This window comes from Stegodyphus dumicola, chromosome 3 (genome assembly GCF_044657685.1).
Source record: "Stegodyphus dumicola isolate Sdum_Otavi_A_Nest chromosome 3, ASM4465768v1".
NCBI lineage: Eukaryota > Metazoa > Arthropoda > Arachnida > Araneae > Eresidae > Stegodyphus > Stegodyphus dumicola.
This window is the reverse complement of record NC_140770.1, coordinates 242,327,190-242,615,547: the sequence shown is the minus strand read 5'-3', so window position 1 is coordinate 242,615,547 and position 288,358 is coordinate 242,327,190. Positions and strand designations below refer to the sequence as shown.

Below are 288,358 nucleotides of genomic sequence, written 5' to 3'. Positions count from 1 at the left end.
TAAATTGTTCTTTAAAATAAATATAAATCCCTACAAGCCCTTCTGACTGAGCTAATGCTCCTTTGGGTTCATACTAATACACCTGTATTGTAATAAAACATTTCAGAAATATTTTGCTCTTTCTTCTAATTTAAACAAATCGAGCATGAAAATGTACTTCTACAAAAAGGTTAGACAAATAAATGAAGAAATTTTTAAAATGTTACTGTATTTAAGCGTGTATAGGCTGCATACGTGTATAAGTGCATCCTATTTGTGAAAAGATATATTTGAAAAAAACTGAATTCCACCAAAGGTCGAAAGAAGAAATATCGGACTAAAGAAAATATGGCAGCATCAAACATTTAAAACGCATGAAATCATGGTTAATGCTTATGCCTGCTCACATATTAGTGATAACTAGTAAAACGCTACGTAACCGGCAATATCAAAACAACAGCATGTAGCGGCAATATCAGAATAACAGCAAAAATTTAACTGCAGTTTAAATTTGAATCCAAAATTTAGGCCTATGAGAAAAATGCATAATGGGCCAGAAGTCTGAATAGCATTTGCATTATGAAATCGCCTCCCAATGTGCCTTATCCAATCAAAGAATTTTCCAGGACATAAAGATGAACTATTGATCCATTTTATGAGTCAATATGTCGTTTCTGAAGGTTGTGTCTATGAATTTCAGAAACAACTCACAATGAAAGACGCCTTATTTGCCTTTGCCTGCAAAGATGTAAAAGCACAACTATACGTCATTGTTGGTGTAAATTGTGGCCTATAATCATGTTCAGAGATGAAGAATCAGAAAACAAAAATTCTCTTGGTTTTAAAGCACGTCCGACATCTCCAACTTAGTTACATGTTCAGGAAAGTTTAGTTAAATGAAAAAGAGGTGCAGTTTTTGATGAATATATAAACAATTCTTCTCCATTCGCAGTGTTTAATTCTGGCAAAGATATAATCGGACATGTACAGGGAAAGGAGAAAGACGACGAGAAAAAGGGGAGATGAAAATAAAGACAATACGCAGAACAAGAAATTTATGCGGTTAAGTTGATGGCAGTGGATGGCAGATTTTTATTAGATTTGCTGAGAAATATTTATCTGTATCAGTATGTGATGTTATGACGTTTCATTGGATATACAGGAATTTCTTAAATTATGGCTACAATCTTGTAAACAGGCAGATATATGAAGTTATACGCCCTCATATTAAGAAAATCGTAACTTTCATTGATAATAAATGAGGTAATTAGTTTAACTTTATTTTTCTGTAATAAGTTCTAGAAGTATATATTCTTCTTTGGGGTTAGGGATCCGAAAAAAAAAATTCCCTAATCCGGAATAACTGCGGTCCCATTACTGCCTGTTAAAAGGGATTTTACTGTAAGTTGTTTTAAATTCTCAAACTGTAAAGCGACCAATCATTTATCGGAGTCGTAAACACGAAAAATTACCAGTGCCGTCGTCTGGATTCGAACTTCTGACCTCCCGATGTTAGAAAGACGTGTTTTTAATTACACCGAAAATGATTGCAGCGAAGAGGAAGAAAATGCCTAGCAAAATTACTTTAAAGATTTTTATTAACTTGAGTATAGGTCGCATCCTAGCATTTGTAAAAATTTTTAAATTAAAAAAAAATTGCTGCTTATGCACATCTGAATTCAGTATACGAATGATTAGGGTAATGCTGCCCCAGTGCTTACCATACTAGAACATAGTGCTGCATCAGTTTTCTGGTTAGAGGATAAGAATTTTCTAGGCAAGAAAAGAGACAATAATTAAAAGATCCTGATGATGATAAAAGATGGCGCTGGAGAAAGGATAAAGTCGCTGGAGTTGTGGATAAAGGAAAATAAGAATTGGATTCTTCTGATCGAGAAGAAATCCGATTTATTCTGTTAGAAGAGTTTTAGGGTTTTAATCTATTGCTTACCCAATACGGGTTTTACGCATTGTGGAAAAAAGTACTTCACGAAGTTAACTATTTAATTTTAAATTATCCTAATGGGAAGCCTTCGTCAATCGGATCTTCCGCAAGCTGATGTCTCCTGCCTTAATTCTTTACTTTTTGTTCAATTTAGTGTTGCTATAGTATCAAAAAATGCATCAGATATAGCATTTTTTCAAAACGTAAGAAAATACTCTCCAAATTTTAAGATTTTTAGCGAAAAATCGTTCATTATATATACATTAACATGGGATTTTGCTCATAAGTAAATGCTACAGAAGTGGCTTGCTTCGGAAATGCGTATGTGTGTATGTAGAGTCATATTCTCCCTCATTTTTAAATTATATTTAAACACATGAATTACAATATTAGGATGAAAGGTTATTAAGAATTTTTACACTTTTTCAAATATTTGTTGAAATATATTTTGTGATAATATTTTGCAGTCCATTTAGCATTAAACAAATCAAAACGCTCGAAACGCGCTAGCCAAAATATTTTAAGGACAACTCACTTCAACAGTCAGTTTAGTCTAACCTTTAAACTACTAATCCTTGTCCAGTAACGTATGTTAAAAACTTTACTGTGATAAACTGTACAACAATCAGCTTCTTGTTTAGAGAATCCCAATAGGAAAGTGAATAGACTCTATTGTATAACCCTTCGTGCCTTTAAACTTTAACCCTTTCAACAATAAATAAATAACTCATATATATATATATATATATATATATATACTATCCAAAATTTCTAGTCAATGGAAAATCAACTATCAATGAAATTGTTCTGACCGGAAAAAGTATTATCCCGGAAATTAAAAGAGAAATGAGAGGGAAAAAAGGCAGTTTTCTACAAAAACCCATTGATACTCAAAGAACAAAAGGATAAACTCATCTATAAAGGTGCATAACACTCTGGGGAAATGCAGAGAAGTGACTGTACGTGTATAATGACTATGTCCATCCACAACACTAGCGTAGGCTCTTTCTAGTTTCGAATAAAGGGGGGAGGGGATAAAAAGCCGGTTGTTCATGGGAAAGGGTCATTTACCTAAGAGTCGATGATGGAAGTGCTTGTCACCTTACATATAGAACGCACCCCTCCCACCGGCTATTCTAACTTTAAAAGGGATATTTTTATTTACTTTTTTTTTAGCTCTTAAGCAAAGTAATGCTCTAAATTATTCTTAACTAAGTGTTCTGAATTAGGTTTATGCAGAAAGAGCATTGTTAAATTATCCATTATCTTGTAGCTTCATTAATTACATTTGGAGCTGTTTATAATGTACAGTATAAAAATGTCTGCTTTTTAAGTTTATATATCAAGTAAAACTTATGATAACTATTTTTCACTGCTTTAATTAATCAAAATGATAATTTATGTACTCTTGTGTAATAAATACGATACTGAATTTAGGTATAAATTGGATTGTAGCAGTTGTCAGAACAAGCAGATTCCAAACTGTCTGGATGTTTAATGCTGTGTAGTCACAGATATTGTTGCGTCATGTTCGCTTAGCAGCAATGTAAGAGGTTTTCCTCCCTTCCTTGTTGCGTGGCTTCATAGAGTAATTGGTCGGCTAGTAATCAGAAACACGGTCGGCTAGTAATCAGAAAGTCAAAAGTTCGAACTCTGGAGAGGTCATTGCTGATTCTCTTTCCCCCTACTCCTATAAAGATCCAATAGCTCTAAACGTGTCACTTGAACTTAAAATATAGTGAACAATAGCTCCTCATCACTAGGTTTAGCAAATGGGTCTCCTTTAAGTAGGAGAGAATGTGAACAATTTTCTCTCTCTTTACCGTTTGCCTCCATTGTGTAATTGAAAGCCCATCTGCCTAGCATCGGGAGGTGCCGAGTTCGATTTCAGACGAGGACAGTCCTATTTTTTACGTTTCCTGCTCTGAAACAAAATTAATGATTCTACATGATACAAAAAATGAAAAGATGGGTTTCTGTTTTCGAACGCGCTCAATGTTAAAGGTAGAAGGCGGAAAAAGTACTGCGCAATTGATATTGTAGTGAATTTCAATAAATAATAATATTTAGCTCTTTGTACTTCTGAGAAAAGCTATAAGATTTTAATATTTTGAATAATTTACCAATATTTAAATGTAAACAGTCCTAAAACTATGTATTACGATAATAACAGTTGAAAATTTCAAAGATTAGAAAAATGAAATGTTAATGTTGTTACTACCCAAAATAATAACTTAAGAATAAGAATATTTTATAATCACTGGTATATATAATTTTTAAAAAAGAGAATATCATTTTTGATTTAAAGAGTTCAAAAATTATTAGTATCTTACATTTTTTGAAGAGATTAAGTCATTTTCTATAAATTCTTAAGAAATATTCAATAACTTGCACTTAGCATCTTCAGAGTCAAGAGTTTTAATATTTTAAGCACATATAACGACAAATAAAATAAATTTACATGGCATTTTTTAAGTCGCTGTTATTTTTTTTTTTTTTTTTCATACCTGGCATATAGCCGCTGACACAACAGCATGAGTAATCACAGATAGGATGAAAATGTGGCGTTGAGAAAATCTTGAGCCCATACGATGATAGAACAGTTTTGCCTAGTTCCATCCTAATTTTAAGTGAAAATATCTCGGTGTGAAATCCAAGGGTACCGTACTCTTCTTTCCATATTACTGGAATTTTGGGTCAGAGGCTTTTCATGCCTCAAAAGTACTGGGCAGTTACAAGGATACATATCTTTGCCAGCATTCGAGCTCGACACCAAAGATATGATAACAAGTCTTGTGCACCGTCATTTGCTGAGGCATAGCATCTGAATTTTTAGCTTAATTTAGATTCATATCATTTCTTCTAATTGAGCAATAAGTTGGGCATATACCTGTTTAGTTATCCGCCAGAAGGGTTGCAACACACTCGTATATTACCTGTTTAATGATGTTGGCCACCGGGTACCCTCGTCTTCAGTCACGTGTCACTTTCATTTTTGGCTCTCATAATGCCTTAAAATTTTTATTAGTGATTGGTAGATAAATTGATAAATTAAATAACAGTAAGCAAACATTATGTGCAGAAGATAGAATGACGTCCCTGAGAGTTTTTTCTAGAAACTAACTTACATTATTTTATTAGGGAAAAAATTTTGCCTTGTAACAATTTTCTACCTTTATAAAGCAACTTACAATTATTATACAGGGTGATTATAAATTGTTTTTACAAATTAAGAGAGGTGATAGTACTCACCCAGATGAGCAAAAATTACCAAAGAATACAGGTCGCATTCCACTCTGAGATGCAGAACAGAGAAATATTAGAATTCCAACCTGAACTTATTACAAAAGTGTTGGGAGAGCGAATGAACGAAATCAAAAGTTACAAAGTTTAGTTAAAAACTCACAGAGAGTGTACAAAACGGATAAAACCGAAAATCTGGCGTTCGAGTGTTAATTCGAGCTCAGACTTTGATGGCAAACACTCAAATGCACATCTTTGGTTTGCAAGGTCTCAACCTCGCAAACGATTGCAACAAGTTAATTATCTAATCAAGGACTGAATATTATCAACTAACTCCAACTTTCGCTGTAAGCAGAGATTAGCATGAAAAGTTCATGCTGTCAGAACTTCTTATCCCATAGAAGTGGGCGCTTCAAGTAGAATGATAATCCAGGAGTACAGTAAATCCAGTAAATCCAGGAGGACAGGATAGAAGATGGCGAAGGGGGGAAAAACTGCTACCTTGATACTTGATATCAAGGTAGCAGTTTTTTCTCCTAATAGATAATTTCCTCCTAATAATTTAGATAATTAACTTGTTGTAATCGTTTGTGAGGTTGAGACCTTGCCAACCAAAGATGTGCATTTGAATGTTTGCCATTAAAGTGTGAGCTCGAATTAACACTCGAAAGCCAAGTTTTCGGTTTTACCCGTATGAGTTTTTTACTCAACTGATTGTGCAACGTTTGGACTCGTTTGTTCACTCTCCCAACACTGTTATAAGTTCAGGTTGAAATTCTAAAATTCCTCTTTTCTGATTCTCAGAGTGGAATGCGACCCTATGTTCTATGGTAATTATTGCTCATCTGGATGGATACTATCCCACCTCTTAATTTGAAAATCAATTTAGAATCACCCTGTATGCTGCATCACTGGGACCTAAATCTTGTATAATGTTTCGCTAATGAAATCGTGATTCAAAAGGAATAAATTAAATTGTTTTAATATACATTCAATAAAACTCCGTGCTTTTTTTTTTTTTTTTTTTTCCAAATAACAACTAAATTCTATTCCTTAATTTAAACTTATAACCACTACTTAACGTATTGCCCTTACTTTTAAAGACTCGAGGGTTCTAGAAGTGGTAATTATAAATAAACAGAGATCCCGTAATCGCTTGTAGTACGCTCCATTACTTACTTGCAAATGCTTTATAAGGCAGGAAATTAGAGTAATACACATAATTTAAATATAAATGATAATTTATGTAAAGTAAGACATTATCAGTGTTAAGTAAAATAATATTGCATTCTGAACACTACATTAATTTACCAGGATATAACGTGATGTAATATACGTTTACACCAAAATATATCGTCTTTCGTAGGCAGGGAAGTCACGGATTCTTACATTTTAACTTATGTAAGAAGTAACGCATATCAACAAAAGTCATCGAGTTAAGGTGCGAGTTCAGGGTCTGAGAGGTTTCTTCTAACTTGAGAATATAAATAACATTTCTATGCATCATATTTAGTTACATCGCTCTGAATCGAACTATAGATCAGTACTGAACATACGGGCATTTCAAAACTTCATAGTAACACCCTCCCTTCTCTTCTATTGCTATGAGTCGCGAATAAATAAAGCCGAATGCAATGAGTCAACAGATGCGAAGGCATGATTTTAATAAGAAGAAAAAACTAAAAAATTGACTCTTATAACAAGAAAAATATTTTATGCTTTATTTCTGTTAATGTTTTATTTCCTTATAAAAAACATCCATATCCAAAGCATTGGTGCTTTCCCTCTAATGATGTTTTGTGCCCCAAGATTCACAAATCTAAGTTCTATACTGCCATTATGAACTCACCAAAATTTAATTACGTCATTATTCTGGGTTTATATATCTATATTTGCAACGTCAGCGAATTTAAAAGATATCAAAAACATCCGAATCTTTAAATTTACAATAAATAATGAGCAGTAAAAAATACTTCTATTTTCCGCTGAAACAACTTATTTCAAAAATCGGTTGCATTACGGAAGTAACTAAAGTAAATGAATTACTACACAATATACAAAAATACTTAATTTAAATAATTATAAATATTTCCAACTAGGATCATAGGCAAGAATACGTTAAAACTTCATTTCTTATACAGTACATTCTTCACATACAGAACAAAGTTCTACACAACACAGAATATAAAGTACTATTACCATACAGTTTCAGATTAAAAGATAGCTTTTCTTTCGATAGATCTCAAGTAATACGTGATCTAAATTTATAATACGGGCTATAAAAGCCGAAATGAGAATGTTTAACTGTTTATTTACGAATTTGTTACAGTGTTTGTTTTGCCTCGGCAATTAACTTCAGATGGCAAAGTTATTAGAGCCTTTCCTATGTTGCAGAACAATTATCTAAGTAGTATTTTGAACTGGCATGTTTCAAGAACAATGAAATATGCGAAAGCATAAGATACTTAGGATACATTATAAATAAAAAAAATTTCTTTCTTCTCCCGACTTATAGTGCAGCAAAATTGCATTATCTTATTTATATTATTATTTCATTAATCTTTTTTTATTTATATTCATATTTTATTTTTAGAGCTTTCTACGGTTATTGGTAAGAATAATGGTTGAAAATTAAGACTCTCTTTCTACGTTCAAGATACTATATTATAAAGTGTATGAGTCAGCTTTGTATGAAATGTAATTTTAGTACTATTTTTTTATGATTTAGTTCTGATTTTTAAAAATAAAGTATCTGATTGAGAAGTGCAGTGGCAAGTATATGAAAGCGCTTCTTATTTTCCGTACAATAACTGTTGAATTAAATCTTAAATTTTTAATATTCTCCTAGGCATTAAACCTCATTATACTCTTAGGCAAAACAAAAGAGAATATATTATCTGTTAAGTCTTAATAATTGAATATGTACTTAAAACTTAAATAGGTAAATATAACACTTATAAGATACTTTATGCTATTTAACCAGTTATTATGATTTTGATCTTTACTATGAATTCTTCCTTCCATATTCTTCATCAGAATGCAAATTAGTTTTAAACATTAATATAAGCTGAGGGCTTAGAATCTTACAGACAAAGAGTTTCTGGCACTCACGCTGCATTGTTGGAATTTCGCTAAAGCTCTGTCTAAAAGTGATTATGTTGCCTTTGGCATTTTTCGCTAGCAGACTGCTTTAAACATACACGCCGGTAAAATTATTTAAGCCAGCTTCGTTATTTGATTATATAGTCTGGGACTATACAATTCAATAACATCGTCAACGTTTAAATACTGCCCCTTATGTTCAATTCTTGGCGGTTACAGTGATTGGGACAGAGGCCAAGTTTATTCTGAGAATGTTATGGAGACTTCGATCTTCGTGTGTTGGTGTGTAGTACTTTTTAACCTCCAAGCACTTTCGGGTCTCCAACTTCGTCGTGTGCTTGCTGATAACAAAGAAACAAAGTTATCGTTTGGCGAAGAGTCGTCGAATTTTTACAAACTTCGTTGAATGCTGGGACGCATATCCGCAGAGTCGGCAAGTGCGAATATTGTTAATTTTGTGTGTCTATTAAAATATTGACAGCGGCCATATTTGCAGCAGTAGGTCGCATTTTCGTCGCTCCTCGTGTTTCGTCTTTAGCAGCGGAAGTTTTTATTTTCAGGTGCTGAAACAAGTTTTATTATTTAGCCCACATCAATAGGAATACGTAGACACTAATGTTTTGGTTCTACGACCAACGGTTCATTAATTACGGATTCATTAATTTCTCAGTTTAACATCCAACGGGGCTGAACCTTAAACTGTTTCTGAGCGACCGCTGGAAGCCGAAGCATATTGAATTTTATATCGCTGGAAAGAGGACCTTACAAGGAGTATTTACAGACCAGTTTCAAGACAATTGGTTAATTATACCGCTAGTAATTAATTTTTAAAGTAAGTGATTCTGCAGCCACGAGGTGTCCGTGACCCTTGACCTTTTCAAGCGATCCAACGACCACCTGCAGTCCAGCGACCCCCCGGCGTCGGCGACTTCCTTTCTATCAACAAAGGGGAAAGAAGACCAACAAAGGGGACTGTGTTTTAATTCGTCTTTTCGCTAATTAGGCAACTAACTGAAGTAGCTCTTCGGAACCTTCAGTTTTGGACTCCTCATGTGACAGGGATTACAGGGATATAAATTTCAAATTTTTTGGACAAGTACAACCCGAGTTTTCATTTTTTGTGACTTTATTTAGGACAGGATTTTCACCTTCGCGCGACTGTTTACGTACCGTGTTTACCTGATTTATGTCCATCTCTTGGATTACACAGTGACAATATTTGAACGATTTCCGCAGAAACTCATTATACAGAAGAAGAGCAGAGAAAATAGCGGCCAAGTGTCAATTCGCTTACCGCGGCTGCTTATAGATAGTACAGAGAAGGTTAGCAACCAAGGTAGGATTACCTGTTTCTAATTAAATCAATTAGTTTAATTAAGAATCGCATAACTTACTGGTTAGACTCAACTAATTTTAGTCATTAACTTCATATTATAAAATAGGCTTCAGGTATAACACCGAATACTGTATAATTATCAAACTATGTCAATTTGTGTCATTTTGTGCTATCTAATAATATCTATTACTGCTATGTTAATTTAATTACAGTTTCTAACGCTAAAATTTTGCTGTGATCGTGTGCATTTAATTTGTACTCTGCACAGAAGGCTCTAGCTCCCATTACAAATCTGTTTTATTTACCGCAGTTCAAACTGGCTCATTAATTATATTAATTGCCAGTATAATTCTCTTGTATCAGTATTTGATAATATGTTTTTACGGAATGCATAAACAGTAGCATTTCTTATCAGAGCATTATGATTAAGTTTTCCCTGCACTTTATTCTAAATTTTTATGTGTGGTAATTGGCTTACCAACGTGTTTTAATTAGGCAGTAATTAAACATAAATAGTAATACTATTTTATTTGTGTTTATCCCTGTGCATATTATTTATTCCGTGAATGTATAATAGTACTATTACAGCATTGTGGTCACCTTTTGATTATTCTATTTTATTAATTAGCATTAATTAATTTGTTGATCATTACATATTTCTTCGAATAAGAGCATTAGCGTTACTTAAAGTGCAAGTGTGTGTGAATTACGAGCAGAGTTAGTGTCACAGTGAAATTTTACTGCAGTGAAAGTGAATAAGTGATTATTAAGTGCTTACAGTGATACGTGTGCAAGCTATTAGAGCACAAAAAGTGCATTATTGATTAGTGCTGATTAGAGTTAGTGTCACAGTGAAATTTTACTACAGTGAAAGTGAATAAGTGATTATTAAGTGCTTACAGTGATAAGTGTGCAAGTAATTAGTGCACAAAAAGTGCATTAGTGATTAGTGCTGATTAGAGCTAGTGTCACAGTGAAATTTTACTACAGTGAAAGTGAATAAGTGATTATTAGTTCTTACAGTGATACGTGTGCAAGTAATTAGTGCACAAAAAGTGCATTAGTGATTAGTGCTGATTAGAGTTAGTGTCACAGTGAAATTTCACTACAGTGAAAGTGAATAAGTGATTATTAAGTGCTTACAGTGATACGTGTGCAAGTAATTAGTGCACAATAGGTGCATTAGTGATTAGTGCTGATTAGCACAAGTGCATTTACGTTCAGTGAGTGAATTTACGAGCAGAGTAAGTGTCACAGTGAAATTTTTACTACAGTGAAGTGTATAAGTGATCTTTAAGTGTAACAGTGATATCTGTGAAGCGACTTCTGTGTGTCTCTATGTGATTTTACTCTTTGCATCAAATTTAGTGCGCCATCTCAAGTCCACAATTGTTTCTCGCATTGTATAGTGCAAGTGATTGCTACTATGACACGGCCATCAACCTCAGTGGCTGAGTACGACAATTCTAACTGCGACTATGATCCGGCAACTCTTGCTGGCTCAGAATTAGACTATCACACAAAAATCAATAAGCTGTGCGAAAGTCTTAGAATAACAGCCTCCATACAAAGACGAGGCAGATACCTTCTTCCTTCAGATGTAAAGGTATCTCTCCTGGATTTGATAGACGCAGTGCACACTTTGGTACTCGAAGGTCCAAATTACATACCGAAACCAGAAGCAGCAGACGCCTGTACCAACACTCCCTCCATAGTCTGTTGCGGTTCATTGCACGGCACAGCTCCCAACGATTCATCAGCGCTTAGCGATACCGTCGTCAGAGTCAAAACATACGCGCAAGCAACCAGACCGAAGCCAAAACATACGGTTTTAATTTATCCCTCTGAGGGTATTGCACAGGGTAATAAGGACCTAAAAGCTGTCCTTAACGAAAATTTCCCTATTCAGAAGCTTGGAGTTAAAATCTCCTCCATTAGAAATCTACAGAAAGGAGGACTAGCTGTAGACTGTGTTTCCAAAGAGGACGTGACCAAGCTCACTACTACTTTACAAAGCACGCAGGGACAAGTAATAGTCAAGATCAAGCAACCACTGACTAGACTACCACGAGTGGCTATCTACAACGTATCTCCTGACGTCCAGCCAGAAGAGATAGAAAATGCACTCGCCTCAGAACTCCATCTCACCAAAACAACAGCCAAAGTCATGTACCGACTCAAGGACAGAGGAAACACCGTCAAATGGATACTTGAATGTCAACCAGCGGCATTTAGAAGCTTCCTCCAGTCATCCAAGCTCTTCATTGGGTGGAGAAGGCATAGGATTGCTGAGCACTTCGACACAAAAAGATGTTTCCGATGCTTGGAGTTTGGCCATCTGCAGCAAACATGCACCAATAGAATCTACTGTGCCTTCTGCTCTGGAAGTCACAGTGTTAAGGACTGTCACGCCAGCAGGCCAACATGCATCAACTGTTCAGATGCCAACTATAAAACTCGCAGCACAATGCCATGCAACCATCCGACCTATGATACCAACTGCCCAACGTATGGACGATACATCGAACGCGTCAGAAGGAGCACTCTCTATGAATAATGAACAAGAGTCGAACAGCACGACAACAGAACAAGCGATACGCGGGCCAACCCAAGAAACTTCAAGTGCGAAAGCTAATTCTAATCAAGCACAGATAAAGTGCACACAAATTAACTTACAACGGGCGGTAGCCGCGACCACGCAGGTAGTCCAGCACGCTATTCAATATAACTTAGATTTCTTGATAATTCAAGAACCTTATTGTCGCGAGGGCCAAGTGGCAAGCCTACCACTGGCATGGAAAATTTTTCAGAAGAAAGCCAATGCAGAACAAGCACCACGGGCAGCCATTGTCTGCTGCAACCCCTCCTGGTCTCCATACGTAGTAACCACAGAAAGAGACTTCGTTACTATTCTAGTCATCTTTGAAGAGCAGCAATTCCTCCTAACCTCCGTCTACTCCCCGCCCACGGAAGGTCTTACGGATGTGACTTGCAACTTTATACGAGTGAAACAGAAATGCCCAACAGTACCTCACGTCGTTGGAGGAGATTTTAATGCACATAATATTATATGGGGCTACCAAGACACAAAGTCTAAAGGGCGAGACATGGAAGACTTTATGGCCTGTCACGATCTACATTTACATAATAGTCAAGGGGCACAACCAACCTATGACAATACCTATCATAAAGGATGGCCTGATCTTACACTCTCAACTACTAATTTTGCCAACAACTTTAGCTCATGGGATGTTCTAGATGATGAGAGTAACTCAGATCATCGATACATCCACTTCACACTAACACTTGAAGCCAGCATTAATATCCTCCAGAGATTCAAACTACCGGGCGGAAAAATACGACGACTGAAGAATGCCTTTCAGGAGCTGCTCATCAGAGAAGAAGACATACTAGAAGAGCTTACCAACCCCCAGGAACTGGATGATTACACAAACCACATTCTGTCATTACTCAGACAAATATGTCAGCAGATCCTCCCTACAAGGACCGCCAAAAAACTCCAAGGCATATCCTGGTGGACGGGAAGACTGAGAGAGATGAAACAGAGGTGCAGAGCTCTGCGCCGCCGCCTCAGATCTGCTACCAACGACATTGTAGCTTCCAACATCCTTACGGCCTTTCGGCAAGAAAGGGCCGCCTACAAGAAAGCAATTCTTGAAGCTAAAATTAACAGCTGGAGATCTTTCTGCACCAGTAACAGTAATCCATATGGAATTTTACACAAACTGGCAACGCAGAAGATCTTCCAACCAGCGCAAGTACCAGTTCAACCAACAGCACCACATACTATGGACGTAGCGGCCTCCACCGCCAAGGAACTTTTAAATGCTATCTTTCCCACAGATGATACACAAGCAGATACTTCAGAACAGAGGCAAATTAGAGAAGATACAAGCTCGCCATGCACACCGAACGATATACAGTTTTCTGCACAGGAGATACATAATATCTTCCGGTATCTGCCACTAAAAAGGCCCCTGGTCCAGACGGACTCGATTACGCAATTTTCAAAGTTGCATATCAGGCACGACCATCCTACTTCCATAAATACTACAACCAGCTTCTGCATTATAAAATATTTCCCACAGCTTTCAAAAAAGGCAATGTGGTATTATTTTTAAAAAAGGATAAAGACCCCCTAGTATCGAGTTCCTTTAGGCCAATTTGCCTTCTCTCGGTGATGGGAAAGATTTACGAGAAGCTCATCGTCAACAGGCTAAAATTTCATCTACATCAATACCAAAGCATTAGCCCAAGACAATTTGGCTTCAAACAAGGCAGTTCTACCACTCATGCCCTGCAGCGAATCCATGAAGTCATAATTCAGAACAAATCGCAGGGCTACCAGACGGCTTTTATATCGATAGATTTGCAAAGTGCGTTCGATACCCTCTGGTGGCCTGCCATCAGGCAGGCCCTCAGAGAGGCAAGATGCCCAAGAAATATCTATCAAGTTCTGGACAACTATCTGGCAGATCGGCAACTGATGATCTCTAACAACAGTAGTACTGTCTCAATAACACAAGTGAGAGGATGTCCACAGGGGTCCTGTGCAGGGCCTCTGCTATGGAACCTCACCTTTAATAAAGTCTTAGAGGCAAGGTGGCCACAACATACTATGTTAGTTGCATACGCGGACGACGCGGCATTACTGATCAGAGGCCGCACACGCGCTGAGCTTGAAGCCCATGGCAGTGAGTCATGCACTATCTTTGCCAACCTCTGCGAAGAGCTAAAACTCAAAATATCCACCACAAAGTCCACTGCTATCATCTTTCCAAGAAAGGGTACAAATCCAACACGTAGCCCATGTATCAAACTACAAGGCCGGAATATTAAGGTCGCAAAAACTTTAAGATACCTTGGGGTAATATGGGACCCAGGTCTGACTTGGCTTCCGCATATCCAGGCACAAAAGATTAAAACATCTGCAATTGCCAGGAGATCTCGACAATTCCAAGGCCGGAACTGGGGACGGAATCCCCACATTCAAAAGGTACTTTATAAAACTGTAGCTGAGAAGGTGGCACTCAATGCGGCAGCTATATGGGCACAACCCATGACCGCACGCAAGGTTAAGCAACTCCTATCACTACAGCGCCCATTCGCCATAGGCTTATGCAGAGCCTACCGCACCACTGCAACTTATGCAGCACTCACCTTGGCAGGCATCATACCACTTCATATCCAAGCGGAGCTAGAGGCCACTTATACTAAAATAATACATCTACAGAAAGACGCAACCTTTGCAGGCATCTTACATAGCCCTGCAAATTACGAACATCCATGTACTCCTCTCCACACGCACCCAGCACACAAGGGACTTGGCATTCAAACTATCCTCAAACCGTCATGAAGTCAACCAGAAGGAAACCCTAATATGCACGCGTTCTACACAGATGGCTCGAAAACTGCTGAGGGTGTAGGTATATACTACAGGCAAGGCCATGCTGCACACCATTGGAAAGGGTACCTCAATCCAAATAATAACATTTTTCAAGCAGAAGTAGTTGCCATAACAGCTGCCATTGAATACGTGGCGCTCAACAACATCACACATGTGCAGCTTTATACAGACAGTATGTCGACACTGCTTGCTCTTGACAAATATAGTCACGCCTCCCCGCTGATCATACGACTGCAGCATATCCTAAAAGATAATCGGCACGCACATGTTGACCTAGTATGGATTAAAGCCCATGCAGGTAACATGGGTAATGAGACAGCGGATGAATTCGCTAAAGAGGCTGCTTCGAACCAAAATGCCAGACCGATATCAGTACCAGCACCACCATCTTTCCTCAGAAGTCAACTGCGAAATGCCGCTATCCAGTGGTGGCAAAGAGAATGGGATCAGGGCGACACGGGAAGGAGATCGCATAGCTTCTTGCCAAAAGTAACCACGGAGCGCCTTATGGCAATTGCTCCCCTTACCAACTTCATTACTGGTCATGGTCCCTTCCCGGATTACTTCTACCGCCGCACCATCTCAACCACGGATCGCTGTGTTTGCGGGGGTGAGGGGTCACCGGACCATTATATCTTTCAATGCCCACTCACGGAACAGTTCCACTTCCCGATACCAGCCAATATCTCAGCATTTCACAAGTTCCTGGCCAAAAACAGAGCGGCCATAAATAAAATCTGCAAAATAATAACCACCATTGCAGCATATGGCCAGGACCTCTGTCAACCAGAGTAATAGGGCTTACGTGCATTACTTGCACTGACATATGCACTCTAATGCTCTACCATCTAATCTCTGACTGCATAGGAGCAGAAGAAAATTGAACACCATTTTTAGGTGTTTAATTTTCTTCTTTTGTTATAACCTATTATTTTTTTTTACCGTGTCTGTAAGTTAATTCAAATGTACTTCAAATGCCAGATGTTAAACAGTTGCCTCTGTATGGCCATGTATCCACACTTATAACTATTAAATAAACTCCAGGGGAGGACGCGGGACATATGCCTGTTAACCTCTGTTAAACTTCAGGCGTCCGCGTCCTCCGTCACCTGTCACCTGCCCCTTATGTTCTACGTATCATGCATCCTGGCATCTGCCAATATTTGTATCTTCTGCATATTGTAGAATATATCTCGAATAATCCTGTATCATGCATCTTTTTTCGCCCTTTCTACCATGTATCCTGGCACTTACATCACTCTGCACCTCGTATTATGTATCTTGGCATCTGCATATATCTGTATCCACAGCATCTTGTATCATATAGCTCGCAACATCCTGTAACATGAAACTGATTCTACACCTATATATCTTATATTCTTAAGTATGTGTACGTCACCCAATGTGTGTCACCTTAGATATGTTCTTATGAATGTCCCTTATACATCTCATGCACCCCATGTTCCTACGTAAGATGTACTTAGGCATCTGAATATATATGTATCTTCTGCACAGTCTATCTGTAGCCACCGTATGTTCTTATACATCATGTATCTAGGCAATAGATAAAGGTGGACGTGGCGCTATACCGATTAACCGTATTGGTAGAGGGATGGTGCCCACGTCCGCCGTCGCATGTCGCATTTGGCTGCCATTGCTTAATTTACATAGCCACGAATAGTGGTTCTTGTCTGTAGCACTGGTTGAACCTTTTATGTTGAAAGTCATACTGTTTGAGACATAGCGGTAACTGGCTAAAATGTCTAGTGGCGTTCTAGGACTTAAAGTCAGTATTCAGATCAGTATAAACCTTACGCACTGTAAGTTACAGTTGAATGTGAAGAATCTTAAAAACTAATAAGCGAGGAGACGGAGGACGGGGACGCCTGGTGTTTAACAGAGGTAAACAGGCGTCCTCCACTATCCAGAGGCAACAACTTCCTGGAGCCGCACGAGGCCGCACCGGGAGTTTATAGAGTTCGTGAGACAGTAATTAAAACTTGGAAAGGGTTAAAAGACCCTTTATTATTCAAATAAGATTTAACAGAACTCCGTCTTGGAGTTTAACAATAAAGCCGACACTCGGGCATGAACTTAGGAAATTAAGAATTAAAACTTAACCAATCTTAACTAAAAAAATTTAGCCGAAGCTATCAAGATTCTAACGGAGTTGGCCCCTTAACGCTAATTGACTGTGTAGCTTATTAAGGGCCTAAAGCACGGCCGAGCGTGATAATAGCTTACGAGAGAGTAGCCTAAAAAAGGCGGACGTGTGCTAGCCAGTCTCTCTGTCTCTCTGACTAAGACAGCAGAACTTCGTTGTTAAATACCATTCTTCCTCAATTTGCATTCAAACGTGATTCTAAAACTACGTTCTGGCCGGAAGTGGTAAGTGGAAATTAAGAAGCGATAGGACAGGAAGTTTAACTCAAAATTTAACTGTTAGCTAAATAAATATAATCCTTACAACGCTATTAAACTTTAAATGACAACTGTTGATACTGTGCGAAGAGAAAAATAACATTGGCATTCGGAGAATATAAAACTTAGAAATCTAGATAAGATGCAGAAGTTCAGTTCTAGTCGACAGAATTAAAACAGAATTTTTAAATTATAATAATTATATTGCCTAGTTAAACCGTAATACAAGGTGCCTATTATTTAATCACCGGATTATAAAATAAAATTGAAACGTAATTTTACGAAGTAACCGGACATAATTTATATCGATATAATCGTTAGTTCAAGGAATTTCATTTATTATAATTTCTGGGAATGGCAACAAGGAACATGTTTGTTTACAGACAAAATGCCGTCATGCAATGAAAAAGCAGTGAGCGTTCTTTGGTTATAGGAAATGAAGTCTCCGAAAACAGTTCACAGGCGATTTCGACATGAATTAAATAAACCTTTGCCAACAGAACAATCAATTAAAAGATGGTTAAAACAGTTTCGAGAGACCAAACATCTTTTGCATAAAGGAGGTGCAGGTAGACCAAAAGTCAGTAAGGAAGATCTTTCCGGCATCCGATTAATATGCTTGTGTCCTATCCATTCCCTGTGCATATCCATTCCTTGTGCCAGCCAGCAAATAAGAATTTCCAGGTCGACTGTTCATAAAAATTGTTTTTTAATGGTTGAAATTGACTTAATTTCAGATTTGTCAGCAAATCAAACCTCATGGTCGAATTGTTGTAAGGAATTACATAGGGACATTTTTGGCCGCATCAGTAATGATAATCTATTTCTTCAAAAATCGTATTCAGTGGCGAAGCAACATTTCATGCTTCAGGAGAGGTTAATCGATTTAAACGCAGAATTTCAGAATCAGAAGACCTGCATAACTTAAGCGAAATTGAGCATGGTAGCCTTAAAATAAACGTTTGGAGTGCACTTAATTCATAATAAAGTGATTGGTTCCAGAGCCGTAGCTAGGGTTTTCAGCGCCCTGGGGACAGCTGAAAAGTTTGCGCCCCTTTTCTGTGTGCCAAGAATGGAAATCATTTCATTCTAAAATTTCGTAACATCAATTTGGCGCCACCTGGATCCTGCGCCCGGGGACAGATGTCCCCCTTCTAGCTACAACACTGATTGGTCACTTTTTTTCTCTGAGTTCTCAGCTGATTCGGACGTTTATTTTGATAAGCTGAGATACTTTGCTATGCCACAATAAGATGAAATGCAACCAAACTTTCTTTGCAACAGGATGGTTGGTTGGTTGGTTGGTAACGGAGGACGGAGACTTCCGACAGGATGCGAAGACTGGACTACACATGCGGGTGATTTCTTTGACGAAAAATTCCCAACTTGTTGGATTGGTAGAGGTGGACCAATTTTATGGCCACCCCGTTTTCCGGACTTCACATCCTTTCTATTCTCCGAGCAACTAACGGTGCTTATTTTGAAGTGTATAAATATCAAACTTTTTGAAATGTTGAATAAAATTTTTATAAAATTCTTCATCATAAACTTTTTTCCCTATCTCTTATTCTGTATTATTTGAAACATATTTTTATCCGGTGAATAATTTATGGACACCTTATATATTACACTAGAAAGATTTTATAGTTTAAATGTTTACGAAATCTACCTTATCTGACTAAAAATTAATTTAAACGAAATTATGCTTTCTTATTTTAATTTTGTTACTTTAATTACTAAAGAATGCGTAAAATTTTATTATATAAGCAGTTTGATGCATCTCAGATGGAACTGCCGATAAGGTAAACATGCCACATTATCAATATCAAATTTATTCCCCAAAAACGTTTCTAATGCCGAAAAATGCAAATTTAAGTCATTCTACTTCTTACATAAACATAATTTTAAATTCCAATTTAGGTATCAGCTAAACTTTTAAATGAATATTATTACTTAAAAATTAAAACTGTATTTAAATTTCAGTAAAATGAAGGAATCTTACAATCATTTGTAAATTTAAAGAGAAGAAAGAAATATTCTGAAATGAAATAGACATAACAAGCTCCAGCATTTCTATTGCGATTCTATTACTTTATTTCTAATTCCTCAGTCCGGACATACATTTTATAGCTTATGTAGTCTCATCTTATTCTATAACTTATTTATCATCGCTTCAGGGATGTGCTGTCATCGATTAAGTTATGCAGCTTTTCGAACAATGCTGGAGCCTAGAAGAAACTTTTTCGAGAAACGCTTCTCCTCCTGTTCTTAGAGGGTTCGTAACGGTATCCCGGCTGCATATTTCACAAGTGTACATCTGTGTAACCACCGAGGGAGTGGCTTCTAGGATGGACCAATGAGAGCCCAGTAATATTTCTATCATGTCACATGACCTTCGCACGCTTTAAGATTTAAGCAAGATGGTTGAAACTATTTTGCCACGCAATTTTCTATACAAATTTCTGTACATCGTCTATTTCTTCTAAAAATGTTCATTGTGAAGTTAGATCAAATATGATCAATTATGAAGATTTCACTACCTGGTTCAAAGAATTTGAAATAAATACAAACACATAATGGATACTCAGCAAAAATATTCATGCGAAATATTACTTAATAAGGGATAAATAAGACAAAAGAAATATGTGATACACATCTGAGCCCAAATGCTGTCTTTGCATAACACTATGCATATGAGAAAAATATTTACACCATTTATATATGTAAATAGAAGTCAGCACCTTTTATTGCAGTCTATATGAAAAAGATGTTCTATAATAATAGCCAATGCAGAAGTGAACTTTACTAATTTGCATTCGTAATCCACTAATTTGCATTTAGTGTGTTGAATTTCACATTTAATAACTGCTCTTAAATATACTGTCTACACAAGAAATACTCATAAAACAGAATGAATTTATCTATTCACAACAAATATATTCAATTTATTCACATATAACATTTAATGTTAACAATGAATATAATCAGATCATATACAATACATATTCTGAATCTTACATTTTCAAAATCAAAAGAATGCAAGCACTGAAATAAAAAAACACTAGATTCATTGTAACACATCCAGTCCTTCTCAGCTCAGTAAAAAATAATTATTTACATGAATTCCCTTAATCCACATTTGTTAGTAAATGCATAATAATATTCGAGGCTAATTGTAGCTTGAGTCATTTTCTCCGTGTAAAGAGCGATAATACGCCGTGAACATCAATCGAAATATCAATGCGTGATAAAAATCGCGAAAGTGAAATGTCAGCGATTAATTAAACTCATAAAACGAAAGCTCTACGAGATTTTCTACTTACGCCACTACTTACACCACTTACTTACTTTCTATTTATGCCATACATTTATAACTGCGAAACAAATGCAAATTAAAACGTAAACAACATACGCTCACATGCACGAAGATTTAGCGTCACAAGAGAAAAAAAAGCTCAGTGGTCCATTTTCGAAACCCCTCCCTCAGTGGCTACGTTGATGTGCACTTGTGAAATATGCATCCCGGCTAGCTACATGAGCCATTTTACAATCGAAATGAAAATGTTTTGCTTAAAGTTGTGTCCCTCCAGCTTTTCCTCAAGGAATTGATTTTCGCTTAAATCAATCAATCAGATGTTTCGAAAACGAAAATAGGGAAACATAGCATTATAGATGGCGAAGCCGGGACTCTGGTATTAAAAATCCTGATTCTAAATGATTATTCTAGCCTACGAATTAAACAACAAACGTTATTTGAGAGTGAATATAAATGATTGGATGCACTCTCCACAGTCACTTCTGCATATTAGTCGATATGTTCGCGCAAAATGCAATAACAATAAAGAGGTTACGCTCTTCCGCAATGATTTTACGTTAGTCGAGCTGTTGGAATCGCCTCATTGTGCAGATAGGCGTTGCACGCTTCTGACCTATCTAAAAATAAGATTCTTATGTATCATTGAAAACATAATCTTAATTAAATTTTGCGATACCTCTCCGACCCTTTCACCATTTCATTTTTCATTATTTTCATTGAAGCCAAACCGTATGAATCTTTCATAAATCAAAACTAACCCATGTAGCGCTCATAAACATCGTAATAAGCATCATAATATTAGTTAGTTTACCACAATGTTATATTATAGTATTTTATTATATTAGTTATTTTGTTATATTTTCAATAAACTAGCATATGCAGAGGAATGGTTTTATCGAAATGCCTATGTCTCTAATACAGCACGTGAAGTTTTAAAAACGTGGCGCTTGTTTTCTCGAGTCATTGAAATAAACTTGTCTCATTACTCCGTAAATATAACATTGATAGTTATCAACTGGAGATCCAGTACTGGTATTACTACTCGAATATCATCAATACTGTGCAATGCTTAAGAAATAATCTTAAAGGGTAGATCTGCTGTAAATTATTTTACTTGCACATACACATTTTTCTCCATAAATTACGATGTAATGATCTAACGTTTAAATATGATGCAGAATGAAACTAAATTGTAAATAGAAGGCAAATGATGAGAAAAATGCCAAAAGTAAAAGATGCATTTTAAAGTAGTACATATTTATTATACTAATGTATGTATTAAACTTAAATCTTGGTAATGCAATACACACATTAATAAATTTATCAATCGTGCTTATTTACTTTGTGAAGTAAATAGGACTGTCTGAAGAACTGATTATATCTAATGATTCCGTAACCATTCTATTTTCCGCACTACGTTGCGTAAAGATGATCAGTTATGAAGAAATGAAAAACAATTTATATAACTCGAAAGAATAAAAACCAAAAATTCAGCACAGATATTAATTCCTGTTAACGAAAGATTGCACCATAAAAGAATATGGGCGCGTTAAATCTGTAAATTTAATCATTCTTTTGTATCTACGTATAATAGCTCGTTGTGAAAAGGAAAACGAGGGCAACAAATACCACTTTTCTGTACTGCTGATCAACAAAACTGTGTTATATGTCGTGGGTGATTAAATTATTCTTACGCGTTTATAATGCATGTGCAGCCATAGTGACCTTTATAAATAAACATCAATTTGCAAGTTTTGTTTGGTAAACCGTCCAAGCGGGTTGAATATCCGAAGACAATATAATCCGCTTGTAAACATAAACAAATAAAAAAATTATTGGGGCGGTAAATCTTTCCAATGGGCAAAAGCTCCAAAGACATTTTTTTCTTCTTTCGAATTCAAAATATATAAAAAGGTAGGAATCAAATACTCATACCCCGAAATAAATATTGCCACTCACTAAAAATTCTAGTAGCAAAGTAGGTACCTAAGTGATAAACTAACTAACATTGTGAATAATTCGTTAATTTGCCTAAAAAAGAAGTATATTTTTCACACCAAATAAATAAATTTAGCATTTGTGTATCATTGAAAACATAATTAATTATCAGATTAAAAACTCTAACATGAAGAATATAATACATAGCAAGAGAGATGAGAAACAAGTCTCAAATAAATTATAAAAATGAAGCAACAACTTGTGTTAGGCGTAGATTTTTAACATATAAACTCTACGATTGAGGGGGGCCTAATAAATTCCCTCTTCATCAGAAGCAAAGAAATCTGCAACTGAAGCAGGAGCAAAGGAATCTGTAGGTTGCAGATTTCTTTGCTCATGATAAAGAGGGACTTTGTTCGCCATCGAAATCGATAGAGTTCTATGCTAAAATTCAACGCCTAACACAGGTTGTTGCTTCAGTTTTATGATAATACACAGCATTTTTATAATCTTTCTGTGTATAATGTGAAAAATTTCTGTGTAATTCCTTCAAATGTGAAATTCATTCTTTAATTTTATTTCTTGCGTATTTATTGCATTATATTTCAAAAAATCTGATGTGGCACCACATGACTTCCTTGTACTTGTATATTAGATATATTTTTGCTGCAATAAAAATCTAACAATAATAAAACTCATATAATGCATAAATATCTAACAATAACGTAATAATCTAATAACAATGCATAAATATCTAACAATATTAAACTGACATTTAATAGTGTAAGCTATTTATTGTTAGACTAACTATATGCTGTATAAACTGTTATTACGTATGCAATTAGATATCGTTATTTGTCGGAAATTATTTTTTTTTAATTTGACATTGCCAAAACATTAATATTTTCGTGATTTAAAGCACTTCTGTATTGGAAGTATACGATTACGACCAACAATTGCGAAAATAAAGGCTGCTTGAGTACTTTTAAGGCAAGTAAAACATATATATATATATATAATTGGCACTGCTGATTGCAATAAATAATAGATGTATATAACTAGATATTATAGCAATCGCATATGCAAAATTTCAACGTTCTATGGCTAGCGGTTTTTCAGTTATGCGAGACGACAGACGTCAGACGAGAGTACAGACGTCACAAAAAAATTCCTTTTGAAACCATTTTAAATCCACTTTACCTTTTTCTTTATTAAAAAAAAAAAAAAACAGTCCTCTGTTCCGTCCATACGAATAAAAAGTCATACAAAAAAATAGTCCAGATGGATTCGGAAACGGTCAAATTATTTATTTCCTTTGAAATTTAATATCCGAAGTTTTTCGGGATTACAATACTTCATTTACTTCGTACATGGAAGTAAAATGGAAAAAAAAAAGATCTGAACAGAAATTTCTAATTCCTTGCTAATCACCAAAATGAAATCTTTAGAACATATGTGCAGAAGTGGGCAATAGTATAACGATCATTTGATTTATTAATTAAATAAGTAATATCTGCTCTAAAGAGAATAAATATGCAACTTTTTGTTATCTCAAAACCACAGAAATCTGCATCTAAATCATTCGTTATTCTTAATGTTATCTGCCAGGATCACAAAAGAAGATGCGTAGTCGAATTAAGCCAGTCAGAGCTTTAGACACGGCATTCTTTTTAGCCTCATTCCCACCCCTATATTTATGAAGAAAAACCAACATTATCAGATGAGCTTTATCAGTTGGCAATAGTGTGTACCATTTTTATTTATTTAATAATAAAATCCTCTGCGAGCTTTCAGACTAGCATATTAATTTTTCAGATTTCAGTTATTTCAGATTTTTAATTATCGTATATTTTGAGGCGCTATTTCAATTCATTTTCTCTTAATATGCTTCAGCTATATATAGAGAGTTATTTACAAATCTGTTTTCAACATCCTCATTTTAATGTTTCAAGAAAATCAAAAGAAATAATCAACAGCAATTTTTTTAAAGCCCGTTACAACTTTTTTGCACATATGAACTCTATTACTAGTACTTCATAAGAAAGTAATAAATTGCATACACACTAAATATACGAGAACAATGAATACTTAAACATATTTAGTCAGCATTTATATTAGTTATAACATGGAGATTACAGAGCAGCGTAAATACATTAAACCAAATAAAAATCCTATCTGTTTCATAAGAATACAGAATTCAGTAATAAAACAATGGTTATGAAAAAATGTGTTTTCATAAATTACAGTTACTAGAAGGTCACATTGCACACAACCCTTAACAGAAGACGCTCATAATAAAGACAAACAAAAGATGCACTTAAGATCCATAAAATAAAGCCTACAAGCAAATAAAGCATTCATAAAAATAAGAACATATGCAAATCATTACCGCAAAGAAGAAAGAAAACCGCAAGTCACAATTTAACCTACAGCAATTATTTTAATTCCAGCAATAGACAAAAACTCTCTTGAAAAAGAACTTTATTCCCTGACGCATTTTTAAGCTTCACTTGTGACTTTTCTACTTCCATGCCACTGCTGTTTTTAATATATTTTGATTTCCCACAACCAATTAAAAAAAAACCTGTGCGTTAAATAAGACGGGAATTCAAATGGAAATAAAAGGAAACCTGGTGTAGAAAGATACCGAGCCAGGGCTCTAATAAAATTGCATTTTAAATTACAATGTGGATTTCATTGTTGTGATTAATATAAATACAAAGTATCGGAAAATAATTCATATAAGAGCAAATACATATATTAAATTTATATACTAAAGAAAGGTTTATTTCTGAAAATAACATGGTATTTTTCTAATTAAATAATGCATATTTCATGCTTTCACAATATCTTGAAAATTTCAGTGAATGAGGAAAATTAATACTGATGAAAGCAATTGCTTCTTTACGTCTACATTTCCTACCTAAAAGATCAAACTTACACTTTCAAGAAAAAAGAAAAGGTTTTATTATTTAATCGACTCCGAGAATAATTTTATATTTTCTTTAGTAATATTCAGTTAAAATGTGTTGTTCTGATATTTTCGAGTGCAAATACTTATGCGCCGCCCAACCGGGACAGTAAGTAGCGACGCTGACTGCCGTAGCGAATACTCGGGTTCGAGAGAAGGGATATGTGTGTGTGTGATTATAGCAAAGCCTCGAGGGCTATCTGCCTAATGGGAAGGATGCCTTCGGGGAGGACTTTCTAAAGGAAACCTCGTATACACCTTACACATGGGAAAAACCACGAAAACGCCCATGCAGCCAGCCCGTTCGCGGGATTCGAACATCGGACCGAACCACCAGTGTTCAACGACTTTACCGCTCGGCCGCTGGTGGGCCGAGGGAAGGGATGAATGTTTATAAATGTATAGTATCTGTGTGGCATGGGCGAACTCTAAATATGCGGCAAAGCCAGAAGTCCTCTCGAGAGGTTGATGGTAGTGTAAGAGGAGTGGGAGACACTCAGTCCCGTCCCCCCCCACGGGGTGCTCTGCATCAAAATTGGGGGCGGAACTGAACAAAGTCTTACTCTCACCTATATGGTGCTCAAGGCTCTTGCCAAAGACAGGCGTAATCTTGCGCTCCTTGTCAAGAAGAATTTCATGGTCCTGTTTTGGTATTACTGTCAGACAAGTGAGATAAATAACAACAACAACAAAGATTTATGCCCCTGAGGCTCGATATAACAAGAAAAAGTATTTAATAGTTATACATTTTGGAACTTAACACAATTTACAAATGTTGCAGAGGAATTAATAATCACCACAGATTCAATATAGCACGATCTAACTTTAAATATAGTCAGGTATCTTGGAAATCCAAGCATAAAAACTCGTGCTTTGTATATAGAAAAGGAAACGATATTATCGACAAATTACTTCAAAAAAATCTTTATAAGTTTTCTTCAATAGAAAATTAATATCTTTAATTTTTTTTTTTAAGTTTACAAAAATAATTTAATTAATTTCAAGTTTGTTGTATTTTTTGAGATATGTCTGTAAAATATAAAGCCTAAATTTCGAATACAGTCTTAAAAAGGAGTTAGTGTACGCTATTTGTTTAGCCCTTTCTTCCTCTCCCCCTTTATACATTTAATGTTAGCACAGTAAATGTAACTGTACTGGACAGCAAAAACAGAGGAAACTTACTTTGATATTATTTTTTTTTAATTTTTTTATTCTTTCTTAAATATGAAACTTAACATTTCTGCTAGTTTTTCCAAAATTTCTTGCTTAATCTTCACTTAAAAACTCGAATTCCGAAAATTTGGATCATTTAGAAACAGATCTTTGATTTCACTTTTGACCACTTTTTCTGACAATTCTACGGCCATAAAATACCATTATAAAACTGCTGAGAGTATGGGTTCTTACGTTTAAATAAATGAAAGTGAAATTATATTTCGATATTATTCTCTACCTCTTGGTATACGTTTCTGTTGCAGATGAAAACAATTCTGCGTAAATGATAGTATAGTATTATATATAACAATTTTTCACTTGTAAAATGTTTAATTAAAAGTAAAACCGCTAATGGATCGTAAAATGGTCAGACAGATCATTTTCACGTCTCATTCATGCAATAGACAACATCAGAATTTAGGGAGGCAAGTGCGTCAGAATTTACGAATCGCAAGACTGATCGGGGAGCTGAAAGCCTAGCGCCAGCTCTGAAGAATGTATTAACATTTTTAACCTCCTAAAAAAATAAGTGCGTTATATAATTATCCTATACTCAGGCGAAATTCGTTTTGTAAACCCATAATACAGTGCTGATGGGCGGGACTTCCAAGGACTTAGTTTATGCACTTTCTACCTTAAAAACAACATTTGAACGAACATTTTGACATCTGGATGGATCAATTAGCCAAATTTTCAAGGATTACCTCTTCTCCGTATTATTTCTCTATGCTACGATGTTCACCGCGCCCCAGCCAGTAGAGTGGTTAGTGGTACTGATAGCCGTCCCGGTGGGCTTGTGTTCGAACCCCGGAGAAGGCATGGATATCTGTACGCGTATACTGTCTGTGCAGCATGAGGGCACTCAACACACGGCGAGCCGGAAATCTTCTCTAGAGGTTGGTAGTGGGGAAAAAGGGATAGGAATCCTCAGACCTTCCCCTGGGGTGCACTCCCTCAAAATTGGGGCGGAAGCTTAACAGTTAGCTAGGTTCAGCAATACCTCAATCATCTGTGGTACTACAGAGGTGTTGGACTTGTCTATACCTCATACCTTCTTGTCGGTATCTTTATTTAAAATTTAAGCTATTTTTGTTTCACTTCAAGAAGTTACTGTAGCTTGTGTTCAACTTTATCAAAAGTAAACGAAAGAGAGAATTTAAGCTAATTACAATTTTTATGGAAAATTGTATCGTTTCTCAAGCATAACCTCTGCGGTTAATTGCTTTAGCCACCAATATCTGATTTTTCGCTTATAAAATACAATTCTTAATGCGTTAATGAAACGCAAATCTCGCCAAGCAGACTTTATTGACGACACGATACAATATACACATAAAAAATGTTAACAAATGTTAGTTATAAGAATTTTTTTATTTTGAAGGCATGAACACTGTAATATCGTTTAAAATTTTATAAAAAGCCAATAAATAAAGACAATAAATTTGTAAAAAGACATTAATTTAAGAATTTACTATGCTTTCATGGTTCAACATCCTGATTCGCCGGTTCATATCACGGGACCCCAAGTGATCTCATCTAACGTAAATAACGCTAAAAAAATCTAATTCTCTGAGTAATTATCTACATTAATTTCAAGTTAAATTTTAATTTGGAGTACTAGTTTAAATGCAAGAATTATTTCATTTCGTACGAATAGCTTACTCAGAAATTATGTAAAACTGCAGTTCTTTACTTCGCAAATGGATTATCATTAGAACTGATGAATTTAATCCTCGACTTTGCCTTTTCTATATTTTCGGCTTCGAGTAAGCGGTGTGATTGCATCCTAATTGACTTTATTACCATGAATGGCCTTAGGGCATAAAATTGAGCTATCTGGTAAACATTCTATGCAATTTTATGCCAGTATTGAAAGAAACAATTAATCTGATAAAAAATGGCGGCGATTTTTTTTTTTTTTTTTTTTTTTAAATGAGGCGTAAAATGTTACCAGAGAGGATATTCCGTTTGGCATCAGTTGTACCACTATTGGCGCGACTTTATCGCAAACGGAAAAGTACCGATTATATTTACACTGCAATCCATTATCCTTCACTGAAATAAAAATTACGTTTTGTAACTGTAAGAAATCCGACAGCTAATATATTAATCATAAAACAAAAAAAAAAACATAAAATATACGATATTTGACAGTAATAACTTACCACGATTTAGAACACACAATTCTGAAATTACATTGATGTAGTTTCAAAATCACATGTAAATAACGTTATCTCGGAATTACACACTTCGTGGAGGAGCAAATTATCGTCAAAGAAATCTTACAATCAAATGAAATCGAAGATGTAGAGAAGAGGGATACAATATAAAAACAGTAAGATACTTGCAAAGACTAACATGCGTAAGACTAACTAAGTGAGAATACCAAGCAGACTCGACTGGTCAAATTTCAAAACGTTCATACAAGTATCCAATTTATTACGTTTTGTAATACAGACCTGTTAGCATTAGTTACCTGAAACAAGTGTCTCAATCCTCTGCCTCAGCTTGCCTGTAACGTGAAGAAAGCTTGTTTGGTTTGTTTTCGGTTATTTGAATACGACAAAGAGTTTTCTATGAGAAACTGCCTCATATCCACCTACTATATAGAGAAAACGTCGGAAAGAACCATGCAGTCAGTTCAGTCGCTAATGTTCGAACACGTTTCAGCTTTTTTAATCACAGTTTACCTTTCTTAAACATTCGCCTACTGGTCGGCTTTTAACATTGAGGCAATGGATTGAAGAAGAAAGTATGGACTCCACTAAAACCAGACAAATCTCTGCGATCGAAAGTTGAATTTTCTAAAACCTGGCATTTGAAAGACAATCATAAATTCCGCGATTCACCCTTTCCCGTCAGTTTCGGAAATATATCTACTTGATCTAGTTTCGATCTTCCTATCCTTTTACATTTTATACTTTTTATGCATTGTTCATAAGCACTTTACATTTTCTATTTTTTTCTTTTTATTTTTGCTTTCCTGAGTGAAATATATGATTTTTTTTAATTTGTTCTTAAATGATGAATATGTAATTTTTCATGCTATGAAAATAACGGATTCCTTTCTCTTTGAGAATCTTTCACCATCGCTATATCGAACATAGCCTTATTAACGAGCATTACATTTTTGCACTACGTTCCGTTAGTACCTTGTATAAGAGGTAACCCTTAATAGGATTACCTGTTATGTATTATTATCAGAGTATATTTTTTTACCTCCAGTTTCCAAAAATTGCAGCATCTCTCTTTAATTAACTGCAAATCAAGGCTTTTTATTCTTTGACATCGAACGAATTAGATGTTTCTCAAGAATCCCTGTATATTTTTAATTGCATGCTGGGAAATTACGTCCACCAAGAGCAGAAATGAGGGACAAGGGGAGCCCCCCCACAGTTTTTGTTCCCGTTACCCAAATAGAACGTTAGCATAGCTCAGTCAATGACCGGTTTCAGCCGGCCTACTTATCAACGATGCACGCCAGTTAAATGCGAAAGTAATGTATTGTCTTCGTGCACACTATCAAAGTTTCTACAATGCGGGAGCTGTGATGTTTTCTTTTCACCTTCCCCTTTTCTTTTTACTTATTTTTTCTGTCTGTCTGGAATATGTTTTCCGCTAGTGGCATTAAGCTATGACACGTGTATGTATTATATATATAGATGCAAATGTATAGCCATTTTCAGAACTCTGAAATATTACTTGAATACTATCTCCTATGCTAGATATGACGTCGACAAGATTTTAATGAATGCTGTTGGAAAATTGTCCGTTACTCGAATTTTGTTGACCCAGAATTTTCTATAAACCGAACTTAATGTATTTTGCAGGCTAAATATATTAAAAATGAACATTAACTTGTGTCGATAGATTCAAATTTCTGTTAATCGAAAAAAAAAAAAAAACTCTTCTAGCTTAGTTTTTCTCCAAAACGCTCTAATTTATTTCATTGCCTTACTTTTCGGTAGTGAAGATGATAGATGTCCTCAAATCAAGAATTGGTTGTCACAATACTCTGTAATATTTTTAAATGTGAAATAATTGTACTCTTGTAATACTTCAAATGTACTATTTACTTCATAAAAGGTAATCCCGAATATTTCAAAATGCACTTCCAAAAAAATTATTTTTTTTTTTTAAAATAACATATATTTTTTATTTGAAATTAAACCAAACATGTAACCAAATTAAATTACGTTTATGAAATTAAACCAAACAACCTGTTTGATATGTTGTTTTAAAATATTTAATGTACATCTTTCAAAAAATCAAAAAATAACGCCCTTAAAATATTACTTTCTATCCTACTATTTACATTAACATTTTCACATAACAGTATAACTGCTGTTGAAACAAAACAAAATATTACTTCACGGAAAAATAACATTTCATTAACTGCCATTATCACTTTCACGTAACATATGTTCTTTAGTTCTACAACAGAACCAAATGATTTCTCGAAACAATCCCTTCTCCCCCCCCAGAGTTTGACATTTTTTATTTTCTAACTTCCTTCCTGAGATTTCAATAGCGATTTTTTTATTTTAATTACATACGCAATGATTTATGTCTTGCTGAAATTAAACAAGGGAAAAATAACTTTAGATTGATGCGATTGACATTACAAATACTTCTATTCACGACTTTTCACATTTTTTGCACTGTTATGTTAGTTATGTTTCGCTCTTATGCGTATTATATCATCACTCGCCTTCGCCTTGTCAATGCGAAGAAGTAATATTAAAAAAAAATTAAGTCCATTCCTATTTAGTTCAACAAGGAAAAATTTTCAAAAAAAAAAAAAAAAAAAAAAAAAAAATTAAATTAAAAAAATTTTTAATATGTGAAAAAACTGTATTAACATCAAGTGTCATCCACTACAAGTTTAAAAAAATGCATTTGACCTTGAGCGAATGAATAAAAAGTATTTTATTAACGATTGAAATTTAATTAATTAATAAGTAATTAAATAAAAAATTTTAAAGTCAATTCAAACTTAGGTCAACAAAGAAAAATTTTAAAAGTATAAAACAAATTTTAAAAATACAAAAAAATTAATTAAAAATCTTAAAAACTTAAAAAAACTTAATATGTGAAAAACTATATTAACATCGAGTGTCATCTACTACAAGTTTAAAAAAATGTATTTGAACTTTTGAACTTGGAGGACGTGGATGAATAAAAAGTATTTTATTAATGATTGAAAATTTGAACAAGATATACGGAGAGTGTGAGCTAATGGTAGGAATTTAAAAAATAAAATCTAATTCCTCCTCCTCGCAATTTCGCACATATTCAGTTCCCGACTAGCTGCCAAAAACATTTTGGCCCAGAAAAACTATTCTTTAATTTTAAAATTTAAGTGGTCTGTTATTATTTAATAGAGAAATAAGAAGTTTAAAAGCAATAAGTACATTTCTTAATAATTTAAATCTTTATTTTGCATTTAATAATATATCTAGCAATAGTCTACAATATATCTGTTTTAATAAATTTGGTACAAAGTTAAAATGCATTTAATTTTTACCATATCTAAATGTTATTTTTAGTAATATTTGCCTCAACATATAAAGCCTGTTCCTTAATTTCATATATGAGCTGTCAAGTACGACACATTTTTTTTCGTTCAAACCTAACAGGGTTATTCGTCATCTCGAAAATGATTTTACGTTGATTCACTGTAAATAACTTTGCTTCATTTTTTCCTCGAGTCTATTGCCATACTTTTAGTACCGTCGATTGAAATAAGAATGTTAACTGCGCAACTAAATGTTATAGCAATCCCATATGCAAAATTTCAATGTTCTACGGCTAATCGTTTTTGAGTTATACGATATACATATGTACGTACGTATCTCGCATAACTCAAATCTCTCGCATCTGACTTCTATTCAATGAAAAAATTATGCTAAATAAATAAGGGACCTTCTCATATGGCTTTCCCAAATGAAGTTTAAATGTTAAAATCCCATGTTTTCATACAGGTAGGAAGAAAAACGTACTATAGTGTGCAATATAAACATTTCACGTACTTTATTTAAAGTACAATATATAAGTAATATGGCAAAATTTTTTGTTATTACTATATATTTATTGATAATATTCTGTTTGCATAAAGGTACATGAATATTCCGTTTCATATAGTATTCGTCATTATCCGCAGTAAGTCATATAGAACGTTATTATTTGTGGACGTGGAGAGAGTGCTGCAGCTCGTTTCGGATAAGGATAATATTCTTAAAATAAATAGAGAAAACAGAATTTTGATGCAAAGTTAAGCAGTTACCAATTTTTCACTTTAAAATTTGATTGCCGTACAATTAAGTTTGGTTGACAGGATTTTAAACTCAAGTTATACATAGCTTCTTAAATTAGTAAAATCACAATTCTTTGATAATGTAACAAAAACGATTCAAAATAAAAAGCTAGCTCAGTAATTAACTAGATTACATTAGTTAGATGAAGCCTCTTCAGGCATCCAGAGATTTTCAGAATCCTTCTAATAAACAATAAATATAAATACCGATGGTTATATATATCAGTTAGTATTCAGACTATGTTCCATGAAGCTTTTGGGTTTTTTGAAACCCACGGACCTCGAAACTAATCACCTAAAATAATTAATTAATATTTTTATTTCTATATTGGTATCAATCAACAGTATTTTTTATTGCTACCTAAAATAAATTGACGTAAATCTGTTTTTATGAGTAAAATTGTGAAAGAATAAAGATTTTCTTTTCGCTTCCCATGAAAAGCGCACGGAAGAGTGTACTTTTAATTCTTATTTTGACATTTCTTTTTCTGAGAATAACCATTCCTTCTTAAAAAAAATAACGTTTTTAAGCGTTTCCTTAGACAAAGAAGTTTGAAAAATTGATTAAAATCCAAATCATTACAGATAAAAGGACAGAAGATTAGCGTGCTTTTAGGTGTAAATGAAAAACTGTCAGTAGATAAACAGCAAAAGAATTCTGGAACAAAGACAAAGAAGCATCCAGTGAGCAAAAGAAAACTCAGTTTACTACGCATCTAAAAGATACATTTTTGTAAACAATAAAGAAAAAAAATATCTAAGAAAAAGCAATAACTACGCATCTAAAGATACATTTTAAAAACAACAAAGAAAAAAACTTATTTAAACTGATTGTTTTTAATTAAAAATTTTCCTAAGTTCTTTTGAGAAAATCCTTTAATTTCGTAATCATATTTTAAATTTAAATGTATTCTTTTATTCCTTAATAGCTATATGCCTTAAAGGCTCGATTACAGATAAATAAAAACGGAATTTAAACAAGAACCGCGACCTGTTTCTTATCATGATATAATTGTTGGCTACTTGTAATAAGTAATCATAGATCATGTGTCAGACAAATATCTAGATTTAAGAATTTAATGATATGCTAAAGAACAAAATGTGATACACATCTCATTATTGACTTTTGTTTAACGCTACGCTTACTGCGTGAAAATTCCTTTCCATCATGCAAGTTAATATTCTCGGGTTATCTACGCTGTATGCTACGTTACAGCAATATTCCCATGCATAATTTATCGTCCTCTTTATTATATTTTATTTCTTCTTTTTATTGTTATTAAAAATACATTTTAAAATCAAAAATCGATAGTACGGGTTGATCAAAAAGGATGTATTAAGCAGGTGATTTTATAGATTAAAGCTGTTTAAAGATGTCCTTAACAAATGTCCACATGCCTCAGCAAAAGCAGCATGATTTTTACAAGAGTTAATTACCTCTGCTTTTCTTTAAGCATCCTATTGTTGGTTTTTATTCGGGCATAATGATATTTTAAATCCTTTGTAGAGTCATTAGGATTTTTTGAAGCAGAAGACATGAAAAATGAGCAATGTCCTCGCCGGGATTCGAATCACGGAATTCTCGAATACACGCCAAGCTTGCTGACCATTATACCACGAAGGCGTACTAAGAAGGCGGGAGAAATACCTTATATACCCCCCTTTTAAAGGGCAACTGGTGATTAGGGCACCCAGTCGCCAAATGCTAGTGGTGGAGAATCGTCATCCACAACCTTTTACTACTGTCTACAGTTCGGGCGCCATTGTAGAGACATTAGGTTATTTCGAAACAGGAGACATGAAAAATGAGCAATGCCCTAGCCGGGACTCGAACCTCAGACCTCTCGAACACGAGCCGAGTGTGCTGACCATTACACCACGAAGGCATGCTAAGAAAGCGGGAGAAATACCTTATACCTCAATAGAAGAAAAATATTCTTAAAATAATTACACGAAGCCTTAACGCTTAAAAAAGTATAACAGAACCAATTCTTTGTTCAAATTTAAAAAACGAAGAAGCAAACATACCGAAAAAATTCTTCACATACATTGTCAATTTTCAGCGGCTTCTTTTCTAAACAGATTTTTCTGTTGGAAGCATAGAATATCGTCTTCGCCAAGATTTCATCATTTAAAAATACTGTTCTACTGCCCAAAAAGTGGTTAGTGACTCTGACTGCTGTTTCGAAGGACCCGGGTTCAAATCCCGTAGAAGGCATGGATGTAAATTATCTGTTTCTTCATAGCAGGAAACGGCGGCCCACCTATTAGATGCCTCCATAATAAAGTGACCACCGCTTTCGGCCTTAGTAGTGGCCAAAGCCTTTAATGGCTAGTGCCCGCCACTTAGGGGGGGGAAAAAAGTACTGTCTTCTGATTTTAGCTATTTAGGATACTGACTAGACTACTTGGGAGGTGGCACAGAGTAAAGAGCTTCATATCTTAACAACGCTACATAGCCTAACGAAGCTTGCTAAGTAAACATACCAGGAACAAACTGAGTGTCCTGGCCAAAAGAAAAACTAATAATAGCCTAACAGAAAAAGCTGAGCTTGACGTACCAGGTGAAGATTGCCCATTAGGAAGGAGCGCAGAAAATGGAGTAAATTATTAAGGATAAATAACTGAGACAATCGGCAACATCGGCTTGATAACAAGTAGATCGAACTACCAAAATAATACCTTGCAGAGATTTGATTGCATGTATTTCTGAAGTTATTACTTTCAGTCAACAGTGATCAGCGCTATATTTTCCCAAATAAAGTATAAAAGTGCAGTTGACCTTTGACAGTGCAGTGTCTAGAGGCGCCGACTGTCGTCTGCTCTGTCGGAAATCTGCGTCTTTAAAAAAAAACTAAGCTGGTAAAAGCCCTACCGATAACATAAGCAGTCGATTGCACACATTTTACTGTGTTGTATGTATTGTATACCCTATTTTTACTTTAAAGTAAGTCAGATAAAAGAAAATTGTCTTAACAAAATCATAAGAAAGAGAAAATTAATTTTTGGCAGAGAATTGAGATTATTAATATCTAAATTATGTTCTCTGCTGGCATGATGAATAATCTTCCCCTCTTTAAGAGCCTGTAAATAAGTATTGACTTTTAAAAAATAAAACATTGTAGATTTTATGCGGATTACTAGCAAATGAGCTCAAAAATTAATTTCTTAATAGATTTAGGCACATTTCGAAGAAGCTTGTATATTTCGCGTACTCATGTTCAGAGTTCTGACTATCGCTTAGACCACAACGTCCAACTCCCAACTTTTTAGAAGTTCCAGTGTCATAATCTTGTTTTTCCCTAAAAGGTGAGAATAGTGAGCTTTGATGAATAAATAATATTTATAGCAACTGCAGTATTTTGTATCGCATAAGATAACACTGACGTAGGTAGTAATAATTCAAACACAGAAACTTCTGTTTTTTCTAACTGACATGCTTATTTTAATTTAGGGTCACAACTCAAAATCTTCTTAATAACTTACGTTCTAAATAATAATATCATATCAGTAAAAATTGACTCATAGAGAATATCAATAACCCGCTGAATGCCAAATTTTTTTAATCAGATTTTCTTTTTAAAAAATAAGTTTCTTTTATGTCATAAAGGTATGATTTAGATATTTTACCAACGTTAGTGTGCTATTGCTGCTAGGAAAATAAAATTACTCTTTTTTATGCCATCGTTTAGAAAAAAATCAAATATTCTTAGCAACCATGTACTTTTTTGTAGATCTCCGTTTGAGGAACTTGACAGCTACGAGCTATCTTTTATAAAATTGTACAAAATATTCTAGAGGGGTACGCATTATATTATATAATGTTCAAAGTATTATACACTGCATTTACCGTATTGATTCTTCACGTTTGTTTTACACACGGTGCATTTTATTTCCTTCTTTTCATAAGATGTAAGAAATCGCAAATGTGCAAAATGAATTGTTAATTACACTTAACAAGGTAAGGCAGGAATGCATTAAAATACCTAGTAATTCAAGTAAACTTAAGAGCAAAATTAAATTCAGGAAAGCATTTCGCACTGCAAATGTCAACTGCAAACAACATTACCAGGTGGGCGAGGGAAAACCCCCACACTGGGATCCCACAAACATCCAGATAAATAAGAAATGTTTGATTTAATAATTATAATTTTATCTTTTAATTTAAATTACAGAACAACAGATGTAAGAAAACAGGCAATTCATATACAGAAAAATTTCCGACCTTTTTTTAATGCACATTGTTTTAGTTTTCATTTGCTTAATAATTATCTTCTTAGTAGCAATTCAAAAACACAAAAACTCTCATTTCAGTGAAGATGTTAATTAAATAAGTTTTTCTGAGTTTAAAAACAGCAGAATATCAGATATGTTCATTATTTTCAAAAATACGAATTCTGTACAACATTTCCTTTAATTCCAAAATTTTCAGTATACTTGCTTTAGAAATCTAAAACTCTCGCATGTGAAAAATTCATTACATACTTATGTTGAATTTTATTTAAGTACTCGATATGTATGAATAATTAATTAAAACCGCCTATACTTGCATTCTAAGAACCAAATTTCCCGAAGAAATGTCCCCCTCCCGATATGAATTGTAGAAATTTAATCGTAAAGTAATACTTTTTATATGGTTCATCATTTATTAACATTTGATTCGGAATGAAATCACAGTGAAAACAATTAATACTGCATTTTCTTAATTCAATGCAAAGAATCAGATCTTTGCTGATTATAAACAAAATGAGTATTGACTTACCAGCACATGATAAACATATTACACATATTACAGCCGTAGAGACTAATTCAAAACGCGATAGCATCCTAGCAAACGATCTGCCTCCGAGCCACATCACCTTGCAAATCAACTTTTCGCGCTTACAATGATTTTTAATACCCGCCATTCGAATCTGCTTTGGATGCCATCTGGCGGCAGAAACTGATTCTCAGAATATCGTCTGGACATTATTTATTAGCTCAAGTTCCCCATAAAATATAGTTGGAATATTCTACTCGTTTTTCTTAAAAATATATTGCATATTTGCATTAGTTAGACTTATATAGCATGAAAAAGTAATATTTCATTTTATTAAATATCCCTAGCATACCATTTGTTAGAAAGTTTTTATGTCACAATAAGATCCATCCACACATTCACGGAAGAGAGATTTCTTTGTACAGAAATAAAAACTCAGTTCAAAACCGAAAGCTTTCTAAGCAAATTTATGTTTAGGATTTTTGACATGCATATAATTATAGCAACTTTCTGGCTTCCTTTCCTTTATTTTTCAAGCATAATTTTTCTTTAATAAATTCCATAGTCCAGCAATTATAAGAGTGAAGATGAAAATATTTTTTCTTAATTCTGTTGTTTAATGTGCGGTTAAAAAAATCCTTATATTTTTTCCCTTTGCCTGTATGTTTAATTTACAAAAATCATCGATTCATAGAATTAAGAATTCTGTTATGCCTCCATACAGTGAGTCCCAATTAGTAAAACATATTTCTAAGCTTTTTAATTAATTACAAGTTTCTTTTTTGTTGTTGTTTTTCCAATTGCATATTGTGAACAGTTACATTGCAACACAGTCCATTGATCTATACAAGCCCAGACGTGGTGGTTTCTTTATTATGGAGGCTACCTAACAGGTAGGTCACCATCGCCTCCTATGAAGGGACGGACACTTCAACCATGCCTTCTCAGGGATTCGAACCCAGGTCCTTCGGTATCGCAGTCAGGCTTCCTAACCACTATACCGTCTGGGCAGCATTAATTGCAAGTAAAACATTCTATACTTATATGCACCACAGTCATGGAGTTTATGCAATAAACATTTTCCAAAAAAAAATGTAGGAACCAGCCAAAGCGTTATTGTTAAGTGGGATTTTATCTAAGGCGAAAAATTACTGTGGTTCACATTTGTTTTCGGGCACTTGTAATTTTGAAATAAATTTCCACAGATCTATGACTCATAGATTCTTTTTTTTCCCCCTTAATACATTATTTTTTCTCTATTTTAGACTTGCTTATTATAAAATAAGAATCGTCAAAACATTCTTTGCAATAACATAATTTATTCCAAAAGTGTTAATCAGTAACTGACATAATAACTAGGATACTCGAAAGTGTCTTTGAGTTGCTTTCAAAGACGAAGTTTTTTACCATATCTTTTTGTTTTAAATAAAAATACATCACTAAAATCACAGTCTGCATTTGGAAATTATCACTTGTTCAGTTAAATACGTTAACAATTCTTTATTTGAAGTGACCATTGCAAAATGCTACAAATTAACGACATTTTCTGCTCTGAATTTAATTAATTAAGATTTTGAAGATGATAAAAATATTCAAAAAATCCTTGATATAAACTGTTCTTTCACTTATTAAAACACTGTAAATTACTTTTTTCTAAAACAGTTGTGTGAATTTCGCTTAATAATGAAAGATATCATCGTGAGGTTTTCGACTGTAGTATTTTTTTAATTAACTTAATCGTTGTTGTACATAAATTCGATATGCCCATCTCGTACGTCTACAAATTATTAATTGATGAAAAAATATTTGGTAGAAAATATTTTACGGAAAATTGAAAAAATATAATCTCTTACATTGTAAAGAGAAATATATATATATATATACATCTTTTCAGAAAAATTATGAAGAGACTATCTTTCTTTCATTCTTTCTTTTTTATATTTCTATTTTTTTAATGTGGCTCAGCTACTCTCTCAGCTCACCACATTTTATTATAATAAATTTTGGCAGTTTAAAGTGTGCAATAAAGCAATAAAGACATTTTCGAGTACAGCGAATGCATCATCAGGTTTTCGATAAATTCGATGTCAATTTAGGAGATCTGCAACTATATACTTCTTTTAAGTATAAAATTTAGCGGTAAAAACACATACAGAGCCGTGATCAACTTCGTACCTCCAACTGCACAAACCTATAAGAAGCGTCAACCATTTTCCTCGCGTTTTCTACCAGTTCGGTACAGAATATGAAATATTCGATAAAGCTGGTTTTCACAAGTAGCGATATGTGGCGGCCAACAAACTAAAGACGACTCTTGGGGGGCAGAATAGGCATCCTCGAAACTTAAGTGCGTGGGGACACTATTCACAGCTCCCGGTCATAAGCCGCATCCTGAGTTGAAATAGCAGCAATTAAGCATAGCATTTCAATGACATAAGATGTGAGAGTCAGATGTGAGATCGGGCCCAAGCCTATGCTAGTGTAAAGCATTATAAATTGGTGTGCAAAACTTAAGCTACAATGTAAAAATTTAGCAGAGAGCCATGAAATTGCAGAAAAGGAGGTCTGGAGATCAGTACAATGAACACGTAAGTCAGTAGAAACGTCATGCGTATGCAAATATCAGGAACGAAACGCCAGAGTCAACGTGATCGTACACAAAACGCACAGCTCAACAAAGGACAGAGACGCAATTCAACGTATTCGCTGCAAGTGCCAGTGAGTCAGTTCGTCAAATATGGCTAGAAGAAATCATCTGGACGACTTCACAAGTGGAAGAATGATCGGAAAGCTGGAGAAGGGGCGAACTGTCACCAGCTTCATATACAGAGCAACAACACGTTGAATCAAGTTGATATAATGGCGTGAGAGAACTATTGTCTAACATGTATAACTGTGGTAAAGTGGCGAAATGAACAAATGCTCATAACAGTGTTGCTAGAGGCTTGAAATCTGGATCTCAAGTGAGGAGGCACGATGGATGCTTGGAACTGGGTGGAAGGGCGAAGCATCTGCTGGGATCAGTCAGCAGCCAATGGCGTTGCTGGAAAGAAGTGTAACTATATGCAAGTCAGGCATTAATGTAGGAGCAGAGCTTAATTAAAACCATACAATTTTGGAATAAGGTAGGCCGAAACAAAGTGAAAATGCGAAATAGAAAGATATTGGAAATTAAAACAAGACATCGTTTTAATTAGGAATGAGAAGAAAATTAGCTTAAGTTCTCCTCTGAGCTAAATCGCACTGTCATCTGTAAGGTGTTCAAAGCTGTTGTCAATGACAGGCGTATCTTGCGCTTCTTTCAACGAGGAATTTCGTGGGCTTGGGCTGATGTTACTGTCAGACAAAAACGAGCATAAGTAACAACAGTAACAACAACAGAACCACCCCTCATCTTTTTCTGTTACTCCTATCTTTTATATTATAATTCATATGGTGAATAGAGCTGTTATTAGTTTTTTCTATGTTTTTGAAAATTTTCCTAGAAATTTTGGCAATACATATATCGACTTTAGCTACATCTAATTCATTATGTATAACATCATTTATTATAAACCACTGACATTTTGTGATCTGTCTTAAAGTTACATTTTGCATTTGCTGTAACTTTTTAAAGGTGAATTGCATAAGAAATCCCAGACGGGGCAGACTTATGTAAGAAATGGGCCGCATCATAGTCTTATAAACGAGTATCTCGTTTTCAAGAAAGAAAGAGTTTCGGGAAATAAAGGGGTTGAGTAAGGCTTTAGTGCCCCGAAATGTATTACTGATATGTGTGATGTGTGTGGTCTAAGTGAGTTTTGGTCTAAAATGATCCAAGTATTTGACTTTCTTGGTCCACGGGATGTTGTACATGATGAGAGTAAGGTTCCAGTCCACATTGCGTTTTCTTGTGAAGAGTATTGCTTTTGAATTCTCGACGTTGGTTTTTATTTCCCATTTTACCATTCAGGATTGTAGTGCTTGGATGTGATCTTGTAGTATTTGTACTACTAAACTTAGAGAAACGTTTCGGTAGAGGATCGCTGTGTCGTCCGGACATAATGCAATTGTAGGGAGGAAATTTTGAGGAACGGCGTTCTTAGATAGAGAGAAAAGAATGGACGCGAGTAACGAACCTTGTGGCATGTTAGCAAGGATCTCTCGTCGTGTATAGTATGCATTGCTGTAACGAAAATAAAGTGTCTCTCATAAAGATAAGTTAATGATGCTGATGACGCAATCTGGGAAACCAACAGTAATTAGTTTGTAAATAAGTCTCTGTAACCATACGCAATCAAAGGCTATTGACATATTGTGGAAGAGTGCTCCTGTGATGAGTTTGTTCTTTAGTCCCTCAATCATTTGGTGACGCGGTATAGCGAGTGAGCAGTAGAATGCTTTCTCCTGAAGCACGTTGCTGAGAGATAAAAATCCTATTTTCGTAGATGAAATCAAAAATGATTATTTTTGTGAATTTTCATAATGTTCTGAATCCTATTTCATTGATAATTGTATTGCTTATTTTATTCAGTCCTGAGCTCTTCTTGTGTTTCCTCTTTTCAATATATCTACTAACCTAGTATGGCTTGATTAAAGGGGTATTGTTCGTCCATATTCTTGAGAAGAATTGAAATCTGAGTGATGAAACTATGCGTTCTGTTTGCGCGTGGGAAACGTTGTATGTGCGGCATTGAGAAGCATAGTTATCTGCAAGAGACTCAGCTTTCTCAAAGTCGATGTACGCGATACCGTTTGGCGGACCATTCGTGTTGCGCTACTTAGAAAATTATAGTCTGCTGAAAATGATTCCAAGTGTCTGATCCAGTCGAGTTTTTCTTGAAGCTTCATAAGAGTCCGGGCGTTTTGATTCAACTGGTTCAGGATTCTTTTATCATTGGAGCATCATGATCTTTGTCAGTTTTTAATTGCAGTGTTCCTTTACCTCATGTGTTCGCTGATAAAGGCATTTTTATATTTTTTTATCAATGGTGGTTCCTTTATTGTTAAGCAGTGGAAGGTAGAGTTCACTAGCGAATTCAGTATTTAAAACATCTAACTCATTTCTACTTTGTAGTGTTGTGTATACATTGTGTATTGCCTGTAGCAGCGGTTCTTAACCTTTCGCTTAAGCATCTAAACAAAAACTTAAAAACTTCAGTACCACCGGTCATTTTACAATGATTATCTTTCAATTTCTCAATAGAAATATTATATATATAGAGAGAGAGAGTAGATAGATAGATAGATAGATATATGTATGTATGTATATTGACATTTGTACAACCTATTGGCTATTTGTATTAAATATGCACACTTAAAAATATTAGATTAAAAATTGGTTACCATTTTTAATTATCAAAATTTAAGTTATAATACTTTAATTCTAAACGTTAGTGAGAAATTAGGGCCTGTTTAAGAGAGATCAGTTTCTTTGTGTCTGGTTTTACTTCTCTTAGTTTTAGCCGTAAATTATTATCCTCTTTTAAATTTGTTCTGTATTTATTTTTCATAGTATATAACACGGAAAAAAATCTTGTTCACACAAATAAGTTTGGCAAAAAGGCAATAAAAATTTAATAGCTCTATTTGAAATGCTTTTAAATTCTTTTTTATCAGATCAGCCAAAAGTTAACAAGTGTGTTATTGTTGAAATCTTCAATTAGATTTCGATCACAGGAAATTTCTATCAATTGTTCTTTTTCTTCAAGGAATAAAATTTCAAGTACATTTGAACAAAATGGATTTCTATTGAAAATGAAAATTGAAAAATTCTAATCCAATTTTCATTTTCATAATCCTCGAGAAAATTCATGTTGAAATTATTTATCAATTAAAAATAATAATTTTTAATGTCGGATGCTAATTTTTCTTTTATTTTCAAATCATTTTCGATTAGAAAACTTTCTAATAGTAGTAAAAAGCTTAAAATATTATCTTCCAATTCTTTAATTATTAGCTCGAGTTTTTTAATCATTGCATTTATTTTACATCTAATAATAAAAAAAATTACACTTTATCCTTCGAATCCTAAATTTAATTCATTTGAAGTTCTAAAAATTTAGCTAAATATGCTAAACGGGGCCAACGACAATTCGCTAAATAAACACTTTTGCAATTCAAATTTTGAATCACAGTGAAAAATTTTAATTTCTGATTGAAGTTAAAAAAAAAGGCTTAAAAAAAAAAGGCCTCTGGATAACCACCTTACTTTCGAATGTAACAAAGGCGTTAAGTTCATTGCCAACTCTTGGTATAAAAATCGTAAATATTTTTTTCATTTAAAGCTCGGTTTTTAATAAAATTAACAATTCTTACAGCTTGATTCAAAATGATTTTCAGGTTTTCGGAGATTGTTTTGGCTATTGAAGCTTCATGATGAATGGAGCAGTGAGTAAATTTAGTTTCAGGTGCGAATTTCTTTATTTGAGAAATAACACCGAAATGTTTTCCGTTCTCGACTTACTGTATTAATTGATAACGGAATATTATTAAGTTCATTAGCACTTTTTCGTTGAATAGTATTAAAACGAAATCTTTAGCTGCTGGTAATATACGGTTTAGTCCAATAGTGTAAACCTGCCCAGCTTTGGCACTTTTTAGGCTTACTAGATAACTAGCTTCCAAAACTTTTTTACTTAAACTAACAAAACCTTTTATTACTTTTTTACTATCTGATAATTTTCTTTTAAAATATTCTTTACATTTATCCTTTAAACTGGCATGCTTAGATTTAAGATGTCTTTTAAGAAACGATGGTTTCATATTTTGATTGCATAATAGTTCACCGCAAACAACACATTGAGGTTGAGGGTTCATTTCATCTCCATTCTAAGTAAATCCAAATGATAATTTTCATTATATTGTCTACTAGCAGTTAAGCGGCCAGCTTTTTCTGGCTTTTAGATGTACCGGAAAAATGCCTGAAGGGAACATCAAACGTTAAATTTAAAAGCTGCGCAGAATTTTACTCTGCAGAACAACTTCATTTAAAAAAAAAATTTAAACACAAATAAAAAAAAGTATTACATATAACAAAATTACAATGAAATAAGCAACATCCCTTAATACAAATATTAATTATCCTAGTAAATAAATTAACCAACTTCCCGTTGCATTTCTCTCAACAAACGTGCAGTATCCAAGAGGAACATTAAATTTTAAAACTGCACAGAATTATCGCCCTCATTTTCCAAGTGGCAACAGTGCTGATTTTCAACAATCAGCAATCCAGTATACAGTTGAATGAAAAACTGTTGCCAAAACCACATTTCTAAAAGAATGAAACTATTCAAAATGATGCGATAAAATCGAAAAGATAAAATTAAAAAAATCCTATTCGAATTTTGAGAAAATGCTTCGAGGTGCACTGGCTCTTGTTTAGATGCACTTATGTACCAAATTTCGTAGCCCTAGGTCTATTAGCTTACGCGAACGAAAGGCACGCACACTCTTTCCTTTATTATATGTCGAGATAAACAATTTTTCTTTTTTTTTCAATATTCTTAGTGCTAGTAGATTGTCTTGTATCCATCACCTGTGAATCATCATTTTTCCGCTTAGTCAATCCTAGTCATTTTTTTATTTTAGGAATCTAGGCTTGTTTTATTATTTTTTCACAAATATTTAAAAGCACAATATATTACGAGTTCTTCAAAACCAAACGACGATATTCTAAAATTAAGTAGAAAAGTAAGGAATACAAAGCAACAAGAAGACAAAAATACCTGCTGTTAGAGACTGGAAATTGACGTAAAAAAAAGATATTCTAATTGAAAATAAAGTAACGTGACCTCGAAAATGCTGGTGACATAAAGTGAAGACATGCTAATAAATCGATCAACTCAAAAAAGAATCAATGAGATACTATTATCTTTTTATAGAAACTTTTTTATTTCCTATTAAAAACAACATGCATTTCTATTATTTCTTTTAAAAACATCATTTGCAACGTATTTTGTTACGTCTATGGCTAAAAGAATATTTGTGAAAATAAAAAAGAATTATTTTGCTAAAATGAGCTATGAACGGCTATTGAACTTATACAAAGCTTAGATTGCATAAATTTACGAGTGCTAGAGAAAAACCTTAAATAGGGTGTTGGGGTATTTAATTTTTGAATTTAATGGTTAAAAAATACTTTTTCTTTGCGTAACACCTATTTTACTGTTGCGTACCACGTGTTGAAATTCGCTGGTCTAGAAGTTTGACATATCCTACCCAGTTAATATTAAGGGCTCTTATGTATAGTGTGTTGTAGTTACTGGCATAAATTTCTACTATAAGTGGGTGATGATCTGATAACATTTCACACATGATCTCGATGTAATATTTTTTAGCAAACTGATATTTTTTAGCAGGAAGAAGTCAATTACAGATGGGTGGCCAATACTACAGTGTGTTGGTTTTTCTGGAGCTGCTAGAGTAATGTTAGCAGCTTGAGACAAAAATAGATAATGCGTCCGCGTAGTTCTAAGCACGGTGGTGTGTGTTAAAATCTCTACAATGACTCAGTTGTTGGTGCTTAGGTGACTCAATTGTTGGCGCTTATAATAACTCAATAGTTGCATGCTCGATTGCATGCAAATCAGCATCCATTTTGTTTATAGGAGTGTGTACGGGACATTAAGTGTCGATAATTTTGATTGTGCGTGCTGTGTTTGGCGTGATGGTGATAGCTAAGGCTTCAGTACCTGAAAGCTGTGGTAATGTTGTGAGATGACTGGAAATGGAGCTTTTAACTAAAATCATAAGTCCACTTCTAGCGTTTCCTCTGGGGACGTGTTTTTATTCGGTTTAACTATCAAGTCGATGAGAAACATACCTGGCAGCTTTGAAAGAATTATGCGAGCCAAGCATGTGTTCCTGTAGTCCCGTAGGAGTAAAATATCGGGGAACAAACTGAGGTAGGAATTCCTTAAACTCAAAGCTCTTTGAAGCAGGCCATTTGCGTTCCATGTAACAAATGTAATTAAGTTATTCTGATTACTCTGATACATTATTGTTAATTTCATTTACACTTTCCAAGAACATAAAAATTTTTAGGCGCCATAGAGTTGAATTAACATTAGCTAAGGCCTCGCTATGCTCGGAAGAAGCTTTGTCACTCCTAATACCTTGAGCATTTGCAGTTAATTTTTGATTACTTTTGCAGAAAAGGCTACGGTGGGATTTTCCACGAATCGTGTGCTTAAATTTATTTCTACACGAACGAGAAATATGATTCAATTTTAAGCATTTAAAGCAGCCTCCTCGTTTTATAAAGTATTGCTTTCTTTGTTTCCAAGTTAAATTTGCTACCTTTCCGCATTTTGCCTTGAGATGGGTTTATCGCAAAATACACATTCATATTCTGTTCAATTCATATACTCTGTTTACCCTGGAATGAAGTTAAATGTTTTATACCTGTTGAAGCAGCCTTATTTTGATTAGAAAAATATTTGGATTTATTTTGAAAAGATTTTTTTTGTTTTGTTTTCAAATCCAAAGCCACTTGTAGCCAGGTAATTTCTCTCTTTCCCTTGAATTTCATTACGTAAAAATTACATCAATGTTTCTAATTTACTGAAAGTTTTATCTCCAGATCCAAGAAAATCGTGCCTTTTCCCTATGCATAAAAGCTCAACTGGTAGAGTGGATTCAACTAGGGGGTACAACATAGACGCATACTTGTCACTAGTAACTCCAAGTACTTTCAGATATCTTAATTGTGTCTCTAATCTGTCATAAAGTTTTGCAAATGGACGTTTATATTTTTGACCTTAAGCATTATTAAGCACAAGGGTTAACAATTACCTGACATAAATTTCAGCTGAAACGTTTTCTCGGCCAAAAGTGTGTAAACACTCAACAGCCTATTGATAACTTTCAGCTGCTACAGGAAAAGGTTCCACAAGGTTCAAGACTTCCCTAGGTCTTGAACCATTTGGAGCAGATTGGAGGAGATACTAAAGTTTGTCTATCTTCCAGAATATTTACATATTCATGAATTTTCTTAAATAATCCTCCAAATGAAAGCTAATCGTTTAAATTTGCATAATACAGTAGTAATTCAATCTTTCGTAATTTAAAACTCCTTTTAGGATAAGTTTTACTTTCAATTTATGTTCTGTTCAAATCTCTTCGCAAGTTCAATCGTCATTCAAGTTTCATTTTTAGCTCTATAAATATGCTACTATACTTGTCAGCACTTTCGATTTCATCAGCCAGTATTTTATGAGAAAATTCTCCTCTGCCCTTAACGTGTTAAGAATTTCCTCATCAAGGGCTTCAATTTTAGAATATTTTCCCAGCAACTGTACCAAAAGTCTGGCACAAGAATCAGAATCAATGGCTCTTAAATTGTAAGACTCTTGCACTTTTTCTCCAAATTTTGTAAATGTACTTTGATATGAGCAGCACAATTTAATTAGCTTATCCATAACTTAAGACTGATTTCTTTTTAAAAAATATTCATAAATCGAAAGAGTACTAAGGTTGTAAATTCAAACAAGATAATAAGGACTATTCTTCCGTAACCTTCAGGTTACTCAAACAAGCTTTATTTGTAGAAACTCACTCTATTCAATATTATAGAACATTTCATCAGTATAGAACGTATCTACTCCAAATTCAACACTGTTTAAGTAAACATCTTCATAAATGTAGTATATATTCCCTCATTTTTGCATTCAATCAAAGAAGATCAGTAATTTATAAAACTTCACGAGCTGTACTATACTTTCATATGAATATTATTCCATTTATGCATTAGAAGTTCATACTCACACTTTCACTCCAAAACAACGTTTTGAGGCTTCTTTGTTCAGGCGCCATTAATGCCCCATCAGAAATTTGCAAAACTCTTAATTATGAATAAATCTTATTTATCTAATAGGTTTTTCCGTTGACACTGACACTGATCTGAAGTCAATCATGAGTCATAGACTAGATTACGATTCATACTTATGACATAAACATTTATTATGTTTTATTTTACAGGAAGAAACTTGAACCTTTCAACGACGAGTTACATCAGTGTCAAAATAATCACAGCTATTGGTCGTAATCATACTTTTCAAGGTAACTACTGGGCCCACCAGTGGCCGAGTGGCAAAGTCTTAGCTCTGAGTTCGGTCCGAGATTCGAATCTCGGCGAATGGACTGACTGCACGGGCATTTTCTTGTGTTTTTCCCATGTGTCACGTGTATACTAATCAGTTTCTCTTATAAAATCCTCCACGAAGGCAACCCTCCTCTTAGACAGATAGCCTATGAGTGCTTTGCCGTAATCAAATAGCCTCGTGTGCTTTGCCGTAATCAAACAAACAAGCCAAAAACATGGCGACTACTTTTAATTATTAATTTTACGATGTAAGGAACCAGATTATTCATTTTTGGTTTATTGTTTCCAGTTAGCGATAAATAACGTATGTTTAAATAAACACGAGATTCTATGAAATAACATCCGTTTCAGAAAACCGCGGGAGTAAGTTACTACCAATCGACTATGAAAAAGTTGTTATTTGAGATATTAAATATCGGGTTTTAATGAAAGTTTCCCGCCATCGCAAATATCGGTGCAAACAGTTCGCGTTGGCGTGTTTAATCATATTTTGTTATACGGTTTTGGGCATTTGAAAGAAAGAGATTTGCCTTTGAACAATGTATTCCGAAAGGTGTAAAAAAAATATCTTTATCATTATCTACAAGGTGTCTGAAACGGAACTATCGCGCTACAAGATTAGAATCATCATTTACTTCCAGTTCTGTTGCAAAAAGTCAACTACAGAATGTCACCCTATGAAGGTTTGATAGCGAAAGTTCAAAAACAAGGACTATGCCATTCGAGAAGCAGGGCGCTCTGGCCGGCCTACTGATGTTGATGAAGCCCGCCTACGAGAACTGTTAGATGAAGATCAGTATGCAACCACTCGAGAGCTTGCTAAGGAATTAAACGCTAGTGCCATAGACATTTGTCGCGTTATGCATTGCATAAACTTGACGTCAAAAAATTGCATTGCATAAAATTGCATAAAATAAAAACCTATATTCTCGAGTCAGCTTATGCGGCACACAGCAACAAGTTTAGTCACTGTGCGTCGCATAATCTGATTCGAGACTATAAGGATACGTGTTCGGGCTTGCACTAATCTGCTCGAATATCAACGCAAGGACAAAATTCTGGACCGTATCGTCACTTGTGATGAAAAGTGGGTTTACTTACATAACGCAAACCGAAAAGGGTGTTAGACTGCACCCGTTGAAATGAGTACTGGTACAAAAACGTAATGTTGCACAAGATAATGCAAGACCCATGTGTCTGCATTCAACGGCTGGACTCTGTACGTACTCGAATAAGATCTTTTGCCACACCCACAATACAGCCCAGACATCGCTCCTTCGGACTTCTACTTTTTTTAAATCTGAAGCTACATCTTGCTGGTGCTGTCTTCTATTCTGCATAGGACGCCCGAAATGAGGTTGATCTGCTCTTGAACTCGCGGCCACCTAGTTTCTGGATCGAAGGCTTTGGAAAACTACCAAGAAGTTGGCAGGAAATCATAGATTTGTGCGGTGGTTACTACCCGCACTAAAGGTACTAATAGTAAAACGAATGTAGTCATTTAATTTTTTTTTCCATTTGTGCACTTAGTATTAACGTATTGCAACAAGTTTTACTTTTTACCGAGATAAATAAAATGCATTTTTAATATATGGATTACAAAATTTCTAACTCTACTTCTGTTCACTATCGTCTGCAGTCAAAATAAAATCCAATGGGATAATAAGAATAGTAATTTAACGGCTACCCGAATTTTCTCGGAGAATTTCACTAATTTAGAAAATTTTCGGGAATTTCATAAATAAAAAAAATTTCAGCGATCATCAAATACGTTCACAAATTTCATATGTTTTTTTTTATTATTTTCTATTTTTCATTACGATTCCACTAGTGGGCTCAAGAACTTTGAATCGCAGAATGTCAGCTCGAGTTGCTAAAGGAGTTTCATGCACGTAATTGTAGGAAAAAGGAAGTTTCTTGTCTAAAAACTAAAATGTCAAAAAGCTAAACATATTTCAGGGAAGACAACAAAAATAAATCATTTATTTTAAAGCTCCGAAGAGTTGATCACGCTACTTCGCGATTCATCACTACCTCTCAAACTAGCAAGATATTCGGCATACAAGAGAGAAGCATCTCTTTAACGAATAAACCTTTTTGGTGATAAAAATTATGACTGTTTCGGCGTACTAGATTAATTCAAATGTGAAAAAGTAACTTACGTGACAATACATGGTACCTGACGTATACATAAGCCTGATGCTGATTTGAACCTGAAGTAAACATAAACAATAAACAGAGCAAGCTCCACAATAAATTTTCACATCAAGCTTTCTGTTTGCTCCTTTAAATTATGCTTTACAAATACTATGAATCTTTGGCAGGAAGAAAAGAAAACTCTTAGCCATCCACATATCTTTTCTGCTGAATATCTGCAAAGCTTACAGAACGACAGGTAATTACTCATTATGCATGCTTACTGAAATACCCCATCTATGTTTAATTGCGACAAAGGAAGCTACAAAAGCCAAACTACTCAAGTTGAAAGAAGATGCTTACCTTTTATGCGTCAAAATACGACTCTTCAGCTATTCCACTTACACTGCTAGCCATTAAAATTGCAACACCATGAAGTAAAGCAAATACAAAAACGATATTTATTGTACGTAAACAGCACGGCATGAAGACAAATGTATTAAATTTGTAAGCATTTTAGAGGTTTACAGGGATGCTATATTAGTAGAAGCAGTTGCCACTCCTGGCGGCTAAAACGGCCCTTACCACATTAGGCATGGAATGAAAATGGGCTTGGATGACAAAAATGGCAGCTCATTCCATGCTGCTTTAAGTCTATGCCAAACTTAATCAAACGTATTAGCTGGAGAGGGATGGCGGGGGCCACTCTCTCAGCAACCCATGACCAGATGTTTTCAATGGGTGACAGATCTGGAGACCGTGCAGGCCAGGGCGGTAATAGAATACCCTGTGTATCGATGAAGGTCAGAACACGACATGCAGCATGTGGTCTTGCATAATCTTGTTGGAACATGACGTTTGGGGGCCTCGAAAATAGAGCACAATCACTGGACGTAAGATGTCAGAAATGTACCCATCTGCGTTCAAATGACCGTCGATATGAAATAGAGATGTGCGTGTCGTGTACTCACAGGCTTCTTAAACCATCACACCAGGTGCAGGGCTCTTATTCCGATATCGAATGCAAGCAAACGACGTGCGGTCTCCTCAGATACTCCACACACTTCCTATTTAAGTCATAACGCGATATTTGGAGCAAACTCCAATCATATAAAGCAAATCCACTACACAACTTTTCTTTTATGCAGTCTTCGAATATCGTTTCTTCCTCCTGTGACGTCTAAATGCGCTGAAATACTAATCATTTGCATATCCCAACTTCTTCCTTTCATGTGATTTTGACATTCGTGAGATCATTCCTTCCTGGTGTTGCAAATTTAATGACCAACAGTGTACTTACTACCCAGCAAAGTACTGTAACATATCTTTCAATGCGGAAGCATCATTAGCTTATAATCGAGACTGTACAAGAGCATACATAAATGGCTCTAAACTTCTTCGAGAATGGGGTGCAGAATCGATAGTCTACTTATTTTCCTCTATTCCTTTGATGACAAGGAGAGCAATCTCCAGAAAATTTGGTTTATCAAGCTGAACTTCCAGCAGTATAATCTGCAGTGAAGAAGGTCATCTCAGCTAATTTCAGGACAATGGCAATATTTTTAGCGATTCTTTCTCCTTTACACGCCCTGAAGGACAGAAACAATAAGAACCAGCCTTTTCAATAAATTCAAAACACCATAAGCGCCCACCCAGAAGTGAAATTTTTCCTCATTTGGGAGAAGGCCTGCAGTGGAACCGACGGCAACGAACCAGCTGATTTCCTTGCAAAGAATTCTATGATTAACATAAACAGTAAGAAGATGTGTGTCCTATGTCAAGTCTGGTATAAATTTATCTTAAATGCAATCGTTGATTCAAAATGGTAGCAAGAATGTGATTCTGCATTATAAGGCAAGAGAGTTCACTAATTCTTCCCGAATACCTACAAAGCCGCGATCCACTACGACGACATTCTGAATCATGGTATAACGGGGCACGGCTCTTTCCCCACTTATTTACATAACAGAAGCATGCGCCCCACGAATCTCTGCGTATGTGGGGAAAGGGGTAAGCCAGATCATTACATATTTGATTGTGATCTGACAGACGGTATTCATCTGATAAAAACTCGCGATAATCTAATTCCCTTTATAAGATACGTAATAAAGAATAGAAATCTTAGCACCAAAATCAGATACTCGCATCTGGATGTTTATCAAATCTAACGTCAGTGTTTCTGTACAATTTTATTAAAATGTGTTAATTTCATTTTCACAGTGTAATTTTTCAATAGTATTACTAGGTTTAGCAATACCTCAATTACCTGTGGTACTACAGAGGTGCTGTCCTAGCTTCTACCTGTACCTGTAAATCGTAAATCTTTGGCAGCATATGTAAATGTTTTCGCTTTGTCTGAATAAAAATTGCGACAATTCCCTCTTCTTCAGATAAAACGTCGGACAGCAAAAATTTAATTTACTTGCATATGCAGGGTAGTCATAATTAAAGTTCCACTTTGAAATTGTCATAAAAGGAAAACTACTGCACCAAATGTTACCAAAATTGGTAAACTTGTAAAGGAGGTCATGGGAGTTTATTTTCCGAAAAAAAAAAAAAAAAAAAAAAAAAAAAAAAAAAAATTCAAAACTTCATCACCAGGAGGGAAATGGCTCTATATGCAATATTATTAAAAGAAATAAGACATGAAGACATCGGTTTAAAATTAGTTTAATCGTTTCTAAAACGTCTTGCAAAGCATGTTCAGTGAGGTGTCCACCATTTTTCGACAGCAAGTTAAATCGTATTACTGCATTCTCAGCAGCTCTTAGCATATCAAGAGGAATGTTACGGACACGTCGGTGTATCGCATCTTTCATTTACTCCCAAATGTTTAGATTATTTGCATAAATCATTTGCTTCTTCCTGCCGTAAGCCAGTTACAAGCCACTGTGGTTTTTCCTCACCCCACAAACAGTTTCGTTTTAAGAACGATTAAAACGTTTCAAACCGATATCTTAATGTCTTAGGGCCGAATTCAGGCTTCAAAAATCACAAATTAGCGATCTGTAACAAAACGATTTCCGGAATGCGCACACTTTTGCGAGTGATTTACTATCTCATGTTTTGTAATCGCTAATTTGTGGTTTTCACGGACGAATTTCTCCGTTACACGGGTGGCGCACTCTACTTTTATCGCCTTTAACGCCTTTAAATACAACATGTTAAACCTATGTAACAAAAGGTTAAGTTAGATTCGGACCCTTATTACGTTTAACAATATTGCATACAGCCCCATTTTTCCCTAGTGGTGAGTTTTTGATTTTCATGACCTCTTTTACATGATTACCAAGTTTGATAGCTATTTGGTCCACCAGTTTTCCTTTTATGACCGTTTGAAAGTGGAACTTTAATTATAACCACCCTGTGTACTGGAGGCGAATTACAAATATAATACTCCTTAACAGCGCACGTGGACTTCCGATGTATAACTTTCGGATTCCATTTCCAAATTTTATGTAAACAAGGCTTGTAAGATCTCCAATAGTAACACGAAAATGTTAAGTTTCTGCAATTTTGACTTTAGGTAACTGAGTTATTGTTTCGCTGGTTTTGTTGCATAGTTTTGACATAAAAAACAGTTTCCTCTGACTTTCTTCACACATTGGCGGCGTTTAGGAATCCAGTAATTCTGACGTACTTAAAGTTGAAGCAAATCCTGCGTACAGAATGTTGTTACGTGCAGAATGTTGTTACGTTAATTTAGTAAATCTGGAGTCTTTAGGAAGAAAAACAGGATATTTTTCATCAACAGTATATTTAGTTTCTTTTAATCTTCCTTTAATTCGAAGAGTTCGGTTTTCATCAAGAAACGGTGCCAAGCTGAACATACGAGACTTTGAACTGACTTGACAGATTGAAGTGCCTTTATTTTAGGTCTGAAGAAATTCGTCTTAGCTTGGCGAATTCAAAATATTGAGTGGTATAATTAAACTTCCTCTATAAAAGACATTCTACAGCGCAAACGGGTGAACGGAATGCAACGAAGAATATTGAGGTGCGCTCACGGAATTTCGAAAAAAACAATATTTCCAAAATGTCCACCAGAGGGCGCCTTTTCGGAAAAAACAGGACATTTAACACAATAAACGACCAAAACGAAAAACAGAAACAATATTAACATATTTTGACTAATTTCCGATCACCTTGCTATCGAACCACATTAAGTAAAGTTAAGGGAGATACAAAAACAGTTTAGTTTGCAGAAACAAGACCAAATTAGGACGAAATTGCACAAGAGGAGTAGTTGTTAATTGTGCCTAGGATGATGTAGGGAAAGGTGCTTCACGTGACCACTTCATTCATCTGCAGATTTTTAAGTCGATGGACAGTGTGTTCAATAGCAAATCGTAACTGATCAGTTGTGAAGTTACGCACATGAAGCGTTATGAAGTTCTTTAAGTCATTCAACGTCTCGCACAGAGTTAGATCCGGCAAACGTGATGGGTATGGATTAGGTATAGAGAAAAGAGATAGAGGGCGCTGCGCCGCCCGTATGTTTAGCTAATTAAGAGTTTTCACTAGAGAAAATTGAGAGATTCATGAGAGTGGTTGAGACAGGTATAAACTAGATATCCTGTAAGCTGTATATAATACTTGTACATAGTCTTTGATTCCTAAATAGCTTTAGTTAAAGGAAAGTGTCTTTATTTGTTATCATAAAATATTAAGATCCACCGATGCCGCGTATGGAATATTGAGTAAGTTACTACATACATCAAGTTTTTGGTAGCATCAGGACAGAAGGTGAGTCATTTCATTTTATCTGCATGCAATTTATCTTTGAAAATGAATTTTGAAGAAACCGTACAGAGAAACAGAAAAATTAGAGGTTCGGTTCGTACCAGTGTAACAAAATTAATAACGAAATTGGAAGAGGATTTGCAAAGCGAGAATCCGAACCTAGAAGTGTTGCAGGAATCGCTTTCAATGTTAATACAGAGAGAAACTAGCTTAATAAAATATGGTGAAGTTATTAATGCTCAAAGCACTGTTCAGGAATTACAGACAGAAATACAGTATTGTTTAGAATACAGCGAATCAATCATTAGATGTAAATCGAAAGTCAATAGATATATTCAAAATGTGGGTAAAATCGGAACAACTTCACAAGTTTCGGAAATCAAAGCTAGTTATTATACTAAATTACCTCGCATTACCTTAGAAACTTTCAGCGGCGATTTATGTAAATTTACTGAATTTTGGTCTCAATATAAAGCTGCCATTCACGAAAACAATACGCTTCAAGATGTTGAGAAATTTAACTATTTAAGATCTTTACTCACCGGTTCAGCTGCAAAAGCTATAAGTGGATTGCCATTAATAGGAGAAAACTATAAAAAGGCCACCGAAATCTTAACTCACAGATTTGGGAAAAAGAAATATTAGCGCGCATATGAACGTTCTCCTAGCTTTGGAGCCAGTACGTCGTTCAAGCGATGTATCCAGTTTGAGAAATTATATGATGAAATAACGGTTCGAACAAGAAGTTTACAGACATTAGAAATTAATTTTAATTCTTATGGCAATCTATTACTTCCTATTTTGTATAAGTGTATACCGCAAGATTTAGGGTTACAGTTTAGTAGGGAGCAAAAGATCGCCACAGAGTCAACAGTGTCAGATTTATTGTTGTTTCTGATGAGAGAAGTAGAAGGGCGCGAAAAATTATTGACTCTGGGTTTTAATCAACAAACACTTTCGAAATCAAGCGAAAGAAATGCCGACAACTATCGTAAGAGTGTTACTCCAATTAAAAAGAAAATGGCATCAGCAGCGACGGTTACTACATCAGTCGAAAATTATATGTGCGACTTTTGTCTTAAATCTCACCTCTCAAAAGACTGCGACTTAAGTATTTCAGAGAAACACAAAGCGTTATACGATCAATTTAAGTGCAAGCGCTGCTTAAAATAAGGTCACAGAAAACCATTTTGTAAGGCGAAGTGGGTTAAATGTAATATTTGCAAATCTATGTTACAATTTAGAGAGCCTGTGTGATGCAGATGGGCAAGAAAGTAAATCCATAAAAAATACTGCGAGCGCAGCAAAAGAGACAAATGTTAGTTCACTATTCCTCAAAACACTGAGTAAGCAAATTCCTAATGACGTGATTCTTTTATCAAACATTGGGAGGCTAACTGGTAGGAAATAATTCCACATTTAATGTTAGGCTGTTATGCGATTCAGCGTCCGAAAGATCTTATGTTTGTCAGTCTATTTCCAGAAAAGCAAGTTTACCAACTATTTGTAAAGAAAGATTAAGAATTCATTCATTTGCATCTTCGAATCCGCCAGTACGAGAGTTTAAAAGGAAAAGACTTTCTTTAAAAAATAAGACTGGGTTCACTCTAATGATCGAAGCACTCGAAGTAAAAAACATATGTTCCAATGCATTACCCAGGCCATCTGCAGAAATTATGCACAAGCTTTGCCAAGAAGGATTTGACTTATCTCTCAGCTGCGATAGTGAAGTGGCAGAGGTGCAGATTTTAATTGGGAATGATTATTTGAACTGCATTTTAACGGGGGAAACACATCGTTTAACAGACTATTTAGTATTGCACGAAAGCATATTCGGTTGGACGTTGAGTGGTAGAGTGGGGGGAGAGAGTAAGAAGTTAAGTTCAGGGTCAGACTCAACCGGTTCGGAAGAGGAATCATCGATTTGGAAGAGGAATTATAAATATCGGAACAAATTCGTCAGCTTTGGGAGATTGAAAGTCTAGGAATTTCTGAGCGCGAGTCGGAAAGGAGAGTTGCCGATAAGCGAATAATTAAACAATTTGAAGAGGATTTGAAATATGTAGACGGGAGGTATGAGGCTCGCTTGTTGTGGAATAGGAGTCCAGAGCATTTGGAAAATAATTTTGGTTTAGTGAAAAGGCAGTTCGAAAGGGTGCAGCGAGAGTTAAAAAGTAACAGCTTTGTGAGGGAACAGTTTATAGAAAGAATTAAATTTCAGACACAAAACAACATTATTCAAGAGTGTGAGGATACGAAAGAGGGATACTTTATGCCATTCCGAGAAGTGGTACGTAAAGATTAAAAAAGCGCTCAAGTTCGAATGGTATTTAATTGCAGCAGTTGCGAAAGAGAAAAGCTATCGTTAAACGATTACTTAGAAAAAGGCCCAAACCTAAATCCGAATATTTTGGATATCATTCTTGCTTTTCGAAAATTTAAAATTGGATTCTGCGGTCACATAGAAAAGGCGTTTTTGATGATTGGGATAGCAAGGGAAGATAGACAATATTGAATATTTCTGTGGTATCCTGATAATGACAGTGAGTACTTTAAAATTATACAGTAGTGAACAATTAGTGAATAATTACATAATCAATTAATTATGTAATTGTTCACTATTTTTATTGAGTGCAATGATCAAATATCATTTAAAGAAATACACGGAAACAAACAAAAACTGTGTCGAGATGTTAAATAGCTCATGTATGCAGACGATTTGTGCTATGGAGAAGAAAGGGTAGAGTCAGCTTTCAGTCTTTTATAAGAGGCGGTATCTATTCTGAGAGGCGCGAGTTTCAATTTGAGAAAGCTAAACACTAATTCTAAAGAGTTGTATGACTTGTGGGTTCAGAAAGGGTTGTGTGAAGAAAGTAGGTTTGATAGAGACAGTAAGTTGAAAGTGTTAGGCTTGGTGTGGAACTTAGAAGAGGATGGTTTGAGAGTAGACGTTACATCATTGTTGAGTAGTTTAGAATCGTTGAGAAATAGTAAAACATCGGTGTTAAGCGCAGAAGTTAAGGTGTTTGACCCAGCCGGATTTATTTCTCCATTTGTGGTGCAAATTAAGAGACTGATGCAGGAAATATGGGAGAGAGGTTTGGAGTGGGATTTAGAGTTGCCAGAAGAGTTACAGTGCAAATGGGTAAAGTGGTGCTCTGAAACTGAGGAATTAAACGCGTTGAAAATAGAGAGGTACTACTTTCCAGAAGTTCTAAGTAAAGGTCATTCGGTTGAAATTCATATTTTCAGTGATGCGTCAATAGTGGCATATGGAGCGGTGGCATATTTTAGATATAAGAATGAGAAAGGAGAGGTATGTACGTCGTTTATAATGTCAAAGAGTAAGATAGCTCCGTTAAAAAAGTTGTCCATCCCTAGGTTGGAATTGATGGGGGCTGTAGTTGCAGCTAGGTTAGGGAAGTAGTTATTGAAACTGTTTCAGGATTTGGTAAATAGGTTAGTTCTGTGGATGGACTCAGAAATTTGCTTGAGGTGGATAAAGGGGTCAGCGCCTGAGTGGGAGCAGTTTGTGTCGAATAGAGTTTCAGAAATGCAAGACTGTACTTCGCCTGATAAGTGGAAATATTGTCCAGGATCGGAAAACCCAGCAGATATATTAACTCGTGGTGAAACAACAAATGCATTGGTGAAGGATAATAACTGGTGGCATGGTCCATCATGGTTGAAAGATTCTGAAGATCAATGGCCTGAGCAAAAGTTTAAAGTAGAAACTGATACTCAAAATTTGGAACGTTTAAGCACTTATGTTCAGGTGATTATTCCAGAAGGAGAAAGTGCGTTAAACATTACCAAATTCAGAAGTCTGGGAAAATTATTGAGAGTTACAGCTTGAGTAAAGCGGTTTGTCGCCAAGCTAAGAAAACGTACCTGTGAAGAAGGTCCTCTTACTGTATTGGAGATCCAAGAAGCTGAGGAGTAATGGATAAAACAAGTCCAGAGAGAGAATTCTTTTTCGGATATTCAATAACTAGAGAGGAATGATCTAATAACCCCAGATTCGAAGCTTTACAGTTTAGCACCATATCTAGACAGCAGAGGTATTTTGCATGTAAAAGGTCGTCTGGAATAAGCAGAATTAATGGGTGACGAAAAGCATCCCATTATTCTGCCGAAAACGAAGTTCACCGAACTAGTGATATTTAGTGAACACATAAAAGTATTCCATTCAGGAGTCATGGCAACATTGTCCAAAGTCAGGAATAAATTTTGGATACCCAAAGAAAGACAAGTAGTAAAGAAAGTTATTAACGCTTCCCTGGTGTGTAAAAGGTTCGCAGTGAAGCCCGCCAAACAGTTAACGGGTTAGTTACCAAGAGATCGTGTAGTCCAAAGTAATCCTTTCACAGTTATAGGCATTGACTTAATGGAAGCGGTTACTATTCGAGTAAAATCGGATATCCACAAAAAGGTGTACATAGCCTTATTTACATGCGCCGTCACTCGTGTTGTACATATTGAAATGGTTTCAGATATGTCAGCAAAAAGTTTCATTTTTTCATTACTAAGTTTTTTAGCAAGAAGAGGGAGCTGCAAAGTGATTTATTCAGTTAATGCCAAGAATTTCAGTAGCCATGTGAAATACTTAAGGGATTTAAAAGAATCAGAGCAGAGCCAAGTGTAAGAGATTTCTTGACATCCAAAGAGATAACATAGAAATTCATACTCGAGCGTTCTCTATGGTGGGGAGGGTTCTGGGAACGTCTGATGAGAAGCATCAAGGAACCTCTGAAGAAACTTTTAGGGAGAGCATTACTGACTTTCGTAGAGCTCTCTACAATATTAACTGAACTCGAGAGTGTGTTAAATAATAGCCTTTTAACGTATGAGAGCAACGAGCTGGGTGAACCTCCCGCGCTCACACCTTCACAGTTTTTACTGCCAGGACGTGATATATTTATCTTTCCCGAGCATTTTTTCGAAATTTTTAACAAGGTGTCAGACAAAAAGACTTTAATTAGGAGGAAGCTTTACCAATCTAGGCTCTTAAAATTAACATGGATAAAGTGAAAAGAGCAATATTTACTCCGTCTTAGAAATACGCATAACTTTGCTAATCCTAAAACTGAGCGGAACCTTAAGACTAAAGACGTTGTGATGGTAGAAGAACCAAAACAATCCAAACTACTTTGGGACATGGGTGTAATTGAAAAAACGTGATTATGTTCGAGCGTGCCTCGTTCGCACGCTCAAAGGACAATTCAGAAGATTGATCCAGATGTTATATCCTTTCGAAATTTAATTTAGAACTTTTGATATTATTTGAGTTTTTTTATTAATTATTATGTTCATTTATGGCTTTGATATATACTAGTATAGATTATTCTTTTATATTATTCATATCTATATGTCGTACTATTTAGTATTAATCTATTATTAATTAATGCTAATATTGTTATGTACGTAAGTTTGTGTACTCTTATTAAAGAGTACAGGTGGGGAGTGATGTAGAGAAAAGAGATAGAGGGCGCTGCGCCGCCCGTATGTTTAGCTAATTAAGAGTTTTTACCAGAGAGAGTTGAGAGATTGGTGAGAGTAGTTGAGAGAGGTATAAACTAGATATCCTGTAATCTGTATATAATACTTGTACATAGTCTTTGATTCCTAAATAGCTTTAGTTAAAGGAAAGTGTCTTTATTTGATACCATAATATATCAAGATCCACCGATGCCGCTATGGAATATTGAGTAAGTTATTACGTAGGAAAGCAGCGACTAATAACAGTTTCCTCTGTGTGGTTTTGGGCAATAGCGCCTTTACGGATCAATGGATATGTGGGGGTGCACCATCCTGCATGTCAATGGTCGATGTAAAGACCCGCCTTTACTGTAGAGGCGGCACAACAAACGTCTGCAGCATGTCATGGTACCGACGGCCCGTAACGAAACATGTGACAGGCCCACGTTCACCAATCTCCTCAAAGAGGAATGGCCCAAGGATGAATATCGCCGGGAATCTACACCAGACAGTGACCTTTGGAGACTGTAGCGGAAATTCAGCGTGGATCCGCGGATTTTCCTTAGCTCAAATGCGGTAATTCTGTGTGTTGACTGTCCCATTGAGGTAGAAATGATCCTCGTCACTCCATCGAATATTCCAAGGTTCTGACAGATCAACAGTCATTCTGTTGAGGAAACTGACTGCGAATGAGAGACGTTGTTACTTTTCCCTATCAAGCAGCTCCTGGGTATGACGGATCTTATATGAGAAGTAGTGCATTATGTTTCTGAATACTTTTCGGACGGTGCTGTAAGAATAGCCTTTCTGTCGAGAAACTGCACGCGCGCTATTGTCACCAAACTCTGAAGTCTGGGATTATGCGTCAACAGCCGTCTTTACGGCATCAACAAGTACCGATGTAACACGTTTACTGCCTCTTCCAGGTTGAACTCCTAATTTCCCCGTCTCTTCAAATCTCTTAATCATGGCCCGGATACCTTTAGTAGACATTGGTCCACGCAGTAGGTTCCTTCTACGACGAAATTCACGAGCTTCAGCAGAAGCATTCATCTTGTTTTCGTAAAATAGCTTCACCAATAATGCACGTTCAGCTAAAGTGATCGTCATTATTACAGCCGAAAACATCGACTTAAACATGGCAACGTCTGCAAATATTTTATACCCTAACCTGTTTCGCATAAAGCTTCCTCTTCTTTCCAAGCGTGCAAACCTCGACAATTTTCTCTTACAACTGACAGCTTTTCCCGATTTTGCATTTTATTACTCCTAATTCTTGTTCTGTATTGTTAAATTTCATGTTTATCCCCAAAAGACGCCCTCTGGTGGACATTTTGGAACGTGAACGCATCTCGTGTATAGCGCATATACAAAATTTCGTTGCATTCCGTTCACCTGTTTGGATTGTAGGATGCCGTTTATAGGGAATGTTTAATTATAACAGCGACAGCAGCAAAAACTTGGTCATCGATTTGTAGTTTAACAACAGAAACTCCTTCCTACTTTTGTTGTTTGACAGCAGAAAATCTGTCTTTAGTTTCTCCAACACAAATTTTCCACCGTGTCTATATTGAGCTTTCCACAGCTTTGAGTGTGTTTTCTATTATGGTAGTAATTTCTCTTTTCATTTCCTTGATTTTCATTTCATTGACTTTCATTTCATTGACTTGCTTCGATTTTTACTTGACCCGCTTTCATCTCCTCTTGTCTCGCTTGCAACTCTCTTTAACGTATACTTGTCCCGCTTTCATCTCTTCAGTAAGAGCAGAAAAGGGCTGCAACAAGTTATATTACTTGCTCCTTCATTGCTCTTGTCATTCACAAGTAAGTCATTCACAAGGGTTTGTAATGGATTGAATGCACACAAGACAGATGATAGCTTGATAAAATTTATTTTACCCAAAGAAACACTTTGCAGTTCTCAAACTTTCCACAAAATTACTCGTGTAACTCTCCTAGATATCAGAGAGTACAGTCAGTAGTTACACTACATACTGCTAAGAATGTTAAACACATCGGGAATGTGTTAAACACACGGATAGGGCCTCTAAGGAACGCCTATCAGCGGTCGAGAAGTAAAAGTCGCTGAATACTGATTGTTTGTTTGGAAGTTGGACTACCGGTGAACGGACTTGCTGCATGGGTATCTCTGTGGTTTCCCCCCCCATGTGTAACGTGTAAACGAGACAGTTTCCCTTAGAAAGTCTTACACGAAGTCATCCAACCTCTTAGGCAAATAGTCCTAATGCACTTTGCGTAACCTAATACTAAAGAGAATAGCTCATACGGAGATATCTCAATTCTCCGAAGTCAAATCTGAACCGAAAAGAATTAGAGCTGATGCTCTCTCCGGTCTTATATAGTTTTCCTCAGGCTGCCGAGTAATCTGTAGTACCTTCCATTTCTCGAAATTACAGGAAGACATATACGGTTAAATTTACGTATAAAGGCCGGATATGATTACTGTTACCCATAGGGATCAATTACAATACCAATTACAGTTACAGGGCAGGACCAAAATGTCGTCAAATGGTCGCCAAGTTTGGAGACTTTGGGTAATTTCTAGTCAAATTTGGTAAAAATAATTTGTCGCCAAAACAATCCCCGGCTTGGCGATATCTCGCCTATTCAGTGAGAATACCATTTTTTCAAAGTTAAATAAACTTGCCCCTGTAATCTTATTTTGTTCGAATAAGCTTCACTTCTTCAGACATTTTATGTTACATTATACAAAATTCGTAACAATATAAGCACAGCGTAATAATTAGAAAAATACTGATACGTCTCAGTTAAGTCTCTAAAACACACTTCTTGAAAATTGTCTATTTAAAAAGGGACATGTCCTTCTTGACACTTATACATCATTCTGTCGATCGTGAAAATTGGCGGAGATACCGCCAAAGTTGCACCAATAAATCCTGTGGAATTATGAGTCACAGTATTACGCATTTGCAACTCTGATAATAAAATATTCGTCAATCTGTCTGCTCAATCCACCAAATAGCCACCGCTGCAGAAATATTCTATTCTCTTTGTTTTTGAGCTTCGTAAAAAGGCAGTTAAAAAATGATTAAAAATCTAAAAACTTACAAAAAAAAGTATGTATTCTTAAGTTTTATAAATTCTTGCTATCCCTAAACTTTCTCGAGCCATGTGGCTCCCTCTATTGAGCATCAAGTTTACTACTTATGCAATTTTCCTATTTCTGCTCGTTTTTATGTAATTCTGATGACGATGTACATGGTTTTGAACCATAGGCACTCCGCAATTTTTAATCATTGGCATTGGCTTTTTCGCTGGGGTATTTTACTATTTTGTTAGGGCTTTCGCTTTTACTGGAAGCTCTAATTAGAATACTTTGAGTGCACACTCCCCGCGGGTGATTATTCTAATTTATTATTGCATTCCCCATCCCATAGGTGCTGTAGTCAATGTGATTGTACAGCCTTTGAACTCATTTTTCTTTTCTTCCAAAATGCAAGGAAAAAAACAGCAATAACAGTAATTTATACCCTTCTTCATAAAAACAAAAACAAAAAAAAAAAAAAAAAAAAAAAAAAACGTATGAAAAATCAATCGTGGTTGCATGTAACGAAAGCGTATAAACCTTGTGTGCTGTGACGTAACGCTTATTCATATCTAAAGCCCACCAGCGGCCATGTAGTAAAGTCGCTGAACACTATAGTTCGGTCCGAGGTTCAATTCCAGCGAACGGGCTGGCTGCATGGGTGTTTTCGTGGTTTTTTTCCATGTGTAACGTGTATACGAGCCAGTTTCCCTCAGAAAAACCTCCACGAAGGCATCCATCCCCTTAGGCAGATAGCCCTAGTGTGCTTTGCCATAATTAAATACACCACACCACTTATCCACACCTGTTTCGCGCTGTTTGACGACACTTTCACGATCGAAGAGATAATACATAAGTACCTCTGTCTTATTTCGGTCTTTTACCTTCATTTATTAGCGTTTGGTACCACAAACATCAACATGCTATCTATTCCTGGTATCCGCAGATGTTTGCATTATTTTCTAAAATCAAAATTGAAAAATCGATTTTTGAAAGTTAATTTGGTCTGACACCCTCTGGATGGCAAATGGAAATTTGGCTTTCCGTAGGTTTTCAGTTTTTTCACCTCGCGGCACATTCATGGATTGGTTTCCATTCTGAACTGTACGGTTATTCTGTTTACGAGTTAAAAGCTACACAAAAAGAAAAGAAATGAAATATAAAAATGTACTTTTTTATAGTCATTATTTCGATAAGTTGTTGGCAATACCATGCGTAGTAACCAGCTCATGAACAATAATTTCAGCTCGTTCTATTGCAAGCATTATAATTTTACAGAAATAACCACGAGAATTATGTTTGAACTTCAATAATTCAAAATTCATTTCAGAAGTCAGATGTGTACCTTAAAGGTACTTAGCAAAATTGCATCAAAATTAATCTAAAAATTCGTTTAAAGGTAAATCTCAATCACTTCATAAAATAAATGCCCAGAATTGATAAATATGGTCCATACGATCGTCCCGTACCGGAGCCACATTTTATACCAGGGTAAGTGAGATTCAGTTCAATTGAATATAGACCGTAGATCGTCATTTTTATATAAGACGTTACATGTTTTGGCTTTCATTCCTAATTTTTAACATGTTACCTTAAAGATGAATCGGTGTCAAAAACTCAAATTTCTTCGTTTGATCAATCGGTATAATTTGTAAGAATATTATGTTAACGTGAAGAGCATGTATGCCAATTAATTCAAAAAAATAATGTTGGTAATACTAATGATTCAACAAAATACCTAAACGAGTATAATTCCTTTTCCATTTGAAATTTATAGATAGGTGTAATGTCAATCAAACCTATACACAAAGCAAAAATTTCTATATGTATTTGCATTTTTTTATCAAAATTCTTCCCTTTAGTGTACCTTTTTTTGCATTTCATTATATAAGCAAAGAAAAATATGCAAATGAGAGGTGTCTAATGTTCTCTATTTTATTAAACACTTATTTGCTGAGTAAAAATTTCATACCTTCAGCTTCCTGTGCTTGCTATTTGTGTGTTCAGATATTTTTTAATAATTTTAAAAATAAGTAAATTACATTACTTCGTTCCTAAAAGGAAATAATATGAATACTTTTGAGGGACTCACTGGTAAATTAAACTGGTATGCATAAGGTACGGAAATGTCCCTTATGCAAAAGCATCCTAATATTGATTTCGTTATTTATTGAAAGTTTAATTCCTGTATTATCGTATTCCATAAATAAATGTCCCTAACCCGGTGATAAACGATAAAATAGGTACTTCGCTTGACTTTTTTCTTTCTTCTTTTTTTAAAGAAAATGCGAAAAAAATTGCAAGCAAATGAATTTCCAAATCAGTACTGTACTTCCTTGATAAAGCTGCCATCGAATAAGTTTTGACGACAGTTGAAATTTTCACATTACGTCATGGGGAAAAAGCGACTAAGCAAGGATGCCGTTGTTGACAACAATAGGCGGCATATCTAATAAAGACAGCATCATTCCATTTATTATATCGTTTTATACATGCAATATTTCCATTGTCCTATTACAAGTTGGACAAATATTCGCTAACATTACATTTCATAATGAACCGAAACTTGGCTCCCTCTAACGTAATTTCATTAAAAATGATCGTAAGCATAAAACTCGCTTCCAGTTTACGGGAACCCCCAACTGATGCCGAAATGAATACCCCTGGTAGTTCATTTCCAAACGAACGGACTAGCTGCCCTGCCCTTTGGCAAGTAGCCCTTGAGTGCTTTGCCAAATAAACCAGAACCAAGCCAGTTTGCAGACAGTTAAGGAAAACTTTTCATTTTTGAAAGTAATCCGAGTACTCCCGAGTGTTCTACTCTCGAGTCGCCCTAGATTGTAGCAAGGTGAAGCGACGTGGTCAAGTTACATGAAGAAGTCAGGAGCTTAGTAATTGGCTGTTGGCGGAAGAAGTAAGGTACCAGAGTATGCACGCTTTTTAAAGGGAGAAAAATGGGAAGTTTCAAAAGTTTGCACTAGGTCGCAGCACACTAGCTACATAAAAGTGCATTAATCATGCTAATTGTTAATAAAAGTGATTATTTTAAGAGGCTGAAACATTATTTGTATTACAAAATATAGTTGAATTCCTCAGTCATTTGCAAAGAAAAAACATGAAATTTATCAAAACTGATATTGCATTTATATACTAAAGTCAGATATGTAATAAAGGATAGAAAAATATTAAGTTCATCCTTAGAAATACAGACTGGAATTCACTCATACTAGACATTAATAATAATTTTAGAATTATCGGAGTTTGCATTAGGTGCACTCACAGCATTAGGTTTTAGCAAAGTCAGAAAGATTACGCTTGGTTTTAGCAGCAGTAAGCGGATTCACCTGAGTATTATTATACTAGTTTGGGGTTTGAAGGGGATAGAGGTTTTTCCTGCCAAGGTCTGTGAGTAGCTGACTCCTAGCTTTGTTGAATATCTCTTACCTAGGTTTATTTGTGGAAAATTTAGGACACCCACAATAAGACGCAGGATGTCGCTTTTGTCCGCAGTTGCAGCGGGTGGATACTTCGTTTTCTCCAGCTTGCAGACAGTCTTTTGTGAGGTGCCCTAAACGGCACTTAATTCACCTAGGGTTTAGGTGGCATGTTTTAGAAAACGTTGTAGCACTGATGAACCTGATTTTCCAAATCTTTTGTTTTATTTTTTTTTTAATCAAGAACAGGTTTTTGAGGTCGTAGATTTGTTCCATATTATCCGAGGGTAGAATATAAATCATGAAAGATGGCATAGGTGCACGAGTCCGTCGTCGAATGAGTTGGATTGCCTTATGCACAGAAAACCTTTAAGTGGTGACATAATTATTTCACAACTAGTACGGATTGGAAGGGTTCTTGATAGAAACTTGTAAGGTTGGAATTCTAAGTTAATGTTGGAAGTGAGGAACCTAAGAACTGATAAGCGAATAATCGCTAGAGAGGAAACAACAAGAGAGAAGGGTAATTAACCCTTTATTATTTCGATAAGATTTAACAAAACTCCGCCTGGGAGTGTACAAATAAAGTCCGCACTTTGGACTTGAACTTAAAAGACTAAGAATTAAACTAAACTAAGATTAACTAAACAAGTATATCCAAAGCTATCAAGGTTCAATTAGAGTTGGCCCCTTAACTTATTTTACTACGATGCTTAGCAAGGGTTTGAGTACGGCCGAGCGTAAAAACAGCTTTGAGAGAGAGAGCGGCCAAAAAGGCAGACGCGCGTAGTTCAGAAACTCTGATTCTCTCTCTGTCTCTGTAAGTAACTTCGTGGTTTAAATACCGCTTCTTATTAAATATTCAACAAATTCCAAAACTACGTTCTAGCCGGAAGTAGTAAGTTGAAGTTAAAAATTTGACAGGAAAGGAACTTTAACTTAAAATTTAACTGTTAATAAAATTAACATAATCTTTACAAACTTAAAAAGTCAATTAAATTTTGGGTCGATATTATGACATTCAATCTATTGGACGTTGAACAGGATGGTTAAGTTTACTATGATCCTTATCTGCATTTAGAAGAATTTTAATAAATTTGCTGTTGAAGCAGCAAAGAAATTTTGCATCAGTCACGGTTAAGAGTTTTTTTAGGTAGTCAGTCCATTCGCAGTCTTCTGTTGGCTTAATCATAAAGGGTGTAATACTCGGAATTTGGAATTGGCCTGTTGTTGCATAACCTCTTCTGTCTGAGCACTATTATGATTTGAAATTGGATGGTTTAAGTACGAAGAATATGATATTTCATAAATAAAGGTAACTAGAAAATGTTAAAAAAAAGCCCCTTTGGGCTTATTGTAAAATCTGAAAGCTTTCAGATTTTTTTTGGAGGAGGAGGGGATGCACATATGTTCTACTTGAAAGAGGAAATGCAGTATAGCGAAAACTTTGTCTCAGCATTGTATGCGATTTTCGGAGTTTATTCAGACTAACAAGTTATTCGAATCATTGTAGTTATCAAACAGTCACGTAATGTGGGAGAATGATAAGAAAGAAAAATTTATTCTCTTAGTTACTATTCTCTAAGTTCTAAGTTCCAACGTTCTAAACTATTCTTCAAGTTAGTAACTGAGGCTATTCCAAGAATGCAAAAAGGTTCTTTAGATGTTTTATATATCAAGATGATTATTAAAGCGCGAAAGTGACTCTGAGATGCCATCAACAAAATGTTTGAGAAATATGCTTTATAACTGGAGGCACACAAACTTACTGCATCATACTGTGACAGAAATTCGATAAGATGTAAAAATCGTGGGCCGAATTTGGAGACAATATTTAGAAAGTAAAAAATGTTACTCCTCACATTGAGACTGGAGGGTTGTGAAATCTATCTCTGAAGTTGAACCAAACATTAAAACTTATTTATTTAGCCTAGCATTTTATTACACATATACAAGTAGAAAATTAATAAGATTTAGTTAGAAAACAGAAAGCTTTATAAAATTTATTTCTTGTCTGCTTGTTTCAGGTATACAGGTCACTGTCCTGATCTCTTTGATCAAGTTGGTATAACATATCCCTGGGCGACTCATGCTGTCCTTGAAGATAAACCAGAACTGGCTAACAGGTTATCATCCATTAAACCACCAACTCGGAGGTTTCTGCAGCCTGGTACGAGAAGAAAAGGTGACAAATATTGTTCAGAGATGGATGGTAAAAGAGGACAGAGGAATAGGTCTTTGCCACAGCCTGTCATAGGCTTAGATATATCACTCGGATGTGTGGGTACGAACATGTTAAAATTTTCTTTCGCAAAGCAGCTTTTCGTACTTATTCGTTAGTATTTTCATATTCAAAATGGTCGAGTAACAGATCTAACAATAATATTTTAGATATCTTTCTCAAATTTTTACTATAAAATCCGTGTTAAAATTTCCTGAAAGACGAACATACAAAAAAAAAGGGGGGGGATAACCATTTGGGAACAATTCTTATAAAATATATATAGTTTACTTATAGTTTACTTATAAAAGGTTCATTTGTATAAATTTAAGAAGAAATAGAAATGATTCCTTCCTCCTTTTCTACATTTCTTTCACTCTGAAAAGAGCTTTTTTTAATATTATTGTCAAGATATATTACTGGATATCAAATTACCCTTGCCCTACAAGAAAATTGTCTTCGATCACATGTAAAATTTCATCAAATTAATCACTGCCATTTAGTTTAATTTTCTTATGAAACAAAGAGTTCTGATTTCAGGTTACTTCAGAATAAGTGTTCCAAGTAAGCAATATATTCTTCGTGCCATTATCCGAAAATAAGTATTAGCTGTACCAAACTTTGATACAAATCGCCTACGAGCAGCACTGAAAGAATCTGCAGTTAAGTAGCTAACTGCCTCAATATGCTAAGCTTTGTTAGCTGGACGTACAAACAAAGTATAAAGCTATATAATCGCTTGTGGTTTTAAAGCAACGACCTTTGTAACATTTCAAAATTACAAGACTACCATAATCAATACCTGTGGTTAAAAAAGTCTCTCAAATGTTATTCTTTGTTTCAGCAAGTTTCCTATTAATTGGTTATTAGATGACAATTCATATCTGTGACAAACAGTACATTTATAGGTATGTTACTTACCATTTACAATCCAATAATTTTGTTTCAGAATATTGGCTAGTAAACTGGGGCCTGCATGCATGTAAGTTACATGATATTGTTCAACAAGTAATGAGGCAATCCTCCGTTCCCTCAGGATAATTATAGGATTTTTGACTTAATGTCAAATCAGAATTTCGCAGACGATCTCCCATCATCATCTAATAAAACACCATCATCATCTAAGAAAGGAGCTTAAAACGCTTTTAGAATTTAAAGTTTTTCTTTTTTGAGACTTTATATCGTTATGGAAAGTGCAGAAACTGGATCCACTTAATGATCAACTTCTAGTTTCTTGCATTTCATGAGGGAACTACTGCAGAATTTTTAACATATTACCTTCAGAATCAAAGACCCATTCTTTGCACCTAGAAATAAATCTTAAACAAAAAGAAATTATATTAACTATTTTAGATAAAAAGAACAGTTTTGAAATACACTATTAGACACAAAAAAACAAAAACAAAAACAAACAAAAAAAAAAAAAAAAAGAAAAAGAAAAAAAAAAAAAAAAACGACGCACCAAGAAGGAATTATCTGAATGGGGCGAAAATCGGTAGCGGTGATGTACATGTACAGAAAAACAAATGATTACAGTTTGAGAAAAATTGGATGATTTATTAAAGTGATAGAGCTTCACAAAGTGAAAAAGTCAGTAACGCATTTGTCCACCTCTAGTCCTTATGTAAGCAGTTATTCGGCTTGACATCGATTGATAGAGGTTGCGGATGTCCTCCTAAGGGATATAGTGCCAAATTCTGTCCCAGCTGGCGCTTTATATCGTCCACATCCCGATCTGGTGGGAAGGCCCTGCCAATAATGCTCCAAACGTGCTAAATAGGGAAGAGATCAGCCGACCTTGCTAGCCAAGATAATGTTCGGCAAGCAGTAGAAACATGTGCAGTGTGGAGGCGGGCATTATCTTGCTGAAATGTAAGCCCAGGTTGGCGTGACATGAAGGGCAACACAACGGGCCTTAGAACTTCGTCGACGTACCGTTGTGCTGTAAGAGGTCAGTGGTGACTTCAGCCCCCTTTCAGTGAGCCGTCTACTAATGGTCCTTCCGGTCACTGAAGCACTAGTTGCACGTACAATCGATGATAATGATGCATCTGGGGCTGTGAGTGCCGCTCTGACGAGTGCTCGGTCTTCCCGTTCTGTCGTTTCTCTAGGCCTACCGCTTCCTTCTTGACGCTGTGTGCGGCCATGGTTCACCCATTCCTGCCAACATCGTCTAATAGTGGCATCGCTCCTGCTCAGATGTGGAGCTATTCGCCGATACACGACCTTTCTCAAATTCTGAAATTTCAGCGAACGATCTGCGCATATCATTCGCGCACCTGTATGCGAGGCATAGTTACTGTCTACCAGAGTACACGAAATGAATTTCGTGAAGAATTTATGACCTGGAATCATAATTTCTCCTCTTAAATATCCTGCCAATTACGCAGATCAGATGCGTTGTAGCGAAAACCGTTCATTCATTGGCAGCCAAAATGTAAAATTTTGCATCTTCCGTCGAAACCTGAATGCATATCAATTTGTATCGAATTTGCTTTATATCTTTCGGTGCGTCGTTTTTTTTTTTTTTTTTTTTTTTGTCTAAGAGTGTAAATTATTCAGAGTGCCATTAGTCAAATAAGCTGTTGAACCAAAAATTGATTTTGCCCTTTGTTCAGCTAAGACAGTTGCATCACTGCTGTTCTTATTACTGATAGAACATTGTAAAGGACACCTTGACCTGTTTAACGAAGAATGATGGTCCATGGCCCCAAAGGAATAAGTTCAGCAGCAGTTGAGGATTGATCTATCTGGAAGGAAAAGTCAGCAGGGATCTGTTTCGACGAACTATGGCTCCACTGTTGCTAGGGAATAACGTCTAAGATTTCTGAAGTCCTGTTTGCCACAAAAAAATTCCATTTTCGAGGGTGAGCTGCTAACCAATAGAGAATCACCTTACAGTCTAAGCGTGGAAGGAAATTTCAGTACTAGAAAGACCTTACGGACAGCTTTGATTAGTCTGGAATGTGGTTAGATGTTGTTTGTAGCCACCTGAAAATTTTATCATTGCTGAGATCCTTAAGATCTTGAAGTTGCTGCAACTTGTCTTTCCATTCTTTAAACTGAATATAGTACTACTGCGCACAATGACTGTAGCACTGCAGTATGGATGACAAGGTAATGACAGCAGTACTGACTGTAATGAGTAAGTCGTACTGCAAACTGTAAGTAGCACGCTTCGCGTCCAAAAAGGAGCAATATACAAAAACCTACTTTCTTAATATAATGTGTGACTGGCATTGAAAAATGTTTTTTGCATCGTGCTTTGTTCAGCTATTTCATATAACTTGTATTATGTGTTTAATTTGTTGTTATTGTAATTAATGCATTGTGTTGTACTAATGTCAATGACTGCGTAGAATTTAAATTGAACAAACTGTCGATGCAGCCCTCGGGTACCTAAGAATACTGCTCTAGATAGTTGCGGGATCCGGACAACATCCGATCAGTCTATATAAGCCGCCCGGGTGACTTGCTCTCATGTGTTATCCCGCATAAATGAAAACTTCATTGAAGCAAATGCCGCTAAAATGAGGAAGGAAGCAAAAGAAATACAAGGGAGTGTTGCCGTATTCGAAAGGAAAGTCTTCAGTGCCATGAACGAGAAAGTACCTTCTACAGAGCAAAAATTAGGAGGAATAAAGACTATAAATCAATAAATCGCGAGCGTCACAGAAGAAATCTCTGCTGTAAACGACAGACTGAAAAAAGAGGTTTTTAAGACTAAACAAAAAAAAAAAAAAAAAAAAAAAATCTTAGAACCGGGTTGCATCCAAAAACAAACGTGCCAGCTTATCCTGCTTTGAATAACATTCCGGTTCAGTTATCGCATTCCACAATTAGCTCTCGCCATTTGACGGGAAGTCATCATAGACGGTGTACAAAACACCATTTCAAATTATTTTCGAAGCAAACAAGTGGGATCTTCTCACTAAAGCGTTAAATCTGGCGACCTAATTTACAAGGAGGTGAAGCAGATATCATGTAGACGCTTATTGCTCAAAATCGTTCGAATGCTAACGCCTTTATGCTCTAGAACTGTAATTTGGAGAAACATTTCTCAATGATTACACCTGACTGCAGCTTTAAGACTCAAAAGCAGAAAGCAGGAGAAACCCTTCAAGAATGGTTAACTGATATAAAATAGTTAACACCTCTTAATATTTCAGGATTTCGGCAGTGAAATTCAAGACACATTGCGTCTCCAGCATTTTATGGATGTTAGCAAGGATCCTGAAATACAGCAAGTACTTCGAATAGCAAGGATATGAAAAATACTGTTCTATGCCATGAAAATGCAGGCTACCCAAAAGCCCAGCAGAAGGACGCTCGTCTTTTAAGAACAGTTACCGCAGAAGACCCAATGCTGAAAACGAGGGCGGAAGTGAAAAAAAGAGTGGAAACGATGGAATGGAATTCAGAAATGGAGTAAGGAGGAAAGAAAGATAAAATATTGGAACTTTAACAGATAAGGACTTCTACGAAAACAGAGCCTCTAATTCAGAAGACGAATAATATGTCAAAAGAGCAGCAGAGAAACTGCGTTCTTACAATATCTTCTAATCACGCGAAGCTGGAGGACTGTGCGTAGAAGGAGAAATCGACTGTTTTCTTCTAGCCATTCTTAATAGACATCGGAGCGAACGTGCCTATGCTGCGAGCTAATACAGCTCGGCGTTCGAACGGCACCTTCTGTATCCGGCTCCATCTTTTAATCTACAAACTGTGAAGCGAGAGAAAGTGCCAGTGCATGGGAAAATGATGGTTCATATCAAGTTTGCATTCTATGCATATGAGCACATAAGCTATGCGGCTGATATAACCGATTCATGTATCATCGGGGTTGACTTTCTAAAGAAGTCGCTTAGATGTCAAGAATAATGAAATGCGCACCTCTAATGAAGAAATACCGATGTCTAATGCAAATGAAAATTAAATGAGCTGAAGCGGTGCAGCAAAAAGTCACGAGAAGGTGAGAGTGGGGATTACTGATTTCTTGAAGGACAGTACATGTTTCAAAGGCCTTTTTAATTGCAGCTACCCTCGTAGACTTATAGAAAGAAAATTCGACGCTCAAGGCTAACACAAGTGACAGGCCTTCTACTTTCACGAAAGGAGAACATGTATCATGTGAAATTCAGTCGATTAGAATCAGAATCTAAACGAAAACATTTAGATGAAAATACATAATTCAATGCTGAACTAATTCAAGTTCAAATCATTTAATAGAACAATTTACAGATGTCTTCTCGACCTTGCTTAATGACGTTGGCCGTACAAATGTGACATAGCATCGGATCGACACTAGAAACCATTCAGCTACCAAGTTACATCCTTGGTATCTTCCATTCGCAAAACAAAAAGTTAGGAAATTTCTAAAGGAGATGCAGGAGAATAATGAAGAGCGGTTGCTGGTAAATGGATGTAGACCCTCAAGATCGGGAAAGATTGCCTTTAACACTGGTCAAGTACCTTGGCAGTTTAAAGTAATGCCTTTTGTACTGAGCAAAGCTCCAAAGATATTTGAACGTCTAATGGAAACAGTTCTGAAAAGGTTCTCATACGAAGCAGACCTTGTATATATCTCTCTATGATATTATTATTGTTGAACGCACTTTTAAAGAACATTTTTTAAAATCATCTAAAAAGTACTAGAGAACCTCAGTCCTTCAAAATGTAAATTAATTCGTCGAGAAGTTGGCTATCTTGGTCATACTATCTTTTCCGAAGGTGTACGCACAGATTCTGAGAAAATGAAAACTGTTTGTGACTGATGTCGTCGTCAAGACAATCGTCAGTTAAGACGTTTTTTCGGCTTCTGCACTTACAACAAAAGATTTGTCAAACGTTTCTCTAAATTCGGAAGCCTTTTGCACCATCTGACAGAAACAAAACAAAATGTTTCGTGGAATAATGAGTGTAAGAAGTATTTAGAACCCCGAAGAATGTTTTCATTTCCTGTCCTGTGTTGGCTTATCCAAAACCGAAATACGACCGGATTCGCCGTATAGACGCCAGCGACAAAAGAACTACAGCTGTTCCTTTACAAAAACTTTATGGCCAAGAGTATGTTATTGTCTATTTCAATAAAAGTCTCTCTAAACCTGAAAGAAATTACTGTGTCACCAGGAAACTGATCATTTCCACCACTATCTATTTATTGCCGTAAATTCTCTACTGCCACAAACTACGCACCGACCTTGTGTTATTAATTTGGCACTTGAATTTCAAAATTCAGGAGGGTCAAGTCACTAGATATAGGAATATGGCATGGAAATTCCACATAACAGATGACCTTCACATGGGAATGCTAACGCACTTTCGAGAAAACTTTGTCCATAAAAATGGCAACACTATTTGAAAGCTGAGTTAAAATATGACTTTGAAATTCTAGTAATCAGACAAACTGACACAGACTCTTCAACATCAGAGACTAATCCTTGGAGCAGCGAGGACTGAAAGAGGCCGCCTAAATGTAAGATCCTGAATGGAGGCCATTAATGGAATTAATGGAAACAACTAACGAGAAACCCAGCTGGCAAGAAATGGCATCATTTAGTCCTACGATGAAAAAAAATATTGGGCTTTGTGGAATACCCTTCTTCTGCAAAATAGAATTCTCTACCGCAAATGGGAAGCTGATGACGGAATATTTTCGAATGGCAGCTCATCTTACCGAGATCTCGAGTGCGTACTGTTCTGTCGGAGCTTAATAGCAGCCCTAGTTGAGTTCATTTTTGGTGTAACAAACACACTCCATCAAGTTCGTGAAAGCTTTTTCTAGGATGAAAGCCGAAGCAGGCGTAGAAAAGTGGTTCAAATTATATGATGCGTGTGAAGTGTGAAGAGATCCGAAAACAAAGTATACGGGAAAAGTGCCCTACAGTGTGAGAGCATCATTCTAGAGGATTATTTTGGACATTTTAGGGCCTTTACCTAGTGCAACTAAGCGTAACAAGTACATTCTAGTTCTCATAGACTACTTTAGTGAATGGCTGGAATCTTATACCCTCAGCTTCAATCGTTGCAGAAGTCTTAGTGAAGAAATGAATCTCATAATCTGGATTGCCTTTCCTTATTCATTCTAAACAAAGAACGAACATAACATCTTCCATGTTTAAAGGATTTTGTTGAATTCTCGGAATGGAGACGACTCAAATAATTTCTTTACACCTACAGTCAGATGGCATGGTAGAGAGATTCAATAGAGTAATCTTAATTAATCTCTCTCTATTTGTATCCCAAAATAAGCAGGACTGGGATCAAAAGCTGTCATTATTCCTGCTAGCGTTTAGAGGTGCCGTTCATGAGAGCACTGGATTTTTTCCATTCCAAATGATTTTTGGTCATAATCATTATCTACCGTGTGACCTGCTCAGTCGCGTTTAGAAGACGTTCATCGGTTCCAAGACAGTACCAAGAAGTACCAAGACAGCCACCGAAAGGATAAAGACGAGATATGATGCCAAGTCGACAGAGAGGGAATTCAAGGAAGGAAACCCGAAACTCCGAAGCATGACATGGGATCGCTCCGAAGCTACAGACATCCTAGAGACGGCCCTACCCTGTGATCAAGAGACTGAAGATGTAGTGGTTGCTATAAAAAAAATCCCGACCTAAAGTACGGTTGACTTGCACCTTATTACGCTACGATAATTACTTTTCCTTGGTTTTGTGGATTGCACTACTCTCGGATCCTGAAGGAGGGCACGATATTGTAAATATTCGTAAATCATTTTAATCCTTCTTGATTGTATTTTTGATTTTCTGTATTATTATACTATTTTGTAGTGTTGTATTTATTTATCATTTTTAGAGTCGTAATTTTATGCTTTATTTTGCTTTTAATGACTTGTAGACTTGTATAAGCAATTATTTGTTGTAGATTTATATATTTTTTAGTTATGAATACAACGGCTTTGGAATTGTAAAAAGCTCAATTAGAACTCGACATATAGACAATTTCGATCCTGAAAGGACATTGCAACAAATTTTTGATTGGCGACATTTCGCGATATCCTGGAAGATACGAGAAAACATATTTTCGAAGCCCTACAGCCGATTCTTCTAGAAATTTTCAAAGCCCATGTTGCAGAGTTTAAATACGGGTCGGAGAGCTAGAGAGGTCAGTTGTAAATCAATTGCTAATGAGTTGTGAGCTTATCGGTTAGCTGAACAATGCGTTAACGTTTACCCTGAGAGTGAATTAAAGGAGGAATTGCTAAATATTCGCGTTATTTCCAGCTGTTATTGTGTTGGATGCTATTTGTTGAGCTTATTTTCCTAATAAATTGTTCATTTCTTCCTGGTTATCTAAACTCATTATTTAAACAAATATCAACGATCCCATAGCTCGTAACAATATGTTATAAATTTTCAACATCAATGGATGCTGCAGGATTACTAATTAAGGTACACTGGGGAAAGGACAGTTCTATATCTCCCGTTCTACTGGGCCGATTGACGAAATTCAACTTGAATTTTTCATGTCTCGAAAGCAAGACATAGGATATGTGTTAGACTTATACATAACCTTGTTCTAATATAGGTATTTTGACACAAAATCGGACTTTTCCTGAAATAACATACCAATTATTTTCCGTATTTCCATTCTACTACTCAACTTACGCCAAACTACCAAGTTTTGTAAAAATCGCACGAGTAATTTAAAAAAAAATAGCTCTTAAAATTTTAGCTCCTCAATGTTAATTGAGTTTGGTATATATTTATCAATCTCTCTTTTTTTATTAAACTTGTTTGATTCTTCCTTTCACATTTCAAAATTCAGGTTCATTCCAAATAAAATTCACCCACGTTTTATGATTGATTTTTAAATTTTTTTTTTTTTTTTTTTAAATAATTTTTATAAATTTTTCGAAAAAAATTTTGAATTACAATCTATAAAATTTTACCATCATCTTAAAGTAGACCTATTTCTTAGCATACCTGCAAAAAAATAGTTTTTTATTCAAAATTTCAGAAGATATACGTAAATTTATATATTGGTGCGTTTTGAAATTTGGCATATTTGTTGAAAGCGATGAAACATCAAATGTGGTTCAGACACTTTGCTAAAATTGTTTGAAAGTAGGAACGATGTAACTTTCTCTCCGCTCATGCACAATGTAAAAAGGTAGGAAGGAGTTTCCTTTTTTTCTGCTCCGGCATAATGGAAGGAAAAGGAAAATTGGCTGACATATATTAAGAAGTTTGCCAAGTGAATTATTCTTAGCGCAAATTGAAAAAAAATTTCGCACCAAATTTCACAAAATTTAATATCTAGGCATAATTTGAATCGTAGAATCAAAATATGGGGAAAAATTGGTATGTTATTAAAGAAAAGTCCGATTTTGTGTCAAAATACCTGTTAAACCAAACCTATATATAAATCTAATATATATCACAAGTCACGCTTTCGAGACATGAAAAACGCAATTTGAATTTTGTCAATCGACCCAGTAGAGCGGGAGATATAGAACTGCCCCCTTTTTTTCTCGCAGTATACGTGTCATCTTGTAAAAGAGACCAGCTTGCCAGATGTTGAAATGGAAATGTCTTTCTCATCCTAATGAAAAGAGACATCATCTATGACATCAATGTCCAATATAAGAACAACCTGGCAATTTATCTGGAGTTCGATTCATGCCAACCAAACAGGTTATTTCCTCTTTGTAATGTGACGATGTGAGTACATAAATGGCTTGCCCCAGAAAAATCCTCTACGAAATTATTCTTCCTAAAAAAAAGATAGCTCTCGAGTGCTTTAAGAAAATAAGTGATCCATTCAAATGAAAATTAATTTATTTTACCCTCCAAATTTATTTGCCATTTTTATTAGAAATTGTATTACTATTGTTATATCATAACATTATGTATTTAAATGTTGGTAATTAAAATTTGATTATAAAAGATTAATTTTAAAAAATTATCATGCTGCAAAGTTTTTCAGATTTAACATACAGATGATGAAACTTTTTATTACATTAAAACAGATCGAATTCATGAGCAAAATTTATAATTTTACATACATCCTCGGCCAGTGAATGAAAGCATTTGGAGTACCTTAAGATGCATCAAAGAAAAAAAATAATGCTAAGTTAATTCCGAGATTGTTTACATAATAGTACTAAATTCAAATATCACTTCATATAGAACTATTTTTAATAATATCTAAATTGAATAATTAAACTTAAATGACACATCTTTAAGTATATAATATTTATCAATTTTTAGGTCCTGCACCACAAAACAGAGAAACTACAAATATAGGGAAAACATTCCAGAAAGCTACAGCCGATTTTGAATGCCAGCAAGAAAAAAGCATTCCAATTTATGTATGCTGCTGTTCTTCAGAAGTCTCAAACTCAATGCATGTGTGACATAGATTAATAAAAAAATAATTCATTTATTAAGTTTCCTTATATAAAACCTTCACACATAGCAAATTTTTTTCAATTAAAGTTTGTATTTCAGTATATATATTTTAGTAATCAGTTAAAATCCAAAAAACTGGGGAGTTCAATCTACAAATTTAAATTAAAAATAACTACTTTTTTTACATTTCATATTACAGTCAAAAGTCGTTAATTCGAACACCCATAATCCGGACATCAAAGCTAAAAACTTTCTGCGCATGCGCCGTGTTGACACATGCGCATAGGCGTTTACGCGACTTGATGATTGCGTTGTTCCTTAATCTTCGAATTGGATCCGGCTTATTATTTTTTGCAGACTGTAAAAGCAATTTTATAAAAGTAAACTTGAACTTTCGATTATGTCAAATAGAATTTCCGATGTTGGAGCTCCCAAAGGACCTACAAAACGAAAGTATGTTTCGATGTCCGTCAAACAACAAGTGGAATTGCTGCAAAAAATGGATAAAGACATGAAGAAGGTGACAGAGACGTTAGTGAAAACGAAAAAATTTCGATTGAAAAGTTAGTCGGTATTCTCGACACAGCAATTACGGGACTTGTACAGCGAAACTTTGTAACTGAACAAGAAATTATGTCTGTTCATAGAATTAAAGAGAAAGTATTATCACATAAAACGAAGCAACTTACATTGAAAGAAATGTTTAATAAAGTAAACAAATAAATATTAAGCTTTTTTTTTGTAAATTTTGATACCCTTTAGATCATAATTGTTCTTTATTTCATAAATTACGGTTTCATATTTTTAATTTTAGAATTTCTGCATGCCATCTTACGAGATTTAAACTGATGATCTATAATCCGGAATCGCCGAAGTCCCGACGAGTCCGGATTAACGACTTTTGACTGTATTTGTTTAGAAACATTTTTACTTGCCATTTTTCACTTATTTTAAAATGGCTATTAATTCAATTCACGTTTAAAGTCAGAAGTCGATTTACCCCTCAATTGTAATCCATGTATCATAACCCTTAAATATTATTTCATTCATAGGTAAGCTCTTTTTATATTCTCTCTAAATCTAAAACCTTTTTTTCCTTTCTAGTTCTTGAGGATTCTTTCACTCTCTACAATCCAAAAGGAAAGAAATCTCTGCTTTTTAAAACTTAAGTTTAGATATTTCCTAACTAAAGGTATGTTCTGCAGAAATAAGTGAAACATGATTTACATTTATCATAAACTACTCTATACTTTTCACTGTTAGAAATATCATCATCTTTATCCTTAAATTGTTCATTCTTTTCTACAGCATCTTCATATTTGATTAATTTTATTATAGCATTTTGCTGCTATTTTCTTATTTGAAAAATTCCAGCATTAAAGAATATAAATGAATAGCATCAAAGATGAAAACAAATAAGTTCTTGATTTTCATCTGCTTTTTACAAATTTTTAATCCAAATATTCTTGCATTGTGCTTTCTGGAAGAAAGGTCGCAGCAAAGTATGTCACATTCAAGGAAAATGGGACTTAAAAAAAATTGCACAGAGATGCCACATTCGCGTAAACCCTGCACTAAGTTCATTTGTGCGTGGCATCACCGTGAATATCACAGTTGCAAAATTTTGACCTCTGTTGTGATATATGGCATATCAGGTAAAGAAAAATGCATGAAATGAAACCATAACTCAAAAATAAATTGTGGGTACGAAATGTTGCAAATTTTTTGTTAACATATCCGGGTCTAAATTAAGATCTAAATAGTCTAAGTCTGCTGAATAGTCATATTCATTCTCTTGCTTTATAATCTCTTTATTTTGGGATATATTTTCAGGTTGTCTGAATCCTGATATTACTGATAATATTTTCACCGACTTCCACGTACTTCTTACCCATTTTGCAACTTCTTCATAACATGTTGTATGCATTTTGCCACTTTTGGTGTAAATGTGTAATTTTTCACTCTTACAGCACTCCCACCACTGTCAACTTTGAAGGATATATTAACTGTCTAATCTAATGGTTGGAAAATGAGTCAAGCCACCAGGAATTATTGCTAAGATCATACACAACTTTTAGTTTTCCCTGAATCAAGTAAATAAGAATACATGTAATCTATTATCAACAATCCATTTGATTGGAAAAAGATCCCTTACGACAGTGCCAAAATTTTTGTAAGCACTCGTGAATGATTGTTTTGCAGAACAATTGCGAACAATGATTGTTTCACAGAACATTTTGGTTCGCACAAATAATTATGTCATTAAGAAAATTTCCCTTCGAAATGATTTTCCTTTTAAAAATGATCATCGACTTTAGATTGTAATTCCAACTGGTCTTTTCTATCTTCTTCGTCACTCCATGGATCTGGGACAAGCAATGAATTCATAACTTGATACATGACCAGATTAAGCAGCTCACATTTCGCTCCAACCCTGGAGAAATATCAACAGCTTTCTGGACAGGGTTAGATAGGATGTCAGCATTTCCATGTGATGATTCTTTTCAATGATGGATAGTGATGCCATATTCTTGGAACCTTTATATCCATCTGGCTACTTGACCTTTGGGATTCTTGAAATTTAATAGCCAGGTCAACGATGCATGATTTGTATACAGAAGGAGTTTTCTGTTATAGAGGTAATGGCGGAAATGTTCTACAGCTCTACCTATAGCAAGCGACTTTTTCCTGGTGACAGAGTAATTCCTCTCTTGCTTAGATAGGCATATGCTTCAGTATGCACACATCATGATCGTTTATTTCTTGGGACAAAATAGTACTGACACTCTCACTTATCCCATCATTTGCAGAGCTTTCTGCAAATGGCGGAAGCATTACTTTTGTCACCAGCATTCAATCCCAATTCTGACATAAAAAATTGTTGTGTGTATGGGTTCGCAACAGATTGAGTGCACACAGAATCGACGGCAGCTTGATAAAATTTATTTTATCAAAAGATACGAGGGCCATCCAGGAAGTAGATTACGTTTCCGTCTGTGTCCGCTAGGGGCGGGGCTAGCGCGGCCATCTTGGGGTCAGAGCGTTGCGCAGCTCAGTCTGCATCTAGCCGTGCTAGTGAGAGGTTCGTGCTGTGCTCCGTTCAGATACTGTGACGGTTTGAAATGTCTGCGTTAATTGAAAATCCCGCGAGCTGCGCTCAGTAATAAGGTTTCTGACTGCAAAAAACTGTAAACCGATAGAAATCTATCGGCAGCTTCGTGAAGTGTATGGGGACAACATTATCACTGAAGGTGGAGTGCGTCAGTGGGTCATAAGATTTCAAAATGGCCGAACCAATGTTCACGACGAAGATCGAAGTGGGAGACCCAGCATAGTGACCGCCGAACTTCTCGAAAAAGTCGATGCTAAAGTCCGTGAAAATCGAAATTTCACAATAACGGAACTTTCTTTGAGTTTTCCACAAATTTCGCGAAGTTTGTTGCACGAAATCATCAGCGAAAAGCTTGGTTACCACAAGTTTTGTGCAAGATGGAAGGCAAGAAGAGGTAACGAAGTGGTTGAAGGCGCAGGCGGCGGAATTTTTCGACGAAGGAATTTCCAAGCTCGTACATCGCTACGATAAATGCCTTAATTTGTATGGTGAACATGTAGAAAAGTAGTACTTGAGTGTGGCTTTCATCTGTATATAATAAAATTTGTTTCCTATACTTTGTTTATTTTTTTATTCCAAAACGTAATCTACTTTCTGGATAGCCCTCGTATACTTCACCAGTTCTAGAACTTTCTCTACTACAGCTCATACAGCTCTTCACAGAATCACAGAGTGCAATCAGTAGCTGTACTTCAAACTACAGTTGAGTCCCGGTCTAACGTGGACCGAAGAGTGTCTGAGTTTATGAAAATGCTGCGTTATCGGGAAAGGTTTTAAAAAAGAATAAGGACGAGTGTTTCCTCAGAAAATGCAGTACTTGTATGTGTGAGTTACATGAGAATACAACAGTCTATAAAGAATGCAATAGTGTAACTCAAACTGCCCTAATACCCTTAAACAAAACGGATAAGTACGTACTTTATGAAAACATAGAGCCTTTACTAACGAAAATTAGTTAATACACAGTCTACAGTAATTTATCAAAGCTTACAGCTGCCTATAATGAAAATTTGCTAGCTGACTAACTAGCAAAAACTGGCTACTTTTTAAAAAGAAATGCGTAATATCCTGTTGTACTGCACTTGCGCTTTGGTGCTTCATCGTAAGAAAACAACGAAGGAACAGTAAGTCTATTGCCAATGTACCTTGTTGTTCAAATACTGAAGAGTGATTTCAACAACCTTTATCCCTCATCATGTGATATTTTAGAGGCTTGTATGGTGGAGTACTCAATGTCTTCATCATTTTCTGACATTTCTTCATTAACTGTGATAGCAGTCACAATTTCCTCATCAGACATAATGTCTTGCTCGGTATCATTTTGGAACCACAGTTCGACATTATTTTCCTTGGCTACTACATATCCAGGACATTTTTCAAGAGGAATAGTTAAGTTCACATTTTTGGTATTATGTTCAACGAACTCATTTCCCTCGTGATGAAGGAGTTTTCTTCATGAATGAACTAATGTTATTAACTCTAAACTTGTTCCAGAGATTTGCCACCCATCCTACAACATCCAATAGGTTAATTTTCTTTGAGTTCTGGATAAGACTTTAACCATCTTCATTTGAAGAAGGGAGGATAACAGCTTGCGCCTATATGTTCTCTTGAGACTAACCAAAATTCCCTGGTCCATTAGCTGGCATAACACTGTGGCATCATTAGGTGGTAAAAAACATTCTCTGTATGTCTCCATTTTTTAACTCTTCATGATCTGATTGCGAAGACGTGTTGTCCAAAATCAGAATAGTCTTCTTTGACAGGCTTTTAGATTTTAAAAACCGCTCAACTGATGGAACAAATATTTCATGGAACTATTCTTTCAAAATTGTACAGCTCATCCAGGCATTTGACTGGTATATGTACCAAACGGAACGATTATCCATTTCAATGTGCTTAAATGCATGTGGTTTCTTTGTTGTGGTCACCTTGCTTCTTTTTGAAACCAGAGGATGACTGTTCTTCCTTGAAAGCAAGGATTTTTGCTAGTAACAGTTTATAATATAACTCTGTTTCATCACAATTGTACAATTGCTTTTTCGTCAAATGTTAAAACTTTGTTAAATTTCTAAACGTTTTCCTTAAACTGAGACAGCAGAGTCAGGAGCTATATTCTGGTGCTTTGCAGGAAGCTGTCTTCACTGTGACAGCCTGATAACCTGAAGGCTGTGCTGCTGATCGTGTCAGCGTGTTTACAGTAGTTCATCGACGACTGTAAAATGTGTTTTGGAGCTGTCCTGACAGTACTGGTAAATAAAGTGTGTTTTGATACTTCATCAAGTGTCATTGTTATTCACTCCAAATCTACGAACCCTGTATGAACATGAAGGAAGAAAAATCGTAACAATATGTTAGCCAAAAAGATATATTTATAAATCGAGAAATACAAATTTAACATACTCTTTAATGCAGTGGAATGCTATCAAATTTAATTTATAATTAAAATTTTTAGTTTTTACCTGTTTAAAAAAAAATAACAAATCTTTTTAATCATATCTAATTTGCTATAGCAGTTTGATATAGTCAGACATTCATTTTCATTAAAGGTAAATGAGTATGCAGAACTAGGAAATAATTGTCAGGATAAATTTTGCTATTTCATGGGCTTGGAATTATCATTTTTGCCGCTGATTTTCTTGAACGCCTAATTTTATTTGCGAACAAGTACTATAGTTGCAGTTATCTTATTTTTCTTATCTTTTTTTAACTAAATACAGCTGATTGCTGACTTTTTCAGCACGCAGATTTCTCGCTATAATATTAATTCAGAAATAAGCCCTTTTTAGCAAAACATTCTTTCCTTAAGCGAGCATTCATCGCTACTTCTGCCGCCATTAATTTTTGGTGACTACACCTGATTGCTCCTTTTTTACCACGTAACCACAACGCATCCACAGAGATACCGATAGAAATTGAACATTGTTGAACTCCATCTGTACGTCATCCGTCACCGTACATCGACTGGATTGCAGACGTCAATCAAAGTGAATTCGCTCACTGATTGGAGAAACGCATACGCAGTAGTGGAAACAGGCCATTAGTGGCCTATCTACTCAACCATTCAGAATGAAATTTCAGATATTGTTATTTGAAGGTATGTACTTGAGATTGTGATGATGATTTAAAACAATAGAGCTCTCATGGTTATGGTTACAATAAAAAAATTGAGAAAGCACCCACTTTTTTCTTGTGCAAATTAATCAGTGCATAAAAAGGTCAGGGGGAATAACAAATAATTCCAATGACAGCATTAAAATTGAAGATACACTGATCAGCATATTGTTTAAAAAAATGTATGTCAGAACTTCACAAAGATAAAACTTCCACATCTAGAAACATTTTGTCAAAAATTTATTCCACTTTTGCACAGAGCTACAATTTGATTTAGATAAAAAGGGTCTGTCTTGTAAATAACAAGGAACAATCATAAAATTGTAACCAGTACAGGAGTGGTATAGCTAAAGATATAAAATATCAGACATGTAATTGAATTATAAATAAAAAATGAAGGTTGGCATGAAAATAAATGATAATTAATCTAAAATATATTTACATGAATCTGAGATGAAATTTAAATCTATTACAGATATGATTATATAATACAAAATGAATCTGAGACTGGGAAATAAGAAACGTTTTTTAACAAGTCAGGCACCTTTTACAATTATAATAAAAATTATTAAACAAAATATATTTAATAATTTTTATTTTAAGTTTAAAAGATTATTAAATATAGCATTTAAAATTTCAAGAATAACCCAATTAATAAAAATGACATGATATCAACTATGTGAGTGTTAAACTATCAAAACAAATACAATAGAAAGGGTGATTAAAATCTCTAAATATTTAACTGTATATCTTATATAATTCACCTAACGTTTGAACAAAATGAATATTTACTTATAATCATAAAATGTTAAATCTGACATATATGAAACATAATACAATAGTCATAAATGGGTTAATTAGGAACTTTCTTTTAATGAAAACACTATACATCCTTTGAAACAGGTTTAATAGTTTATAATCTGGGAATAATTCCGACACACAATTTAGCTAAATGCACTTGTTTCTCAGATTCATGGGAAATATAATGAATGAAAAAGATATCTTTAAATAATAGATATATTTACACTATGTTTCAAACAGTACGCAAAATAACCATCTAAATACCAACCAGTTATCTAGAAAATGCACATATTTGCAGCATCTGGCATTTTATTCCCATTTTTGCAAAATAGAATTCGAAATATTTAAAATCACAGTGCTTTTTGTTTAACAATTCGGCAAACATGTTGCTGACTCCATAAAATTTCTTGCACTCTGTACAATGATAATATTGACATCATAAAAAAATGATACTACAGTCCAAAAATGGCGGCAACTATACATTCACCAACAAATGAGATTATACAATTAAAAAATATCAAAACAATTCTCTGTGATAATCAAAGCTATAAAGTAAATGATTTTTTACATAGTGAAAAAAGGGGATGAATAAATGAGAAGACATTCATGTACAAATGCTGATATGAAGCTCCAAATGTCACTGCAATGTTTAACTCTTATGGTTAGACCTGGCTTTACTCAACTTCATATTTCACGCGCGGCACTGATAGCACCGGGCACTTGGCTTCTTTAAACTTTTTGTACCTTCCACACAGATTAAAATGTTGAATGATGATGGATGAAGAGAAATGCAATTACTTTGTTTTCAACTATGAGGCGTATCATCTTCTACAAAATCTCTTGCCTCCTCCTGGCTAACTGCTTCAATGTGACTGACCTGAAAAAGATGTAACATTTACATGACAAAAAGGAAGAAAAATCAGGTTTAAAATTATCATGAACTTGTCAAAGTATGATACAAAAAATTAAATTTTGCTTATCTCATTAGCATATATTACCAATAAATTTATAATAATTTTCAGAATGTTAGTAATAGAATATATATTGATCAATTACTTTCTAGACAAAATAACAGAATACACATGTATCGGTAATGTATATCCAGGGCTAGCTGCAAAGCTCACAGAAATACTAATAACTGATATATGAGTAATTCATTCATAAATTTTTTAAGTAATACTAAAGCCTCCCAGAGAAATAAAGATCCATTTAAAATTTTAAAAGACATCAAAATAAAAAAAAGCGGTTTGACTTGCGTATGCATATATGAATACAAACATACATATACTGTGTCCTGAAAATAAGACCCACTCTTAGATTAATTTTTGCTGGAAAAGGCAAGCTAGGATGTATTTCAGTCTTATTTATCATGTACATTAATTAACATTGTTCGTGTTCAAGAAACTTATTTCTTCAGGTTCAAGAAACATTCATAAATGAATAAAACATTTATTTGAATACAAGCATGTTGTCTTTTTCTGGAACACTGTCATAAAGCTCCAAATTATGAATTCTGGCTTCAATTTTTTAGACTTCATTTCCTCTAAGACCACTGGCCCTAGCCTCTTATGTTGATCAACAGAGCTCTTCTTGTCCATGTAGCCTGCTTCTAAGGCACTGGCGACACAGCCATCCATTTCATTCCATGCATCCTTCATCCAAGTAACGACTTCTTGTAGCTTAGGTTTCACAAAGTTTTCTCGTTAATTTCTTTCCAGTCTGTTTCCAATGTAGTCATTGATTTCCATGCACAAATGATTTTTAAATGGCTTGTTTATTACAATATCAAGAGTTTGAAGATATGCAGTCATTCCTGCAGAAATCGTTATTTGATCAATTCTTCTTTCTGTAAGGAAGTTCTTCATGGTTTGAGCATGGTGAGGTGCTGCCAGAATTTCACACTAGCATACCCCTTTGGCCACCTTGCAAAACAAGTGGCAAAAATAAATTGACCCACTTTCTTATTGTTTGCTTTCAAGCTTTCTCAGTCTCAAGAACATAAATACGAAACACATTCAATTTTCCTCTTTCTTGCCCTTAGAGGTGATTAGAAAGAAGTTACTTTCCACTGAGACAAATTGCTAAGATACATGCAATGTGTGCACGTTCATGGAAGGAATGCACTTTGTAGAGGCACTTCTCTGATCAATGGTAGTTTGAGACCAAAACCCATAAACATGACAGTCTCATCTACAGCAATCATGTTCAAAAGTTGGTACCAGGGTACTAAGTCAAATGAAACACTTGAATACAAGTGCACATTTAATTATTTCAGTTTATTCCAATTTAAACACACTGTTTTCGATCTTTTTAGAGACAGTTTATGTCGCTGAAGTAAGCTATCCACCCAGTGTTCTTGAATTGGCCGGCAATATATCTAGCTGTGGTGTCATTCCAAAGGCAGATACTTGAATATCAGCCATGTGAACAACCAAATTTTTTGTTCTTCTGTCAACAATCAATTCACAGATGATGTGCTCCCATTTGGAAAGTAACGACTATGACCTGATGCACTCTTATGCCTCTTGGCCTTTCCTTTGTTGACTTGTTGACTGAGGTTACAATATTTTGATTGCCACTTTCAGACCATTTGCAGATCCAATTTCATTTCTTTGCAGAAAGCTGTAAGATTTTTATCCCTGGATTCTTCCACAATTCCTTTCTTCTACCAGATGAAATAACTCTTTCATTTTGCACTCATGTTATCTTAGCATCAAGACTTATTATCCTTTAAACTTAATACTAACTCAAGTGCTAAACATCCATTGCTGACACAAAGTATTCAACATTAAAGATTCTAATTTGTCACAGCTACATCCATTTCTTTCAAATATGCATCTGTGTTGCGTCTGCACTTGGTTATTCGGCAGTAAAGTGCCTGTCTGGCTGACAATCTAAACTAGGGCTCATACAGAGGCTATTTGCACATTTTTAAGACGATTTTGCTTTGCTGGTTTAAAGCAGGGGGGGGGAAGAAAAAAAATTTCTGCTTTTTTTCAGGGGGAAAAGGGGTCAACAACTTTATTTTATGAAGTGCAAAATTATCATCTGCAAATTGAAAGTTTTGTTTTCACACAAAATGTCGCTTTTAAAGAAGCAAGAAACGTTGAAGGCTGTGTTTATGTTTTTTCTGAAGAAAATTATTCATATCTTGTTATTAAAAAAAGTTGTGAAAGCAATGATTTTTTTTTATACCTAAAGCTACAATAGGTGATGGCAAAAACAACAGGCGGAAAAAAATTTCAAAATTTTGCTTCAAGTGGAAAAATTGTTCCAAATAGGTATCTAAGGAAAAAAAATGGAATATTTCAAATTTTGCAAACGTAAGATCTTCAATGTTAAATGAAATTCCCTCCGTAAAGTCAAAGAACAGTAGTAGAATCATTAAAATAATCACTGTCAACTGTAGTGAATAATGCTGATTTGAATCTTAAAAAGGCAAAAAAACATAATGTGCAGGAGATTTCTTTATGAGAAAACTAAGACTCTCTACTTGAACTTTATCCAAAAAACACCAGGTACGCCGACTGAAGATGAGATGGCATTTAAGGCAAGCCATGGATGGTTCAAAAAATTTTAAAAGAGAATTAGTGTTCAGAGTGTTATGAGACACGGGGAGGCTGTGAGCTCTGATACAGCTGCTGCTGATAAATTTTGGCCAAAATTCCCATTGTTTACTACTAGTGAGGGTTCCTTCCCCAGCAAGTGTTTGATTGTTATGAAACAGGTCTTTAATTGTTATGAAACAGGTCTTCTTGACATCTACGATCGATCTATACTATTCTGAAGGAGGAAGAAATTAAGAAACTTGGTGTGGCCAAAGGACTTACCATTACTTCTAAACGTCCAAAACTCCTAGAAGATGTTGAGAAGCTGTTGTTCATGTGGATTAATAAGAAGCATTTAAAAGGGGATTCAGTATTGGAAGCTATCATTTACCCTAAGGCTAAGACTCTCTACTTGAACTTTATCCAAAAAACACCAGGTACGCCGACTGAAGGTGAGATGGCATTTAAGGCAAGCTATGGATGGTTCAAAAAAGAGAATTAGTGCTCAGAGTGTTATGAGACACGGGGAGGCTGTGAGCTCTGATACAGCTGCTGCTGATAAATTTCGGCCAAAGTTCCCATTGTTTACTACTAGTGAGGGTTCCTTCCCCAGCAAGTGTTTAATTGTTATGAAACAGGTCTTTTTTGGAAGAAAATGCCTAAGAGAACCTACATAACACAAGAGGGAAATATTTGCCTAGCCACAAGCCAATGAAGAATAGGCTTACCCTCTCGTTTTGCACCAATGCAAGTGGATATTGTAAAATCAAGCTATTGCTCGTCTCCCACTCAGAAAATTCATGAGTTTTCAAGAGGGGGAAGGTGCAAAAAAACCAACTGAATATAATGTGGCGGGCCAAAAGCAAAGCCTGGGTAACACGGCAATTTTTTATCGAGTGGGTCAGTTAAGATTTTGGTCCCTCGGTGAAGAAATACCTTCAAGAAATACCTTTTGTTTAACCTCGGTGAAGAAATACCTTTTGTTTAAACCTCATTGATAAGGCTTGAGAAGAAGTCTCAGCGAGGACCCTGAATTCAGCATGGAATAAACTGTGGCCTCAGAGTATTTCTGACTTGGGCAACACAAGAAATTGTATTTCTGGGGAAAAGTATGGGTCTGGATGAGTTAGTGAAGGAGCATAGTGAAGAACTTACAATGGACGAACTTAAAGAACTATACAAGCAGCAGCAACAAAACGTGGTAGAAGAGATTCTTTTAGGGAAGGAGGGAACAGGAGATGAGGCCCTCTCTTCCAGTAAGATTAAAGAAGTACTGGCAATGTGAGAAGAAGTGAAAACTTTCTTTGAAAAAAATCACCCTAATAAAGCAGTATGTGGAAGCACCATGACATTGTGTAATGACAATGTAGTGTTGCATTTCAGAGGCTTCTTAAAAAGAAGACAGAAGCAAGTGTTATTAGATAAGTTTTTCATAAAGCAATCTCCAACTAAAAGAAAGTTAAGTCATTTTGACCCAGAACCTGCTTCCAGTAGGATAAAATTACAAGAAGAAAAGGCCTTCATGAATCAGATGGGGACTCTCTTTAACCATAATAACCCATTTCGGCTTCCCCCACATCCCTATCTCTTCATAAGTAAAGTTATTTACCAGTGTTATTTATTAGGAAAATTGACTTTTATGTTGATATCTTTGGGGTTGTGGAACAGATTACCTGGATTTCCATTGTTTTCAGTGGGGAAGTTTATTTCTAGGTATGAGAAATTCACTATATGAGCTCAATGCTGGAACAAATTAAAACTCGTATCTCGAGGTTCCACTGTAATAGCATATTAAAAATAAAGAGAATGGGGAAAATGTTAAGATGAACTCAACATATTATCAAAAACATATTTTATACCCAATTTTCAAATAGAAATGCCTTCTCTTTACACATAGTGTGATCAATCAGTAGAACTGCATCAAGACAAATCAAGCAGTAACACGTCAAAATCTACTTTTCAAAATCTACAATTTCCTGGAAAAAATGGAACATGAAATAGGTATCAAGGCCATAACTCTTCACTCATATCCCTACTAAATCTCCTGGTCTATCACCAATGTATTTTTGCGCTTTCGAACTGAAGCGGGTTGTACAAACATCAACCTACAACCTCTTTAGACTTTGGAAGGCTGTTAGAGAGTAATCGGTGTCTTGGAAATTACGGCGTATAAAGATAGTGAAGAACAAAGGTTTATCAAACAGAACGTTTAAAGCAAAAAAATTTTAGGTAAAATATTTCTGTAATTACAATGAAAATTGTCTAAAAAATATGCAAACAGCTTCAGTATTAGGAATACCCTAAAAATTATGCTAGGGCACATGTTTTTATTAGGTCTTATTTTAGGAGGAACATGATATATACAAATACATACATAAAACATACCTTATTCCTAAATTTCACACCATAAAATTTGTCTGCTTTCTCTAAAAGCTCTGGCCGGAAAGTAGTAGTGATAAATTGGGCATCTTGGCAGAGTTCATGAATCATATCTATATAAAGATTTTAATATGATAAATATCAAATTGCACTAAACAGAATACATAAATATCAAAAATGATATCCAGAAGATAGAAGGGAAAATGATTCTTTTGTGCAAACAATATAGACCATTATTTAAATTTCATTAATTAAAAGATTTAATTGACATAATTAAACGTCATACAAGTTATCAGTTTAGTTTATTTCTAGTTGTAAAAGTGTAAGAAAAATGTTGCTAACTCAGTACTTATATCATCATCTTACAAAGCAAAAATATACGTCATCATTAAAGAAACATGATGTTTCCAAGAAAATCATACATGGCAAAATTGTATTTACACATTCCACAAAATCGTTAAACAAAACAAACAAACAAACAAACAAACAAACAAACAAAAAAAAAAAAAAAAAAAAAAAAAAAAAAGCACACCTGTCATGATAACCATATATTGCCAGATAGCACATGCATGTAATATGGACAGCTATTTATTTGAACATCTTTGCAGCTAGCTGTGCAGCTAACTCTACCATAATTCTCATTTTTAAGGAAGTTTTAAAATGTCATACATTTAGTCTAACCTTTCGAATTGCCAAATGTCAGCAAAAGAAAATTCCTCCAAAAGTCCCCCCCCCACACACAAACAAATTACTTTATGAATACCATCAAAATAACAGATACAGTTGAAGGGCATATGAAATAGAGAAGAGTTGATTCCCTTTCTTTTATATATCATAAGCTGTCAATTCTTAATCTTAACTCAGCATAAACTTTGAGTATCAGCATCCTCATTTTGATATATAATGTACCAAATTCCCTTTAAATCAACATCTAAAGAAATGGCATAAACCCAGCAATATTTTGGTATTTCAGAGCTACTAAACTACTACTGTTGAATTTAGCATTTGGCTCAAGAGTTGCGATTAGTTCTGAGACCTGGGACAGCTTGGCACAGAACATATTCATTAGCACAGAAGGCAAGGAAAACAAGAGCTTTCTGTGTTAGAAAAATACATTCACTGAACACTTTCTAGTGGAAATTGGCACATATTTATGTTGTGTATGGGAAAACAACTAAAAACCACAAAACTAAAATGCAGCCAAACAGTTCACCAAACCCTGAACAAGATTGGAATTCAACAGTTTTATCTAACTAAGCCACTGATGGGTCTCGGAACAGTCTAGAGCAGGGTTTCTTAAACTTCTTTCAGTTGCGACCCATTTTTATCACTGAGATTTTTTTCACGACCCCCCCCCAGGACCCCATAATATTTTTAAAAAATTTAAGGAACCCCATAAGTGTTGTGCAAATCTGACACACGTGTGAGTGAACTGCCAATTTTTTCACTTGTAATATACTACTGCAGTTTTAGGTCATTAATTTTAATTCCTAATTTTAAGACATACAACAAAGTGAAAATTTTAAATAAGTAACAGACGAAGTAACAGCGGTACGTGCAAAGCAAGTAAAATATAAAAAATGCCGTGGTTCACAAAACAAATATTTATTACTGAGATATGCAGAATTACAAGCAAGCAGAGAGAGAAAGAGTTTACAGAGGTCATATATATAACTTTACAACAGATCATGGTTTAACAAATCATAAACAAGACACAATAAATAACCAATCAAAAATAACATAAAGAATGAGATTAAGTTTCAGAATAATTCGGACCTGACCGAAAGCTAATGAATGTATCAGACGTGACAGAAAGCTATACTTCCTTTTAACCAGTAAGAATGCGATTAGAAATATATCAACAGCGTCAAAATGTTTTCGTTCTTTTTTTTTTTTTTGTCTGTATTGTCTTATCTTTATCTATTTTCAGATACAATGTGTAAAAATAATTTGGTAATTGAAAATTTTTTACAGGGTTGCCACTAAAACAGGAAAATTAAATTCCCTAACTTTTTCAGGTTTTCCAGGTGTGTTTTAAGAAAATTCCAGTCTATCCTCGTAATGCACAATGGCTGTGCTAAGAGATAAATTAATTATGGTACTACTTGAAAAAAAAAATACCAATTATATATGACTTATATAATCCCCAAAGCATTACTATTATAACTATAATAGGAGTTGTTTTCTCCACTACAGTTTGAGATTGAAATCTGCCCAATCTGGATTAAAAATTCCCCCCCCCCCAAGACATTTTGCAACTAAATGAAAGAAAAATCTATATAATGATACATTTAAATAAATTCAGGTATTTTATATTTATTTAGTAGCATGCATAAGAAAAAAATATGTGCATTAAATTTCGTGATGGTATGCCATCATACTGCTAAAATTAATTTCAGGATTATGCAGAGAAAATTTCCTGAAATTTGAAAGTATTATTTACTAATAAATAAATTTAGAGAGAAGAAGCAACATTAAATAACACAAATAACATTAAAATAAAAATAATTATTTAAAAATTGAATTAGAATAATCAACGATATTTTGGCGAATATAGTTGATTAAATGGTTAGCCTAGGTGACTGATTACTATTTTTTTATTTTACTGCAAAATGACAAAAAAGGCATTTATTAAAAAAAAAAGGGGGATTAAAAGATTTTGCGATAATATCCGAGTACACGCTACAGCCTTGGCACGATTTTGAAAATTGCCGGTAACACCAAAATGATCTGTTTACTGTTCATCATAATATCCCCAAATCCTGTGTATACAGTACATGGAGGCTATTCTAACCTCCATAGTACCCTATGCTGGGATTGAACCGATTTTATTTTATACGAGAATACGTATTTTCCTTAGTTCAACATGCACTGCATATGCACATGGGAGCCTCTGGATACTCGAGGTTACTGGAAACTTGCTTTGCCTTTCTCTTAAGGCAATCTGATTGGAGCTACAAAAATTGGCTCTATGCCAGCTGACCGAATGATGCTCACGCGATACATAATTCAGAAAATGATCGCTTCCAGCATCGGCGCAAAAGTCGCTTTTATGTGGGGGTAAGCCGTATGAAATTCCCTGACTTTCCAAGATTTTGACTAAAATATTTAAATTCCCTGACTTTTCCCCGAATTTTTTGGTCGATTTTCAAATTCCCGGTTTTAATCTGCTATTATTACAAGTTAAAAAATATCAAAATTGCTAAAATTTTTGGCAACTCACAGTTTAAGAAACCCTGGTCTAGCAAAATAACAATGGGCATAGCATTTACTATCTGGAATTTTTTAAATAATTGTTTTCATTTAAAGAATTTTGCATATATGACATGTCAAACACATTCTATACTTTTATGCAATTTGCTTGCTGATGTTATACATCAATATTGCACTATTTGCCTGTAAAACCTTCCCGCAGCCACCAACCCCCCCCAAAAGAAACCAAGTGTTTTTATTCACTAGTAATACACATCATATTATGCCAATTATGAGAAAAATGACAATGACAATCAATCACTTACATAAAGTCTTATACACATGCCTTTACATAAAGTCTTAGTTGCATCGATGATGGGTAATAGAAATTATCATGATTATAGGACTCAATAATAAGACAGCCTCACATATAAAAAATCTTTCCCCCCCTTTTTTTAAGTTTTAAAAGAAAAAGAATTGTATGTGTTTGATGGCCATACATATAACAAATACTAAACAGCTGCAGTTGCCTTCCAAGCTTGGTGTACTGAGAGAATTCTACTAGAACACTTTATTTGCATACTCTACAAAATTTAGAAACAAAATAAAACTGAAGAAATAAGGTGATTTAGATAAAGCATACTTATCAACCTACAACACACATGCACACACACAAAAAAAGTCCCCCCCTTTTTCCTCAAACAAAAAGATTTTTTAAATGATAAAAATATACACTCTGGCACAAAAAATATATGCACCTAAAAGGAAACAAACTACTATTATGAAACTTAACATGTATGTACTGCACGAGAACATGAACAAACAATTACAAATTCAGAACAAAAAAGCACTTTAATAAGAAGTTATGGCATGAAAAAATGTTACATATTAATACGAGGGCTATCCAGAAAGTAGATTACGTTTTGGAATAAAAAAATAAACAAAGTATAGGAAACAAATTTTATTATATACAGATGAAAGCCACACTCAAATACTACTTTTCTACATAGTCACCATACAAATTAAGGCATTTATCGTAGCGATGTACGAGCTTGGAAATTCCTTCGTCGAAAAATTCGGCCGCCTGCGCCTTCAACCACTTCGTTACCTCTTCTTGCCTTCCATCTTGCACAAAACTTGTGGTAACCAAGCTTTTTGCTGATGATTTCGTGCAACAAACTTCGCGAAATTTGTGGAAAACTCAAAGAAAGTTCCGTTATTGTGAAATTTCGATTTTCACGGACTTTAGCATCGACTTTTTCGAGAAGTTCGGAGGTCACTATGCTGGGTCTCCCACTTCGATCTTCGTCGTGAACATTGGTTCGGCCATTTTGAAATCTTATGACCCACTCCACCTTCAGTGATAATGTTGTCCCCATACACTTCACGAAGCTGCCGATAGATTTCTATCGGTTTACAGTTTTTTGCAGTCAGAAACCTTATTACTGAGCGCAGCTCGCGGGATTTTCAATTAACGCAGACATTTCAAACCGTCACAGTATCTGAACGGAGCACAGCACGAACCTCTCACTAGCACGGCTAGATGCAGACTGAGCTGCGCAACGCTCTGACCCCAAGATGGCCGCGCTAGCCCCGCCCCTAGCGGACACAGACGGAAACGTAATCTACTTCCTGGATGGCCCTCGTAAATAGTACAACCAGTCTGGCAGCTATAAAAGCCGAAACACGACATGTCTTAAAATCAAGTAGGTTACCTATGACCCCTTATGGAAGATCATGTCATAATGTTTGCAACTGGGCAGTTAATTCACCAATATTCCAAAACAGCTGCAGTTGCCTTCCAAGCATGTTCCAAATGTGCTCGATTGGTGACCTGTCAGGCCACAGGAGTACATTATATCCTTGAAGACACTGTTAGGAGAGTCAGACACTATGTGGATTAGCGTTGTCTTGCTGATAAATGGCACCTGGGAAAGATAGTATAGGCAGTATAACCAGCATTAAAATATTTTCCACTTAACTGCAAGCCATCATAGTGCCTTGAAGAACAACTAGAGTTGATTGCGAGTCCCAACAAATCCCTCCCCACACGGTCACACACCTTGTGTAATCATTGGTATGCCACTCGACAACAAATGCCGGATCGGACTGCTGGCCTGGCTGCCTCCACAAGTGTGTGTGTTGGTCATCAGCACTGAGACCGAATCGGGATTCATTGCTAAAGATCACACGTCTACAATCGGTCACACTCCAACTTTCCTGAGTTCATCAAAAATCCAATTGACACTGCCTATGACACGAGGTCAGTGACAGGCATCTTATTGGACATTGGGCAGCATATACCAGCCTCGGCAGTTGTATCCGAATGGTTTTCCTAGATACCATCGGATGCGTGGAAGATGGAAAATGGCCTCAAATTGATGCTAGCAACGTTGTTGGTGTGAAAGTGACCACTTGTATAATTGTGCAATCCTTGCATTTATCTGTGTTCCTGGGGTGCTCTAACCCTCCAGTACAGTAGACTATCCATTCCGTAATCCATTGTCAGCAACATGGAGCAACTATTATATCGCTCTAACTGAGGTGGCAGCTGATACGCTGCTACCAACGTGCTTTTCTCAGGCCTACTATATGCTCTTTCTCTGACAACTGTTCGTACTGCCACTGGTAATGTCTCAGAGGCATCTCTAGTCACAATAACCATCTATCCAAGTTTACAGATTTGTTTGAATAACCCTATGACATGAGCAATCATGCTTTTAAATTCTCATATGCACACATCACACTCACTCTTGTCTCACTGGCTTCGAAATTTAAATCAATTGCATATCTTTTCCCAGACTACATTCCTGCCAAGTTTCATGATTGTGGCTATATTTCTTCTGGGTGCAATTTTTTTTTTCTTTTTTTGTGTGTGGCAGAGTGTATTTTTTAATAATGAAATCTGTGTAGTTACTAATGAATATCTGAAAGTTCAGTTGCTAATTTGTATACTCAAACAGTAAAAAAATATTTGCATTTTTACTATTTGTATCTCTTTAACATTTTGACATGCGCGATATTATTTTTATAACTTTTTTTTTAACTAAGAACTCTAGAAATTTAATATTATGATCCTAGAGACAAATAATATATGAATTAAAAAAATCTACTCTTGCCCATTGTTCTGCGGGTGGTGGTCGCACTGTGAAACCACCGCGCGTCTAAGACCTTGAAACTTACGGAGGTTGTGGGGGGGGGCACTTACCTTTCTCCGTGCACGTTTCCAATAAATGACAAAATTTTTAAGAATTGCATTACATATATATTTTTTGACATTATTTAACAAATCATTAGAAAAAAATAAACATTTATGCAATTTTTCTATAGCAGTGAAAATATAAGTTCCTACATAATAAGGACATTTGGCTAAATGGATAACTGGTTGAACTTCCTGTACCGCCATTAGACGCTTAACAAGGCTTAGTGGAGCTATTTAATTAAAGAAATATTGAAATCTAAAACAAGGCCTAAATCAGGCCCATTAAGCAGTAGAACTATCATTTTCCTACCTGAAATAACTTAAAATAGAATAAACAACTAAAATATGAACTTAAAAGTCTAGGAGCTGGTGAGATTTACCAGCTTCACCAACAAAAGCACATGCCTAAATAGATAAAAAAAAAAAAACTTCATAAAATAATAATAATTTTAAAAAAAGAGAGAGAGAGAGAAACTGTTTTTTGTGACACTGTTCAAAGCACGTTTTGTTTTTTTGGTACATGCACAGACCCACATAGCACATTTCACACATGTATCTTCTATGAGGATTCTTCCGTGTGCTACAAAATGTACACTACCTGGATCTAAATATCACTGGTATATGTCCAGCGTTATTTAGTTTCTTTCATCTGGCACGTGAAATTTGAGGCTTTTTATGTTGATGGGGGGGGGGCTTGGTCCTTTTTGGCTTTGGTATGGATCATTCGTTTCCCATTCATACTTATTTTATTCGTATTTCGTCCCAAAATATCCAGAAAATATTTTAAATTTAAATAAAACTTTTTGCGATTTCTATTTTTAATTACACCAAAGTATATTTACATATAATTTAAAACACAGGAAATAATTTATAAAATCACAATACTAGCTTTGGGAGCAAGTGTGCTGAGGTCAGAGAAAAGTCTCTGGAAAAGAAAGCCCTTTTTACTAGGCAAGTGCATGTATTGTTTAGTAATAAAATAACTCTGTGGTTTCAAAACCCCTTATCTATATCCGGGTAAAAATAAACATTCCTATTTGAGATGCAAGCAAACGCCATTGTGAAGAGCAGTGGTTTATCTGGCACGGGAAGGCGCGACCACCGAGCCTCTAGAGCGTTGTGACACAATGCTCTAGTGGTGCAGTGGTCGCGCCCTGAAACAACAAAGCAAATACCATACATATAGAGGTTTTTTTTTATATATATGCAATTTAATTATTGCCATTTTTTATTGTTTACAATAGAAATCACGATGTGCGATGAATAACTTTTGAAATTTAAAGTTGTTTATATTAATAAAAGTAAGTTAATTTGTCTCATTGAAAACGAGTTTTAAAAGGCATCCGGTTTGAAGTACTAAGACCTAAAATAGGTATGATTCTGCAGTTATTTTGGGTTATTTAGAGATGAAAGATCAGTAATCAATTGATTTTCACTCAAAAATTTCGGAAAGAAGAGGAGAAAAAAATTCGAAAATTGGTGGTTTCAAGGCATGACCACCGCGCGTCAAAAGGGGGGAAAAAAAAATAATAATACTTTAATCAGTTTTCCTACAAATGCTATGAACAGTGGCAGATTTTGCTTTCATCAAAAAAGAAACTTCATAATTTTTCAACTGGCATGTAGGCCTCCTTTTGCTAACAAAAGTTTTTCCAATGTGTCATTACAAATATTAGATATAAATTTAGTTCTTGTTTTTGCAAAAACACTCAAAATCCTCTCGCACTGTGCACTATGAGGAATTGTCAAGATGACCACCATAATTCTATACAGTTCACTATACTTTAAAATTCCATAAGCATCTTTCAATTTTCCAATTAAACTCCACTGTGTATCGATCCTCGCTGATTTTATAACTTTAGCCAAGTTTTCTAATTCTCAACTTCAAAACTGCGAGTGCAGTTTATCAGTAATAACATCAATATAATTGTGTTTCATGACTAAATGAAGTAAAACTGGAAATCTATTTAAAAAATTCCTTATACCAGAGAAAATGCATTTTCTAGAGCAGACTGAAATAGCTTCTAACATGGAAATAAAACTTATTTTTGTCTTTCTCTGAAATTTCTTTTACTGCTTTGTTAGTTCCAGCCCCTATTACCAAACCTTCATCTTTCTTCTGATTTTATATTTCACTACAAATCACATCATATATAGAATTAGAGGACAAAACAAAGATTGGTTTCACAAACTTTGATAAAATGTCTTTAAAAAGACCATAAATCATTAATTGCAAAGCATGAATTAATGGAATTCTGCTTTGTAAAACATCTCTATTTAGGTATTAAGAACATCAAATGATGGCAAAATGAATTGTGTAAAAAAGGAAAAAGTTTTGTTAAGGTGTGAAGACAAAAACATAAATATTCGTTCTTCACAAGATTAACTTAAAGTAATTGGAATATGTTTCGCTTGTTGGGGAAATTTGTTTCCAGGGGGGGGGAAGACATTTACATCAGCTTTACACTTATATTTTATAGTATTATTTCGAGAACTTCCAATTAAACTGCTCACTGATACAGAAACTACTGTATTCTCAGTTATCTTTTTAACAGTAGAAGTAGTAACTACATCTCTATTTATGTATTTTATAACTTTCAATACCTCCTTTTATCTCAACTCTAGAAGCATTTGCTTCTACTTTAAAAAATGCAAGAAATGGATTTCAGTGGTCGAGGATTATAAATAAACATTTCTTTAAAGATAGCCAGCTGTACACTGCTCAAAAATAAATAAATAAAAATGGGACAGTAGAATCTCCCATTCTACTGGACCAATTGACAAAATTCAAACTGCATTTTTCATGTTTCGAAAGCGCGACTTAGGGTATATATTAGATTTATATATAGCACTATTCCAACATAGGTATTTTGACACAAAATAGGACTTTTTCTGAAATAACATACCAATTTTTTCCCATATTTCGATTCTACAACTCAAATTATGCCAGAATACCAAGTTTTGTAAAAATCGTACGAGTAGTTTTTAAAATATTAGCTCTCAAAATTTTAGCTCCTCAATGTTAATTGAATTTGGCAAATATTTATTAATATCTCTTTTTTTTATTAAACTTTTTTGATTTTTCCTTACCCATTTCGAAATTTAGGTTCATTCCAAATAAAATTTACCCGCTTTTTGTGTTTTATTTTTTTAATTTCTATTTTTAAACAATTTTCATAAATTTTTCGAAAAAATTTTTGAATTATAACCTATACAAATTTTACCATCATCTTAAAATAGGTGTATTTCGAAGCATACCTGCAAAAAATTAGACTTTTTTCATTCAAAATTTTCTAAGATATACACGAATTTACATATTTTTGCATTTTGAAATTTGGCATCTTTTTCTTTGAGAGATAATAACGCCAAATGTGGTTTATGGATTTTGTTACAGTGAATTGCCACAGCTACTTTTAACCTTAAATTTTAAGTAAAATTTTATGGAGAATTAATTATATGAAATTTTTCTCTCAATGATGTGTAATAATTATTTATTAATACTATATGAAAAGCTATTTTTGTAAAATTATGGATGATATTATTCAAATTTAAAACTTTTTTTTTTTTTTTTTTAAATTTCCCTCTTTCTTCCTTTAAAAAAAAAAAAATAATAATATTTGTAAGAATAAATTTTTATCTTCAGCGTTTTATCGTCTGCTGCTTTACTTTAACTTTGTTTAAACCAAATTGTCCAAAATTGAGAACTTTCGTTTGATGTTTATTTGAATTTTACGAAAATATATTATGACATTAACTGCATATTTTATTTCTAAACAAGCTGTTGCTTATAAAGTTGCTGAAAGAGCGGCTAATACTATCATCCATATTTTTAAAGCACAGTATATTTTTATAGAAACATAAGATTTAGAATAATAATTTTTATAAAAGTCAAATTATGATATAAACATACAACCCTCTAGAGGAATTAATTGAAGTTCAATGGTTATGTAGAAATGATCTGCAGCTACTTAATGGCTGGATAAATCAGCAGGTTCTGTGGACAAGTAAGAATAATTATATAAACAACACCCAAATTCTGGATTCAATTAATAATGAGGGTTTAAAAATTTGTATTTGAACTTGAGCGGATGAAAAATGAATTTAAGAATTATTTATTAAATTATTATTAAGAATTATTATTAAGTTATTACTGAGTGGTAATTATTATTAAATTATTATTAAGAATTTAAGAATTTATTAAATGAATTTAAGAATTTTTTAAATATAAAAAATCAACTCATTTTTTTATCCTAAAATGTATTTTTATGCATAGCGTATTTTCATTATATGATTTAAAATTCTAATTTAGAATGTAATTGTCAAGAACTGAATTCTAATCATCAGTAATACAATAAGTAATTATTACGGTTATTACTAAATCCTTCTTATAAAGTAATTGCAAATATTTCAAAAAACTTTGAATGCAAATATTTTTAATTTTATATTAATCAAGATTGCACACGATATTATTTATTTGAACTTCATTTCTTACCGTCAGCTCTAGTAGAAGTTACAAACCAATCATATTTAATTAAGGAATGGCCATCTAAGTTTAGAAACAGCGTACCGTAACAGCAATTCAATTATTGGCACCATATCTTTCATGTTACTCCCGATTGGCAAGCTACATGATTTTTAATAAGTATTCCGGACTTGCTAGTAACTTCACTTGGAAATCGCGCTTAAACTAGGTTAGTTGGTTATTTGAACATAGAAAGAACATGGGAGCTATTTGGTTAAGATGCTTTCATGGAGAACCTTTGTAAAGAGAACCTAGAAAACTACGAAAAGCATGGGTTAGACTTCACAACATGCAGCCTGGGTTAGACTTCACAACAAACAATTAGTATTTAACAATCTTCAAATGCTAGGCAACTGCTGAGGCTCTAATTAAATCTCCAGTTTAATATTTTGTTTGTAAATATTTAAAATATTGTTGTATTTAGTGTATGTGTAGAATTTATGTTTTGTTAACTCGTTAGTAAACTACCAAGCTGTAGTGCAAATGAATATTCAATTTCTTTTGCAATAATTGTATTCACTTAATATTCTTAGAATATGAGCTAAAGAAGGAATGTTCTCAGAAGATTAAAGAAGTGCTTAAATCCAGTGACATTAAGGCCCGTCCACACAAGTACGCTCGCGATGTAGTTGGCGCAACTTTTTTGACGCCGGCGTAAATTCGCGTGACGCAGAAGACATAAAACTGAGTTTGCTCCTGTTCAGCTTTTACGTCCGTAACGTGAACGAACAGCCAATAGCTGACCGAGTTCTTATCACGTGTCATAATCAAAAAAACTTCTTGCTTAACCGTTTCAATATGGCATGATAACCACAAAGAGATGAGTTTTTTAGAAATATCTTAACTGTATACAGCAATAGCAGCATTGTTCATGCCATCTTCAGTTTTCTCAAACCATATATATTGGTATAAATTTCAAATTCTCATTAAAGGGGAAAACTCTACATTTATAAAGCAATGATCCGACCAGTACATCCATATGTTTCACCTGTTTGTAACACCGTAAATAATAGGAACCTAAATAAATTACAGTTTCGACGAAATCAAAGTTTCTGCCTTACAAAATTCTCCTTAATTATTATAAATATTGGCTATATCATGTGTAATATAAGAGCTCTACAAATATCACAATATTAAATACACCAAAAACTAACTTCAGCAATATAACAACTTCTAAAATAAAGCAGTTGACTGTGAAAGAGTATTCAATAAAATACAATTATGAAATTTTGGAGGGAAGTTACAACTTGTCATACAGCAATCATTTATTGAAGTTTAATTAAATTACCTTTGCAGTGACTTCTACTTGTTACATTATTTTTCACAAACATTGCTATCACAGATAGCTGAGTGGTCAGCGCGCTGCTTTGCAAATGGAAAGGTGGCGAGTTTGTACCTTACATGTAGACAGTATATAATTCAGTTAGCTTTTCTCATTTTGAAACGTGTTTCTTATATTTAATCATGAATCATTATATTCTTATTTTACCTATTATTATTATTATTGCTTTCATTTCTTATTTTATTCATTATTATTATTATTGTTTTTAATATAGTTTAAAAATGTGCATTGCAAATAGAAACGCTTATGTAATAATATATCTGCATCTGTTTATCATATATCATCTATAAATTATCTCTTTATTTTTTACTTTATTGCGTATTTTATCGTGCACATAATTTCTCATAAACTGTCCAAAGTTTGAACCTCATTCTAAATTCAAAAATAAATAAAAAGAAAAACAAAAAACCAAGGGAGGGGGAGTTTAAAAAATATGAAGTTGGTTTTATTATATGGTGGATGGTGTCTGTATTTCAAACCAATTTTATAAATCCTAATTTTCATACAATATAGAATCTGCAAGTCTATCAAACTGGTCGATACTCATCCTGAAGTAATTAAAAGCAAGTAATATACAAAAAAAAAAAAAAAAAAAAAAAAAGTCAATTCCTACTTAGGTCCACAAAGAAAAATTTAAAAATAATTTTAAAAAAATTAAAAATACAAACAGAATTTTTTTAAATTAAAAATTAAAAAAATTTTAATATGTGAAAAAGCTGCATTAACATCAAGTGTCATCCACTACAAGTTTAAAAAATTGTATTTGAACTTGAGCGGATGAAAAAAAGTATTTTATTAACGACTGAAAATTTGAACAAGATATACGGAGAGTATAGTAGGAATTTAATAATTCCGGATATTCATTTCGCAAATGAGGCAGTAAAGAAAAAAATAATCTCTTTGAACAGGTCACTCTAAATAAATCTTTCGGAACCATTCTCGTCATTTTTTATGCGGTTTTCCCTCTGCTTAATGAAGTAAGGTTTCAGCTATCAAAAACTCATCCGATTTGGGTAACTTGCCGCAAACATATAGAAGCACAGCGAAGTAACAAAATACAGCTCTGTTGACGCTACATTAAAGTGCCATGTGATTTTTGTGCAAAATACGAGGGCCATCCAGGAAGTAGATTACGTTTCCGTCTGTGTCCGCTAGGGGCGGGGCTAGCGCGGCCATCTTGGGGTCAGAGCGTTGCGCAGCTCAGTCTGCATCTAGCCGTGCTAGTGAGAGGTTCGTGCTGTGCTCCGTTCAGATACTGTGACGGTTTGAAATGTCTGCGTTAATTGAAAATCCCGCGAACTGCGAGGTGCGCTCAGTAATAAGGTTTCTGACTGCAAAAAACTGTAAACCGATAGAAATCTATCGGCAGCTTCGTGAAGTGTATGGGGACAACATTATCACTGAAGGTGGAGTGCGTCAGTGGGTCATAAGATTTCAAAATGGCCGAACCAATGTTCACGACGAAGATCGAAGTGGGAGACCCAGCATAGTGACCGCCGAACTTCTCGAAAAAGTCGATGCTAAAGTCCGTGAAAATCGAAATTTCACAATAACGGAACTTTCTTTGAGTTTTCCACAAATTTCGCGAAGTTTGTTGCACGAAATCATCAGCGAAAAGCTTGGTTACCACAAGTTTTGTGCAAGATGGATTCCAAAAATCTTGACAGAGGACCACAAAAATCAGCGAATGGCTGCAGCGTTGAACTTTTTGGACGCTTACCATAAGGATGGTGACTCTTTACTCGATCGCATCGTTACTGGTGACGAAACATGGGTGAAACGTGAACTGTGAAACGAAATTGCAATCAATGCAGTGGGGGCACACAAGTTCTCCCCAAAAACCCAAGAAATGCATGCAAACAATGTCGGCAAGGAAGATGATGGCGACTGTTTTTTGGGACAGAAAAGGTGTAATTTTGGTGGATTTCCTGGAAAGAGGCACTACAATAAACTCTCAAAGGTATTGCCAAACTCTCCAAAAACTCAGAAGAGCAATTCAAAACAAGCGCAGAGGAATGTTGAGCTCTAAGATCTTGTTGATTCACGACAACGCCCGGCCCCACACGGCAAATGTCACTCGTAAAGTTCTTGAATCTTTTAAGTGGGAGTTGTTTCCTCATCCGCCGTACAGTCCCGACCTGGCACCGAGCGACTTCCACCTATTCCCAGCAATGAAGAAGTGGCTGGCTATGCAGCGTTTTGATGACGACGCACAGCTGCAAGAAGAGGTAACGAAGTGGTTGAAGGCGCAGGCGGCCGAATTTTTCGACGAAGGAATTTCCAAGCTCGTACATTGCTACGATAAATGCCTTAATTTGTATGGTGACTATGTAGAAAAGTAGTATTTGAGTGTGGCTTTCATCTGTATATAATAAAATTTGTTTCCTATACTTTGTTTATTTTTTTATTCCAAAACGTAATCTACTTTCTGGATAGCCCTCGTACTTCTATTGGTTAAACGCACTCTTCGCGAGCGTACTCATTTGGATGCTTTTTCGCTGATTACTTTATTAATATACAGTGAATATATACTAAACCTTTTACTTCAGCTTCAGTAATTCGGAATTTTTGACAGAATTGTTGTCGGAACTAGAAGATAAGTCAATTTGAATATTTCGATAATCCAATAAGTTCAAGTTCAAAGTTTCAATATTTTATTTTTGGAGGGAGGGGAAATTTTTTCAGTTTTGGTCCATTACCCTAAGTATATTTGCTTCGATTCTCTATTTTTTCCCTAAAAGTGAAAATCTTACGCATGGTATACATATAACGCATAGCTTCAAATTAAAATTTCATAATATACAAGGTGGTTAAAATTAAAGTTCCACTTTGAAACGGTTATAAAAGGAAACCTACAGCATCAAATGTTACCAAACTTAAACTTGGTAACCCTGTAAAGGAGGTCATGGGAATTTAGTTTTCGCGAAAAAACGAAAGTTGGAAACCTCACCACCAGAGAGGGGGAATGGCGTTGTTAAATGAAATATGAGTCGGAATCTAACTTAACCTTTTGTTACACAGGTTTACTATGTTGTATACCCTTAAGAAACTTTGAAGTAAGCAAATTACCCTTTTAAGGCGTTAAATTCGATAAAAGTCGAATCTGTGCGCCATCTGTGTAAGGGAGAAATTCATCCGTGAAAACCACGAATTAGCGATTAGAAAATGTGAGATCGCAAATCACTTGCACAAGTGCGTACAATCTGGAAATCGTTTTCTTACAGATCACTAATTTGTAATTTTTGAAGCCTGAATTCGGCCCTAAAACATGAAGATACTTATTCAAAAAATTTTAATCGATTTGGGCCAAAGAAATCCCTCATGTTATCTACCTAATTCCATTGCATTCTCCTACTGCAATCGACTGCATAGCAGTCATTCCACACCATTTGGCGTGGAATAACAGCTAGTTTCATAATTGAAGCATTTCTCTCTGAATAGCAGTCGACAGCTGGACCACTGTGATTGTAGCTCGCTTAAAATGTTTCGTGATATATGAACTGCAGTAACGTGGCATTTAGATACTAGGATTTTTATGCAGGGCTGGGCCCCACCTCACATGTGTCGCACAGTTACTTAGGCAACATTTCACAAATGAACGTCTTATAGGCCGACACTTCCTTTCTTCCCACCAGACCTTAACCTCTGTGACTTTTAGCTATGGGGTTATCTCAAAAGCACTGTTTATGGAGATAATCTAAATAATTTGGCAGAAATCAAAAATGTAATACACTGACATGTCCGTAACATTCTTCCTGATATGCTAAGAGCTGCTGTTGAGAATGCAGTAACAGGATTTAACTTGCTTTCGGAAAATACTGGACGCTACATTGAACATGCTTTGTAACACATTTCGGAAACGATTAAACACATTTTAAACCGATATTTTCATGTCTTATTTCATTTAACAATATTGCATACAGCGCCACTTTTTCCCTGGTGGTGAGTTTTTTAACTCTTTTTTTTTCCCCGCAGAAAATAAATTCCCATAACCTCCTCTACACGATTCCCAAGTGTGATAACATTTGGTCTGGTTTGGTCTTTTATGACCATTTCAAAGTGGAACTTTCAATTATAGCCATAAAAATCTATATATAAATATAAAATTTTATATTAATCCTCTTAGAAAGAAAGCTTTAATAAGCTAATTTTCCTCTCACGTTATAGATTGTATAAAAAAAACATTACCTTTAATATGATTTAGATTGTTTCAGCCGATATAAGAATCAGGTCACTTGGTGGTACAGAATAAACACTGCTGGACTGTTTTCTTTCTTTGTCATTTAGCAAGAAATCTTTTAAACTCTAAAATGACTAGAAAAGCTGTCTTCAGCTGAAACGCAATTCATGCAATTGATATTTTTAAAAAAATTGACAAGAATGCAAAATTTATGGAAGTCTAGCAATCGAAAAATCTTAATTTTCTTGTGTGAGCACTGAAAATAACTGTAGAAGGAAAGAAGAAAATTAGGGAGAGAAGTAAGCAAAAATTTGCAGGGAAATTTGGCTGTCAGACATACCAAGATGTTTCAAAAAGTTGGACGCTTTTGAAGATACTTTCAGGATACTTCAAAGAATTAGGTGTTCAAAGAGAAAACACTTGGATGTGTACACCAGCAAATACCGGCAATTGAGCTTATGTTAACAGAAAAGTGAAAATGATATCATTGCAGATTAAAGTGAAGAGTGACTGGTTTCAGACTGTATAGTTGTACAAATTTAAATTACAATTATAGAACATCATATCGTATCATAAACAGAGAATCCCATGATTTCTCAGTCGAATTGTTTGAAGATTCAGCAGTTTATCCAGTGATGTATGTGGATGTCACCTAAAGACGTTTTTTTCCCCCCTCCTGATGAAACAGCGGCTGTGCGGTAAAGTCACTAGTTCGGTCCAAGGATCGAATCCCACGAACGGGCTGGCTGCATGGGCATTTTCGTGGTTTTCCCCACGTGTAACGTGTATACGAGGCAGTTTCCCTTAGAAAGTCCTCCACGAAGGCATCCTTCCCCTTAGGCAGATAGCCCTGGTGTGCTTTGTCATAATTAAATAAACCAAAACCTCTTGATGAAACCAGTCTTTCCTTTTATCTCATACCTTCAAAATGCTAAGCCTCTAAAGACTGATAAAGGCTCTGATGAAATGGATTGAATTGGATTATTAAGTTACGGCAAAGCAGGGCTATCTGCCTAAAAGGAAGGATGCCTTTATGAAGAAATTTCTATGGAACCCATCTGGCATACACGTTACACATGAGAAAATCCACGAAAACGCCCATGCAACCAAGCCCGTTTATCGGAATTCGAACCCCAGAATCATCTACCAGTTTTCAGCGACTTTACTGCTCGGCCGTTTGTGGGCCTTTATGAAATGGAAAATGATAACTTTATTTAAAATGATTGTCAGAAATACTAAGATGTTTTGAAAAGTTGGATGCTTTTTAATATACTTGCAGAATGCCTAAAGAAAAAGAGCAAGAATGAAGCAGAATGCCTGAAGAAAAAGAGAAGAAAAAACAAATTTTTACATAAAATTTAGTATTTGTACTTTTTTAAAATCTTATGATATTTGATTCTTGAGATTTCAAAAACAAAATATTTGACTAAAATATGAATAATATTTTAAGAAACCAAATGTACGATAAAATTGTGTAATGCAATGGGCACAATGATAAAACTGTTTAAAGCAGTGTATGCAAGTCCTCCTAAGTTAAAATGTCAGTTATACATCTCTCTTATTTATATATATCTTTTCTGAATGGAACATTGAAAGGAGTGTTAACTGTGCTTTACCGTATTTTCTCTTTTAATATATGCAGCTTTCAAATGAATCGTAGTCTGGGTTACAAAGTATTCTTCCGAAAGAAACGTTATTCAAATAAATAAAATAAAATTCTGGAAAATTTATATTAATAAATATATTTAAAATGTTCAGTTCGAAAGAATAAATAGAAAATTTTAAAATAATTATCTGAGGAGACAATGCAGGACTAACAATTAAAATAAAAGCCTAAAAATTTAAAAATTACCTAAAATAGTAACTATGACTAAAAATATAGTATAAAGAAAACTATATGAAAAAAAAAAATAAATAAATAAACGATGCGCCTTTGATTTAAATTATGCCGTTCAAATAAGTAAATAGAAATTTTTAAAACAGTTATACTTTCAAATAACTGTTGCAATTTATCGAAAGAATATGCAACGTAAACAATTAACTTACGGTGGTCTTCGTATACCTAGAATTACGGCGGGTGTCATTTTGACCCCTTGATATCTGCATATTTCTCTATATGATATAATAAATTTGTGAAAAAGAAATTAAAATAACGCAAATTATGACAACTACAGTTTATTTTAAAGAATATAGAGACTTTGCAGGTAAGTAGTCAAATAATGAACAAGCATTTAAATATTTCCATCAGAAAATGTAATTTTGTTTTTTCATTTTCGATAGCTTACATTTCTTAATGTATAAATATTTACACAAATTTTTCCAAAAAAAGTGGTTTTTAAATCCAAATATTAAAGTATTTTAAAACAAACTTTTTTGCTATAAAGAGTACATAGAAATAGAAATATATAGAAATATTTTATTTACAGATAATATATTAGTCATTGCAGCAATTAGCACACAAGCTTATCTTTCTGATTTTTTGTGTACAATATCTGCAAACATATTTATTACAGTTGTCGCAAATATTAGAAGTTTTGTTACCTTTGCATTTCCTTACTTGACATTTCTTCCTTTTTTTTTATTCTATTGAATCTTGTCCATCCACAAAGCTACTTGAAGGGAGAACAAATTTGTTTTTACTAGATATACATTCTTCTCTTAGTTCTTCTGCCAAACACAATAAGAAAATCCCTTCTGCTAATATTTTCTTTTTTTAACTTCCTTATACAGAATCCACGCATTTATGCCTGCTTAGTCCAAAATATTGTAAAATACATGTACTGGCCGACGGCGTGATGATGCTTTCACGGAGTACTTTCTTGCCGTTTGATCCAAAACATCTACCTCGAATTTTGTAGAATTGTAAAACTGTATTACATTAGGAACCTTCTTTTCATTAGATTCAAATTCAACTGATGAATGGAGTGTACTTAACAAAATTATGTTTTTGCTCCTTTTACCTTGATATTGTTAGTTAAGTGTTATGTAGTCGTGTTTCATCACAACTGAAGAAAAAAATTAGTTTCTTACATTTTTGAAACTAGAGAGAATTTCTCTTTTTGAGCGATTTACTGTTCTAACATGACTCAATCCTTTTGATTTTAGGGATTTCTCAAGTTTTACTGATGTAAAGAAAGTGTCTGTAGTTATATTTCGGCAAGTATTTTTGTAAGGATCAACTAAATGATTTACTATTTCTCCCCTGAACTTTGATCACTTGGTCTCATTTCATCTTTTCCTAAATATGGATATCCATTTAATAAGTATTTTGTCCTAACATCTACTGCTAGCCAAAATTTTATTCCAAATTTATTGGGCTTATTAGGCATATACTGCAAAAAACGGCATCTTGTTTTTGTAGGGAATAACTGTTCATCAATCGTAATGTTTTGTATACAGTGAAAAGTCGTTAATCCAGACTCGTCGGGACTTCGGCGATTCCGGATTATAGATCATCAGTTTAAATCTGGTAAAATGGCATGCAGAAACATATAAAATTAAAAATATGAAACTGTAATTTACGAAATAAAGAACAATTATGATCTAAAGGGTATCAAAATTTACAAAAAAAAAAAAAAAAAAAAAAAAAAAAAAAAGCTTAATATTTATTTCTTTACTTTATTAAACATTTCTTTCAATGCAAGTTGTTTAAGTTGCTTCGTTTTTTATGTGATAATACATTCTCTTTAATTCCATAAACAGACATAATTTCTTGTTCAGTTACAAAGTTCCGCTGTTCAAGTCCTATAATTGCTGTGCCGAGAATACCGACTAATTTGTCAATAGAAATTTTTTCTTTTTCAATAACCTCTGTTACTTTCTTCGCTATCGGAAGCGAATTACAATGATGAGGCATTTGATTTAAATCATATCAAAGACGGAGTACATCGAGAGGAAATACCACATTTAGTAAGCAATTATAAGCCAAATAAAATAAAAACATCTGCTCTTAAGATAAGGATAGTGTTGACAGATCAACTTTCAATTCATTGCGCTCCGCTGCGTTAAAGATAAACAAAGTTTAGATAAACAAACGTTAAAGTTTAGATAAACAAAGGATATGCCTTTATCCATTTTTTGCAGCAATTCCACTTTTTGTTTAATGGACTCCGAAAGATACTTTCATTTTGTATATCCTTTACATATTAGTAAATATATATCGGAAATTCTATTTGAAATAATCGAAAGTTCAAGCTTACTTTTATAAAATTGCTCTAACAGTCTGCAAATAATAATAAGCTGGATTCAATTCGAAGATTAAGGAACAACGCAATCTGCAACATTAACTGAAATAGATAATTAGATAATTTTAGCTTAGCTTATCCCGTCCGTTATACATTAAACGTGCATTCGTAAACATATTTTGCGCATGCGCACACGCAAATTCGCAGCCGTAAAGCTATCAATGCGACGCATGCGCAGAAAGTTTGTAGCTTTGAGGTCCGGATTATGGGTGTCCGAATTAACGACTTTTGATTGTATTGGTTTGTAGCAAAGCTTAGAGTTTTCTGTAAAAGTATTCTATACCTCGGATATTAGTGCAAATTTATCACATTGCTAACGTGAAGACCTTGTTAGTTTATTATCAAAATGAAGAAATTTTTTAATTTCCAGAAACCTATCTCTACTCATAGTTTCATGAAAAAACTTTGGTCCACAAGTCTTGGACCACAAAGTAAGAATTGGTAAGCCCTTGGCGGCTAATGCCCCCCTTACGTACAACAACGCTATGAATGCTTCCAGTTCTGCTAATAAAATAGTGAAAGAGTCATTATGAAGCTTGGCTTCAGCATCAGTACACTCCTTTATGACGCTTAAAGTTTTTTCATCTATTATTAACTTCCACGCACTAAGAGTTTTGCCAGAACAAATGTGACGTTTAGCATAGGATGTTGGTCCTGCATATCGTAAGATATTTTGCAAGGGTCGCCGACCAGAAGTATTTGAAGCATTTTCTACTTTCCATACAGTTCCATCACTAGCAATTTCTTTACAAGTGTTAGTCTGAATTACGTTGAATTTCATATTCTCTTTTGAGCACCTACTAGTTCTCGCTTTGGCATTCTTATGTACGGCAGAATTTGAACTCGTAGAAACAAATCCATTTGCACTTTCACTTGAGCTAGAGGATGATATTGCCTGATTACTCTCTATAATAAATTCAGAATCACAATATGTTTCATCTCCATCTTTATCTGTAGAATTATTTTCGATTTCAGAACCGGAATCGGCATTAGATAGTTCTTGCATCAGTTTCACGATTTCTTCACGCGTTAGTCGTTTTCTACGTGCCATTAGTACGTCACTATAATAAATTCATGTAAATAGAATTAAATTTTCCACTAAAACTTGTTATGAATAATAAACAAAATATCTACGAAAAATTTACAAACGTTCAGCTTGTAATAATCTCTTTTCTCTGTTTTCTTTCCACAAAGAAAAGTATTGCACATATTTCAAATCATGTGACTGGCAGATGTGAAACTACGCAGACCCACCATATTCTTTTCCTTTGTTTGTAGTTTGTTTAGCAGGTGCAAATAAAAATAGTTTACAGAAGTAACAGTGTTCAGATAATACAATGGAATGTATTCACATTTCTTTTCTCTCAAAGGGGTCAAAATGACACCTGCCGCATTTCTAGGTATAACCATTTGTTAGGGCTAAAATAAAAATATGATTTTCTTGAAATCTTTACTATTTCGTAAATCACAATGATTTTGGAAAAGTCGAGAAAAGGTTAAAATATTTGCGAAAAAAAGAAGAGCGCTCAGAGATAAAAGTTTGCTAGGTGTCAAAATGACCCCTTCATTAATTCTAGTGTTAAAATAAAATTTGAAAAAGAAAAAAAAACTGCTTAAAATTAATAACAATTATAATTAAAAATATAAGATAAAGAACATTATTTGAAAGAAGGAACGATTGAATCTTTTTTTCCCTCTCACGCATTATGTAAAAATGGAAATGAAAATAGGTTGCCACATATTAAGAAGTTCGCCAAGTGAACTAATTTTGGCGCAAACTAAATAAAAAGCGCCAACATAAATTGTTGAATTTCTACGTAAATTTCGCAAATTTTACAAAATTTAATATTTAGGCATAATTTGAGTCGTAGAATCGAAATATGTAAAAAAATTGGTATGTTATTTCAGAAAAAGTCTGATTTTGTGTCAAAATACCTATGTTAGAATAGTGCTATATATAAATCTAATATATATCTTAAGTCGCGCTTTCGAGACATGGAGAACGCAGTTTGAATTTCGTGAATCAGCCCAGTAGAACAGGAGATGTAGAACTGTAACATTTCCCTTATATCAGTACTATGCAGCTGTTGGAATTGTTTCAATTTTTCTTTTCTTTTAGAACTCCTTTCAAGATAATAAAAAATATCAACAATGCCTTCATCTATACTTATTTGTAAAGAAACTGCACCTCTTTCAGCTACTAAATTTAAAAGGTCACAGGTGGCCCTCATAATTTGAAAATCTGAATTTTCCTTTTTTTAAGATGCCTGCAATACCAGTCTTCAAGTCTACCATTACTGGTAGATTATAGGCATTAAGTGCTAAGCAATTATCCAGAGGAATTGTGTTTTCTTTTAAAGATTTAACAATTAGCTGTGCTATATTAAAGCCTGTTGAATGTGCTTTTAAAGTGGGCACAGAAAGAAAACTACACTCAATTTCTGAAAACACTGGATTAAAAAAAGAAACTAGATACAGTTTTGAATCGGTATTATTGCTATCATTCGTAGATAGGCAGAATGAAACTGTTCTAATGCAATCAATAGATTTATTTTTCACAGCGATTTCTTTAAAGTGTTGCAGGCATTTTGGTCCTTGCAACTGAGCAGTTCTTAGCAATTTCGCCATTGGGAAACATTTTCCTAATAAAGCTGCAGCATGATTCGAGGTATTCAGTGGCAGGTTGTGTACTCCAGTAAAAAGGCAAAGAACAGGCTCTCTGCACTAATAACTTTTTTGTTTGTTTGTTTGTTGTTATTGTTTGCCCCCCCCCCCCACACAGGAAAATTTCTTTTTTCTTTTTTTTTTTTTTCCAATAGAACTCATTTTGTTCTTATGTTTTTGAGTACACATGTTTGAGAACATTGGCCCTTGCACCATGTAAAATCGAAAAGATGCCATGACAAACGTTACATTCCTTAAGGAAAAATAATACAGTCAAAAGTCTTTAATCCGGAATCGTCGGGACTTCGGCGATTCCGGATTATAGATCATCAGTTTAAATCTGGTACGATGGCATGCAGATATTATAAAATTAAAAATATGAAACCGTAATTTATAAAATAATGAACAATTATGATCTAAAGGGTATCAAAATTTACAAAAAAAGAAGCTTAATATTTATTTGTTTACTTTATTAAACATTTCTTTCAACGCGCGCATGCGTAAAGCATACATTACGCATAGCCGAAATTAGAAAATTGCAACCAGAAAACTCTTTGATTTGTATTCGTGATATTTATAATGACCAGGAATTTGATTTAAATCATATCAAAGACGGAGTACATCGAGATGAAATACTACATTTAATAAGGAATTATAAGCCAAATAAAATAAAAACATCTGCCCTGAAGATAACGACAGTGCTGACAGATCAACTTCCAGTTCATTGCGCACTGCGTCCCCCCCCCCATGCAGAGCAGCGTGAAATTGATAAACAGGTTTCGGAACGGTTAGATAAACAAAAAATATGCCTTTATCCATTTTTTGTAGCAATTCCACTTTTTGTTTGATGGGCATCGAAACATACTTTCGTTTTGTAGATCCTTTGGGAGCTCCAGCATCGGAAATTCTATTTGACATAATCGAAAGTTCAAGCTTACTTTTATAAAATTGCTCTTACAGTCTGCAAAAAATAATAAGCTGGATCCAATTCGAAGATTAAGGAACAACGCAATCATCAACATTAACTGAAATAGATAATTAGATAATTTTAGCTTATACCGTCCGTTCTACATTAAACGTGCACGCGAAAACGTATTCTGTGCTTGCGCAGACGCATATGCGCCGTCGTAAAGGTCTTGCGCGCACGCGTAAACGCCTATGCGCATGCGTCAACTCAACGCATGCGCAGAAAGTTTTAACTTTGAGGTCCAGATTATGGGTGTCCGAATTAACAACTTTTGACTGTAGAAGGAAAGTCATCTATCTATTTGTGTACAATTTTTGAAAAGTACATGAATACTTTATCTCTTTCACAGACATAACTAAAACAAAAGATCGTTAATCTATTTCTCGATAGCAGGTGCACTCAGCACCTCTCAGGGACAAAATGAACAAAATAACAAACTCGATCTTGCTTTGTGCTAATTGCTTAATGTATACCAGATGACTCAAAGTGGTACTCAAACACTCACTGAAGAACAATAATATGACATTTCTGAACACGTCCTTTCACTCACAAAGCAGCCATAATTTCTTACTTATGAAACGACTTTTCTTTTATATGTAATCTAGGGGAAAACCAAGTGCTTTCAGACACCTAAAAATCACTCGTTTTTGGTGCAAATACACAAAAGCTACACAAAAATCGTGAGAAAATTTAAGAATAACATAAAGTTGGGAGAAGAAAGCTGTAAATCAGGTTGATGGAAGAATGGTCAGAAATTGGGAGAGTTGGCAGCTCTGATAAAGTGGTCATGGAGTAAAGGAGAAATGCCATTCACATACCTGCCAACCTCTAAAGATAAAAATTCAGAAGATTTCTCCCCAAAATTCAGAAGAACACGAAGAATTAATATCATGCTTTGATATTTAAAAAATGACAATTTATACAAATAGAAAAAAGAAAATTGTACTTACATTAGTAAATCTCAATTAAGTAGTAACTAAAAAATTTATTAAAAAATTTAACATAAAACAAGAACTTAATGTTACACAAAAAAATTATTGCAATGAATTTAGAGTGCATTATTTGGCTTTAGCCAAAAATTCTTTGGAAAATTTCCTGTCATAACAATTAGTTTCCTCAATACATTTAGCAATTAAAATGTTTTCTATAGTTTTTGGTGAAATTGAAGAACGAAACATAGTTTTGTTTTTCTTCACAACACTGAAGACTCTCTCGCACTCAGCATTACCGTGTGGAATTACGAGAATAGCACATAAAACTCTTGCTAGTCTATCATATTTTGGTGTTCCATCAGCTTTTTTTAAGGTACCAACGAGGACATCAAGTCTATTTTCTCCAGAACTGGCAAAGTCTTCAAACTGTGCAGCAGAAAATTGGTTCTGTAGTTCATCTAAAGCATCATTATGGCATTCATTTTCTTTAATCGTTAACAAAAATGGAAATTTATCAATAAAAAAACGAATCTTTTCAAAAGATGAATTTTCAATTTGTTTCAAATTTGCCACTTCAGCATTTAAAAGAACTTCATTTTGCAAAGGAAACTTCCTTACAATGTAATCACAGGCTGAGAAAAAGTACTTTTTAACATATTGAAAAACATTTTTTTTCTCATGATCTTTCAAAGAATTTACAAGTTCCCTGGTTTGATTTCCAATTATAAGATCATTGTCATCCTTTTGATTTGCCAAACTATTATAGGCAACACGAATCAACACACTGTTTTTCACAATGGAGGGTTTTACAAACTTAGTATAAAGTTCTTTCAAAAGATCATTAAGAATTTGGATAAGCAGGGGATATTTTGGTGAAGCTGATTGTAGAAGGGTATTTACACTTTCAAAAATCTTAATGGTACTTAACAGAAAACTACAATATGCTTTGTTCAAATCTGAAGAAAGAAGATAGAAAATTACGCACACGTTGCAAAATGCATAGTTATTTCCTTTGAAGGATTCTTTAATTGTTGGAAATTCAGCTTTGTAGGCAATCCAAAAATATTGAGAATACGGGTTTTTTTTTTTTTTTTTTTAAACTTATTTCGTAACAACAACGTATTAAGAAAAATACGTAGCACGTGGGGGGGGGAAGAATGCGACAATGCACGCTTGCTGAGTCCGAGCTGAGTAATTTCCTTGCTGTTGAAGCGAACGCGAAAAAAATAATCTGGCGCCCACAAAGAAAAGAGTGGGAGAAACAAGTTCAGCGCATTGGATTGGCTGATTAAGCAGCGAGTTGAGAGAAACCGCAGGTTAGTAGATTCGAAGTAGTCAGTAGTTGGCGGTAAAACATGATGCAATTGGTGAAAATCGTTGAATTGGCGAAAAATTCTAAAATTTCGACAAAAATCACTAAAAACACTTGAAAAAGGAAAAAAAATCATAAAAAATGGATTACGATTGTAAAACCGTAAAGACAAACGCATTTTCGTAAAAATTACGAAAAATTCATAAAAGTTGGCAGGTATGCATTCATAAAATTTTTTTAATTAATGGCTTGTGCTACATTCACGATCAACTGCATATAATACTGGTCGTTCAAGGTTGATCGGGACTTTTATTTCTTCAGGGGAAACAGATAGTACAAGTAGCACCAAACTACGTCAGCTTTTCAAAGTATTCTCCATACGCGTCGAGGCACTGTTGCCATCATTGTGGCAGCTCTCTGATTCCTTTGGCGTAGAGAGAACTTGGTTGTTGTCGTAGCCACTGGAGAACATCGTTCCACAGTGCTTCATCTGTCGTGAATTTCTTCCCTCCTAGATGGTCTTTAAGGGGTGCAAACAAATGATAATCACTGGATGCTGAAACTGGACTGTCGGGGGGGGGGTGGAGCAGCACCCTATCCCCCCGACAGTAGGGGCAACTACCCAGCGCATTTCGGTCTGAGTTGTTGTCACACTGGCCGTGTGAGGGCGAGCATTGTAATGGAGAAAAATGACATTTCCAGACAATAATCCCAGGTCTTTTCTTGTGAATGGACTTTCGCTCAGCACCACTCAACAATGTGGAGTAATACTGAACATTAATTGTCCCTTTGAGCCCTTTGTCCAAACAGTCCACATGTATAACACCCTTTATGTCCCAGAAGACTGCCATGACCTTCCAGCGGACGGCTGCATTTTACTTTTCTTGGGTGGTGGGGAACCTTTATGCCGCCACTCCATGCTGCTTCTTTTGATCTCTAGGGTTGAATTGTTCAAACATATTTTATCACACGTGATGATGGGTTGCAACAATTCATCACCTTTGGCTCGAAACCAATTCAGAAGCTGTTTACAGACTGTCATGCGTGCCAACTTCTGATTTAATGTCAGCTGGCAGGGAACCCACCTTGCACAGATTTTGCAGAAGCATAAGTGGTTATGAATGATCGCCTCAAAACTCCTGACACTGATATTTACCTTGGCAGCAATATCATGCACTGTTACTCGCCGGTTCTCAACACATGCGATATTCCCTGGTGTGACTGCAGTTGAGCGAATGTGTCCAATGCACTTCATTTGTTACCAGCTCCTGGTCCTTCCCAAAACTTTTCACACCATTCATACACTCTTGTCTGTGACATTATTTGTTCGACATAATGTGCTTGCAATCTTTGAAAATCTCAAATGGTTTAACTTTCTCCTTTACAAGAAATTTGATTACACACTGCTTGCCGCCATGTTCGCTGCAAGGGCTGCGCATACGCCAAATACGTCATGCCAGGCACTAGTTACTCGAGAAAGAATACATTACGTCAGCTGCAATCTGACATAATGTATTCTTTCTCGAGTAACTAGTTCATCACGATCCGGCTATTCATCAATTATTTACATACGAAAATCCCAGTCAACCTTGAATGACCCTTGTAATAAAATTTTGCAACATACATCAAAGAAAAATATATGCTAATTTATTGCTTTAACAATTCACTGCCTAGATTTCAAAAATAGTTTAAAGGCTATTTGCAATATGTACACATACTTTAAAATAATTAATTTTTTAGTATGAAAATTAAATTAGAACTAAAACAGTAATAAGAATCAGAATGGGAACAAGAATGGAATCTTAAATTCAGGTAAAAATTTATGCAGTACAAAGTCCGTAATCCGGACTCGTCGGGACTTTGGCGATTCCAGATTAGGGGTTTTTCCGGATTAGAGATCATCAACTTAAATCTGGTAAGATGGCATGCAGAAATTATACAATTAAAAATATGAAACCATAATTTATGAAATAGAGAGCAATTATGATTCATAGGGTATTAAAATTTACAAAAAAAAAAAAAAAAAAAGAGCTTAATGTTTATTTGTTTACTTTATTAAACATTTCGTTCAATGTAAGTTGTTTAAGTTGCTTCGTTTTTTGTGCTAATGCTTTTTCTTTAATTCTATAAACAGGCATAATTTCTTGTTCAGTTACAAAGTTCCACTGTTCAAGCCCTGTAATTGCTGTGTCGAGAATACCAACTAACTTGTCAATCGAAATTCTTTCATTTTCAATAACCTCTCTGTCACTTTCTTCACTATCGGAAGCAGTAATTTCTGACTCTAAAATCATACTACAGATTTCGTCGTTCGTTAATTGATTGATGATTGCGGCATTGTCATCACAATGAAAAACTTCTGTTATATCAACTTAATTTATTACCGTTTCTTCACATTTCTTTACAAAATCCAATAACTGGACAATTTCACCCTTAGTTTGTGATGTCCAAAATCCTTCAAATTCACAGCTATCATCTTCATCGTCCTCACTATGAAATATGGTATCTGGCCATAAATTATGCCAAGCATTTTTTAGCGTACCTGGAGACACATCCTCCGATCTTGCGATGCTCAACACAGCAGATTTTATGCTAAAAAATTTCAAAAAGTCTTGAATAGTCTTGCCATTGTTCAAGAAATTTAACATAGATTTTTAAAATGCTAGTTTATATTTGCATTTCAGCGCATGCACTATTGCCATATCCATAGGCTGAATGATAGATGTACAATTTGGGGGGGGGGGGAAGAATAATACGGATACATTATCATTCACTAAAACTTTAAGTGAAGTATGCGCTGAACAGTTGTGAACAATTAGGACTATTTTTGAGCCATCAAGTAAACCAAATGAATTCAAAATGTCGCCGAGACTCAGGTTTAAAATACCAATCATTCATCAATGCTATGCTCTTTTATTTGCGATATATAATGGGGAAAATCGTTACTCCTTTAAACTTTAGCACTTACTCCTGCTAGCCTACTTCTATTTGACTTTTTAGCTATATCATTATAGCATTTTCTCTGGACTTATGTCATATAATAATACAGTACAAAGTCTGTAATACGGACTCATCGGAACTTCGGTGATTCCGGGTTATAGATCATCAATGCAAATCTGGTAAGATGGCATGCAGAAATTATACAATTAAAAATATGAACCATAATTTATGAAATAAAGAGCAATTATGATCTACATTATTTTTCACTAAAACTTTAAGTGACGTATGTGTCAAACAGTTGTCAACAATCAGGACTATTTTTGAGTCATCAGGTAAACCAACCGAATTCAAATGTCGCCGAGCCTCGAGTATAAAATTATTTTCAAACCAATCATTCATCAACACTTGTGTCATCCACGCTCTTTTATTTGCGCGATATATAACGGGAAAAATCATTACTCCTTTAAATGCTCAAGGTCGTGCATGTTTTCCGATTATGAAAAGTTTGCACTTTGCGTTCCTGCAGCATTTGCGCATACTAAAATTGTTAGTCTCGCTTTGGAATCTTTGACACCAGTTGAAGCCTTTCTTGTATATTTTGCAGTACATATTGCCAGAAAAGACCAATTTCATCAGCATTGTAAATTCGTTCTGGAGATAATTGTTCACTAGTAATGAGTTCAATGAATTCATCTGAAAATTGTTCAGCAGCTTCAGTATCAAATGAAGCTTTTTCACCCAAAATTTTTAATTGTCTTATACCATGGTGATTTTTAAATTTGGTTAACTAATCTGTCGAATATGTGCACTCAATGTTTAACTTCATTTCTTCGTGAAATATTTTGGCTTGAGCGATTAGTATTGGACCCGTCAATGGCACGCCCTCACTGTGACGCTGTCTGACCCATTCAATCACCACTTTGTCATGATCATCACTTTTAGCATAACGAATCCTTTCTCTGTTATTCATTGAGAGTGGGGTGTCGGAATCCACAAAAAATTCAAAAAGTTCCTTTTCTTTTTGCTTATGTCACATACAGTTGACTTTCCAATGTCGTACTCCTCTTACAATTTTGAGACGGATATGCCTTTATCGAATTTTGCAGCAATTCCACTTTTTGTTTGAGGGACATCGAAACATGCTTTTGCTTTGTAAATCCTTTTGCAGCTCTAGAATTGGAAACTCTTTTTGACATAATCAAATGTTCAAGCATAATTTTTTTAAATTGATCTAACAGTCTGCAAAAAATAATAAGCTAGATCCAATTAAAAGATTAAGGAGAGATTAAGGAACAGTGCAATCTGCAACATTAACTGAAATGCCTTAGAATCAGTAGAGATAATTTTAGCCTAGCTTATACCACCTGTTACACATTAAACGCACATGCATAAAGCATACAAAAAAGTTTGTAGCTTTGAGGTCCGGATTATAGATCATTCCGGTTAATGGACATCCGGATTATGGACTTTGTACTGTACTAACTCAGATAAAAATAGTACAAGAATTCCCATAGTATTAAAATACATATACATTTTACCTGAAACAGCTTTTCGATGCTGTGAATCAAGAGCTTGATCTATTTCATCAAAGAGATAAAATGGAGCAGGATCACATTTCTGAATTGCAAATATTAAAGCAAGAGCAACCAGTGATTTCTGACCTCCAGATAGTTGCTGCATTTCTTTCATTTCACCAGCTTTGCCCGTGAAAGAAACCTATCAATAAAAAAATACTTTAAATTATAATATCCTACACTATATAATAATGAAAGCACATAAAAAATAATATTTGGTTTGTAACAGAGCAAATAGCAAATACAAAAGTAACTCTCAGTCAGCTTTCAGATCAAATACCTAAAAACATCAAAAACTACAAGCAGATCTACAAATACAGTAAAATACAGCAAAATACAGTAAAATGATTTTAATTTTGAATCCAATTCTCTTCTAGAGTAATGAGCTGTTTTAAAAAAAGCAGTTTATTTCTTTTCAGCAAAGAATCACGTACCTAAACACCAGCAAGCATATTCTATTCTATAAAGTATACGGTACCCAAAATCATGGCGGCTTACACACCCAAGCTTATTCAAATTGTCATATACTGCATTTTTTTTTTTTTTTAAATACTTAGTCTCTCTGATAGTTCCTGAACTACAACACATAGACTTTCAGCAATAACTTCTTTTAATAGATTCCTATATATGAAGGATAGTTATCCGGAACGAACATCACCTCTGACAGCAAAATTTCCACACTTGAAACCTCTCGAAACCACCTCCAAAATGCATTAGTCAAAAACAGCAATTTGCTGCAAATTTTACGCAAATACAGCATAAATTTTACAATCAGTCTGACTAGCATTGTTTTCTTTTTGAAAATAAAAAAGCATACATAACATGAAAAAAATGAACTTCTGAGTTTCCCTATTCTTGACTTCAATAAGGAAAACATTTTAATGTTGCAACACATGCTAGAATTCTGCAACATAAGCAGAAAAGACTATTCAGATGTCAAATGCTGATTTTTGTTGTTTGACTTCTGAATTAGTATTTGGTCAGCGTGTTATTGTGTCTTAAGAAAAGACTGTATTTAAACATCTGTTTAATCAATCACTCCTTATCAGCAGTAACAAAATAATTAGAAGAAAATGCATGCAGTGATAAGAAAACTCATGGAATTTTTTGGATGACCAAAATATATCATTCATAACATTTTGATGTTTCAAAATAAAACTAAAAAGTTTAGAAATATAATGGAAGAAAAATAGTTATATTAATATAATTATTTATTATAATGCGACAACTATACAGTGTAATGTCATCATAAGTGCACAAGTTTAAATAGCCACTGCACTTCTACAGACAGGAATAGTCGAACAGTGGAAAACATAGACCATCTGTTAGCGAACAATTAATAACACATGAGAACACATAAAGGAATATCAGAAATGAGATTGGAGGGACGGGGCTTTCAGCAAGAAAAACAAGCATAACTTGTTCTTTTTTAAGAGAAATAATTGTGTATGATTTAAAGTATGGACATTTTATTGTTTGAGATAATTGATCAGTATGCATTCCTCCATCCCTTCTAAGACTGAGAATTTCAATCTTCTTGACTTTTTCTGAAAAATATTTTATTTTTCCTGGCTATTTTCAATTTCTCTGATTTCCTAGAATTTTCCAGGTGAGTGGCAAACCTGCTGCACAATGCATACATTTCATAAATAAACAGAAAACAATAATTTAGCTTTGATATTACGATTCTAATCCAAATTAATAAGCAGTTGGTTAGAAAAGCCATTTTAAATTTATTATACTATAAAGCTGTTAATTTTGAGATGTATTTTTTCCAATTAAAAGAATAAAATTAAGAAAAATAATTCAAACAGTTTCCCTTATCCTTATTTTCAAAAAGTTTTAAAATTTAACCTTTTATGTTTTATTATGTTGACTTATATTACATTTTTCTTAGAGGAATTTTGAAACAATATAGTGCACTTTTATGCAGTCATGATATTTTCGGCCATTTAGTATGCATTAACTTTTTACTTTACTTTTAATACTTTTTAATTCTTTAATGATCTAAATATTATTTTAATGAATAAAAGATAACGAAAAAAGTAAAATAAAGCTCTTCAATCAGTAAGTCCAAAAAAGATGCACTGCTCAGAGGTGCTGCACACTACAGTACGAAGTCCGAAATCCGGACTCTTCGAGAACTTTGCTGATTTCGGATTTTTCCGGATATTGGATCATCAGTTTAAATCTAGTAAGATGGCATGTAGAAATTATAAAATTAAAAACATGAAATCGTGATTTATGAAATAATAAAGTATTTTTGATCAAAAAAGTATCAAAATTTACGGAAAAAAAAATATTTTGTCACCTTATTAAACATTTTTTTCAATTTAAGTTGTTTCTTTTTTGTGCTAACACTTTCTATAAGTTCTGTAGAAAGACATAATATCTTGTTTAATTACATTGTTTAAGTCCTGTAACTTCTGTGTCGCTACTTTGAAAAAGCATAAGATACAGCACAATGTCTAAAATCGGAACTCGTCCGGACTTCGATGATTCCGGATTTGGGATTTTTCCAGATATTAAATCATGAGTTTAAATCTAGCAAAATGCATGTAAAAATTATAAAATTAAAAATATGAAATCATGATTTATGAAATAATGAAGCATTTATGATCTAAAGTGTTTTAAAATTTACACACACACCAAAAAAAAAAATTAATATTTATTTCTTTACTTTATTAAACATTTCTTTCGATGTTGTTTAAGTTGCTTCATTTTTTATGCTAATTCTTTCTCATTAATTCTGTAGACAGACATAATTTCTTGTTCAGTTACAAAGTTCCATTGGTGAAGTCCTGTAACTGCTGTTTCAAGAATTCCAACTAACTCATCAATCAAATTTTTTTTCGTTTTCAGCAACTTCTCTGTCACCTTCTTCACTATTGGTAGCAGTATTTTCTGAATCTAGAAACATACTACAGATTTTGACATTCATTAATTGATTGATGACTGAGAAACATTGTGATCACAATGAAAAACTTCTTTTATATCATCTTATTTTATTACTGCTTCTCCAAATTTCTTAACAAAATCTGTTAATTGGAAAATTTCACCTTTGTTTTGAGATATCTGAAAACCTTTAAAATTCATGGCTATCATCTTCATTGTTCTCACAATGAAATATGGTAGCTGGCCACAAATTATGCCAAGCATTTTTTAACGTATCTTTAGACACATCATCCCAACGTGCATGCACATTAACGTGTAAATGCGCATTAACGTGCATGCGTAAAGCATACAAAAAAAAAAAAGTTTGTGGCTTTGAGGTCAGGATTATAGATAATTCTGGATAATGGACATCTGGATTATGGACTTTGTACTGTAATCGGTATTATATCAGCAAAATTTTGAGAAAATCAAGGCTAGGGCATCATAAAGTTAACAAAGATATTGAAAAAGACTGCTCTGATTATCGTACTCAGAGCAGTCTTATCAGACATCATCAGCAATCACAAATATTTAAGTAACCATAATTTAAAAAATATATAATGTTTCTTACTCTGATTCCTACACCTATAAACTGTTCGACAGACTGAGCTTTAGCACCCTATGGAGAAAAAAATAATGTTCAGATATACCCATACAGCATATATTATATTAGAAACAACTTAAAACAAAATGGAAAGGCACACATACTGTAGAGCCAGTTTCATCATTTTCTGTCTTCATTACTAACGTAGCATGACCCTGTGGAACTAACTTCTTAAAAACTTCACTAAAATATTTAGATACTTGCTTAAATGTAAACTGTATAGCTTCATACTTCCGTAACTCTAAGGCATTCATGAGCTCCATAATGGACTATAAAACAAATACTAAATGTTAAGATAACATATACATATGCATAATATAATAATAATAATAAAAGCAAGACTTAGCAATATTCATGCTGTAGAAAAATTGATTGCACATATACATAGAAATATTGATGGCTTATAGAAATGTAGATGTATAATGAAGAGCAAGAATTTTGATTGCGTAGTTAGATTACAAAGTATCTATAGAAAAAATTTTCATTAATCTGATTGGCTAATAACTATATGCAATGCAGAAGGTTAAGATGATATGATGCGGATTTAGTTTTCAGATATGACAGAGTTTCAAAAAAGTTACTACTATTTTTAGAATAGAGAGGGGGAATTAAGAGGCTATTGCTTTGATTTACATATTTTATCTTATAGGTATACATATATATATATATAGATAGATATAGATCCCACTTTATGAAATTTCCCAGATATGAACAAACCTGCTCTCAAGAATAAAATTTCGGAGTCAAAAAGAAAATAAAGAAATGTAATGGTCTTTTAGCACAATGCTATATAATACAATTGTCTTTCTTATAACAAAGGAAAAAAACTTTTTCAGACAAATTTACACACTTATTTTCCTAAGAAAGACACTTTAGAAATAGGCTTTGTTGACCCATCTAAAATACCAACTCCTTCTATTTCTCATACAACCACCTCATCATAAATGCTTCCTTTACTTGTAGATAAATCTTCAGATGGTGATTCAGACACTGAATAATTCTCACCCAAATAAAGACCTACTTGCTTTCATCCTCATGTCACCCATAAATGCCTCAAAGTCAGCAATCCAAGGTATATTAAAAAAATCCTTTTTGTATTAACAATTCTTTACTTATAATGCACTGCATTTAAAATTTTAAGTGCATTACTTATTTGTTTTAGCAGTTTTAACTGTTTAATAATATTTATAGCTTTTATCTCATTAACATTATTAGGAGCTGTGCATAGTGAACCTAGTAACATTTTACGAATAAATTCATGGCGTGAAAAGTAGTTCAAAACATAACTATTTTAATGTTTGTGAAAATTGCAACACCATGAAGGAATTATGCAAATTGAACCAAACTTACAGGAAATGTAAGGGGAGGTAAGACATGCAAATGATTATAAATACAAAATGGTTGTGCATAGATGAAATGAGAACCAGCCGCTTGTTACACCTATACATAAAGGACTGTAAAATTGCACTGAAATTTGTTTATCTTCCTCTGTTTGTGGTGAACTTTTAATCAGAGCTCAATATGCCTTGCCAACAGTGGAATGTGTAATGCCAATAACTGATGGAGTTCGAACAAGGCCGCATCATTGGCATGCAAGAGGATGGATTTTCATATCAAACAATTGCGGTCTGCATGCAGTGTAATGCTAAAATGGTGATGCGTGTTTGGAAGAAATGGACAGAGGAGAACCAAACAAGGTGAAATCCAAGCAGTGGAGCACAATGGCGCAGAACAGCAGATACCTTATCGCATAGCTGTGATGGATCGTACATTGTCCTCTCAAGTGTTAGCACAATGTTGGAACGTGGATACAGGTGTCCTGTTGTCTAGCTCTATGGTCATCGACAGCTGCTGCAGCAAGAATTGTGTGCAAGAGTTTCTCTATGCAAGATTCTCTTGTCACTGAATCACAGACACATCCAACTTCAGTGTGCTGTTAACACATTGTGTGGCATGCCCTGTGGCAACAAGTTGTTTTCTCACATGAATCTCACTAAAATCTGGAGTACAATGATGAAAAAGTATGCATCAGACATTACAGAGGTGAACGTCTGCTTTTACAATGCGTTATCCAGCATCATACCACACAAACATGTAGCATCATGGTATGGGGAACTATTGCGAATAATTATCAATCCCATATAGTGCAGACTGCTGGCAAACTCAACAGTGATCGCTATAAGGGAAGTTAAGGAGCCAGAGGTTCTCCCCATTCTTCAACGCATTCCAGGCAGCACTGTATTTCAGCAGGATAATGCACATGCACATTTCTCAGACTGCACAAGCCTTTTTTAGAGCACAACATGTTTCGCTTCATGCAGGCCAGCTTATTCCCTGGATATGTCGCCCTCTGAGCATGTCTGAGATTTCATTGGTCGGCAGCTCGCTTGCACAGCTCATGGAGCACACACTAAGACTGAATTTTGGCATCAATTCGAAGCCATATGGAATGACATTCCCTAGGATTACATTCAGAACCTGCATATTTGTACCACTATCAGTAATATGTGGAATAAATTTCACTCATTTCCGACACTTCCCTCATGGTGTTCCATTTTTCACAAATATAAGTCTAATTTCGAAAGTGAGAAGCATATGTATAAACACACATACAAACTACTGCCCATCCAAAATGCAACATTAGAAAGGAAGCATCCAAACAGCATGAAATTTCCATCATATGTATAAAGCAATGCGATATGCAAATGATTACGATTTCCACACATGCACACATCATGGGAAACTGCAGTTCTCCTTAAAGTCTGTACAAGAGAAAGGACTGCTTTTTTGAATTATGTGAAATGTTCTGTTGTGAGATTTTTTTGTGTGCGCAGCTTCAGTATGCATCATAGAAAAGCATGAGCCTCATTTGAGCACGTTTCCGAGTTCGACCAAGGCAGAATCATTGCATAGAGAGATTGTGGATTATCTTTCCAGGAAATCAATCCTGTGATACGTAGCCAAGCAACAGCGATGCAAATATGCAATCCGTAGATGCAAAAGGAAACAACTGATGGACAGGAAAAACTGCAACCATCTTGCTGCACATTGCATGAGAACACAGGCATATTGTGCTCATCCACAACCATATCACAACGAATGTAATCTGGTGTAACACAAAAATCAGTATCTGCATGAATTATTCGACGTTGTTTACAGTATGATGGACTGTTCACTAGGCATCCGTTGCTTTGCTTACCTTTAAACCACTGGCATTTACATTTGCAATGGTGCAATGAACAGCAGAGATGACATCTGAGAGGCATATTTTTGAATGAAATACACTTCTGCCTGCAGTACCATGAAGGTTGTTTTAAGAGTTGAGGGGCATGGGGAAACACTGCTCGACTTTTGTGCGTGATACTGATCCAGCACCCAATGTTATGGTTGTGAGGTTGTATGGGATTCCACTTCCACTCAGACACTAAATGCACCTGTGGGTGCGGCTACCAGGCATTTATACTATGTGTAATATCTGAAAAAAATTGGATTTAATATCTCTTGTACTTTTTCGTGTCACATTTTGGATGGCCAGCACTGCACAAGTCTATTTTTTGAGGATACAGCATGTATAGAATTTTTTAGAACCACGGTAGTAGATATATTGTAATTACTTACATCATAGCCCCTATCTAATTCTCCTTTACGATTTACAAGTTTCTCCTTCTGCTCAGAGAAACTTATAAACTGATCTAAAGCTTTCTTGTTAACATGGCTATACTTCTTTAGCTCATGATTGCACTGTTCAAGTTTCTTGTACAACTAGAAAGAAAGAGAAGGACAAATTAATATACATTTTGAATTTCGACAAAAATAATTCAGAGATTTAGCACATAAGATTTAAAACCCAAAAGAAATATTTAATATACATGGTGGATTTATCTTACTAATGAAAATTTACTGCAGATTTTACAAACAAACAAACAAATAACAGCAGGATAACAACCTTTATAAATGTCAATGCAGATATAATCATATTATGGAAAAACCACAATGCCCTCCTTTAATTTTATTACAATGTACTCAGACTCCAAAAAGGAATGAAAAAGGAAAAAGCAGCAGAATATTTTGCCTGCAAAGACATGTGTAGACATCAAAACAATAGTTTGAGCCATGGAGAGGGAAATTTTCCCCTCCATCGTGGCTTAAATTGATTTCAAGTATCGATCATGACATCAACACAGTTATAAGCTTTGACCTTTAACTTCTGCCAACTTGCAAGGAGCAGCCATAAGCTTACCATTTTCCATGTCAATTTTTGTTACATCCTCAGTTCTATAGTATAGAAGGTAGAAATCAGTAGTACGGTATAAAGTCTGAAATCCAGATTTGTCAAAACGTTGCCTATTCCAGATATGATATTTTTTCAGGTATTAGACCATCAGTTTAAATCTAATATGACGACATGTGGAAATAATAAAATTAAATATACGAAATAGAGGTTTATGAAATAATGAAGCATTTGTGACTTTAAAGGAATAAAAAAATACAGTTAGGGGAAAGAGCTTACTATTAATTCTTTTACTTATTTCTTTGAATGTAAATTGTTTGAGATGCTTTGTTTTGGTGTCAATACTTACTCTTTAATTCTACAGATCGACATAATTTCAGTTATGAAGTTCCAGTGTTCAAGTCTTATAACCGTTCTATTGAGAATTCCTACTAAATTGTTAATTGAAATTTCTTTGCTCTTCGCAATTTCTTTGTCATGTCACAGGGTGTAGCTGTGTCTTCTAGATTTAGAACCATACTACATATTCCACCCTCTATCAGTTGACTGATGATTGGGGCATTGTCATTGCATCGAAAAACTTAAATTATACCATCTGTATTTATTAAAACTTCTGCACATTTGTTCACAAATTCCATTATTTGGAAAATTTTGCTTTTTGTTTGTGATATCTGAAAATCTTCAAATTTGCAGTTATCATCATAAAGCTTAGACACTATCTGCAATACACTACCGGCGATGCAACATGAAACTAGCAAGTAAAGACGCTCAATTCTGTCTTGGTTCTATAACATACCGACTTAACTCTTTTGCATCGAAGTCGCCCCCGTAACGCCCATTCATTCAGGCAATGGCAAACCACCCCAACGCCTCATTTATTTTCTACCTAGTGCTTTCCCCCTCTCCATTAGTGTATGGCTCATTGGTTTCGCGAATTGTTAAGAGACATGTCAATCATTCTTTTGAAGCAACTAAAGGAGAAATACGGAAAGCTATTGATGTTTGCAGGTGCAATCCGGCGCGAAGGTGAAACTGCACACAATGGATGAAACCGCAGAAAAACTGCCAAGAGAGAAGCAGTCATTTCACTTAAGTAAATTATTGTTAATGTTGTAGGTATCTATTAGGCAGGGGGAAGGAAAACTTTACAAAGAGACAAATTCGTAAACACGGGCATTTTCGATGTTTTATGAAAACAGATCTGGTTGTCACTCGATGCAAAACAGTTAAGCCTGAATTATGGTAGGGAAATTAATTTTTATACTTATGCCTATATGAGTCCCAAATAAAGAAATCTAACAAACATTCAAGGTTGATCCAGGGCTCGTGCTAGACATTCTGCGCCTTGATGCAATGGGTACTAAATTCTGTTGCCAAGCGCCTCCTTAATTCTAAAAACTCTAGTTAATTATGCTCTATCAGTCTGATTCAGTTAATGTCATAGCTTCATGTAGAGTTCCTGGAGTTCTAACCCAGTTAGTATACTTTAAAGTTCCTATAAGCTGCTAAAGCACCCGATGTGATAAGTTGTTTCATATTACTTTAAGTTTCACTAGCTGTATGAAATAAATTTTACATTAATTTTACATTTTTGTGTTGTATCTTCTGACCACACCCAGTCTAGCTGAGTGTAAGGTAACCTTTGACACAAAGGAGGCGTTTCCGGAATTTTGTTTTATTCTGTTTGGACAAAAAGCCATTTTTCGGGTCGCTTAGGCCCGGCGCGAGTAAACGTGTTTCTAATTTCGAGTTTGAAGTGCACTGAGCTCATAGCACAACATGGCTTGCAGATTAACATATGATGAAGAAATGGAATGATTATGTAATTTGCTAGATGAAGTATCGACTGATGACGAATCTATCGAAGGTGACAATTTATTGCCTGATTGCGATGAAATGTTTAGTGAGCATAATACGTTGTCTAAAGAAGAAATTGAGTCTGATGAAGAGGACGCTATTGAATCTAATTCAGTTTGTGATTCTTTTATTGGAAAAGATGAAAAGACAATTTGGAAGAAAACAAAATTTCGTTGAAATGTTTGAACTTTATCGCGAAATATTATTTCAAAGTTGCCTGGAAATGTTGGAGTCGCAAAAAACATAACTTCTCCTCTTGAGTCTTGGAGTTTATTACTGGATGAAAATATCTTGAATACGATCGTCACCTGTACAAATATATTTACTGACACTATCAGTGACAACTTTCAGAGAGAATGCGATGCTAAAAAAACAAAACTCTCCGAAATTAAAGCTTTTATTGGATTGCTATATTTATGTGGTATACATAAATCATCCCACGTGCATGTGAGAGATTTATGGCGCACTGATGGAATGGGAATAGAAATATTTCATAGGACCATGTCTCATAATAATAATTTTTTTTTTTTTTTTGTTTCTTATGAGATGCATAAGATTTGATGATGTTAGAAACAGGCAAATGAGAAAAGAAATGGACAAAACTTGCCCCAATAAGATATGTATTTGGCTCACTTGTGCATAATTGTCAGGAGTCTTACACAGCTGGATCATATGTTACAATTGACGAAAAACTCGAACCATTTAGAGAACGCTGTTCATTTCGACAGTACATGCCAAAAAAGCCAGTGAGGTATGGAATAAAGATTTTTGCTCTTGTTGATGCAAGGACTTTCTTTACATGTAATTTAGAAGTTTATGCACGTACTCAACCCCAAGGCCTGTATCATGTAAATAATTCACCAGTTGAAGTTGTCAAAAGGTTAACTGAAGAGTTAAATTCTGGGAGAAATATAACAGTCGACAACTGGTATACTAGTTATGAACTTGCAAAGTATCTCCTTCAGAAAAACATTACTCTAGTGGGCACTATAAGAAAGAACAAGAGGAAAATACTGAAAGAGTTTGTGAACAGTAAAAATCGTAAGGTGCATTCATCCTTGTTTGCATTCCAGAAAGACATGACTTTAGTGTTGTATGTTCCTTAAAAAAAAAAAAAAAAAAAAAAAAAAAAAAAAAAAATTGTTAACCTCTTATCTAAAATGCATAACGACGACGCTATTGACCAAACAACAGGTGAGGCAAAAAAACCTGAAATAATAACATTTTATAATTCGACGAAAGAAGCTGTTGATGTGGTGGACCAAATGTCAGCAGCGTATTCAACTGCAAGAATCAGCAAAAGATGGCCGATGGTTCTGTTCTTTACACTGCTAAATACTGCTGCAATGAATGCTCAAGTATTACTCCAATGCTCAAAACATCCATCCTTACAGCACAGGAAGCGGAGTCAGTTTTTGAGAGATCTTGCAACAGAGCACAGTACCATGTCTCCCTCGACACTTGCAAGAAAAACTATCTCCCAAGAGCAAAGAACCTATAGCTAAAAAACAGAAAGTAATTGAGAGAAAAAGGTGCTATATTTGCCCAGGTTCAAAGGACCGAAAATCTAAGATAATATGTACAAAATGTGAAAGAAATGTCTGTGGAGATCATTTTGTTTCAACATGTACCAATTGTACATAAAACTTGGTAAGTTTTTTTAAAAAATTCTATACATATATTGAATAAAATTAGAGCTCTAAATATTGTCTTAAATTTTGTTGTTAGTAAATGCTTAATGGGGTATTTAAAGACCTGCATAAAATATAAATCCATAAACTGGCCTTGCAGGCCCGGCGAGAGCTGGCAATTCTAAAAATATTGGCTGCAGATTAATCAAAGGCATTAACACCTTAAATAGAACATAATTCAATCACTTTTAAAGAAAAAATGAAATGAGGATTAATGAAAGGCAATAACTTGCTTTAACAAATAAGAAACAGCTTTAAAGGGTGAGCAATTAGCAACAAAATATGCCTATTAAATTAGGTAGTTCAATACACCCTCAGTCATTATAAATTTAAATGGTAACTATTAAATTTCATTATGTTTTAAAAATATTTAAAAAAAAATCTCAAAGGTTTCAGATTTTAAATTACGTCCAAATGGGGCTTTTTTTTAACATTTTGTCTGTTACCTTTATTTATTAAATATGATGTTTTTCACACTTAAACCATAAAATTCAGTTCAAGAGCAATATCGCAAAATAGTTTTAATTGAGCATATTTTTGGAACTTTCGATACACAGCCTCACGGGCTGGAGATAAAAATGTTTTTTCTGAACAACGTTGCCATTGCTCACTTTGAAATGCTTGAGTTTGTTAATAAAAAAATTGTTAAGGATTTATAAAATATAAAATCGATGATAAAAAAAAATTCCAAATTTCAAATTTGGGCTTCCACATGCCCATGTTAGCAGTAGGATTACGTCATTCAAAATTCAATGGTTCTATGTACCGTTGTTTTATCACAATGCGAGAAATATACATACATTTATGCAGATTTTTCATTTTTTAATTTCTTCAAACATAATGCAGGACTCTTTAACATTTGGTGGCAACAGTTTGAAAAGTGAAAGTGACATTTATAGTGAACCAACGCAAAACAAAAACAATAGTCCTTTCAGGGACAAAGCCCCTTTGGACTAAAAACTTGATTTGGACACCACATGACTCCCTTGCAACAACGGCCTATTAACCTGGCATTACTTGCGCCGGGCTTCCGAGGCCCGATCAGTTTATTAAAGCTATGTAAACCCTACCCCTTAATACTGAAACGGACTACACCCAGTCTAGCTGAGTGTAAGGTGACCTTTGACACAAAGGAGGCGTTTCCGGAATTTTGTTTTATTCTGTTTGGACAAAAAGCCATTTTTTGGGTCGCTTAGGCCCGGCGCGAGTAAACGTGTTTCTAATTTCGAGTTTGAAGTGCACTGAGCTCATAGCACAACATGGCTTGCAGATTAACATATGATGAAGAAATGGAATGATTATGTAATTTGCTAGATGAAGTATCGACTGATGACGAATCTATCGAAGGTGATAATTTATTGCCTGATTGCGATGAAATGTTTAGTGAGCATAATACGTTGTCTAAAGAAGAAATTTGCGATGAATTTCTTCTGTCTGTAAGTCTGTTCTGCTGTCTGTAAGTCTGTAAGTTCTGTCTGCAGTAAAGTCTGATGAAGAGGACGCTATTGAATCTAATTCAGTTTGTGATTCTTTTATTGGAAAAGATGAAAAGACAATTTGGAAGAAAACAAAATTAAGCTATTGAATCTAATTCAGTTAACTTGGTAAGTTTTTTTAAAAAATTCTATACATATATTGAATAAAATTAGAGCTCTAAATATTGTCTTAAATTTTGTTGTTAGTAAATGCTTAATGGGGTATTTAAAGACCTGCATAAAATATAAATCCATAAACTGGCCTTGCAGGCCCGGCGCGAGCTGGCAATTCTAAAAATATCGGCTGCAGATTAACCAAAGGCATTAACACCTTAAATAGAACATAATTCAATCACTTTTAAAGAAAAAACTGCACAATTTTCCAACATATAAGAATAAAAAACTGAGCTTAGAGATGCAAGTAACAGAGTAGGCACATATATATTTATATATGTTTGGTACAGCAGATGGTAACCAAAAACGGATGTGCGCAACTACATATTATAGAAATAGCATATACAAAATTGAAACATTCTGTGGCTAATTGCTATTGATTTATGAGAGATACATACATACGTACCCATAGACATCACGGAAAAAAATCTTTCGATTATGTCAAATAGAATTTTCGATGCTGGAGCTCCCAAAGGATCTACAAAGCGAAAGTGTGTTTCGATGTCCATCAAACAAAAAGTGGAATTGCTGCAAAAAATGGATAAAGGCATATCCTTTGTTTCTCTAACCATTCCAAAACCTGTTTATCAATTTCACGCTGCTGGGGGGAAGACGCCGCGGCGCGCTATTAATTGGAAGTTGATCTGTCAGCACTATCCTTATCTTCAGGGCAGATGTTTTTATTTTATTTGGCTTATAATTCCTTACTAAATGTAGTATTTCATCTCCATGTACTCCGCCTTTGATATGATTTAAATCAAATTCCTCGTCATTATAATTCGCTTCCGATAGTGAAGAAAGTGACACAGAGGTTATTGAAAACGAAAACATTTTAATTGACAAATTCGTCGGTATTCTCGACACACCAATTATAGGACTTGAACAGCGGAACTTTGTAACTGAACAAGAAATTATGTCTGTTTATAGAATTAAAGAGAAAGTATTACCACATAAAACGAAGCAACTTATACAACTTACATTGAAAGAAATGTTTAATAAAGTAAACAAATAAATATTAAGCTTTTTTATTGTAAATTTTGATACCCTTTAGATCATAATTGTTTTTTATTTCATAAATTACAGTTTCATATTTTTAATTTTATAATTTCTGCATGCATCTTACCAGATTTAAACTGATGATCTATAATCTGGAAAAATCGATAATCCAGAATCGCGGAAGTCCCGAAGAGTCCGGATTAACAACTTTTGACTGTACTACTTTGTAATTGTTTGGAAGTACAAAAGCATTATTAAAATCACAATCTAAAAACATTTCATGGGTTAAAATGCATGTAATTTATGACATTGATTCTTAAATAATATTAGGATAATTATGGATTAAAAGCAGCAAAATATTTATGATTTACAGTGACAACACACAAAATATTTATATGTCTCTTTAATTTGAAAGCTTTTCAGATATTTTTGCTAATTCATATCAATTTCCTTTTCTTTAAGCATCTTTTTTTACAATATGAAATTTGTTTCAGCAAGCAAACCAATGTTTCCACTTGCTTCTGCTTCATCCCCTAACTTGACAATGTCTCAACAATATATCTTAGAAAAAGAAACTTCATGATTTTTATGTATTCAGTTTCTTCATAAATAAGTTTCCTCTTCAAATTTAGGATTTAATTAAGGATTTCTGTAATTCTTAAAAAGCTATTGTTATTTTAGGAAGGCAGCAGAATTTAGGACCAAGACAGATTGCATCTGGTGAGGAAATAAAAATGATTTATTTAATGTTGTTTCACAAACATAATTTTAAAACATTATTTTAATGAAATTTATTAATATTATAATGCTTTAAATAATACTAAAAATTCACAAATCTCCAAATTAAAAATTGTGTATAAAAATTTATCTTAAAATCTCCAAAGTGTTGAGGAATTGACAATTTAGAGCCATTTAATAAAAGAATTCACATCACCAAAAGGGCAAAATTCTTTATGAGCCCTTGATTAGCAAAAAGAAATATCTGATTGTAATGAAAGTTTTCTGCCAAAAAAACGTTCTTGATGAAGTTGGGAGGGGACGTGAAAGCAGTACCTTTGGTGCGGGTAGTAATCGCCATCAGATTTTGACTTTTTGCTAACATTTTGGAATTTTTTCAAAGCCTCCGGCCCACAAACTTGGTGGCCACGATTCCAAAAACAGATTAGCTTCATTTCGAGCATTTTGTGCAGAATGGAAGACAACACCAGCAAGATGAAGCTGCAGGTGTGAAAAAAGGGCAGAAATCCGAAAGAGTGATGCCAGAGCTATATGGTAGGTGTGGGGAAAAGATCACACTTAAGTCTGTTCACAGAATCCAACTGGTTAATGCAGACACATGTGGTCTTGCATTATCTCAATGGAATATTACCTTTTTTTGTGCCAGAACTCAATTCAATGGTTTTTCTTTGATAGCAGCATTAACACGGACTTGCTATACACCTTACTATCGAGGGTTTTACCTTCTTCCAGATACTCTTTGTGGATAATACCATGGCAATTCCCACCAGATAAAAAGCATGATCTTTTTGTTACTCAAATTGCATTTTGTGACACTGCCGATGAGCTCACCAAGCGCAGGCCAACTTCCTTTTCCGCCTCTGTTGTTGAAGTAACTCCACTTTTCAACACAATTTACAATCCGGTTCAGAATTTTGTCCTTGCCTTGATATTTGAGCAGATTAGTGCAGGCCTGAACATGTTTGTCCTTATCTGATTGAGTCAACGCATGCGGCACCCAAGGACTGAACTTGTACGTCAAGTTTATGTGATGCATAGCGTGATTAATAGGTATGGAACTAACGTCTAACTCCTTAGCAAGCTCTCGAGTGGTTGCATACTGATCTTATTCCGCAAGTTCTGGCAGGAAGGCATCATCGACATCAGTAGGCCAGGCAGAGTGCTCTGCTTCTTGAATGACATAGTCCTTGTTTTTGAACTTTCGGTACCAAACCTTCACAGTGTCATACGATACAACATTAGATTTGGTGACAATCTGTAGCTGGCTTTTTGCATCAGAACTGGAAGTAAATGATGGTTCTAATCTGTTAGCGCGATAGTTCCATTTCAAACACCTCGTACTTAACAATAATGATATTTTTTTACAAATTTCATAACACAGTGTTCTAAAACAAGTATCTTTCTTTCAAATGCAAAAGTTCGTTTGACAAAATAATATTAAACCCGCCAATGTGAGCTGTTTGCTCAGACAATACTTGCAGTGGCAGAAAACTTTTGTTAAAATTTGACAACTTCAAAATGCTTATATTTCACTTCTTGCCCCAAAACTTGAGTATCCTACTGTTTATATAAGAAAAAGGAACAAATTCAACAATAAGTCATGAAATACATATTTGTCAGTAAATCGCCAAAAAAGATTCCTACAAAATGTTAATTCATATTCAAAATGGCATTATGAAAAAACATAAATGCAGCAATAATTTTAACACATATGACATCTGTTTGTATCAGTCAAACAAACCTATTTGTGCAAGAGATTTCGATATTTTTCAAAGGATCTTAAAAACATGATGCATACATCCATGCAGAAAGGGAAGAAAAAAAAGGCACACCTGTTTGTATGAGAGATTTTGATATTTTTCAAAGGCATCTGATGGTAAGGAGCCAAGTTCTCTTATTTTACGTGTAAATTCTTCTTTCTAGAAAATAAAAATTAAATAATTAATAAAAAATTGTAAAAATAAATACATTCAAATGGCAGAAATTACTACAATTTGTAAAAATTATAGTATAATTTTTACAAAATTATTTGTGTTAATTACAAAATTATTTGTGACGATAAATTTTCAGTGCACTTTTAAATCATATAAAAGGTGTGTACGAAAAGTTCGGTGATTGGTCTTATAATTAAAAAACCGCGCTGGTTAGGATCTTGCACTCACGCAGACGCAGTGAGAGAAATGCCATCTAGAGACCACTTTTCGACAGATAAGAGGAAGCGCACGCTATGAGCAGTTTAACACAGTCAGTGTGAGAAAGATTGTCAGTATGACATGGAGCAATGCATAAAGTTTTGCCTCAAGTTAGGCAAAACGGCGACGGAGACACATGACATGTTAGTGAAAGTTTATTGTCAGGAAGCAGTGAGTAAAAAGTGTGTTTATGAGTCGTTTAAACGCTTTACAGACGGAAAGAAGGATGTCAAAGATGAGCCGCGGTCGAGGTGCCCTACAACAAGCACAACTCCAGACAATGTGGAACGAGTTCGACGGATGCTTGCGGCAGATCGACGACTGTCTTTAAGAATGATAGCTGATGAATTGCAGATAAGCCTAGACAGTGTGAGCACCATTGTGCACAAACATTTGCATAAACGTAATATATGTGCCCGGTTTGTACCGCACTCGCTGTCAAGACGAGCAAAGACCAGATGGAAACCTCTGGAGATTTTATCGACATGTGTGACCAGAATCTGCAATTTTTGGAAACAATAATTACAGGGAATGAGTCGTGGTGCTATCAATACGATCCGGAGACCAAGCGGCAATCCATGGCATGGTGTTCAACGTCGTCACCCCCTCCCAAAAAAAGTCGTTTGACACAATCCAGAATCAAGACGTTGTTGATCATCTTTTCCGACAGTAAGGGTTTGATCCATCGTGAATTTGCACCTGCGGCTACAACCGTCAATGCAGAATACTACGAGGAGGGTTTGAAACGGCTGCTGCTACACATATGCCGGATTCGGCCACAGTACCGGAATGGACAGTGGAATCTGCTCCATGACAACACCCGGCTGCAATCCGTGTAACCCAATTCCTCGACAGGCACCAGGTTCCAGTTTTGGATCACCCTCCATATTCTCCAAATCTGGCTCCTGCGGACTTCTTCCAGTTTCCCCGCCTCAAAGGAGTTCTGAAAGGCCAACACTTTTCCGGCATTACCAAGATCCAACAATGTGTGACAACGGTGCTTCGAGCCATATCGAAAGAAGCATTTGTTTCCAACAATTTTACACCTGATTTCAAAAGTGTATTGTTGCTAATGGCGGATACTTTGAAGGTCAGTAAAGCTATTTTGCTTGTTTCTCGTGTTTCCTTTTTTTTACAGTAAAATTCACCGAAATTTTCGAACACACCTTGTATAATAATATAATAAATGCCATTAAGAAAATACCTTTTTAAGAAGCAAAGACTGTTTACTAGTCATTTTTTCCAAATCTTTTGCATCCTCATTTATCCTTTCTTGATAATCTCGTTCTTGTGCTTTCCAATGCTCTAAGTCTTTTTGAATAGTTTTCTGCTCAGAATTTAATTTCTCAAATTTCTGTTCAAGCTCTACAGAACAAAATTGGAACATTTTTAGACCACAGGAAATACATTTCTGCAGTTTATAAAATTTGATATCTAGCATGCTAAGAATTTAATATTTTATTACCTCAACCCTAAGAAAATAATCTAAGCAAATATATTCAGTTTTCATTTTAATGTAATCAGGTGTAAATAAATTTATAATTTAAAAATTAATTTCATATTTTCTAATATTAAAAAAAGGTACCTTTAACATTTTTATTCACATCATTTATCCTGTTATTGATAGCTGCTAATTCAGCATTACTGTTCTCTAATTTTCTCCTCCTATCTTCAACAGAAATTTCTTGAAGTGCCTTAAAGTAACAGAGAAATTAAAACAATAAATAAGAATTTTAAAGGTTCAGTTTATATGTATACTGAATGTTCTACAAATTACTTACAGCTTCTAATTCTTCCTTTCTTCTATAAAGGTTATTATTCAACAGATTTTCAAGCTTGTTCTTTTCAGCCTCCAACTAAACGAATGGAAAATTATAATTCATGAAGTTATGTCAAGATTTTCCCTTTACATGTTCTAATAATTAGAGTTACAATTTTGTTTTTGCAAACAATTCCTAGAAGCAATCCAACCCATCTTCTCCCCCTTTCATTATTTCGGCCTTTCCTTTGTAACTTTATAACTAATTTAAATAGAATTTGGCTACAAATGATATCTTTGTATTTTGTTAGTTCTTTGGTAAAATATTTTTACAGTTAGCTAATCTGATATCCAAAACTCCATTTCAACACACAGTAATAATCAGCAGAGGAATGGGGAATACAACAAATTGTAGTTTTAAAAAATATATTAGTAACTTTATTTAAAAAAATATATAATAAGCAATTGAGATATTAAATCTTACATTTTATAATTTTAACTGTACAATTTTTATGTACACTTTCTCATATAATTATAACACAGCACCTTTTTCAAGCATATCAAAACTGCAAATTCGTAGTTATTATTAATTACTTATTCATTTAGAAATTTTCATGAATGTAATGACACTTTAACATTATTTTATATGTGTGATTCGTTTACTTAATAAATGAAAAAGAAGCTCTGCCTATGTAACTATGGGAATGCAAATGGATAATTTTGACACAAAGCATAATCGTAACAGTAAAACCATAAAAAATCATTTTCTTTCATAAATAATTATTTTCTTTCTCTGGTGTTTAATTACTTTATTTATCAGTGTAAACATAACTATTTTTTTATTCCCACTAATAAATTTGAGGGGGGAAAACACTGTTTTTAAAAAGGTATTCAATCAATTTTCTGATGCATTTTACTACATAATAACTAAAACCTAATATCTGAATCTAATTCTGAAACTTCAAATAAGGGATGATGAAAGAAATTCTTCATGATGGACTATAAAACATAATTATAACTTATTCACTGAAGTGTTTCTTAATTTTGAAAGGGCTTATCAGTGGCCGAGATGTAAAGTCATTGAACATTGGTAGTTTAACATGGACTTGATTCTAGGTGAACAGGCTAGCTGCATGAACATTTTCGTGGCTTTCTTAAGTGCAATATGGATACAAGTTAGTTTCCCTAAGAAAGTCCTCCACAAACACATACCTTCCCTTAGGCAGATAGCCATCACATGCTTTACCATATAATTAAATAAACTGAACTGTGAAGTCAACTTCATTTCATTCACAGATCAAATCCATGAAAGTTAACTATCTATCACAATTTTATACTTTCAGATTGCTGTAATACTAATGTATCTTCTTGCAATAACCTGTATTTATTTACTCCTACTTTTGTTGTGTTATCAAATTATGAATCAAAGTTTTTTTTAAATAAATAAAAGAAAATAATAATTAAAATAACAAAAGGGGGGAACACATGCCCCAGATGGAATGCTTAAATCACAGGCATCTGAAGCGAGAGAAAAGTTTCTGTTTACATTTTATAGCATGCTCTTTCTTCTTAAGAAATTATAATTGGTAAAATAAATAACAAATTAAAAACCTTTTTCCTTCACATTCCATAATCAAAAAATGAAAAATACATTATATCAAGTACAGTAGGTGAAGAATGACAGGTATTATTGGCCCATAAATGTTCTCCATGGAAGCATAAACATCCAGCTTTTATCCAACATGCAAGTCAAGTTTTTTAAGGTAAAACTTTCGTGAGGGATATGCAGCACCTGTTTTCTTAAACAAGTGAACATCTACCACAGTTACCTACAATAAATTTAAAGTAGGCGTTTTACCTTAGTTTGATATCAGAAATACACAGTCTATAATACTCAGGCAAAATATTTCCTTTATTCAAATGATAACATATTTCACACTCACTTCGTATTTTATTTATTTATTTTTTTTTTCATATTTCACTCAGCAGTATTTTAATCACATCAGCAACAACAGCCATTGTGCATATACAGTACAAAGCACCAAATATTGTTTAAAAAATAATTAAAGATGTAATGCTTTTTCTTTTCATCATGAAAAATGCAAAGAAGCTTCTTTTCAAACCACATGAAAAGCGGCAAGCCAATTTTTTTTCTACTAGTCATACCCCTTCCATACACTAAACAACAGTTACTGTTTTACTACCATGTGAAATCTACCACAATTTACATTCAGCAATCACTCCCTCTAGTCCAAGAAATAAATAAACAAATAAAAAAGAGAGAGAGAACATTTATTACATTTACTGAAGTTCACAGGGGTCATGGATGAAGCATGTAAGTATATGTACTTTGTTTAGGAAAAAAAAGGGGGCACAGTTTTATATCTCCTGTTCTACTGGACCCATTCACGAAATTCAACTTGCATTTCTTATGTCTGAAAATTGCGACTTAGAATATGCATTAAATTTATATATAACATTGTTCTAATATAAGAATTTTGACACAAAATAGGACCTTTTCTGAAATGACATGATAATTTTTTCCATATTTCAATTCTACAACTCAAATTATGCCTTAAATTTTGTAAAATTTGGTGCGAAATTTACGGAGAAATTCAAAAATTTATCTTCACTTTTTTTTTTTTTTTTTTTTTTTTTTTTTTTCAAGTTTTTGCCAGTTTACTTGGTGAACTACTTAATATATGGCACCCTATTTTCCTTTACCTTTTTACATTATGCATGAATGGAAAAAAGTCACATCGTTCCTACTTTATTTTAACAAAGTGCCTAAACCAACCACATTCGATGTTATCACTCTCACCAAATATGCCAAATTTCAAAACGTGCCAACATATAAAGGCACTTTTCTCGGTGCATGCAAATTAATCTCTCGGGTAGCAAGTTTAAATGTGTTTCTTAATTTATTGTCTGGAATGTAGGAAAAATATTTCCAAATAAGTAATTCAAAATGGCAAAACAGAAAAATAATGCCCCATGGAAAACTTTCAGTCTGATCCTTCGTATCTCTACTTGATACCTTTATCTCTAAGAACAGACTTAATACTTGCTTTTTAATAAAGTAAATGCTTAGTTTCCAATATAATATGTTTCTTTCTTTTTTTCTATTTTGAATGCAAGAAGAAGTTTTCAATAAATATTACTACAGTTTTCAAATTACTATATATTAATACAAATATTTAATCAATCCCCCCTCCCTCCCCAAGAAATCTTATATAAAATTATATCTCACCCTCATTCTTTCACTGAAAGCCTCTTTATTTTCTTGGGTAAGTTTTCGAATATCATCATTAAGACGATCCACTTCTTGCTGATCTGTAACAGACAACTGATTCAGCAAATCTTGTTGTAATTCACTTCTTAAGGACTGTTCAGTAGACTGCATGGATTTCAGACTAGAATCAAGGCTTGCCAAACTCCTTTCCTGTAATAAAATTTGCTAAATAGTCAAAGAATCTTTTTTAAAAAGGCACTTTAGACATGATAAATATATACTTATTTCATTTTCTACAAAGCACTCACTTACAAAATAATCAATGATTATTCATATTTGTAATGGATACTGCTCCCTCTTTTCATTTATCTAGTATGATCCTGTTTAAAAACAGCTATCATTTGAAACAAGTAATAACATAACTTCAAATGAAAGTGTTTCTAAAGCTAACAAAATCTTTCAAGATTTAATAAAGGAAAGAGAGAACAAAGCAAGGTAAAAAAAAAAAAAAAAAAAAAAAAAAAGAAGAAGAAGAAGAAGAAGAAGAAGAGTTTTTTTTTTTTTTTTTTTTTTTTTTGAAAGGAAAATAAATTTAAAACTTGGTATGAAAACACAGAACATGAATAGATATTTGTTTCCCTTTTTTTTTTTTAAACTACGAACTGTGTCCTCTTATTTAGTAATTACAAACTGATGTTTATGTTCAGCTTCAAAACATAAGATTATAATAAAAATTAATTAATTTCTTGATAACTCTTAATTCTAACAAATAAATAAAAATTGGGTTCATTAATAAAGTGTTAAAAAAAAGAGAACATATTTTACTCCCGATATGTAAAAATTGGGATGCATGTAATATTAAAAAGCGATGAACTCTTTTCAAGTAATATTTTCACGTTTATTACTTTTAAAACATTAAAAACTTCAAAATCATAAGATTACACTATGATACTCAGAAGTAAAATGCCCTTTAATCCTCAGACGTAAATTATAATGAATGAGTAAAAAAAATATAAATATTTTAATCATTTAGGAAACACATGTACAAATATGAGTTGGGGGGTATGAAGAACCAAGTTTAGGAAGGAGAGATGTGAAGACAGGATGCTCCAACTGATAAGGAATAAATTTTACAAATCAACGAGTGCACGAAAATAAAAAGTCATGGGCCTGATCAAAGAAAGTATTGTTAAAGATTTAATACTGACATTTTTACATAGATTATATTCAACTGGAACTTTTCTAAAAGTCATTACTTGGAATGAAAACTGAATTTTCTAAGAAAATCATGAGTTAATACCAATGCACAGAAAACATTGTTTATGATCGAAATTGGTTTTATTGTTTTTCAAAATATTCTTCATGAAGATCAATATACATTTGCATGCATTTGAACCAATTTTCGAAGCACTTTTTCCATTTCAATTGAGATAACTTCAAAATATGTATTCTGAATGCGACAACCACTTCTTCGAGTGTCGCAAATCACTGACCACGCAATTTATTTCTGATCTGCGGGAAAAGAAAGAGTCACTGGGTGCCAAAATAGGGCTGTACAGTGAATGGACCCATCCATTTGATGTTTTGGTCTAACAAAAATTCCTTTGTTTGAGCCAATATGCGAGAGCTTGCATCATCATGCTGAAAAACGAGTTGCCTCTTCTGCTTTTTTCAAATTTCTCTGATGATTTCTGGCAAACAAATGGCCATGTACCATTTGGAATTAACTGTCCTGTGTTGCCCTAATGCTGCTGTTGCCATGTGATCGGTAATGCCGAAGAAACAGGCAACCATTTGCTTCGATGTGCTTTTGAAGCGAACAACTTTTGTTGGATTTGGCTTGTCTTTGTAGACCCATAAATGCATGTTTAAAATATATTCTTTAATATGTGTTTTAAAAACTTTAAAATATATTATGAATTTTACTTTTTATAGTATATAAAAATCGTCTCATAATGTAAAATACTTTAAATTATAAAATTTAATAAAAATCTTTTTTTTTTCTAATGATTAAATCTTAAATTATTTTATTGCTCAAACTTGTTAGAAGTATTTAAAAACACTTTCAAAAATAAATCATTCTTTCAAATTTTAACTTTTGCAGGTATTTATTCCTGTTAATGTATGGCATTCATGGAGCCACTCAGTGCTTGCAAATTTGAAAGAGCTGAATTCTTGAACCGAGCACACACAAGTTCTTCTGCCCTAGCAGTAGCGGAGTCCACTCCCATTACACAGACTCAAGTTCTGTCCTTAAAGCCAACAGGCCTCTCAAATCACACTTCTGATTTCACCCATACAGGTCACCACGAGCAAGGCCTCTGCCAAAACAACAGTGTTCAATAAATAACCACAGCCTAGTGGCTACCACAGTGGTGTCCCTTGGACATGACAGGAACATTCACCTCCTTTATGTGCCACCTGGGGGAAAACTGATGAACTACATCACTTTGTGTTCAATGCAGTCAACTAGGCATACCCAATGAATGGACTTGGACAATCGCCCACCAGTGCAACAATTAATCAGATCAATGCAATGGGTTCAAAACACTGCAACAAGTCATCCCTCCTCATCAGCATACAAATGATGAGGAAAGGCATACAGCATCCCTGGAGCCACTCAATGCTCGTAAATTTGGAACAGTCAGAATTCTTGAATCTATCACACAAGAGCTCTTTTGCCTTGATGGTAAAGAATTCCACTCACGACACAAGCTCACGTTTTGTCCCCAAGGTCAAGTGACCATCGCACTTCTGATTTGACCCACAGATGCCGCCATGAGCAAATCTCCACTAAAACATCAAACCAGTGAACAGCTAAAAGAATTGGAAATAATTAAATGTGCAGAGTTTGATAAAATATTTTAAATCTGTTCTGTACGGATATTAAACGACTATATGGCTGTGGCGTTCCGACAGATACTTCAACTTCTATTCATGAGATGGCGCCACGTGTAAAATCCAGTTCTTAATCGCAGCAGCAAAGCGACATCTTTACTCACTCAGACTTCTCGTCACACAACTGTACGCGAAGGTAGCATGAACTGTAATCCGAGCTCTGTGTTGATCTCTGCAATGTAATTTAGTATTTAATATATTTTTTTGTTATAGGAGATTGTCTACTCTTATTTTCTTTAATTATATCATGCATTAAGCACACACGACCACCAAAAGTGGTGACCTTTTGACTGAGCACGCTACTGACAATGGATTTTCAACGACCCTAAGCCACGTGCATCCAAGGCATTCTGAAGAACTGACTAAAAATAACAACGAATATGGACATTAAACGTATGTTACAACGTACCCCTTTAATTATTTCTAGATGTACTGATATATATTGCTTGTGTTTTTTCAAAGTCGTGCATATCATCGCAAGGAGCTTCAGCAAATCATCAATGTGATCTGTTCCGTTCCGCTGACTTCGCCAGTCGTGCAATAATTCTTCGATCATTCAACTTTTGTGACAAATGTGATACAATAGTGATTTTCGCTAAATGTGCTACATCAGTAATTTTTCTGCAACGTGCTACGGCAAAATTCTTCCCTCAGTGTTCGAAAGTAGCGAATTTTTTTTCCCATGTGCCGAGTGGAGTGATTTCCTTTTTTCCTTCGAAAGTGCCTTAGCAGTGTGAAGTGGTGATTTTGTGTGTGCGCAATACAAAATGAACGCATCATTTTTTTTTTTCAAATAAGGGTTTCTTTTCAAATGCATTTCGGTAAAATATTATTTGTGTGTGTAATTGCTGACCCTGTCTTATTTGTGTGTGTATCGTTACGTAAAATTTTCTGCATGGTTAAAATATTTATTGTTATCATGGTAAAATATCAATAGTGTATCTTCATGCTACAATATTTGTGCTGTTAAGTGTTTATTATTTAAAGTGAAAATTATCTATCAGTATGCCCGACGATATTCCACCAGAGCCACAAATCACATGCGTTGCGGTGAAGCCACCGCCTTTCTGGAAAAATAATCCTTCATTGTGGTTCGCTCAGATCGAAGCACAATTTTCTATAGCTCGCATTAGTGAGGATTCTACAAAATTCAACCACGTAGTTGCAGCAATTGAGTCTGATATTCTGAATTCAGTGCATGACTTAATTCTCAAACCACCTGATTGTAATAAATACTCCAAACTGAAACAGCGGCTCATTGAAATCTATTCAGAAAGTGAAGCTTCAAAAATACGTACTTTACTACAAGGACTTGAACTTGGAGATCAGCGACCTTCATACTTGCTGTCACGAATGCGTGATCTGGCAGGAAGCCATTTTAGTGACGACTTGTTGAAGTCACTATGGCTTTCGCGTCTCCCTAATAACATACAAATAATTCTTGCTGCTTCCAATGAAGATCTAACCCGTTTAGCAGGAATGGCTGACAAAATTAATGAACTTGTTACTCCAGCTTATGTCAGTGCTGCTAATGCTGCACCTTCCAGTTCATCCCTCGAACAACAAGTGGCTGAATTGACCAAAAAAGTATCTGAACTCTCTACAAGTCTTCATGCTTCACGGAGATACAATCGATCAAATCAGGGCCCACGTAATAAATTTTGTGCCCGAAGCAGGAGTCCATCTCGTCTTAATACTCGAACGCAGTACAAAGAACCCACAAGTGGCATATGTTTTTATCATATGAATTTTGGCTCTGAAGCTCGCAAGTGTGCCCCTCCATGCACTTTTGTACAAGCGGGAAACTAAATGGGCGGTCTTCTGCTGGCCAACAGAATGTCCGCCACATCGACAGAATAGTACTGGCTGATCGTTCAACTCAGTTATGTTTTCTAGTAGATACCGGAGCTGACATATCAGTGCTCCCGAGAACTAAAACAAATGCTCACCAACTTAATAAACTTGTACTGTATGCAGCCAATGGTACCCAAATTGCAACCTACGGCACCAAACTATTGACACTTGATTTAAACTTGCGCCGGACTTTCAACTGGCCTTTTATTATTGCGGATGTAACTCAAGCAATTATTGGTGTCAACTTCTTGACACATTTCCACCTTCTAGTGGATGTCAAGAATAATTGCTTAATTGATGCTACAACTCAGCTGACACCACAGGGTCAAGCTTCTCACATATCGAATGTACCTACCAACATAAGTGTTTTATCGGGCAGCACACGGTTTCATCGGTTATTAGCAGAATTCCCTGACATTTTAAACCCATCCAAATCAGGGCAGCATACTCATCAGCCAGAAGTGTATCATCACATTGAAACACATGGCCCACCTGTATTTTCCAAGCCTCGTCGTCTTTCTCCAGAGATGCTAAAAGCTGCTCGCAAAGAATTTGAATTCATGCTAGCACAGGGAACCATTCGCCCATCTAAAAGTCCATGGGCCAGTCCACTTCACATGGTTAAAAAGTCTAATGGTGACTGGCGGCCGTGTGGAGATTATCGTCGACTTAATGCCGTCACAGTCCCTGACAGATATTTAGTCCCACATATCCAAGACTGTACCCATCTTTTTCATGGAACAAACATATTTTCTACCCTCGATCTTGCCAGAGCATATCATCAGATCCCAGTGCATGCTGAAGATGTGCCCAAGACCGCAGTGACTACACCATTTGGTCTCTTTGAGTACTTATATATGCCATTTGGCCTTTGCAATGCTGGCCAAACATTTCAGCGTTTCATACACCAAGTACTGCCTGGCCTCGATTTCTGCATTCCATATTTTGATGATATCCTGGTTGCATCTACAGATGCGGAAGAACATTTTAAACATCTGCGTCAGATTTTCACTCGCCTTAAAGATCATGGATTAAAACTAAATCCATCCAAATGTGTACTTGGTCAACCCTCAGTTTCCTTTCTTGGATGTCTTATCACCCAGAACGGAGTCAAACCTTTACCGGAAAGAGTCAAAGCAATTAACGACCTACCCCAGCCCAAAACCATCTCTGAACTGAAGCGTTTTCTAGCAATGTTAAATTTCTACCGACGCTTTCTGCCAAATGCCGCAAAAACACAAGCCTGCCTACATGAGTTTCTGAAGAATAGCAAAAAAAAAAAAAACGATCAACGAGCTGTCCCTTGGACTGAATCTGCATCTGCAGCATTCGTGCAATGCAAACACGATCTGGCAAATGCAGCCACACTTTCTTATCACTCACCTAGTGATCAGCTCTCTATTATGGTAGATGCATCCGACACGGCCATAGGAGCAGTGCTTCAAGCCCATACCACTAAAGGACTTTCCCCAATGGCATTCTTTTCCAGAAAACTCACTACTGCAGAAAGGAAATACAGCACATATGACAGAGAGCTACTTGCTGTGTACTGTGCTGTTAAATACTTCCGGCACAACTTGGAAGGACACGACTTCATCATTTTCACCGATCATTAACCTTCGCTTTTAGAAAAAACTCTGACTCATGTTCTCCTCGTCAGCTTCGACATCTGGATTTCATCGCCCAGTTTAGTACAGATATCAGATATGTCTCTGGTACTGATAATTGTGTCGCTGATGCCTTGTCTCGGGTAAACAATATCAACCTCACTACCCCAGATTTCTCTGAAATTGCAAAAGCTCAATTGCATGATGAGGAACTCAAGAACCTAATCTCAAATCCACAAACCTCCCTTCAGTTACAACCGCTGCACATTGATCCAACGCTTAAAATTTACTGTGACATAAAGAACAATAGAATACGTCCCTATATTCCAGTCAATTTTAGACGTGAAGTGTTTAATGCCTTGCACAATTTGGCACATCCTGGAATCCGTGCCACCAAAAAGCTGATCGCAGACAGATTTGTCTGGCCAGCGATGAATCAAGACATCACAGAATGGACTTGTTCATGTATTAGATGTCAAAGGTGTAAAGTATCCCGTCACACTCACAGTCCCATTCAACAATTTAACCTTCCAGCAAGACGCTTTGATCATGTACACTTAGACTTGGTTGGCCCATTGCCTCCTTCAAATGGTTACACTTACCTCCTCACTTGTATTGATCGGTACACAAGATGGCCTGAAGCCATTCCTATTGAAAATATATCCGCTGAAACTGTAGCTCGAGCATTCATCTCCCAGTGGCTTTCAAGATTTGGCATGCCTACCACCATCACTACTGACCAAGGCCGACAATTTCAATGTCACTTGTTCGCATCCCTCACCTCTCTTCTTGGCATTCGCCATATTCGCACAACACCATACCATCCATCTGGAAACGGGATGGTGGAACGCTTTCACCGATCTCTCAAACAAGGTCTGAAGTGCCACAGTAGCACACACTGGACAGAAGCCTTACCCCTAGTCTTGCTTGGTCTTCGCGCAGCATTCAAAGAAGACATTGGTAGCACTTGTGCTGAAATGTTATATGGTGCAACCCTCCGTCTGCCAGGTGAATTCTTTCACCCAGAATCTACTCCAGTTATCGACACTCCAACATTCCTTCAACGTTTACGTGAGACCATGAGCAATATCTCGCCAACCCCAGCATCTTCGCATAACCAGCCAAGCTATTTTGTACATCCTGCGCTTGAGACATCTTCGCACGTATTCGTGCGCAACGATGCAATCAAGCCAACTTTAACACCTTCATACGATGGTCCATTCAAAGTTGTCAAACGAACACCGAAACATTTCACCATCATCTGCAATGGCAAACAATCAGTGATTGGAATCGATCGTCTCAAACCAGCATTTCTAATGCAAGATCCAACAACTTCCTCATCAACATCACTCCCGGAAGAAAGCTTACATCCCGTTAAAGAGCAACCTAAAACTACCAGATCTGGAAGAAAGGTTAAATTTAACCCAAAGTACTTATAACGTACCGATGGTACTTGGGGGGGGGGAGTACTGTTGCGTTCCGACAGATACTTCAACTTCTATTCATGAGATGGCGCCACGTGTAAAATCCAGTTCTTAATCGGAGCAGCAAAGCGACATCTTTACTCACTCAGACTTCTCATCACACAACTGTACGCGAAGGTAGCATGAACTGTGTTCCGAGCTCTGTGTTGATCTCTGCAATGTAATTTAGTATTTAATATATTTTTTTGTTATAGGAGATTGTCTACTCTTATTTTCTTTAATTATATCATGCATTAAGCACACACGACCACCAAATGGCTAAGAAAAGTAAAGGAAAAGGCTCAGCTATGCAATGATTTAACTGCTGGACATAACTCATTTGACATAATGCACTAATTCATATTCATGAATATATTCCTAGCACTTTGATTGCATAATACATTATTCTAAGAAGATACTACACCTTATCACTGAAAGACTTTTTTCTCAATTTGTTAAAATTAATTTTAATTAAACAACGGCGAGTCATTCAATGATATATATATGTTTCAGGTAGGATTTAGCTTTGTAGTTATTATTCAATTTTATTTAACAAGTTACAGAATTAACTATTTATTACAATATTCAATTTTATACAAATGTTCCAAAAAAATGTATGAGCAGATCAGAAGTTTAGAAATCTTGAAAAAAGTACTTTGAGAGAACAAAATCCGAAGAGTTTTAATTAAATGAAAAAATTTTAGCAACTATAATGAAATTACATTTACCAAAAGGTGCTGAAATGACATTTTCACAATAGTCACAAAAAGGGGAGTTTCCTGCAAATGCTAGGGCATTGGTAAGACTGCAGTATGATGGCCTTATGACCTAACCTCCTATGTTTTTGCAACAAAATTGCACGTTTGTAATGATATGAAAGCAATGTCTTGGCATCACAAGAAGTGCAGATGATAGCACCAAGTTGCCATTTTTAAACCGGTTGCAATAAAGCTGAATTTTTTGGATATCTGAGAGTCTTAAACATGACATGATGCAATATCATACACAACAAGATATCTACGTCATTACTATGTCAGTGTGCTACTTGGGCCACTTGTTATTTCACTACTTATTTATACTCACTACTTATTTCTTTCACGAGATGAACCATTCATGCAGCTCGTTATCATACAGATATACAGGAAATGAAAGCATCTAAGGCAATATGCATTAAAAAACAGACACTGAGTGCTATTGCTTCAGAATAACACTCAAACACGTATGGCAATGTCAATCATGCAAAAAAAATCAGTAAAGTGGAATATGACAATGTTCACCATCCTCCATACTGTATTGGCATTTCCCTGATAGACTACCATTTCAACTGATGCATAAGCCATTTTGTATCTCAACAGTGAAGCTGTGTGAAGCAGGAAACCATATGACAATGTCTGTTAAGGAGACATAATTTACTACAAAAGCAAAGAAGGATGCTGCTGAAAAGTTTTCTGCAATAAATGCTCTGACAACAATACATCAGTTTAGTTGGTAGTGCAAGGCCTTCCTTTTTATTATCTTCTTTCTCAGTCCTCAAAATTGTGACATTTATTTGTAACAACCCAATGCTAAAATACTTTTACTTCCTATACAAAGTAATGATAGAAAATGTAAATTACAATTAAAATACACTTAACAAAATAATCAATATAGCAATAAAACATTGAGTTAAAATCAAAATCTCAAAAATTTGATTTTTAAATTTTATAAGACAAACAGCAGAAAGCATGAATATTAATTGTAATTTCATACTGCTTACACTTTTCAGATATAACTATTCTAGAAACAAAAATTCCATTACAAAGAATGAAACTACTTTTACATCATAATGAACAGTATAAATACCTTTGGCTGATGGGATCTTTCTAGAGCTGCAACTTCTTCTTTCATCAATCGTATGTCAGCTTTTAACTTATCAAAAACATCCCTAAAACACAATTAAATTTTTTAAATACAAATAGTAAACCTATAAAAAGAAATACTTAAAAACTAATTTCACTGATATACAGAAGTATAGCTGCAGAAATTGTTTGTTCACCTTAAAATTCAAAGTTTGCTTAAAAATTATTAAAATACTTAATGCATTTTAAGAAACAGAAAGGTAGTCTTCTAGAACAAATAACATTGGAGATAAAAGACTGCTTTCCTATCTCTTGAAATATACAAGATCATAAAGTAAAATACTGTTGCCAACCTTATGTATACCTTGATATATATATATATATATATAATGGACATACTAAACAAACAGTTTCTAAGAGGTTTTCGTGCTACATGATGGCAGCATATCAAACATCTCTAAATTTATTTAATTTGCTTTACAGTACACGATTTGAGTTAATGAAGTACTTATAATGCAATTCTAAATGAAAAATATTAATCTTTAAATGGTTAACCTAAATTTTATATTCTTTGGTTAATTTCTATTCATAATTTTTCAAGTTAATTTCTATTCATAATTTTAATATTAAAAAAATCATGAGAGGGAAGGAAAGCTTTTATTTACCAAACTACTTTTAAATACAAAGAAAATAAAATTAATAATCAATTGTTTCCTGTCGACTACAAAAACTAATATATACGCGGTGCTACCACTTAGTCAACTATTCATACACAAAGAAATAAGTGAAAAAAGTTTCAGGAGGTCTAACCACATCTTGCTCCACATTTAGCAATAAATGTGAAATCTCCATACTAGACCATAATTCCTTTAATCTTATTTAATGAAGGTGAAGGAAATATCTGTCTTAGCTCCCAGAAAAAAGTTTATATACATATTATTCTACAAATACACTTACTAATGTACCATTTATTAATGTACCGTGTAAAACAAAATTAATATAATTATTAACCAATCAAGTATTAGTTGAATCTTCATAAAAATTCAGCAAATGTGTACAGTAGATGAAGATAATTCAGATCAAATAAAACTTAATTAGAAAAATTAAGCTGAAAATGGCAAGAGGTTAAAGAAAGAAAGAAAAAAAAAAAAAAAAGAGGAATTGGCATAATTTAAGTTTCTTTGATCCCCAGCCCCCCAAAAAATCATTTATTGCTGGCAAATATTTTCTTCAGTAAAAGCAAAATATTTTACTGGGATAAAATAACTGGGAGGTTCAGTGAGCTATTGGGAGTTATGAATACCCAAAATATGGCTCTGAAAACCCTCCCACCTCTTATTTGCTAATCACACTTCTTCTAGCACTTCCAATCTCTTGGCTCCTACCAGTCAGCTAACTAGTTTGCTCCTTCAATCACTGTTGTTTCTCAAAAGGTCAGAATTCATTTCAGATTTACTTAGTTTATCATCTCCTACATGTTTCATCACTGAAGAATGCTGAGGATATTGAAGATATGGACTTTCATGCTTTTCTAAGCATTACACATAGCATTGAGTGCTTGCCCAGTGTTGAGTTATTTGTAATTGCATTCTTATTGGTTAAAAGTAAGATTAGCTTTCTGTCATATGTCCAATGCATTAGCTTTCGGTCAGGTCCAAATTATTCTGAAACTTAATCCCATTCTTTATGTTATTTTTGATTGGTTCTTTATTGCGTCTTGTTTATGATTTGTTAAACCACGATCTGTTGTACAGTTACATATACTATATAACTTCTGTCAACTTTTCACTCTCTGCGTGTATCTCTGCGTATTTCTCTGTAATAGATATTCGTTTTTCAAACCATGGCATTTTAAATGTTCAACAGCAGAGCATGGTTCATTAAAATTAAAATGCGCTGATATTTTTTCTAATCAAACCTTCTATGCCAGTGTCATAATTTATCGTTCGAGCGATTTTGTTTTGTTTTCTTCGTGAATGATGGCTTTTTCAAGCGGAAGAGAAAGGGAAGCTTTTGGTGTTGCGCCATTTGATGGCGTTAATAACTTTCCTGTTTGGTGTCGAAGAGTTCAAGCAGTATTTACTGCAAAGGAATTGGATACATTTTTGGAAACAGAAGCAAGTGCGAACAAAACTGCAGATGTTCAATTCTTGCACTTTTAAGTGATAATATTGCTTCTCTTCAACGTGAAGACACAGCATGTAAAATATGAAAGAAACTGCAAGCTACGTATAGTGCTAAAGGAGCAACAAGTCAAATTTTAATGCGTAAACATTTAGCTACCATAAGAAAATCTAAAGATGTGTCAATGAGACAACATATCGACAGCATAATGAACTTGGTGAGTAATCTACGCATCTCTGGATCTGAAGTAAGTAATTTTGATGTTATTATTTACATTTTAATGTCTTTGCCAAAGGAATATGAAAATGTTAAGGCATCACTAAAAAATCAATCAAGTGATAATTTGAGTTTAGATTTTGTTACAAGCAAACTTACTGATTCGGAATCTCTCATGTTCAATTTTAAGAGTGAAAATAAGTATTCTAAACCAAATATGGACAATTCTGTTTTTATTAGTGCTCGTAAAGAACTGTTTTGTACTTATTATATATATATATATATATATAAAGGGGGGGAGGAGGACATTCTGTTAAATTCTGTAGAAAAAAGAACTGTGTCTGCCATAGCTGCGGGAAACTGGTCATTTCAAAAGTGAATGTTTTGATAATTCTAAAAAGCAGGCAAATTCAAATAGTAATAAGTATGCAACAACTGCAATAACTTTTATGACTGGAAATCTTGTGCATGTTCAATTTATTATTGATTCTGGTGCAATTTCTCACATGGATTGGTTTACTTTAATTAAGCCTAAAACTGGAACTGTTAAATGCTCATCTAAATCGGTGGTTTTAGAAGTGAAAGGAATTGGTGATATTAGTGGCAAAACTAAGAATGGTGTTGAAATCATGTTGAAAGATGTTCTTTATGTTCCAAAATTAAACAGACAATTAATTTCTGTCAAAAATATTGAAGCAGCAGGTTTGTACATAATTTTTAAAAATGAAATAGTTTACATTGAAAACAAAAACAAATGTTTTAAATTTGGATATTTGGACAATATTTTAGTGATTTTCCACCAAATCTATTTACAGCTTTAGCAATAAAGAAGGATGATTTATGGCACAGAAGATTAGGACACTATTGTGATCAAAAATTAAAACTAATGAATCTTCCTGCAAAAGAATCCTTTTGTGAAGTATGCGTTCATGCCAAACAAAGTGCATTGCCTACAGGAAACGGCCCTCGTATAAAAGAATCCAAACCGTATATAACTAAACACACTGATATATGTGGTCCAATAGAACCTCAAACACTTCATGGGGAAAAATATTTCATGATTAATTGATGACTACTCGTGATTTATGGAAATAAGACTGCTCAAAAGAAAAAAGTGACATTGTTGATGAACTTAAATTATTCTTTAAATTGAATCCAACTGTCACAAAACTGCGCTGTGACAATGCCAAAGATTATGTCAGTGGAGAACTTTATGAAGTTGCTAAAAGAGCAGGTGTAAAAATAGATCCTGCATCTCCTTATACACCTTTTCTAAATGGTGTTGCTGAACGAGCAAATAGAACTGTACTGGAAAAAGCTAAAGCAATGATACTTGAGGCAAATTTACCAAAATTTCTTTGGGGTGAAGCAGTACTTAAGGCTGCTTATATAAATAATCGACTCCCAAATAGTTCAATTGACAATCCTGTTCCTTATTTTCTGAAGTACGGTGAAAATCCTGATTTAACAAGCATCTGTGTATTTGGCTGTGATGCTTATAATCTTGTGCCACCATCCCAAAGAAAGAAACTAGATGAAAAATCTGTCAGAATGATATTTGTAAGTTATTCGACAATGGGATATCGTTTAATAATTTCAGAAACAAGACGCATCATTGTTTCCAGAAATGTTAAATTTAATGAAGAAAAGAAGAAAGTAGAAAATCCCAATAGTTCTGATTTGAGTGAAAATGACAATGATGACATCAAAAATGAAGACAAATCAATTTCAGACACTGATAATGGCGAATTAAATGCTTCAAATGAGAAGGCGGAACAAAGGAAATCTACAAGAGAAAAGAAACAACCAGTTAGGTATCCTAATCCTGAGACTTACCAAGTCATGTTTGCACAAGACACTGTGACATTTGAAGATATCGTAAATCTACCACAAGTAGAACAAGAACTATGGAAAAGAGCTATGGACGAGGAAATTAAATTTATGTAAGATAGTGACATCTGGGATCTACAAAGTTTACCCCCTGATAAAAGAGCCATTTCCTGCAAATGGGTTCTACGTAAAAAAAAAAAAAAAAAAAAAAAAAAAAAAGGAACTTATAAAGCCAGGCTTGTTGCTCGTGGCTTCATGCAAAAGGAAGGCATAGACTATACAGACATGTTTCCTCCAGTAATTAGTATGTCCTCTTTACATTTAATCCTGGTAATTATCAATATTGAAGGTTTGCAAACTTTTACTTTAGATGTCAAGACATTCTTGATGTCCTCTTTACATTTAATCCTGGTAATTATCAATATTGAAGGTTTGCAAACTTTTACTTTAGATGTCAAGACATTCTTGAACGGTAAGTTAGATGAAACCATCTACATGGACCAGCCCAAAGCATATGATGATATGAGTGGTAAGAAATGTAAACTTATGAAGAGCTTATATGGGCTTAAACAAGTCTCCTCGACAATGGTATCAGAAATTTCTTAATTTTGTTATTAAATTAGATTTTGAGCAATTGTACTCTAAACCATGTATCTTCATCAGAAATCTAAATTGTAAGAAAGTAATTATGGCTCTTTATGTGGATGACTTATTCATTGTAGGCTCGGATGTAAAAGAAATAAACATTATAATATCATTGTTATCTAAAGAATTCAAATGCCAAAATCTGAAAGGGTCTCAGAATTTTTAGGCATTAGACTGAAGTTTGAGTCCGACTGTTTATATTTAGATCAGAAACCATATATTGAAATATTACTTGATAAATTTAAAATGTCTGATTGTAAAACTGTCCAAACTCCCACTGAACCAAAATCTACAGCAGCTGATTTTCAGAAAGGAAATGCATTTCATGGCCCATACAAAGAATTAATTGGATCTTTACTTTACTTAGCATATATTACAAGGCCAGATATTTTATTTGTAGTAAATTGCTTGAGCCAACTGCAGGAGCATCCTACTGATGTTACCTGGTGTGCTCTAAAGAGAATTCTTAGGTACTTGAAAAACACTTTAAATTTAAAATTGATATATAACAAGGGTGATTTGGAAAGGGCAAACTTATTTTTGTATGTAGATGCAGATTGGGGGGGGGACATACTCAAGATAGGAAATTAATTACTGGTTACTTTAATAATGTTTTCAAAGTATCCTATTATGTGGTGCTATAATAACCAAAAGTGTATTGCACTTTCATTAACAGAAGCTGAAATAATTGCTTTAAGCAAAGGTATTGAAGATGTTTTATGAATAAAAAATGTAGTAAATGAAATTTCAAGTGATAAAATGTTTATATTTTTGAAGACAACCTGTCATGTATTAAAAGTTTTGTTAATGAAAACTTTCCAGGTAAGGTGAAACATATTGATATAAAATACTTACTTTAGTTTACTCGTAAGACTGTTAAAGAAAATAATATTAAAATTGAATATGTACAATCAGGTTTACAAATTACAGGGTTCATAGCCACATTTTAGTTAAAAAGTAAGCACCTGTCTAATTACATTATACACAACTGCATAACCTTAAAAGAAAAATTAGACTTGCAATTTAAAATTTGAGCAATGCAATATTTATTAAGAGAATGGGCATTACCTCAACCATGGAAAACAATTAACTTTTTTTTTTTTTTAATTTTAAATGACAGTTCAATTTACAGAATTAGTTTACAATGAGGGGGGGAAAAACTATGCAGAACTAAACTATATTACAAGATTTAATGATGAAATTTCAGTTCAAAATATAGAAAATAAATAATAATAAGCCATATTAATTGTATTCGCTTGGCACCTAATAATAAATACAATTTATTTTTCCACTTATATTAATATTTAATATTTAAATAATTTAACTTAAATCACAATTCTGAACATTTTCTAAATTTTCATTGCATAACAGTTTTCCCTTAACGTATATTCCAAGCAAAGTAATTTAAGTAAAAAAGAGGAACATTTTTTAAATCAGGAGACGGGAAATTGCTTCATGCAGTCATCCTGTAACAGTAAAAGCTTAACTAACCCGCATACTCGGAAATTGCCGAATATTCCGTATAGTCGAGAGTAACTGGAAAAAGAGGAGGGGGGGAGATTGTAGCCGTTCTTTAGATTTCTCGGCTAAATAAATGATTTTGACATTTCGATATGTGCATCATATAAAAATAGACCAACGGAACTGAAAAATATTCTGCTTAGAAAGCACAGTAAAACTCTTTTAAGTGTTCATAAATAAATCTCAGACTGAACATCAAAATTAATTCTCTCTGCAAAGTACCGCAAACGTTATTGCGCAATACGTTCTTCCATACGTGACATTACGCAATTGGAATCAACAGCTGCCGCTATTCGGAGAATAAAGAACTAAATAAAGGAAAAGAAAGAGACTTACTAATCTGGGGTGTTTTTGATTCTAATTTTGAACAGACTGCGTTAAATTTCCGGAATAGAATCATTCTTCGCTTGGGTTGGGTAGACTGCAAAACTTTCAGTCCTATTCAATCCAGATTGGACAGTGACAAAAATAAAAAATAAAAAAAAGGCCGCTGCTTCAATATTGGAGATTTTGCGGAGAAAGGGGAGAACCTCCTAACCTCCGTACTGTATAATGTATTGGAAAAAAAAATATTATTCTGACTATTTGGTTACTTTCCTTTTAAGCCATTCCGAATATTATTCCTTAGAAAGCTAATCTGTGTAAAAATAAACCCATTTTTGGCAGTTTATCTACACTTCAGCAGCTACTACAACTATATTATTATAAACATTCATATATATATATACATATACTCATAATATAAGCATAATGATCATAATAAACACGAATATGAACTGACCACGCGGAACGAGAATGCAAATTATTAAAATCTTGATAGAAATTCAAACGTGTGTAGTATTTGGGTGGGAGGAAAAGAATACCGAATGTACCAGAATTTTCTACGGTTTTCGCAATTCTTTGACCAATAAATAGAACAACGTGCACCTGTCTGTACTCTCGCGCGCACCATAGGTTATGTTAATGCAGAGAAAGGGAGAAAAGCTATTTCCGGGAGTATGATTCACCATCTGACGTTCCATATAAGGAAGAAAAGTTGTTTATTTAGTTTCCGCTTTGGTACGGGGGGATGTGCATTCATTAAAAAAAGCACTAAAAGCAAAAAATAAGCACTAAAAACAAAAAGATAAGGGCTTTAAAGAAAAAGTAAGCACCTATAAGGGCCTTTATATTTTATTTTAAATTATAAGGACTTATAAGCACTTGTAAGGACCGCTACGAACCCCGATTGATATAAAAGTAAAGTTTACTCGTAAGACTGTTAAAGAAAATAATATTAAAATTGAATATGTACAATCAGGTTTACAAATTGCAGATATGTTAACTAAGGCTCTGTCTAAAACAAAATTCTATGAACTGTTATCATTGAGCTATTTAAAAATTGTGTAATTCTTTTATCTTTTCTACGATGTGCGACTAAGGGGAAATGTTGAGATATTTGTAATTGCATTCTTATTGGTTAAAAGCAAGTATAGCTTTCTGTCACGTCCAATGCATTAGTTTTCGGTCAGGCCCGAATTATTCTGAAACTTAATCCCATTCTTTATGCTATTTTTGGCTGGTTGTTTACTGTGTCTTGTTTATGACTTGTTAAACCACGATCTGTTGTAAAGTTATATATATAACCTCAGTAAACTTTTTCACTCTCTGCGTGTATCTCTGCGTATTACTCTGTAATAAATATTTGTTTTTCAAACCACGGCATTTTCAATGTTCAACACCCAGAAACCTGTCCTATTAACTTCCTCTCCTTAACCTGTGAGCTGTTATGAAAAAAAGGAAGTGTTGGCAGCTGCGCTTTATGCCTTTTCATTATGAAAAACCAATATCAGTACCTTCGCCTGCTTGCAGAAAGAGTTTAATGCTAGTGTTTACTTTTATAAACAAAGATTTAAAGATGTCAAACGTTTCCTTTGTGAAATTTTTCAAAATTATAATTGAGAAAGAACAGTAAATTTATGATAGTTTCTCAGGATGTTTTAATTGCTTACTAAAACAAAACAACAACAAAAACAAACAAAAAAAAAAAAAAAAAAAAAAAAAAAAAAAAGAGAGAGAGAGAGAGAATCTTCGCAAATACATATATATTCAGTTTCTGATTCTTTACGACGGCCACAGCAGAAAACAAATCTCAGCATTCAATATTACAAGAGGCAAATATAGGCCTGTAGACATCATTTGCTAGATGCAATGATTTTCCTCTTCTACAATCTGCTGTCCTAAATCTCCAAAGACTCAGCATAATGAATAATTCTTGCTTTAAACTTTTCACAGAATGCTCAGTATCTTCTCAAGTTCTGAAGGTGAAATTGCACTAAAAATGTTATTCCTATCCATACATCTGCCATATTATTCTTGCATTCTTTAAATTAAAATGTTGCGAGTTGTTATTGGGAAAATGAAATTCATACAGTTTCACAAAAATGGTCTATTTTTACAAAGTCATCGAAATCTATACACATTTGTTATTTAACCTTTTGAGGCCAGGGCTTTGGTAGCAGTAAAGGCTACCAAAGGACAGGGAATCTTGAACCGAATGCTTTCCCTCCTTTAAGAAATCACCTCCTATTTGCAACAAAGATTCTTATGTGTAGTTTAATGGATTCTCAGAGAGGTGCATCTATGTCGCAAAAGAAAGACCTTTCAAAGAGATAAGTGGTTAAAACCCCAGGGACGTCAACTTTGACATTTCACCCCACTTTTCAGGCTGGAAAATGGGGGGGGGGGGAAGACATAGCCACTAAAGTGGATTATCCCGTCCTTTCAAAGAGAGGACTCTATGGCCACTATAATGGCCATCCCGTCTTCAAAAGGTTAATTCAAAATCTAGCTAATTCTAAACTTTCCACATACTGACTTTAACTAAAGGGGGACACAGATATACATTTTCATGAATTCATTCTATTTTTTTATATGCATTAAAAGTTAATTATAAAACAAAATAATTAACAATATTTAAAAAATTCCAAAATCATAAATGGAAAACATATAGAGAATAAATTTAACTCTTGCATGAAGCTGCATTTGTGATTATATTACCATATTTTACTAATGAAAGTTCATACTTGTTTTTGCTATTCTTTGTCTCAGCTTTCTGCATGTCACTAACAATTTGGTTAATCTGTCCTTCAATATGTATGCAAAGTTAAGAAAATTATTTAACACATGTAGTGCATACATTCATAAGAATTTCTTTAATATCTCATATAATATATCATTCAATTAACAAGAAATCAGTATTTCATGCAGTTATGCAATAGATAGCCTTCATGTGCTTTGCCCCAACTTATAGTAATAACAGTTTAAAATTATATATAATGAACATCTGTAAAATTATAAACATATAGTGAACCAGAGTATTAATACATTATTATTACTATTTATGTACAAAAAGGATATTTGTAAGAGTCTTCCTGTGTTGTGCAAGTTGCCTTTCTTGTTCATTAATTTCTGTAACAAGCTGCATGTGAGCTTTATGCAAATCTAGTCTTGATTTCCGTGTATCAAAATAACCACCAGTTAAAGCACCCTTATGAGATACTTGGTCTCCTGAAATTAAAAAGAAAATTACATATTAAAGATAACATTAACTTTAAAATGAAAAACAAGAGAAACATAATTAATCAAGTTACACTGACCCTCCAAAGTGATGCAATCCAAATTAGATGTTCGAGCAATCTGTGTAGCAACTTCCAGATTTCTACATATTAAGGTCTTTCCAAAGATATATTTCATAGCTCGTTCATGTTTAGCTTCATAGTTTAATTTACTTATCATGGGAATAGCATCCTAAAATTTCAAAAAACTTTAAATACTAGTTTCAGTTTACTTAATAGCTTACACTTCAAAAATCAACACTATAAATAAATTTGACTTGCATAGAGTATCTACAAGATAAAGAAATTTTATTAAAAGAAAAAAATATTTGCTAAATATTTTGAAAATTCATACATTCTGACAGAAATACATAATTTTAACAGAATACAGAAATAAAAACTAGAAATAACATTACAAAAATAGAGCAAAAGTCCAATAAATAATCTATCACATTTTGGCCTTTCACATCATTAGCAAAGCTGGATAATTAAACATCAGGATTATTGGACTAAAAATGTACAATACTACAAAATGAATTTTTTCCACATTATGAAGAAAAACGTGTTTAATAACAAACAATTCAGAAAATACACTTAGTAAATAAATTTATTCATAGTTTAATAACATTTAGCCTTTTTGGGGGGTGGAATCATCACCATTGCCAATGTATGAAATTCGTCCACATGCTGCATAGATTCCTCCCCCCCCCAAAAAAAATATCATTTAAGGCTTACTATTTTTTCAGTATTATATCTTTTTTTTAATTAGTATTTTTTTTATTAATTTATATAAGTGGCAAATACAGATTCCTGATTTTTGTTGTTTGACTTCTGAATTAGTATCATAGATGCATTTAACATTTTACCACCCTGATGCCAAGTGATCTTAGTTAAATATTCATAGGCATTTTTCATTTCTTTTACTACTTGCAATCCAGCACACTTTGAACTATTGCAGTCATAACTTAATTCTTCCCAAACTATTACACTCCTTTCACATTCAATCCACTCAAAATATATATATAATATATATATATATGTAATATTAAAGCACAAAGGAAAAAGACGGAACACTGTAGATGCGCGATTAGATCCATATTGAAGAAGAATTTTGATTGCGTAGTATTTAAAGAACTTGGCAGTCGAGGCAGTTTTAATTCCATTTTTATTTCCAATTGATATTTGTGGCCACAATCACTTGGCACTCTAGTCGTGCCTTTCCACAGAAGATTTACATTTTTGATATTGTTGGGATAGAAAGCAGGCCAGCGAAATTACATCTTAGCACAGTAGAGAGCAAAAGCTGAAGTGCGTAGTTATGAAAGATGGAAGCACGCGAAGAGAAAAGTTTTGGTTTACAATTCGGTGATTGGTCGTCAAGAGGCATCTGGTATTAACGGTTACGTAAGATCGCATGATTAATTTGAATGATGCAATGCAGATACGTTATTACGATTTTAGAATAGAGAATAAGAATTAATGTTTATAGTTACATTATAATTCTGATTAATATATTTTTATCTTACATATTTCCCCCCTTCAAAAAGAAAAGGGCGTAGCGACAGAGAAGCCTTTTTAAAGAGAAAGAGTTAAAAACACTAGCAAATGTTTAAAAAAAAAAAAAAAAAAAAAAAAAGTCATCAAATTTTTGTTCTGTAAAGTATAATTTATAAAGATAAATTTTTTTTAATAAATTTTTAATTTTTAGAGTCATATTGAATTTTTCAGCATTTCAATCCAAAAGTCTTTTTGTTTGAGAGTTCACATAATCATAATTCATCAGGGAAGGTTTTTGTTATCACAGAATACCACAAAAACGTTTACATAATCATTACTTATAATTAAATGCAATGAACATAAATATTTATGATACTTATTTTTATACTGATAAGTTATAATTTAACATCATAAATAATAGGATTAAGATTTTCAGAATTTATAGTTTCACTGTTATCTTTCATTTACAACTCCTGTATTTTACCAACTGGGAGGCCTCGCAATACTTCTAAACAAACATATCCATCAATAGGGCTGTCCTCTTGAGCTAACCAGTGTGTTCTCTGCACTGGTGGCCCAGGGTGCCTAGACAGTTACTTGAAAAGGCCCATATACAATTTGGTCATATTGGTGTATCATCTATGCTAAATTTGTTATCTCCACAATATTATTGGCCAGGAATTGTTCAAGATGTTAGAAATTATTGTAAACATTGTGAAGTATGTCAGTTTAATAAGAAAAGTAAACAAAAGAAATTTGGTTTAATGCAAAATTTACCTATGTAAGATAAAAATATATTAATCAGAATTATAATATAACTATAAACATTAATTCTTCCTCTCTATTCTAAAATCGTAATAACGTATCTGCATTGCGTCATTCAAATTAATCATGCGATCTTACGTAACCGTTAATACCAGATGCCTCTTGACGACCAATCACCGAATTGTAAATCAAAACTTTTGTCTTCGTGTGCTTCCATCTTTCATAACTACGCACTTCAGCTTTTGCTCTCTACTGTGCTAAGATGTAATTTCGCTGGCTTGCTTTCTTTTAGCAAGTATAAACAGTCAAATTATTCATTCAAAGACAGTCTGTGTCTTGGATGAATTCTAGAAACACTACTTTCTTCAGTAGTAGTAGAAATTCTGCCAGTAGTTTCTTCTTCAGAGTCTAAAAAACTAGTACTTTCAATATCACTAGTCATCATAGAGGAAGACTCGTAACCATGGCCACTTCTATGGCGGGATGAATGGATGTGTTGGTTTTGCATGACCATTGATTCTAGTTGTTGGGCACCCACATGATACATGATCTTCATGAAAGTGCTGATCTCTGTGTTTTAAAGGTCGATGCATATGTGAGTGGAGATCTTTTCTTGAACTAATTACAGATTCAGTTTCTGTACATGTATCACCCAAATCTCTGATCCAGAGCAGTGGCATGAAAAGAAGGTGGTCTACTATCACCAATACCAACAGTTCTTTCTAGTGGCAACCTCAATTCAGATCTTTGGGACATTGTGTCAGTACACTGAGAAGTACTGTCAGATAAACTACTACCTTCTGCAGTAACAAGCCAAGATACAACTCTGCCACCCACAAATGGCAATTTTGCATTGTCATCACTTATTTCTTCTTTAACAACCCCAAAATCAACATGCATCATATTTGTGGACTATCTGGCATTTAGAGATTTTACCAGATATTTTCATTCTATTCAAAAAGAAAAAAAAAAAAAAAAAAGAAAAAGAAAAGAGAGAGAGAGAGAGGACTTCAAAAAAAAAAAAAAAAAAAAAAAAAAAAAAAAAAAGAGTAAGATAAAAATATATTAATCAGAATTATAATATAACTATAAACATTAATTCTTCCTCTCTATTCTAAAATCGTAATAACGTATCTGAATTGCGTCATTCTAATTAATCATGCGATCTTACGTAACCGTTAATACCAGATGCCTCTTGACGACCAATCACCGAATTGTAAACCAAAACTTTTCTCTTCGCGTGCTTCCATCTTTCATAACTACGCACTTCAGCTTTTGCTCTCTACTGTGCTAAGATGTAATTTCGCTGGCTTGCTTTCTATCCCAACAATATCAAAAATGTAAATATTCTGTGGAAAGGCACGACTAGAGTGCCAAGTGATTGTGGCCACAAATATCAATTGGAAATAAAAATGGAATTAAAACTGCCTCGACTGCCGAGTTCTTTAAATACTATGCAATCAAAATTCTTCTTCAATATGGATCTAATCACGCATCTACAGTGTTCCGTCTTTTTCCTTTGTGCTTTAATATTACAATTAAGCCAGCAGGATAGTTTCCTGCAGCCTGAAACCTCAATGGAAAATTTAATTCAGCTCTTCAAATCATCGTTTTGTGATAAATCCAAGATAATGTGAAAGAAGCGAAATTACATCTTAGCACAGTAGAGAGCAAAAGCTGAAGTGCGTAGTTATGAAAGATGGAAGCACACGAAGAGAAAAGTTTTGGTTTACAATTCGGTGATTGGTCGTCAAGAGGCATCTGGTATTAACGGTTACGTAAGATTGCATGATTAATTTGAATGACGCAATGCAGATACGTTATTACGATTTTAGAATAGAGAGGAAGAATTAATGTTTATAGTTATATTATAATTCTGATTAATATATTTTTATCTTACATATATATATATAGTTTTATTAATGGATGGTAAGACTGAAGATTCTTATATTAACCTTGGGTAACTTGGAATGATTGGTTACTGGTTCATCAATATTTTTTCCATCTTTGATATAATTTTACTTCATAGCATTTAGCCACAGTTCCTCCCCCCCCCAAGCTTCTTGTAACACTATGGTGTTTACATGTGTCCAAGCGACAATAATAATGAAATCTGCTCTTTTTTTACTGAACTGAACACTACAATAGGAGTTTTACATGGCCTGTACACATTTCTGCATGTGGAAATTAAGAATTTTAAGGACAATCAATTAAAAAAAATCAAGGACCTAAGGAAACAGGAACTGAATAAACTAAAGCAATTATCTAGACTTGACCTTCACTTTTCTAATTCCTCAGAATAAAATAAATCTGCAAGTAGAATGCATTATTATTAAACCTAATCTAATATTTAACTTAATTATAAAACAAATTCAACAATAAAAGCAACTTCAAAATTTTTTTTCAAGCAATTAGCATTAAATTACAAAATTTCTTGAAACATTTAGATTTTACACTTAAACCACTCCTACCTATTTTAAAGAAGATTAGTGACTTTTATTTAAGTTTTCAGTTAGCTTTATACCGATTCTTCCTTTTATGCCTCATTTCTTCATGTACTCAATGAAAAGGTTTACTCAGATTTAAGTCAGCATAAAGTCAAACTGAGAAGTAAAATAATAAGCAGCATGACTCATAACAAAAGTTCAGTTGTTGCCTCTGGCTGCTTACTTAGAGAAAAAGACCAATGATCAGAACACAGATGTGAATGCCTGACATTGCACCGGAAGTGATAGGTTGTTTTGTATTATTTTAAGTCTTATTAGTTGTAAGGAACAAAGTTTAATGTCAAATTTTATATTTTTGTGTTGTTTCTTACATCCATTCTAAGGAAAGACGATACCTCACTTTAACATGTACAGATAACTTCTAAAGGTTAAGAGTAAGTTACAAATAATTAAATTACATAGTTAGTCATAATAGATTTACATGGTTAGAATTACAATTTTTTGTTTCTTGAATTTCTAAAAAGTATCCATTAATAAAGCACTAAGAATATTTTACAGCAGTTGTAAATTATTATATTGATAGTAAAATATTCATATAACTGTACATTAATATATATATAATATGTATGTAATAAATCCAGTAGCAGGAAATTGGATGCGAAGGCAGATTAAATCTTCAGTTTTATTTTGAGCAACATGTTGCTGCTACACACAGAAGTCGGCACATTAAATGTGCCTGTTCCAAAAGGTTTGCATTTTTGATAACTTTGTGGCAAAAAAATAAGAGGCAGACAGCAGTGTAGCTATGGAAAGCAAGTGCGTAATGTTCAGGATGAGATCTCAAGTCAGACTTAGTTTCGGTTCTCATTCTGATTGGATGGTTAATATTGCTGTAAAATTATTATTTGCTGTTAAGAGTTTTGATTCCGTTTACATCACCAGAATTACGTTAGAGTCATATGACAGATTTTTCTCGAAATGACGCAGTGCAGAGAGGGGTTACTATTTTTAGAATAGAGAAGGGAAATTAATTTATACAGCTAATTTCATCTTTTACTTTTTCTTACATATTCCCCCCCCTCCCTTCAAGAAGAAAAAGGCTTAGCGACAGAGAAGCCTTTTTAAAGAGAAAGCGTTAAAGCCCTAGCAAATTGGGGGGGGGGGGAAACATAAATCATAAAATTTTGATCTTGTAAAAGTATAATTTAAAAATACCAATTTTCTAAAATAAATTTTTAGAGTTCTATTGAATTTTGTCAGCATTTCAGTCAAAAAGTCTTTTTGTTTGAGAGTTCACATAATCATAATTCTTGAGGGAAGGTTCTTGTTATTACAGAATATCACAAAATAAAACTTTTACATAATCATTACTTATATAATTAAATGTAATGCACATAAATATTTATGATACCAATTTCCATACTGATAAATTATATTTTAACACCATATAATAGGAGTAACAGTTTCAGAAATTATGGTTTCACCATTATTATCTTCCATTTACAATTCCTTTATTTTACCATACTGAAAGGCCTCACAATACTTCTAAACAAACATATCCATCAACAGGGCTGTCCTCTTGAGCTAACCAGTATGTTCTCTGCACTGGTGGCCCAGAGTGCCTAGGTAGTTACTTGAAAAGGCCTCTGTTCCTTGCATAAGGTAACTAGCCTTTGAGAACTGCACTAATACATTCCACAATCAAAAAAATATATAATATAAAAAAACTACACACACATAAAATGAGAGCCTCCCAACATAATCTCGCATGAAGTGGGTAAAAAGAAAAACTGTACAGAGGTAATTACAGTCCTCTGTTTAAGGCACCTACCTGTACACCGTCATCATACTATATTTAACACACAATAACCCATAAATTTTAACATTCATTTACCATAATTTCATATTACTTATCTGTACTAATTTCACTTATTTTTTACATCCACTTCATTTTTAGAATAATTATAAAATTCATATTCAAAATTTTCAACAAAATTTCAAAAATATAAAAACTTATCTTAACAGCCTTCCCTAAAAATAACTAAAAATCTTAGAATTGCATATTTACATTATTAGAATTCAAATTTCTAATACCATTAAATTATATTTTTTCATATCATAGTGTTACATTTTTCAATATCAAATTTATTAAGGGAAAAAAAAAATCAGTTCCAAATGGATATTTAATTACGCAAAAGCAGAAGCGAAAACAGTTTTCTGGCACCTACTTCAATTGTAAATTTAATTCTATAACTGGGAAAGAACAACCTAATTTATTCGCATAAGAGCCATATTAAGATACACAGTTTGATGACCTTGAAAGCATTGGAATGATTTGAAACGTTAGGACTCGGAAACATTTGTCATTTTAACTATAAACAAATGCTGGATTAATTTTGCATTAGATTTCATTTTTAAGCACTCGTAGCAAATCTACGATTCGAATTTTTTGTTTCACATTTTCATATCGCCGTTGAATTACGATGCTGCACTTATTAAATCACCGTATATCCTAGATTAAATTTCGAAGAATGGATTTTGACTTAAAGTACACTTGTTTTGGATCAGTTCAGTGTAGATGACTTGATGATACAGAGCCATAGACTGACGGAGCCGAAGATATTTTGAAGATATAACATGAAGGCATTAATTAAGTAGTTTACTTTCACAATCGTAGCCACAATTTCGATAACATTTTTGTTAAGCACTGGCACACTTAGATGATTTAAAACCCTTTTCTTTTTCTTCAAAACATTTAAGAAATGGTTTACACTTCGTTTTCACTGACGTTAGCACTTCTGGATTTGCAGATCGATATACATTATGAATTTCCGTTACACATGGAAGTTTGAACAAATGGTTGGTTATTGTAGACACTGCGATTACATTTCCACTGGAATTCCAATGCACAGGACATGTGTAATGTTCAGGATGAGATCTCAAGTCAGACTGAGTTAGTTTCGGTTCTCAAAGCATTCTGATTGGATGGTTAATATTGCTGTAAAATTATTATTGGCTGTTAAAAGTTTTGATTCCGTTTACATCACCAGAATTACGTAAGAGTCATATGACTCTTACGTAAGATAGATAGATTTTTCTCGAAATGACGCAGTGCACAGAGGAGTTACTATTTTTAGAATAGAGAATGGAAATTAATTTACTCTGCTAATTTAATCTTTTACGTTTTCTTACATATATACATACATACACTTTGCAGCTATTGCGCAAGTATTTTGTGTAGCATCCAAACTTGGCAGTCGTGGTAGTTTTAATTCCAATATTTTTTTTTTTTTTTTTTTTTTTTTGCAATTGATATTTGTGGCCACAATAACTTGACACTCTAGTCGTGCCTTTCCACAGAAGATTTACGTTTTTGATATTGCTGAGATAGAAAGCAAGCCAGCAAAATTGCATCTTAGCACAGTAGAGAGCAAAGCTGAAGTGTGTAGTTATGCAAGATAGAAGCACGCAAAAAGAAAAGTTTAGGTTTGCAATTTGGTGATTGGTCAAGAGGCATCTGCATTAATGGTTACGTAAGATCGCATGATTAATTTGAATGATGCAGCTTACACTAAAGCGCTATTTTTAGGACAGATAGATGAAGTTCCCAAATGAAATAGAAAATAAAAGAGGTTATAGTGAATTAAATTTAGAAGTTTGCTTTCATATTTTTTAATCTTACATATATATATATATATATATATATAATTACAAAACAATTCTCTTGAAAACAAAACACAAACATGCCTATATAGATATGTAGATCTCAAAATATGTCCAAGAAATTAATGCAATATATTAAAAGTACATAAATCCAGGTATCAGGAGCATTTTGACATTAAAACCAAGAAATAACTTTTTCTCACGGCAATTTTGGGAAATTTCTGATTTCTTAGCAAAAACCTGAGCCTGAGAGTAATTCTTCTGTTACACAGAAATTAGCTGCTTTGATACCAAATACCTAGCATAATTTAATTATTATTTTCCACTTCTCTTTGATAACAGTCTAAATATGCATTTATCACTAAAAAGAAGAAATTGGTTTTCTATGCTGATAATCTCCATAACCAATGAAAATCTTCAGTGGTATGTAAAACATTGGAAATGTTGCAGTTAACTTATCCAGCTAATAGGAATTTATTCTATTTCTCTGTACCTTTCTAGATTTCGAAAAATTTTTGTTCAGATTTTCATGCATCTTAATGATACAGGCCAATCAGGTGATATGTTATTTTTCAATTAGCTAGCTAAACAAACGTATAGTCTTTAAAATGCTATGAACATATATACCTTTTTGAGGAAAACAACATACAGTACAGGTTTGCATTAATATATGTGGAAGATTTGTGAAGAGTTCTCGAAAAAAATTAATTAAACCTATTACATATTATCATTAATTGTTAACTTCTATAGAGAATATAAAATTTAATAAGTAACAAACATGTATATTACAATGATACAATTAACAGTATACAAATAATGACATCAAAATGCATCACTTAAATAATATGGAAGTATAACCAAACTGACATATGGACCGGTAATACACAAATCCTTTTCAAAGAGAAAAAATCTTACGTGGACACTACATGACTTTCTTGATGGACTATTAAAATTATACACATTTTTTACTGCATTTCATCTAAACATGTTTATCGTAAACTAATATATATATATATATATATATATATAACCACATTAAATTTTAGTTAGTAGAATATAATGCCAGAAAAAGTTAATGGCTATAAATTTTTTAACCAGTCTAGACACTAAAAAAATTGTAAATTAGATTTCAAGCTATACATCGGCTATTACTTAACCCCACTTTTATACACACAAAATAAAATACCAAAAAAATGTATATTATAACAATATTTTTATATACAGAATAGTAACATATAACTTACATTTGTATTTGGATATTGCACATCCTTATACATAAGTCTGTTCAGAGGCATGAATGTAACTTCACCCGGTAACTGCTGGCGATTCATTTCTTGTAAGATTTTGGTACCAATTTTATCACTCTCAACTATGTGATAAAATAATCTAAGGTATATATATAAAAAAAAAAAAAAAAAAAAAAAAGGAATAAGTAAACTTACTTGTGCAGAAAAATTAAATAACAGATGGAAAAATTTGAGCTGGTTATTCATTCCATATTTATAGTAATATGTATAAAGGCAAAATTGTTTATACTTAATAGAATACTTGAAAAAACAGCAAGTATTCTCCAATATTGAATAAAGTGCAGAACAAACCAACTCAAAAACAATCATAACTTAAGTTCTAAAATAACTTTACTCACTTATTGCCTGATGTGACTTCAACAGCAGTGTAAATAGTCTTATCACAATCGAAATTCTCAATCAGCATTCCGTAATATGAATTGGCAATCTGCTCATAGCTTCCACCTTTATCACGAAACGTTTGCAATACTTTCTTTACACTATCTCGACCATTTAAAGTAGCCTAAATACAGCAAAGAATGAAAATACATAAATTATTATGTTAAAAATAAACATAAATAACAGTTTACTGGCAATTTAACGGCAGAATATTAATAACTAATAAATTTAATATAACAGATGCATGTAATCACACTATACACAGAATCATGTACTTGACAAAGTACATAAAATATCAAACATACATTATACATTCATTATTATCAATCTATACCCCATTTTATATAAAATTTGTTAAATATTTACACATATGAAACACTACATATGAAACTTGGGATGTAAAAAAACTAAATAATGTTTACAAAGATTTCATTCTTTATGAAAATAGAACTATTCACACAGGCGAAATTTTTTTTGCCTACTATTTTATAAATACATACTAATTTGAAAGTAAAATACTTATCAAGACCTTTACTGCGCACTATTATTTATACATGGAAATAAGTTCAAACTAACACTATTTGACGATTTATTGCCTGTAGAAATTAGCTGGAAGCATCTTTAGCTTGCAAGCCACTAACATTATACTCTGAAGTGACAGGCATTTACTTCTTCTCTGACATAAACTCTCATACAGATAAATCAAATGACAAGTATAGGTCTTAACACTTTCAGCAGACTACTGATTCACATATAATAATGGGTGTGCTAAAAACAGTTATAATAATTAGTTATTTCCAAATAACAAAAAGCTCTTTAAATGAGGATTGTTAGAACATCTGAATCAGAAAACCTTACCACTTAAATAAGCTCTCCCACCAGATTTGAGTCCTTCACACTGAATTATAGTTTCACAAATGTTTTGTAAATGAAAAGAGCATGACATAGTTTTTTTTTTTTTTTTTTTTTTTTTTTTTTAACACATGTACGTCATTTTTTACTTCCTCATCTAATGATACCCTCGACCCACATAACTGTTTTGTTGAGATTTAGAAATCATTAAGTCTAAACTACACACTCAATATTAACATTCTGGTGCCGATAGATCAGTTCCAGATAGTGCTCTTTATCTTGCAGCTGTAACTTGAACAAAACTACAGTTTCTTGAGCATACCTGGTCTTTCCTTCCTAATCGACCCTAGCAAACAGTTTTCCAGATGTTTACAGCATAGTCACTATTCATTACCTGTTCAAAATTCCAGAATGCTGACATGATGTCAGCATTCTGGAATTTTTAAGGAATAATTCAATCTTTAATGAATGATTAAGTCATCCATTATGCTGCCATAAGATGTCAGCATAATAAATGACTTGGCAAGGCAAAATATGCATTTCAAGGCAGTCACCTACATATTACTGCACTGAATTCCCTCTATCGCTGAAATACTAATATATAACTAAATCTTTCATCACAATATGCTTACTATAACATTCTAAATGTTTTGTTACAGTTCTCAAATTTATCAAATTATATCACGTTTCTGTATACTATCATTGAGATAGATTTATTACACATTACCATAGAATGTACTTGGTACTTCTACTTGCTGTCGCCAAATACTTATAGTTCAAAGGCCATGTGCCTGACCAACTGCAGGTTTAAACATATTAATGTGCAACTTTCAAAAAGGCTACCAGGGCTGTGATGTCTAATATCAGGAAAGAAAAGTAGTACAGTTCAAAACTTTTTAATCAGTCACTGAGTTGCACTCCAAAGCTAAATGTCTTCTTATAAAGTCAAACCTAAACAGCACATCACTCTAGGTACTGATTAAAAGTGACACAAGCAAAGTGACATTAAAGGCATGTTTCTACTTCTGCATATGCATTTCTCCAATCAGGGAACGAATTCACTTTGACATCTGCAATCCGGTCGATGTATGTTGATGTACCAAATGATGTACAGAGTGTTGTCACCAAAAATTAATGGCGGCAGAAGTAGCGATGAACGCTCGCTTAGGGAAAGAATGTTTTGCGAAAAAATACTTATTTCTGAATTAACCCCTTAACTGCCGCGGGCGTATATATATACGCCTTGCTCAGCCGATGCATTAACTGCCCCGGACGTATATATACGCCCTTTCAAAATACTATCATTTGCTTTGTGTTGCTACCCGCAAAATTATTCGCAAAGCTTTGGAATGCAACACCACAATGACCTTGACAAAGTATGCGAAGAACGATACTATTTCAGAGAAGTGTGGGGAGAAATTAGAGAGAGGGATATGTCTAAAGAGGTGAAAGTAATGACTGCAAAAGGTTTGGTAAATGATAACAGCACTGTTGGCATTAGTGCACAGGCACTTAAGCTTTTTTGACGGAAATTTTAATTAAAAAAAAAAAAAAAAAAGATTTGCTGTTCAGAAATATGATGGTTAAATAGAGGCAGTTCTTAATAGATTTGTAGTGTTTTGATGACATACAAATAATTGTTTACGAAATCTGTTAGCATGACCTTGGAATCCATGATAAAGAATTATTTTTGACTTTTGATTTTAAAAGGCATAATAAGCCATTATAATGATTCCAACCTACAACTCCAAGGGAAAAACCAAAGAATGAGGAATGGAAGAGTTGTTCTTTAAAATTAGTATTAATTTAAACAGATATGTATAGAAGAGTTTGCTTTATTTTCCTTGTTAAAAGGGCAACATAAAAAAATACTACGCAGCGTATTCGGAAACTAAGTACCGTTTCATTCTAGCGCCGTCGCACCACTGTGGTAGGTGTTGGAAAATATAACTTATTGTAAACCTTTTACTGCATCATCTCTCCTCCTTGAAATGCTTATTTAGTTTAGTTTTTATTTTAATGTAATATAGTAGTTACTTCTACTTCTTTTTCTTACTGCCACTGTTTGCGTTGAGAACAGACTGTTTCAACCTAATTGAGATGCAAAAACGAAACGTGATGTTATGTCATCTGGAAAGCCGATTCATGCCGATAGCTGATTGGTTGCCATGAGATGACGTCATGCCTACTTCTGCTATAAGTATCTCGCGTCGCTCTGGCTCAACCCTTCTAATTCCTGCTTTCCTGGCACTTGGGTGTGCGGTTTCCAGCCCCTTCAGAAGGATGCATGCAGTCCGGTGAATAAAGTTCCTTGGTTCCTGTTCACAAGATGACTGTTCCTGAATAAAGTTCCTTGGTACCTGTCCACAAGATGATTGTTCCGGAATAAGTTCCTTGGTTCATATCCACAAGATGATTGTTCCAGAATAAATTCCTTGGTTCCAGAGCCTACCATGTGAGTGACTGACGTGGACGGCATCCATGTTCTTAAATAAAGGCGGCATTTAAAATACGTGAGCGGCGATTCCTCATGTTCAACTAATGCAAACGGAGTTAGGTCGGTTTTGAGTGCTTTCAAGAACTTGATTTAAATTTCAGGTGTTTTCTCGACGATTGATCATGGACTTTTTGAAGGTGTAGCCAACTTCATTTTTAGGCCACATAATTACTGTTTAGGACATTTTTGTTTGTATTGAATGCCAGTGTTTTTGGAGACCAAGTAAAAATATAATTTGATGAATGATGGGTATATTACATTTTTCCTAAGACTCTGATAGTGTTTAAATTTATTTTCTGTGTTTTTATTCTTTATTCTATTGTTAATAAATTGGTTAAGTTCGAAACCTTTTATTGTCTTCAATGTCTGCACAACATCATGTCTCAGGGAGCTTTTATTGCTACTATTGCTAAAATGTTTAATTTTATAAACTTTACTTTAGCATCAGTAGGCGTCCCGCGCATGCGCACTAGTCTTTCTTGTTCACTGACTTTAAATTGTCGCCATTTTGGTTGCTCTATGTTGTGTTTTCAGTTTGCTGTGCACATTCAAAATGTTTAAGACAATTAGTTCTTCCGCTGACCATGAGATTCGTGCTGTGATTAAATTTTTGAAAGCGAGGAATGTTAAACCGGCCGAAATTTATCATCAAGTGACAAAAGTTTACGGTGAACACGCGATAAGTGATGGAATGGTGAGAAAGTGGGTAAGAATGTTTAATGCAGGTCGAACAAATGTCCCCGACGAGGCTCGGTGTGGTCGGCCTTCTGTTGTCACCGATGATTTGGTAAGGAAAGTTGATGAAGCAATTCATGAGAACAGACACTTCACAATGACAACTCTTTCAGAGGCATTTCCACAAATTTCATGTACTGTTTTGTTCGAAATTGTGTCTGACCGCTTGAATTATCGCAAACTGTGTTCCCGATGGGTTCCAAAAATGCTCACTGATGTTCACAAAACAAAGCGACTTGGTAGTGCCCTGACATTTCTCACGCGGTACAGTGATGAGGGAGAAAACTTTTTAAACCAAATTGTGACAGGTGATGAAACTTGGGTGTGTCATTTCACACCAGAATCGAAACAATAATCGATGGAGTGGAGACACACTCATTCTCCGAAAAAACAAAAGTTTAAAGTGACAATGTCATCACAGAAAATCACTGTGGAAAATCTTCTGGGATAGGAAAGGCGTTTTGCTTACTGAATTTCTTCCCAGAGGTGAAACCATTAATGCGGCACGATATTGCGAGACTTCAACAAAACTAAGGCGTGCCATTCAAAACAAACGAAGAGGAATGCTCAGTAAAGGAATTGTGTTGCTCCATGACAATGCTCGGCCCCATACTGCTGGTGTCACTTGATCATTAATTCGACTGTTTCATTGCGAGCAGTTCGATCACCGGCCATACAGCCCGGACTTGGCGCCGTCTGACTATCACTTGTTCCTGCACATGAAGCGACGATGACAAGAAAAATGCTGTGGAGTCGTGGTTATCGAAACTGGCGGGATGTTTCTTTGACGCTGGTATACAAAAACTGGTCACCCGCTATGGCAAGTGTTTGATCATTGGCGGAAACTATGTTGAAAAATAGTTTAAGACATGTATTTTCATGTAAAAATAAAATTTGATTAGAAAAAATTGTTTTACCATTTTGTTTTTTTCCAAAACAGTACTTAGTTTCCGAATACCCCTCGTAATAACAGCAATCTTAATATGTTCACAAGTTGAATTTTATGCATTAAGAGTGAATTTCAAATTTTTTAGAATCATGTTGAGTTCAGAAGAAAGTCGGTTCCAAATTTTTACAAAGCAAGGCGAAATGTTTTAGATTTGCAGTATTTTCAATATCTTAAAGTTGATAATTTTAGTCTAGAAATGATTATTTTAATAGTTCATAGCTAAGAACAGATAAATTCAAGACACTGCAGAAAAATTTGAAAATAATTAAAAGATTATGATCTTTTCATGATATTGACATGTTGGGCATCACTTCTTGAAAAAACTGCTTTCTTATTTTGTCTGCACTGTTCATCTTACAAATGAGAGCAAATATTTTCAGAGACAAAATTCTTTTTAAGAACAGGAACAGCTTAACTATCGAAAATTCAGATGTTTATATTTGTCTTTATATAACTAACTATAAGACAGACTTGACTAAATTGACATCACAAATTCAGCATCAGGGAAACCAGTGATATTGAAGAGAAAAATAAAGTTCATTCAGTTATGTTTGTTTTTCATAATCAGAATTATAATCTTAATTTTTATGTTTAAAATGTAATGAGTATTGTGATTATTACCACACTAAAATTTATCTTATTTTCACCACTGACTTGAAACATCTTTTTAATACACACATTTTGGTTGATTTTGACCTGCAGCCAAAAAGACTGCTGATGCATACTCCAAACTAAACAGAAGCCATTACCTTACACAAAACAGTAATAATAGTACAAGTCAGATTTAAGTAAAAAAAAACGGTCATGGTTAAATGTATTCTGTGTCAAACCTTTATAATTCATACAAACTTTTCACTCATCTGTCATAACCCCATAACTGCATTATTACAACCTGTAATATCTGCAGAAGAGAGACCTATGATACTGGGAGGCTAATAAGTGAATTATCGGAAGATAATTTTTATACATGGGGTGGAACACATTGTTACTTTCTCAGTAAAGCAAACATTCAGGTAACATGAACAAACTTACGGTCCCTGTAGTGATGCACATAACTTTATAGGTAGTTTTTTATCAGTTAATAGAAATTACAAACTTTTTCAGTCTATTGTGTCATTAGATTTTTGTCATTTAACACGAACTTTCACAGTTTTTGAGATTAACCAATTTAAAAGTTCACTTTTCTCCCCAACTGCAACAAGTTGTCTTCAGCCTTTGGATCAAGGCATTACTGCTCTTATGAAAAGATCTTTTTGCAAACAAGTTGTGAGAGCTGCAACTTTTGCTGCTGAAAAGGAGATGAAAGCATGAACTTAAGTGTGCTTGAAGCAATAAAAGCTATTGGTGCATTCTGGAAATCCATGTTGTCACAATGCATACAGAACTGTTTTAGTAGAGCCTGGATACAAAGGCACTAATTCCACTGATTAATTAGATGGTGACAACAATACCATTTCATCTAACAAATGGAATATTCTACAAAAGATGATGGAAACCCTGGTGTCAGTTTTGAGGATTTTGTTTATGCAGATAATAAAATAACTTTTCCGGCACATTAACCATTTACAGTATATAGTATATATGTACTATGGTATATTATATTGTCATAGAAAGTACACTACTACAGAAATTACTGTACTGTAACTTGAAAGGATGATACTAACAAATATTTTTCTGGTGAAAAATTCCTACATATTGTGCTGTCACAGATGGGAATGAAAATGACTGGTAACTTCCTGGCCAGTTGCAGTCATGGCTTCTGTAAAAGTAGCAGTCAGTTTAGATGTTACAGCAAAATGTTCATAATGTCCAAGATGTGCGACACATACTGATGGGTGGGCAGAATGATATTCTCCTCCTCAATTTCTTCTAGTGTTATTTCTTGCACCTAAGAAACAACTACCTGTACATCGGATTTCACTCAGCACACATGGCAACCTGCACTAATGAACCTCAAAACTAACAAAACCAGGGTTCCCAATGTCTTTTGCAAAATATTCTATTCATCAGGGAAAGTGGTATCATTGTCAACATCTAACTGATTAATGGAATTAGTGTCTTATGTCTCCAGGTTCTGCTAAAACATTTCTGTATGTGTTGTGATAACATGGATTTCCAGAACATGGCAACAGCTTTTATTGCTTCAAGCACACTCTAAGTTGGCAGTTCTGTCTCCTTTTCAGCAGCACAAATTGCAACTCTCATGAGTCATTCGCAATAAGACTCCTTCAAAACTGCAATAATGCCTTCATCCAAAGGCTCAAGACAACTTGTTGCATTAGGGAGGAGGATGAACCTTTATCTCGTTTAAGTTGAAAAACTTTGGAAGTTTGTGTCAAATGAAAAAATCTAATGATGCAATGAATTAAAAAACACTTTGTTACTTCTGTTAACCGAAATTTACATCAACCAATAAAACTTTCTATAAGATCATGTACATTTCTCTTGGCAGCAAAATTTTTTTCATGCCAATCAAGTGTTCACCTTAAGCGAATTCTTCTTAAAGGGGGTGTTATTGTATTGAGAGTCTCTACATATATTAAATGAAAGAGTATGTGTGTCTTTTTGTTCATACTACGCGTAAGCTAATAGACCTAGGGCTACGAAATTGGGCATATAGGCGCATCTACACAAAAGCCAGTGCACCTCGAAGCAATTTTTTCAAATCAGATTTTTAAAATTTTATCTTTTTGATTATATTGCATCATTTTGAATACGTTCATTCTTTTAGAAACGTGGTTTTGGCAACAAATGTGGTTTTTCATTCAATTGTATACTGGACTGCTAACTGTTGAAAATCAGCACTGTTGCCACTTGGAAAAATTAGGGCGATAATTCTGTACAGTTTTTAAATTTAATGTTTCTCTTGGAATACTGGTCATTTGTTGAGAGAAGGCAACAGGAAGTTGGTTAATTTATTTATTAGGATAATTAATATTTGTATTAAGGGATATTGCTTATTCATTGTAATTTTGTTATATGTAATACTTTTTTTTTTTTTTTTTTTTTAAATTTGTGGGTAAACATTTAAAAACCAGAGGAAGGCTGGCCACGTAGGTGCTAGTTTCCAATAAAGTTTGAAAGCCAGTTCTAAAAATTAAATATAACTGTCAAAAGATAATAATACAAACTTACTTTTCCTGTCATAGACCTCAAGCCTTGATCTTTTTTTGACAGCTCTTCCTTCAGCATGGCAAGATTTTGTTGCATTGCATTTTCTTGCCTCCATAACTCACTTTAAAATTAAAAATATTTTTGTTAATAATCATATTGTAATACATAAAAATGAAACCTTTGCCACACATGAAAGGAATCACTTACTTTCGTTCACTTTGAAGAGCATCCTTCTTTTTCTTCATTTCATAAAAGCTTTTATTTTGGTTATCAATGCTTTCGCGGTGATTTTCTAATTCTTTGGTTCGCTCCTAAAGAATAATTAAAATATTATTTAAAATCAGGTAAACATAAGATTTACTATATTCTTCAAATAAAGTAATTCAATTTTTTTTATACTTCAGATTTAAAAAAGAGAAAAAGGAAGGGGGCAAAATTCTCCAATTAATTGTTTTTATAAACAGTTTACATTTTATAACAATTACAAAACATTTTGTTTAATTTTATTCATATCGATAAAAGGTAATAACAGAATCAAAAATGTTCAATTGAGGGAAAGTATTCTACCTCTATTTTTGCTTCCAAATTCTTTTTCTTTTCAGTATCTTTTGTGAAATCTTCTTGCAAACGCTCTATCTACAAATAAAATAAAAATCTTATAAATATAAAAACAGAAAATTTAGCAATGTCAAAATATTAACTTCACTAAAAAAGTACCTACCTGTTCTCTTTTATCTCGAATGGCTTTTTGTAGAGACTTCAACTCCTTTTGGATCCACTTATCTCTTTCAGCTTTTGATGTAAATTGGCTACCTCTCCCTTGTTTAGCGTATAACTCTGTACGCTTTTGTTCTTTTAAACTTAATCTAATAAATAAATAAAATAGTTTTAGAAAATTCATTTTTTAATTTAGAAAAAAATGAAAGTACACATATTGCTTAAAAATGAAAGTACACATATTGCTTAGTCCAAAAGAACTAAGCAAAAGTTCAGTTCAAAAGTCAAATGTATTTTATAAAAATACTGTAACAACTGTTTTGGTATTATGCTTTTTTTTATGTAACTACAGATTTCCACTGTACTACAGATACAGCTCTTAAGATTTTCATCAAACAATGAATCACTGAAAGATTGTGATAAACATATAAATTCTTAAAGTAGCAAATACATCAGTCTCCATATACTTTTCTAAGAAAAAACCTCTAGCATTTTCCTCTTCATTAGCTAATACACAATGCAAAATACATAATTTTTTATGTAAATAATGCAGATTATAAACAACATTTTTAAAATTCATTAAAATCATGATTTAAATGGCAGTTCACAATTAAAAGCATTGCTTTCAAGAATAAAAATATATATTGTTCTAGTTGCTTTTTAGTATGAATGGTTAAAATTATAATTCAAGTTTTAAAAAAAGTAACCCCCTCCCCAAAAAACTCATTTTGTAAAGTATATTGCAATTATATGGTTATTAAAACTTTCATAGAAATGTCTCCTCTGCTCCCAGTAGCTCACCTTTCCTCCCCCTTTTCTAAGATGTTCAAACAGTTGCCTATATATCAAAATGCACACTAATTGAAGCTTATTCCTTTCGTTAAATATTAAAAATACTATTCTGGTAATAGATTATTTGTATAGGCAGCCCTTCTATATCAGACTATTAAGAATAAGCAACATTGCATGGAATTTTTATGTATGAAATATAATACTCTTAGCTAAGCTTTCTTGAACTGTAAGAAAAGTAGAGTATTACATTTACAGACTCACCTCAGATAATGTGGAAACTCAATAAACTGAGCATCAGATAATCAGAGTTTACTACACTTAACCTGTATGATGACCAAAGTAACCAAAAGATAGTGCATTCTACAATAAACATCTACATAAAAGCGTAAGTAACAAATATAATAACATGCGGGAAAATTAAAAAAAAAATATGTATTTAATAAATGCATAAATGAAACATGGAAAAGTTATAAAGCATAAGTGAAACATGGAATGAAAGAATATCATTGGATGTAATGCTATAGAAACAGAAAAGTATTGAAGGTCATAAAATAAAACCACAAGAACACACAAATACCGACAAGATATTTCCAAATGTAACATCAGCACAATGACAATTCACCAAGAGTTCCGATTAAGTTTTATTATGAGCACGCTTTACTAAAGTGCTCATACCTTAGGACACTTGTTTTATAATTTTTCATACATATAACATTCCTCTTTGCCCGATGACTGGGAAAAGGTGAACACAAACTTGTTTTCTTATCTAAAAGAGATTGAATTTTATCATTTAATTTGATTTGCTTTACAGTTTTTAGGTCTTCTATACATTTTGAAATGTATTACATAGTTAGATTTACCTATTTTCATGTTTCCAATCACATTTCATGTTTAATCATTCTGCTTTGTTAACTCTTATTGTCATTAGGAAAAACATACTTTAATAGTGGCTTTACCTGTATATATTCTAAATTGAAAACCCTTAACATCCATCTGACACATAATAATTTTTAAGGTTATGTGCCATGAAACAAACAACTTAACCCAACCTAACCTGAAGAAGTTTTTATGATTTATAAGTGATATAAATCACTTTTATATGTAATATAATGAACGTAATATGATATGTAATATGAACGTAATATAATGATATGTAATATAATGAATGTAAGTGTATATAAAGAACAAATGGAAACAATGCTATGTACTATTTAAAGTGGTATTTAAAGATATATGTATTATGGAACATACTGTTATAAATTTTGTACATATGTAAATAATTTTAATTAAATTATATCTTTTATAACGTAACATGAAATGCCTAAAAAAGTGAAGCTACCTCGTGAAACTAGCAAGAGAGTGCCAAATTGGCAGTGGTTTTTGGCAACTAATTTTTGTTACCAAATTTGGCGACAAATCACCAGTTTTGATCAGGACTTGTATATAACTGTAATTGGTTTAATTCCTGTGTAACTGTTACTGTAACCAGCCTTATATGTAACTATACATACCTTTCAGCTATTTCAAGAAATTGAAGGTATTAGAAATTTCTCGTGGATCAGGAGAAAACTATATAAGACCAGAGAGAGTGTCCGTTCTCAGTTTTCATAGTATTGAGTTTTTGAAGTACTGAGAGATCTCTGTGCAAGCTTCACTCTTCAGATGCACATTGCACTGCACTGCGTTTAACATTCTTAGTTTGAAGAGGTAACTACTGGTTATGCCCTGTCATACTGAGACGAACTGTACAAATACTTTTGTAAAGTTCCAAAACTGTCAAGCGCTTATTTTCAGAAAATTAAATTTTATCAAGCTATCATCTCTTATGCATGAATTCAAACCATTACAAACCTGTATGTACACAACAATATGAATCACATTAAGATATCTGGTATCGAATGGTGGTGTGTAGAAAAGAAGAATGCCAAGTAAGTCACCTTACTGGGTGGTTAGCAATGCTGCCTACCATGTTATTAGGGTTAAATTCTGCAGAAAGCATGGATGAAGGGTAAGATGAGACATTTAAAAGCATGAGAGCATTTCAAATAGTAGCAGTCAAAAATTTTCTTGGGAGATTCGGTGATGAAAAGAGAGGTGAAAGACCCTTGGATCTGTTCTTCATGCGTTTTCCATCAAAATTGAGAGAAAGCTTCCCTTTTCTAAAGATAAACAATCAGTCACCTCTTGTACTGCCCCTTGGTGAAACTCTCAGTGATCTGACAACTAAACAAGCGACAGATTTCACCTTTCCTCATGAACGTTTACTTAACAAATTGCCTGGAAGTTTAGAGAGGGCAGAATGCCACATAAATAGTAGTTACCTCACTGTATTGTTCCTAGTTCAGTGATAGAAGCATTATTATTTACAACCTTTCTCATGATTTAGATTTACCCCTCTGGTTCCCCCTGGGATCACGTACACTGGCTTAGTATTTTCCTAAGACAGCAGTCACTCTGGAAGCAGAATAACATGGACTCAGTTCCCATGGCCAGAAAAGGCAGCCAATACTGTTCCGGATGGTTGTGAATTCGGCCATCTGAGTGAGTTGATGCGACAGCCAGAACAATTCTTCAATAGGTCTTCATTATCTACTTACACCTGGAAGACAGTACCCTGAGTTGTCAGTTCAGTGAGGGTTAAGAAGAGAGAGTTCAAATTTTTAAAACTCCGCCATAGTGAAGTGGGATCCCATTGCAAGCAGATTATTAATACACAAAGCACACTAACTTACAGGGGCTTTTTTGATGATTTCTCAACATTCTGTCTAATATGGAGGTGTGGTGTGGTGTATTTAATTATGGAAAAGCACACTAGGGCCATCTGCCTAAGGGGAGGGATGCCTTTGTGGAGGACTTTCTAAGGGAAACTGGCTCATATACACGTTACACATGGGGAAAACCACGAAAACACCCATGCAGCCAGCCCATTCGCGGGATTTGAACCTCAGACCGAACTACCAGTGTTCAGCGACTTTACCGCTTGGCCGCCGGTGGGCTAATAAGGAGGTGTGAGGTCCATCCATGTAGTGCCTGATTCAGAAGATGGCAGAACGTAATTTAAATAGACTTATCCCTCTGATTTACCCCCCCCCCAGAGGAAGTATTTTAATAGAAAATATCTTTTACTATTAGCAAGCACTGTGTTCTGAAGTCTTCCCTTGAGTATTTATTTACTTTGCTATGGTCAGGGGGTCTGCTTGTTTTACATACAGGTTAAACAACACTCCACAGCATCATACATTTCCCAGCAATAAACCCCTGGGTACTGATGATATGGCAAATAATAAACACGAAGATGCAAAATTTCAACTGGATCAGAGGTTACTGATACACATATCACTATCGATGCATATATGAACTGTCAGTGCATAAAATACGAGAAATATTTTGAAAATTGTAGAATGTAGTGACAAATGTCCTCATATAAAACACTGAATTAAGAGGACACCTAGTTGAAAAAGGAAACATGCAAATGATGGTGGAAAGAAGAGGAAAAAGACAAGAAATGTCTTATGTCAAGAAGTATCAGCAAGGAAATACATCAAGGCCTAGATAATTAAAAAAATAAAAAAGAAGAAGAATTTGTTACACTCAAACATCAAAAGAAGTTAGAAATTGATATAATACATACCTAAAACACAACTTAGACTAGAGCACAAAAAATTAAAAACGGAGTTGTCTTAATTAAAATTACAAAAAATAACGATCTGATGATCATTGAAAATGCAATAACTGAGAATGAAAATTTGAAAGAACAGTTGGAGGTGAAAATTAACCCCAAAATTATGATACACAGAGTCGATCCCGCTTTAATGGGCAATGACATTAAAGATCTTGTGAAATCACAAAATGGCTATATGAGAACATGCAAATATTGAACCAAAATTCAGTATTCAAACAAATATGGAAACACGCTGGGTTATGTCTTTTGATCCTTTAGATACTCACAAAAACTTGCTCAATTCTTTGTTGGGAAGTAATTTGATTGTGAATAATAACAGACATAACTCACTTAGTTATTGATGTTTTGTGTACATTTAAAGAGGCTAAGAAAGAAAAGACATATTTTAGATGAACTAAACATCAAATCAGAGGATCTAAACAATCACAAGGCATTTCCAATACCATGGCTTTGCCCATACAAAGAGCTTTTGTTCAGGTGCCACAATATGTAACAAATGTAGTCTTGAGGAACATACTCAGGCAGAACGCCCAGCAAATGAACCTAAGTGCAATAATTGCATTACAGTAAACTCAAGATTTGGCGCTGAACTTAAATACAAGACATAAAAATACATACTATAAAGATTGTTCTTGTTGAAAAAAGGAAGCATGAATTTATTAACTATTGACTATGGATATTAAAGCATATGAACGTGAAGTTATGCCCAATCAATCTTCACCATGCAGTCAAGCACACTGATAAATTAAAAGTCATTCAAAGGGAAATACACATTGCCTCTGTACAGTAACAATATGTCCATCAAGGCATAATCTATGGCTTTCCGCTCAAAGTTAGACCATATTATAACAGAAACGCAGAAATACGATTGAGCATTTTGTGTTTGATGAAGGGCTATCAGTAATACAACCTAGCTATTTCTCACCCTCAGGGAACATAGATGACTACGGAAATTCTGGCATCTTTACTAGAAAAATTTAGGGATATTTCAAAAATTATAAATGGTGATTATAATAACAGACATAACTCACTTAATTATTTAGTGCTGGGCAAGTCACGGATTGATTAATTACAGCTTCAAAGCTAATTAACAATACTGAAATTTGTAACTGGCAAGTTTTGGACAGTATTAATTTAAGTGATCATAATTATATTTTATTTGAAATCATAGTATAGTCTCCTAGAATCATAATCAGTCTCGTATTGGGTTAAAAATCAAAATTGGATTATTCTTAAAAGACACATATTTAAACGTTTGAGAAGTTATAGATGAAATATGGAAAAGACATAGTTAACACTGTACCAGATATAAACTTAATTATTAGAGATATTTGTGAAAAAGTATTGAATTATTGCCCTAGTTCAAAAGAAAAAAGAACTTTTCTCCTTGGTGGAATAGTAACTTGAGTATTTAAAAAAAAAAAAAAAAAAAGAGAGAGAGAGAGAGAGAGAAGCACTTTGAAGAAAATATTAGAATACCTTTGATCCTCAAAGATATCTGGCTATTTACAGAAGTAATATTAGATACGCAAAAGTAAAATATGGGAATTATAACTATGAAAGGTACATCTGGCATGAACTTTAAAATTGCCACCGATAAGCAATTAAATCTAATACAGTCAAAAGTCGTTAATCCGGACTCATCGGGACTTCGGCGATTCCAGATTATCGATTTTTCCGGATTATAGATCATCAGTTTAAATCTCATAAGATGGCATGCAGAAATTATAAAATTAAAAATATGAAACCGTAATTTATGAAATAAAGAACAATTATGATCTAAAGGGTATCAAAATTTACAAAAAAAAAAAAAAAAAAAAAAAAAAAAAAAAAGCTTAATATTTATTTGCTTACTTTATTAAACATTTCTTTCAACGCACGAATGCTCAAAGCATATATTACGCATAGTCGAAATTAGAAAATTGCAACCAGAAAACTATTTGATGTGTACTCGTGATATTTATAATGACGAGGAATTTGATTTAAATCAAAGACGGAATACATCGAGATGAAATACTACATTTAGTAAGGAATTATAAGCTGAATAAAATAAAAACATGTGCCCTGAAGATGAGGATGAGGATCTGCGACATGCTGACAGATCAACTTCCAGTTCATTGTGCACTGCGACGTTTCTTCCCCGCAGAGCAGCATGAAATTCAAAAACAGATTTCGGAATGGTTAGAGAAAGAAAGGATATGCCTTTATCCATTTTTTGCAGCAATTCTACTTTTTGTTTGATGGACATTGAAACATACTTTCGCTTTGTAGATCCTTTGGGAGCTCCATCGGAAATTCTATTTGACATAATCGAAAGTTCAAGCTTACTTTTATAAAATTGCTCTTACGGTCTGCAAAAAATAATAAGTCGGATCCAATTCGAAGATTAAGGAACAACGCAATCATCAACATTAACTGAAATAGATAATTAGATAATTTTAGCTTATACCGTCCATTACACATTAAACGTGCATGCGTAAACGTATTCTGCGCTTGCGCACACGCATATGCGCAGTTGTAAAGGTCTTACGCGCAAGCGTAAACGCCTATGCGCATGCGCCAACGCGACGCATGCGCAGAAAGTTTTTAGCTTTGAGGTCCGGATTATAGATCATTCCGGATTATGGGTGTCCGAATGAAAGACTTTTGACTGTAGCAATAATAAAATGGAATGGCCTAATAATGAGCAGCAGTATAAAGGAAGCTCTTGGAACAATTTCTTGAAGTTATGGAAGATTAAGAATATTATGATGGATCTCAGTCTGAGAATACAAACTGAGAAATCACTGCCTAGAAATCTGCATAATATCGTAGCAAGTTATTTGAATAACCCACATATGGTATATAAAAATAATGCTATTCATATTTCAGACAAATTATCGTAAGCAAGCTCCACAAGGTTCTGCATTGGGACCAACTTTTTGGAATAATGTTGCCAATTTTGTACTACAACTCTTTTTTGATGAAGGAGTTGTTTTACAAGTTTATGCAGATGATTTTGTGCTAGTCGTTACAGGAAGCAATAGACTAAGTTATAAAAAAAAGCCAAACTAGCATTAAAAAAATATATCAGTGGGTGCAAGTTAAATAAATTGGAAATTAGTCATGAGAATATCTCAATGCTGACATTTGAAAAAGGCTCCTTCTCTAAGTTGGCGACAAATGTTAAGATGAAACAGAGTGAGGATCAAGAGTGGTAAAACGCTCAAATATTTGGGAATAACTTTAAATGTGACACTAAACTGGCTGCCTCTTGAGTCAAAAACTCAAAGAGAAAATATTCAAAGTGGTAAATAAATTAAATAAGTTTATAAACAAAAATTTGCATAAAAATACACTAAAAGTGTAACACAAAAAATCTGATGTATACAACATGACTTCCTTGCACGAAATATTAAATTATACGCATTTGTTTCTTGCATTTCATTTAAACTTTATTGGATTGAATTAAATCTACTTTGTCGATAGCACATAAACCACAACAGAATAAATGCACATTTTAAAATTCTCTATATTTTTTTACCATAGCGACACTCTGGCACTAGGTTCACTTAACAGCGTTACTTTTCATCCATATTATAACTCAGAATGAATATAAATTTATATCATTTGAAGAATTATCTAATTGTTGCCACATGTTCTATTCAAATACTATAATAAATCTAAAACGATGTATAAAAGAAATTAAGCAACCAAAACAAAAAAGAAACAGTTTTTCACAAACGATTCAGTATTTCTCATTCAATTAATTCAGTTTTCCCTTCGCGACAAGGCAAAAATACATAAAAACTCAAAATATCTATATTAAAAATTACGAAGTAAATCTTAAACGCTTATTTCCTCGACAAAATTCCAGAAAGGATTAAGCATGATTTAATTCGCAATGATAAATGAAGGCGTTATCTTTGTTGTTGCGAAGCTACGTTTCTCTAGCTTGGCAACAAATCCACTACTCTGCTGTGTCAAATATAAACAAGCAATGGCCGCCATCAAAAAAATATTAGGTTTAGCGGCACTTAAACAACTTTAAAATTGTTGATAATTCTAAAATTATTGCATACAGATTTACTAAAAGCATAAAAACCTTAACCGGAAGATAAAAACAACATAGTTCAATCATTTTTAAAGCAAAAAATGTACAATTTACAAACATATAAGATTAAAAAAATTGAGATCACTGAGTCGGGTAACAGAGTGGATATATATATAAATATATTTATACACATTTGCCGTACCGATTACAACCAAAATACGAGGTGCACATCTACACCATGCCATTTCGAGGTGCCATGAAAACTTCTATACATATTTTATACATATATTTTATATGCACGAGCCACACAAATTGTCTGCGAGAGCCGTATCAGGGTCACGAGCTGCACTTTGGCCACCACTGGTATATGTAATATGAATTGCCCTAGTAGAAACTTTCTGCATAAACTGTAACAACCATCTATGGTTTTGAAGAGATTTTACCATTATGGAGGGACTTTCACTTGGCAAGAGTTAACACAGTCCTTTGTAGCCTATGAACAACCTGTTTGCACATATAATTTCCGTTGTCTACTGCATAATACGAGTGAGTATGTGGTAAGAAATGTACTATAAATGAAATATAGGTTTGGTATTCTTGTCATTCATTAGATATTATTTTTATTTTGCTTTGATTACTATGCATTATTTTGTGTTAGGTATTCTTCATTATGAATAAAGATAAAGTAGATCCTGCTAGAAAAGCCAAAACATCTCCTCGATGGATGATTTTGAGCTGTTGGTTTTAGTTTATTTTGTCATTCTTCAGTTGCCAATACCAGTATGGCAATACAACTTATTTTATTAGGTTGAGGTTACCCTTCTGGTTTTTGTGAAGGAATTTACTGTGAATACAGATGTTCGTCTTGGTATTTTAGATCAGTGATTTCCAAAGAGTGGATCACAAGAAATTTTTAGAAAGCCAGAAAGAATTTAAGTACTTTTTTAATTGCATAATTATATTTTAAAATAATTATGAATTAATCTATAATGATTAGTCAATTGTTAATGAATAAATAAGTTTATTTATTATTTATTAAACTGTTTTTTCATCTGGAAATCTCAGATTTTCCCCTTCCCACTTCCCAGACCAAAAACTTTATGTAGGACGGTGACAATGATGAGATACATGTGGGTTGTTAGCCTAAAAGGCTATCAAATGCTATTTTTAAACAATAACAGCTTCATATATATTCAATTCTTTTTTCAATACAATCATGCTCTCTCTAAAATGTATGCTGTACAGAGCTTACTTACTAGCATGGAAAATGAACTGAATTGTCTTGTCAAAATCTTGAATTAAATATATGGACTATCTATGGGGATGGACTGGGATGTCTACAAGCCAGGTTGCTATAGTCCAGGTCATTATGACAAGACAATGCAAGGCCATCATGTCAGAGACAAGATCGAGTACTGCTCTTTTGCAAGTATGTCATTCAATTCCCACTACAATATTAAAAAAATCTGTGAATGGTGTCTTCCTGGTGAAGGGGAATTGTCTCAGCAGCAAAAACTAGGTTTATACCATCACAATTTTTCATTAATTTAACAGAAGGATTAAAATGTCGCAGTGCCATATATTTTTGAATATATGCTCATTCGAGTACTCAAATAATGTTTGTTTCTTTGTTTGAAAATTTTCCAACTTATAATATTTACTGATAATTCTACAATAGAAATTTTTAACCACCAAAAACAGTAATAACATGCTACTTAGAACCTTAAGAAATTTCCCCCCCCCCTTCACACCATTATAATGCTACAAGAAAATTAGGAAGTTATGCTAAGAATAAAAGTACACAAAATCTTTTGAAAGTACATTTTACAAATAGCTAAAATCAAACTTACTCTCTAGTGCATTCCTCTTCCCTCTTTTTTTGTGCTTCATATCGAGGACGAATATCTTCCAGCTGTGACAATTTCACAGCAATGGTTTCTTTTAATCTCTCTAATTCCCGTTCAGCTCTTTTCCGTGAACTATCATCACCTTCCACTTCATCACGCAGATCTTTAATAGTTAATTCTAAACGAGTTTTCTCTTTAAATAATGATGACTGCTCTTGAGATAGAGCTTCTTTTTCTTCTCTATAGGACTGAAGTTTACTTTTTATATCTCTGAAATCTTTACTGAGTTTCTGGAAAAATATAATTTTCACTTTAATTTACAAATTAAAAATTAATTTTTACATAAATATAACTGCAATACTTTCTACAAGTATTCTTCAAATACAAGTGCAATACTTTCTTCTTACACTTACTTGAATTTGGAATTAAAGCAATTTAGATAAAACTTGTAATTTACACATATAAATTTACTTTTATGCTCACAAAAAAAAAAAAAAAAAAAAAAAAAAAAAAAAAAAAAAAAACAACATTAATATGCTGATTTCAAAAAGTGAAAAATTATTCTTCAACAAAACTCTCCTTACTCCCCCCCCAGAAAAAAACCAGGGATGCAAGTGACGCTCAATATCAACCAAAACGGGGAACGAAAGTTGTTGTAACTATATTCAAATCATTGATATACAAACAGACTTGTATTTTTATGCATTACTAAATTAAAAAAAAAAAAAAAAAAATACATAAAATATTAACTAAAGGTATGAGAAGGTTTTCGCTGAAATAAGCATTTTAAATGAACACAGTATTAAATATATGTATATATGTTACGGTGAAACACCAAAATCTGGAGAATGTTGACTTTCACCTGCGAATGTCAACATTCACATAGTCTCTTGGTGTATGTCCGAAATATTTTCCAAATATTCTTATTTCTGACTTACACCGGCCAATGTCAACATTTACCATGTACTTATAGTGAATGTTGAACATATAACAATATTACACGAGGCGTATTCGGAAAATAAGTACCGTTTTGAAAAAAAAAAAAAAAAAAAGAAAAGAAAAAAGAAAAAGAAAAAAAAGGTAAAACAATTTTTTCGAATCAAATTTTATTTTTACATGAAAATACATGTCTTAAACTATTTTTCAACATAGTTTCCGCCAATGATCGAACACTTGCCATAGCGGGTGACCAGTTTTTGTATACCATTGTCAAAGAAACTTCCTGCCAGTTTCGATAACCACGACTCCACAGCATTTTTCGTGTCATCGTCAGATCCAAAGCGCTTGCCACCAAGCTCGCGCTTCATGTGCAGGAACAAGTAAGTGATAGTCGGACGACGCCAAGTCCGGGCTGTACGGCGGGTGATCGAGCTGCTCCCAATGAAACTGTCGAATTAACAATTGAGTGACACCAGCAGTATGGGGCCGAGCATTGTCATGGAGCAACACAATTCCTTTACTGAGCATTCCTCTTCGTTTGTTTTGAATGGCATACCTTAGTTTTGTTAAAGTCTCACAATATCGTGCCACATTAATGGTTTCACCTCTGGGAAGAAATTCAGTAAGCAAAACACCTTTCCTATCCCAGAAGACAGTGCACATGATTTTGTGTGATGACATTGTCACTTTGAACTTTTGTTTTTTCGGAGAATGAGTGTGTCTCCACTCCATCGATTATTGTTTCGATTCTGGTGTGAAATGACACACCCAAGTTTCATCACCTGTCACAATTTGGTTTAAAAAAGTTTCTTCCTCACCACTGTACTGCGTGAGAAATGTCAGGGCACTACCAAGTCGCTTTGTTTTATGAACATCAGTGAGCATTTTTGGAACCCATCGGGAACACAGTTTGCGATAATTCAAGCGGTCAGACACAATTTCGAACAAAACAGTACGTGAAATTTGTGGAAATGCCTCTGAAAGAGTTGTCATTGTGAAGCGTCTGTTCTCATGAATTGCTTCATCAACTTTCCTTACCAAATCATCGGTGACAACAGAAGGCCGACCACTCCGAGCCTCGGCGTGGACATTTGTTCGACCTGTATTAAACATTCTTACCCACTTTCTCACCATTCCATCACTTATCGCGTATTCACCGTAAACTTCTGTCACTTGACGATAAATTTCAGCCGGTTTAATATTCCTCGCGTTCAAAAATCTAATCACGGCACGAATCTCACGGTCAGCGGGAGAACTAATTGCCTTAAACATTTTGAATGTGCACAGCAAACTGAAAACACAACATAGAGCAACCAAAATGGCGACAATTTAAAGTCAGTGAACAAGAAAGACTAGTGCGCATGCCCAGGATGCCTACCACAGCGCTGCGACGGTGCTAGAATAAAACGGTACTTAGTTTTCGAATACGCTAGGTATTTTCTTCTCCGTAATTCAGTAGCAAATAAACGCACTTGAGACTTGAAATAAGAACTTAAGAACATGAGAACCTAAAACACACAATACATTCAAAATGAGAAAGGAAAATAATAGTTAAAAACTTACTTAATTATACAGTACATTCTAAATTAGAAAATAAAATAACAATAATAAAAAACTTACTAAATTATGTGATTCAAATCTTATTTATTGCAACAACTTAAACTATTATGGCACTTTATGACCTCTGTTTTCGACTTTCACCAGAGCATATCTGTGATTGTCGACATACACCGGTGAGGGTCCGAATATACAAGAATGTAGTGAAATATTCGGTCTTTCACCGATGTATTTGGTGAATGTTGATATTCTTTGGTGAAAGTCGACATTCTCCAATTTCGGTCCTTCATGGTAACATATATATAAGTTTCAGTTATCATTAGCTGCTGTTCTTGACATTCAATTATGTCACTAACATTTTTTCTTTCGTCACTATAGACTATTCTGACACAGATATAATTTTCAGATACTTAAATATGCATACAAGCACCACTTACTACTGACGATAAGATGTACCTATTAAATCTTTGCATTTGCCAAAATTTGTAAATCTTATCACTGCTTTAAATTCTTACAATTTCCATTGTCCATCTTCATTCAAAATAAAACAAGACTTGAAATGAGCTTAAAAATGACATAAGTATTTACTACAAATCACAAAAAGGAAATTATGAATATAACCAACCACAGTTTTAAATTATTTTTAGAAAAATGGAAGACAAATTTTTTGTTGAAAATATTTATGATTTAACACTTTTTTTAATCAAACCAACTTTTTAAAATCAGTATCATAATAGCCCTACTTTGCTGTCTGCTATACAATGGATTCAATGGTGCACAATGTGCTATACAATGGATATACTCCTTGGGCACTTTTTTTAAAATAGATAAACAAGTTCAAAATTAAAGTAGCTCAAGGGAAAACATATTATAAAATGATGAAATATTTATAGCCAAATGAGCCTTCTCCACCATTGCTTTCTTGCAGCTATGCCAAGCATGCTCACAAACAAATCCTGATGATCAGTTTTTGTTGCTTACACAGTACTTTGATGGATGCTGATTTTTAACATTTTGTCATTTCTTTAACTTGCACATGATACTATTCAGTTCTGCACAGTATTTTGCTATCTTATCATCTCCTGAGAATTAAACTAAATCATTAGAATCCCTTTTCTTAAAATAATAATAATAATAATAATAATAATAATAATAATAATAATATGTACTTCGCTATTAGGCACTAAAAAGTATAACCACTATTACGTACACGGAAAAGAAGAAATGCTCCGTCCAGGACTTTTAAAGGGAAACTGGCTAGTATCTGCGTTGCACATGGGGAAAACCATGAAAATGCCTATGCAGCCAGTCTGTTCACCGAGACCTGAACAAACTACCAGTGTCTGACAGCTTTGAGAGAAAATGAATATTTTAAAGATATTAAAAATGTCCGGCATACTTGATTATCAATTTAACATTAGTAATGTATTACTGTAAGCAAATTGTCAACTAAAAATTAACATATTCCTGCCTGCTACATGACTATACTGCTGAAAACAATGTATTTACAAAATTTTGAATTTCTTTTTTAAACATATTTCAGTAAACCTGCTCAATAATATTTGACAGGCTTAAAAAAGAAAACACTCACTACTGGATTCAGTTAATGCAATACGCCAGAGCAAGTCGGTAGACATTATTAGTAATTAACATTAATAAAGTTCTTTCTTTTTTCTCAATACAGTCTGTTTGTTTAGTTTACCATAGAAAACATACATACATATGTCCCTTAAGCCAGAGTAGATAATGAAAATGCTGGCATCACACAAAAGTAAAACAGCGTTAAAAGCAAAAATAACTACATTAGAAAAGATAGTTAGGAAATACCATGATATGTAATCACAGTACTGAGAAAAATGAAATTCAAATAAAGTACAGTTCATTTCAAAATATTAAAATGGACATAAGAAGCTTGAGAAACAGACATTTTGCTGATGAAAAAGAAGATGTCACAGATATCAATGAAGAAATTGCCAAAATGGAAGAAAGAACGAAGTTTTGGAGGTAAGAATTGCAGAAATTCTATCATCTATTTTACATTCTGAATAAGAAATAACTGCAGTACATTTAAATCTGAAATACAAATACATTTGGCAGAATTACCAGTTCCTAGATTTTTTGGTAACTGTACTAAATGAAATAACCTACAATTTGAAAATATTATTATGAATAATACTGAGTTGACAGAAGTTCTGTTAATAAAAGGCTGCATGAATTGATGAAGCAACGAATCTTGAAACTGCTGATGATACTTTCAGTTTTCTTTTAAAGCTCTTCAAGATAGATATGAAAATAACAAAATCTTAACTGAGATGCATATAACGTCAATACTGGCTTTACATAATTTAACTTTGAATTGTTGAAGATATGTAACAAATAATTTTACGAAAACTTAAGATTTGATGTTAGTATCAGAAAAATCATTTATCAGAAATTCTGTTATTAAATACTGTACTTCAGAAGCTAGATTACAAAACACACAAACAATCTGAACTAGCATTAATGCTACAGAAGTTTTCAGTTAAAAATTAATTTCGTTTTTAGAGAAAAGATGTTAATTTTTTACACCATAATACTAGTACAGTGAAAAATAGCCATTAGAAAAAGTTCAAAATCAAAGGCTCTGATCGTTAAAATTGATAGCGCTTCCACTTGTGTGATATGTAAAAAAAATAATCATCCGATAATAAATGTTATTCATTTTAAAAATTAAATCCAAACCAAAGATATGAAATAGTTAAAAACAATAACTTGTGTTTAAATTGCCTTAGTAAGGAACACTTTATCACAAAATGTAATTCAGATGTTCCAAATGCCATAAAAACATCATTTGTTAATCCATTCCCTCCTCTACAACATCGCCATCCACCCATAGTTAAACAACAATAAAAACCAAAACATTCACTCATGAGATTATAAACAAGAATGCACATGGTTCTCATAAAAAATCATTCAAGTTGTCTTTTGACACAGAGAAAAAATATGTTATTAGTGACTGCAATAGTACCTGTTTGTAATTCTAAAGGTAAAAGGAATTCCTGTTTGTATCATTCTCGACAATGGCAGTATGTCTTATTTTTTGACAGAGTTACCAATTTGTTAAATATAAAAAAGGAATTTATGCATCCATATCCAGAATAAATGAGAACGTTACAAATATTAATTAAAACTAGCGGGCAAGCCCGCCAGCTGAGCGGGCTGAAGCCTGCTATTCATTGTTCGTGTGTATAAGATTTCCTAATGTAATTTTGCCGGTATTCGAAAGTTGGAATGAACTACCAGTGTCCTGCGGTTTCGCGCTGTCTGGGACCGCTTTATTAAAGGTTGCATCCAGAATATACTGCATACACGATACACATGCGTAAAATCGCGAAAACACCCATGCAGGACAACCCTTTCCCGGGTATTTGAAAGTTTGACTGAACTACCAGTATTCAGCGGTTTTGTGCGGGCTGCACCCGCTTTAATCACATATGCATCCAGAAGATACTGCATTCACGATACACATGTGTAAAATCACGAAAGTACCCATGCAGCCAGCCTTTTCGCCGTTATTCGAAAGTTGGTCCGAACTACCAGTGTTCAGCGGGTTTGCGCAGGCTGCGTCCGCTTTATTTACGTATGCGTTCAGAAGATACTGCATACACGATACACATGTGGAAAATCATGAAAACACCCATGCAGCCAGCCGATTCGCCGGGATTCGAAAGTTAGACCGAACTACCAGTGTTCAGAGACTTTACCGCTCAGCCGCTAATGGGCTGTTGTAAGAAATATAATCACGAACATTTTCGGGTTTATTATTCCAACAGTAGATTCGTTATTAAAATTCCTTTAAACTTCAACAGAATCCCCACAAATTTACAACAAAATTGATTCACAAGAATAGTAAATTAAATTTAAATAATTCTCTTGCGCTATTGCTGCAAGGAATGAAATTTGAGTTTAAGAAATATTCTTTGCGGGCAAGCCCACCAGCTGAGCAGGCTGAAGCCCGCTTATCATCGTTCGTTTTTAAAAGTTTTCTTGTTAAATTTCGGCGGTATTCAAAAGTTGGACCGAACTACCAGTGTTCAACGGTTATGCGCCTAATTTCAATAAGAAATCAAACTTTAATATTCAAGAAACTATCTTTGGATAATTACTATGGTTAACTCTGAATACTGAAGAAGGGCTTGACTAAATTTTGTGAAGATTTTAGGAAGTTGAATCCACTGAAAATATTAAGGATGAAGAAGAAAGCACAGTGAAGGACTGAAGAAGAAAAGTACTGTGAAGAACATTTCAAGCGTACTCACTATCGACAAAATTATGGTAGATATGTAGTTTGATTATCCATTTGGGAAGGAATGGAACTGGAAGAATCAAAAATGTTTGCTGAGTAAAGATTGCGTCAAATGTGGAATCAACTAGCAAGCGATTTGAATATGAAAACCTTGTGTAAGAATTTTATCAAAGAATATAAGGATTTCAATCACATGGAAGTTCAAGAAATTGAATCATCGACCTGAAGTTATCTCAGTCATTACAGAGTTTATTATCTGGAGAAAACCTCTATCAAGCTTCGTGTTGTGCTTAATGCATCAGCAGCTACTACTAATGGAAAATCACTTAATTCAATATCTATTATAAGATTTTGGAAGTATAACTATGCATTAGGCGCTGATGTACAAATGATTACATAAATACTTACTGAACCAAAGAAACCTGCAATAATTTTATGGAAAGAATGGATAGGCAACACTGTGCAGACTTATCATTTGAAGACTGTATTCATAAGGAACAATGAGGTGTGCCATTCCTTGAGAGAAAGGTCCTGAATCAGCAATAGAGGAAGTGACTGAATTTCCCTGTGCCTCAAAGACTATAATGAAGTGCGGTTACATGTATGGCTTATCAATGGAACTAATACATTACAAGAAACAGGGAGTTATGGACACAGTCAATCTACCTTCTAGAGCATAGTGGAATGAAGCTACACAAATGGTGTTTAAATAATACTGAAGAATTAAAAAAAAAAAATTTTTTTTTTTTTTTAAATGCGAGTCAGGATTATTCTTTTCAAGTGACTGATCAGCCTCAGTTTACAAAAGCCTTGGAGTTTGGCTAAAGACTTAAATTCAAACACTGGCATCCTCATGTGTTTTGAATAAGAATTGTGCATGAACATCCTCCTTCAGTTCAATCAATTCTCCTTGTATGATAATACCACGATCAGATATAGCATAGTTTCAACAGCTCTATGAATACATATTTTTAATGTCTTGGAAATGTACATTAAAATCTTCTTTTAAATTTTGGAAGTGACTTGTATTTAACAATATACCTCCTCTGGAAATACAAACCTTTTAAATAACGAACAACTGTGTTAAATTAACATAGAAATTCTTTTCAACTGTGTCTCAAGGTTCGTATACATTTCTGCACATGTAAATTAATTACTTTTAAGGATCATCAATGAAAAAATATAAGGACCAATAAGCAGATTAAAACTGAATATATTAAAGCAATTATCCATGCGCAAACTTCACTTTTATATTACCAATCTAAGAATAAAACAGATCTGTAAGCGGGACACACTATTATTAAATATAATTAATTATAAAACAAACTCGAGGATAAAATCAACTCTGCAAAACTTACCAATTAGCATTTAATCACAAAATTTCTTGAAACATTTAAATTTCCCTCGTAGAAGATTAATGGAATTTGATTTACTAACATTTATATTCGTTCTTTCTTTTATGCCTCATTTCATCATGTACTTGCACAGTCCAGAGGTTTTATAAATAGCACACAGATTTTATGTCAAGCGGCCATAGGTTAAAATAATGAGGAATCAAAAATCGTAATCAACATGATTCATAACAGAAGCTTGGTTGTTGCCACTGCTGCTGCTTGCCTAGAGATAAAAACCCACTGGTCAGAACAGACCTGAACATTTGACAATGGTATGGTTGGCAGATGTTAAAAACTTTTTCCATCTGACTCAGTGTCAAAGCATTGCACATAGTTGTTGCAGTTATACCCCAGTTAATATACTGCAAGGTTCTTATAAGCTGCTGAAGTGCCAGGGATGATAAGGTGCCTTAGGACAGGCACTGGGCAGCAGAATTTAGCACAGAGGTAAAATGACTTGTGCTTGCTTTATGCATGATGTATTAAGACATTATGATAACTCTTTTAAGCTGTCAGTTTTCAGTTTCTTTATTAATAGAAAAATTCCCTTCTATACATGCTTGTCATGTTACAAGATTAGAAACCTTTTAGAACTTTTCCAGGATTGTGTCTAGAAAAAAAGAAAATAAACGAGAGATAAATGCATTAAGAAAGACTTCTAGGGTAGAAAGGCGGAAAATTCAAATAATTATGTTTTCATTGTTCTTCAAAAAATTACCCGAAAGATCTGAAATTTATCACAAACTTCCTGTAAAATACGTCCATTACATGTTAATACCATGAGGATATTTTTCATTTCATCACATTATTCAGGAATCTTAGGTTAATAAATCTTGCCTTTGAATCCACCTAACTTCTAAAGTAAAAGTCTAAAATCCAAAAGAAAAATTATCCCTACTAATTCTGTAAAAAAAGGGGAGTTAAAAAAAATTGCAGAAGAAAAGCGTAAAGTGAATTTTACAGAGAATACTGATATATATTTGAATATTCTGAGACAATTGATAAAACTCTTGCATGAAAAAAATATAAATGAAGACAAATGATATTAATTTTACAATAATCACAATTTTTGTTTTCGCTAAGAAAATTTTCGGAAGCATTTATTATGCTGTTTATTTTTCAGACTAGAAATATTTCAAAATCACCAAAATAAAAAGTAATGTCACTTAATAATATGACAGGAAAACAAGAATGAGTTATTTTAATATTTTAAAAAAAATTTAATATATTATTGTTATTTTAATGATATTTATCCCATTAATAATATGACGAGAACTAACACCATTAACACTTAATAATATGACGGGAAAACAAGAATGTTTTATTTTAATATCATTTCTTAAATGTAATTTTAATATATTAACATTAATATTTATCCATTATTGCATTTGTTACAAACAAATTGCCGAAAAATTCACAAATGTACAAATAAAAAATTTTGCACAGAATAGGTCTTAAAATTGCTAAAATGTTGGTAATTTGCCAAATTTAGTACCATTTGACAAAAGAGTTCTTATCCCAAAAAGGGAAGTTGTTTTTGACATAATAGTTTATAAAATCATGATTTACAAAAAAAGAAATAATTTCAAAATGCTTACATTTCACTTCTTACTTAGAAACTTAATTATCACACTGCTTTACAATAGATTTTTGGAAAGACTTTAAATATTAACCCATCAAACACATATTTGCCAATGAATTATCCATAACTATTCCTTCAAAATGCTAATTCACAAAGTGGCAGTTGTAAAAAAAAAAAAAAAAAAAAGAAATACCTGATGGGTAAAAAAATTTAGGACAATTTGCAAACTTTAGCCAAAATTAACCAACTGATTTTAAGAACCAAAACTTTAAATGTCCATTTCACTTTTCAAATTAATGCCACCAAATATTATCGCCATGTGTTATATTTAAAGAAATTAAAAAATGAAGAATCTGCATAAATGTATGCATGTTTCTCGTATTGTGATAAAACAATGGTACGTAGAGCCATCAAATTTGAATAACATAATCCTCCACCGAATATGGGCATCTCGAAGCCCGAATTTGAAATTTATTTAATTAGCAATTTCATATATTGTAGCACTTTATTGAATTTTTTATTAACAAACTTCACGATTTCAAAGCGAGCAACGGCAACACTGTATGGAAAAAGAAAAAATGTTTATATCCAGTGTGCGAAATTGTGATGTGATGCCAAGATCTAATGTTTGAGTATTGTTCAACTTGAAGAGATTGGCAGCTTCTAATAGGAGAAAAAAAGCTGTAAGTCGCTGCCATTGTTTTGTGCTCTAGTTGTGTTATTCAAAAGCAGTTAAGTTGATTAATGCAATATGTGCTTTAAGAGGTGGATAGGAAGAGTCTCCATCTGAGTAGAATATGTATAGGTTCTCATTTTGTGTGTCAGATTTCTGTTAAGAGAAGTAACTTTAAGGATGAAACAAACAATCCACAACATTTGTGTGTAGATCTCATGAATTTTGTTTACAAGTATGATTAAACTAGATCATTGAACAGACCCCTTGATCATAATTGATCCCCTTTAACATTTCATCAACACCTGGGTGTCAGTTCCGACTTCACTAGGAACTCCTGCTCTAAATAATATCTGCTTATAGACAAAATTTTTAACAATGCTAATTGCTTGCATTTTTCCAGTAATACCTGATGTCATGGATAAAAATGCCGAGTACAGTATAGCCATAAAACAGGAGCAGGTGAAACAATGAACAGGTACAATTCTTCTGAACTACAGTTTTGCTTAATTGGTGTAACACTAGGTATTCTAAAGGCACCCCACAATATCTATATACACGACTTACATTTTAGATAATAGAAAAAGAAGCTTAGCAAAAAGACATGAGTTTCTTAGGCAGAACAGCAGCAAAAGAGCAATGCAGTAAGTAGATAGCACTATTTATAATCTCGGAACACTTTGTTTTTATTCTAAGCAGCAATTGGGCAAAAGTCTACAGCAATGCAGTTGCTGTAGGGAAAATGCAGATGCCTTGAAGGAGGCTTTATTGATGCCTTGGAAGGAAGCTTAAATTTAAAATTAGAAATTTAAAGGTATATTGTTACTTTGTTCCAATTAAGTTTAATTTGTTAATTCCGTCGTATTTTTTATCTTACATATGTGTGTGCATGTGTGTGTATATATAAGATAAAAAACATTTGAAAACAAACTTCTAATTTAATATTGCTGTAGCCCCTTCAGTTTAATTTGCGTACTTGCTCTTTCCATCATTTACACAAGAATAATGTAACTAATTCAGAAATTAAACCCAAAATTTCTAGAACTGAAACCTTTCTCTTAGATTAAACTTCCATACTGAATAATTACACACTTGCTTTCAGCATCTCAGCCTAACTAAATGGCTGCTTCCTGCTTCTCTTCTTACCACAAAACTATTAAAAATGTAAAAGTTTTGAAATAAACCCAATTTGAGTATGTGAGCTGTGGCTAAGAATGTCAATTCAACTAAAAATGGTCTACAGAAACTGATTTCAACTGCTGTAATGAATTTCAGTACTAGGACTGATTTCAGGCTACATAACACAGGTGATATAAATATTAATAAAATCATACATACATTTTAATTATACTAAAGGAGGGTGTTTCCCCCACCACCATGAATAGTTTGTTACCTTTATTTGGTCTGCAGCTTGCTGTGCACTTTCTCTAAGCTTCTCTGTGACTGAACTACTAGTCTCTCTCCTAGTATCAAGCTGTATAATTAAAAAAAAGAAACGTTTATTGAACAATGCAATGTTAATGTTTAATACAATATACATACTACTCAAAACTTCTGAACATATAACTGATACAGTACAAAGTCTAAATTCTGGATATCCAATATCCGGAATGATCTAGACTACCAGCCAAAAAATAAATAAATAAATAATGGAGAATTTAATACACAAGAAAAAGCACGGCATATTACAAAAGCAATTCTCCTCCCTATATGTCATTTTGGTGAATCTTTTAGATTATGGTAACTTGGCGAATTTTTGACGAAACATTGGCGACCAACTCTGCTACAGCAACCTGCTAGTTTGTAAAAAGCGAAAAACAAATAAGTGGGCGATTCTGCACTTTAGCAGCGAAATTTGACTAAGTGCTTATTAGCTAAAATCACGATTGGAATTTTCCAAAAAATGTTACATTACATGTCTCATGATCTCTCATTTCTCTGAGACAAAATAATCTGTGATTCAAACTGTGTACTTCTCAGATTATTGTTAAAGTCCTAGCCAGTAACCTTTATCGCCTTACCAAAATGTCACCAACCTACCTGTTACCATATTCTAAAGATTAGCCATCATTTTCAATCACCAGCTCAGTAATGAATCACACTATGACAATAAATCGAATGATGTATTGACATTAGTTACAATCACACTTTAATCTGCCATACAACCGGGATAGTGATTTTGACTGCCATACAGATGGGACTGGGTTCGAATGTATTAACTTTCTGATTTGAAGCAATTTATTTTATTTTGTTCCATCTATTGTTGTTAATCTTATCAAATTGCAGTTTTAGTAGACAACAATGTCCCCATTTTACCCTTTCTCCAAAACTATATACCCATCAATAAGCCAATGGGTATCAGAATATGGCGCACACTGAAATGCAGATGCAAAGTAGCTTTTTAAAAACAGACGCAGCAGCAAAATTATCCGAGAATTCCAGAAATATCTTATCATAATATCTGCTGTGTGGGATATTGCTAGATAATAACAGAACATGTTTGCAGATATTTTAAAAAATGCTTAGCATAGTACATATCCAGCTGCCAAATTATGTGATGATGATGGTGATTAAAGCCGTGAATATGAAGATTTTTGACTATCACAGGTAAAAAGCAAATTTTCCAGTTAATGGGATAATTGAGAATACTAAAATGAAGAAGATATAAATGAAGTCTTATACTGCAATGACAATATTTCAATCACCAATTAATCCACAGAACAGCGAATATCTATAGTATAGTTTTTAAATGTAGAAAATATTGCCATTTTGGCTTCAAGTTACATTTTAAATCAATAAATATTTGTAATATCATAAATATTTTTAATGAATATTTTTCATTTTATAATTTCTACATGTTAACTTACTAAGTTTAAAATGATTATCTAAAATTTAGACTCAAACTTTCATTGCATACAGAAATTTTGAGCATACTTACAAAAGATCCTTTAAAAAATATACAAGCTTTAATTCAATGTTATATATATGAAAATTAATCTGTTCTGTAAAGAAGTAATTTTTGAAGAAGCTGTAATTTTTGGATTTCCCACTTTGGATCTGTAGCTGGCAGAATGTAAAAAAGTGCTAATTCAGGCTGAAAGAGGGGAGAAAAAAATACATTGGAGTTTGTTATAGCAATGCAAATGGAGTTGTGTCACATTTGGAAAGAACCATAGTAAATTTACAGCAGAAAGTGGAGGGATCCTTGAAGATTCATCAAGGAACAGAGAACACAGGTTATTTAAACTTACATGAATGCTGAATTGAACAAAGGAAGAATGTAATTGTTCCAAGATCTGTTTTAGGGTGAATAAAGCACATAGAGGGTCTTTTCAAGGGAAAGCATATAAAATCAATAAAATTCACAGAAAGCAACTCGGTAGTTTTCTGTATGGAGATAGCATCAAGGTGATGCAAGCTATTCACAACGACATCTTATGACACTTTAAGTGCCTCGAAGCTCAGCATTTTAAACAATTAAATGCTGCACCCTATCTTTCACAAATTATAGTACATATAACGTTGTCAACACTAAAATGTGAAAAATGGAAGGATTTTTCCATAATATGAAGTTTATTAAATTGATAATAAAATTCTCAAAATATATTAACGTAATATTTAATAAGTAATTTACTTAAAATCATGTACAATTCAGTAGTGTATCAATTGAAATATTTGGAGAAAAATTAAAATACTAATATTTACCATTATATGTTACTTAAATCTTCAGAAAAAACATTACAAATTTCTAAATTGAATTAAAAACAGATCATCTTAGTAGATGAGTGTAGATGAAGCAAAAATAGTCAGAAAAACTATACTGAAAAATCATTCAGAAATGACAATTTTAAGTTTTATAAAAGATGAAAATGTGACAAAAAGATTAACTTTTCCTTTTTTAAGAACTAGTTTTTGATATTTTGTTCATAGCATATCTTTAATACTTAAAAATATATTATACAATTAATATTTTGTGATTAACAATTCTTCAAGAGTTACATTTGAAAGATATCTAAATTCAGATGAATTAACTATTAGGAGATTAGATTACTGGAAGACCGGGGATGAGATGAAAAATCTGGAGTCTCCCGGAAAAACCATAACACTGTGCAATAAATAAAAAAAAAAAAAAGAGTGGGACAGTTCTATATCTGTTTTACTGGGCCAAATAACGAAATTCAACTTGCATTTTTCGTGTCTTGAAAGCACAACTTAGGAATATGTATTAGATTTATATATATATATATATATATATATTGTTGCATGCGTACGGGTTCGTTACGAAATGAATGCACAAGTCCAATGGAAAAAAATTCACAAACATTTATTTATGATCACAACAAATATGCTTACAAATATGAACTTGGAAATTAACCCTTACTTAAATTACAAAAGTTGAAAACCGCAAAAAAAAAAAAAAAAAAAAAAAAAAAAAAAAACTTAAACAACTAGCTTATTTAACAACCGTAAAAAGAATTCTTAATGAATTACCAGTATTTCCCTAAATAAGCAACTCAATTACTAGCTGATCGAAATTTAAAAGCAATATAATAAAATTTAAGAAGTGTATGATGATAAAATGCAAAAGGTATTTGAAAAATCTTCTAATTTCTTAAATAAAACGAATTTCAGAACCTAAATTATAATTACTAAATCCAGTAACTTTGTAGGGATTATTTTAATTTTATAATAGTTATATTTAATTTTGAAAACCTTTCTTTTAAGTTCTTGTTTCCCACCTACAACTCCCTCCCAAAACGAGTTTTCAGTGTTGTGTTTTATGTTAATGAAGTAGAACAAGTACCTAATGGGAAGTTCAGTCAGTTCCACAGAAGAGTACAGAAGTTCTCAGTAGAGCATGTTCTGCCTTTGGGCCACGTCATTGCTTTAAGCTTATCTTACTACGTCAGGCTTAGTCTTACGTACCTGTTAGTATTCGCTGGTGCGATTTCATTACGGGCCAACTCGGTTAGTTATTTCTGTACAGCTTTGACTAAGTTTTAGGTAGTTAAAATTCAGTTAGTTTCTTATTTTCTATCTCAAGTCCAAGTGGAGGCTTTCCTGTAAATCCGAGCGTGGCCAACTGTCAAATATTTCTTTGAGTGAATAAAAGGGTAATTTTAACCCTTCCTTGGAAGCGGTTTCTGTAGCTGTATGAAGACCAGCAAATAGTCGCTATACTCTTCTCCAAGGTTCTAGTTGCCAAAGGCAGCAAATTTAGCTAGAACTTTATAACTTAAAACATTACCTGGCACAAGTAAAAATTATCAATCATAATTTATGATCTTGATAATACTGATACTAGCAACACGGCAAAAGTTAGCAATTTAGTACCCTGCTGAAACAGAAAAAAAAAAAAAAAATCTTTTACAGAGATTCAGTTTATTTTGAACAGTAAACAAGAACTGGTTTATTCTACAAGGATGAATTTTGCCACCAACCAATTTGGCAATTTATCATATTCCTCGCTCTTATGCATCATAAAATCATTTAGCATTTTGTTAACATACTATAACCTAAAACCTTTCATTCATATTTTATATTAATAAACTTACTTCCTCTAACTTCTTCCTAGCATCCTTTAACTCATGGTCATAGATGGTATATTCTAGAGACCTAAAAATAACATTCTTTTGTTATATTAATATCATAAAGAAATCATATAAATATGAAAGAACATAAAAGTAAAAAATGACAGCTTTGAAAACAGCTTACATTTTAATTTCAAGGACAAAAAAAAAAAAAAAAAAATTAAGGAAAAAAATGGAAAATGAAAGTTACTAAACACAGATTCAATTAGTACAAAATTATTTTAACATTATTTTAGTCATTCATGTTTAAGTACTACTGATTCTTATAACATAATTTCATTGAGACGCGTTTTATACAAAAGCGTCTCAAATTTTCAATTGCTATTTTTATGTATTTTTGAGTTTTAATTCCATTATGTTAAAAAGGAATAATAGTAAAGTATGTGATGCAGGATATTTTCCAAGTGAATATCCTAAGCTTCAAACTGATCACATTCTGCGTAACATTGGTGTCAGCTTTTGTGGGAGAATATGTAAACAGACAGAGCTCATCTCTTTAACTTCTCGCGTGATATAAACATTCGTGTTTCTACATCCCTTCGAATTCTTTTCTTTGCTACTTTGTAGGGTCTTTGTGATGATTCATTTTCTAAAAAGTTACAGAGTGACATTTCTAGTGAGGCTCACATGGACATTTTGTCAGAGTTTTTGTGTGAAAGAGAGTTTGTCATTGAGTGTCTTGCCTTCAAGTGAAAGATTTTACTTCTTGTGAATAGTCTTTCGTGTATTTTTTATTAATTTCAAAGTTTATTAATGTATTTGATCAATTAAAATTTCAGAATAATTTTAAAAGCACTTCTAAAATTATTTCTCAAAGTAAGCATTTTTTTAAATATATTTTCATGTAAAGAGAAAAGTTTATTAAACGCTAATAATTAATAACTTAAGTAATACTCTAAAAATAGCACCAAAAAATCTGATGTGTACACCACATGACTTCCTTGTACGGAATATTAAATTATATGCATTTTTTTCTTGAATTTTGTTTAAATTGATTGGATTGAATTAAATCTACTTTGTCGACAGCGCATAAACCACAATAGAATAAATGCACTCTTTAAAATTCACTATATTTGTTTACTATAATGACACTCTGAATGCACAAAATTTATATCATTTGAAGAATTATCTTATCGTTGACACATGTTCTATTCAAATACTATAATAAAGCTAGAACGATGTATGAAAGAAATTAAGCAAAAAAAAAAAAAAAAAGTTTTTCACAGACGATTTAGTATTTCTCATTCAATTGACTCAGTTCTCACTTCACGATAAGGCAAAAATACATAAAAACTCAAAATATCTGTATTAAAAATTACGAAGTAAATCTTAAACACTTATTTCCTCGAAAAAATTCCAGAAAGGATTAAGCCTGATTTAATTCACAAGAATAAATGAAGGTGTTATTTTTGTTGTTGCGAAGCTTAGTCTCTCTAGATTGGCAACAAATCTGTCCGCCATGTTATTTAAAATTTAAAAGCACTTAAACAGCTTTTAAATTGTTGATAATTATACAAATATTGCTTCCAGAATTACGAAAGGCATAAAAACCTTAACCGGAAGATAAGAACAATATAATTTACCATAATTTCCGGAAGAAACGCTGCGGCGTTTACGTGTTTAAAACTTAAATTTTCAGCGGGTGCAGCGTTTCTACCCATGCGGCGTTTAGGTGCACTAAAAATAAAATATTTCCTATGATTGTCATTGTACATTGTTTGGTTGGCCTTGTCATTGTGCATACACTGGTGCTGTTCACACACAAAAGACCACTCAGCTGCTTTTTGCGAACCTTATTTTGTTTACATTCTTTCCCTTGAACAGACCTACATGCCTTATTCACCCTAAACGAGATCTCAGAACAATAACATTCTTCCCCCTTTCAAATCAACATTCTCATCAGTTTGAATAGTCTCTCTCCTCTGCCATTCGATGAATCTTCCAGGACCCATCCTCTCCCCACCGCTACCTTTTCTGCAATTTTTTTCAAAAGCGGACACGATTCCACCTGCCTCGCAATAACGAACTCTGACGTATTTCCCCTTCAGCATGAATGGATTTTTCTTGGCATTCTGCCAAATACAGATCCCATCAGTTTGAGTACAAGTACTTGTTGGATAGTTTTTAAGTAAGAAGGGAGCGGAAAATTTTTGAAAATGTCTCTAAACGGCACAGAAGCTATACATTTCTTACCTTTAATTTATTTTTGAGTTATGGTTTCATTTCATGCATTTTTCTTAACTGGTATGTCATATATCAGGACTTAGGTTGAGTTTTTGCATCTATACAGCCCACAACGATGTCACGCGCAATTTAATCTATTGCGGCGTTTACGCTGATGTGGCATTTCTGTGTAATTTAAAATTTTTTCCCGCCATTTTTCTCAAGTGCGGCGTTTACGCTGATGTGGCCTTTCTTCCGGAAATTACGGTAATCATTTTTAAAGCAAAAAATGTACAATTTACGAACATATAAGAGTAAAGAAACTGAGATTACTGTGCCAACAATATAATTTAATCATTTTCAAAGCAAAAAATGTACAATTTACGAACTTATAAGAGTAAAGAAACTGAGATCACTGTGCCAACAATATAATTTAATCATTTTTAAAGCAAAAAATGTACAATTTACGAACATATAAGAGTGAAGAAACTGAGATCACTGTGCCGAGTAACAGAGTGGATATACATATAAATATATTTATATGCGTTTGGTGCGGCCGATTGCAACCAAAATACGAGGTGCACATCTACATGTTACAGCAGTCTTATATACAAAATTTCAACGTTCTGAGGCTACTCGTTTTTGAGTTATGCGAGATACGTAAGTACGTACGTTCATACAGACGCGACGAAAAATTCTCTTCAGAATTAATTATAAAGCAGTTTTATAATTTTTTTTTTTTTTTTTTTTTTTTTTTTTTTAGGAAACGAGTCTTTTATTCTGTCCTTATGTACAGATATCACGCAAAAACATTGTTAAATTGCATTCAAAAGCGGTCAAAATGGATATTTTCGTTGAAATATGCTGGCTGAAACTTTTCACGATTACAATACTTCCTTTTTACTTCGTACAAGGAAGTAAAAATATGACGTTAGCACATATCCCCCCTAAAGTTAGGCTTAGTGAACACAAAAATCCCCATCCTGTGGAAGTAACTTCTTCCAACTACTATCCGCCCCAAGGGAATGCCTTAAACAAAGGCATTTTGTCTCAAAAGGGTTAATGCAGCCTATTCTATTTGCTACTATACATCAGCAAAATCAACATAAATAATGTAGATAACAGGATATTTCCTTTATCTTCTTGCACATAAAAAAGTAGCAACTTTTTTTTTCCTGGTCTTTCCTTATATTACCCATTTAAATATTTATCACAATGATTACCGTATATTTCCGAACATAAAACAATCAATGCATGTTACATATGGGTATTTCTTACCAAGAATAAGTTGAAATGAAAATTCTAGTAACATTCAAACATGTCGCCATGTGGACAAAAATGCTGCCAAGCACGTAATATGGGTAGAATGTTTTCCAATCAAATCGCTGTAAGGTAAAATACCAGACACCAACAATGACAGTTTTAACCCTTTGAAGTTAGCACATATTTTTCATTCATTTGCTGTCTTGTATATAACCTGTGGTACTCGTATTAGTCTTATTTTCTGCATCATTTTATGTTGTTTAAAAGATGAGCAGGAAGAAAAATTCTTATATGGCAAATTTCAAACTATAGGTGACCACTTTTGCTGAAAATTCTAACAACACTGTAATTACACAGCATTTGTCCAAAAGAAGTTCGAAAGTGGAAGAAAAAACATTAGCAATTAGAAACAATTCCGAAAATAAAATAAGTAACTCATTTTACTTGAAATTAACTTTTTCATAAACTTGGAAAATATAAACTAAAGAAATAAAAATATGGTTATTTAGTAATTTATCACCTGGCCCCAGTTAATAGCACAAGTATCTACATTTTTGGGAGATTAGGGAGGAGCCATGTTTCCTCTCATCTTGTTAGAAGTTCCAAAGCTTTTGCTGTTTTGTGCAACTTCAATTGTTGTTTCTATTATTATTATTTTCATATAATATTGCATTTTATCTATGTATGGTTATGTTATATATTAATGTACTGTATTAAAGTTGCATCACATTTCCTTTGTATTAGTATTATTTTATTTTTATTAGTAGTATTGTTTTATAGCATATTTTAGTATTCTTATTATAGTGATATTTGTACTATTATATAGCATATTTTAGTATTCTTATTATAGTAATATTTGTACTGTTATATAGCATATTTTAGTATTCTTATTATAGTAATATTTGTACTATTATATATATTCCTTATTCTCTCCAGAGATAGACACAGTCAAAAGTCGTTAATTCGGACACCCATAATCCGGACCTCAAAGCTACAAACTTTCTGCGCATGCGTCGCATTCACACATGCGCACAGGCGTTTACGAGAGCGCGTAAGACCTTTACGGCTGCTAATATGTTTGTGCGCATGCGCATTTAATGTGTAACGGAGGTATAAGCTGAGCTAAAATTATCTAATTCAGTTAATGTTGCAGATTGCGTTGTTCCTTAATCTTCGAATTAGATCCGGCTTATTATTTTTTGCAGACTGTTAGAGCAATTTCATAAAAGTAAGCTTGAACTTTCGATTATGTCAAATAGAATTTCCGATATATATTTACTAATATGTAATTTGTATCTACAAAGCGAAAGTATGTTTTGAAATCCGAAATCTGTTTATCAATTTCACGCGGCGGATTGGAAGTTGATCTGTCAGCACTATCCTTATCTTCAGGGCAGATGTTTTTATTTTATTTGGCTTATAATTCCTTACTAAGTGTAGTATTTTATCTCGTCTTTGATATGATTTAAATCAAGTTCCTCGTGATTATAATTCGCTTCCGATAGTGAAGAAAGTGACCCAGCGGTTATTGAAAACGAAAACATTTCGATTGACAAGTAAGTCGGTGTTCTCGGCACAGCAATTACGGGACTTGAACAGCGGAACTTTGTAACCGAACAAGAAATTATGTTTGTTTATAGAATTAAAGAGAAAGTACTATCACAGAAAACGAAGCAACTTAAACAACTTACATTGAAAGAAATGTTTAATAAAGTAAACAAATAAATATTAAAGTTTTTTTTTTTTTGTAAATTTTGATACCCTTTAGATCATAATTGTTCTTTATTTCATAAATTACGGTTTCATATTTTTAATTTTATAATTTCTGCATGCCATCTTACCAGATTTAAACTGATGATCTATAATCCGGAAAAATCGATAATCCGGAATCGCCGAAGTCCCGACGAGTCCGGATTAACGACTTTTGACTGTATTATGCATTGTTGTTGTATTATAATACTTCTTTGCATTATTTAGTTATCCACTTACTTCTTAAAGCTTTGGCATACTTTGTGGAACACCAAAAACTCTGTTTTCTTAGAAAAAAAATTAATAAATAAATAAAATAAAAATAAAAATAAAAAAATCAATTAATATGTTTCAGATGAAAGGGCAACTGACTAAAACAGGCATGGCCAAACTGCACCTCATGCGACCATTGGGTCTTTTGGTGTCTTTACTTTTCAAAATATAAGTTCATTTTGAAATATAAAGAGGTGTAAAAAGCAGAAATGCAGGGAGGGGATGCTTCCACATGCATCAATTCACATTAGGGCAGAAAATTTTGCTTTAAAAGTTTTCATATGCAGCCACTACATAGCTCTTCATATCAGAAACTTGTGGAAACATGAGAAAATGTGTTTTTTCTTAGGTATTTTAGTTTCCTACAGTTATATTTTTTTAACTAAAATGGGTCAATTTTCCCTAAATCCAAACTTATTTTATTTTTTACATAAAGAAGCAGAATTTTTTTAATTACTTTCACATAGTGCATCATAATCTGCATAGTAATGTTAATCAGAATATCTGAGAAAAGCATTCTTTGGAGGATAGAAAAAGGATCCAAGATATGAATCGTTGTATATATCTAATTTACTTTATTTATGAATTTTGTTGAATGATAATTGAAAATTCTTTATCACATCTTTCAATTTCAGAATGTGTTTTTCACAAGTAACATACTACAAAATTTGTTTCATGATGTATGCAATACTGATTTAATTCATGCAATAAAAAATTATATTTTGTTATAACGCATGTTGGATTTATAGAGTAACCGAATATCACACCTGATAAAAAAACAGTTTCTAATTATAATAACTATAATTATAAAGAGAAAGTTTTTCAACACTTTAAAAACATATTTCTTATCCTTAAATGTTAATTGTAATTATTTCAATTAGTCATTAATATATTAATGAAGAGTTGCTGTCTAAGGTTTTATTTTATACAGTCACTTCAATCTAAAACTCAATGAAGTAACTGTATTTTATATAATATTTCTCTTCTGCTTTAAAAATTGAACCCCTCAATTACTAAATTAGCTAATGGTCACATATATAACAGTTAGTAAGGATTCTAGTTAGTTTCTAAGAAAATTTTGTTTTCACTCATATGTATCGATATTCGATTAAAGAGCACGTTTTGTTAATCAAACTGTTTTATTTACGACCGCAGAGCTGCCAAAACACTCAGGATGTAGTCTAGAGCCTTTTAAAATAGACCAAAACCATCCCCAAGTATGTTAAGAGTGTAATATTTCTCATCTGTTTTAAAAATTGAACCCCTCAATTACTAAATTAGCTAATGGTCACATACATAACAGTTAGTAAGGATTCTAGTTAGTTTCTAAGAAAATTCTGTTTTCACTCATATGTATCGATATTCAATTAAACAACATGCTTTGTTAATCAATGGTGTTTTATTTTTGCAACCGCAGAGCTGCCAAAACACTCAGGAAGTAGTCTAGAGCTTTTTAAAATAGACCAAAACCATCCCCAAGCATGTTAAGAGTATAATATTTCTCTTCTGTTTTAAAAATTGAACCCCTCAGTTACTAAATTAGCTAATGGTCACATACATAACAGTTAGTAAGGATTCTAGTTAGTTTCTAAGAAAATTTTGTTTTCACTCAGATGTATCGATATTCAATTAAACAACACCTTTTGTTAATCAAAGTGTTTTATTTTTGCAACCGCTGAGCTGCCAAAACACTCAGGAAGTAGTCTAGAGCCTTTAAAAATAGACCAAAACCATTCCCAAGCAAGTTAAGAGTAATTGACAAGTTTGAAAAAACAAGTTCAGTGGCTGATGACAAATTGGTCATGAAGACAACAAGGACATCTAAAAACATAACTGCTGTCAAAACAATAATACAGAAAGAGCCATCCACATCAACTTGACTCAACAGCTTGACGTCAGCACAGCCATAACATAAAGAACAGCCCGCAGAGATATTGGCACTTTCCCAGTTCACCACCATCACGTGCGAAATGATCGATACTAGTTTCAACTCGGGTAACATCATTTTTTCCAATAAGGAAACTTTTGATTGGATAGCTATTGTTAATCATCAAAATTAGTGGATTTGGGGCAGCGAGAAGCCAGTTTGTATTCTGATGGCATTTTAGGTCCATAAGAAGCCATATGACAATCATATCACAGCAACAGCCTTTCCAATTCACTTTAGCAATGGACATTTTTGAACCCCATATAGCCCTGAATTATCAACACTAGACTTTTTTTTATGCGGTTATATTAAAGATTACATCCACAGAGATTGGCCAAAAGCCATGGAAAAGCTGAAAACAGTGATAACGTGTGGTAAGGCTGATTCCAACAAACCAATTGAAGCAGGATATTGTGAATTTCAAGCTGAGACTTCATTTCATTGTCTCCTCAGATGGAAAACATTTTGAGAAATTGATCTTTTCATTTCTGCTATTCTCACATGTAAATAATAAAAATTAAAAAAAAAAAAAAACTTTTCTGTTCAAAAGTTATTCAATGGTTTCTTTTTCTATACGTAGTGAAGCACTGTTTATTATATATCAGTTTTGAGAAAAACAAATATGAATTCATTAAAATGCCTACATGTATTCCATAAAATCAGCTTCAGTACATAAGGCTGAATTTTGTCTTAATTTAAATGTCTCATACTGGCAAGTTTCTTTCTACATAAACAGTAGTTTTTCTAATTTTGAAATATATTATTTAGTTACTACCAGTTGTTTAAAACTGACTAAATTTTTAAAATTATACGCAAAAGCAACTTTACACCTATATCGCTTTTGCTAGTCTCGCATCAGCTGAAAAGGCTTTTACACAAGATCATCTTGTGAATTATTCCAAAGGTTTGTTATTATAAGAAAGATAAAGCACATAGTACCAAAAATCATGTTTGTGGTCACTGTAAAATAAATGCAAATTCGTTGTGCCCAGAAAAAAAGAAAAGAAAGAGTTGTGGCAGGGAAAAATTTGTTGAATTTGCACAGTCATCAAAGAAGGGGAAAAACAGTGCCCGAACCTACAATACGCAATACCTGTTAAATTTTACCCTCCACACGTTAATCTAGGAATAGGGTGTTGTCAGCGAAAACTGGTGTCCTCAGAAAAATGAATTAGTATCTGTGCTGCTCTGAAGCTAGAGATAAACTTTTCTGTAAATATATGTTTTACAATACCAACTCTGTTTCCCTTATGCACTTTCGCCTCGGAGGCCAACACTTCAGCAACAGGAGGCAGTAAAAAACAACCTTAAACTGGTGTAGATTATAAGCAAAATTCAAAAATGTAGGATTTGAAATATATCGTTATCTTCTCATAACAATCTACTGCTTTAGATTATTATCACCCTTTATGGTTGGTAATTATAGTTAACTACTCGTAACAAACTTGAGAATTTCCTTTTCAATAATGCATTTAATTACTCTATTCTACATTTTTAATTATCACTTGAATTTTTTATTAAGATTATTTTATTTGATTTTCCTCAAGAAGAATTTTAAAAGCATATATATTCATTTAAAAACTTTGGTGAAAACATGACATTTAAAACCAGATATATGAAACTGACACAGGAAGCAGCAAAAAGTGGAAGTTGAGTTAACTTGCATGGCCTCCGGCCACCCTGAAAATACAGCCTCTGAACTCGTTTCTGATTGGTCACTGCTTTACATGCTTAATGCCCAACCACATTGGTGTGAATTGGCCTTAAATCATACAATGACAAATTTCTTTTAACACAAATTTCATTTCTTAAATAATATAATGTATACAATCATTTCAAACTGTTCGCTGCATTCTTATCATTAGGAAAAAAATTCTAATAATTCATTTCTGCCAATTGCTATCACAGCCATGCTGCTTTCAAAGCAGATAATGGCTATCAAAACAGCACAAAATAAATATACAAATGTATCAAAAAATAATGCTCTCTGCTTTTTCTCTCACCTATTTCAGGCATTTCAGCTTCTGTGTAGTAATTTCCTTTGCTTCACAACAATCATTATCCAATCAATGTCTTAGAAGATTTGCTACTTTTATTCAATTTTATTCAGTTCTCGAATGGCTTAGTAACTGCTGAAAAAACCCATTTCAAAAATGAAAATCGCTTCCACACAGGGAGGTCTTTCAGTTTGGGAAAGTGTTTTAAATTAGGGGAAATTTTGGTTACTGACGTTAGGTTCTCTGCTACTAGTTAGGAGACTTGTCAAAATTTTCTCATGTATGGGTATCTTAAAAATTCATTTCTCATCCTTAAGACAAGTAAATTTTATGCAATTTGTCAAAATGTTTACAACCACTTACAGTAACATGCTGCAGTTAACACTTTTTTCACATAAAACGTAATTATTTGTTATAATTCTTTAATAATTCTAGGCAGAGATCCGCATTTATTTCACCAGAAATTCAGCATGTTGAAATTTTTTAGGTTGCAGGAAGAATGGACTTCACTGGATTGACAATAATTTCAAAGCTGGCCAGAGCTTTTAATTCCTGTTTTGTCAGTTGCCATTATTAAAAATGGAAATTCTTCACCTTCATTATCAAATATACATTTCAATAACATTGCATCAAACCATGAGAGGTCAACAACACACAGGCTTTTCCCTGCAACAAAATTTCTGTCAAAATACAGCATACTGATCCTGGTGAAATCACTTTACCTTGTGATATTTTCTGGCATGTTGCTTGACAAACTTCTTTCTCTTTAGCTTGGCACAAATATCACACTAGGTTAGGACTACTAGGTTATTTTGCACACCAGTACTTCTAAAATTTTTCATTCCTTAGTTCTGTGGCACCTTGCAGTTGAATCCGCTGCCCCGGCTCTTGTGCCAGTAGTACCTTAATTTGTTGATATTTTCGGTGTTCCTAATCTTCAACCATCATGTATATTTTACACATCATTCATGAAAGCACAGCAACGCAATGTAAAGTTGTACAACGATCCCCTACCTGATCATTATAAATTTCCTGCAGTTTAATATAAAATTTTGTTGGAGTTTAGCCCCATACATGTTCAGTAACTAGTAATCTCTCATTTTCTGAAGTCACAATACCTTCAGATTATTATCAGATTTATTTTCTGCACACAAATTGTGCAACCCTCAGAACTTTGTATATTTCCATATACCCTTTTTTATATATATTTCAGTTTTCAATTTATATTTCATTAATTTTTGCAAAGATTGCATTGTTTATTTTCTTTCTCATGTTTATTACGATTACTTTGAATTCTATTTCATAAATATGGCAAAGATTCGTTTCTGTTTATTACATTTATAAAAACAGTTTTGAATTAACATGCATGAAAGTGAGAGTATCGAGGAACACTTTACTCAAGTATATAATAAAATATTTTTACTACTTAATTTGGCAATATTAACTCTAGATTCCAAAAAAAAAATCCATTAACTTAATGGATATGCTACATGCAAAATGAATTCTTTATAGAACTCTACTTAATTTGGCTATAATAAGTCAAAATTTCTAAAAATCCATTAACTTACAGAACTACTCCATCTTAATTCATCTCTTTAATCTCAATGATTGAATTCAAACTCGAAAATTGCCAGTTTGGCATCATTATTCTTACTTGAGAAAAAGCCGAAACACCTTCACATTTATTAATTATTGTTAATTGAATGGAGGTTGGTTTGTCCCCTTGAGTAGTCAACCAACTTCCGATCAATGATGATAATTACTTGGTTTATTAATTTTCATATTAAAAGTTCGAATTTCTGTTTTCACGATTTAAATTCAAGTTTTCTTTTAAAATATTTTCGGGATTAAATTTCATACTTCTGGGTTGCTTTATTTAGATACATTCTACTAAATTTATATTACGAGATAATATAATCAATATTTCTTAGTAAATAAATTATTATTATCGTACTTTGAAGCTATTGCACAAGTATTAGGAAATTTATTTTGATTTCAATGAATTTCAGTTCATTAATTCAATAATATATATACAGTACAAAGACTGTAATCTGGACGCTCATTATCCGGAATGATCTATAATCCAGACCTCAAAGCCACAATCTTTATGCATATGCATAGAGAATGCGCGCATTGAAAGAAATTTTTAATAAAGTAAACAAATAAATAATAAGCTTTTTTTTATTTTTATTTATTTTATTTTTATTTTTATTTATTTATTTATTTATTTTTGTAAAATTTGATACCCTTTAGATCACAATTGCTCTTCATTTCATAAATTACGGTTTCATATATTTTTAAGTGTATAATTTCTGCATGCCATCTTACCAGATTTAAATTGAAAATCTATAATCCGGAAAAAATCCTAATCCGGAATCGCAGAAGCCGCAACAAGTCTGGATTATGGACTTTGTACTATATATATATTGTTGTGTGCGTACAGGTTCGTAATAGACTGCATACATAAGACACTTTTTTGCTTCCACAAGGTATAAGAAATATCATGGCAGCTGGATGAAAACTATATGAGGCCAGAGAGAGATGCCTTGCATTACATTGTGTTTAGCGTAAGTAGTTTGAAGTATTACTACTGATTGCCCTCTGTGATACTGTGAACACCTGTATGAGAATTTCTGTGGAAATTCTGGAAGGAAATGGTTTTTGGCACTTAATTTAAAATGTGGATACTGCAAGTAGACATACACGCTAATGACTGAGAAAAGACGGCTTTTACCACCAGACAAGGACTTTGGCAGCTTAAGGTGATGCCGTTTGGCCTATGTAATGCAATGGCAACATTCAAACACATCATGGAGACCGCGATGACAGGACTTTCCTATGGAGCCTGTCTGATTATACCTGGATGACTTCATTATCGTTGGGAAGAGTTTTGAAGAACATATCAAAAGTCTTAGAAAAGTGCTTCAGAAACTGAAAGAAGCCAACCTAAAGTTGAATCCCATTTCTAACACCAAAAGATGTGTGCATATGGGTTCGTAATAAATTCAATACACATAGGTTCAAGGAAAGCTTATAAAATTTGATTTTATGATAAGAAACACCTCAAAATTCTGCAATTTTTCACAGAAATTCTCATACAGGTAAGAATTCTCAAACTTTAGCAATGTAAAGCGCACCTGAAGAGAAAGCTAACCTGGAAATATCTCAGTTCACGTTCACCTAACAGCTCGCAAAAATAACTAAATAACTGACAGCAGGTGCTCTCTCCAGCCTTATATAATTTTCATCTGGTCGCCGAGACATTTCTAGTACCTTCTGCTTCTCGAAATTATTGGGAGGCAATATGAGGGTTGTGTTATGGTTACAGCTAATACAGTGATCAATAACATTTATTCCATTACAATACCCATTACGGTGACACAGGAAACACATCAAAATGTCATCAAGTTTGGCAACTTTGGGGTTGCTTCACATAAGTTAAATAACAAACACCAGATTAATCCCATATGATTGTTTTTCATTTTATAGTTGTAAAATAGCTCCTTTTTTATTTTTACTTAAAACTAGCTTAGAAATTTTTTTCTATAATTCAGCTTTGTGAAAATGAATGTAAATATATTCTAGAAACAGCAATAAATAACAGATACTCAACTTTTCAGAAAACCTTAACAGTAAAATCAGTTTCTGCAGTTTATTCAACAAAAGTAAATTTGCTATTGATACAACAATCACACCAAAGTAATTTCGCTGAAACATTCCTCTATTATCCTCTTAATCCCATTCATCAGTTCAGTTTTCAAAGATTTGGTTATGAACTTGCCGCAACCCCAGCCCCAATTTACCAAGAAATTGCAAAGAATAGACATATTGGATGTCAGTACAAGGACTATATCAGGCGTATATAGCATCACAGTTTGCAATGAAGAGATAAATATCAAAATTCAGTACATTAGTTCCACATCTAGAAAATTATCTATAAAAATTTATGAGCATAAGAAAAATGCTAATAGATTCTTTAGCAACCAATACAGCAAAACTGTATCTCCTTTATAAAATACTTGTTAAAACATCTTACCTTAGTGCATGAAAAGGAAAGCTCAAACCATCAACATACTTCAGTAAAAATGCAGTCTTAAAATTAGCACACACAGAAACTGCTATAAGATCATATTGCAAAAGAGACCTTTTTCCTTTACATATGCATGTCAGTTCTAAAAAAACATAGCAATCCTACATAAAACAACTATTTGCAAAGTAGCAATAAAAGAAGATGAATTTAGTTCAGCTGTTGATTCCAATTAATAAAGACATGGACTACTTGTGAAAACTCTTGACATTAATAATGTTTGAACTTGATTTTTTAGTGTAAATATAATTCATATTTTCCTTTAAATTATTCCTTATTGTAAACTAAAGAAATTCACTATCTACTTTGTCAGGACTTGTGTTTCTCTTGATTTGCTTTGGAAACATAAATGATCCTGAATCGGAACAAGGAGCTTACTCAAGCTATGTTCAAGAAGGTGTGAAGTAGACAACACAAGCAGGAAGGGTATACGAAACCCTTTATTTTCGATCTTTTACAGGATCTTCCGAACTTCGGAATACAGAGACCAACCACTTGTGGTCTGAACGTAAGAATATAAAAACTACTAACTAAAACTCTAACTAAAAAACTAACTTTGAATTAGTATACAAATGCCTAGCACTAAGACTGGCCTTTATTTAAAAAAGGTACGTATGTAGTACGCCGAGCTGCTTAAACTACAGTACATTTGCAACTATCAAGAGGGCTAAACCTCTGGCCTTAAAGGCAACCAGCAACCGAGTGAAAACTCGTAAAACTACAGTGGCAAGCGGCTTGCTTCCTAAAACTCCTTCTCTCCCTCGCTTGGCAAAAAGCCACAACTTAAGTACTTGAGCGTTAGCAAGACAATTTGCATAAACAAGTTAAAGCATTTAATTCTGGCCAGAAGTAGAAAATAAGAAGTGATAGTACAGTTTTAAAATAAAATAAACATTAGTAAAACTTAGGATACTTGCAACTTAAAAAGAACTCAATAGCATACAAAAGATAGATAGCATATAAAAAAATTATACCTTCGCATTTTATCCCACTTCTGATACTCTTTCAATTCTTCTTTCTCTTCTTCTAAAGTTTTTAGCCTCTCCTCAATGTATTTGAGGAGATCTTCAATTTTTTCTGTCCTACCAACAGTTTCTTTTAAAATGCTTTTACTCTCTTCTCTTCGTTCATCATACACCCGCGTACCTGCAACTTCTCTCAGCAATTTTAAACGCTGAGAGTCTGGAGCCGTTGCCATTTGATTTATCTAAATTGAAATAACAAATAACTAAAACACAGTTTTATTTCCTAAATAAGAAAAGATAAAATGTACAACACAAAAATTAATATCAAAGCAGTTATTTAAAAGTACAAAATGTTCATGTTTAAGTATAAAATATATAACACAAAAAATATCAAAGCACTTGTCGTTATTTGCAATATAAAAATTTATACCTTCAGCTATTTCTATTTTACAAGATATTGATGTAATATAATTAATATATAAACAGAAAAATTATACTGCTTCTTATATGTTATGATGTTTAAACACATCTTAGAAATTAACATATTCAAGCAATCCTATATACATATATGTATAATTTAGATCCTATATACGCTAATGAGCCACAACATGACCATCCCCACATTTTGCAATGAACTCATCTGGATGATATGAAAGGCACATGATTAAGTGGAAATAGTATTTAACTGCTGCTGGAGAAGGTAAGGAACCATTCTTACACTTACTTTTGCAAGTGATGGGGAAAGCTGCTCATCTAAGCGAATATGATAGATGGCAGATTGTAAATCAGAATGAATATCTCCAAAACTGCATGACTAGTAGGTTTTTCACAATCTGCCATTGTTTGCATTTATAAAAAGTGAATAAATGATTGTGACACCAGAAGTAGACACCAAGGTGTTGGACATCTACATGTCATCAAAGAAAAAGGACGTCAGAAACGGTCCCACTTGATACAGCAAAATCGTTGCCAGACAGTGGCTCAGCTGACAGCCCAATACGGTGCAGGTCTCAGTACAAGTATTCTGGAACACACAGTTCAGAGGACACTGTTGGACATAAGACTGTGCAGCAAACATCCAATTTATACTGACTTGACCCCACTCCACTTGACCAAGTGTCACTATCAACTATGCCTACAGTAGGCCTGAGAACATCAGGACCAAATCATGGATAAGTGGAAGACAGTTGCCTGGTTGGGTAAATGGCATTTTCTCATTCATCATGTCAATGGTCGTGTCAGGATTCACAGTCTTCCAGGCAAAACAGTGCTTTCTCCCGTACAGCAGGCCATAAACAGGCTGGTAGTGGCGGCATTATGCTTTGCGTGACCCTTAGTTGTACTAAAACAGACCATGAAAGCAGCACACTATCCGAACATAATTGTGGATCAGTTGCAACCTTAAATGGCACCTGTAACTGCCGATTTAACATTCTCACCCTTACATAAAAGCATAAATGTTTCAAAAACACCATGGAATTTTAAGAAAGCATACTGGAGGAATTTTCTGAAAGTAATGAATGTCGTGCTTGATCCCAACAAAATTGATTTTGGAGCAAAAGTCAAAACCATTTCCAAATATATTGTAAGCAAGATAATTTTTTGTATTACAAAATGTATTCCAAGAAGGAAGATTAATGGCTACAGATGCTTCTGGTCTGATGAACTTGAAATGATGAAAAATAAATGAAATAGGCTAACGTCAGGATTTGGCAAAAACAAACTGCTTTGTTTAAGAAGACTTTTCTCTCAGACAGATCACCATTTGAAAACTTTATTTCTTAGATAAGCTTTCAAAAAGGGCATAAAAATTTCTCGCATAAAGTAAAAACAAAAATTAGAGACTGGTTAAATTAAAGACCTTCTTAGTGAATGGAATGTCTGTAACTTCAAGTAAAATAATAGCAAACACATTTGTGCATAATTTCTCCAATAGACAACATAAATCTGATTACTGTAGAAAGCAGATAAAATTAATTAAAGAAGGTATAAGATCCACTCAAAATAATTCTTCACAAATGCAGAACTCCCGATTTTTAGTTCTTCAATCACCATGGATGAAGTGTCTGTGGCATACAGCCAATTAATATCTAATAAAGCTTCGATGAAGATGCAATTCATGCTGAATTCCTTATACATTTAGGCACAAAAGTAACCCATACTATTCTGAAGTTTGTCCCAAGACCAATTTGTAACTTGTGCAACACTGATCAGGAAATGAATGCCTCATATCTAAGTCATTGTGCTTCATCTAATGCTGGATCACTCTGGCAGAGACACTCGGAGGCAAGACACAAAATAGATTTATATACAGTCAAAAGTCTTTAATCCGGACGTCCATAATCCGGAATGATCTATAATCCGGACCTCAAAGCTACAAACTTTCTGTGCATGCGTAAGCGCATGCCTTACGCATGTGCGTTCAATGTATAACAGATGGTATAGGCTAAACTAAAATTATCTAATTATCTATTTCAGTTAGTGTTGCAGATAGCGTTGTTCCTTAATCTTCTAATTGGATCCGGCTTATTATTTTTTACAGACTGTTAGAGCAATTTTATAAAAGTAAGCTTGAACTTTCGATTATGTCAAAAAGAATTTCCGATTCTGGAGCTGCCAAAGGATCTACAAAGCGAAACCATGTTTCAATGTCCATCACAAAAAGTGGAATTGCTTAAAAAAAATGGACAAAGGCATATCCTTTGCTTCTATAAGCATTCCAAAATCTGTTTATCATTTCACGCTGCTCTGCAAGGGGGGGGGTCGTGGCGCGCAACGAACTGGAAGTAGATCTGTCAGCACTATCCTTATCTTCAGGGCAGATGTTTTTATTTTATTCGGCTTATAATTCCTTACTAAATGCAGTATTTCATCCCGGTGTACTCCGTTCTTTGATATGATTTAAATCAAATTCCTCCTCGTTATAAATATCACGAATACACATCAAATAGTTTTCTGTTTGCAATTTTCTAATTTCGACTATGCATAATGTATGCTTTACGCATGCGCGCGTTGAAAGAAATTTTTAATAAAGTAAAAAAAAAAAAAATATTAAGCTTTTTTTTGCAAATTTTGATACCCTTTAGATCATAAATGCTCTTTATTTCATAAATTATGGTTTCATGTTTTTAATTTTATAATTTCTGCATGCCATCTTACCAAATTTAAACTGATGATCTATAATACGGAAAAACCGATAATCCAGAATCGCCGAAGTCCCGACGAGTCCGAATTAAAGACTTTTGACTGTATTATATTGTGGACTGTTCTTAGTTTAGTTGTTCTCTTCCATATTTGCTTATTCTATCTATAGGTGCCTTTGTAATATGCCATTAGAAATAAAATAAATTAATTAAATAACTATAATTTCAGCCTTTTTACCTAGCACAATACAGAAGGTTACTTTTAATAATAGTTATAATAACAATACCCATTTTTCTAAAAAGGAACCAATTCTTGACAAGAAATCGCAAGCAGTTATAGCAAGTGTCTAAATACAAAACCTCAGAGTGAAAAAAAAAAAAAATTAACAGTACACAATTGGTTGATCACCTGCTACTACCTCTAGGTTTATTTCCCAATAATTACAATGTAATTGTACAATAAATTATGCTAACTCTCTAAACAAAGATCCCCAAACCATTCAAACAATAGATGCAATGTCATTACGTAATACTCTGACTTTTTCTATAATACTAGTAAAATCTTAATTCTTATATCAGATTTGAGTTACAAAATGTCAGGGAAAATTATTGTTGAGGTAATACACCATGTCACCAAAAGTATTAAGTGACAGCCCATGATTTCACCAAAAAGTATTTATATGGCAACCCACAATATTGCCAAAAAGTATTTATATGGCAACTCCAGCATATGCTTTGCATGTGTTTGAGTACATACAGATTTATATTTTTGAAATCCAACAGTCATTTTTCTGACAAGTATTTCTTTTCACATTTAGTATATTCATTTTTCTTATAATGAGTCATAATGTGACAGTGAAGTTTGCCAACTGATGAAAAAGAATGCTTTGCATTTCTTCAGAAATATTAAATTTTGGCCAGCAATACAGAATGCAAAAATTTGCATTTTATGAAGTTGTACTTCTTAAACAATCAAATTTTCATGGAAATATAGTGTGAAAAATTGCAAGCAAATTATTAGGATGCAAATCGGAAACTGGTTAAAAAAAAAGGGGGGGGGTATGCTTCAAGAATAACTTTCTCATATATTTTCTCATAATATATGAGAAAAGAATAAGGTAAAAAAAAAAATAGATGGGACTTGATAGATGGCACTAAAATATATGTAAAGAAGAAACCCAAACAAATGCTTCTCTCCAAAGTCACTAAATAAGTCCGATCTTCCATATGAGGGTACAGGTAACCAAATAATGTCAAAATTGTTGCCAAATTAAGCTAAAGACAAATCACACAAACTAATTAGTCAATCAACAAAGCAAAAATATATACTAAAATACAATGTTTAAACATATATGAAAAGAAATATTTTAAAAACACTTAAGCTACTGAAATAACTATTCTTTTGATTGTCAAGACTTTTGTAATGCTTATATTTTAAGTTTAGATTAAAATGAAACGTTTTAAAATATCATGAACGATTCTAATTATACTGCATATTCAATAACAACATTCAAAATAACATGACATTCTAAACAGAATTAGATATAACTCTGTGTAATGTTTTTAGCATGTGCCTATTACTCTAATAAAATGCAAACTAAATAAAAACCTCTACAAATATACTTCATTCCAAAATAGTTTCATAACTATACTTTCGTTTTTATTGCAAAAATACTTCTGTTATATACTCGCTGTTGCATTGCTCATAACATTTATTTCCTTTTAAAACCATGCAGAACACGACAATACAATTAAAAGAAATAAGATAAATAACATTAATCCTATCTACCAAGATTTTTATTTAAAACATTAACTGACATAAACAGTTTAATGATTTTGCAGAGCCTAAAATTTATTAAATCTGTATGAAAACGAAAAATAAAATACATAAAAAATTATATAACTTTTGTGGGAAAAAAAAAGGAAAGAAAAAGAATGGAGAGACATATAAGGTTTTTTGAATAGAGAAACATATGGTAACCAGGTTTTTTGCTTAAAATGCTCAGCTAGGAGTGATAAAATACAATATCAAAAATTAATCTGATGTCTTTTCATGTTCATTTTTTTTTTTTTTTCCTTAATTTAAAACATGAATACAATATCCCTCTTTCTTAAAAAGAATTATCCAATAGCAAATCTAGAAATTAAAAACAAATAAACTGCAAAAGATCTTACTTTTCCCTGTTTAACTATGTAATAAGGATTACTCCTTGAAAATCCAGCACTCTCTAGAAGATTCATAACATCAGTCCGCCTACAAGAAAGTTAAAAACTTATAAAAACAATACTATTAAGGTACTTTACACTATATATTAAAAATTTGGTGTTATTAAATATTATGAAGCAAACCAAAAGAAAAAATACACATACGTGACCATTTTTTTGTTCAAAAAATATTGATCTTTTTTGGAGCCAATAACTCTCCTAAGAGAAACTTCATCTTTGTCTATCTATTAAAAAAGAGACAAAACAAATTACTAGCACAAAAACTGACAACAATTACACATAGAAGTTTTATCATAAATTATTTAACAATTAATTTTTACAATTTCTTATTAATACTGCTTATCAAATTTGTTTTAACATGAATCAATGGGGAACATAACTTGCATAATGTAAATAATTTATTATATTCTCTAGATCATTTAACAAAGGCACTACAAAAGAGGTCTGCAATCTCAAGAGGGCATATTTCCGAAATGAAGAAGTTCAGCCGGGAGGCTAAAATACTGATAAAAATAAATATATAATAATAAAATTAAAAATACAGTCAAATACCAAAAATCCACCAACTATGGAAATCCACGCAGGCTCTCAAAATATAAACATTTAGTCTATAAGTTCAGGAAACCACAACATGGACAATAAAATACTGGAGAAAAGTGAAATACTAACCAAATAATGATGTCATAATGGAAATAATTGCCAAATCAATAACATGATGGTAAGTTTCTCCCCTTCCCCTCCAATCTGCATCGAGGTAAAGAAGCAGATGACTTACTCAATTTCTCTTTTAAGATCATGACTCCGGTTGTATTTCCTGAGTTTTGTTATTTCAAAAGATCGTTTAGTGCTGCCATTTAGTTGTTTTATCTGGATTTTTGTAGATAAAATTTAAAATATTTTTAATTTCTGCCCTTCTTAATAGAATGGCAGGTTATATTGCTTGCAATGTTGAAAAACATAAACATGTTGTAATAACAAAAAAAGTACTGCAAAAAGTGGAAATTTTACAGTAAATGGAAAGAGGTGCTTCTCTCAGTTTATAGCAGGCATCGTATGGTTATTGCTACATGGATCATTTATGATATATGAAAAAATAAAAAAAGGCTGATGAAATGTTACAGCTAATGATTCTAATACTGGAATCCAAAATCAGACATCTTTGCAACAAGCAATATAGGTAGATCTCAATGCTGCCTTGTACAAGTGTTATTAAAGTTAGTTCCAGTAGCAGCAGAGTGATGCAGCAGCAGAGATCAATTTCAGGTCCACTCCTGAGAGAAAAAAGATTGATGTTGATTTAAAAATAAGAAGAGATGTGCAATTTTAGCAGCAGTTGCCTGAACAAATTTAAGCAGACGCAGTATACGCTATCAGAAAGCCTACAGAGGAAACCTTTCAGCAGACAAAGTTTCTACAGAGGAATTTACTGATGAATTTTCTGTGATGGTGGCAGAAGAAAATTTTAGCCCAGAACATTTATTAGCATTACACTATTTATCTTATCGCAAAACATTTATTAGCATTACATTATTTATCTTAGCCCAGAACATTTAGACTTTGCATGTAAAGTTTATAATCTTAGCCAATATTAACAGATTTTTAATATGGACAAGACTGGACTTTTTGGTGATGTTTACCAAGAAAGACATTACGACAAGCAAAGAAAGTACACCATCAGCTGTGAAAGAAGCTAAAGAAAGAATTGCTATTTTAGTATGCAGCAATACAGCTGAAACTTAACAAATGTAAGTCAATGGTAGTTGGAAAGAGCACCAATCCCAGAGCTCTAAAAGGAGTGAAATCCTTACCTATGAGTTACAGGAATAATAAAAATTCCTAGTTCACAAAACAACTTATGACTAAATGATTCATGGATTACAGTTAAAGAGGCTAGAGAGCATTGTAGCAGTATGAGATTCCAATTAAAGTACAAGATTTTACTATTATTAGAGATAACTCCTCTACAACCATTTTAATGTATGACAATGCTGTGGCTAATTTTTTGCCCCAAATGCTACATCATTGATCCAACCAATGAACCAGGGCACAATACAGTATTAAAAGCCACTACAAATTGGAGTTCTAAAAAAAGTTCTTTCAATGGACAATTATATTTCGTTTCGCGATTATAAAAAAAAATTTCACTATCAAAAACTTCATTTATTTGTTAGCAGAGTAATGGAATTCCGTTTCTCAAACAACATTAGTAAGTGGTTCGTGTAATGTATGGTCCATCTTCTCTGTTTATTGAAACTGAGAGCGAAGACAGTGAATTTTCTGGTTTTAGGGTGAATGCAGCAAAGACAATAGCTTCTATATTAAAAAGAAAAAACAAATGAGGTTTTGTTAGAAAAATATGATGAATAGATGATATGAGCCAATGCTAGCATATCAGACGATCAATGGGCCCACCAGCGGCCGAGCGGTAAAGTCGCTGAACACTGGTAGTTTGGTCCGAGGTTCGAATCCCACGAATGGGCTGACTGCATGGGCGTTTTTGTGGTTTTCCCCATGTGTAACGTGTATACGAGCCAGTTTCCCTTAGAAAGTACTCCACGAAAGCATCCCACCCTTTACGAAGATAGCCCTAGTGTGCTTTGCTATATATATTCTCTCAAAACACCAAATGATCAATGATAAAATTCTTTGCCTCTATTTTGAACTCAACACAGCAAGAAAACTATTCTGACACTGACACCGATAGTGAATTTGATAAGAGTGAAAAAATATACTTTAATAAAAGTTTGGAACATGGTGAAAAATATCTAAAATTTTTAGAACAGAGCTGTGTCATAGAGCAAGAAATTATGACTTTATGTAATTTAAAAAAAGCTTAACCCTCTGGCTGCTCAATTTGTAAACTAAAATCGCTTCAAAAAAATTTTTTTTAATTTTAAATTTATATATATTGGAGAATTGAAAAACACATTTTTCCTTTCTAGAAAATATTTTTTGATATAGATTTTTATCATGAGAAGCTAAGTTGCCAGAAAAACCAATTTCAGATGTCATCACCCCAAAAAAAATTTTTACACAAATTTCAGTCAAATTACAGTTAATTTCTATTTATTGCATAATATAAAAAGGTAAAATATATAAAATTTAAGAAAATATAAAGCAATGAGGGGAAAATATCTTAGAAATGCAATTTAGTATGACAGAATTCAAAACAGGGTTCAAGGCAAAGTCCAACTTCACAGTCTTTGCACCGGATTCAATAAATCTAATTAATAATTAATAATCAATCTAATTATTAATCTAACCAATAAATGTAATTAATAATTTAATTAAATAATCAAGATAATCTCTGAATATTTTCTAGCAGCCATTTTTGTAAGAAAAAAGCGGCAAAAAGTGGAGTGTGACCGGTAATACCACGTGCCTTCAAACGCCACAATTTAGTGGACAACTAACGATATCTGTTGGCCAAAGCATAAACTAAACATCTAATACTGTATATAATTTATTTCAGTGGTTAAACGGGGGAAAAAACGGGATGCGCTCCTCAATATAGGAAGAAAAACACATGCCCGCAGAAATCGTGGGATGAGCAGACTTTGCTACATTTGAGTTGCCCATGAAAATCGCGGGATGAACAGCCAAAGGGTTAACCTGGAGCACCCTTAAGTTTTAAAACAAACCTCTATCAGAAAAATGTTTAAAACATTTTTAAAAAATATTTTATGCTTCATTAATGTTCCTTATTTTCATATGTCTTTGCTGTATATATCTTTAATGTTTGTACATATCCTTATTTATTTCGAGTTTTTAATCTAAATACTATTATGAGTTATCTTTCTTCCCTGTCCTAAAATATGCAAAATCCACACAACCTCTAGTCCCAGGTATTGCGGATTTCTGGTTTTCTATTGTATATATAATTATATCAAAACAAAATTAATTTATGTAAATTGTAAGAGTTGTAACAGTTTAAAAATTTATTTTGTTAAATTTTTAAGAAAAAATGATGCTATAGCACATTGTTCATAAATAGTGCTGCAAGCCAAGGAAGCCAAGCAAAAAACTGCAAACTGTTGTCTTTGTGCAATTAAAATAAGTTACTCATGCATAAAAATTAGCTGAAATGAAATTACTTTGTTAGTACTAACCATTGCAATAGCAATGTTGTCTGTATTAATTCATTTTGAAAGGAACTTGTAATCTGCTTAAGCCTCAGAACATAAATCCACAAAACATCTTTACGTACGAGCACTGGTTACAGATAAAAAGATGAAAAACAAATGATGACTTAGCCAGGATTTAAACTCTGGGCATCTTGATTGTTAGCTGGATATGTTTCCAATTACTCCATAAAAGCATGCTAAAAAGCAGGGAAGAAATAACTTACATTCTCTTCCACTTAAAGGGCCAGTGGGAGAAACCAGATAGAGTCCACAGTCACCAAATCCTGGTTGTGATGAATAATCCGTATTTTAGTTCAGCACTACTTGTTACAACTATCGTTAGGTTTTCGAAGCAAGAACTACAAAAACCAATGATAGCTTTGCCAGGATTCAGACACCAGACATCCCAACTGCTAGTCGGATGTGCTTTCAATTACACCATGGTAGCATGTATAATGAGGAAGGAAATATCTTACAGCCTAGCACATCATGATTGGACAGAGTACATCAGAATAACAGGGACAGAAAATAAATATTTGGAATCAGATGTTTCAAGCAATTTAAAAATTGACTCATCTACTCATATAATATTGTATAGATATAACTTAGATACAGTTTTTGTTAAAAGTTTAACTGCACTATTAAAGCAATTCTTAAACTGGCAAAGATAAATTAAGATATTTTACTAAAATTATTCAATTACAATTATTAGTGTTTGTCGTCTAAATACCTAAAATTTAGAATTTAAATATCTGAACAGCTTTAGCACTAACTCCTGCACTAAAATAATGAGCTGCTTAAATTGCTTGTGAAACACATAAGGTATTACAAAAAACTGCGTCCAAATTTAATAATAAATATGAAATTGACTTTAACAAATAAATTATTTATTTATATAAATGATTATTGCCTTTGATTGTTAAAGTTCATAGACTAATTCAGGAAAAAAAAAAAAAGACAGCTTTCCCATTAAAGCCAGACCACCTTTATATAGAGAGAGAGTTGCCATAAAAATGGCAAAGGAAAGCAGGGTTGCCATATTCGGCGAGAAATCGCACATTTGGCGACAAAATTCACGATATGCCATGCACGAATGGAGAACCTTATGGAACAAATTCTTACCGGTTTAGCACAGAATGTTCTTGAACACAAGCCCAAAACTATGCAAACCCTGCTGGTACGCAGAGAGTGCGAGTCAGGGTGTCTCGAGTTAGTTCATGCGGAGTCGATCAAGTTGACAGACGAGCAGCGAGTGCCTAGTGGGTCGTCGAGTGCATCAAAGGAGTGTCTTAGAGTATCGAGGTTAGTGCATCGTCGAGAGAGTGTGTGTGTTAAGCTCCAGAAACAACTGAACCGAAGAGTCGGGAGCTATGCTCTGTATGTCGTCAAGTGCATCCCGAGTTGTATCATGGAGAGTATTGAGAGTAGGTGAAGTTCCAAGAACGACTGAGCAGTCGGGAGCTGTACTCTGGTGCTTTACAGCGAAGCTGTTTTCACTGTTATTGCCTGACAGTGAGAAAGCTATGTCGTTGATTGTTCCAGCGTCTTTAGATCTTCGAAGACTGTCAAAGTGTTTTGCAGCTGTCCCAGTTAATATTAGTAAATAAAGTGTGTTTCGATATTCCATCAAGTGCTGTCATCGTTATTCACTCCAAATCCATACGAACGTCAAGGAAGAAAATAATGTAACAACTGGCGTCAGAAAAAAAAAAAAAAAAAAAATACTATAACTCAGAATGCATATAAATTTATACCATTTGAAGAATTATCCAATTGTTGCCTCATGTTCTATTCAAATACTATAATAAATCTAAAACGATGTATAAAAGAAATTAAGCAAACAAAACAAAAAAGAAACAGTTTTTCACAGCAATTCAGTATTCCACATTAATTCAGTTCTCACTTCCCAACAAGGCAAAAATAAATAAAAACTCAAAATATCTATATTGAAAATTATGAAGTAAATCTGAAACACTTATTTCCTCGAATAAATTTCAAAATGGATTAAGCATGATTTAATTCGCAATAATAAAAGAAGGCGTTATCTTTGTGTTTGCAAAGCTCAGTTTCTCTAGATTGGCAACAAATCCGCTATTTTGCCAAGTTTGAAATGTAAACAAACATTTCCACCATCTCAAAATTCATTAGGCTTAGCTGCACTTAACCCGTTCATGACAAGGATCTCTGTTACCGAAGCGTTCTCTTGGGACGGCACGTTAAGCACGTTGCAAAGCTCAGTTTCTCTAGATTGGCAACAAATCCGCTATTTTGCCAAGTGTGAAATGTAAACAAACATTTCCACCATCTCAAAATTCATTAGGCTTAGCTGCACTTAACCCGTTCATGACAAGGACCTCTGTTAACGAAGCGTTCTCTTGGGACGGCACGTTAAACGGATACATCGTATTGTGGGGATGGGCAATTCATGCTGCTAATTCTAACTTTGGGAAAAAATTCGTATAAAATAAATTTGTCATCCAATTGTTCCAATTTTTGGTACATCATGAGAACATTCAGGTAGTTGTCAGAAATAATTTTAAACCTTTATTGTTATATTTTCCTTAAAAATTTTATAAAATAATCATTCTAGAATAATGTAATTTTTCTTTTATCCCACAATTAAACATATATGGAAAAATATCCAAACAATCACAGATTTTATTTAACACAACACATAATTTAAATTTTAAAATATTAAAAATGTCTTTCATAAAAATTCAATGTGAAAACAATGAAAAGGAAGCAATATTTCAAAAAAGAGACAGTGTATGATATTCTTTGAAACATAGGTGTACGCAAAATTCAAAAGTCCAACATTGCAAATGTCACAGGAATAGAATATCTGCAAATTTGACTCATTTAGTAGTGTATCTTCTACAGTCAGATAGAGCTTTCGTTTTGCCATTAAAAAAATAGAACATTTAAAAAAAAAAAAACTTTCGCTAGCTAAGCCATACAAAATATTCGTCTTCATGCCGGAAAAATCTAGCAGTAATAAAAAAGTCTCTAATGATAGAACATCTACTCCACTATACTAGGATAAAAAAAAATAAAAATAAAATAAATAAATTTAATTTAAAAGTATGAGAACATGTTCATTTGTTTATATGAAATGAGGCAGTAAGAGCCATCATGTTATTCAACACTAACAAATTAGCATTTGTGTATATATTTCTACATTCAAATATCTATATCGCAAAAATAAAAATAAAAAGTACCTCAAAGCACATGTGCATTTGTTTATATCAAATGACCAGTTAAAGAGACATTACATTGCTCAACACGCACCCAAGAATCTTCCTTTCATTCCAAAACAAAATACCAAAAATAAAAAACATTGCATAGGAATGAAGGTTCACATACCTAACTTTCGATATATTTCCCCATAACAGACATACAGCTACATCTATTGACAACAAAAAATACTAATTAAACGTTCTATCTAAAAAGTCATATGTGGTACGCCCAGCCATACAGTGAATTAAATGGCAATTTAAATATGACACACCCGGCCGTGAGGTAATGTTCGCTGCTGATGCATATATGGTACGCCCGTACCGAACGGGTTAAACAACTTTTAAATTATTGATAACTCCACAAATATTGGATGCAGATTTACTAAAGGCATAAAAACCTCAACCGGAAGATAACAACATTAATTCAATCCTTTTTAAAACAAAAAATGCACATATTACAAACATATAAGAGTAAAGAAACCGAGATCACTGGGCCAGGTAACAGAGTATATATATATATATATATATATATATATATATATATACTTTTAGTGCAGCTGATTGCAACCAAAATACGAGGTGCACATCTACATGTCATGGCAGTCCTACATACAAAATTTCAACATTCTGAGGATACTCGTTTTTGAGTTATGCGAGATACGTAGGTACATACATACGCCATGAAAAATTATCTTCAGAATTCATTTTAAATCAGTTTTATAATTTTTTGGGGAGAAAACAGTCCTTTATTCTGTCCTTAGTTGCGGATGTCACGCAAAAACATCATTAACCTTTTCACGACGGCGCACCTTTGTTTAAGACGCTTGTGCGGGATGGAAGAGAATCGAAGGCAGTCAACGTACAGGACGGAGGTTTTGCATCCTTAAGCCTAATTTTATAACAAAAATCAGAAAAACAAAAGTTTCGCTTCTCTATTTACAGTAAGAAGTAACAAAATTTAAAATGAAAACAAGTGTGGTAAATCTTGAAGCACAGAGAAATATCACTTTGTAACTCATTTTAACTCTTTAGAAATCTAGCATCACATTTTAACTCTTTAGAAAATGACTCAGTACTCTCATTTTCATTAGTAAATGGTTCCCTAACCATACTAGGGTATTCTTCCTCTGATAAATAGTGCCTTCCCGCCATAATAGACTGGAAGTGAGGCTTTCCTAAATAAAAAAAAAGGGAACGGAAATATATCTGAAGGCAATGCAAAATGTAAAAAAAACTCCGCACAGTAATCCTAAAAGACCGTACATAGTAGAGGAAAAAAATAGAATAAAAAAAAGGAATTGGATATAAATCAGATATGAGAATGTTTTCATTAGCATGCAGCGATTTAAAGAGCTCACCTCTGTTTAAGCTTTCCCTCCATTCCGCCCCGCCCCGCCCCGCACCCTCGAACAGCTGATGAGTAAAATACCAAAGTCAAGCAGAATATATCAAACTCAAGGTCAGGAACCTAAAACTGTGTTCATTTCAAAAGTAATGGACACAGGATGCCATCCAGTGGCCTTCAGAAAAACATTCCACCTTAAAATGCATATACACATCACCCGTCCTCTGAATGCGATCTTTACTGATGCGTGGATGGGACGCCCGGTTGTGAGAGTTATTCTTAGGGAATGCGTATATGGGACACGCGTCCTGAAAGGGTTAAATTGCATTGGATAGCGGTCAAAATTGATATTTTCGTTAATTACGATACCCGAAATTTTTCACAATTACAAAACTTAATGCAATCAATTTTATGATTTGGGATTTACTAAGGGAAGAATCAATTCTTCAAGATAACGGTATACTTTACAAAGACTGTGTTTGAATGAACCCCTTATGATATTAAACTACAACTCAAAGACGAAATGGGTATGCAGCCTCCATTCATACAGAAAAGTAAAAGTTATCTGTACACAAATGTAGCTGTATCGCATTTCCTTTCATTACTGCTGTATGATTCCTTTACTTATGGGTCACCTGAATTTCTCAAACTATAGCTTTAAAGAAATCACTACACAAAAGTTGATTGAAATAATTATAAACAATTGGTTATTGTATATACCTTGTAAGCACGCCTTAATGTTAAATCTCGTAGATGCAATAAAATTATGAAAATTGCCAAAATTAAAATCAAGTTTTCCGCATTACATACAGAGGAAACCACAAAAACTCCAATGCAGCCAACCCAATCACCGTGATTCAAAGTTGTGCTACAACCAATGCTTAGTATCTTCACTAGCTAGCAGGTTCAGCCACTAGCGAGCCCTGGGAGTGACGAAAGCTTGTTCATAAAATGAAATAAATACAGGTATGTTCTTTCCCCACAAAAGTTTTTGGAAGACTATGTCATTATTTCCTTGCTACTGCTCACTGTCATTTCATGAAATCTTTCATGTTTGCAACAGAAGAGATAGTTTCATCCACAACAATCATATTTTTTGACTGTGGGAGTGGATATAATCTTTCAACTTGCAAACTGCCAGGTACAAATATTTCACAGTGAATCAGTTACTAACAGAAATTAGTGGAAGCGTTTAGTGGAAGGGAGTTATAATAGGCACTTCAAAGTCTTTTTCACTCTCCCTCATTTACAAATGAAATACACATCACCATCACCAAAGAACACTTCTCCACCCCATTTAAACTATAATTCAAGTCAGCCTTCATTAGCATGGTTTCATGAAGCAAAACAAGATAAACAGAAATGAAATGAGGTGACTCGACCATCGAAAACAATTAGGTGACACAACTATCTGCTGTAGCTGTCATTACCGTGGTTAGAAAGCAAGATGGGTTGGGGGAAATGACTGGAATGCCTATTATACACTAAAACAACGTTATGAACCAAAGACATAACAAAAGAAATAGGCCAAAATGTCCAATATAATGATGAAAACATATGGTATGGTATTAATGGAAGAGTACCTAAATAAAGAAGCCTCACTGCATTTGTCTGACTGCATGCATAATTTTAAATATGCTTGTACTTGAGAATTATATTATAAATGGATACAACACGAAATTTAGTAAATAAGTTGCAAGAAAAAGAGAAAAACTTCACTTTAGAAATAAAAACTAATGATCAGCATTTTGAATAAAATTAAACAATGTTTCTTAAATTTCCCATTAAATAGTTAATTACTTATACAGTTCACAATGTAAAATAATTACAGACTCTTCCGATGGTAATATTGATTTGCTTGCCAACATAGGAATATAAAGTGTACAATCATATTTGTATGTATAGATACAAATACCCTACAGAATAAGGTATATTAATCTAAAAATTTGCACTTTCATGAAAAGTTTAAAAATTTACTGTATCCAGTTAACTCTTCAACAATGCACATTTTAACAGCATAGCTACATATATGCATGGATTCTTTCCAACAAGTAATGGAAAATTTTTGAAGATTTATGACGGTTTCAAAAGCTAATAGATAATCTTCATAACTTTGTAATTTAAATATATCATGACTTCATGAAATATATGTAGATTAGCAGTCAAGCCTGCCAGAACAGCGGCCTGTGACCAAAGCAAAAACAGTTCTATGTACACCTGAAAAGAAAAACGTATGAAAACATTTTAATATGGATGAAATCAATCAGTTCATTCTACCCAAGCAACAACCAATTTGTAAATATTTTTTGTTGCCAAACCAGGAAACAAAAACTTTTAAACACTTCAGGTATGCATATTTTATCATAATTTAAATTTAATGTAATATAACAATTTTTTCTCAATAGGAATAAAAGAATTAACATAGCACTAACATAACATCTCAATTAGCCTAACCTGAAACAAAAAAATTTGCCAACAGCAGCTATTCATTATTTAATGAAAAATTTTCGACATACCATGCACGATATCATATGTAATCGTGTGCTTTCTTCAACATGAGAATATGACCTTGATTTTTACCTCCAGCAAGCGAGACTGTTGCCACTCGGACAAATGAGTGCAAAAATTAACATTTTCAGAGCTCTTAATTAATAACTTGGCTGATTAAAGTCGTATGAAGATGAGAACGATTGAAATGGCTTCTCACGAATTTTTGGAATCCAGGGTTAGCTGTCCCATTAACTCAAATCCCTGCTGTTTCAGAGGAGAGGATGTCACAAACTAGCAGACAGATGCACAGATTTCAATAGCATAGAACAGCAGGCAAGCCCGCCAGATCAGCGGGCTGCAGCCAAAGCAAAATTTATAAGTTCTATGTACACTTGAAAAGAAAATATATTAAAACATTTCAATATGAATGAAATCAATTGATTCTTTCCATGCAACAATGAATTGTAAATAATGTTTTGTTGCCAAACCAGTAATCAAAAAATTTTTACACTTCAAGTATGCTTATGATGTCATGGTTTAAATTTAATGTAATATAAAAACATTTTTTCAATATCAATAAAAGAATTAATGCTGCAATAACATATCATGTCAATTATCCTAACCCTAAAAAAAAAAAGTTGCTAACAGCAGTGTTTTATTTAAAATGGTGACATTAATGAAAAATTTTCGACATACGATGACAGCAGATTGCTATGGCATGCTTTAACGTCAGAATATAACTTTAGGATTTGTGAAGAAGTAGCAACACTTTTCAAAACAAAACACATTTTTATCTCCAGCAGCCAAAACTGTTGCCACTTGAAAAATGAGTGCAAAAATTAGTGTTTTTAGAGTTAATCAATATCTCCACTGATTAAAGTCATACAAAGATGAGAATGGTCAAAATGGCTTCCAACGAATTTTGGAATTTGGAATAATATATCTAATGTTTGGCAATAATGTCTTTATTTCAAATTTTGTAAAACATACAACATTTTTATTAACAAACTCTAGGATTTAAAGAAAGTGAGCAGTGGCAACATTTTTCGAATTGCCATTCAGAAAAATGAATGCAAAAATGAGCGTTTTCAGAGTTTTTAATTAATATCTTGGCTGATGAATGGTGTACAAAGATTAGAATGGTCAAAATGGCTTCCTACAAATTTTTGGAATCCAAGGGTACCTCTCTTGAAAACTCAACTTTCCGCCATTCCGGAGGACACGATGTCACAAACAGGAATGCACAGATTTTAATAGTATGGATTCTATATATGTACATTCCAGTCCATTTTACTACATACATACAAAAATGTATCACACACACTTTTCATTTTTGGGATCTAGTACTAGCAATAATTTATTACAGCATTTGATATTATATTAGTATTAATAGAGTAACATCTACTATGTTTTGTACCATATTCTGCAATATTAATGCAGGAATCGATTTAAAAAATTGTTTTATCTTGCGAACAATGGATGCAACAAAAGATGAAACTGGCGAGGTTAAAATTCAAATTAATTGATTAATGCAAAGCGACTTGATGGCTATCTCCCTATGGGAAGGGATACCTTTCCAGAGGAGTTTTTATGGGAAACTGGCTCATATTTACATTAAGATGCAAGTTTTCATCTATTTTCTTTGCAAGATATAAAAAAAATACATTACACAGATTTCATATGTATGTACAAGTGTGATATGAGGAATTCTGTATCTTACTGTGGAATGAAACACTTCTGTAAGCTGAAATTTTTGTATGGATTTTTATGGATACCAATGCTTTTATCAGAACCCAGATGAATGTTTTTCAGTTTAGAGCCACATAAAACATTTCACAACAGAGCTCAAATTTAATTTGTATTGCTTATGTTACCAGTAAGATATCCCATTATCAGTAGTATCAATAATATTATTAGTAATAATGCTTTTGAGAAGTCGAAAGCTACACCACAATTTTCAATATTGCAAGGGTTTAACATCTCTAATCCTTGCGCTGTTCAAGGACCAATTGTATTAATAAAAATAAATTAAATTATTTACAATAATCAAGATATATTAACCAAAAATTTGTGTTTTTAAAAAGAAAGTAAATTAAGACACTATTTAGAAGAATACTTACAGATAAACAACTATCTGAATTATCAAATATTATTATTTAAGAATATTAATATGTCAAGACATTTACTTAGTAGAATACTTACAGGTAAACGATTATCTGAATTATCAAATATTATTTCAACATATGCATTCAGAACTCGTGGGCCAGTTCCTTCATGAAGGAGAGCTTGGCGCTGCTCAGGCCGAAGATGAGAAAATTCATCACTTAACACGAACTGAATAGCTAAAAGTAATTTTAAAAAAATTAAACACAGAATTTTACAAGAAATCATTAAGTACAATATTTTTAGTACTAAAAACATAGTAAGATCCTCTCTCTAATAGTTTAAAATTTGAGCATAAGTAAAATATCTTATAACATAATTCAATTAATGATATCCAAACTTAAAGAGATCCTTGAAACCCTATAAAAGGCCATTTTCTTAGTGAAGAAATATAAAAATATATTTATAGGTTAAGTCTGAATTGTATAATCATCACCATAATTTTAATAATGAGTCAAAAGCTTCATATGATTACAAATTTAATTATAGTTCTAAAAGTTCTTATGTCAGAAGCACAATAATTGCCTATTTTAAACAGATACAGCAATACAGCATTTATATAATTAATCAAAATTGTTTGAGATTCTAATCAGCGAGTCTTACTTGAAATTCTTTAAAATCTTAATTGAAAATGAAATTAACCTGGAATATTTAAGCATGTTACTAATTGAATTAATAAATACGAGGGTTGGGGCAAAAGTCATGGCAACTATTTTTTTTCTTGTAGATATGTGAAAGGATCACAAAATGTATATGTGTCGTGTGGAAGTTTTGCAGGCATAGTGTGTATGCAGAACAAAAGATGGCTCTGTGGTAGCGAGGGATCTGAAATCAATCAGTTGGTGAATGGCATACGAGATGGAAGTAACCCGTGTTGAGCAGCGCGCTTACATCAAAATAGTCGTTCTCTGAGGGGAAAATGCAATGGAATGTCACAGTGAATTAGTAGAACCCTTGGGAATAATGCCCTACCATATTGTACAGTAGCACGGTGGGTAGGAAAGTTTCAGCAAGGACGTGTGTCAACCAGTGATCAACGTTCGAGATGACTGGTGTGTGCGGACTGACTTGGCACGTGCTGTCATCGAGCACCTCATGGATGAAGACAGACGATGGACACTACTGGAGTTAGAGAGGGCAAGTGGCATCGAGAAACGCACCGTCCACAGGATATGGCGTAATGAGCTAGCGTCAGAATCCTTCCCCAGTCAAATTGATGGTGATCGTCGCGTATGGCGTCAGGGGTGTCATTGTTTGCCACTTTGTTCCTCATGGCAGAACATTGACTGCACAGTACTAAAGAGACTTCCTGGTGCGACAGGTACGACATGGCGTTCGGGATAAACGTCCGGATCTTGTTGACAGTACAATAATTCTGCACGACAATGCAAGACCACATAAAGCAGAGTGTGTACGGCAGCTACTCCGACGTTGGGGATGGGAAGAATTGGAGCACCTACCGTGCTCTCCTGACCTTTCACCCTGTGACTTTGATCTCATTCCCAAAATTAAAGAACCAATACGTGGTAGGCCATTACTAATGTTACTGTGCGCCAACAGATGACCCGATTCACACATGGCCCGGCAAATGCTGAGGCTGATGGTATTCAGCGCCTCTCACGTAGTTGGCAGCATTTGGTGACAGCAGGGGACTACATTGAGGATCTTTAGGCCCAGGTTTGCCATGTCAACTTCACGTGTATTGTGTTATCATTCTTTTGCACGGTGAAGGCTATATTGTCCTGTATACTACCATAATAAATTCGTGTGCTACAATATTTCAGTGCTATTCATTGTCCACACATGTAGTTAAGACCTTGTCCTTTCGTCTGTATATGTCACATTTTTCAACCAGACTGGTATCTTCAAAAAAAAAAAAGTTGCCATGACTTTTGCCCCAACCTACGTATATACATAAAAATATACTAATAACTTAACTTTGCATTTGAAAAAAAATTCATAAAAAAGCATTTTATGCATAGTCCAAGGGATTTAATATGAGGACTTTGCTGAAATGTAAACAAAAGATCTGACCCTTTAACCCTTTGAGGTTCGGTGCATTAAAAAAAAATTTTTTTTTTGGGAAAAAATAACTTTACACATAGATAATTAGCCCCTCATACCCTAATGTTATTTTATGGAAAAAAAAGCAGGTAAAACTTTAAGGTATTTCATGACATGGTGGGATACCACTTGTCCCACCGTGTATCTAGAGCAGTAAAATGGCATCTTTGCCTCAGCATAAATTCTCCTAACATGCTTATCTAAATAGCTAGTTTTAGCAACCAAATGAAAATGCAAGATACAAAAACAGTTTTTGAATAATTATTTAGATAATACTGATCATATTCGCAAAATAAAAAAAATAACAATGTTTTAAAAAAATCACCCTTTGTACGACTTTTTAGATATTTTTTAATGATTTCATAACAGATTTGAAACAGAGAAGACTTTCGCTCCAGTACTTTATTTGCTACAGATCTGAAAAGGAACATATTTAGAAGGCTGTCATGTGTATTTACATTTCACCTCTGTTTCCTCTGCTTACGATATTTTTCTATGGTGAATCACACTAACATATCCATTCAGTATTTAATGACATTTCATGTTACAGAGTTATATTTACATTTCTTTCGGAAAAAATACTATATGTTTTTCAAGTTTTAACATTATTGCAATTTATTAAAAAATATAAATTTGCACTATCAACATATAAAATGAACATGATAGTTGAATTTTAAAATATTTGAACGGTGCTATACCATCTAGTAGCAGCAATTCCTACATGCACGGTGGGATGTATTTGGTCCCAATTTCAACTATTCTTAATTAATATATATGAATTCAAATAGTAATTTTTATTAGAAAAGGACACTTTCACATAAAAATGTTCATTCTAACACCAAAAGTTGTTGTTCAGATGATTTAAATTGCATTAGAAATAAGGAAAAGAAACTGCTTCAAAATTAGACCTTCAAAGAATTTTTATTTTACATTATTTCCAAGAATGAATACTAGTGCTGCCATCTGTTATACATTTAGAGAACTAAAAGGTGTAATTGTATGTACTTTAAATGGAATTTTTCAGTTTTCATCTAGGAGATAATAACCCGCCCCACCACCCATCAAAAGGTTAAACAATAGAAGCTTAGAACTACTTTTAACTTACTTCTACAGAAAATTTTTTCAGGGAATTTACTTTTAAATGCTTGCAAAAAATCAAATTTTAATAAAAACACATAAGCTAATTGATTTTTTTATTTATTTAAAGATACTTGAGCCTTTAAGGTTTAAATAGATAGATAGCTGCATATTTTTTTAGTTTCAACAAAAAAGTCCCCTCCTAGCAGAACATAAATTCAGAATTCTCTAATTTTTAAATTAATACAACACAAATATACTTGTTCCAACAAATGAATTCCAGACATAACTTGTGCTTATCTCAAATGAAACTATAAAATAATAAAATACATATTTTTATAAATTTTCTCTTACTATATGGTAACTGAGTAATAAAAAGAACAGCAAACTTTATTATTCTATTTTAATGCTCAATACAAAATAGCAACAAAAATTTTAGAATAATTGTCCTAACCTAAATTGTGCTCAAATTTTTTATAGTTAAAACTGTTTAATTCAATTTTCAATTTGCATTATAAATTTGAAAAATGCTTCCAAAAAATTGAATTATAAAAACTTAAAATCATCTTTTATTTTCTCATATTAATAGTTTACTTGCTTAATTATATATATGTTTTTGGTACATTTACAGGTGTAATATAAGAAATCTTACATTCAAATACACTGACTGAAAAGATTTAGAACTTTGGAACAAGTAAAAGAATAAAATGAATGAAATTACTTACCATAAAAGAAATTGCTCTTGCCAGAACCATTTCTACCCACTAAAAAAAAAAAAAAGTATGTGAGGATACTTAAGTTTATTTCATTATAATTTTAAAATCTCAAAGCACGGCTGCTTTAGAAAGCTTTTAGCAATTTATAATAACTTGAAATAACTGAAGCCGCTTAACGTGATCATACATAAATTTGGTACACGAGGTAAGCAGCAAAAACCAATTCAACAAACCAAATGAAGGGGGATTGTATTAGTTTTTACTATTTTCTTTGTAAGTGCTACAATTTAAAATAGAAAATATTCAGTAATGAGATTTTTTCTTTTTACATTTTAAAAATATAATTTAAATATTAAAGCATCTTTAACACAATAAACACTCTATAACAAAAATATCGATGCAAAAAGAAGGAATCATTTGATTGCTTTGAAATTTCATAAGCATAAATAATTTGACCAAATATGCAAATGATTAAAATTTGGTGTCCAATGAATGAATATTGCGATCTCCAGCACATCAAAACTGTGCATCCAGCAGATGCATATAAGGAGTTGTTCTTGAACTGTTAAAATTGCTGTTGCATTGCAATTTAGGATACCTTTCAACAACAAAAAAAATGCCTCGTGCAGAATTCAAGCTTATTACGAGCAACGGTCAGAATTTGAAAGAGGTTGTATCATTGGATTGAAAGAGGCAGGTTGGGCAAATCGGAGAATCGCTTGTCATGTGTGTCGAAGCGATGTGGAGATTAGAAGATGCTGGCAAGAATGGGTGGACAATGGCAAATTTCAGCGTAATAGTGGTAGCCGTCGACCTAGCCCCACAACAGATCGGGAGGACAGAGTGATTGTCAGATCAGCTGTCACAGCACCTGATTCATCGTTATCAACCATCAAACGCGCAATCCGTTACCATTCACAGATGGCTGATAGAGTCAAATCTACGCTCGTAACGAAGAAAATGACAGAGAAGTTGTTGAGAAAAGTTAAACTACTATCAATTGACAATTTAGTGGGAATTCCTAATGTGGAAATTACAGGACTTGCACAATGGAACTCTGTAACTGATCAAAAAATTATGTCAATCTATAGAATTAAAGAGAAAGTATCAGCACAAAAAATAAAGCAAAATAAACATTTTACATCAAAAGAAATATTTACTAAAGCAAACAATTTTTATTTCCTTAAAGTCATAAATACTTCATAAATCACTATTTTACATTCTTAAATTTCTACATGTTATCTTGATAGATTTAAAATCATGATCTAATACAGTCAAAAGTCTTTAATCCGGACTCAACGGGCGATTCCGGATTATCGGTTTTTCCGGATTATAGATCATCAGTTTAAATTTGGTAAGATGGCATGCAGAAATTATAAAATTAAAAATATGAAACCGTAATTTATGAAATAAAGAGCAATTATGATCTAAAGGATATCAAAATTTACAATTTATTTGTTTACTTTATTAAACATTTCTTTCAACGCGCACATGCGTAAAGCATACATTACGCATAGTCGAAATTAGAAAATTGCAACCAGAAAACTATTTGATGTGTATTCGTAATATTTATAATGACGAGCAATTTGATTTAAATCATATCAAAGACGGAGTACATCGAGATAAAATACTACATTTAGTAAGGAATTATAAGCCGAATAAAATAAAAACATCTGCCTGCCCTGAAGATAAGGATAGTGCTGACAGATAGAATTCCACTTCCTTGCGCGCCATGACCCCCCCCCTCGCAGAGCAGTGTGAAATGATAAACAGATTTTGGAATGCTTATAGAAGCAAAGGATATGCCTTTATCCATTTTTTTTAAGCAATTCCACTTTTTGTTTGATGGACATCGAAACATGCTTTCACTTTGTAGATCATTTGGCAGCTCCAGAATCGGAAATTCTTTTTGACATAATCGAAAGCTCAAGCTTACTTTTATAAAATTACTCTAACAGTCTGCAAAAAATAATAAGCTGGATTTAATTAGAAGATTAAGGAACAACACAATCTGCAACATTAACTGAAATAGATAGATAATTTTAGCTTAGCTTACACCGTCCGTTATACATTAAACGCGCATGCGTAAAAACATTACGCGTATGCGCATTCGTAGACGCATTATGCGTTTACGCATGCGCAGAAAGTTTGTAGCTTTGAGGTCCAGATTATAGATCATTCTGGATTATGGACGTCCGGATTAAAGACTTTTGACTGTATCTGAAAAAATTCCAAATTTGGAATTGCTAAAGTCCCAACGATTCCAGATCTCAGACTTCATATTGTATATATACATATAAGATAAAAAATACATAAATCAAAATTATAATTTACATTAGCAATAGCCTTTTAATTCAGACGAAGTTAGTTTTGGTTCTAAGTGCATTTTTTTGATTGGAGAATTAATACTGCTGTAAAATTATTATTGGCTGTGTTTCAACCGCCTTTTTTTTTTTTTTTTTTTTTTCTCCTTTATGTGTGTGTCTGGCGGGTGGGCGTGCGTGTGTATGTGTGAGTATGGGATTAGAATTAAGAATTAGAAAAAATAATGTTTGATTTCCTTAAGTGTAAAAGGTGTATGGAATAGGGGTTTTGGATTTTTTCTTAAGTGAGAAAACATAGGAAGAGAATTTGTTCTTTGTTAAAAGCTGCTTAACAACTCAAGAACTTTCAAACATGCTTGGGTTAAAAAAAAGACAGTTGTACGTTAATTTTAATTGGTAATAAGAAAATGAGGAAAGTTTGTGCTTGATTTGTGTCTCAAATTTTGACAGAACAGCAAAAGGAAGATATGAAGATTTGCCGACAACTACAAGACAGGACAACAATAAAGTGTACCAAAGTGAGAGATGAGACCTAGTGACTATAATACAGTCCAGGGATGGGCAAACATTTTCGGTCACGGGCCAAAAATCGAAAACAAAAAGTTTGGCGGGCCAAGATAAATTTTTCTAAAATTTTAAAAACAATCTACAAGTATTACAATGTAAATATGTTAACGCGATGAATAAAATTGCGATTTCATTTTTAAAAGTTCCTTATACTGAGGTTCGAAGAGAGACGTCTTGATTCTAAGGAACGAGGCTAAATGCTCATCTCTCAGTCTACTTCTAAAATAATTCTTTCTAAGGTTCATAGTTGAAAACATTTGTTCACATATATAAGATGAAGCAAACACAGCACTGATTTTCTGGGCATAAGATAGTAAATTTGGGAAACTCACTTTCGATAATGATTTGTAAAAGTCCAACTTTGACATATTTAGAAACAACTGCTTGAGATTATTGTTAGATTGCAACTCAGTTAATTCAAGCTGAAAATCTAACCTCGCTACTCCACAATTTACGTTGAAAAGCATGGTAAAAATATCGAATTCTGTTTGAATGGCACTGAAATTTTGAAATCTGTGTTCGAACTCAAAATGCAGTTTTTTCAAGCCATCTTCATAATTCTTAAGCTTCTCTTCATTTACTGAGGGAATTGAATTTAACCTCAAGAAATGGGACAAGTTGTTTTTAGCTAACTGCACAGCAAACAGATTAAGTGTTAGTTTAAAAGCTTTGAGATGGGCCCAGATATTGTTGATAAGTTGATTTTTCCCTTTCATCTTGACATTCAAGTTGCTCATATGGTACAGAAGATCTGTGAAAAATGCAAAGTCTGAAAGCCATTCTGTATCTTCTAACATTTCGCACTCCACAGAACACTGTTTGTCATGGAAGAAAGACACAATGTCGTCTTTCAGCTGCCAAAGCTCGCTCAAAAACACATCTTGCACTAAGCCAATTTACTTTCATGTAATACAGTACATCAGAGTATTCAGATTGCACGAACTGAAGAAAATCTCGAAATTGCCTGCGAGTAAGCCCACAAGATCGAATAGTATTTATAAACTTCATGACTGCATCAAGCAAGGGTTTTACATTCAGTTGCAGAGCATCTTGATATATATCACAATGTAGAAAAACAACATTGTTCCCGGGTTAGTTTTGATTAAAGAGTCCAAATAATTCAGATTTTTTTCCTGTCATATTTGGAGCCCCATCTGTCGTAATATTACATATATTTGTTATAGGCACTTTCAAAGTTAAAAGCCCTTCCTGAAATTAATGAAAATATCACATCCTGTTGCAGTTTCCTTCAAAGAACGCATGCACGCCAGTTCCTCGGCAATTTTCCAAAATTCTCATCAACACCTCTTATAAATAATACTAATTGAGCATTATCATTTATATCAGTGCTTTCATCCATAGCTATTTAAATCAAAATTTAAACTGGCCAATCTTTGACTCTAATTGTGATGTCAAATTTTTATCGATGTCTACGACTCACCGTTTTTCTAGATAAACTCACAGTCTCAAACTTATTTTTCATGTCTGGACATAAAACATCACAAACTTGGAGCATGCATTCTTTAACGAACTCCCCATCACTGAGAGCTAATTTTTTGCAGTATTGTATGCTACAATGTAGCTTGCATGTAAAGCTGCTTCTTGGATACTGTTTACTTTCCTGAAAAAATTTTGTCGGCTTGATAATTTTTTACAGTCTTTCTGCATTTTGTTTTCTTTCATATTCGGACATTGCTTCGTAATTGGAAATTCTTATTACCTTCCTGAAAATATTTTGTTGGCTTGATAATTTTTCACAAAGTCTTTCTGCATTTTGTTTTCTTTCAAATTCGGACATTGCTTCGTAATTGGAATTCTTATGCTTAGATCTTAAATGATGTATACTTTGAAGACTGCTACAGCTCCATTGCATATAAGACACACTAGTTTATCTTTTATAACTGTAAAAAAATATATCCAGGTACATCTTTTATATTTGTAAAAAAATATATCCAGGTCCATTTATCATTAAAAGCACAGCACTCTGAATCAACTTTACGTTTTTTAGTTGCCATTTTTGGGGTTGAAATATTTTACAAATAACCCAACGAACTATAGCTACACTATATTTTTAAGAATTTCACCATTATTCACAATAATGCTATATATCGCTGGCTGGAGCTTAAAATGTACAGTCTGTCACATGTGCGGTCTAATTTATCTATATTGGATTCCCATATGTCTGCTCCTCGAGAAAGGGATAACGCTTGTTGACGCAAATCTACAGCTATAACTAATAAAGAATTTCCACTTTTTTACCGATTAAAAGTTGTCTGTGCTTGCTCTTTCCATCGATTTATGTTTTATAGAACAAAAATAGAGAAAGTAAAAAGATGATCCGGCCTTTGCAAAAAAGGAAGGAAAAAAATAATATTTAAACAAAGTAGAAAAGGAGATGGATATATAATATTTATTTCTTTTAATGTGCCTCGGACCGGCAAATTAAAATTCTATCCGCGGGCCGGATAGAACATTCCGGTGGGCTGCATTTGACCCGCGGGCCGTAGTTTGCCCATCCCTGATATAGCCCAAAAACAAAACGGTAAAGTGCACAGTAGAAAAGACCATCTTCTCCTCCCCACACACAAAAAAAAAAAAAAATAGTAATAATTGGCATGGATGTCGAAATCAAAGATGATGACAGCGATTTTTTACCATAAAGGATTTATTCCCCATGAATATGTAACTGAAATCTAATCAAGTAATCATATTTTTACATGGAAGGGCTTTTTCGATGTATAAAAAACATAAAGCAAATAAGGAAGGAATTTTTTTTTTAATATTATTTTTTTTAATTCTTAGCAGGTGCCTCCCATTCAGGTTTCATAATCAAACAACAAATGTCATATTCCAAACTAGTTTTGATTAAAAGATGTAACTTTATTGAACTAAATAACAAATATTCAAAATTTATACTTTTTTTTTATATGTCACTGAGAAATGTATGCTTGTAACTCGTCTACTAACTTAGGATAATCGACAATATAATTTGACTTGCATGCTCTCAAACAATTATCTACGTGCAAATCAGGAAGTTTTTAACAACACTTTGACTTACACTCTGACAACAAATAAGTCATACTCGAAAAAAAAGTCTCACAATTACAGGTACCTGAGCAATAAGAATTAATCTCTACCACACATGACTTTAAAAAAGGATACCGACTTCTGTTTACCAAGCTCCAAAACATCTTATTGGTTTCATTAAGATTTTAAAATAACATAATTTTATTGCTGTAACCATGTTTTCTCCATCAGTACAGGGATTTATAAAGCATTTTAAAATAGGCTCTAAATTTACAAAGTCAATGAATCTAGAATCAAACTCAGTTTGCAATTTCTTAAGAAAGAAGATATATACAATTTTAACATTGACCTTGAAGCTTTTCATAATGTTCATCACATCAGCAACATGATCATTCTTGCCCTGTAATTTCAAATTCAGCTCACTAAGTTTCTGTGTTAAATCAATCAAAAATGCCAAATTTGTTAACCAGTTTTTGTCTTTCAGCTGTTTGTAGTTTTTTTACTTGGTATATTAGAAACTCTTTTATTTACGGTAACCAATTGATAAATCACTCAAGTGTTTCTCTTGCTCATCCAACAAGTCTCAGTGTCCAAAAAATCTGTAAACTCTGTATCTTCATCATTTTCCAAAATTAGTTTAAATAGTCTGTGTTGCACTCCACTTATGTCCATTACTGAATTGATTACTTTTGTAATAACAGCAATTACATCTTGAAATTCAATGATTTTTGCACACACAGGGTTCATAGCCACATTTTAGTTAAAAAAATAAGCACCTATAAGCACTTTTCAAGCACATTTTAAGAAAAAAAATAAGCACCTGTCTAATTACATCATACACAACTGCATAACCTTAAAAATTAGACTTGTAATTTAAAATAATAAATATTTAAAATATAATATTTAGACTTGTAATTTAAAATAAAGTACTTATTAAGAGAGAATAAGCATTACCTCAACCATAGAAAATAATTACTTTTTTTGTTTTTGTTTTTAATTTTAAATAATAGTTCAATTTACAGAATTAGTTTACAATGAGAGGAAAAAAACAACTATGAAGAACTAAACTATATTACAAGATTTAATGATGAAATTTCAGTTCAAAATAGAGAAAATAAATAATAATAAGGCATATTTATTATATTCGCTTGGAACCTAATAATAAATACAATTTATTTTTCCACTCATATTGATATTTAAATAATTTAAATCTAAATTCTGAACATTTTCTAAATTTTCATTGTATATCAGTTTTCTCTTAACAGATATTGCAAACAAAGTAATTTAAGTAAAAAAGAGGAACATTTCTGAAATCAGAAGACAGAAATTTGCTTCATGCAGTCATCTTTAACAGTAAAAGCTTAACTAACCCGCATACTTGGAAATTGGCGAATATTCAGACAGTCGAGAGTAACTTGCAGGAGCGGAGGGGGGGAGATAGACTGTAGCTGCTCTTTAGATTTTTCCGCTAAATAAATGCTTTTGACATTTAAATATGTGCATCATATAAAAATAAACCAACGGAACTAAAAAAATATTCTGCTTAGCAAGCACAGAATTCTTTTAAGTGTTCATAAACAAATCTCGGACTGAATATCAAAATTAATTATCTCTGCAAAATATCGTTATTGCGCAATACGTGCGCCGTAATTCTTCCCTACGTGATATTACGCAGTCGGAATCAACAACTGCCGGTATTGGGAGAATAAAGAACTAAATAACTGGGGTGTTTTTCATTCTAATTTTCAACAGACGGCGTTAAATTTTTGGAATAGAATCATTCTTCGCTTGGGTTGGTAGACCGCTGAACTTTTAGTCCTATTCAATCCAGATTGGAAAATGACCAAAAGAAAAAAAAAGTCCGTTGCTTGTTTTGCATCGAACTGTTACAGTTTCAATATTCAAGATTTTGCGGAGAAAGGGGAGACCTCCCAACCTTCGTATTGCATAAAGTATTGGCCAAAAAAATGAAATTATTTTGACTATTCTATTACTTTCCCTTTATTTAAGCCATTCCGAATATTATTCCTTAGAAGGCTAATCTGTGTTAAAACACAACCATTTTTGGAAGTTTACTATACTTCAGCAGTTATGCTTATATTATGAGCATATGTATGTTATTATAAACATTCATACATATGCTCATAATATAAGCATAACGATCATAATAAACACGAATATGAACTGACCAAGCAGAACGAGAATGCAAATTTTTAAGATCTTGATAAAAATTCAAACGTGTGTAGTATTTGGGTGGGAGGGAAAGAATGCCGAATGTAACGGAATTTTCTACTGCTTTCGCAATTCTTTGAACAATAGAAGGACGGGCACCTGTCTGTACTCTTCGTGCACACCAAAAGTTATGTTAATGCAGAGAAAGGGGGAAAAGCTATTTCCGGGATTATGACTCACCATCTGACGTTCCATATTAGGAAGAAAAGTTGTTTATTTATTTAGTTTTGGCTTTGGTACAGGGAAAAATAGCGCATTCATTAAAAACAAAAGCACTGAAAGCAAAAAATAAGCACTAAAAACAAAACAAAAAATAAGGGCTTTAAAGAAAAAGTAAGCACCTATAAGGGCCTTTATATTTTATTTTCAAATATAAGGACTTATAAGCACTTATAAGGACCGCTACGAATCCTGACACAATTATTGCTAGTATATAATGCAATGAAATGCAACAAGTTTTGGAAAACAAAAGGACCTGTTGACTTTCATTGCACAAAATAAATCCTTTCCTCGTATGCGCTACGAAGTAGGAGTTTTAGGAAATCTCCCTTTATGGTAAAATCATCAAAGACCATCTTGCCAGTTGTGCTATATCTGTTATAGCTTTCAATTCATCAAGTTGTAAGGGGGGGGGAATGCACCTCTGATCATATCTTTTATCAGTTGGGTTTCTAAGTGGCTTACAATTGTTTCAATTCTCCTTGTAACAGTTCCAGCTGACAATTGCATAACATTATGCCCAATACAATTTCTTTTTTATTTCTAAAATATGCAAAAAGTACATCAGCAGATTCCAACATTGCTTCTTTTATTGTTGCACCATTTACATATGGCTTTTTCTCTTACATTACATATGGCTTTTTAAGTATATGCGAAACTTATAATGATGCCTTTGATGCTTAGAATGATTTGATGAAAGTAGATTGTTGCTTCAAAATCAATGATTTTAATGATAAAATTTTATTTCTTCGAAGTTCAGAAAGTTGATGATACTCTTGAGTCAAACTTTGGGTGCACAGTTTTAAAATATCTCTCAGGGTTACTTTTCTTTGGAATTGTTACAATTTTGTTGCATAATAAGCATATTTATGTAAGATATAATAAAATATGATAGCTGTTTCAAAAAAATAATTGACGACCTCAAAATCAACATTCTAAATTTGGTAATCTGCCTCTAAATTCCTCTCTTCTCACAGGTTCCATACTTTTCTATCTTATGTAACGTTTTAATGCAGATGCCTCTCATCCAATCAAATTAATTCTAAACCAAAACTGTGAACTGAAACTTCAGCCTTCTTGCTATGAAAGTATATAACCTGCCCCTTTTTCCGCGTCAGCTGTCCTGCTGGTAAAACGCTTTTCATCCATGCTGCTGCCGCTTACTTGCTTAAGATGACGTCGTACTTCAAAATGGGAGTTATTCTATTCAAATATTATTAAGAAGTATCTTATCTGAAAAAGGATGATTTGATATGCATGGAAAAAATAAAGATTGTGATTTTTCAAGATATGTTGTGCTAAATTGCGTCATCATGCTTTCCACTCTGCCACCTTCAAACCACAGGATCATTACAATAATATGGCGCAGCCGATTTTCGACCCTACAGGCGTGGAACTTCAGTGCAGTTTATTTCAACTAATCTCACATCGTTTAACGAATGGATAAAATAAAAAAGGTAACTATTCATCTGAATTCCCCAATCAAGTCATTAAGGTCTTCTCGGTCATCTAAGCAGTATCGTAAGCTGTTAAGGGTTCCACTGCTTTCATCTACACTTTTAAAATCATTACATATATATGTCTTTATGATTTAGAAAGCAAAACTGGTACTCCCCTTCTTCATTAAAATTATAAGTGTGTGCTTGCTTGGCTTTGGTTTATCGTGGGCTGTTTCAGTCAAAGGTTTGTAAACAAAACCCTGTAAGAAAAACTTCCTGGATGATTAGAGAGTATATAAATGAATCGAAAAAGAAAGCAATGTTAGAATCATAGACACTACATTCCTCATAATTATTGATATCACTGCCTGTTTAAAAGAAATCTGGAGTATGTTTACAATTTAATCAAAATTGTCACAAACAGACAGATAAAGTAGACAGATGTCTTGATTTGTGCCCACTAAGTCGCTCTGTTCACACGTACTGGCAATTGCATCAGAAAGATTACAGTTAAATGCATCCACCACACCAAGCCATAGTGCGCTGTCGGATCAGTCTCACCATAGTCGGCTCCACGTGACAATGAAACATTTCGAGCTGTGGTGATGCAATAAGGTGGCTGTTTGATGCACAGACGTAAAAATACATCATTTAATATATAAACTGCACTGAAAGGCAGAATAATTTAGCGTGGGTTTATTGGGATGGGGTGGAGGACCCCATGCTACTGGCCCCTGATCTATACAATATCTAAGCATTCAATTGCAAAGGTAAATTACGACCATATTCTCTTAACTTATCCTCAACTGTCCCCCCCCCCCCCCGAAGCTTAAGATAGTCATGAAAGGACAGATTTGAAAATTTCTCAGATATTAAATTAAACGTTACGCATATTTTGTCAACATTTAATTCTAATGCTTATAAATGCCTGATGAAACGCTGAAAAAATTCCACTCTTCTGGTGCATCGCATTGGCCTTCAAGAGGGTGACATTTACATTATTAAATTTATTTGAAGGTTAGTAACCTTTTTCTTATTAAGAAACTGTCTCGTTACTTTATAGCCACACCCTGTCTAATTATTTGCTATGCAAAATAATCCACAACAATCGAACACAGGCTGGTGCAAGGTCTAGCATTCCATACAGATTTAATCAAACTAATATTAAACTATATGGAGCTCAATCCATGCATCTCGTAGTAACAGAATGCTTCTGGAAACTTTGTTAAAGGGCAATCAGATGGAACTATACCAGCAGCAATGTGTAACATTTCCTAAAGTTGTGAAAGATCCAGTTTGAAGGTCGGATTTAAATTGATAACATTTTTACTCCTGAACCCAAAATGTTATCCCAGAGCACAATGTTGCATGTAATATACTCAAACTGATGCAAAGATGATGTCTGGGAACCCTTCCCTGCTAACACAAGGAATAAATGATTTCTAACTGATATCTGACTTAAGCTATTGATTGAAGGTGGTAACCTCAACTGCACGAGATTAAAACCTCAACATTTTAGCAACTTCTGCTTAACTCGGATAATTTCTTTCATCCTTAACGGTACTTTCCATATATCACTCCCATACAGAAGATAGTGCAAAATAGATCTCCTTGGATATTGCAATACTCTATCACATCCACACAACAACCTAATATACCAAGTCTTACCAATTTAATATTTACAATCCATAAAATAACCTTCACTGTGATGCGTAATACTCAGGATATACACAGAAATACCCAATTCAAATAACATGTACATGGTTATCAGCTTCATGTAACCAAAACTCCAATTACACCACACATTTGATACATCTTCAGTGACTGAAACGGCATATTCCCATATCTGCTCATAGTGTGCTTAATCGGATATTCTGAAGAGTACTTGAAAATATCAACCGTGGAACCAGTGCATACAAATGCATATAATATTGTCAAATGAAACACATGCACATGTAATGAAAATGTGAAATGTGTGCATTGCATTTCTGTAACAATGATTCTTGCAACAATCATTACACTGCACTTGTGTTTCCAGTTTTCAACTTTAATATCCACTCTGTTCTCAGTGCACTCTTTGTCTGTTGCTCTCACCCCCCCCCCCCCCCGTTGTGTTGTTTGTCCCTGCAGTTTTGTCTGCTGGACATTATTCACCTGCCCAACAACTGATAAAAAAAAGCAGGTTGGGCCTCTTGCACTACCTTTCCAGCTGTAGCAACTGCAACCTTCAGAAAAAAGAAAATCTTTAGAGATCACACACTATAAACGTTTTATTAAGTATATACTCAGAATCTAACACAATAGTGCATTTATAGCTTGTTAACCATAAAAAATACTGATACTGAGGTTGCAATTTAGTAAGCATTCAGCGCACATTTTTCTTCAGTTTACAAGTCATGTGTAATTTTTTAGACATCAGCACACATAATATGTGGGAAACATTGCACAAACCGTATCTCTGCCTTTTTTCCATATATAATCTGCACAAAATATTTTATGAACAAATTTCAAAATATAAAATTATGATATTCTGAAATATGAGTATATAAAAATATGACAATTCTATTAGAAACAAATGAGGATTTTAAAAAATCTCCTCTTTACATAAGATGTAATTATAAAAACAAAGAACAAAAGAATAAAAATGATGTATAAATTTGTTATATATACATAAATATTATAATGCATTACCGATCACATTATGTCGTGGACTAAATGGTTCGACCACAGTTTGCTCTCGATAGCTTCTAAAGCCTTGAATAACAATCTATGGAAAACAAGAGAAAATAGTTATACATATATAGAGAGGAAAAGACCGAGAATAAAAAGGCTGATAGTCAAAAAAATGTTTATAAATAATACCTACAAATTGTCAATCGCAAGATCTAAGAACATACATTTACTACACATATTTATTTAAATGAATGGTCCCTTTAAAAAAATGAGATGAACATTTCTCACAGTTCCACAATTGTGCATAATGCCTCATAATTATACTTTATACAGTAACTCTAATTCAGAAGTAAGCAAAACACTTTGTGTCTCACTTGCTACTGAAGCTGGATACGGATGGCCAACAAATAATATGACCAACAAATACTATTACCATTTTGTCAGACAAGTGAGCATAAGAAACAACACTATTACCACTACTTTCTAAAAATAACTACCAAAAGTTCATTGAAATACTGTTGCTTTAAACACAATAGTAACACATATATTAGCTGTTAGCCTGAAATCAAGGAAATAGGTTTGACTCCTGTATAATACTTAGCTGCACATGTCTCCTTGTTTCTTGCGAGTGTAATAATGGTGGACCGCAGATAAACTTATCGATGAGCAAACAACTAATTACCAATGTGTTTGGCCCTTCCCAAAGAATGCTGTCAAACAAATATTTAACCATCTGGGGAGGGGGAATTTGCCACCAAAAAGAACTTTTATAATAAACCAAGGTGTTAACTCTTGTAATCAAAAGTAAGAAATGCAAAATTTAGCACAAATGTAAAAATCAGACGAGTAATACCAGCAATATCATGCAGAATTTTTATTTCCTTTAGCTACATTTTTTATTACTGATAAAATAAATGACACATGGAAAAACAGAGAAATAATAATTATTTTTTACTCTTTGAGCTATAACCATTCATTACCCAGTTTAATTTGGAGCTATGATAAAAGTGTGGGATGGGAAAAGATTTACATTGGCCCTGTTTATTTGTAACTAATGTCGTATTTTTCTTAAAATTAATCTAGTTTCATCAGTTTCCAAAATGGATTTAGATGAAGAAATTGTTTGCTCTAATGACAACCAAATGATCAATGGGTTCAGACATTCACTATGAATGCTACGAGATACCAGGACTATTAACCAGAAATATACCTGGTTAGATGCCACGAGAAGATACTGACACACTTCCTGGCAATGACAATATAACATAAATGCTATAAAAAATGCTTGATAAAATCAAAATTTTAAATACTAGAAAGTGAAAATAAAAATTAACCCCATGGATCTCAGACAGCCAACACAACAGTCATGTCACTGATTATTCCAGGGGAAAAAAAAAAAAAAAAAAAAAACTAGTACAAAAGTTTAGTTCTATTTACATCCACATGTATAAGAAATGGCCAAAACTGCATCTGTTTACATCATCCATCAGCTAAGTTTTCATTATGCAGTCACACATGAGGTGAGATACCACTAGATATTTTTATGGTTGATGTTAGTTTTTCTACAAATATTACACCTTAAAAATCAATGAATGTAATTTCAAAACAATTAGTAACCTTAATTAATTAATTATTAGTTACCTGTCCTTTGAGTAGCCACAAGTTTGAAAAAGATATTCCCATTTAAGAAGTCTTTTTAATCTGAATCTCAAAGAAAATTTTTCGAGCAGATTTAGCTATCTTCTTCAGACTTACTACATATATACATATGCAGTAATATAGCAATATAAGAGAAAAATAATAATAAGCATTTTTCTTATATTGCTTTATTTGAGTATATTATATATTATGAGTAGGAATAATGACTTAGCAGGATAGAGAAACTAATTAGATTTCTGTTACCATTCTAAACCAGCAGCCAAATATTACCAAAATAAAACCACACACACTGTAACAATTAAGATCCTAAAGATTACGCCTTCTCCCCCCTTCCCATAAATATAAATTACTTTCACTCATGCATAGCCTTTAACTGCAAAATAACCTACAATGTACTATCTTTTGTCTGTTCTGCAACTGGAATATGTTTTTCTAACTCAGCCAGTCACACCTACGCTACTTCGGTAAACCCAACTTCATGGTAGTTTTTTTATGGGTCTGAGATTTTAACCTACATTTGAACAAAAGCTGTGAACAAAAGGATAAATGTAAAATCCTGAAATCATACTGATTTTTAAAAAAATGTTCTGTATCAGAATGAATTTACGCCACACATTCAATTCAAATTTAAATTAAGAAAAATAAGGATGTGGCTTATGTCCATAACCTTACACAAATTATTTTATTTCATCCCTGTATGTAATTAAAAATGTACTTATTTCTCATTTTGAAATAACAACAATGTAGCAGTAGCAACAGTAACTCTAATATTATTTAACAACGACATTGTTGAAAACTACAGAAATAGTTAGCAGAAAGCTCCTTAGGTGCACACAACTGTAACCTAGATTTTTCAGTGACGATTCTGTATTATGTACCTATTTATGAAAGAAAAGGGGGGTATCTGTCAAATAGTAATTATATTTCCCTGAATCTGCCAGTAAATGATTACTGGTAATTTCTTTTCTTCTCTCTGTTTATATGGTATTCGGTTTCGAGGGCCGTAAAAAATCGCCAAACTTTTGTTGATGCCAATGCTGCCAAAAGTTATTGCGGCAACCCTAACGCAAGAAAGGAAGTATAATAGTAAATAACTATCTAATATTGATGTTTTAATTTAGATGAAAGTTTAAGTTGACATAATATTTCGCTACCGAGTTATCGCTAAAGTATAATGTCATCTCGTTGGTTGTTCAAACATAATTTTCTATAATGAATGATGCCTTTTCTTTGAAAACATTCTCGGTAAAGTGCAGAATTGCCCACTTATTTGTTTGCCGCTTTTTACAAGGGAAAAAATAATTGGATTTTTGTCAATTTTCTTTTACTTTTTAAGTGACAATAGGTTGATGTGTACATAGATAAAGTCAGGGGTGTGCGCAGTGCCATTTTTGTGCAATTCTGGGATTTTTTTTTAAGTGAAAATAAGTCGATGTGCACATGGATACCAAGTATGTGCAATTCTTAAAAACGCGTCAAGCAGTGGGTGATTCTGCACTTTACCCATAATTCTATCGCAGACTTTTCATCATGGGCAATTCCCAAATTATTAAATCCATAGGTTATCAAAAAAGGAATTAAAAATTAAACTATTATTTCAATGGCGTGTTAAGAAATATAGAACTATATAAACTTATGCAATCTGAAATCAGCGCTTACGCTAGATTTGGCACTCTGTTAAATGGGCATGTTTGCTAGATTTGGCGCTTTCGCGCATACATTTTCGCTGGAATTTTTTTACGGCCCTCAAAACCGAATAGTACCGTTTATATTTAAATATCATCTTTTTTTTTTTTTTTTTTCTTTTCCACTTTCCACTCCTACAAATGGCTCATATGCAGGGCAGATCATATTCGGTCTAATACAGTAAGTCTTATACATGATATATAAAATTTGGGATTTTTTTGGGAGGGAGGGGGATGGTAAAAGATGACTATAGTTTCAAACAATATAATTGCCATTTCAAAGAAAATATTGAAATTGCAATACCTACATATTTAAATATGCTTTTACATATTTTAAGTGTGAATATAATCACCGTTGTAACATTTTTGTGTGGTTTTATGCACCGTTGTAACAATCATTGTAAAACAAATCAGGAAACACAAATTGTGTGACATTACAAAAAAATGCCATGCAGAAAGCATTATGATATCATAAAAACATTACGAAGAAAGTAAAATATAAAAGAACTACACTTAAATTTAATTCTTGCATACAGCTTCTGGTGGCAATATACCTGGAACTGTACTAATACAGCTTCAAAAAAAATTTTCTTCTAGAGTGGCACTATATAAATTCAAGGCACTACCAGACTTCTTAGTTATTTTTTACTTTGCAATTTTGCAAATTCCCATATGGTTTTTAATAAAAAGAAATTGAATTTACCATTCTTAAAGTAATACAAGTTCATACAAAATGATTTTTGGTCAAACTTCCAATTTTTTTTAATTAAATTATCTCAAAAATTACATCTCTAGCAATCAAAATATATATGTAATATTTTGGCAGTCAGGCACATAAATGAGGGTTGGCAATGACGACACCGAAGTTAATTATTTTCATTCCACATCTTTATTCAATTCACAGGCATACTATCATTCTTTATTAAATAAGATTAAATTCACTGTGTCATAGTATTCTAACAAAGAAAGGCGGAAAAAATGCTTGAAATGCGGAAAAATGCAGCACAGATCTGAGCAGCAGAGAGAGAGAGCGTTTTCTCTCTGACTCTGACACAAAATGGCTGGCTGGCGCAAGTTTTCTATTTATACAAGCGGTTACCTAATAGGCTGGAATGTTCTGGAAAGTACTAGTCTAGGGGGAAGATACTGAAATTGCGGAAAGTTAATTAGAGGTTGCTTGTTCGCATAGAGAAAAGTCGTCCTATTTTTTATATTTTACATATATATATATATATATACAGTGGTGGCCAAAATTGTGGACACTTTTGGAAATTTTTATGTTTTTGAACTTTGTATGCTTATAGAAAACGTTACGTTTCCCAAAATGCAAACTTTTATATATCATTTTAAAGAGAATTTATTACTGAATTCAATACAAAGCACAAAATTCAATTATTTGCAATACAAAAAAAGTTAAACGACAATAGTTCTTGATATACATTAGATAGTGATGATTGCAGTGAGTTTTCAGTACTTAGTAGGGTACCCTTTACTTTTGATTACAGCTTCACATCGATGTTTCATTGAGCTGACAAGAGTTTTAAGCTCTTCTTTCGTTATTACATAGTGCCAGGAAACAATTATAGCCTCAATTAGTTCCCTTTTATTTGATGGGCGCCTCATTCGGACAAGAGTTTTCAAACGGTGCCACAAATTTTCGATAGGATTGAGGTCAGGACTGTTTCCTGGCCATGACAACAATTTAATGCTCTTTGTACGAAACCACTCTTTCGATATTTTGGCTGTGTGGCAAGGAGCAGAATCCTGCTGAAAAATAAACGAAGCATTGTTGGGAAAGAGATCTCTGATGGAAGGTAGAAGTTTTGGTTCTAGAATAGTGTCAATGTATTTTCTGGCATTCAGTATCCCATCGATGACATGAAGGCAACCAATACCATCTGCTGACATGCATGACCAAATCATAACACTAACTGGGTTCTTCACAGTTGCTTGAATGCAGTCAGGATGTAGCTCTTCTCCTATTCTACGTCTTGCATATTTTCGCCCATCACTACCGAATAACAATATCTTAATTTTATCACTCCATATAACTTGTGACCACTGATCATCTGTCCAATTAATGTGTTCTTTTGCCCACTGTAGTCTTTTTTTTTTTTTCGTTGCTGGAAATTAAGATAAGGCTTTTTTCGTGGAATTCTACCTCTCAGTCCACCATCTGTTAATCTTCTCCTGATTGTTCTTGAACTGACAGAAACACCAGCATCATTCAGATCACTTCTGATGGCCGCTGATGACATTTTTCTATCTTGGAGACATGGTCTTTTTATTCTTCTGTCATCAATAGATGTGGTGCACCTTTTTCGGCATTTTCCTTCTCTGTTTTTTGTTGAATTTGTCTTGTGATATCGTAACAAAACTTTCAGACTCCAGATGTAGTCACTGAACCACCCGTCTTGCAATTTCAGCATAGGAAAGACAACGTTCTCGTAACACAATAATGTTACATCTCTTTCTAGGTGTCCAAGCTACTCTTTTATTTGATGTCATTGCTTCTTGACTAAATATTAAAAATTTTTACAAAAATTCCTACTTATAATTGCAGTGTATAAGAAACAGGTCCTCCTTCTACAGAACAAAGCAAAATAATGAATTGTTTCAAGTGTAAACATGATGTCAGCTTCTACTGGCAGTTACTAACATTTGATTGGTTCTCAGAACAAGAACAGTGATTGGCCAGGAAAGCTAGACATTACAAACCACTTCATAACTGTGTTTTTTATTTATATTAAAGTACATATAACTTTTTTGTATTGCAAATAATTGAATTTTGTGTTTTGTATTGAATTCAGTATTAAATTCTCTTTAAAATGATATATACAAGTTTGCATTTTGCGAAACGTAACATTTTCTATAAGCGTACAAAGTTCAAAAACATAAAAATTTCCAAAAGTGTCCACAATTTTGGCCACCACTGTATAATAAAAAAAAAGTTCCTGAAGTAATAAAAACAAATAAAAGTAATAAAAACAAAGTAACTGAAGAGCAAGAATTTTGATGGCGCAGAAGTGCTGATCCATAATGACTAGGAAATTGGAGGAGAAGGCAGATTAAATCTTCAGTTTTACTTTCAGCAACATGTTGCGGCTACACACAAGCCCGCACATTAAATGTGCCTGTTCCAAAAGACATTTTTTATAGATTTGCAGGGAAAAAGAAGGAGCAGACAGACTACAGTCGAACTAAGGCAAAGCATAGAAGGCAAGTGCGTAATGTTCAGGATGAAATCTTAAGTCAAACTGAGTTAGTTTTGGTTTTCAAAGCATTTTGATTGCATAGTTAATATTGCTGTAACATTATTATATGCTGCTTGAGTTTTAGTTCAATTTACCTCACCAGAATTGCGTAAGAGTCATATGACAAATTTTTCTCGAAATGATGAAGTGAAAAATAGATGTTGCTATTTTTAGAATAGAGAAGGGAAATTAATTTATGCTGCTAATTTAAATCCTGTTACATATTCTTTATTTTTCTTACAGATATCTTACCGGCAAAGCATTTTCTCTCAAAAAGGCTTCTATATCGCTCCGCCTTTTTCTTTTTGAAAGGGGGGATGTGTAAGATAAAAATTATAAAAGCAAACTTCTAAATTTGATTCACTATAACCTCTTTTATTTTCTATTTCATTTGTGAACTTCTTCTATCTGTACTAAAAATTGTGCTTAAGTCTAAACTGTGTCATTCAAATTAATCATGCGATCTTACGTAACCCTTAATGCAGATGCCTCTTAAGCAATCACCAAATTGTAAACCAAAACTAAAAACTGAAACTTCTGACTCCTTCAATTCTTTCTATGAACTGATGCGTCACTTTTGCTTGTGCTTTCCTCTTTGCCAGATGCTTTACTGCAATCATGTATGAGCTGCTATATTCGCTTCTATGGCAATAATATCAAAAATTGTAAATGTTCTTTAATAGGCACAAGTGGAGAGCCAAGTGAATTGTGACCACAAAATGAGAATTTAAATAAAAACGGAATTTAATCCGGCTCAACTGCTCCTTCTTCAAAATGGATGGACGCTCTATGCATCAAGTATCTACGCAATTAGTATTTCTACGCATCTACGTCTCAACGTTCGTATTTCAATGCCTCCAAAAATTGCTGGCATTGAAATCTAAAATTGTCATTAAATCTTCGGCCAGTTCTAATTATGAAGAAATCTACACGAGTTTGTTAGGCTATGTTCACAGCGAATCATGGGAAAAGTCCTGTTTCAATGAAAATTTTAATGCAAGTTTGTACCGCATTCATGATCAAATCATTCATGTTGTGTCATCGAACCACAGTTTCACTGCACACACACACATATATATATATACAGTCAAAAGTTATTAATCCGGACTCGTCAGGACTTCGGCGATTCCGGATTATCGATTTTTCCGGATTATAGATCATCAGTTTAAATCTCGTAAGATGGCATGCAGAAATTATAAAATTAAAAATAAGAAACGTAATTTATGAAATAAAGAACAATTATGATCTAAAGGGCATCAAAATTTACAAAAAAAAAAGTCTTATATTTATTTGTTTACTTTATTAAACATTTCTTTCAATGTAAGTTGTTTAAGTTGCTTCGTTTTATGTGATAATACTTTCTCTTTAATTCTATAAACAGACATAATTTCTTGTTCAGTTACAAAGTTCCGCTGTTCAAGTCCCGTAATTGCTGTGCCGAGAATACCGACTAACTTGTCAATCAAAATTTTTTAGTTTTCACTAACCTCTCTGTCACTTTCTTCATGTCTTTATCCATTTTTTGCAGCAATTCCACTTTTTGTTTGATGGACATCGAAAAATACTTTCGTTTTACAGATCCTTTGGGAGCTCCAGCATCGGAAATTCTATTTGACATAATAGAAAGTTCAAGTTTACTTTTATAAAATTGTTCTTACAGTCTGAAAAAAGTAATAAGCCGGATCCAGTTCGAAGATTAAGGAACAACGCAATCATCAACATTAACTGAAATAGATAATTAGATAATTTTAGCTTATACCGTCCGTTATACATTAAACGCGCACGCGAAAACGTATTCTGCACTTGCGCACACGCATATGCGCAGTCGTAAAGGTCTTACGCGCACGCATAAATGCCAATGTGCATGTGTCAACGCGGCGCATCCGCAGAAAGTTTTTAGCTTTAAGGTCTGGATTATGGGTGTCCGTCCGAATTAACGACTTTTGACTGTATAATAATAGAGAGAGAGAGGTATCGAATATCTGTGTGTATACATGTAAAATATAAAAAAATATGATGGCTTTGCTTTTCGCAAACATGCAACCTTTAATTTACTTTCTGCAATTCAACATCTTAGTCTGACAGGATTACCTAAGTGCAAAATAGAACATCATTCCCCAAATGGATTTCGGTAAAGTACCTACAAAAGTTTAATCAATGTGTCTGGTTATCTGCAAGTCCAAAAGTGCCTATATTCCGAAAATGTGTTTTGATATTACGTAATAAAAAAGTTTTGAGTTTTTCTCCAACTGCAACATCATAAATAACTTACTCAATAATTGGTTATATTTTGAAATTTGAAAATTTAATATTAGAAATTTGAATTTTAATAATTTAGTAAAGTAAGTAAAGAATTCATAGATTTTTATTTTTAGGGAAGGTTATTAAGATAATTATATTTTGAATTTTTGTCAAAAATTTTGAATTAATAATAAAAATTTTGGGTTTATTTTGTTGACAAGATGAGAATTTTGAAATTATTTTCTAATTAAGATTATTGTTTAAAAATTTGAATTTTAAGAACTTTTTATAATTATTTTGAGAATGATGTCTGTATGAAATATAAATGAAATGATGATTAAACAGGAGAATACTAAATAGTGTTAAAATTAATATACAAATACCAAAGATTTAAAAAACTGAATAATCATATTAAAATTTATATCAGAATTTAATAAAGAGTAAAACATGTTAAAATTTGTTTGGAATTATGGTAAATGAATGTTAATTATCAATAATTGTAAGTATGAAGTATGATCATGGAGCTTTTGGTTCAAAACAGATGCCCTGTTTCTACCTCTGTTTATCTTGGCCTTTTACCTTCCTCATATAATATAAACTTTGAAGGTCCCACTTTAATTTTTTATATAGAATTTTTATTTTTTCATATGATGGAGTGTGTTTTTTTCAATATAATGGAATGTTGTAGTGCAATTCACATAACCACTCATGACAATTTAATACATGAGTCTGTTTAAAGTGGATTTGCTAAATAGCGGGATTTTATGTATTATGAGAAAGCCGTGGGGTCTTCTAGTTTGTGTAAAATAAGAAAATTGTAAAATGTAGTAATAAAAGTAAAACCATAATTTCTATCATGTTATTACAAAGGGTAAAAATATTACTTATAAATGTGAAAATTGGTGTAAATTTTAAATCATTCGTAATAACTAATGGGTGTGTAAAATTTTTATAATTGTGATCTGGTATATAAAAATTTTTGGAAATGCTTCCCTGAAATATCAAAATTGTGATGTAAATGTGCCAGAAACAAGATATTTTTATAGACTTGACTTAAATCTTCATAATACGCTAAAAATTATTATTGAACTCAAAATTTTACGTATTATAAATTTATTGTTCAAAAGTTAATATTATATTTTGTATGTTTCAAAATTATATATCTCATGTCTTGACCTTTTCCCATATTCTTTCACATAAGTTTAGATTATTTTGTAACAATTTTTCTTTCTTCTTGTTGTAGGATAATATTCACTTTCTATTTTCCAAAATTCTAAAAAATGACTTGAACTTGATTATACAAGTTATTAGGCTTAAATTTTAATTTTGTAGAATTTTGCATTTTTATAAAAACACTTTGATTCTGCACTTTCCCCTACAATGCCAAAAACCAGTTACCTTTTATTAGGCAACAGAGGTTTTTTGATATTTTGTACCTAGCACCCCCCCCAACCATCAGCAAGCTGGTCATGCTGATCTGTTGGTGAGCACATGCCAAAAATTTTGATTCAAAGTGTTATTGTTTTATTGTATCATATTATTTACATTGAATTGTTTTCTTAAGGTATTATACAGGGTGTTTATAAAGTCCCGGATCCATTTTGATGTTTAATAACTCATAAAATAATAAAGATAGATTAAAATTAATAACATAAATGGTTAGATAGACTCAAAAAGTTTCATGACCCTTGTCAATGAACTTTCACGTGTGCCCCCTTCATTGCACGGAGAATATCAAGTCGATATTCAATTTCACGCCAGGTACCGGCAAGCATGTCGGCATCCACAGAAGCTACTGTGGTTGTAATTCTGACTTTTACGTCATCAATGTTCGACACTCTCCTCCTGTAAACGCTGTCCTTTACAAACCCCCAAAGGAAAAAGTCCATGACATTGCAATAGTTTCCAAAAACAAAAGAGAGAAAAATGCAATTAATAAGCAGACGATAGTTAGAAAAAGTACAGATATTTAGACTGGAAAATGAAATTATCTGAAATTAACCACACGCACAGACGATATTTACAAAAGTAAAGATATTCAAACCTGAAAAGGAAAATATATAAGTTATTCCATCAATAAATGCCATAAGTTTGTTTATATCTTCATTATTTTATGAATTATTAAACATCAAAATGGGTCCGGGACTTTATAAACACCCTATATTATAATGTTTTGTATTGAATTGTTAAATTACTTTAGAATATGTCAATATATTGTTCATTACCTATGATGAGAAGAATGAATGCACGTAATACATTATGGATAAATTGTATCTCTTCTAAGTTTTATATGAAACGAAAATTTTACATATTTTCTATTTAAAATTTTATAATTCTTTCTCATACTTCTGGCTTCACTAATGCTTTGCTCGCCCGGCCTTTCGTTTTGAGGGGGGGAGATGTAAAATATAAAATACGATGGTTTGCTCTTCGCGAGCACGCAACCTTTAATTAACTTTCTGCAATTTAGGATCTTCCCCCTTGTACCTTCCAGGATTCTCTAGTCTGCTACGTAACCTCTTGTATAAATAACAAGCTTGCGCCATTTTGCAATACAGAAGAAGCTTCCTCTCCACTTGCACTATGCACCTTGCTGCCGCTTATGCCATCTTTCCTTTGTTAGAAATATTGATACCGTAGGAAGCATAAATTTCATCGTACTTAGTTTAAATCATTATGCAATATATAATTTGGACAAGTTAATCTAAATTCTGCCATTCGAATGGAATAAAAATGTATAATAGAAAGCTAAATCATGCGTCGTCTTTTGAATTTAGCCTTACCACTCAGCCATCACAATGCCAAGATTCGTCACGACTGCTGGAAAATAATACCACTCTGCTACAGAAATGCCTGCCATATCATCACATACATATACAGTCAAAAGTCGTTAATTCGGACACCCATAATTCGGAATGACCTATAATCCGGACATCAAAACTAAAAACTTTCTGCGCATGCGCCACGTTGACACATGCGCAGAGGCGTTCACGCGTGCGCGTAAGACCTTTTACCACTGCGCATATGAGTGTGCGCAAGTGCAGAATACGTTTTCGCGTGCGCGTTTTATGTATAATGGACGTATAAGCTAAAATTATCTAATTATCTATTTCAGTTAATGTTGATGATTGCGTTGTTCCTTAATTTTCAAATTGCATCCGGCTTATTATTTTTTGCAGACTGTAAGAGCAATTTTATAAAAGTAAGCTTAAACTTTCGATTATATCAAATAGAATTTCCAATATATATTTGTTAATATGTAAAGGATCTAAAGCGAAAGTATGTTTTGAAATCCGAAATCTGTTTATCAATTTCACGCTGCTCGGCAGCGGGCGCCTAATGAATTGGAAGTTGATTTGTCAGCACTATCCTTATCTTCAGCGCAGATGTTTTTATTTTATTTGGCTTATAATTCCTTACCAAATGTAGTATTTCATCTCGATATGCTCCGTCTTTGATATGATTTAAAACAAGTTCCTCGTCATTATAATTCGCTTCCGATAGCGAAGAAAAGAGACAGAGGTTATTGAAAACAAAAAAAATTTCGATTGACAAATTAGTCGGTGTTCTTGACACAGCAATTATAGGACTTGAACGGCGGAACTTTGTAACTGAACAAGAAATTATGTCTGTTTAATATAATTAAAGAGAAAGTATTATCACATGAAACGAAGCAAAACTTAAGCAACTTACATTGAAAGAAATGTTTAATAAAGTAAACAAATAAATATTAAGCTTTTTCTTTTTGCAAATTTTGATACCCTTTAGATCATAATTGTTCTTTATTTCATAAATTATGGTTTCATATTTTTAATTTTAGAATTTCTGCATGCCATCTTACGAGATTTAAACTGATGATCTATAATCCGGAAAAATCGATAATCCGGAATCGCCGAAGTCCCGACGAGTCCGGATTAACGACTTTTGACTGTATTTGAAAATCACAGATTTAAATTCAAATATTATGTTAATTTACATATATATATTTGCTTTTTTAGAAGTTTTATTCAAAAATACAAAGGGACAAAATGTGATAATATTCCAATTACTGATGATTTTATGGAAAGAGACCAATTTTCCTTATAAAGTCAGGACTTTCTATGAGATCATCAAAAACTACTCTTATATATTTGCTTTCTTATATATTTGCTTATCTTGCTCTTATATATTGTTATAAATATTTGCAAATCCAAAACGTAGCAAAAAAGCAAACTGTGGGAAATGTATTAAATTACAGCTTTACAGCATTTACTAAGATTTAACTTTTAAAAACCACTTTCATTAAATTAACATTTACTCTTCATTTTCTAAGAAATAAACAAAATAAGAATTAATAATTAAATAAAATATAAATACATATGTATCCTTTTGCTTCAACTTCTTTCTTATAAGAAATTCTACCCGTATTGATACCAGTCTGGTCTTACCTTCGGTCAACTGATTATCACCTAATGGCATATCAGTGAAGTCGATACACTGGCGATTCTCGAAGGTTCTATTCTGAAGTTAAATAAAGCTTCTGTTCTTTCCCCCTTCATCAAGAACATATGGGCTAGTTTCATGCAGAAAGTCCTTAACACAGGGCCATCAGCGGCCAAGCAATAAAAGCAGCTGAACACTGGTACATCAGTCCGGGATTCGAGTCCCGTCAAAATGGCTGGCTGCATGGGCATTTTCAAGGTTTTCCCCATGTGTAATGTGCATATGGGATACTTCCCCTTAAAACATCTTCCAAGAAGCTTCCTTCCCTTTCTATGCAGTGCCTAATGGTGGAGCATATAATAAATAAATAAAAATAAATATATTCCTTAACGATGTTAATTTTCCATATAGGCTAACAGTGTTAACACGATTTTGCATAATCATACAGTCTAATTCATATATACTACCTAACTTTATCTATACAGTGGAATCTCGAGATACGAGCACCTCTATATACAAGAAATTCGAGATACGAGGAAAGGATGAATGAAAAATTCGTCTCTAAATACGAGCATTGACTTGCGTAATGAGCAAGAAGCTAGGCTGTTAGTATTTATGGCACCGTTTCCTGATCCAGCTCGACTGGGAGAATCCCATTCATCAGATCACTCAGGGTTCTTTGATCTATGTGTTTTATGTGCTTGGGAGTTAATTGTTTTTTTACGAGGGCTATCCAGAAAGTAGATTACGTTTTGGAATAAAAAATAAACAAAGTATAGGAAACAAATTTTATTATATACAGATGAAAGCCACACTCAAATACTACTTTTCTACATAGTCACCATACAAATTAAGGCATTTATCGTAGCGATGTACGAGCTTGGAAATTCCTTCGTCGAAAAATTCGGCCGCCTGCGCCTTCAACCACTTCGTTACCTCTTCTTGCAGCTGTGCGTCGTCATCAAAACGCTGCATAGCCAGCCACTTCTTCATTGCTGGGAATAGGTGGAAGTCGCTCGGTGCCAGGTCGGGACTGTACGGCAGATGAGGAAACAACTCCCACTTAAAAGATTCAAGAACTTTACGAGTGACATTTGCCGTGTGGGGCCGGGCGTTGTCGTGAATCAACAAGATCTTAGAGCTCAACATTCGTCTGCGCTTGTTTTGAATTGCTCTTCTGAGTTTTTGGAGAGTTTGGCAATACCTTTGAGAGTTTATTGTAGTGCCTCTTTCCAGGAAGTCCACCAAAATTACACCTTTTCTGTCCCAAAAAACAGTCGCCATCATCTTCCTTGCCGACATTGTTTGCATGCATTTCTTGGGTTTTTGGGGAGAACTTGTGTGCCCCCACTGCATTGATTGCAATTTCGTTTCACAGTTCACATGTTTCACCCATGTTTTGTCACCAGTAACGATGCAATCGAGTAAAGAGTCACCATCCTTATGGTAAGCGTCCAAAAAGTTCAACGCTGCAGCCATTCGCTGATTTTTGTGGTCCTCTGTCAAGATTTTTGGAATCCATCTTGCACAAAACTTGTGGTAACCAAGCTTTTCGCTGATGATTTCGTGCAACAAACTTCGCGAAATTTGTAGAAAACTCAAAGAAAGTTCCGTTATTGTGAAATTTCGATTTTCACGGACTTTAGCATCGACTTTTTCGAGAAGTTCGGCGGTCACTATGCTGGGTCTCCCACTTCGATCTTCGTCGTGAACATTGGTTCGGCCATTTTGAAATCTTATGACCCACTCCACCTTCAGTGATAATGTTGTCCCCATACACTTCACGAAGCTGCCGATAGATTTCTATCGGTTTACAGTTTTTTGCAGTCGAAACCTTATTACTGAGCGCATCTCGCAGCTCGCGGGATTTTCAATTAACGCAGACATTTCAAACCGTCACAGTATCTGAACGGAGCACAGCACGAACCTCTCACTAGCACGGCTAGATGCAGACTGAGCTGCGCAACGCTCTGACCCCAAGATGGCCGCGCTAGCCCCGCCCCTAGCGGACACAGATGGAAACGTAATCTACTTCCCGGATGGCCCTCATACATTTAATGTGAAAAATAATTTTTCATGATGCCTCCCAAGAAGATTGTTATGGCAGATAGTGCTGCAAAGAAAAAGGATGCCATGGCCATTGAAATTAAGAAAAAAATCATATATAAATGTAAGTGTGGTGCAAGAGTGACTGAATTGGCAAAGACTTATGGTCGTTCGACATCGATCTACAGTATTCTGAAGAAGATGGAAGAAATTAAGAAACTTGATGTGGCCAAAGGAGTTACCGTTACTTCTAAGCACCAGGAAAAACTCCTAGATGTTGAGAGCTATTGCTGGTGTGCATTAATGAGAAGCAGTTAAAAGGCGATTCAGTATCGGAAGCTATCATAAAGGCAAAAAAAATGTTAATTTTTTTTTTTTTAATTAAAAAAAAAAAAAAAAATTCAATAAGTATACTAATGAAAAAGGTAAACAAAACTAATATCACAAATGTACAAAGGGATTTGTTGAATATATAAATATAAGCTGTTATACAATGTTTACTACAAACTATGTGAATTGTCGATTTATGTGAGAAACAAATAGTTTAAGAAAATTTTCAAGTATAAAATAAAACTGTTAATCAGAATGTGTAATTCTAAACTAAATTTAGTTTGAAAACAAATAAAAGCTGATTAGAATATGTACTGATTTTAGGTGTACCTAGGAGGTATTTACTGCTAAGGCGTATTTTCATTACAATGCAAAGTCAAAAGTTAATACAGTCAAAAGTCATTAATTCGGACACCCAAAAAAATTTAAAAAAAAAACTTTAAAAAAAAATTTAAAAAAAAAAAAAAAACTCAATAAGTATACTAATGAAAAAGGTAAACGAAACTAATATTACAAATGTACAAAGGGATTTGTTGAATATATAAATATAAGCTGTTATACAATGTTTACTACAAACTATGTGAATTGTCGATTTATGTGAGAAACAAATAGTTTAAGATAATTTTCAAGTATAAAATAAAACTGTTAATCAGAATGTGTAATTCTAAACTAAATTCAGTTTGAAAACAAATAAAAGCTGATTAGAATATGTACTGATTTTAGGTGTACCTAGGAGGTATTTACTGCTAAGGCGTATTTTCATTACAATGCAAAGTCAAAAGTTAATACAGTCAAAAGTCGTTAATTCGGACACCCATGATCCGGAATGATCTATAATCCGGACCTCAAAGCTAAAAACTTTCTGCGCATGCGCCGCGTTGACACATGTGCATAGGCGTTTACGCGTGCGCGTAAGACCTCTTACGACTGCGCAGTTGCGTGTGCGCAAGCGCAGAATACGTTTTCACGTGCGCATTTTATGTATAACGGACGGTATAAGCTAAATGATGATTGCGTTGTTCCTTAATTTTCGAATTGGATCCGGCTTATTATTTTTTGCAGACTGTAAGAGCAATACTATAAAAGTAAACTTGAACTTTCGATTATGTCAAATAGAATTTCCGATTCTGGAGCTCCCAAAGGATCGTACAAAACGAAAGTATGTTTCGATGCCCATCAGACAAAAAGTGGAATTGCTGCAAAAAATGGATAAAGACATGAAGAATGTGACAGAGAGGTTAGTGAAAACGAAAAAATTTCGATTGACAAGTTAGTCGGTATTCTCGGCACAGCAATTAACGGGACTTGAACAGCGGAACTTTGAACAAAAAAATTATGTCTGTTTATAGAATTAAAGAGAAAGTATTAGCACATAAAACGAAGCAACTTAAACAACTTACATTGAAAGAAATGTTTAATAAAGTAAACAAATAAATATTAAGCTTTTTTTTGTAAATTTTGATACCCTTTAGATCATAATTGTTCTTTATTTCATAAATTATGGTTTCATATTTTTAATTTTAGAATTTCTGCATGCCATCTTACGCGATTTAAACTGATGATCTATAATCCGGAAAAATCGATAATCCGGAATCGCCGAAGTCCCGACGAGTCCGGATTAAGGACTTTTGACTGTATACCATCATATGACAATTACTTTGTCATTACAAATAATACATTGCATTATTACCTAGTTTCTTATCTAAGAATTAACAAAAGCAACCCCCAAAGCCAATCTTATGGAAAGGTTTTAAAACAGTACTAGTTTCCCTTTACGATGGCAACTAAAAGGGATGGAAATTAACTTGGATTACCCGTCCTTTTAAGTAACACCTTTCCAAACTCCCCAGTCTTTTTTAAAGATTAAATTACAGATAAAAATCCTAGCAGTTGAAGAATGAGCAGTCACCATGCTCTATGATCTATTGCCCACAGCAAATAAACCAAAAAGCTGTTACAAATGTTGAATATGTTTCTCTTCCAGAATTTTTCATATCTCCAACTTCTTCCATCATCGATATATATATATTTTTACCATTTTCACATACTCATTAAAAGGTAAACTGCATTTTTCTTCACAAAATGCTACCAAATTTGTCACAGTTCTTCATAAATAAAAAAAAATGATAACATATTTCGCATCGGAAACAATTATCAAAACGCATTTTTCACACCACCAAAAAAACAGCTAACTCCTCATCGCGGTTGTGAACTGAGAAAGAGTGTTTTGTTTGGTTATCTCTACAGCTTATACGTAAATGTTTTATTTATAAATAATAATTATAAAAAGAAGCATTTTATGAGAAACAAGAAACTTCATTAGGAAAACAAAAATTGATTAACATTTTTACAGCCAGGATACTCTGTTCAGTCTTCAAAAATACTGATCAGAAAAATGACAATAAATATAAAATATGTAAATCCCTTTTTATTTAAATACTTATGCACAGGGCTTTATTTCTAAAATTAGAAGTGTCGGAGCCCTATGGAAGACTGAGGAATGAAAGGAAAAAAAAGCTAGTAATTTAAATAATTAAATTTAAATTAAGAGAAGTCTAATAAATTATTAAATTAATTTTAAATAGTTAAATAGATATAGTTTTAATAGTTAAAAACGATTAAAGATCGACTAAGGAAAATATTGAGAATTCTAGAAACAATATGAGAATATGGAAGGAAATTTTAATGAAAAAGTAGCTTTGCAAATAAAAAGGGAAGTGTTAAAGACTTTCAGATCGCGATGTTCTGTTAATATAATTCTAGCTGTCAAGTAAAAATTTTCCCTGAATACGATTCAGTAACAACTTGAGAATAAGCGCAAGACTTCTCTGTACAAGTGACAGCAGTGGTCTCTGGTTATATCATTCAGAAAGTCTGCAGCTCTACAATAGGAGGTCACTATCGTACGTGCCGACCAGTGTATCGCTTTTAGTACTTTGAGGAACAAAAAATTTGCCTGCTATTATAAATTTATTACACATCTTGGAGAATAAGCATTTGGCATATGATTGGAGGGCTTTTCTTTCCTCAAAAGTCTCAACCTCTGTGCAAGGTTTGAGTGCGAGGGAAAGACCAAGCCTGCATTCAGAAGTTAGAACTGATTTTTAAGGCATGTTTACTATTAAAACAAAATTTATCTGCTAAAATTATGGTTCACTTACATAAAAGAAAAACTAGAGCCCTTTTATTTAGGGCTCCTGGGCGCTCCGGCTGAAATCATAATTTATCTCGAAAACTGAGAAGTACCGGAGCTGGGTTCCGGTGGGCTCCAGCACAATTTAAGCTCTACCTGTGCAGTACCCACACGTATGGAATTGGCTAGTTCTCATATACATGTATATGCTAAAAAATACACAGTTTTATAAAATGTAGAAATCAAGCCAGGAGGGAATGGGTGCAGATAATTGGAAAGTACCAGTACTTTTCCTGAAAGAACAACAAGAATGTGCAAGGCGGTTCAGTTGGTTACCAATTTTGGTGATTAACTGTGCAGGTCACCTTCTTTCAAGGCGGCCATTACAACATAAAAGTACCAATACATTTCGAGTAATTTTGTAATGAAAATGTTAATTTAAAATGTCAGTGGAAGTAATGCTGAAATGGTAATGGATTCATTTTCAAACCATGCATAATCAACTTCATGAACATGACACAGTTTGCATTTTTTAAAAGAAATACAGTTAATCTAAACATATACAGTACAAAGTCCGAAATCCGGACTCGTCGGGGCTTCGCCGATTCCGGATTTGGAATTTTTCTGGATATTCGATCATCAGTTTAAATCTAGTAAGATGGCATGTAGAAATTATAAAATTAAAAACATGAAATCGCGATTTATGAAAAAATGAAGTATTTATGATCTAAAGGGCAAAAAATATGGGCGCAGCCCCGACTCTCCCTAGCCGATCATATCAGCCATAAGGCCATGATCTAAAGGGTATCAAAATTTACAAAAAAAAAAAAAAAAAAAAAAAAAACTCAATATTTGTTTGTTCCATTTCTTTCAATTTAAGTTGTTTAAGTTGCTTCTTCTTTTTGTGCTAATACTTTCTCTTTAATTCTGTACACAGACATAACCTCTTGTTGAGTTACATTGTTGAAGTCCTGTAACTGCTGTTTCAAGAATTCCGACTAACTTGTCAATCGAAATTTTCTCGTTTTCAGTAACTATCACTTTCTTCACTATCGGTAGCAATATTTCTGGATCTAGAACCATACTACAGATTTCACCATTCATTAATTGATTGATGTTTGAGAAACACTGTCATCACAATGAAAAACTTCTTTTATATCATCTTCATTTATTACTGCTTCTCCAAATTTCTTTACAAAATCCGTTAATTTCACCTTTGTTTTGGGATATCAGAAAACCTTTCAAATTAGCGGCTATCATCATCGAATTTAGCTATCCTTCACTATACACACTTGGCTATGCATCATAAGCTTGCAACTAACAACAAGTTGTTCCGTTAAATTTTATCTCGCTTCTATCGCGCACTGAGACAATTAAGACTGAATTGTATTAGTTCAGTTATTTATTATACTCATGTCTATTTCTCGAACATGCTTAAGGCTTATCAGTGTTCTGAATAAATAAATTCCTACAAATATTTAAGCCTTTTTGAGGTCCGGCACTAAATATCTTAGCTCCTAATGCGGTCTCTGTGGGTCCTAAATTCTGCGACTCGGCACAGCCATACGGGCACTGGTTCTGGATTTATATGAAAAACAAATCAATTATTCTTAATTCAAATAGCCATAAATGTAATCTTTGGGTCCATGAGTATCACCAACAAAATCTATTTTTAGCATATGAAAAGAAATATTTGGTAAATTTTTTCTCGTCAACATTTTTTAGTGCATTTAACTTAAATCTGTAATTATTGCCAAGCGTAATGTCAACATAAAAGGTTACCATACTCCTTTATTATTCAATTACTAACATAAATAAAATGTTTAGGCACTGCTACACAAGTGATTACTCAAGTTGTCATGTTTTGATAGACATGCGGTGATGAAAGGAAAGTATAATAAAAATAATGATTCGCCAGGTTGGCGTCAGATCAATGATGCATCTACGTGGAATGTTTTCGTTTCAGATGAGTGCCAAGCAGATACGCAGCAACAGAGCCAAATTATGAATCATACAAATTTATGCTAAAATGATTGTTTCTTCAATAACAAGGTATTTAATTTAGCGTCAAAGTAAGATTAAGAATCGGAACTCTCCAGATGTTTTATTATGCACGGAAGGGGTAATCAAATGCGCATGTATAAAGCCTACCAGAAAAACTTTGTTGGTGGTTTTGAGTTCCGGATTTTAGATCATTCCCGATAATGGACGTCCAGATTTTGGACTTTGTACTGTATTATAAAAGTAATAGGTATTACTCTTATATACGGCCTCAAGTCGCCAAATGTGTTCTGCTCTGGTTTTTGGTGCGATTGCATGTTCTGCGATGGTTTGGGGGGCGATGCTGTTTGTATGGCAACACTTTTGATGCTGAAACTTGATTTTACTGTAGTGGTTTTATTTGCTGGTTGGTTCGATTGATAAACGCTTTGAAATGGTTTATGTTGCAATGAAAGACCTGGTGGCAAAATTTCAGTCACGTGCCTGGTACAACTATTTTTTCGGACGGCTGGAATTTCTACAAAGATTTAGGAAAAGAAAGTTTTGAACATTTATTTGTGAATCATAATATTAATTTTGTGGATAATGAGTCTGGCTGTTATATAAATATGATAGAGAGTATGTGGCGGCATGTTTAATCTGTGTTGCCTACTTATAATCGCAATTGCAGTTTTGAGTTTTATTTGATGGTTTATGTTTTTCCATTACTGTTCTGAAACGGGAGAAGATCCTTTCAACAAATTTGTGGAAATTCTAAGAACTGTTGACTGGAATAAATTAAAAATTTGTTTGTAAAATATTTGATGAAAGTGTTTGTGGTTGTTTTGAATTGTCGCTTTGCTGATGTTTGAAATTGATATTTCTGCTGTCTGAAAAAGCATTCACAATGATAAGTGCATTTTTATTTTATTGGTGGCGTATTTAATTACGGCAAAGCACACTTGGGCTATCTGCCTAAGGAGAGGGATGCCTTCATGGAGGACTTTCTAAGGGAAACAGGCTCATGTACACGTTACACATGGGGGAAAACCACGAAAACACCCATGCAGCCAGCCCGTTCGCGGGATTCGAACATCGGACCGAACTATCAGTGTTCAGCGACTTTACCGCTCGGCCGCTGATGGGCCTTTATTTTATTGTTGTTCTTATTTTGTAGAATTTTATGGTCATGGTTTTTTTGCTATGAATTTCTGTCGTTGTCGTTTCTTGAATTGTCTGTAATTTATTTTAATTTATTTTCTTGATTTGTGCACAATGCGTACATTGTTCAAATCTCTGATTTTTTTTAAGTTAAAACAGAATGCTGTGTACATGGATTCTTGTCAAATATTTTTGGTTAGAAACTTTACGTTTTTGCTATCCAAATTTTTTGTTTTTGTTTCGGACTTCTGGGTAAATTGTGTGTTAAAAATGTGGTTTTTGCAGACATTTTAGGCTTTAAGTTCGAAATTTAGACAAAAAATTTAGATAGTAATATGGCGCCGAGGAGTTTCTTGCCAAAAATATTTGGTGAGAAATTTGTCGCTAACCAAGGGCATATCCAAGAGTAGTTCCTAGTAATATTGTAATAGTAGTATTTACAATATTAAATTACAAATCACACATAAGAACAAAATGAAAAGTGTTACACACATTTCTTGAATTACGTGAAAGTGAATTTTTTTATAAACTGAAAATTTCATTGGTGTTCTGGTTAACTTTTGCCTTTTTCTGTACTATTTCAAATTTTGGGACGATTATTACAGATTTTTTAATACAGAAAAATGAATGAGAGTATTATGCCACATTACATCATTTATTACATTAAACAAGCTGCACATTTTTTCCCTCGAAATGCTTAGAATTATGCAAAAATTGCATACGAAGTTACATGTGTATTACATGTATGAATAAACAGAGTTAGTTCATCATAAAAACTTATGAAAAAATTATTGATATAACGTTTAAAAACGTAATAATATTCTATCACGTATATAATGAGACAAACACAACAATTTAATTTGAAAAACTACCATAAAATATATATTTTCTATTTTATTTCAAACAGTTAGATTAAAAAACCTAAATCACTCTTTTAATTCAAAAATCGCTCACATCGGATACAACTGTGAATAACATTTTTTGGAAGAACTTCCGCAGAGAACCCGGTAAATGTAAACATCGCCAACTTTGGTGATAATAGTTTAAACCTGGTAACCCAACGGATTTGTCCTATTCGCTAGTTCGAAGTTTGCAAACAACGAATAGTTACACACATTTCTTGAATTACGTGAAAGTGAAATTTTTTATAAACTGAAAATTTCATTGGTGTTCTAGTTAACTTTTGCCTTTTTCTGTACTATTTAAAATTTTGGAACGATTATTACAGATTTTTAGAAATATTTTCGTAGACAGATGCCAGTTCTCGGTTCGTGAAAGGAAGGGTGAATGATAATTTGTAACACGGCGGCTGTTCACGTTGTGTTCTTAATTATTAACAGCTCTAAGAACCATGAGGTTTTCAACGTCTAAAATTTGTTTTCGTAGACTGCAAAAATGTGCATGTGCATTTAAAATATTAAATAATGCTTTTATTTTTATTATTGGTTATTGTCATCTAAAATTCTGAGAATAAATCAATTTTAATGGCGTAAAATTTTAACAAGATAATATATTGTTAATGCTTTTCTAACAATAACCTTTCAGAGGATGGCAGGTGTGACATAAATAGATGATTAAATTGAAATAAAAAAATATTATTGATTATCTAAGATGACAGAATAGTTTGATGCATCACTATGGTCATCAAAATTAGCAAACCACTGCTGGTGTAAGGAATATATTGTTTTCTGTGTTAACTGGAATTTAAGACAATTTTTTTTCGTATATCACGTTTAACCGGTAAATTTCAGTATATTAATTCTAATTTATATTTTTTAAATGAATTTTTATTTCTGTTATAAATGCTTATATATTGTCTTGTGCTTAATAATATATTCTTTTCTGTGCTAATTTAATACAAATTTATTTTCGTATATCACGTTTAACCGGTTAGTTTTACATTTACATGCTTATCATCTGTGAATTTTTACTACTATATGCTTAATATATTGTTTTATCTGCTAACTTGAATTTACATGCACTAAAAATCACGTTTACGGCTCGGCTCATCGTTAGCTTGGCGAGTAAAAATGTAACGGCGCCAACGGGTTTTCTGCGGATGAAAACCCCATTTTGGAAGTATGTAAACTTTTCAGAGTACTAATGCATTTTTATAAATAAAACTACTTAGGTCTGTTTCCAAGCACATTCAAATAATTACATGTGACAACATATATGAAAGAAAATTTGTGCAACAAAAACTTCAAAAATTTATCAAAAACTGCGTTAAGTAAGAGCAAAAAGGGAATTTCGGATTCCATGTCAGGACTGCAGATTACGGTTTCATTTCGGCAACATGCATATTCATCATCAATATTAAAACTGAAGGCATGCAGTTTCTCGTTCTGTCAACAGAGTAATCCAACCAGCGTTACGTGACTGACACTCAACACCAAATCAAAATCTCCCTTCTGCATTACGAAATAATCATTAGTCGCAAAGTAATCAACTTACTAATACAGAAAATTAGCCTAAAGTTCCAAATAGAACAAACTCCAATAAATGGAAACTATGACAGTTTCTTGAATAAATTTTTCCACCATAAACTAGTTCACAAACTTTATAATATCCATTAAACAAATGAGAAACATACATACCTGTTTAATATACATAGTGTTAAATTTCTCCTGCTAAATCATTAATGTTTTTTATAAAAACAAATAGCAACGAAAGCAACATTTAACTCTCGGTATGGCGGGAAATGAACGCTACTGATGCCATACTCAAATATTTTTAAATGAAATGGTATAATCGACGTATGTAACGAACATTCAATAGAAGATACTTTTCTCACAAGTCCAGAAACATTATACTACACAAGTTCACAAACAAAATCATTTTGTTGTAACAAACTTCGCGACCTCATCGAAACGCAAATAATTTCAACAGTTGTAAACAGCTGCGTAGATTATTTCGGTAGTATTTTCCAACTTCAGATATAAACAAGTATATGAATCTGGCATCCATAAATATCTAACGAATCACGTTGAATAAAATCTTTAGGGAAACAAAACGTCAGGAAAAAAAAAAAAAAAAAAAAAAAATGAGGGAGACAGAAAGCAGCCGCATCCATTTTCTTAGTCCACTTCAAGTTTTGGATAAAAAGCAAAATAACACCCTCTCTTGTAGAAAAATCTACATTTTTATTCAAGCATGAAACAAAAGTGTACACTACTCTGAATAAAAGTTAATAAAAATTCATTCTTTGTCAGTATTTTACCTCATATAATGTGTCAATATAACTGGTTAGAAGCTTGCAAAGCAATGACAAATCAGATAATATTTACAAGAAATATAAGAAAATCGCACTTTAAGGAATTCATATTACAGCATAGTGTCCCAAAAAGTGTTTACCATTAAAATCTTCCAAATTTTTTTTAATATAGAAAAGCACAGAAACTTTTTTTAAATGATTCTGTAGTAGATTTAAATATCCGTAAATATTAATAGTTTGATATGGCATAAATCAAATAAGTTTTCGTTTTATTTATCAAATAATTTCATAAAAATAAATCAAACATTTAAAGATGCGTTTATTTCTTTCAAACAGCTTATTTTGGTTAATCTGTTTAAAACTATTTAAATCTGAAAAGTAAAATAAACTAATTTATCGAGTAGAAGCATTCTAAAAATAGGCTACGTGCGATGACGAGTGGAAAATAAAGATCTTTGGTTTCGTGCACTGGCAATAATGACTAAAGCTAGTTTTACATTTCTTTGTTATCATCCCAAGATTGGCCTCATTTGTGGTGTAATAAATTACAGAAGTAGCAAAATAAAACGACTAATACTCGAACTAAGATAAAGAACAATTACTTCTCATTTCCCATGATACGGCACAATGTGGCAGACAGCATACCTCAATATGTAAGTAACTGCGTATTAAAATTGAAATAAAGAACGCTGATAAGTAAAGAAATGTGATTAAAGTACTTAAGTAAAGAATTGCGAGCAAAGTATCCAAGTAAGTAAAGAAATGCTCAATGCAAGTAAAGAATTTTTAGACTTTCTGAAGAATTATGCTAACGATCAGTCCAGTTTTAGCATATAACGAGCAGTCTATACCATACATAAACGAATTTTCTGCAGAGCGTTCTGTACAAGCAAAAGGAAATCATGACGCTTGCGCAACAGAGCTTAAATTTCTTAGAAATAATTGAAAGGCACCACAAGAATGAATTCTAGTAGCAATGCATAATTTTGTGGTAGAAGTAAAATAATAATTTCCAGCACTAGCAGAGAAATTATTATACAAAATATCAAATAAGTGCACTGCTTTTTTTTTTATGGAAACGTCATCGTTGGCGAAAATCTATATTTTCTGAGCGAGGTCACAGTCTGTATTTGATATTAGAAATCAGTATCTATCTTTGTAGAATTCCAGCTGTTTTGCTATAAAAACATCTCTTGTGACGTTTATATTAGCAAAATGTTCTTTACATGCATGCTTAACTTTGATCAGTAGCTAATACCAGTAAACTGGTAGCGAAACTTAATTTACTTATAGAGTTTACTGACTGATCTAACACAATCAGCAATTTGAATGCAATGTCCAAAACGTGCACAACGCAGGTACTTTTGATTGGATATGGAGGATTGTAGGGCCCACCAGCGGCCGAGCGGTAAAGTCGCTGAACACTGGTAGTTTGGTCCGAGTTTCGAATCCCGCGAACGGGCTGGCTGCATGGGCGTTTTCGTGGTGTTCCCCATGTGTAACGTGTATACGAACCAGTTTCCCTTAGAAAGTCCTCCACGAAGGCATCCCTCCTCTTAGGCAGATAGCCCTCGAGGCTTTGCCATACACACACACATGGAGGATTGTAGTAGCTTTGTGATGGACGCTCTATGGTGCGTACAAAATTATGAACGACCATGGAATGCAAACTATCTGTTTGCTTACAAGTTTCATCAAGAGCTTTCTTCCCAAGCACCAAGACAAGATAACTTGTATCTATAATTTGTGTATCTGAAACTGTTCTTGTCTATTATTTATGTACCTTTCTCTATTTATTTCTTAAAATTTTCATTCTAAAGAAATCACCGAGGACATTTTTTACTCTAAGACATCTTTCTGGTACTCTCTGAAACTCTGGGAAGCACTGTCTACAGTAGTAGCCTGGAATAAAACCCTTGATGTAATATCAGAAGCTTCTAAATTCTACTATCTTTTGCACTTCTACATTTATGAAATTTTGCTGTCCTAAATTCTGCCACACTGGTTGCACTTTCTATGGTGTCTGCTCCTATGCAGACGATCAAATTATTTCATAAAGCATAAACCACTGTCTTTTCATTGTTTTTTTGAAGCCAAGTCATAATCCCTGATTTTTCATAATAGTGACCAATTTACAGAATCCACTTCATCGATATTGAAAGAAACAGCTTTACATAACCTGATTATTTGTCCAAGAAAATGTTATGTCTGTCCTTGTTTCTCAGAACTGAGGCTTGACGGGATATCGTGTATTCATTGGCAAAGATTTAGTTTCATATTTGGCAACTTCATGTAACCTTTTTTTTATTTTGAAAATAAGAAGACGAATTTATTTGTATGTATTCCTCTTTCATATTGTAAAATACGTTATATGTTTTTTAAATCTGTAACGTACTGCATGTTAAACTCTTCTTTAAGTGCTTATACTGTATTTTAATCTTTT

General features: G+C 33.6%; 3 protein-coding genes across 3 annotated transcripts in view; 2 read left to right on the top strand and 1 right to left on the bottom strand.

Annotated features, from left to right (window-relative positions):
- The first annotated feature begins 65,779 nt into the window (after positions 1-65,779).
- Positions 65,780-80,539, top strand: LOC118185605 (CIMIP2 protein GA14893-like). Its single transcript, XM_035355488.2, has 3 exons — positions 65,780-65,967; positions 69,938-70,194; positions 80,365-80,539. Exons 1-3 carry the CDS (start codon positions 65,903-65,905, stop codon positions 80,508-80,510), a joined length of 468 nt encoding a protein of 155 aa, XP_035211379.1. The 5' UTR covers positions 65,780-65,902; the 3' UTR covers positions 80,511-80,539.
- A 6,415-nt stretch (positions 80,540-86,954) lies between these two features.
- Positions 86,955-285,617, bottom strand: SMC3 (structural maintenance of chromosomes 3). Its single transcript, XM_085813974.1, has 31 exons — positions 285,299-285,617; positions 260,809-260,884; positions 248,319-248,357; positions 244,492-244,631; positions 231,239-231,318; positions 231,044-231,122; positions 225,735-225,967; positions 211,266-211,326; positions 207,104-207,184; positions 195,284-195,570; positions 184,931-185,075; positions 184,777-184,845; positions 184,417-184,520; positions 184,231-184,330; positions 176,023-176,186; positions 175,622-175,763; positions 166,048-166,198; positions 165,809-165,958; positions 165,475-165,544; positions 156,078-156,159; positions 146,432-146,623; positions 143,204-143,278; positions 143,008-143,116; positions 142,627-142,787; positions 141,063-141,149; positions 131,687-131,830; positions 128,173-128,337; positions 128,036-128,083; positions 124,495-124,672; positions 93,466-93,572; positions 86,955-88,409 (listed from the first exon to the last, which is right to left on the bottom strand). Exons 1-31 carry the CDS (start codon positions 285,311-285,313, stop codon positions 88,338-88,340), a joined length of 3,606 nt encoding a protein of 1,201 aa, XP_085670100.1. The 5' UTR covers positions 285,314-285,617; the 3' UTR covers positions 86,955-88,337.
- Positions 285,618-288,117: 2,500 nt separating this feature from the next.
- The window catches only part of LOC118182377 (PR domain zinc finger protein 5-like), a 16,940-nt gene continuing 16,699 nt past the window's right edge, over positions 288,118-288,358 (top strand). Inside the window, exon 1 of the mRNA XM_035351715.2 lies at positions 288,118-288,250. The gene's annotated coding sequence lies outside the window, so the exon portion shown is untranslated. The remainder of the gene's footprint in view (positions 288,251-288,358) is intronic.

What these genes read in the sequence shown, in the direction of transcription:
- LOC118185605 (XM_035355488.2), top strand. Translation starts at nt 65,903, where the DNA reads ATGCCCAGAATTGATAAATATGGTCCATACGATCGTCCCGTACCGGAG. An exon ending in GAGCCACATTTTATACCAGG is followed by an intron (nt 65,968 to 69,937) that starts GTAAGTGAGATT and finishes TGCTTGTTTCAG; the next exon opens with GTATACAGGTCACTGTCCTG. An exon ending in TATATCACTCGGATGTGTGG is followed by an intron (nt 70,195 to 80,364) that starts GTACGAACATGT and finishes ATCAATTTTTAG; the next exon opens with GTCCTGCACCACAAAACAGA.
- SMC3 (XM_085813974.1), bottom strand. An exon ending in AAAGATCCCATCAGCCAAAG is followed by an intron (nt 146,624 to 156,077) that starts GTATTTATACTG and finishes ATTTTATTACAG; the next exon opens with GAAAGGAGTTTGGCAAGCCT. An exon ending in ATGATGAAACTGGCTCTACA is followed by an intron (nt 128,084 to 128,172) that starts GTATGTGTGCCT and finishes TTTTCTCCATAG; the next exon opens with GGTGCTAAAGCTCAGTCTGT.